We start from the raw sequence: 288358 nt of genomic DNA, 5'->3' as shown, positions 1-288358 counted from the left end.
GCTTGCAGGAGACTCGTTTTCGGAGGAGCCAGAGGAGCAGGTGGGTCGTGAGCCAGAGGTGGTACATCCAGCGCGTCGTTCCAAAGTGGCTGCACTGTCGGCGCTTGCGGGGGCAGGAGTAATGGGGGCCCGGGGGGGCAGGTCCGCGGTTTCTGGGTCGTCGGTTAAGGCAGGGCGCAAGTCGAGTGCGTCGAGCAGCACTGTTCAAGCTGTTTCGGCCGGCCGCAGCTCGGTTACCTCGTGTGTGGGCGGGGCATCTGCAACGGTTGCTTTGCCTGTTGCTACCAGTCCTGTTTCTGCCTTGCCGCGGATTGTGAGCGGGGGGGGTCTGAGACAGCGGATGTTCTGCCCGCTCATCTCCCGAGTGCGGAGGTGGGGTCAGGTCACCTACGGGTTGAGGCTGCTACTGGGATGCCTCCGGTTTTGAGTGGGTTGCAGACTGGGGGGTCTCCTGGAGTGGTCGGTTTGGTAGGGGGTGGATTGCATGGGTTTCGGGTCTGTTCCGGTAGAGGGGCCATCTGGAGCATGGTCTGGGGTTTTTCCAGTGGGATGGGGTCCGGGATGGGGTTCCCAGGGTTGGGGGCAGGGCTCTTCGGTTAGTGGAGTGGTCCTTCTGCTTCTCACTGGGGAGGGAGTCCTGGTCCGGTAGCCATGGGCTTTATGCCCGCGGGCACTTTACGGATCTGGGTTGGGGAGTTCCTTTGAGTATGACGGGAGGAGTTTTGCCTGGTCCTGCCTCTCTTTTTACTTGGTCTCCCACAGGTGCCTTCCTTTTCCATGGAGGTCGAGAAGTGGGAGCGTTGGATGTCGGCGGAGTCGGAGTGGCGGAGCGGCCTAGAGGTTCGGAGCGCAGTCCGGCGCTCGGGGAGTCGTGGCTGCTGGCAGTGGCGCTACAGGTCCTACTCTACTCTCATCCACTTTACCTGGGGTTGCTGTTCACCGGCGTCTCAGCTTCGACTTCTGGTCCTGTTTCAATGGCGGGGACTGCTGCCAGTGGCGTCTCAGCAGTTCGAAGTGGTGATCTTGGCTCGTCTTCTACTCAAGGTAATGTGGCGCCTGTGCAGGTTGCTCTTGGTGGGAAGTCGCGTGGTAGGAAGGGAAAGCGTAAGCGTCAGCGCGGGGAATCGTCGTCCTCGTCGTCGGAGTCTTCTTCGTCCGATTCGTCGGCTTCGTCGTCATCCTCCACCGTTCGAGCGGGCAGGTCTGAGGCTGCAGCGGGCGGTGAGGGTAGCGTTTCTGTGGGAGGAGTGCGGGGCGCGCCTGCGTTAGTGGCTCTTACCGAGCTTTGGGAGAAGGTGCCTAGGGTGTTGCGTCGGAAAATCCGCAGACGGTCTTGTCTGGATATATTTCGCCTTATGGAAGGCAGGGCTCAGAGGCGGGGTCATAAAAAATCTAAACGGGATCGTAAAGAGGTCAAATCTTTTCCCGTTGCGCGGTCTATTATTAATTGGATGAGGGCCTTCTTGAGACTGGCGAGCGTTTGGGGGCGCGCTAACCCGCAGGAGTATGGATTATTGTTGTCTTATGCGGATACCGTACTTGATGCTTATCAGCGGTTTGGAGGGTGGGCTTGGTTGAATTATGATGAGGCGTTTCGGGACAAAATGGAGGAAAACAAGTTTATGTCCTGGGGCACTCAGGACGTGAACTTGTGGCTTACTCATATGTCTTCCAAACCTCTGGCGGGTCCCATGGGTAGGGCGGGTGTGGGTTCTGTTGGCAGTGGGCAGCCCTTTCGCGGGAGCGGCGGTGGAGGGGCGACGCCGAGTTCCGACGTGTGTTGGAAATTTAACAAGTCCACCTGCCCCTTTCCTGACTGTAAGTTTCGGCATGCCTGTTCCGTCTGTAGTCAGTCCCATTCGGCCCTTAAGTGTCCTAAGCGGAGTGGCCTCCCAGCTGGACCGGTTGGGAAGTAATGGTGGGCAGTCGTTGCCGATGCCCATACGGGTTACAGCCATGCTCCCTTGGCTTGGGAGGTATCGTCCTCGGGAGACGGCGGTCTTTTTAGAATCGGGTTTTACGTCTGGTTTTGTTATTCCTTTTCAAGGGTCCATGGTCGGAGGGAAAGTTCAAAATGCTTCTTCTGTTTCACAGTTACGAGGTGTCGTTCGGGACAAATTGTTAGCGGAATTGCGCTTGGGTCGCGTTGCTGGGCCTTTTCGAGAGCCTCCTTTTTCGCGGATGCTTATATCTCCCTTGGCGGTCATTCCTAAGAAGGTGCCGGGTCAGTTTCGTCTCATCCACAATTTGTCTCGACCCTTAGGGAGTTTGGTTAATGATGGCATTCCGCGTGATCTTTGTTCGGTTCGTTATGCATCCTTGGATAGTGCATTAAGGCACATAGTTGCGGCCAGGCGTGGAGCTCTTTTGGCAAAGGTGGATATTGAATCGGCTTTCCGGTTATTGCCTATTCATCCAAAGTCTTTTCCTTTATTAGGTTTTCGTTTTGAGGGTTCTTATTTTTACGATCGCTGTTTGCCGATGGGTTGCTCGATCTCTTGTGCGTACTTTGAAAAGTTCAGCACTTTTCTGCATTGGGTGTTGGTACAGCAGGTGGGTTTATCTTCGGTTGTCCATTACTTGGATGATTTTTTGTTTGTTGGAGCAGGTTTGAGTACTGATTGTGAGCGTTAAAAAAGGACTTTTGAGGAGATGGCAACGACTTTCGGCGTTCCTTTAGCTTTAGATAAGTCCGAAGGACCGGTTTCTTCCCTAGTGTTTTTAGGGATTGAATTGGATGCAGAGGCTATGGTTACTCGGCTTCCTGAGGAGAAGGTACAGCAATTGCTTGCGCGTATTGAGCAGGTGCTTTCGGCCCCTAAATCGACCTTGCAGGTGGTTCAATCCTTGTTGGGTTCCCTTAACTTTGCATGTCGTGTGTTGCCTATGGGCCGGCCTTTTTCTCGTCGTTTGGCTGCAGCTACTTCAGGCGTGCGGGATCGTAGGCATTTTCTGCGGCTTTCGGGAGGGGTGCGTGCGGATCTCCGTATGTGGGCCCTTTTTCTGCGTGATTTTAATGGGACGCTTCCGATGCAGATGCCTGAGGTTACCAGTATGGATTTGGAGCTGTATTCTGATGCAGCAGGTGGGGTAGGTTTTGGGTTATTCTGCGGTGGCGCTTGGTGTGCAGAGCGCTGGCCCGATGAGTGGGCAGCTGCCGGTATTACAAAAAACATTACTTTATTGGAATTGTTCCCTCTCGTGGTGGCATGTGAATTGTGGGCAAAAGTTTTCCGCAATCGACGGGTTGTGTTCTGGTGCGACAATTTAGGAGTGGTGGAGGTAGTGAATAGACAGGCTGCGCGTTGTTTGGCGGTGAATTCTTTGATGCGGGAGTTAGTGCTGCGCTGCTTGCGTTTAAATTTATATGTGCGGGCGCGTCATGTTCCGGGTTTCCAAAATGGTATTGCTGACAGCCTTGTCTCGTTTTAATTTTTTGCAGTTTCGTCGGTTGGCGCCAGAAGCTCGAGCAAAGGGTTTGCCGATGCCAGCACATTTATGGAACCTGGTCAGGAAGGAATCTGGGAGATGCTCCGCTTGTCAGTAGCTGCTTCCACATGGTCGCATTATAATATGGGGTTTCGGTCGGTGGCAGCTTTTTTGGCTGCTCGGGGCTGGTGCCCGGGTGACGTGGCCGAATCCTTGTTGGCTGATTTTGTGTTGTCATCCTTTCGGGCTCAGGTGTCTCGTGGAGTTGTCCGGGGACGTTTAGCGGGATTTTTCTTCTTTTGTAGGGCTTTAGGGTAGGCTTGCCCGGTGTCTGGTTTTCTGGTTCGGCATATGCTCCGAGCTATGAATCGCGTTCACCCTACTCCCCCTGATTCCCGTTTACCTATCACCCACGAGCTTCTTCTGAGGTTGCTTGATGCTTTGCCGGTTGTTACCAGTTCGCCCTATGAGGACGGATTGTTTAGGGCTGCTTTTGCCACATCCTTTTTTGGTGCCCTGCGTGTTAGTGAGTTGTTGGTGTGTCCCTTGTCACGATTGGGGTCTTCGCGGGCTTTTGGTATCACAAGTCAGCTTTCAGGGAACGACCGTGCGGCTTCGCATTGTCAGTTCTAAGACGGATCAGTGTGCGGTTGGGCATTGGGTGGTTTTACATGCGGTATCAGGCTGTCGTTCGTGTCCCGTTACTTGTTTGCGTTCTTATCTTGCGGTGCGTCCGGAAGGGGGCGCCGTTTTGTTTGTCCATGCAAATGGCTCTCCTCTTACGCGCTATCAATTTCAGGCGGTTTTGCGTTTGGCTTTGAGGTGCTGTGGTGAGAACCCGACTTCCTACGGGACTCATTTCTTTCGAATCGGAGCGGCCACGAGTGCAAGCATTGCAGGCATGTCTCGGGAGGGTATCCAGCGTTTAGGGCGTTGGGTTTCAGATGCTTTTCGGGGTTATATTCGTCGGGGGGGTTCGGGGTCGTTGTCGGCCAGTAGGAGGGGAGCTCGGTAATTGGTTGGGGTGATGGCATGATCATTGCACTGTTTGTGAATAGTTATTGTTATTTTTATTGCAGATTCCAGTGGCAGTCGTTACTCCTTGTGGATTGTTGGTCACTCTTTCATTCACTGGGCGGCTGAGCGTGCGTTGATTCGCCCTGGCGGTCGCCATCTCGGGCTGGGTTCTCAGGGCCTCCGTGTTTCCTGGTGGGGCCAACGTGGGATGCGATGGAGTCAGCTGCTGTTGTTGATGGAACGTCTGCGATCTCGACCTCGTCATCCTGACATTTTGCTTATTCATTTAGGGGGGAATGATGTTGATTCCTGCTCAGGGAAGGATTTGATTAACATTATTAAGGATGATTTAAGGGTTGTTTTAGATTGGTTCCCTGGTGTGTTGTTAGTTTGGTCAGATATTGTACCGCTCCCTCGTTGTTTGGCGTCACGTCGCTGGACCCGAGGGTTGGTGAAGCTTAATCGACAGGTTGGAAAATGGGTTATGGGTCAGGGAGGGTTACAGTTGTTGCACGACTGGGTGGATGTTTCGTGTGCTGGGTTATTTCATAGTGATGGGGTTCATTTGTCTGCAGTGGGTTGGGTTCTCCTGCTAGATGACTTTGCATCGGGTTGTGAAAGAGTGCTGGCCACGCGGTGAAAGTCGCAGCTCCCTTGGCGGGGGGGGGCCTGTATGAATACAGTCCTGTGGCGGATCTCCCGAGCTACTGGGTGCTGGGGCTCATCCGGCGATGAGCGGAGGGCCGGCTGGGAGCCGTGTCTTGGGGGATATTGACCTGGTTAAAGGGGCATGAGGTCATGCCACCCCTCAGACTCTTGCTGTTTATGGCGGGGTTGGGGGCCATTTATTGATGGTTACACCGGGTAGCTCGGGAGGAGCTGGCAGATTTTGTTATATGAAGTTACTGTGTTAAAGATGTTAATTTATGCAAATAAATTTGTTGATATTTTATTAATGAATTGAGCTGCGGCTATATTCCAAGATGGTGTGTGGTTTCAGTTATTTGGTCTAGGATAAGGGGAGGGGGTTGTTGGGGTGAAGACAGTAGGGGCTATCCAGATCCCGCTGTTAAGAGTAGCCCGAGAGCCCGTCTCGAAGGGCGGATGATAACACGGGGCTGGGAGCCCTGTGTCGCCTTCGAGTCGGGGGAGGGGTTAGGGGGAGGAGAGAGAGCAAGGTTTAGTGGGGTTGCTAGGAGCGCGCTAGGAAACTGGTGCGCGATTGGATGGGGAAGAAGGGGCGGCTGTGGAGGAGGTCTTAAAGCCGGGACCCTGGAGGACTGGGGTTTTTCTGGTCCTCCAGGGCGGCTTTTTTCCCGCCCACCCACCCTCTTTCAGTGGCCTTAGTGGCTCGGGTAGGCGGATCTCCCGAGCTACTGGGTGCTGGGGCTCATCTGGCGATGAGCGGAGGGCCGGCTGGGAGCCGTGTCTTGGGGGATATTGACCTGTTTAAAGGGGCATGAGGTCATGCCACCCCTCAGACTCTTGCTGTTTATGGCGGGGTTGGGGGCCATTTATTGATGGTTACACCGGGTAGCTCGGGTGGAGCTGGCAGATTTTGTTATATGAAGTTACTGTGTTAAAGATGTTAATTTATGCAAATAAATTTGTTGATATTTTATTAATAAATTGAGCTGCGGCTATATTCCAAGATGGTGTGTGGTTTCAGTTATTTGGTCTAGGATAAGGGGAGGGGGTTGTTGGGGTGAAGACAGTAGGGGCTATCCAGATCCCGCTGTTAAGAGTAGCCCGAGAGCCCGTCTCGAAGGGCGGATGATAACACGGGGCTGGGAGCCCTGTGTCGCCTTCGAGTCGGGGGAGGGGTTAGGGGGAGGAGAGAGAGCAAGGTTTAGTGGGGTTGCTAGGAGCGCGCTAGGAAACTGGTGCGCGATTGGATGGGGAAGAAGGGGCGGCTGTGGAGGAGGTCTTAAAGCCGGGACCCTGGAGGACTGGGGTTTTTCTGGTCCTCCAGGGCGGCTTTTTCCCGCCCACCCACCCTCTTTCAGTGGCCTTAGTGGCTCGGGTAGGCGGATCTCCCGAGCTACTGGGTGCTGGGGCTCATCTGGCGATGAGCGGAGGGCCGGCTGGGAGCCGTGTCTTGGGGGATATTGACCTGTTTAAAGGGGCATGAGGTCATGCCACCCCTCAGACTCTTGCTGTTTATGGCGGGGTTGGGGGCCATTTATTGATGGTTACACCGGGTAGCTCGGGTGGAGCTGGCAGATTTTGTTATATGAAGTTACTGTGTTAAAGATGTTAATTTATGCAAATAAATTTGTTGATATTTTATTAATAAATTGAGCTGCGGCTATATATAGGTGTTTTCATGATTGGGCAAAGTAAGAATTTATCTTCTGCATAAGAGTATATTGTGGTACCTTAATTGGTAAAAAAAAACATTTTTTCTAATTCACTCATATATACTGTATATTAAACAAGGTAGGTGACAGAGGTGAATGCTGAGGTACATCGCACTTAATACTCCATATTTCAGATAATTTGGTATCTCGTGCCATTTGGTAACTTCTTTCTTTCAGAAATCCTTTTAACCATTGGGAAACATTATCATAAATACCCAATTTGCTCAACCTATATAACATCGGCTGTTGTTCAACTCTGTCAAATGCAGCAGAAATCTCAAACTGTAGTACCAAAGCCTGATGCTGACATACACAAGCACTTAAACATGTAGGTTTCTGTTCAACCCTTGTTGATATTTTCTACATTTGGTACTATAAAATGGATGTTCTCCCTGCACATACACGTGCATTCCTGCTTGTGCTTCAGAATCCTGTTCTGAAACAACATCGGAATTTCAGACATCCTGATCTGAATGCATCAGTTCCAATTTCTACATTCTGTCTAAAATGGGGATCTGAGCTTCTATGTTCCCTCCTCCTGTATGTTCCAAAAACATTTTATAGGCCAAGGCAAACATACTTTTCTCAGAATAATTATTTTTAAAACCATTGCTTCTCAGGGATTTCCTTATTTGCTCTCCTCTTGAAGCATAAAAGAATATGAGTGAATGGAACCCTATTTGAGATTGAGCTTAGCTCTTCAACTAGGGTTACCATATGGCTCCAGAAAAAGGACAGATTGAGGCATCCGGGTTTTATTTCCACTGAAAATAAAGGAAGTAAAACCTGGATGTCTCAATCCATCCTCCTTTTTCTGGAGCCATATGGTAACCCTATCTTCAACTCCTTGTGATTCAACTTTAGTTACTGGATATTTAAAACATGAACTTGACAACAATGTGATTTTTCTTTAAGTCATTAGCAATAGCATATGGGAAAGGGCATGTAAGTAATACCTAATGTAGTAATTTGGCCCAAGATACTGATAGTTGAAATCTGAATGTGACTGGCTGGCAGGGCTGCCTTTATGATGTCATACCTAGACTGTTGTTCATTAAAGTAGCATTACAAATCATTTAGTGAATAAAATTTGAAGCTCTATACGTGTCTATTAATGTTGTTCTTTGAGGCCTTATTTCAGCTCTATATTGGTTAACTCATTTTATCAGTACTTATTTATTAATATATAAATCAGTTTCTTATTATTGTCAAGAGATAGAGAGAAAATCAAAATCACAGGTGTCACCAAAAATCTCCAAGAGGATTTTTCAATCATATCAATGTCCTGTGGGATTTTTCACAGTACTTTCTTTGTTCTAAACCCAGAAAAACTACCATCTCAGGGTGGAATGGTTTTATGAACATGTGCACTAGTCCTGTCACACACAGCATGTCAGATTATTTCCTTTCTTTGCCATGAGGGACAGTGTCTTGTAGCCAAATGTGATTTATGCTATATTCTGACAATGCTGACAGAGAGTTGCCAGCAAAAAAAAAAAAAAATTATGTGGAGAAAGAGATGTCATTGCACTCCGGACAAGCAGTGTGGAAAATATCCAGTGCTGACAAGCTTACTCAGTCGTTTCAGCAATGCAGGGTGCAGTGAAACAGACAGCAATGTTTAACAAAAGTTTTATTGCATCTGCTTAGAAAGGAAATGCTAAAGTAGCTACAAAAAGTAAACTAGATATATCATTACATTACATTACATTAGTGATTTCTATTCCGCCTGTGCCTTGCGGTTCTAGGCGGATTACAAATTATAAGAGATCTGGACATTACCGAGAGAATTGCGTAACAAAGATTATCTAGAGAAATTACATAACAGTGGTTCATGTACTTTACATGGTGTGGTAGAGGATTCAATTATAAGAATTACATAGCATAGAATCAAGTGATAACAGGATACAATGGAGAATATCAGTATATACGGGTTACAGACGAGAAGTTACCTAACAATGATGTAAGAAGTTTGTTGGATAGTGAGGTAGATGCTTATTTAGGAATCAGAGTACTATTGGAAGGAAAGGTTCTAGGAGTTGACTAATGTGTTATTCAAGAGAGGGAGAGCTTGTTCGAAAGGGGAAGAGATTAGTTAGTAGGGACGTATTTTTTGAATAGAAATGTTTTGATTTCTTTTCGAAACACTTTGATGTTTGTTGTGTTGATCATTAGTTTGGTGATGGTGGGGTCAATTTTCGCTGCCTGTGTCGCTAGAAGGCTGTCGTATAGTTTCTTACGTCGGGTACCATTATGAGGGGGGTAGGTGAATAGGTTTTGAGTTCTCCTTGATCTGGATGAGTGGTAGCGGTATAGGCGGTTGTTTAGGTAACAGGGGGCAGTTCAATATTGTATACTAGTCTTTAAGCCCGTTACATTAACGGGTGCTAGAATAGATGCCTGTCTGTCTTTATTTCTTTCTCTCTGTCTCCTTGGCCGCTGTCTGTCTGTCTTTCTTTATTTCTGTCTCTCTCCTTGGCCGCTGTCTGTGTTTCTTTATTTCTGTCTCTCTCCTTGGCCACTGTTTGTCTGTCTTTCTTTATTTCAGTCTCTCTCTCCTTGGCCACTGTCTGTCTTTCTTTATTTCTGCCTCTCTCCTTGGCCGCTGTCTGTCTTTCTTTATTTCTGTCTCTCTCTCCTTGGCCGCTGTCTGTCTGTCTTTCTTTATTTCCGTCTCTCTCTCCTTGGCCACTATATGTCTGTTTGTCTTTTGCTGCTGTCTCTCTCCTTGGCCGCTGTATGTCTTTCTTTATTTCTGTCTCGCTCCTTGGCCGCTGTCTGTCTTTCTTTATTTCTGTCTCTCTCTCCTTGCCCACTGCCTGTCTGTTTATCGTGTCCCTTCTCCTACCTACCTTTTTCTTTTTTTTTAAATCATGTTGTATTGTATACAGTGGAAAGGGCAACCGGCACACAATAACCACCGCAGGATACAGGAAACCACTACGCACGCACTCGTAGCAAACTGTCATACATGCACATACCGGACGTGTGCATACGCCGCACGCCGCACACTTTAACATTTTTTCTGCTACGGATCATGGAGGCAAGGATCATGGAGGTAGGAGTGCGCATGCGTGCTTAGGGTTTTATTATTATTGATACTCTCTGTTAGTGAAGCAATTATTTTTAGTTGTAGCTACTAGAAGTAGTTTGAATTTTAGATAATTGGAAATCACCAATTCAGAGCAAGGCAACAAAATAAAGTATAGGGTTTCTAACAAAAGATATATGAGAAGAGACCTAAACACCTGAATATGTATACCCTAAAGGAAAGAATGAGCAGGGGAAATATGATAAGATGTTTAAATACTTAAAAGGTATTAATATACATACACAAATCTTTCAGAGATGAGGAAGTGGTAGGACATTCTTTCATTTGTCAGGATTTATTAATCGCATCTATAAAGAGATTCACCCAAGGCAGTGTACAGCAGGCACATTTTAATATAAAACTTAGAATTTTGTTAACAGCATAACAGTAAAATGACCAAAGGCAGAGACCTTTTATTAAGGTGCACTAAATGCTAAGGCATCTATTATATTCTATGGGCGCCTTAGCATTTAGCGCATGCTAAATCGGTTAGTGCACTTTAGTAAAAAGTCCCTGAAATGAGGTAAACTTGAAAACAGCAAGTTGAAACCTAATAATAGGACTACCGTGAAACAGGATCATAAATATACACATTGACCAGCACTGAAATTCAGAGGTATAATATGATGTCAGCATACTAATGAAACACCTAATAAGCATGCAATAAAACATTCAGGATAATGGAGAGGGTCATTATGAGAAATATGTTTTTCTGATAGCTACAAGGTGTTCGTACAGAAAGTTTCCTTTCTCTATGTTGGCACAGCCCCCAAACTATTCTGCTTGCTTTTGTGCTTTCTTCAGAAAGGAAATTGAAAATACACATAGTCCAAAAGATGGGCCGTATTGCTCCTGTATTGTATGGTCTGCATTTATTGCCAGTTTCAAATTATTGTGCTTGATGTTTAAGTCATGACATTTAAAATTTCCATATTTGCCAGATAAATTGTCAAGGTATTTTTCTCCGTGAGTTATGTGTTCTTCTCAGAAGGATCAGTTTCAATTACTAGGCCTTAAATAGGTTAAACTGGTCTCTGTGAGAAAAAGAGCATTTCAATATGCTGGTCCAGCTCTCTGGAACTCATTATTTGACTCATTTTGTAATGGTTTATCCTACTTTGCCTTTAGGATGTTACATAAAACAATCCTGTTTCAGCAGTATTATGGACTGATTAATCATAAGATAAGATCAATAAATTGATTTATTGTATTTTTTGATTACTGCAATTTTGTACAATCTAATATAATAAAACGCTAGGCCGCGCATGCGCACTTCCTCTGCGTGCGCCGGTTTTCCATGAGCTGTAGCAACCCGCAGATAGGAGTGCGCATGCGCTGCTTAGGTTTCCGTTTTTCTGTCTGGCCTGCTCCCTGCTGCTCCTTGCCGTATTGTATTTTTTAGTTGAAAGACGCAGCGGTGGCTCCTCTCACGATCCCCGCATCGGACTTCCGACGCAGGTGGGGCTCATGAGATGAGCCACCGCTGCGTCTTTCAACTAAAAAAAAAAATACGGCAAGGCGAGCAGGAAGCAGACAAGACCAGACCGAAGCTCCCAATTGAACTGCCAGTTGGCCGACTCCCTTGCCAGAGTTATTTTTTCAGTTTAAAGGTGCCGCCGCGGCTCCTGTCACCAGCCGCACCTGCTTCAGAAAACACTTCTAATGCAGGCGGGGATCGTTAGAGGAGCTGCCGTGGCACCTTTAAACTGAAAAATAACTCCGGCATGGGAGTCGGCAAGATCACCACGGCAGCCGCTACCCACCTCCCGCCCTCTCGGGCTACTCTCCGGGAGCAGGTGAGTGAAGCCCGGTACTTCCGGGTAGCTAAGGGGCAGAGCGCGACGCATGCCCAGGGTCCGGGTGGAGAAGCCGATGCTGGAGCCGCTCACGCACATTACCGCAGGTTAAAGCGCCCCGGGAAAGGCCTGAAAGCGACAGGGAGCAGCCACCCCCAACACAAAGATGCCAGCAGAAATGGATCAGGGCTGGATTTTCAAGGTCTGCTTAACTTGAAGCATTTATTTCTCGAAAACAATGTTCTCAGCTTTTTTGAAGTTCACAAATGTAACTATTGCAGACTGCTTGGTGGGGGGGGAAGGAAGGGAGGCCTACTGCTTGACAGGGGGAACAGGAAAATGTGCTGATGGACAAGGGGGAGGTAAAACAAAGGGAGAAGGGCTGCTGCTGGATAAGGGGAGCAGTGAAGGGGTGGTGGTGGACACAGGGGAGAGAAAAGGAAGGGAGAAGGGACAGGGGGAGCATGCAAGGGGTGGTGGGGGACAGCCAAAAGAAAGAAAGACAGAAATACAGAAAGCGGCTAAGGAGACAGAGAGAGAAATAAATAAAGACAGACACACATATATATTCTAGCACCCGTTAATGTAATGGCCTATTCAGTGAGGGTCTGGGCAGGAAGAGCGACAGAAAGAAAAAAAGATAGAAAGAAAGAAATAAAGTGGGAGGGAGAAAGAAAGATAGAAGGAGAGAGACAGAAAGAAAAAAGATAAACGGGGCAGGGAGAGAGACAGAAAGAAAGGAAGAAAGAGATAGGGGGCAGGAGAAAGACAGACAGACATCTATTCTAGCAACCGTTAATGTAACGGGCTTAAACACTAGTTATTCATAAAATGTAGATCTTTTCATTATTTTATATATAATTTCTTGATATGTTTAATTTTGCATTTTTTATTGTAATTGTGGAATATTTTGTATTGTACACCACTTAATACTAATGTCAACAGCGGTTAATCAAAAATAATCCAATCCAACATCTCATCTTTTCAAATTTGAGCATCCTTGCATCAGAGTACATCATCAAATGCAGGCAGTGAGTGTGTGGTGCAGTGTTTAGAGCTACAGCCTCAGCAGCCTGAGGTTGTGGGTTCAAATCCTTCACTGCTCCTTGTAATTCTTGGGCAAGTCACTCAAACCCATCAGGGTCCCAGGAACAGAGTTTGAGCCCACCGGGGCAGATAGGGAAATGTGATAAAATACCTGAATGTAAAACCACTTAGGATATAAGTGGTATATAAAATAAATAAATTTCACCAGCCCTGAAGAACCAGTGAGTCAGCACTAAGATTTTAATTATATTCTGCCTCTGGAAAGGCCAATTTACAGCCTTCTACCTACCAAGAGATTTCTAATATAAAATACCTTGCAGACTTTCCCTTTGAAAAATCCAGTGGCAGATGATACTACCCTACAAAATATACAGGGTAAATAATTCACTGGAATTTCAAATAAAATCTCCTCATATTCTTGCACAGTAATGTTCTAATGTCCCCCTCCCCCAACCTTGGTATAGGAGGAAGGTGTGTGGCATGCATTTCCCTGTAGTTAGGGAAAACTTTCAAAGGGAATTTATACTTGGGCAAATATCTCTTTACGCAAGGAAAAATCTCCTTGAAAATTATCTCTAGAATTTCCTTTATGGTTTTCTGAATTTGATACACTGTTAGGCAGTTTACATAGTCATAATAAAATCAGGTAGTGCAGAAAGGAACTCCAATGTGTGAGAAAAAAGAGTGACACAAAGGCACACAGGGCCAGAGCAGTCTATTAGTCCATTCTGACGAAGAACTTAAAAATCTTAATAAAGAGATATGGGGCTCCTTTTACAAAGCCGCGCTAGGGCCTTAACGTGTGGAATAGCGTGCGCTAAATTGCCGCGCGCACTAGCCGCTACTGCCTCCTTTTGAGCAGGCGGTAGATTTTTGGCTAGCGCACGCTAATCCGGTGCCTGCGCTAAAACTGCTAGCGCGGCTTTGTAAAAGGAGCCCGTGGTTTTTAGCGCTGTCCTAAACTTTTTATAGCAAGGTGTTAATCAAATGAGTGCAGGTAAAGTGATCCAGAGTAATGGCGCTGTGCAGTAGACTGTGCTTGAACAAATGGATTACTCGTGCTCGAGACACGGGTGGGATATAAAAACAAAGCAAACAGCAGTGGGCCTAAAGAAACACAGAGTCACCAAAAGCGTTTACACAAAAAGCTTTATCGCGTTGACGAGGGCAGGCTATAAAGCTTGCTTTAGGATATTAAGCGTTGTACCTATCCGGGAACATTCCTGGAGAGACCGTATCTGAGGCAAAAGCCATCTTATAGATTCACTATGAATAGTCGCATGAAGCAATGCCTCCGCCACAGTAATACGTTTTTTCTTCTATTCGTCCTGTCTTGTTTTACAATTTCTCTCCTTAAGGATATGCAATCTCTCATCCAATTTGAATGCATTTAATGATGGCAGCCTCATCCTGTTTGGGTCACAAGAAACAAAAAGTTGGGTTGACCTTCAATGGGCTTTAGTCCACTCCAAAGTGAAAGTCAAGGCTCTCTTGTAGTCCAGAGTGTGCAATGTACTTTTACATTGATGGGCATGTGGCTTTGTGACTGGTTAAGGAACTTAAGGATATTTGCACAAACCACTGTATTGCTGTAAAATTTAGTTAAAGTGCAGTGGCGTAACAAGGGTGAGAGACGCCCGGGGTGGTGGTGCTCCCCTCCACCCTCATCTCCGCTCCTGTCTGTCGCGCGCACCCCCTTTCCTTCTCTTGTACCTCTAGTTGTTAACAATATGCTCCTCGTGACCCCGTTGGCTCTCCCTCCGATGCCACTTCCTTTGTGCGGCACTCGGAAGTGACATCAGCGGGAGAGCCAACGGGATCGCGAAGAGCACGTTGTTGACTGCCACAAACAACCACCAACTAGAGGTATGGGGGAAGGGAACGGGGTCCAAGGGAAGGGGCGCACGTGTGAAGGGGAGGATTGAGAAAAGGTGGGGTAGAGAGGAGGAGGGGTGCCGGCACCCCCTACCAACATGGCACCCAGGGCCAACCGCCCCCCCCTGCCTTACTTTGTTACCATGTAAGTGGATTAGCTGCTAGGGTCTGGAGCCCATTGACCCTGCATGCTCAAGTGGTCACCACCACAAACAAGACCTTCCAGGTCAGGTATTTCAGGTGGCATCTTTTTTTTTTTTTTAGTTCTTTATTCATTTTAAAATCTTACAACAATTGTACAGGAATATGTCATTAATAACTACAATATAACACTTGAAATTCTTTCTCATATAATCCTAAAAACATAACAATTATAACCCTTCCCACCCACCCTTCCTCAATTAGTGCAATCAAACATATCTTAAATATATTATAATCACATTATTTAGTAAAATTTCCATAACAACCCCCCACCCCCCAATGTGTATATATATCTCTCTAAGGAAAATGATGTTTACTCATTACAATATCTTTCCAACCAGATCTTTATAAAATTATTATAATTCCCTTTCTGCAGAGCAATTGCTCTTTCAGGTGACATCTTTTAAATGGTTCAAAAGGAGCTTTCATTAGCTGGGTAAGCGTTGAGATCCCATGACACCTCAGAGGACTTGCTGGGAGTGTTTAAACAGAAGCAAATCCCTTATGAAATGAACAACTAAAGGCTAAGCAGATATGGGTTTACTCTGTACACAGTTATGATCATCTCTACAGTAATTGTATTGAGGTGAACCCTTACAGAGTTGGTCTTGAGACCTGACTCTGACAAATGTAGATTGTAGTCAAACAATTTTTGTGTAGGGCAGAAAAAGGGATCTCGGGCTTTGCCCTCACACCCGATGATAAACCTCTTCCATTTGAAGCCATAAGATCTCTTAGTGGAATCCCTCTTGGAAGCAAACAGGACCTGAGAGATACCATCCAGTAAGTTCAAGGACTCCATGTCTAGCCTCTCGATAACCAGGCTATGAAGGCTAGGGACTGGAAATCAGGATGTAGACAGACTCCTCATTTTGAATGATGAGGATCAGATGCAGCCCAATTTCTATGGATTTTCAGAAACTAGCTCCTGAAGTAGAGGGGACTGGATCTGCTGGACCAGTAGGGCACAGTGAGAATCATGGTTCCCCAATGCTGTTTGAGTTTCATGGGCTTTCTCTATGAGAAGCAATGGACGATACACATACAGAATATCCTTCCCTCAATTGAAGAGAAAGGTATCTGAGACTAATTTGCTATGTGATCCTACTCTGGAGCAGAACTGAGGGACTTTCTTGTTGAGATGAGAGGCATAAAGATCTATGAAGGGGGTGCCCCACACTTTCCACAAGACGGTAGTTTTACTCCACCAAGTGAGTGGCTCTGAGCAAGGATATAGAAAAAAAAGAGGGAGAAACCTCTTATAAACATAAAAAACTTCAGTCCAAAAGCGAGGTAACAGTCATAAACCAATGAAGGGTAGGAAAACAATCAAATAAATTTTTCCACTACATGAAATTTTCTATATGGCATAAATCATAGGACTCAACATGGCTGTGCTTTGGCAAAATATTGCTTGTATCAGGAATCAATAGATTCTACAGATGTGTCACTTAGGGAAAGATGATGAGTAGAATGACATACACTGTAGCCAAAGTTTATTGAGTCTCAAAGTCGGGACGCTGAAACCGAATCTTCAGTCAACAACTCTTGCCAAAAACACGTTCAGCTTCAAAATAAATGCCGAGCATGTTTTTGGCAAAAGCCATTTTGGATCTTCAATTTTGGGAACCAAACGTGTCACAGCATTAAATGTTCAGGATTAGCTCAGCCCATGGCTGGAAGCAGCTTGCAAGCTGCTTTGTTATTATTTTTTTAAAAAAAATCTTTATTAATTTTCAAATATTAACAGTGATTGCAAAAATTTTAAACATAAACGAATCAGGAAAAGCTGCTTAAAGCCACATGCTAAGTATTTTCCCCATTGTTTTCACATTTTTCCATTTTATCTACAAAGCAATAATTTCAGAATCAGAATATAAAGGAGAGCACAAATCACAAACATGACTTTTTTCTCAAAGACACAAAGAGGCTAATTTTATGAGAAACAGTAAAACATGCATAAGTGCCAGTATTTTAAGCCCATAAGTGGCCAGTTACATATGTAAATGATCACTTTGAAAATACTGACTAGTATGAAAGTATGAGCGTAAATTTTATGGTAAGTACTTCCATTATAAGTAAACAAAGGAGTGGCACATATACGGAGGGCACACTGATGTATATAGTTCAGTGGTTCTTAAAACCTGTCCTGGAGGCCCCCAAGCTAGTTGGGTTTTCAAGATTTCCCTAATGAATATGCATGAGGCAGATTTGCATACCTGTCACCTCAATCATGTTTATTCATTAGGGATATTTTGAAAACCCGACTGGTCCCCCGGGACAGGTTTAAGAACCACTAGTATAGTTTATAAAATGGCCTAATTTTCATACAGTATGTTCATATGAGGTATGCCCTAATATTTAATCAGTCATGGAGCTGGAATAAGTGTTAGCATCTACATGATTTTATAAAAAGGTGTGCCCTAGTTAGGGATGACTTTATAAAATTATCTTTATAATGGTAAAAAAGGTATGTCGGTAAACAAAACTGAACTTTAGCAGCTTCATTTCTGTAAGGAGTAAAGGCTGAGATATGTCCTGGCAGCAGACAGGGACAGCTGGCAGATGACTGGACACTTTTTGCGGGGGGGGGGGGGTTCATAAACTACTATGTACCCTGTTTCCCCAAAAATAAGACCGATCCCAAAAAAAAGCCCTAGCATGATTTTTAAAGATGCTCCTAATATAAACCCTACCCCCAAAATAAACCCTAGTTAAGATGGACCCCCCAAAGCCCCCCCTCAAATGTCCCTGACACTCCCTGACTCCATCCCTGACATTAGTGCTGAAAAAATTGGACTCGTCAGTTCAGCAACCCCTGCTGCTTTAGGAGGCCTCGGAGCTGAGGTATGCAGTGGCGTACCTAGGGTATGTGGCACCCGGGGCCCATCATTTTTTGACACCCCCCCCCCCCCCCCTCATGTAAAATTTTTTTTTTTTTTTTTTTTGCAATAACCATGAAATGGAATAAATGGTCAGAATAGAAACAGGCAGTGAAAATTTTCTTTTTTTTTTTTTTTTCAAAGTATTTTTATTGAGAATGGCAAAAGGTCCAGACAAGCAACCATGGTCTGTACAGAAACTTATACATTATCAAAAAGAACACAGAATGAGAGTAACAGCAACAACAAGCATGAACAAGCCTCTCCCAAGAGAAAATTGCCAATGAGAGGCATAGCAATACACAACAAAAGGCCAAAACTTGGGGCAAGCAAACAAATCCCACCCCAGAACCCACAAGAATAATAAGCCGGACTAGACCCTCAGCCATATTTTATAATGAAAAAAACCCCCACAAGCAACAACCCCCAGACCGCTCACCAGACACACCAATCCGCACAACAAGCACCCAAGAAACACCCAGCCACCACCCAGACAAAACTACCAGACACACCTACCCCACCAAGCCCAGACCCAACCCCCCCTCCCCAGAGAGTGCAAGCGCAAAGTGGACCGTGAAAAGGGCAGCTGCAGAAGTGGAAAGCCCCAGATAAGTAGGTTAGCTAAAGAAAGCCCACAGATAGAAGAAATCAGGATAACAGAAGTTCCAACAAATGCTCCCACAGAAAATTTTCTTTTATTGAACCTCATTTATGTAACCATTATTCCAAACATAACATAACATAAATTATGTCTGAATTGTCATGACATCAGAAGTACATATGGAGTAGTTGCAGGTGATGCTTGGGACAGTTCTGATTATGTTAGTTTGGTTTTATGTGTTTTTTTAATAGAAGGGTTTTTATTTCTTTTTTTAAGGTTTTGTAGTTTGTGGTCGAGGTCAATAGGTTGTAGAGTTGGGGGTCAAGTGTTGCAGCTCGAATGGCTAGGAGGTTGTCGAACAGTTTTTTTCTTTTGACGTTTTTGGTTGGAGGGTGTGTGAATGGTGCGTGAGTTCTCCTATGTCTGTTTGAAGTGGATTGAATTATTTAGCTGAAGAAATTAGTTACCCCCCCATTCCACACACATTAATTCTCTTCCATTTTTGTTCCCATTATAAAAAAACACTGATAAGTTCCCAGGAAAAAAATACATTAAAATAAGAAGTGAAAACAAAGGCCCCTACAGATGAGAACATAACATAAGAATAGCCTAACTGGGTCACACCAATGGTCCATCATGCCCAGTAGCCCATTCTCATGGTAGCCAATCCAGGATACTAATACCTGGTCAAAACCCAAAGAGTAGCAACATTCCATGCTACCGAACCAGGGCAAGCAGACACTTCCCCCATGTCTTAATAACAGACAATGGACTTTTCCTCCAGGAATTTGTCCAAACCTTTCTTAAAACCAGCTACGCTATCTACTTTTAACATAACTTCTGGCCACTTCATTTTTAAGCTTAGATCTTTCCTTCCAAACAGAGACCTTGCTAGATGTCAAATACAGCACAAGGTAACTTCACATGGACTTAACTGTGCAGGAAATGAATCTCCTCATACACCCACCATATAGTGCAAAAATGTGCAAAGGTCTGTTTTTTTCTTTCGATCACTACATAGCCTAATGCCACACAAGCAGCGCTGTTACAAACATATTCTGAAGGTCAATGCTAAGGTTGACAAAGTTTCCTTACTTGGACCAGAAGGAGATACTGACAAACCACTGGAAGAGATTCTAAAACAACTACCCAGAAATAACACCCAAAGACCCACTCAGTGTGTGAACCAGTTGAGTGGAGTGGACTAACTGGGGGTGGAAATGGGCCCAGAGTTTGCTCAGCAGAATTTCCCAGACTACCTCTTCCTCTCAACACACTGACATGCTACCACCACCACCAACACTAGGAACACCTCACCTCACCTCACCTCACCTGCCAGCAATGCTTATAAACTTTATAAAACACATTATTATATTTTCTTATAAAGCATATATTTTAACTGAACTCAGCCTTGCCATTCACAAAAATAGAAAAGTTCCCTTTTCAAGCTGTCTCATGTACACTTTTCAAATCTAACATATTGTAATCACAAAACAGAAAATAAAATTATTTTTTCTACCTTTTGTTCTCTGATCAATATTCAAATCTTGTTGGTCCCAGGCTCTTGTTGTCTTGCTTGCCAGGGTCTCCTTTCTCCGTGCTAACCATCCGTCTGCCATCTCTGTTCTCCCCTTCCGTTTCCCTTCCCTCTCCCGGAGATCTGGCATCTTTCCTTTTTTTTGTCTCCATCCACAGATTCACCTTTTCTCAACTCCCCACCACCCCAGGATCCACCATCTCTCCCTTTCTGTTCCCAACTATCCTCCTATCCAGTATCTCTATCCCCCCTCCACACCATCCCCTGTTTCCAAGTTCTCTCCCTTTCTGTTCCTTCCCTCCCTAAATCCCATTATGCACCATCTCTCTCCCACTCCTCTGTTTTTAGACCCATTATTTCTAACCCCCAAAGTCTGGCATATGCACATATCTTTGAACCCCCCCTTCCCTCTCTCCCTCTGTGTACTTTTACACCAGGACCCCCCTCCCCCGAAGGTCTGTCCCCCCTCAGAAGGGCTACACCCCACCCCTGAAGACCTGCACCCCCCGAAGGACCTTACCTCCCACCCGAAGGTCTGTCCCCCTCTGAACGCCTAAACCCCACCCCTGAAGGCCTGCACCCTCCCCGAAGGATTGTACCCCCCACCCGAAGGTCTGTCCCCCCCTGAAGGCCTGCACCCATCCCGAAGGCCTGCACCCACCCCGAAGGCCTGCACCCCCGAAGGCCTGTCCCCCCCCCCTTGAAGGCCTGACCCCCCCCTTGAAGGCCTGCACCCCCCCTTGAAGGCCTGCACCCCCCCTTGAAGGCCTGCACCCCCCCTTGAAGGTTGGCACCCCCCCAAAGGCCTGCACCCCCTTGAAGGCCTGTCCCACCCCCTTGTAGGCCTGTCCCCCCCTTGAAGGCCTGCCTGCTTGTCCCCCCTTGAAGGCCTGTCCCCCCCCCTTGAAGGCCTGCACCCCCCCTTGAAGGTTGGCACCCCCCCAAAGGCCTGCACCCCCTTGAAGGCCTGTCCCACCCCCTTGTAGGCCTGTCCCCCCCTTGACGGCCTGCCTGCTTGTCCCCCCTTGAAGGCCTGTCCCCCCCCTTGAAGGCCTGCACCCCCCCCTTGAAGGTTGGCACCCCCCCAAAGGCCTGCACCCCCTTGAAGGCCTGTCCCACTCCCTTGTAGGCCTGTCCCCCCCTTGAAGGCCTGCCTGCCTGTCCCCCCCTTGAAGGCCTGCACCCCCTTGAAGGTCTGCACCCCCCCCCCCGAAGACCTGCCCCCCCCCTTGAAGGCCTGCCTGCCTGCCTGTCACCCCCCTCCCCCTTGAAAGTCTGCCTGCCCGCCCGCCCGCCCCACCCTGAAGGCCTGATGCCCCGACCCACCCCAAAGGACCATTCGCCCCCCTGGCCTCCCCGCACTACCTATGAAGCAGCCGCAGCAGGATCGCGACGTCAGCTATCTTTGCGCTGCTTAGGAGCTGCTTCCTGCGCCGGGCTACCTTAAGCTACTGCCCCCCCCCACGCCCGAAGGACCGCTCGCCCCACTGACCTTCCAGCACACCTATGAAGCAGCCCGCAGCAGGATTGCGACGTCAGCAATCCCTCAGCTGCTTGGGCGCTGCTTCCTGCGCCGCGGTCCCGCCCCCTCCTCTGACGTCAGAGGAGGAACGGGACCGCGGCGCAGGAAGCAGCGCCCAAGCAGCTGAGGGATTGCTGACGTCGCAATCCTGCTGCGGGCTGCTTCATAGGTGTGCTGGAAGGTCAGTGGGGCGAGCGGTCCTTCGGGCGTGGGGGGGGACTGAGCGGCAAGGCCGGGAACACCCCCTCAGGGCTGGTACCCGGGGCGGCCCGCCCCCCCCGCCCCCCCCTAGGTACGCCACTGGAGGTATGTCAGTCTCACGATGGGAGGGTCGGTGGGATTCTGGGAGGAGTGTGTGGCACAGTGGTTGAAGCTACAGCCTCAGCTTCCTGGGGTTGTGGGTTCAAACCCCGTGCTTCTCCTTGTGACCCTGGGCAAGTCACTTAATTCTCCGTAGCCTCAGGTACATTAGATAGATTGTGAGCCCACCGGGACAGATAGGGAAAATGCTTGTACCTGACTGTAAAACCGCTTAGATAACTTTGATAGGCGGTATATAAACTCCTAATAATAAATAAACAAGGGGATGGGTGAGAGGGGAGAAATAATGCTGCACATGGGGGGGGGAGGAGAAAGAAAAGAGGAAGAATTGGGGTAGAGGAGAAGAAGGGAGAGATTAATGTTGTACATGAAAAAAATAAGAAATTCCCAAAAATAAGCCATAGTGCATTTTTTGGACCCCAAATTAATATGACGCTGTCCTATTTTCGGGGAGCCACGATATTATATGTTTAACATGTCTATATACATATCTACTAACGGCTTTATTTTATGTTATGAACAGGGTTCCTATTAAATATGAATTTTGCCTATTTTTTGAACCATTCAAAGAAAAACATTGAAGTGCATAGCATAAACCAAAAATGTTTCAAAGCTTTAAGAAATCTACCTTACATCAGATCCTTGTTTGAAGCACAGGAGAGAAAGAACATCTGTGCCTTTAAGAGGTCCTGACAGAATTTATACTTATGGGTCATTACCATTTCCAAACACCCTGCGGCTTTGCCAGCCTAACATGTGCTGGACGTGTATTGCCAGGACCCTTTTTAGTAAAACTCTTTTTGACTGGAGTGCTTTTAGTGCCCACTTTCTAAGCTGGGCTTAGGAATGATTTGTTTTGCATGCAACATTAATCCTTTCCACATTTCTTAAATGAGGCGACTGCAGCTCCACTTGTGAGGTGTTTCTCAACCACAGTTGGAGAAATAAAGCAGCAGGATCACACACACATGGACAATTCACCCCGCCTTCCCTCCAAGCAACTGTCAGAATATGTTGTCCTCTCCAAACCTACAGTTTAAGCTAGAATTTTATGGTTGCTAGTCAGGGTGGGCTAGTCAGGAAGATATTGAGAAGAATACCCAATTATTATTGACAAATGCATTACAGCTACAGCATCTGATAGAAGTTAGAAGAACAATTAACGTCTATTGAAATCATACAAATCAGTAAAACTGAAATATTTTACAAGGATCAGATGAGTACAATAGACAGCAGTTAAAATGAAAACCTAAATGTCAACATGGTAAAACTAAAGGCATATAATACACTACACATTTGTAATGAAAAGGGAAGGCGGAAAGTTTTTATAACTGGGCAGCTAGTTGTCACATCATGAATTTTATGTCATATTGTTTAATAATTTGACAATATAAACTTTAAAGACACACACACATTCACACATGTAAAGTTTATATCCAAATACGTTTCTAGTTTGTGAATTAATTAAGTTTCCATATGTATAATATTCATGCATTCCATGTTGTCAACAAGATTAACAGGACTCATTACGCAATCATTAAGCTCCTTTTATAGCACTCTTGACATGTTACACTACCATACTTTTATCTTAGGTTAAATTTATGACTGTCCATCAAAAGTTGATCCTGAAACCCAATTACATTATAGGGCTCATTTTCAAAAGAGAAAAACATTCAAAAAGTGGCATGGAGGAAGTGAGTTCAGGTAGAGGGCGTATTTGGGGCAGGATTAGGGTAGATTTATGATTTGGACTTTTTCAGCAATAACGGAACATTGCAGAAAATGCCCAGGAGAAAACTTGGATGTTTGAAGCTAAAACATAAGAACATAAGAATTGCCACTGCTGGGTCAGACCAGTGATCCATCATGCCCAGCAGTCCGCTTCTGCGGTGTCCCTTAGGTCAAAGACCAGTGCCCTAACTGAGACTAGCCTTACCTGCGTACATTCTGGTTCAGCAGGAACTTGTCTAACTTTGCCTTGAATCCCTGGATGGTGTTTCCCCCTATAACAGGCTCCGGAAGGGTGGTCCAGTTTTCTACCACTCTCTGGGTGAAGAACTTCTTTACGTTTGTACGGAATCTATCCCCTTTTAACTTTAGAGAGTGCCCAATCGTTCTCTCTGCCTTGGAGAGGGTGAACAACCTGTCTTTATCTACTAAGTCTATTCCCTTCATTATCTTGAATGTTTCAATCATGTCCCCTCTCAGTCTCCTCTTTTCAAGGGAGAAGAGGCCCAGTTTCTCTAATCTCTCACTGTATGGCAACTCCTCCAGCCCCTTAACCATTTTAGTTGCTCTTCTCTAAACCCTTTTTGAGTAGTACTGTGTCCTTCTTCATATACGGTGACTAGTGCTGGACGCAATATTCCAGGTGAGGGCGTACCATGGCCTGGTACAGCGGCATTATAACCTTCTCTGATCTGTTCGTGATCCCCTGCTTAATCATTCCTAGCACTCTGTTCACCCTTTTTGCTGCCACCGCACATTGCGTGGACGGTTTCATTGACTTGTAAATCAGTACACCCAAGTCTCTTTCCTGGGGGTTTTCTCCAAGTACTGCACCAGACATCCTATATTCATATATAAGATTTTTGTTACCGACATGCATCACCTTACACTTATCCATGTTAAACCTCATTTGCCATTTCGCAGCCCATTTCTCGAGCCTGTTTATGTCATGTTGCAGGACTTCGCAATCCTCCTGCGTCTTCACTACTCTGAAATACTTTGTATTGTCTGCAAATTTAATCACCTCACTTGTCGTACCAATTTCCAGGTTGTTTATAAATATGTTAAAGAGCATAGTTCCAAACACCAAACCCTGTGGCACTCCACTCGTGACACTTTTCCAGTCCGAGTATTGTCCATTTACCCCCACTCTCTGTTTCCTATCCACCAGCCAGTTTTTAATCCACATGAGTATTTTACCCTTGATTCCATGGCTTGCAATTTTTCGAAGTTGTCGTTCATGTGGAACCTTGTCGAACGCCTTCTGAAAATCCAGATATACAATGTTGACCGGGTCACCCTTGTCTATCTTCCTGTTTACTCCTTTGAAGAAGTGCAGCAAGTTCATCAAGCAAGATCTTCCATTGCTGAAGCCGTGCTGGCTGGTCCTCATCAGATTGTGTCCGTCAAGGTGAGCAATGATGCGGTCCTTTATCAGCACCTCTACCATCTTTCCCGGTACTGAGGTCAGACACCGGTCTGTAGTTTCCCGGATCTCCCCTCAAACCTTTCTTGAAGATCGGCATAACATTCACCACTTTCCAGTCTTCTGGAATCCTTCCTAATTTGATCGACAGAATGACTATTAGTTGAAGCAGTTTAGCCATAGCCCCTTTCAGTTCCTTGATTACCCTCAGATGGATGCCATCCGGTGTCAGGGATTTATCATTTTTAAGCCTATCAATCTGCCTGCATACCTCTTCTAGACTGACCGTCAACCCTGTCAGTTTCCCGTCTTCGTTTTCTGCATATAGCCTGTCGGCTTCCAGTATGTTGTGTATATCCTCTTCGGTAAATACAGACGCAGTAATAGACAGTATGTGTTTAGCATTATCTGCTCTACAAAAATACCACCATACACCAAGGCCCTGATTTTATAGTCTACCTAAAGTTAGGCGCCAATATCAGTGCCTAATTTAATTGAGCAATAGGCTCAATCAGTGCTGATACTTGCACTCAACCCATCATAATAAGCTTTAATTGGACTTAATTAAAAGTTAGGCACCTAAAAAAACCAAAAGGGCATAATTTGAGATTATAGAGAGGAAGACTTAGGAGCAATGTTAGGAAATTCTTCTTCATGGAAAGGGTAGTAGATGCCTGGAATGCGTTCCTGAGGGAAGTGGTGAAGAGGAAAATGGTGATGGCATTCAAAAAACTGTGGGATAAAAATAGAGGATCTCTAATTAAAAATGAAAGATGTAAATTTAAGAACTAAGGCTGGTATTGGACAGATCTGCACGATCTGTGTCCCTTTATATGGTGATTTGGTGTAGAGTGGGCTGCAGTGGGCATCAATGAGAACTCCACTAAAATGGAACTTGAAGATGTTGCTGGTCAGACTTTACGGTAGATAACCTGCAAACAACGGGATGGTTGGATAGGCTGGCGTGAGCTTGGATGGCAACTTCAGCATTTGGAACCTAGGTCAATATCAGACTTTACAGTCTACGGCCCAAAGAAGAGACAAGTTAATATGATCATGTATTTTTAATGGGTATAACTTATGGGCAGACTGGATGAACCATTCAGGTCCTTATCTGCCGTCATTTACTATGTTGCTATGTAACTCAAAACCTTAAATTCTATACAAAGTAGGCACCTAGCTCAAAGCACCTACACTAAAAGTGGACATAGATAGGGGTGGATCAAGGGTGTGTTTGAGTTTGGCGCTTCTTGTTAATCAGGTGCCATTAGGCTCTGATATTGGTACCTAGCTTTAGGCATAGTAAACCCTGGCCTAAATTGAGGATGCCCAAAAATTAGGATGCTGAGTAGAGAATGACACGGTGAAAAAATTGGTCCCCGTCACCGCCCCGTCCCCGTCTCACCATCCCCGTCACCGCCCCGTCTCACCATCCCCGTCACCGCCCCGTCCCCGTCTCACCATCCTCTTCACCGCCCCGTCACCGCCACTGCCATCCCATTCACCGCCCCGTCACCGTCACTGCTGCATACATAAAAGCCTCAAACGGGTACGATTTTATATACTTTTCTAATATCTCCCCTATGTATCTGCCATTGCCCCCCCCTGTGTCCATATTCCATCCACATGGCATGTCCCCTTTTTGTCTCTGTCCCTATGCCCCAATGCACATAATTTCCCCTCTTTCTGTTACCTTCCTGTGTCCAGATTTCCCCTATCTTCCTCTTCCATACCAGTGTGTCTCTTCTTTTCAACCCCATCTAGCTTTTTTCCCTCTTTCTTCCCCCCCCCCTGCTTCTAGCATCTGGCTCACCTGCCTGTCCTTCCCTTTCTTTCCTGCTGTGGGTTTTTCTTTCCGTTTTCATCACCTTGGCCCAGAATCCTTTTCCCTTTCACTCCCTCCTTACAGTCTGAGCCGGGAACACTAGCGATCGCACGGTCCTCGCAGCCCCCACCCGCCTGCCCAATCGATCCTAGTGTTTAGCCAGCTCTCTCCCTTCTCCTCACCTTAATTTGCAGGCTTTCTTTTTCAGCGACCTGCACGCTTTCCCAAAGAGCCGCACACGCGCGGCTGCTCAGTGTTCAATCTTCTGCTCTGCTGCAACTTCCTGTTTCCAGTTGCGTCAGAGCAGAAGATCGAAACTGAGCAGCAGCGGGTGCGCGGCTCTCTGATAGCGTGCTGGTCGCCGAAAAAGAAAATCTACAAACTAAGGTGAGGAGAAGGGAGAGAGCTGGCTAAACACTAGAATCGATTGGGCAGGCGGGTGTGAGCTGCGGGGACCGCGCGATCCTTCATGCCTCACTGCGGGGACAAGACCCATTCACCGCCCCGTGGGCGGTGAATGGCCTTGTCCCCGTCGCCGCAGCGACTGCTAGTTTTCTTCCCCGTTTTCGGCGGTGACCCACGGCTAAAATGCGGTGGCCGCGGGTAAACCGCCACCGTGTCATTCTCTAATGCTGAGCGCTGTCTAAGAACACTTAGGAAATGCTAAACATGATTCTACAGTACAAAGAGTGACTAGATTTTATAGAATTGGTGCCTATATCAGTGTTTTTGCCTCCATTGTCTCTCTTTGACTTTCTTATCAGCCCTTTGAAATTGTATTCCTTATTCTGTTTTCTATTATTTTCAGTTGGATCCTTCTTCCACTTTCTAGCAGTGATTTTCAGATTGCTAACCAGTTGTATGGATAATGTGAGGACAGTACAATGAGTGTCCTAATGTTATCTACCAAGCTAACCGCTCACCAGTCTAAATAGAAGCTAGTATATGGTTAACTTTCAGCTGGTCACTCTAAATGGATATTCAATGCCAGAGACCAGACATGGCTGGGCATTGCAAATCCAGGCTTGGCTGAGCCTACACCTATCAGCAGCTTAGAAATTGCTAACTCCTGCAGGTGCAAATCATACAGCACTCAATTCACTGACATTCAGCAGAAGGTGGACTTCAGTGGCTGAAGATAAGTACAGTCTTTGTCTGAAATACAAAAAGATCCAAAGAGGTCCTGGGCATGGAGAAAATGTTTTACAAAATGCTTTGTAAATAGGTTCTGAGGTCAGCTCCTGCTCCAAAATGCAAAATGCATTGGTAACCTCATTGCAATATGTATGACCCTCATTATGCCTATTCAGCCAAGAGGGATCATTCTACTGACATCTGCAACATCTGGAACTGAGTGAAGAAAGGACACCAAACATGGTCTTTCCCTGGAAGCTCAATCTAAGGGCAAGAAGTCAAAAATGCATGTCTACACTTTAATCAAAGTGGCAGGGCCTCTCAAAACCATGAGAGAGTTAAAAATTGTAGCATGCCCTCTGAACCCACGGAATTTTCAGTGTTACTGCCCTACCAACTTTTCTAGGAGCCATGACTGTCTCAGCACCCACTTTACTATCAGTCAAGATATTTTCAGTTCATTCCAGCTCAGTGGCTCACCTTGATCTGCAGTGATAAGGGAAAAACATAATAATCCACTCTTTTCACATCCCTATGGAAAGAACCAGGTCAGAATGCTGTAGTTTGAAAAATATGTGCTGAAAAGATAATCAAATAACTGGAAAGGATTTCACTCAAATGCTGATTTGCAATTATGCTTGTTACCATACTCACATGCAAAACATTTGTTCAGAGAATCTGCTATTACAATTTATCTTGCTGGCTGGGTAATCATTTCAAAGCATATAATTTGATCATGGTGAAATAATTTCAAACCTGGGTAAATATTTTCATGCTATGGAACAAATTATTGTACCATACTTCATATCATCTATTTTTGAATGCAGAAGAGTCTGTTTAAACATTCTGTTTAGTAAAAAAAATTATAACAAATTAGAATTTGATGATAATAATGATAATAATAATTTATTTCTTGTATACCGCCAAACTAGTAAAAGGTTCTAGGCGGTTCACAGCAAGATAAGGCTGAACATCCAGTCGATTTACAATACAAGAAAAGCTATTTCTAGAAGATACATAATGCCTATAGATTAAAAGCATTAACATTAGAACACTTAAGTTACAAATTTATCAAATAGTTGCATTTCAATTATATGTGCATTTATCCCTAGGCTAGTATGCGTTAAATGTAGTTTGCTAAATCATCAGTTTTATGTAGTTTTGCTAAATCACCCTTATCATGTAGAAAACACAATTGTTTTCATCAAATTCATAATTCATGAAGAGATTTTTTAACACTTGACACAAATTTTTCATCAAGCAAAATATCTCTTCATATAGATAATATAGAGACCTCAGTGGTTACACTCAAAATAGTATCAATTTAAGTTTTGAGATAACTGTAGTCAGCCTCCTCATCGGTCTTTGTTTGCTCAATGCACATTCATCAATGTTAGTAGTACTATAAATTTCATCAATTTTAATTAGCTTGGAAATCATATAATGCCTTAAGAAGGAACAGAAGCTGCCTTGCTCAGCTCCTCTGTCTCCCCAACTATCTTTTTTTAAAAAAATTCTTTATTGATTTTTCAAACATCAACAGTAAAAAACACAAACATGTATACATATAATAAATCAATAAAAGCACACTAATCTTACAAATATGCATAAGCAACCATTTTATCCCACCCACCCACCAATGACTAATCATTAAAAACATAAAAACATAGATTCTTTCTATAACCTTTCCCTATTTAAAGTAGTTATGCAATTCCACCCTCCTCCCACCCACCCTAGATGTATACACTCAAAGGGCTAAAATTAAGATAGAAATAGAAGTAGCCCCCCCCCCCCCCTATGCTCCCATCCTTCCCTGGATGTGTGTGGAAATAAACAAAAATTAAATTGCATGTAATTGCCATTCCAGAATTGCCACCAAGAGCCAAAATGTCTGGTGCTGGTGCCTAACTTGAAGGGTAAAGTGGGGATGGGATTTTATAGATTCTTCTGTGTGGTTACAATCAAAGCAGTTTATATATTTAAGACAGGTACTTATTTTGTTCCTGGGGCAATGAAGTGTTAAGTGACACAGTGAGCTGCAGTGGGAACTGAACTTACAACTTCAGGGTGCTGAGACAGCTGCTCTAACCACTAGGCCACTCCTCCACAGACCTTTTTTTTATTTTACTCCTAACTGGATAATTATCCACATCAAGTTAGGATTGCAAAAAGGCTGTCCTAACTTTAACTAGAACATAAGAATTGCCATCTCCGGATCAGACCCTGATCCGCACACGCGGAGGCCCCGCCAGGTGTACTCTGGCATAGTTTTAGTCCCCATATCACTGTATACTTCTCAAGGGAGATGTGCATCTAATTTACCCTTAAATCCTAGAACGGTGGATTCTGCAATTACTTCCTCTGGGAGAGCATTCCAGGTGGCCACCACTTGCTGCGTGAAATAGAACTTCCTGATATTCATCCTGGACCTGTCCCCCCTCAGCTTCAGTCTATGTCCTCTTATCTGTGTCACATTGGACATTGTAAATAACTGCTTTCCATGCTCCATTTTGTCGAATCCTTTCAGTATTTTGAAAGTCTCGATCAGATCCCCTCGCAGTCTCCTCTTCTCAAGGGAGAACAAGTCTCCTAAGTCATTCCTTGTAGTCCAGGTTCTCCATACCTTTCACTAGCTTTGTTGCTCGTCTCTGCAACCACTCTAGCAGTTTTATATCCTTCTTTAGGTATGGATACCAATGCTGGATGCAGTATTCCAGGTGCGGTCTGACCATGGCTCTGTAGAGCGGCATTATAACTTTCTCTGATCTACTCGTATACTTGGACTTTCAGAAAGCGTTCGACAAGGTTCCACATCTAAGACTTCTCAGGAAATTACAAGGCCATGGAATAGGGGGAGATATACTAAGATGGATAGGCAAATGGCTAGAGAACTGAAAACAGAGAGTAGGCATAAATGGGAAGTTCTCAGAATGGGAAAAAGTGACTAGCGGTGTACCCCAGGGCTCGGTACTTGGACCCATCTTATTTAATATTTTCATAAATGACCTGGAAGAAGGAACATCCAGTGAAATCATCAAGTTTGCAGACAACACAAAGCTATGCCTGGCAATCAGATCGCAGAAGAACAGCGAGGAACTCCAGAGTGACTTAAATCAATTGGAGAAGTGGGCAGATAAATAGCAGATTAATTTTAATGTGGAAAAATGCAAAGTGATGCATTTAGGCAGAAAAAAATAAAGATCACAAGTATAGTATGTCAGGTGTAACTCTGGGAAAGACCGAACAGGAAAAGGACCTAGGTGTACTAATAGATAGGACCCTGAAATCATTGGCGTAATGTGCGGCGGCGGCGAAGAAAGCAAATAGAATGCTAGGCATGATAAAGAAGGGAACTACGAGTAGATCAGAGAAAGTTATAACTAGAGAGCCATCTGAATAGCAGATAAATACCATCATTATCTAAAAAGCAGCATGTATCCAGTAATTCCTGCTTTCTGTTCTCTCCATCCACATTCGTCCATATTTTCAGGATAACACCTGTCTTACTCCTCTTCTAATAAAATAACAAGAACTATCTTCTTTCTTGCATATGTATCCGTCTTTTGAAAAGCGAGTGCTAACAGGCTTAATTCATAGTAAGAAACATGAATGTAACCAAAGAAAGGAAAATATGGAAGCACATACAGTAAACTCTCAGTTAATCGGCACCCCTGAGGATTGATAGATGCTGGATAAATGTAGTTTCTGGTTGCTTGAGAGTTACTATTAACAATAGGTCTAACTAATACTATACCCCATGCTAAGCCATACCATGCATAAGCCATACTTTTGTGATTATGTTTATCATAATCACAAAAGTAAAATAAAACAGTTTCTTGATCATATGTCTCTTTAGCTATAAATGACAATATTATTATTAAGACTTAGCCAAAAGGAAAGATTTATAAACTATAAAGAGTTTTACCTCATGCAAAATTGTCATTTCTTTAATAAGGCATTAACTATTTTTTTCTGAGGCCCTCCAAGTACCTACAAATCCAAAATGTGGCCCTGCAAAGGGTTTGAGTTTGAGACCACTGCCATAAACTGTTCCAGACATAACTACCAGACATGTAGTAGGCAAAGCATAGACGTACTCAGGTGTGGTGTGCCAAGTTTACACTTATATTTCAGCCAGAAATTAATTTTATTTTCATTTTTATTTACAGTATTTCTTTAGATTTTTTGTTTTCTGGTTGCTTGAGGGTTCTGGTTAATTGAGTTCTGCTTAAAAGAGATTCTACTGTATCATATTTTAGGAACTAATTTATTCTGACAAGAAACCCTTTAATTATTTTTCCCTCACACTTTCAAATCTATTAAAAAAAAGTCAGGTAACATAAGGAAAACTGAATTTATTAATACTATCTCTAGGACTCTTATTAAGCTTTCAATCATGCAATCAAATCTCACTCATTTCTCTTTGGGGAATCTTTGTCTGATTTTAGTATTGAGCTTACAGGACAGATATTTTCCCCTCTGGCTCATTGTAGCTCTGGATAATTTAACACATATGTCATTCATTCTTATGGTTTAGCATCTATACCTACTTCAATTTCATAGTGTTCTACCACTAACCAAATGTTATTGATTTCCTCAATTTATTTAGAATTATTTTATTTCCCAAGTCTTTAGTACAAAATATTATTCAAGAAACCAGGAATTTCATGTCTTTAAAATTTCACTGTTGTACAGTCTTCTATCTTCATTTTCTATTAATTCATCAAATTTTTACAAATATTTAGCTTTGTCTGTTTAATTTTTGATTCAAATTTTTCAGGTTAAACAAGTACATTGAACATATTAACATGTACAGAAGATCATTATTTTCCAAAGCCAATCTCAACAATTGCAAAATTAAACAAGGGCATACTCCCAGCACTTTCTACCACTCTCACCTTTCTCTACCTCAATAACTGAGGTCTGCAACCAAATTAACAAGATTCTAGATCCTTCTTGTCAGTTTAGTCCTTATTACTCATAAGTCAGTCCCAATTGGTCAAAGGTCTACTTAATAAGCAGTAACCATGTAGTAGGCCTTGAATAATTTTTAGAAGACTGTGTTCATGAGGAGCAGTAGACAAAGCAATGGGGCCCAATGGGATATATTCAAGACTATTGAAAGAACTTAGGAAATATCTGGCAGCTCTGCTGTCTGAACACTTCAAAGCATTTTTAAAGATGGGAATGATCCTGCAGGACTGAAGAAGGGTAAATGTGGTCCCTCTCCCTGAAAGTGGAAATAAGGAGGAGGTTGTGAACTATGGGCTGGTTAGTATGACCTCTGTGGTGCGTATATTAATTAAGCGAAAATGAAAACTCTGTGGAGATGGTAATGTTCAAGATGCAGGCTTTATTTTAAAATATACAAATTAATAATCCATATAAAATATACCTAGGACCCAAACCATTGGGAACTGTGGACCCAACATGGTCCGTGTTTCGACAATGCTGTCTTCCTCAGGGGTCTTAAAAGTCCTGATATAAAAACATGTGGATTAAAAACTGAAAACAATACTGAGTTGTAACTCTGCGTGGATGAAGATACCATGACCTCTGCTTCTATTGAGAATGGCTATAAGCTATATTAATCGCTGGCACTACACACCGCTTAAGCTATGTCAGATCTATGGGACGGGCTCAGCACTCTGTTGACACAATTGTGGGCAACAGGGGGATTATTGTCATGTGTGGTGGGGTGCCCAGTCATAAAATTATACTAGCAAGAAGTGGGAAAACTCTTAGTGAGCATCTTCCGGAAGCATTGCCCACTCTTGCCGGAATGTTGTTTGTTAAATGTTCCCATACCGGGGTTTACAAAACATGAATACCACCTTGCCCACACTACACAGGCCCGCACTACACAGAGTTCAAGCCAAGCTAGATTATGTTCACCTAATGCCCAAGGTGACAGCTATTAGAAGATATATATTGAGTGCATATCATAAAGTCTGGGATAAATATGTGGAATGGAAATATGTGGAACTGAATAGACTGCGGAGATATTGGGGAAATTTTGTTACTGTCACCATTTTATTTATCTTTGATAACTGGGATGGGGGTTCACAGAGGGAATGCTAGAATAGCATATTTTATCAGTGCTAATCTTTTGTATTATTTCATTTGCTTGTCTTTTTATGGCAGTGTGATATGTATTACTTGAGTCCACTGTTGGCTCCTGTTCTTTGTAATTCTATTAAAACTCGAATTTAAAAAATGGACTACGTATTGTTGAGTATGAATAGTAATAGTATCTATAGATACCAGGTGGGGAGTGTCCTACCCCCACTTTCATGGAGGCAGGATGTCTTTGTAGTACATATATGAACAGAGTGTGTTTAATTTACTCAAACTCCCAGTGTACTCTGCTGCAGCCATTGGGCTAAGCCCTATTACTCCCAGTGTGCTTTGCTGTAGCCCTGTGGCTGGAGCTTGCCCTTCTCTTCTACTTTGTTCAGAGAAGACTCCATGTTAGATAGCACACAGCCACAGAAAAGCATAGGACAGGCATTGTTTCCCCATTCCCCAGAAGCTTGGTATACCAGATACAGCTTGGTAAGAGTTGGAGCACAGTGTTATCCTACAAAGAAAGTCTATATGAAAATACACTCCAGGCTTCCCCTGTATCTAGGATATGCCAATAGAAGTGTAGATTCTGTGAGAGAAGTAATCCATTGAGAACAACTGAACTGCTAGTCTGTTAATTTCTTTATTCTCATAAGAAAGCCAGTTACACAGATGCTTTTAAAACAGGTCTATATCAGAATGTCTAAGTTCCGTCCAGGACATCTTAAGAATATAAGGATATAATAATTGCCATACTGGTACAGACCAAAAGTCAATCAAGCTCAATATCTTGTTTCCAACCAGACGTCCGGGAAAACCCAGACATGTCCTCTTTTTAGAGGACTGTCCAGGTTCCCGGATGGAATTTCCAAAACCCAGCAGTTTGTCTGGGTTTTGGAAAGCCTCGACGAGCTCTGGATGCATCTAGAGGGCCTCTGTGCATGTGTGGATGATGTCACACACATCCACACAAGCTCGAGGCCTTCAAGACATGGCCGCAGCTCATCAGCGAAGAAGGCGAGGCTTTGAGGGGGTGGGTCTGGAGGCAGAACAGGGCAGGGCTGAAGGCAGAACAAGACAGGATGGGGGAAGAATAGGTCGGGGCCATGCATCCAGGTTTGAGGCTCCAAATATGGTGACCCTAGTAATACTTCCCCTTTTACAGCTATATTCCTGAATGTCTACTATTAAGTCTATATCCACTTCTTCTGTCTCTGAAGGAGGCCTGTATATCACACCAATGTAAATACATTTTCTACTCCCACTTTCCAGATTGACCAACTGTGCCTCTTCTTTACCCTGTAGATCCTGCAATTGTGTGGCTTCCAACCCTGCGTTTCCTGAACAGATTATGGCCTGGTATAGCTATATCCCAGTCATGGTTCTCCGTGAACCAGATCTCCGTGATTACCACTAAATCCAACTCAGCCTCTTCCATCAGAGCCTCTAGATCCAGAACCTTGTTTCCCATACTTCAAGCATTAGTATAGACTGCTTTCCAGACATTGCCACCTTTTTCCAGTTCTGTAGAGATATTTAGTTATTCACTTGCCTAATATTTTGTTCTGCTCCATTTGTGGACTTTAAATTAGAGCAATTTTGTTAAAGTTTGTTTTCTTCGGATGTGAAGGTGATTTAAATATTATATTTCCTATGTTCTTTATTGGTTTGTATGCTTAGGTTTTATTATTGAAAGTTTCATAAATAAAAAATTTACACATGTGCATACAAATATATATATATATATATATATATATATATATATATATATATATAACAGTAATCTAATCATATATGTGCATAACTGGCATGAAAAAGTTAATACCTACCCACAGAGCTGAACAATTTGCAGATATGACTCAGCCTCTCCATGCTTAATGAAGTTTGTGTTTGCATTTTTAATCATGGTCCCACCATGAAAGTTATGCCAGCCTACAGTTGCCATATTTTCTTCTGCAAAACCCTGGACACATGACCAGCCCCATTCCACCTCCAGCCCCACCCAGTTCAGCCACCAGCCCTGCCCCCACACAGCCTTCTCTCTTCCCCGACAAGCTCCTGCCATGTCTGGAGGACCTGGAGCATGCGTGGATGCGTGTAATGTCATCAGCATATGCTCGGAGGCCCTCTAGATGTGGCCAGAGCTCATCGGAGGCTTTCCAAAAACCTAACAAAATGCCAGGTTTTGGAAAGTCCATTCAGGAACCCGGACAGTCCTCTAAAAAATAGGATATGTCCAGCTTTTCCCTGGATGTCTGTTAACCCATATGTCAGACTTCTTGGAAGGCTCGTGCTGTTTGTATAGCGCTAGTTGTTAATCCATGTCCATTTACCCCCACTGTTGTCATACCACTGCTCTTAAAGGTTGAAGCTGCTCCTGTGTGTAGGTTACAGTAATACTTGTACAGCTGTAATGCCACTCTATGCAAGCTACCCAATTCATTGCCATGTGCACGATTGTTACGACTTGAATTGTTGCACTGCACAGGTTACCCTGTGCTTCATAACCATCCTCCTGTCTTTAAATGATGTGCATACATGCAAAATCATTGCAATAATGGGGAGAAATTAAATGGTTATCATTAGGGGTTATTGAAGCCTCTCATGTTTGCTTAACGATATAGGTTCATCTTCAGTAATATATACTACAATTTGTTCCCTGGTTACATTTCTTTATTTAAAAGATTTAGTTCTGTAAAATACAACACTTGGATTTTCTATAAACATTTTGTAACCTGGCTTTATTTGTACTTCATAGAATATACCTTCCATTCCACATACAGAATTGAAATATTTAGCTGTTTATGCCATGCAGACAAGTCATTCATCTAAAGCAATATGGCCTTGACATGTTTCCATGTTAATCGACATGCTTGGGTTGACATTGCAGAAACATTGCTGCACTGCCTTTAATCAGCTAAGGAGGTTCTAATCCTCACACAGTGCAGGTATTTTCTTTAAAAACGCACCCATATGGTACTTACAAATCACTCTTAAAGTGCCAAAAAGCTAAAACTTCTAATCCACTTGGTAACTTTAGTAAAACAATGGAAGATGGATTTTCATGTAACTCACCCATGGATTTTCTATGGCTGGGCGAATACTCCACTTTTACACAGGTTCCTTCTCTTGGCTCCCAGATGAAAACAGCACCCAAAGACAATGGTTTAGGTCAGAGGTAGGCAATTCTGGTCCTCGAGAGCCAGAGCCAGGTCAGGTTTTCAGGATATCCACAATAAATATGCATGAGATAGATTTGAATCTCAAGGAGGCAATGCATGCAAATCCATTTCATATATATTCATTGTGAATATCCTGAAAACCTGACCTGGCTCCAGCTCTCGAGGACCAGAATTGCCTACCCCTAGTTTAGGTGGTTCCAAATATCAGAAGTAGCTTTACTGATGATTGTAGGTTAAAAAATGGGGGTAATTCTACAACTGGCCACCCCAATTTAAGGCACCCAGTTTAGATGAGTAGTGAGTCTATTCTAAAACAGCAATTATGCCTGTAACTGTTCTATGGCAAGCATGAGTTGGTGTGTGTAAACGCAAAACTTTAATGCATAGCAGATTTTAAGAAGGGTTTTAGGAAGGGTTTCCTGAAGGAAAAGTCCATAGTCCATAGAGAAAGACATGGGGCTAGCCAGTGCTTGCCCTGGATTGGTTGCATAACATTTTGCTAGTCTTTGGGTTTTGGCCAGGTACTAGTGGCCTGGATTAGCCACCTTGAGAACAGGCTACTTGGCTTGATGTACCTTTGGTCTGACCCAGTAAGACTATTCTTATGTTCTTAACTTACAGAATTCTGAGAGTTACCTGCATAAGTATGGGACACACCCATGCCCTGCTCATTTTCCTTCCACTGTGAATGCCCCCTTGTATTTACATGCTAAAATGGTTGCATGCATGTTCGGTGCCATTGACTTGCATTCGAGACCTAGCAACTTGATGAATTACAAATCTAAAAAGAAGCTGGTTTTGTGCTAGTCTAGTAAGGTTCTCTAATGTTACCCCCATGGTTGTTTTCAATGTTTCCAGCCATCTGACTGCAGGTTGCCCTCTTCTCCTGGTTCCTTCGATCTTCCCAAACATGATGTCCTTCTTCAATGAAGAGACCTTCTACAATAGAGTTTCCCAAGTTCTTCCTGGAGTACCCCCTTGCCAGTCAGGTTTTCAGGATATCCACAATGAGTTTGCATGAGATTGAATTGCTTGCGCTGCGTCCATTATAGCAGTGGCATACCTAGCATATGTGACACCCGGGGCCCATCATTTTTTGGCACCCCCCCCCCCATCTGTACAAAAAACATGATTTTTAGTAACAAGCCACATGTCAAACATGAGTACCTAGGAAAGGGCAGCATCTTACATACTGCAGTGAACAGTACAACATCAATACACCCATTGTAAAACTAAACAAGCCAGACCAGTACAGATCAATCCTACACCGTCAATCCTAACAGAAAACCATGTGTTTCAAACACACAGAACACAGAAAACACCTTTGCCTAGTATGGAATATGTCATTACAAACTAACCCCTCCCCCTTTTACAAAACTGTAGTGTGGATTTTAGCCACGGTGGTAACAGCTCTGACGCTCATAGAATTCTGAGCATCAGAGCTGCTACCACCATGGCTGGTGCTAAAAAAATGCTCCACAGTTTTGTAAAAGGGGGGATAAAATAGAAATACATAGACAAAGGTTAAATTGAACGAGCAAGAAGCTGGACTCTGCATACAATGCAACACCACAGAAACAGTGACACATGTCTCCTAAAGCAATAAATAAATAGAAAATTTTTGTTCTACCTTTGTCTTCTCTGGTTTCTGCTTTCCTCATCTTCTTGTTACTCTCTTCCTTCCATCCACTGTCTCTCTTCTCTCTGCATCTTCCATTTGCTCTTTTACTATGCCTCTCCCTTTCTCCCTCCTTCCAAATTGGTCTGGCACCCATCTTCTTCTCTCCGCTCCTCCCATAGTCTGGCATCTATGTCTTCTTCCCTGCCAGCGTCTTCTCCCAACTCTCTCTTCCCCATTTCCCTTCAGCATCTTCTCCCCACTCTCTCTTCCCCATTTTCCTGCAGCATCTTCTCCCCACTCTCTGTTCCTCATTTCCCTTCAGCATCTTCTCCCCACTCTCTGTTCCCCATTTCCATTCAGCATCTTCTTCCCATTCTGTCTTCCTCATGTGCTTTCAGCGTCCTTCTCCCCCCTTTGTTTTACCCTATTTTCCTCTCCACCCCACCTTTTCTCCCTTACTCTCTCCCTGCCCCTTACCTCCGTGGCACTTCCCCCCCCCCCCCGGCCCAGAAAACAGGCCCAGTCAACAAATCTCCCTGCTTTGTGGCCGGCGATGTCTAAACTGCCTTCTTACAGCAGCCGCAGCATTGTAGTTGCATATGGCTGTCATAAAGGTTTTTCAAACAGGTCAAGGCAGATGACTCTATGCACTGTCACCTCAGTAACAACCATACAAAAATAGACAAATATTCCCCCCCCCCCCTTTTTACTAAAGCACAATAGCAGTTTTTAGCGCAGGGAGCTGCGCTGAATGCCCAGGGCTGCTCTCGACGCTCATAGGCTCCCTGCGCTAAAAACCGCTATTGTGGTTTAGTAAAAGGGGGGCCATAGTACAAAATATAGACAGCAGATATAAATTCAGACACATTTTCATCACTAAATTTAAAATAAAATCATTTTTTCTACCTTGTTGTCTGGTGATTTCATAAGTCTCTGGTTGCACTTTCTTCTTCTGACTGTGCATCCAATCTTTCTTCCCTTCTTTCAGCCTGTATGCTTCCTCTCCTCCAGACCTCATTTACTCCCCCAACTTTTCCTTCCTCTCTCCCTGCCCTTTCTTTCTCCCTTTCTTTTTTTCTCTCTTCATGCCCCCTTTCTTTTTCTCTGTTTCCCTTCTTTCCTTCTGTCTCCCTGCCTGCCCCCTTTCTTTCTTTCTCCCTGCCCTCCCCCAAGCCATTGCCGCCACCATTGGGGAACAGCCCTCCAAGTCACCTCCATCGGGCAACATGCCCCAAAGCCGCTGCCGCCCCAAACTCTCCTTCCCTGTGTCTTTCCTGCATCGGGCCAACAAGCATTCCTCTCCCCGACGTCAATTCTGCCGTCAGAGAGGAAGTTCCCCCCAGCTAGGCAGCGATTGGCTGGCCCGAACTTCCTCTCTTGACGTCGGGGAGAGGCAGGCTGATTGGCCCGGTAGAATTTTCCGGACCTGGCCGGCTGTGCACCCCCCCTAAAGACTGCACCCGGGGCGGACCGCACCCCCCCCTAAGACTGCACCTGGGGCGGACCCTCCCCCCCCCCTTGGTACGTCACTGCATTATAGGCAAATCTCTTTCATGCATATTCACTGTGTTTATCCTGAAAACCTGACTGGCAACAGGGTAACAACAACAGGAGTAAAAACTGCAAGGGAAATTTGACACACAACCCCTACTAGTCAGTACTTCTAAACCACAGATCAAATCAATGTGTTTTCCTTCAGCCTGGCAGTATATCCTGAAGTTCTTACCCCTGATGCAGCCTGAGGGTGAAACGTGAGCATGTCAGATTTTTGTTGCTAATAAATCATATGTCTTCTACTTAGACTAATCTGCTTCTTGGTTGTTGTTGTGCACATTATGACAGAATTTAGCCTCTATTTTGCGTGTTCTAAGGCAACAGGATAATCCAGGACCAACTTGGGAAACATTGATCTAAAATGACCGCCATAGTGTCACAAATGGATAAGGTCTGCGGTAAAGCTAGAAAAGGCTAGGTTTTTGGAGTCATTCCTTACTCCCTTCCCTTCACTGAGAGTCATAGCTGTGGTATTACTCACTGCCTCATGGTTGTTGGCAGTTTTATAAGCTCTTTCCCAGGTCCTTGAACCACTGCTCTGGATTCCTCGAACATGAATAAGAGGGAAAAGACCACAAAGTGGGGAGTTAATGGAGAATGGAAGGACTAAGGAGGATCTCAGAAGAAGAAGACATAGATCAAAGTCAGAAAGAGATGAAGGACAGCCAATAAAGCAAACAGAAGAAACAGAGAATGGAAAAAAAAAGTAGCTCCTGAAAAAAAAGAAATGGAAGTGAAACAAGATGAAAAGACCAAAGCCAGTATGATTTGGAAAAATAAAAGGCCCAAGCTACAAAAGTAGAAATTTTTATTTTAAATTTGTTGATTGAAATATTTCAGTTTAGGGAGTATGTATCTCTGATGTCTTTGTACTTTGCACAGGATGGGAGAACATGCATTTCTATTTCTCTTTTCCCAGTGTTGTACTATATGTAAAGTGTGGCTTTTTTAGGTTTCTGCTTCTAATTTGTGATTCCTTATTTATTTGATGATAGGGTTGCCAATTGGCTCAAAATTTTCAGAATAAATTGATCCTTCCTTGTATATACAAATTTTTAGTCTTGATGTTCGTAAGAAATGCAATAGAGAAATCAAAACTGCCAGTTACTATAGTAACATAATGGCAAATAAAACCAGGACCGGATCAGCTAGTTCTGAGCCATTCAGGGCCTTAGGACCCTCCCACTGCATCTCAAGATACATTGGGAGGGGGAAGGCCCATCATTTTGAGCACGTGGTCCTATAGGCAGGAGGGAATGGGCTTCCCTTCTGCTGATTTGCCAGCAGAAGGTGCAGGGATGTTAGGGATGCCATGGGGGATGTCAGGGGGGTCTGGAATTATTGGGGGATGTTGGAGGTGGGGCCCAGAAATGTTGGGGGAACATTGGGGGGGATGTCAGGGGTGTAGAGGAGAGGTGGGTGTGAGGGATGGAGAGACAATGGCAGGTGAAACTGAAATCAGCTGAGCGGGCAGGACTGCATCGAAACCCGCTCAGCTGATGGGGATGGGGATTGGGTACATCTGAAAAATTTGCTTTTATGCAGTTTTCATGTGGATGTTTTTTATATTTGAGAATGGCCAAACAAAGATAGATATACTAAAGATCAAAATGGCTGCATAGCTCATTCTCAAAATTAAAAGGTAAAATGTCTGCTGTTTTGAGAATGGACATTTTCTCTACTGGATTTTTGGATGGTTTTTTTTCCAAAAACATCCAAATTAAAAAACTTAGATGTCCTATTGAAAATGCCCCTCCACAATAAAATGAGGAAAATTGTTATAAAGAAGCTAAAAAGGATCGGTCACAAAGGTTAGGACTTTAAATCAAGCAGTTTAAAAATATCATTTTGGGAGCCCACATCAGATATATTCCATGTATCAACAAATGTGCAAAAAAGAGCAAACGATAGCCAGCATGGTTAAAAGGTAAAGTAAAGAGGCCATTAAATCCAAAAGAACATCCTTCAAAGAATGGAAAAAGGATCGGAATGAATAAAATAAGAAGCAACTAGCACTAGCAAGTTAGATGCAAAGCAATGTTAAAGGAGGCTAAAAGAGACTAGGAAGAGAAACTTGCCACAGAGGCAAAAACATACAGTACAACTTTTTCAGGTATATCAGAAGCAGAAAGCCTGTGAGGGAATCTGGGACTGTTAGATCATCAAGGAGCAAAAGGTGCACTCAGTAAGGATAGCGGAGAAACTGAATGAATTATTTGCTTTGGTGTTTATGAAAGAAGATGTAAGAGATCTGCCTGTACCAGAAAGGGTTTTCAAGGGTGACTGCAGAGGAATGGAAAGAAATCTTGGTGAATCTGGAAGATGTACTGAGCCAAATCAACATGTTAAAGACCAGATGGTATACATCTTAGGGAACTGAAACAACTCAAATGTGAAATTGCTGATCTGCTGTTAGTTAAAATCGCCCGTAGTGCTTGAAGATTGGAGGGTGGCCTGTAACACCGATTTTTAGAAAGGATTCCAGGGATGTTCCGGGAAATTACAGGCCAGTAAGTCTGACTTTAGGGCCAGGCAAAATAGTGGAATTTTATTATAAAGAATAAAATTACAGAACTCATTGAGGGGCATTTTTGATATAACATCTAAATTCGAAGTTAGACGTCGCCTGGAACACTGCCAAAATCTAACAGCGATAATTTAAAAAAAAAAAAACCCTCAAATGTATGGCGTGCTTTGAAAATTATCGAGATAAATGTCTGGAAAATCAGCATCTACACACAGTATCACTGTTCACTATTAAACGTCATCACACATCGATAATACACCACAAAAAAAGTCTGCTGTATTACCAGATATGGAGAATGTCACCAATGACGTCAATATGTTACCACAGTGGCCAAACGATGTTCCCACAAAGTACTGAACATGTATATATAGCGCTAAATGTGGAATAAATTTTCTATGTGGTAGTTTAAAATTACATAGAGAAGGAGAGGTAGTGGAGGTAGGAGAGATAGAGAAACAGTGAGGAGAGTGTGAGAGGATAGAGTGTGAAAGAATGTTAGAGGAGAGAGAGATTGATTGATAGAGATAAGAGGAGGAAAAAAAGGTACAGACAGAGAAAAAGAGAGAGAGGGGAGGAGGGAGAGAGGTAGAGATAGAAGCAGGGAGAGAGAAGGACAAGAGATAGCATGTCCATCTGGAGGGAGCCCAATTACTACCCCCCAGGAGAATGAGGGCCCTGGTGATCCGGTGACTCCACTACAGGAAATACATATTTAAATATCACCACCACCTGTTGTTCTCCCCCCTCCTCCCCCCAGTGTGTCCATGAGATCATGGAGAGCTATCAGGAGTCTCTAATCTCAGACTTCAAGGGCCGCAATCCAGTCAAGTTTTCAAGATTTCCCCAATGAATTGCATGAGATCTATTTGCATGCACTGCCTCCATTGTATGCAATTGGATCACATGCATATTCACTGTGGAAATCCTGTAAACCCGACCTGGTGAGGGCCAAGGTTGGTCACATAAGAGCATAAGAACATAAGCATCGCCTCTGCCGAGTCAGACCATAGGTCCATCATGCCCAGCAGTCCGCTCCCACGGCGACCCCCCAGGTCAATGACCTGTGAGTGATCTATTACTCCAAAGCATTTTGTACTATATAGTAACCCTCTACTTGTACTCCTCAATCCCCTTATCCTTCAGGAACTCGTCCAATCCCATTTTGACACCCCTGGCTCTAGATTTTGCTGCCATTGTCAGCTTTGTTATTTAGATTTTCCACAATTCAGCTGGGCACCAGTCATCCACAAAAAAGGAAAAGTGCTTCACTTTGTCAAAGAATGAATGAAGAGGCTGATATTTTGGGACATAACGCCTTCACTAGAAATCAGATGTTTTGGACCCCTTATATAGTGACTGGCTGATGAAACTCATTTTATAATGTAATCAAAAAACAGGTGAACTGAATTGTTTGTGCAGCAAAAGGTGCAAAATGAAAAGGCTGGCTTGCGTGATTAGCAGTGTTAGCACAAGGAGAGAGTAAAAATTAAGGCCATTTGTCAAGCAGCATGTGGAATTACTTACATGCGGTTTGCAGACTTCTACACGAAATGGAAATCACTACCCTTACACTTTCTGAATTATACTCAGATAGCAAAAGCATGCAGACACAGGATATGGCAAGAAGCAGACACAGAATGTGTCCGGTTCATTCCCTTGAGCTCAAACACCCTTCTTTGCATAGATTGTCTATCATCACCTCTTATATCTCCACCACCAATGCCAGAACATCAGCAGGCATCCGGCTATAGCTTACACACTGTGGTTAGGGCCAGGAGTTGATCAAAATACATTTCTAGCTTTTTTGTCTAGTTAAGTTACTATTGTGAGCACCCATCATCTATTTTGCTCCTTGTCAGATGCCAGCAAAACATTTTTGTTCTTAGCATGCAGAATGGCTAGAAAATCACAAGTATTTTTCTTTGACTAAAATTAATTTATAAGAACATAAGAATAGCCTTACTGGGTCAGACCAAAGGTCCATCAAGCCCAGTAGTCCGTTCTTACGGTGGCCAATCCAAGTCACCAGTACCTGGCAAATACCCAAGGAGTAGCAACATTCCATGCTACCAATCCAGGGCAAGCAGTGGCTTCCTCCTTGTCTTTCTCAATAACTGTGGACTTCCCCCTTGTCTTTCTCAATAACTATGGACTTTTCCTCTAGGAAATTGTCCAAACTTCTCTTAAAACCAGCTACACTATCCGCTCTTACCACATCCTCTGGCAACGCGTTCCAGAGCTTAACTATTCTCTGAGTGAAAAAATGTTTCCTCCTATTGGTTTTAAAAGTATTTCCCTTTAACTTCATCGAGTGTCCTCTAGTCTTTGTAATTTTTGACAGAGTGAACAATCAATCTACTTGTACCTGTTGTACTCCACTCAGGATTTTGAAGACTTTAATCATATCTCCCTTCAGCCATCTCTTTCCAAGCTAAAGAGCCTTAATCTTTTTCATAGGCATCAGAACAAGGGAGGCCACAGAGGCCATGGCATCCCCAAAAATTAGCAACTAGAAGTATGTCTCTCCCGACTCCCCCACCTACCTGCCACTATAATTTAAAATATTCGGGCAGCTGGGTGGCACAACAAAGTGAGCCTCCTGCTGTCAGCCTGCCCCAGGAAGTGTTCTTTCTGCAGCTTCCTGCCTACGCGGGAAAAGGAAGTGCTGTAGAAAGAACACTTCCAGGGTAGGCCGACAACGGGAGACTCGCTTCGTTGTGCTGACGGTTGCCCGAAGATTTTAAATTTACAGCGGTGGGAAGCTGGTAGATGGGGGAGTCAGGAACTGGAAAGAGGTTCGGTACCACAAGTTCCAGCTGAGGGGGGTGGGCTAGGGTTGGGAATGTAGGAAGGACAGATGCTACATGGGCTGGGGGGGTTGGGAAGGGCAGATGCTACATGGGCTGGGGGTTAGGAAGGGAGGGAAAGAGAGAAGCAAGGGTGGGATGGTGGGAAGGAGGGGAAAAGATGCTGTTGGTCCGTGAGGGAAGAGAAAAAGAATCATTGGACATAGATGTGTGGAGTGGGAGGGAAAGAGAGATGGTATTACATGGGGAAAGGAAGAAAGAGGGGAAAATTGTTGGACATGATAGTAGTAGGAGGAGGGAGGTAGAAATGTTACACTGGGAGGGAGGAGAGATGACTCAAAGAAGGAAGAGATGTCAGATTCTGGAGAAGGGTGATGAAAGGAGGGAAAAGAGAGATGTCAGACCAGTGGAATAGGAAGGAGAGAGATGCCAGGCCAGGGAATGGAAGGGAAGGAGAGAGGAGAGATGGCAAACTGCAGGAAGGAGAGGAGAGAGATGCCAGATCATGAAGAGGAGAGAAGGAGAGAGATGTTAGACCACAGGAAAAGAGAGGAAGGAGAGAGGGAAGGAGAGAGATGCCAGACCATGGGGAGAGGAGAGAGATTTCAGGCTATGGGAAGGAGAGGAGAAAGATACCAAACCGGAGAGAGGAAGAGGGAAGATAGAGATGTTTGACCACAGGAGAGGGAGAGAGAGGGATGAGATGGTGTACAGGGATGGAGGGGAAGGGGAGACAGAGGGAGGAGATGGTGTATAACAATGCGCATGGCAGGGAAGAGATAAGACATGCTTCTTATGGATAAATAGGAATAGGGGAGAAGAAAGTGGGAGGAGATGGTACACATGGATAGATGAGAAGGAAAGACATGGAAAAGTAGATAGATTTTGAGAAGAAAAATGGAAGAAAACTGAATGTTAAAAAGTTAATGCTAAAGATGGATGTAGATAATGGGAAACTGACTGTATAGTAAAGTAATTACCAGTGTGGAGAAAATGGCTCATTAGCTGTACGCTCAGAAAAATGAAACTCTGAAGAGGGGGTGAGAACCTCCTCTTGGGGTAAGAGTTTACCATCCAATCATTGCATATGTTTCATGAAAAAACACTCTCTGAACACTGGTAAAACATGTATTGATGATTAAACTTGCTTGTAAGGCTGGCGTGAGTATTCAAATTTCTTATGCCACAAATCTCACTGGATTGCTAGTTTGGAACACTTGTCCTTGTAAGTATAGCATCTCAGGGGTCTCAACGTGGCCCCGTTCGTGTTCTGCTTCAGGAGACCCAGAAACACTTAATTGAACGATGTTCTCATTGAGACTCTGTACAACAGTAACTGCTTCCATGAGGAAGTTTGCAATTGATTTCCTCATGGAAAGCAGTTACTGTTTTACAGAGTCTCAATGAGAACATCGTTCAATTAAGTGTTTCTGGGTATCCTGAAGCAGAACACGAAAACGGAGCCGCGTTGAGACCCCTGTAGAGCTTTACTTACAAGACAAGTGTTCCAAACTGACAATCAAGTGAGATTTGTGGCATAAGAAATTTGAATATTTACGCCAGCCTTACAAGCAAGTTTAATCATCAATACATGTTTACCAGTGTTCAGAGAGTGTTTTTTCATGAAACATATGCAATGATTGGATGGTAAACTCTTACCCCAAGAGGAGGTTCTCACCCCCCTCTTCAGAGTTTCATTTCTCTGAGCGTACAGCTAATGAGCCATTTTCTCCACACTGGTAATTACTTTACTATACAGTCAGTCTCCCATTTTACTGACTATTGTTTATAGACAGTCCCTGTAATTTGCTATAACAAAGATGGATGTAGGGCATAAAGTAAAGAAGGAGAGAAAAACAGCAAATGAATAAGAAGGCCCTGGATACACAATTAAGAGCAGAGACAGAAGGAAGTACAACCAGAGACTGGGAAAAGATGGTTAAAAAAATAAAAATCACCAGACAACAAAGGTAGGGGAAATGATTTTATATTCAATTTAGTGATTGAAATGTGCCAGTTTTGAGAATTTACATCTGCTGTCTATTCCCCCCCCTCCCCTTTTTTACAAAACTGTGATAATAATTTTTAGCACAGACAGGTGCGCTGAATGCTCTGAGCATCGGAGCAGCGCAAAACATTAAGCGTGCCGAACTGTGTTAAAAAACTACTATTGTGGTTTTGTAAAAAAAAAGTGTGTGGGGGTATATTTTGCACTGTTCAGGAAGAAATGCATTTGTTTATATTTCTCTGGGCTTGTACTGCATGCAGAGTCCTTGCATCTTAGGGGGGGTTGTATATATTATTATGGTGGTAATAATTTAATTTTGAAGTTATGATTGCCACTATATATTTCTTTCTTTACAAGTATATACTTGATAATAGTAAAAAATTTCAATAAAATATAAATAAATAAAAACACAACTAGAAAAAGACACCAATAAAGTTCAAGAAATGAATGAAAACCTTACTTTTCTCAGAAATACTTTAATATTGGACTAATCTGAGGGTTACTAATATGGTGAATATAGCTCACTACTTCATACATGATAGAATTAAGCAGGATATACAAAGGAAGTTTAAATAATGATACATTTAAATGATAACTAAAATATTTAGTTTGTATATTTATAGAGGTTAATGATATAAATAAGTATGATGATTGGATATAGGGTTATTGTATTCTTAATTGTTGAGTCAATCAAAGGATAGACTAAGGTAAATGATTTGTATATGTGTATATATAATGGATATCATGGAAACAATCTAATTCTGTCTGTAACACAATTACTAAACTCTTTTGGCATAATTCCTACAGTGCAGTGTTACTCCTTGTTATAGTTCATAATATTATAACTCACGTATATGCACCATCTTACTGAAGTTAATGTTCATATGTCCATCAAAGCTGCTCATGTAAACCGCTCTGAATTGACTTCATAGTCATTAGTTAACGTTATAAAAGCTTTAAATAAAACAATAAATTAGACATGGATGTACAGCACTAAGTCATATCAAAGGCAGGCACTGCATTGACTATCCAGGTTATCAGCAGCACCTGGAAGTTATGCAGGTAGTGGCTAATATTCTGTGTCATATCAGTATAGCTAGGCAAAAAATTAAGACTTCTTTTTTGTGCTGTCTTGCATGTCTGGTTAGCTGTATGGCCACTGGCACTGAATATCACAGGCACCCACATAATTCCTGGCTCTGCCTTGACTCCGACTCTGAACCACCATGCCCCTAACTAGAAAATGCTATGGCGGTGAGATCAATATTCAGTAGCATTATCTAGTTAAGTGTTGTTGAATAGTGGTCCTGGTCAGTGGCATAGCAAGGGAGGTTAGTGTCCAGGCCTGTGGCATCCTGCATCACTGCACCATGTGCTCCCCACTCTTCCCCCCCCTGCATATCTCTTGAAATGTTTGCCAGCATGAGCATTATCTTCCACCTGCTGCTTGCGCAAGCCACAGCTCCCTGTCTGACATTACAGCCTGGTCCCATGACCAGGAATGACATCAGAAGGGACAGCCATGAACAGCAAATGGAAAAATGCTACTCTTGCCGGCGAATGTTTAAGGAGTGCACGAGGGGATAGAGAGGAGGAGAGGTGCTGGCAACAGTACCCCTGTGAAGACATTGCCCGGGACAGAGTCCTATCCCTCCCCCCCCCCGCCCCCTCAGCATAGTTTAATCGGCAGGAAGCTATGTAGAAATATTGATCATTCTCTACAAATTCGCCAGAAGAATTCCAAGGACCCAAGGTCTGGAACAGCCTGTCACAACAAGTGCGTCAGAATCCCTCATACTGCCAGTTCAGGAAAGCGCTAAAAATGTATCTCTTCACCCAGTGCATAAAATATGGGGTAGAATTATTAATAATCAAAAATCACAACCTCTTATTCATTATTACAAAAGAAGGAGGTAAAACTGAACCTTCTACATTTTTCTTAATGCACATTTATCAGTTTAACAGTGGTGAGACCTCAATATTCTTAACACCAACTCATTATAGAGCAGCAAAAGACTGGTCTACTCAGTGGGTATCTTATAATCACTGGTCGATCACCACCTCCAACCCAATGTAAATTTTTTCATATTAAAATAATAAATATCATAAATATTTCATAAATACTGTAAATGTGGAACTTAGCTTCAAATAGCAATGAGGCTTTAGCTCAATCACGATCCCAACCACATTTAACATACAATCACCTGAAAAACAAGAAGGTAATCAGCCAACCACCTTCATGCCTATCCAAACCTCCTACCCACATGTATCTGAACTTAAATACAATAAACAAACACTAAACCAGTGGCCTCAAATGAGCGGCCCGGGGGCCACATACGGCCCGCCAGGTACTATTTTTGAGGCCCTTGGTATGTTATCATAATCACAAAAGTAAAATAAAACAGTTTCTTGATCATATGCTCTTTAGCTATAAATGACAATATTATTATTAAGACTTAGGGCTCCTTTTATCAAGCCGCACTAGCGGTTTAACACACGTAATAGCGTGCGTTAAACTGCCAGCCGCGCTAGCCGCTACCGTCTCCTCTTGAGCAGGTGGTAGTTTTTGGCCAGCGCGGGGGTAGCGCTTGATGAAGAGTCGCATGCGTTAACCCCGCTAGTGCGGCTTGATAAAAGGAGCCCTTAGCCAAAAGGAAAGATTGATAAACTATAAATGGTTTTACCTCATGCAAAATTGTCATTTCTTTAATAAGAAATTAACTTTTTTTTATTTAGGCCCTCCAAGTATGTACAAATCCAAAATGTGGCCCTGCAAAGGTTTGAGTTTGAGACCACAGCACTAAAGAACATAAGAATTGCCGTTGCTGGGTCAGACCAGCGGTCCATCACGCCCAGCAGTCCGCTCACACGGCGGCCCCCAGGTCAAAGACCTGTGCCCTAACCGAGACCAACCCTACCTGCTTTCGTTCTGGTTCAGCAAGAACTTGTCCAACCTTGTCTTGAATCCCTGGAGGGTGTTTTCCCCTATAACAGCCTCTGGAAGAGCATTCCATCTCTCCACCACTCTCTGGGAGAAGAAGATACTTCCTTACGTTTGTACGGAATCTATCCCCTTTTAACTTTAGAGAGTGCCCTCTCGTCCTCTCTACCTTGGAGAGGGTGAAACAATCTGTCTTTATCTACTGAATCTAATCCTTCATTATCTTGAATGTTTCGATCATGTCCCCTCTCAATCTCCTCTTTTCAAGGGAGAATAGGCCCAGCTTCTCTAATCTCTCACTGTACGGCAGCTCCTCCAACCCCTTAACCATTTTAGTTGCTCTTCTCTGGACCCTTTCGAGTAGTGCCATGTCCTTCTTCATGTACGGCGACCAGTGCTGGGACGCAGTATTCCAAGTGAGGGCGTACCATGGCCCGGTACAGCGGCATGATTACCTTCTCCGATCTATTCGTGATTCCCTTCTTAATCATTCCTAGCATTCTGTTTGCCCTTTTTGCCGCCGCCGAACATTGTGCAGATGGCTTCATCGACTTGTCAATCAGTACTCCCAAATCCCTTTCCTGGGTGGTCTCCCAAGTACTACCCCGGACATCCTGTATTCGTGCATGGGATTTTTGATACCAACATGCATTACTTTACACTTATCCACGTTGAACCTCATTTGCCATGTTGTTGCCCATTTCTCGAGCATGGTTATGTCGTGTTGCAGATCTTCACAGTCCCCCCTGCGTCTTCACTACTCTGAATAACTTCGTATCGTCCGCAAATTTAAGCACCTCACTCATCGTACCTATTTCCAGATCATTTATGAATATGTTGAAGAGCACGGGTCCAAGCACTGAGCCCTGCGGCACCCCACTGGTGACGTTCTTCCAGTCAGAGTATTGTCCATTTACCCCCACTCTCTGTTTCCTATCTGTTAGCCAGTTTCTAATCCACGTGAGTAGTTCACCCTCTATTCCATGGCTCTCAATTTTCCGAAGAAGTCGTTCATGCGGAACCTTGTCGAATGCCTTCTGAAAATCCAGATATATAATGTCGACTGGGTCACCCTTGTCTATCTGCCTGTTGACTCCTTCAAAGAAGTGCAGCAAGTTCGTCAAGCAAGATCGTCCTTTGCTGAAGCCGTGCTGACTGGTCCTCATCATTCATTACAAAGCCTGCAACACTGGAGGGCCGATAAGTTCTAACAATACTCCCACAGAAAAAAAACTTATGCTATCCACCATTCAAAATCGTCAAAATCCAACAAACATAACATAGGGCATCAATTCCAACAAACAAAGATCAAGTACACAATCAACTCACTGTTCGGCAGGACGCTCTGTTCCACTCATGTTATTGCATTGCTCTAAATTGTCATCCTCTTTGGGATTACTGCTCTAAAATGACACGGAAACTTTTTCCTTAATGACGCTGGCGTGTATAGATGCCACGGCAAAATTAGAGAACCGCCCATGCTAAAAGCTCAATCTATCACAATTACATTACATTACATTAGTGATTTCTATTCCGCTTGTGCCTTGCGGTTCTAAGCGGATTACATTAGAAGATGGCTGGTCATTTCCAGGCGATGACAATACAATTATTTACATTACTTTACAAACTTTGCATACCTTACTTTACATAACTTTTCGTATATAACTTACATAACAATGCTCCCATATCAGCAACCAATCAACAACACCGCTTTTTTTAAAATCAAATCATCCCCTCAATGTCATCCACTAATCGTGACACACCTATTGACCATTGCACTCCCACACACAAACCATTTAAATTATTTCAAAAAATGAATGAAAAACAAACAGAAACAATTTATAACAGAGTCAAAAAAATATCTTCATTCAACTGCCTGGTTCAAACCTACAGGTGTTAGAGAATGTAAACGATAGATCCAGCGCTGTTCACACTGGGTCAAATATCTGTCCAAATCCCAGTGACATCTAGAGCAGTGGTTCCCAACCCTGTCCTGGAGGACCACTAGACCAATTGGATTTTCAGGATAGCCCTAATGAATATGCATGAAGCAGATTTGCATGCCAGTCACTTCCATTATATGCAAATCTCTCTCAAGCATATTCATTAGGGCTAGCCTGAAAACCCGATTGGTCTAATGGTCCTCCAGGACAGGGTTGGGAACCACTGATCTAGAGCAATCCAATAACCTGCTTCAGTTCTTCATTCAATTTTCTCTACCATTCTCCCAGGGGAGTTCAGAAAGGTGTATATGAATTTTATTCAGGCACTCAAGTATTTATCCCTATCTGTCCCTATCTGACACAATCTATCTAATGTACCTGGGCTATGGAGGACCGAGTGACTTGCCCAGGGTCACAAGGGAACAGTAAGGATTTGATACCCACAACCCATGGTACTGAGGCTGTAGCTCCAACTACTGCGCCACAAACTCCTCCATGAGCATAAGCTGGTTAAAAAGACAAGGAGCTGTTCACATTGCTACATTCCAAGATGCTTTTACACTTCGGGGATAGCCTTACCTGTGCTCAGTGGCGTACCTAGGGGGGGGGCGGGGGGGGCGGGCCGCCCCGGGTACCAGCCCTAAGGGGGTGTTCCCGGCCTTGCCGTTCAGTCCCCCGCCACCCCCGAAGGACCGCTCGCCCCACTGACCTTCCTGCACCACCTGTGAAGCAGCCCGCAGCAGGATCGCGAAGTCAGCGTCAGCATCCCTGCGCCGCGATCCCGCCCCTCCTCTGACGTCAGAGGAGGGGCGGGACCGTGGCGCAGGAAGCAGCGCAGGGATCGCTGACGTCTGACTTCGCGATCCTGCTGCGGCTGCTTCATAGGTGGTGCGGGGAGGCCAGGGGGGCGAGCGGTTCCTTCGGGGTGGGTCGGGCATCAGGCCTTCAGGGTGGGGCGGGCGGGCAGGCAAGCAGGCTTTCAAGGGGGAGGGGGTGACAGGCAGGCAGGCAGGCCTTCAAAGGGTGGACAGGCCTTCGGGGGGGGGGGGTGCAGACCTTCAAGGGGTGCAGGGCCTTCAAGGGGGGCAGGCAGGCCTTCAAGGGGGTGCAGGCCTTCGGGGGGGGTGTAGGCCTTTGGGGGGGTGCAGACCTTCAAGGGGGTGCAGGCCTTCAAGGGGGGGAACAGGCCTTCAAAGGGGGGAAAGGGCAGGCAGGCCTTCAAGGGGGGGACAGGCCTACAAGGGGGGGGGACAGGCCTACAAGGGGGGGGACAGGCCGACAAGGGGGGGGGACAGGCCTACAAGGGGGGGGACAGGCCTTCAAGGGGGGTGCAGACCTTCAAGGGAGTGCAGGCCTTCGGGGGGGGGTGCAGTCCTTCAAGGGGGTGCAGGCCTTCAAGGGGGGGGAAAGGCAGGCAGGCAGGCCATTCAAGGGGGGGACAGGCTACAAGGGGGGGAGAAGCTACAAGGGGGTGAGTACAAGCCTTCAAGTGGGGGACAGGCCATTCGGTGGGGGGTGCAGACCTTCAAGGGAGTGGCAGGCCTTCGAGGGGGGTGGTGCAGGCCTTCAAGGGGGTGCAGGCCTTCAAGGGGGGACAGGCCTTCAAGGGGGGAAAGGCAGGCAGGCCTTCAAGGGTTGGACAGGCCCTACAAGGGGGGGGGAGAAGAAACTACAAGGGGGTGGGACAGGCCTTCAAGTGGGGGACAGGCCTTCGGGGGGTGCAGGCCTTCGGGGGGTGCAGACCTTCAAGGGGGGGACAGGGCAGGGCAGGCCTTCAAGGGGGGGACAGGCCTACAAGGGTGAAGGGACAGGGCCTTCAAGGGGGGTGCAGGCCTTCAAGGTGGGACAGGGCAGACCTTTAAGGGGGGTCAGGCCTTTGGGGGGGGACCATGATTTAGAAGTACACGGAGGGAAGGGGGTGTTCAAAGAGACATGCATATGCCAAACTTTGGGGGGGGGAAGAAATAATGGGTCTGAAAATAGAGGAGAGGGAGAGAGATGATGGACCATGGGATTTAGGGAGGGAAGGAACAGAAAGGGAGAGAAATTGGACACATAGGGATGGTGTGGAGGAGGGATAGAGATACTGGATAGGAGGGTAATTAGGAAAAGAAACGGAGAGATGGTGGACTCTGGGATGGTGGGGAAGGAGGGAGAGATGCCGGATGAAAGGGTATTTAAGAAAAGGTGGATCTGTGGAGGGAGATGAAAAAAAGGAAAGATACCAGACTTCCTGGGAAGGGAAGGGAAATGGAAAGGAGGACAGAGTTGGCAGATGGATGGTTAGCATGCAGAAAGAAGGAGACCCTGGCAAAGCAAGTTATCAGAAGAAAACCAGAGCCTTGGACCAACAAGATTTGAAATATAACCAGACAACAAAAGGTAGAAAATATTAATTTTATTTTCTGTTTTGTGATTATAACATGTCAGATTTGAAATGTGTATCCTGCCAGAGCTGGTGTTGGACTGCAAACGTGAGCTAGGATTTAACAGAAAGAGGAAAAGTCCTTTTGTTTCTTTATTTTATTTACACCACAGCGCCAGTGTGGTTAGGAGAAGCCAAAGGGTGTGAAAAAGCTATAAAACCCACCAGGAGTTTTGAAAAAATCACCCAACTGGGCAGGAAAAATCGAATTGAAAAACCAATTCAATAGGGCTGAATCGAATCAAAATTTTTTTTTTCCTGTATCTGGCAGCATTAGTTTGCGCTACTGTCTTAGACTTTAGGACCATGGGATTGGGGAGAGATGGCATCCTCAGTACTTTATAATGCAAGTGAAACGAGGATTTGGTCAGACTTTTGAAGGGTCTGCAGAAAAATAATATTGTATAGGCCGGGACATGAGACAGCAGGAAATGGGAACTTTTCTTCCTTCTATTTTTGTGAATGGAAAGGCTGAGGATGTCAGAGAGGTCAGTTAAAATATGTGCTTATAAGAAAATATAATAATGTGTTTTTTAAAGTTTTATAGCATAGCTGGCCTACCCAGTGAGGTGTTCCTAGTGGTGATGGTGGCAGCGTGTCAATGTGTTGAGAGGAAGAGGTGGTCTGGGAAATTCTGCTGATCAACTCCGGGCCCATTTCCACCCCCCAGTTAGTCCACTCCACTCAACTGATTCACACACTGAGTGGTCTTTGGGTGTTGTTTTGGGATCTCTTCCAGTGGTTTATCTCCTTCTGGTCAAAGGAAGGAAACTTTGTTATCCTTAGCATTGACCTACAGAATATGTTTGTAACAGCGCTGCTTGTGTGGCATTAGGCTATGTAGTGATCGAAAGAAAAAAACAGACCTTTGCACATTTTTGCACTATATGGTGGGTGTATGAGGAGATTCACATTTCCTGCACAGCTAAGTCCATGTGAAGTTACCTTGTGCTGTATTTGACATCTAGCAAGGTCTCTGTTTGAAAGGAAAGATCTAAACTTAAAAATGAAGTGGCCAGAAGTTATGGTAAAAGCAGATAGTGTAGCTGGTTTTAAGAAAGATTTGGACAAATTCCTGGAGGAAAAGTCCATAATCTGTTATTAAGACATGGGGGAAGTGTCTGCTTGCCCTGGATCGGTAGCATGGAATGTTGCTACTCTTTGGGTTTTGACCAGGTATTAGTGTCCCTGGATTGGCTACCATGAGAATGGGCTACTGGCATGATGGACCATTGGTCTGACCCAGTTAGGCTATTCTTATGTTATGTTCTCATCTTAAGGCCTTTGTTTTCAGTTCTTATTTTAATGTATTTTTTTCTGGGAACTTATCAGTGTTTTTTTATAATAGTAACAAAAATGGAAGAGAATTAATGTGTGTGGAATGGGGGTAACTAATTTCTTCAGCTAAATAATTCAATCCACTTCAAACAGACATAGGAGAACTTGTGCACCATTCACACACCCTCCAACCAAAAACGTCAAAAGAAAAAAACTGTTCGACAACCTCCTAGCCATTCGAGCTGCAAACACTCGACCCCCAACTCTACAACCAATTGATATCAACCACAGACTGCAAAACCTTCAAAAAGAAATAAAAACCCTTCTATTCAAAAAACACATAAAACCGAACTAACACAATCAGAACTGTCCCAAGCATCACCTGCAACTACTCCATATGTACTTCTAATGTCATGACAATTTAGACATAATTTATGTTATGTTATGTTTGGAATAATGGTTACATATATGAGGTTCAATAAAAGAAAATTTTCACTGCCTGTTTCTATTCTGACCATTTATTCCATTTCATGGTTATTGCAAAAAAAAAAAAAAAAAAAATTTTTTTACATGGGGGGGGGTGTCAAAAAATGATGGGCCCCGGGTGCCACATACCCTAGGTACGCCACTGCCTGTGCTGTGTGAGAGATGGATTTTTATTCCTATCCACACCCATCTTAATAAGCATGCCCAAAATGGTGTTCAGTGGCAGCCCCAGTGAAAGGGCAGAAAACAGCAACATTCCAGCACTGAAAGAATATGTGCAAATGCTGGTTTGCGTCTTCCTGGCAACCAAAAACAAATAGATCCTCTCAGAAGGGCTTGCCAGAAATTGTAGGCCAACTCAAATATTGTTCTATGAAGTCAGGAAAAAACTAGTTTGGAAGGTTATTGTAGGATATGCATAATCACTTCTGTGTATAGGACATGATGTCATTCTGAGTTCCTCGCTCTTTTATTTTTAGCAGCAGGCTAAGTTGTCAATCGGAGCACATAATTGTACTCTAGTCTTCTAAAAAATGTGAGTTGTTTTTATTTTTAAAAAAGGATTGAAAAAGAAAGAAAACAAAAAAGCCCCCCCCCCCCCAAACACAGTGAGAATACCCACTACATAATTGGAGGATGCAAAATTGTGAAATTATACCATCAAAAATTGAACATACAGTATATGCCAACGAAATGCTGACTGTGTATCTTATACAAGAAGAATAAAAAGACTTTAGATTCCCTTGATAGGTAATTGAATCAGTGTATGCCTGTTATACAGGGTGAAATCAGTCCTTGGTCAAAGAAAAAAAACCTCCTTGTCACAAATATCTCCAAACTATCAACAAATATAGATCAGCACAACTTAACTGAAGAATCCCGATCCCTTGAAAAAGAAAGAGGCCCAAATATTTGTAAAATTCTGCTCCCTATAAGCCAATGTGAGTGTTCTCATTCCTGCAAAATTCCTGAGCTATGTAAACAGCAAACTCTATGGAAATATGTGCCCCATAACGTTTCCTCTCATGCTATGGCCAGGGCATTCACGCTCATTCTGCCTGCCCACTTGCCACAAACAGACATTTGTGCCTAGGCATGATTTATTGCACCCTTCTGAATTTTGCACAGTAGTGCTCGTAAGGCTTGACTCATCCCAATTTGTGGGAAGATGAAAATCCCATAAAACTAAAGGGAGCTGTCATTAAAGTAGACTCTTCAGGCTTTATTTTATAATGAGAATTATAAAATGTGCCTTTTTTTTAAGCCTAGGTTAAAAAGGCAAGGACATAAGAATTTGCCTCTGCTGGGTCAGACCAGTGGTCCATCTTGCCCAGAAGTCCACTCACACGGCAGCCCTTAGGTCAAAGACCAGTGCTCTAAATGAGTCCAGCCTCACCTGCGTATGTTCCAGTTTAGCAGGAACTTGTCCAACTTTGTCTTGAATCCCTGGAGGGTATTTTCCCTTATAACAGACTCCAGAAGAGCGTTCCAGCTCTCCACCACTCTCTGGGTGAAGAAGAGTGGTGGAGAGCTGGAACGGTCTTCTGGAGGAAGAACTTCCTTACGTTTGTACAAAATCTATCCCCTTTCAGCTTTAGGGAGTGCCCTCTTGTTCTCCCTACCTTGGAGAGGGTGAACAATCTGTCTTTATCTACTAAGTCTATTCCCGTCAGTATCTTGAATATTTTGATCATGTCCCCTCTCAGTTTCCTCTTTTCAAGGGAGAAGAGGTCCAGTTTCTCTAATCTCGCACTGTACGGCAACTCCTCCAGCCCTTTAACCATTTTAGTTGCTCTTTTCTGGACCCTCTCGAGTAGTACCGTGTCCTTCTTCATGTACAGTGACCAGTGCTGGACGCAGTACTCCAGGTGAGGGTGCACCAAGGCCCGGTACAGCGGCATGATAACCTTCTCCAATCTGTTTGTGATCCCCTTCTTTAATCATTCCTAGCATTCTGTTCACCCTTTTTGCCGCCACCGTGCATTGTGCGGACGGCTTCATTGACTTGTCAATCAGAACTCCCAAGTCTCTTTCCTGGGAAGTCTCTCCAAGGTACCAATGTATCTTCACAAAATAGACTCCCCAATCCAGCTAAATAGCTAGGGAACCAGAGGGGCGAGGGGTCTTTAAGCATAAGGGAGTTGTGAGACAGGTCAGGCTGTCTTTGCTGGGGGAGAAAGTCCATGTTTCACTTCCTTTGGCACTTGCACCTTTAAGATGGCCTCAGGAGCACTGGGTCATGCGTTAACTCTTAGGAGATAAGAATAACACAACTTGTGTGGTTGATTGCAATTTTTTTTTTCATTTACGAAGAGATTAACCAATGGTACTGAATTTCCACAGATTTAGTGGCTTCTGAAATAAATTAAGCTGCAGTAAAATGCAATATGTATTTTATCACAGTTTAGTTACTTCTCCACTTAAGGACCCTTTTACTAAGCTGTGGTAAAAAATGGAATTAGGTTTCCCTTATGCAGTTCTTTCCTGCACACTAAGGCCAATTTTCAGAATTTCCCATTAATGGCCCTGCGTTAGGTTCATATTCCCTCTCTTGAATAATTTCTTTAAAGGTGGCAGGGAACTCTCTAGTTGCCTCGTGGTTTGCAGATACTGCTTCTCCTGTCGCTTTCACAATACTTATGCCCAGTGGTGTACCTAGCATATGTGACACCCGGGATCCATCGTTTTTTGGCACCCCCCCCCCCCCCCACCATCTGTACGAAAAACATGATTTTTAGTAACAAGCCACACATCACAACATGAGTACCTAGGAAAAGGCAGCATCTTACATACTGCAGTGAGTAGTACAACATCAATACACCCATAGTAAAACTAAACAAGCCAGACTATTACAGATCAATCCTACACCGTCAATCCTAACAGAAAACCATGTCTTTCGAACACACAGAACACAGAAAACACCTTTGCCTAGTATGAAATGTCATCACAAACTAACCCCCTCCCCCTTTTACAAACTGAAGTGTGGATTTTAGCCACGGTAGTAACAGCTCTGACGCTCATGGAATTCTGAGCATCAGAGCTGCTACCAGCACGGCTGGCGCTAGAAAACGCTCCACAGTTTTGTAAAAGGGGGGATAAAATAGAAATACATAGACAAAAGCTAAATTGAACCAGCAAGAAACTGGACTCTGCATACAATGCAACACCACAGAAACAGTGACACATGTCTCCTAAAGCAATAAATAAATAGAAAATTTTTGTTCTATCTTTGTCTTCTCTGGTTTCTGCTTTCCTCATCTTCTTGTTACTCTCTTCCTTCCATCCACTGTCTGCCATCTCTCTGCCCCTATATGGCATCTTCTCTCCTTCTATGCTCCTTCCAGAAACTGTATGCTTCGCCCTTCCATCTCTCCTTTCACCCCCATTGGTCTGGCATCTCTCTCCTCTCCTTCCCTCTCCCACACCTCTCTTCTGCAATCCCTTTCTTCCCTCATTTTCCTTTTCAATTTTCTGCATCCATCTAGATTACGTTCTTACTACCCTCTCATCAATTTCCTTCTTTACTGTCTACCTACAGCTCATCACTTCTTTCCCTCAACCCTTCCAGTATCTAACTCTATCCTCTTCTCTCAATCCAGCATGTGCCCTTTTTTCTTTCTCCTCCCCACTTCCTTCAAATGTCTGTCCCTCCTCTCCCCCCCCCCCCCACTTCCATTCAGTGTTTATCCCTCCTATCCCCCACACTTCCATTCAGCATCTGTCCCTCCTATCCCCCACACTTCCATTCAGCATCTGTCCCTCATATCCCCCACACTTCCATTCAGTTTCTGTCCCCCTCTCTCTACCCCTTCCATCTACTGTTCACCCTCTGTCTCGCCCCTTCCATTATCTGCCCTTTCTTCCCTTTCCATCCAGTGTCCCTGCCCACTCTCTCTTCCATAGGGTATCTTCCCTCTTTCTATGCTCCTTCCATAAACTGTCTCCTTTGTACATGATTCATTTCAGCCTAACCCCCTCTCCATTTTTCTGTCTCCCTATGCTCTGGAATCTCTCTCTTCTCCTTTCCTTCCTTCCCACTCCACCCCATGGTCTGGCATCTCTATCTCCTTCCCTCCCCCATGCCCTAGCATCTCTTTCTCTCCATGCTCTGGCACCTCTTCTCCCTCTGGTCTGGCATTTGTTTCCTGTCTCTCCCCCATGCCCTGCCATATTTCTCCTCTCATTCCAACTCCCCCTCCCCCTCCATTATCTGGCATCTCCTCTCCTTCCTTCCTTCCTTTCCCATGGTCTGGCATCTGTCTCCTTCCCTCTCCCCATGCCCTGGCATCTATCCCTCCCCTTCCATGGTCTGGTATCTCCTTTCCTTTCCTTCCCTCCCATGGACTTGGCATCTCTTGTTCCTCTCCCTTTTCCTTCTCCCTCCTTCTGTGTCAACATGCCCCCTATCTACCTACTACTCCAATATCCAGAACCTCCTTTTTCTTCTTATTGCATCCACCCTGTGTCCAGCATCTCCCACCTGTCTTTCTACTCATATCATGTCTGTTTTTTCCCCTTCACCCTACAACCTCCATGTCCAGCATCTTCCTGTGTTCCTTTTTTTCTTCCTTATCTGATTTAGCAGCTTGCTTCCCTTTCCTGAGCCAGCCAACCCACAATCTTCCCACATCCCATTTCAGTACCTCCCCTCTTTTCCCCAACTTAATAGGCCTGAATGGTATAGAAGTCCCTCAGAGTGTTCCAGTGCTGCTGTGCTGCTGCAAGACTGGAGGTGATTCTTAGCTGCCATCAGCCCTGCCTTCAGCTCCGCCGGTAACCGGCGATTGCTTCCCCTCCCGCGCTAAAGCCTGCCTCCCTCCTTCCCTCCCTACAGCGCCGAAATGGGCGGGGGGGGGGGGGGGCCGCCAGGTTTGGAATCACCCTCCCTATTCTCAGGGATGGCATTAGGGGATGGCAAGGGGGCCCACGATCCAGGCAGCTCTCTTAGCTGCCATCAGCCCTGCCTACAGCTGCGCCAGTAAAGCAAAACTGGACGGCAAAAACAAAGAGAGATGCCGCGTGACTTTTCCACTTGCCTGCATCGCTCAAAGTTCTGCCGCTTTCAATCCTGCCCCCTCTGAAGAGACTTCCTGTTTTTGAGGGGTGGGATCGAGAGCGGCAGAACTTCGAGCAATGCAGGCAAGTGGAAAAGTCCCGCGGCATCTCTCTTTGCTTTTACCATCCAGTTTAGCATTACCGGCACAGCCGAAGGCAGGGCTGATGGCAGCTAAGAGAGCTGCCTGGATCGCGGGGCCCCCTTGCCATCCCCTAATGCTGGCCCTGAGAATAGGGAGGGTGATTCCGGACCTGGCGGCCCCCCCTGATCATTTCGGCGCTGTAGGGAGGGAAGGAGGGAGGCAGGCTTTAGCGCGGGAGGGGAAGCGATCGCTGATCCCTTGTCCCCTTGCACAGCTTCAGGATGCTGTTCCTGAAAACGGGACATTTCGGTGTCCTGAAGCGGTAGGTCGGGACAACGAGTCGGTCGGTCACCTTAATTAAGAAGGGCGGCAGTAAGGAGGAAGGGAGCGCGATAGGGACAGGGCTGGCTGTGCACCACCCTTAAGGCTGCACCCTGGGCGGACCTCACCCCCCCCCCCCGCCCCCCCTTGGTACTCCACTGCTTATGCCATACCTGTGACAGAATTTATCAAATCGCCCTTTACTGGCCTGAAAGTCCGTAGATTGCAATAATTCACCTTCTCTTTTCTTCAAATTATCATACAAAGATTTTGCCTTTCCTCTTATCAACACAGAGTCTAAAGGAATTCTCTTTTTATAGCCCTCCTGCACCCACATAAACTTTGCAATTTCCACACGAGAGAAATTGCTATCTCGCACAACATGTAATGTCTTCGCACCCACCGGTGTAGCTGCAGCTACAGTTTCATGGATTGTTTTTTCCTTCTTTTTTATGTACCTAACGGTAGATTTATTAATGCCATAATGTCATGTAACAGTGGAGGCTGACTTTACTCTATGAAGCATATCCAGTAATTTACCTTTTCTAGTAAGGTCTTCACTTTCTTTTCCTTCTTGAGAGCATTTTCGGTAGCACTAGGAGCCTTATGCATTGTAGCCATACTGCAAATATAGAGTGAGACCTGACCCGTTCCTGAAGAAGAGGCAATATCAAACCACACTGAAGCAAGTACTAAAATTTTCTCTCTTCACACTTTTCTCCAGCGCTGCCTTTTGCCCGACCATGCTGGAAAAAAAATGCACTGAACTCTCTCAGCACGCCAGGATGATGTCATTTGGGGGGGCGGAGCCATCAAGACAAAAACCACGAATAACTGAAGTCTCGAGTGCCGAAGTCCCAAATATGGAGGGAGAAGTGTACTAAGGTGTGGTCAATAGGATTCACAACTGGTTTGGTGCTTTAGCTCACTGCCAATTTTCTTTTTAACATTGCATATCATTAGTTTATTATATTGGAAATATACTTTTTATTACAGTAGTTAAAATATTAGTGCTAAATATGTCATTTAGATTATGGTACTTATATCAACTTTTTAGTTTCTTTGTTCAGGTCTGCAATGGTTCATCTCTTGCCTGCTGATTTAATTTCATGATTTAATGACTCCTTCCAGATGGAGTCATTAAAATCCTCAGTAAAAAAAAATTGTACATACAATTTATGTAAGAATCACAGAAAAAAAAGGGTTAAACAAGTTATAGGTGATGCCTTTTTATTAGACAATCATCTGTGACTAGTTTTTGACAGCTAAATTTAAGAACAGGCATGTGTTAGACATTGTGATTAATTTAAACCACAGTATGTGTTTTTCAAGTCTGAATCATGTAATCATTTTTATTTGAATAGTTTGAATGAATAAGGAGCTTCAATGATTAATTCTGGGCTACTGGCCTAACCCAAGCTATGCAACAGCTCAAAAACAGGAAGTCCATGTTTCCCAAGTAGCTTTTGCTCACTATGAGAAAAACAGCTGGATCCAACCCTTATGAATGCCTAGGGGACATGACTAAAAGGATGCACAGTTGTCCTTATGTTTTTAATAGCTCATTTTTCATGGCAGTTATCCAGTACTCGGTGCTTAAGGTGCAGGATCCCAGAGGAGTCTGACTAAAAAAGTCATAGTTAAATCGTATCTTTGCAATTACAGGTCTATACTTCTGTAAGATGAAATATGGGACTTGATTTATAGTTCTTTGATGCGAGGTGCTGGTAGCCTCTTTGTAATTTTAGGAGTCTTTAAATTATCACTATTAAGTTTTATTCATGTTCGATTTTTTGTATAGTATGTGATTCCGTTTGTGTATGCACTCTATTGTTACCTGCCTTGAGAAAGGCGGGGTATAAATAAATAAATAGAAATGCACAAATTAATTCAGAGGCCAGATTTTTGTAGTACAACATAAATAATCTCCATCTTGGAGAACATAAGAATAGCCTTACTGGGTCAGAACAATGGCCAATCAAGCCCAATAGCCCGTTCTCACGGTGGCCAATCCAGGTTGCCAAAACCCAAAGCCTTGCCAAAACCCAAAGAGTAGCAATATTCCATGCTATCAATGCAGGGCAAGCAGTGGCTTCCCCCGTGTCTTTCTCAATAACAGACTATGGACTTTTCCTTCAGGAACTTGTCCTAACGCTATCCGTTCTTACCACATCCCCTGGCAATGCGTTCCAGAGCTTAACTATTCTCTGAGTGAAAAAAAATTTCCTCCTATTGGTTTTAAAAGTATTTCTGTGTAACTTCATCAAGTGTCCCCTAGTTTTTGTAATTTTTGATGGAGTGAAAAATTGAACCACTTGTACCCGTTCTACTCCACTCAGGATTTTGTAGACTTCAATCATATCTCCCCTCAGCTGTCTCTTTTCCAAGCTGAAGAGCCCTAACCATTTTAGTCTTTCCTCATACAAGAGGAATTCCATTCCCTTTACCATCTTGGTTGCTCTTCTTTGAACCTTTTCTAGCATCACTATATCTTTCTTGAGGGAGTAAAAGAAAAAAAAAAAATTTAACATCTTTTTGAAATAGAAGGAAAAAGGCATGATATAATGGGAGAATGGGAGAGTGTACTACAGTGGTTAAGGCTACAGTCTCAGCACCCTGAGGTTGTGGGTTCAAATCCACACTGCTCCTTGTGACCCTGGGCAAGTCTCTAAATCCCCCCATTGCCCCAGGTACATTAGATAGATTGTGAGCCCACCAGTATCTAAATAAATTCATATAAACCATTCTGAGCTTCTATGGGAGAACAGTATCGAAAATTGAATACAATAATCCATTTCTCTCAGGACAACAAAATCAAGATTTTTCTGAATATAGTGACATTGTTTAACTGTTCAACTTATTTTTCACCTTGCACAACCTTTGGATTTTTCTACTTGTGTACCTGCTTGCACATCTGTTCCACATGTGTTGATCACAGACTAGATTTCTAACAGGATGGCCTATTAAATATACTAAAGTAGGCAGATCATTCCTTTGAGAGCTAAGATTTGGCTTTTCTGAATTCATGCTTATTGTGATTGTACAATGCAGTGAAAAAAAATTGTTCTTATTTGAATTGCATGGAAATGAACTACATCCTGTTCTTAAACACAACACAGCACTCACCCCTGGAGGTGTGGTCCATAACACTGAAATCCAATAGACTGAAGAGGGAAGTTATCAAGCTGCACTGTGGCTCTAATGTGGACTAATTGCCCTTTAACTCATGTTAAAGGGCACTAACATTAGTTATATTACTGTAGCGCAACATTAATGCATGCAAAATTCCTTTTTTTTTTTTTTTTTTTTTTTGAAAATCATGTTTATTGTGAGACAACAAGAGAAACAAGCAGAACACAGATGAAAAATACGCAAAATTCTACAATGTAGCTGAGGTTATTTTAATATCTCAAGAGCATCAGGGATCTTTACTTGTGGGGGGGAAGGGGGGACTACATGCTCAGAGCTGTTACTGCCACAACTGGCACTAAAAACCATACTATGGTTTTATAAAAAGTGTGTGTGTGGGGGGGGGGGTTATTTCTTTTGTACCAAATCATTAGTGGTGAATCAAATCACTGGAGTAACACCATTTTCATATGCCAAAGTCATCAAATTCGACGTAGGTCCAATGAAGCAACTTTCAAATTCTTCTCTGTGCTCCCCTCCCTTCCCCCTCCCCCCACCCCAATCAAACATTTAATTCAACTACAGATGTGAGGGAACAGTACTCAGAAGGAGCGATAAGAAAAGATGAATGGACAACAGCCACTGGAGAAGTTAGCAGAAGCGAAAAAACAAAAACAACTTACTGGGACCAGCATAATTGGATAAAAAATAAAATGCCCAGTCAAAGGTAGAAAAATGTTTTTATGCTGAATTTATGAACTGCAATATGTGGATTACAGATGTCTTTGTATTGTGTTCAGTACAAGAGGAAATGAATGTATTGTTCTCTTTCCAGTGTTGCAGAAAATTTTGATTTTGAATTCATGGGGTTAACAGTACAATTTTTATGTTCATATTTCTGTTTCTAATTTGTGATCTGTATATGTACTTCTAAAACACTTCTAGGAAAAATTTGATTAATCTTACTATGCTAATGTAATTTTGAAAGTTTTTTGTAATATCGCTGTCTTTATACAGTCCTGTTCAATATGTATGTAAGTGACATTGCTGAAGGGTTAGAAGGAAAAGTGTGCCTTTTTGCAGATGATACCAAGATTTGTAACAGAGTAGACACCGAAGAGGGAGTGGAAAATATGAAAAAGGATCTGCAAAAGTTAGAGGAATGGTCTAATGCCTGGCAACTAAAATTCAATGCAAAGAAATGCAGAGTAATGCATTTGGGGATTAATAATAGGAAGGAACCGTATATGCTGGGAGGAGAGAAGCTGATATGCAGGGACCGGGAGAGGGACCTTGGGGTGATAGTGTCCGAAGATCTAAAGGCGAAAAAACAGTGTGACAAGGCAATGGCTGCTGCCAGAAGGATTCTGGGCTGTATAAAGAGAGGCGTAGTCAGTAGAAGGAAGAAGGTGTTGATGCCCCTGTACAGGTCATTGGTGAGGCCCCACTTGGAGTATTGTGTTCAATTTTGGAGACCGTATCTGGCGAAAGACGTAAGAAGACTTGAGGCGGTCCAGAGGAGGGCGACGAAAATGATAGGAGGCTTGCGCCAGAAGATGTATGAGGAGAGACTGGAAGCCCTGAATATGTATACCCTAGAGGAAAGGAGAGACAGGGGAGATATGATTCAGACGTTCAAATACTTAAAGGGTATTAACGTAGAACAAAATCTTTTCCAGAGAAAGGAAAATGGTAAAACCAGAGGACATAATTTGAGGTTGAGGGGTGGTAGATTCAGGGGCAATGTTAGGAAATTCTACTTTACGGAGAGGGTGGTGGATGCCTGGAATGCGCTCCCGAGAGAGGTGGTGGAGAGTAAAACTGTGACTGAGTTCAAAGAAGCGTGGGATGAACACAGAAGATTTAGAATCAGAAAATAATATTAAAGATTGAACTAGGCCAGTTACTGGGCAGACTTGTACGGTCTGCGTCTGTGTATGGCCGTTTGGAGGAGGATGGGCAGGGGAGGGCTTCAATGGCTGGGAGGGTGTAGATGGGCTGGAGTAAGTCTTAACAGAGATTTCGGCAGTTGGAACCCAAGCACAGTACCGGGTAAAGCTTTGGATTCTCGCCCAGAAATAGCTAAGAAAAAAAAAAAAAAAAAAAAATTTAAATTGAATCAGGTTGGGCAGACTGGATGGACCATTCGGGTCTTTATCTGCTGTCATCTACTATGTTGCTCTGTAAGCCGCTCTAAACTGTTTGTGGTATTGCAGTATATAAAAATAAAGTTATTATTATTATATGGTGACGGTCTATTACATTACATTAGTGATTTCTATTCCGCCGCTACCTTACGGTTCAAGGCGGATTACCCAAGAATTGTTATGATGCTATGAAATGCATTCGGTAGATTACATGAGAATTGTCATGATAATAGTAAATGCCTAATGAGTGGTTTGAATATTTTTTTATTTGCTATGTAGATAGTGGTTTTGGGTGAAGCTTGGGGCAGGTCTGGTTCTGTTATAGAGGTTTAATGTATTTTTTGAAGAGTAGGGTTTTTGTTTCTTTTTTGAAGGTTTTGTAGTCTGTCTATCTGTGCATAAGTTCCAACGCTTCAAAATGAAGGATCTTGTTCAATATTAAAAGGGCTCAGTTCCCACTGGATCCAAAGTGCTGTCCCCTATGTGGCTGTTTTGACTGCAATTAAGGTACAATATTCTTGTTTGTATGTAGTTTTTGCAGAGCTCTATAAGCAGTCTCATTCAGTGGCATAGCAAAGGAAGGAGGCGCCCAGGGTAGTGGAACCAAAAATCACTGCACTTTGTTCCCCCCTACTTCTCCCTGCAACTCGAGCACCCGCGATCAGGAAGTGACATCAGAAGGGAGTTGAGGCTGACATGAGCAAGAGATAGAAGATGCTGCTTGTACGGGCGAACATTTGAAGAGGCGCATGTGGAATGGCAAAGATGAGTCAATGCACTGGCACCCGGGGCGGTCCATACCACCCACCCCCTTGCTATGTAACTAGTCTCATTTGTTCTGTATTTGGTAAGGATCTGTCTGTGCTTTGCATGCAACATCAGAGCCGAGGCTGGTGCGAGCAGCAGCTTTCGAGGTGCTTCTCGTTGACGCCAAAGATTTTGAAGAGGAACACGAGGCAGAGGTGGGGGCGCGTGACAGGGTTGGGGATGTGCGATGGGGCGCACGGCGCAGTGATGCTAGATGCCACTGCCTCGGACGCCTCCTTCCCTTGCTACACTGCTGAGTGCTACTCATAGGGAGAGTTCTTGTTGTTTGATTCATATGAATTGGTGTTCCTGTTGTATGACAGGTTTGCAATATGTATGTTGAGTTGGAATTCTTTTCAAGTTTAGTATTTCACAGTGTGCCTGGTAGTAGAGAGACTTCTGATGCTATTGTTCAGATGCCATTAGAGTCAGAATATTATATTTTGTATAGTGACTTCAGTTCAGGGCAGGTTGGATTTCTGTGGATGGAGAGCACATTTACATTTAACACATAAGAACTGCTATACTTTGTCAGTCAAAAGGTCCTTGAAATATTTAAGCTATGTTCTCACTATTTAACTATTCAACCAATATTCAAGGCGATTTAAATGGGCAGGAAAGATTCCTGGCCACTTAAAATCGCCTAGTCTGCCTAATTCCTCCTCCCCCCTCCCCCCCCCCACTGATATTAAGTGGCATTAAACTGGGCAGAGCCACTGAACATTGGCTCTGACCGGCTTCAGAAAAATGGACAGGTCAGGGTCATTATAGGGGGCAGTGTTGGGAAGGAGCTGAGGGTTATGCAGGTGCCAGCAATAGAGGGTGCTGACACCCTCAAAGGTAAGGAGGTGAATTTAGAACAGTTCTAAGGTTATCCTAAATTAACCCGCTTAGGCATGAGGGCCCTGGCACAGAATATCATACAGGTGCCGCATTAAAAAAAATTACAGTTTCCTTCCACTCCTCCCAACCACTGCTTAAGAGTGAAGATCCCCATCCCCAACCCCCTGGAGTTCCTTACCTAGGGTTACCATATGGCTCCAGAAAAAAGGAGGACGGACTGAGACATCTGGACTTTACTTCACTTTGTGTGTCCTCCTTACTTCCATTGCTGTCAGTAGAAGTAAAACCTGGATGTCTAAATCCATTCTCCTTTTTCTGGAGTCATATTGTAACTCTATCCTTATGCTCTCCCATCCCTACCCCCCTCTCTAACTCCAAACCAGGATAGAACCCCCCCTCCCCCCCCCCCCCCCCCCCACCAAGGGCCTACCTGAGGCCCCTGGTGGTTCAATGGGAACACTGAGTGAAGGAGTGAAGCCCGATTGCTCCTGCCCCTAGCAGCAGTGAATCCAAAAGGAGATAAGTACTATGAAGCTGTTCCTCTTCCTCGTTTTTGAATGAGCACATCTTTGTAAATGGAGTACATTTTATAAGATTTGGATTTGTGATCTTATCCGGTAAGTTGCAGAAAACTCTTCCTGATAGAATTTAATAATAGTTTTGTCATTCTATTAGGTGACTATATGGATTCCATCTGTTTGCAAATCATAGATTTAAGGACTGCTTGAAACAAGAGCCTGGTGTTTTATTTAAAAATTCAATTGTTTTCAAGATTAAGTTGTAGTGACTACAGAGGCAAATCTGGAAACACTTAGCAGTATCAGAAAGCAATAGAGAGACGGTGTGCATTTTAAGCAATAAATCAAATAGTCCTTTACCTAATTTTTGTTTCAAATTGATTTAAATTGGGATAATTGGATCTTGCATTATAAAGCCTGGTTGAGTGCTCATTCAGGCCTTCCTGTGGTTGAACTTGAGAAGGTAGAATCCTATCTGAAGCTGCACTGAGGATTTGTTGCCCAGGCTGTAATTACATAAATCTTACAGGCAAAAGTAAACTTAATTCAAAAATCATAAAAAAAAGGTCAGGTTTCCACTTTATAAATGTAGTTGTGCCCCATAGTTGTAGCATTAATATGATAATCTCTTCTAATCTTTTTCACTCATTTTTCTAACAGATTTTATTTTGAACATTCGTCGATTGCTAACAATGATTTCCTAATGTTAGAAAGCAAATTTGATTTTTCTTTAATGCACAAATATTTTCCTCTTATTGCTCTTGTGACTCTTGGTCCCCAAACACTGCCAGACACCATTACACTCATTCACACTGCATAATGGCATCTAGTAGTGTTTGGGGACCAACTTTTGATTCAGCGTGAACGAAACATGGCCCATGTCAGCCTATGAGGTCCTGCCTTCAGCAGCACACAGACTATTAAGCACTGGAACTTTAGATTCTGAACTTTAAAATACCGGTTAAATAAAAGATGTATGTGAAGCCAATGACAATTCAGGTGAATCATGGGCAGTTTTAGCTCCTGTGAAATGAGTCATCTTCGAGGTCTCTGAAGATGTTCAGAAGTGGATAATAGCTGCACAATTTAAAAATATGATTCAGGTCTACAATCTGACCTGTTCTGCTAGCATACTATGAAGGAAAGTAGGTACATTCCTTTATAGCAGTCTATTGCAAACTGTGTGCCGCCTGAGATTCCAGGTGTGCCGCGAGATGCTGGGGATGAGCAGAGGCGCCGGCGCCAGCTGACTGCCTACAGGACTTGCCTCTCGTGACGAGAGGCACATCCTGTAGCAGCCAGCCAGCCAGCGTCTCTCTTCTCCACACCTCTTCGCGTCCATCACCCCACACTGGTGGCTCAGGGCCCTGTCTGGAGTGCCTCCGCGTATGTGTGGATGTCAATGTGATGATGTCATGCATGTATGTGATGTCATCGCATCGAGGTCTGTGCATTTACGGATGCCTCGAGCCACGGCCACCACATTTAGTGTGCCGTGGCTTCGCAAAGTTTGCGATACACTGCTTTATAGAATAGGCTTCTACAAAGGTGCCATTTCATAGAACTGCCCCTTACCTGACCATTTTTGTGAAAATGCAATATTACAAGGTTGTTGTCGGGTAATCCTATAAATGAGTGCCTCCTTTTAGGTAACCCAGTGCTACATGGTAAAAGCCTATTCACATTATGTTTACTTTCTCGCTGTATGCTCTGTATACACTTCATATATACTCTCAATCTGTATACTTTGGAGGAAAGGTGGGAGAGGGGAGATATGATAGAGACGTTTAAATACCTACGTTATGTAAATGCGCATGAGTCGAGTCTCTTTAATTTGAAAGGAAACTCTGCAATGAAGGCATAGGATGAAGTAAAGAGGTGATAGGCTCTGGAGTAATCTAAGGAAATACTTTTTTACAGAAAGGGTGGTAGATGCATGGAACAGTCTCCCAGAAGAGGTGGTGGAGACAGAGACTGTGTCTGAATTCAAAAGAATCTGGGATAGGCACGTGGGATCTCTCGGAGAGAGAAAGAGATAATGGTTACTGCGGATGGGCAGACTGGATGGGCGCTGCTGCTCCCGATGCTCATAGGAATTCTATGAGCGTCGGGAGCAGCGCGGGCCATTCATCATGGCTCCCCGTGCTAGAAACTGCTAGCGCAATTTAATAGAAGAGGCCTTTAATTTAGTTGCAGTTCCCAAGCAGAAAAAACTGCATGTAACTTTAAGTGTAGCTTATATAGTAAAATAGAGCATTTTTTTTTTTTTTTTCTTAGCGGTGAGCGCAACCTTCTTAAAATTCCCTTGTAAATGCCTCATTTCATTTGCAAGTGACAAATACAGTATGGGGCTCATAATAAAAAAAAAAACCGTCTAAAAAGTGGCCTAAATGTCTACTTGGATAATCAAAAAGCCTGATCGTCCAAGTACCCATAATCAAAGCTGCCTCTAAACGCACAGAGAGAAAAGAAGCGTTTTTAGAGGCAGGGAAAGGGCGAGGATGGGCAGGAGGTGGGCCGACCTACACCTAGGCGTACAACAGGTATAACCAAATGTTTTGACAGGTTGCCTAGTCGGCACTTATAAGTTTTGACTTAGACCAAGTCAAAACAGGTATAAGTGCCGAAAAAGGGGCCACTGAGCTGATGGTGGCTGGCGCAATCAGCTCAGCGGCACTGCAACCTACTCGCTCCACCGCAACCATTGAGGCAGGAGAGATGACTCATCTCCCCTACCATGATAGCGATACCACCAAGTGCCGCCAAATGCGGCACTTGGGATCGCTAAAGCGGCAGGAGAGATGACCCATCTCTTCTGCAGCGATACACCCCCTCCCCCTAATACGATCGGGCCAGGAGAGAGCCCAAGCCCTCCTAGCCCCGCCGACAGTGATCGGGCAAGAGGGAGCCCAAGCCCTCTTGCCCGGCAGCACCCCAACAACATCGAGGCAAGAGGGAGTCCAAGTCCTCTTGCCCCGCGATCCCCAATTCCCCCCCTCCCCACCGAGTCTGATAGGGCCAGGAGAGAGCCCAAGCCCTCCTGTCCCAGGGACACCCTCTAACCCACTCCCCCCACTAAAATACGTGCAGGAGGGATCCCAGGCCCTCCTTCCCTCGACACAACCCCCCATGACCTCCCCCCCCCGGACTCCTGATCGGCCCCCCACTGACTCGTGACCAATATAAGGTGAATTCCTAAATCCAGCAAATGGGCTTTGTTCTCTCTGGCCCCAGAGGCAATTAACTCTGCCAGGTGCATAAAACCCCTTTCTTTCTTTATGTCTGCCTGAATGTGTCTCATATGTCAGTGCGTGTGTGTTATAGGGTAAAGGTGTTCTTAAGAACTTTGTATGCTAGAATTGGGGCTATATGATTAGTATTCTTTTCTTTTTTTGATAACCTTTGTATGACAGTGTGTGAGCTAACCGTAATAAAGGGAGTTATAACTGTGCACAGGTTGTGGTATGTGTATGTATCTTTGGAACTGTTTGTCTGACTTAAGTATGTGGGGTAATGACACCTCCATGGCTACCTGCCCTCTGCAGTCTGTCTATTTTTTCTCACATCCTTCAATTCTGTCTACCTTTGTCTTATTCGATTCCCCTTGTACGATAGAGAATCCATTTCAACATTAAAGGCCTACCATGTGGAGGGGCATAATCAGAAAACAGGTCTAAATCCGTTTTGGGCCTAAGTCACTAGTCGCCCCAAATCAGCAGTGTCTAAAGTCTATTCTCAAAAAATACAACCCAATTTTTTTTTTTTTTCAAAAATCGTCTACTTGTATGACCAGCCAGTTGATCGTCCAGACCGCTAAGTCATCTATTGTTATATCCCGTTCTCATCCAAAAAATTGTCCAAGTCAAAAACACCTAGAATAAGACCTTTTGGATGTGGACGGGGTCAGCAAAGTGATAGACTGGACAACAGACATGGCACCAGAGTAGTGGGGCACTTTACAGGGCACTGCTGCGAACTTCACAAATAGGGTGCCACATAAACATCTCACCACAACTCCCTTATAGTCCATGGTGAGCCACCCCAAAACCTACCATACCCACCTGTCTACCACCCCAATAGCCCTTATGGCTGCAGGTGGCACCTATATAGCAGTACAGTAGGGTTTGGGGGGTGTACATGTTTCACATGAATGCAGTGGTTAGAGTGGCTTATGGGCCTGGGTCTTCCTCTCTCTGGTTCACTAGCCCACCCCCCAGACTACTTAAGCCACCCCTGTGCAGCTCTACTAGGTTTTCCAATGCAAGGTGCTGATGTTCTGGAGGCAGATATGTGAAGTTTTTATTATTATTTTTATGGCGGGGGGGGGGGGAGGTGTCAGTGATCACTGAGGTAGTGTGTGGGGGTCTGTACTTTGTCTCTACAGTGGTTATCTGGTCATTTTGGATACCTTCTGGACACTTAGATCTGGTTTTAAATCGCCTAAGTTGTTACGTATAAGTTCCGTCTAGGCAGTCTCGTTAAACTTTCAGTTATACTTGCAGTATGACTAAGTCTAGGTCAACCCATGTCCCACCCAAATCCCGCCCTCACCATTCCTCCTAACACCCCTCTTTTAGCTCTGGGCATAGAGCAGCATTGAAAAGGCCTAAGTCATTTTTAGATACGTCTAAAACCCAGTTCGATTATCGGCACTTAAACGACTTGTCGTATTGATTGTCCAAGTGCTGATTTAGGCTGATTTTTAGACGTATTTCCATTTCGATTATGAGCCCCTTAGGTTATAAGTGGTATATAAATACTAAAATATAATTCATTAATTAATATTTTTTTTAAAAATAAAGTATTTGATCCCAGAGGGCTTACTAATAACTTGTTCCATACTCCTCTACTGCAGTTTAGGACTGCTCATTTCTCCCTTACTTCTCAGAAGTTTCTGGACTACTGAGAGCAGTTGATGTAATGATTTTCTTTATGCTCTCAGTGAAAACAAAGGTCTCTTCTGATAGCCAGTTTCTCATGCTACCAATAATTGTGGGCTTATCTGGAGATCATTGACTACCAGAAATACTAGGATCTTCCTACTACTTCTCCTCGTTTTATTCTGTCAGGCGTCTGTCAATTCTGATGCAAAGGGTGATCATTACTTTAAAGCACATCAGAGGGTTCAACTGTACCAACTTATCTTTCATGTGACTTACCAGTCCCCCTTAGAAGTGAGCCCAAAGTGCTGTTTCATTCCAATTGAAATCAGAACCAGAATGACAAATTTTGCAGCATATTCTAACACTGTTCATTTATCTTGACAGAAAAGTATTAGACAGCCATTTGCTAATTAAACCTAGACTGATCCCTAAAGATTTCAGAGATGGAAGCCACAAATTGTCAAGGATCAGATTATCTTGCTCTGTCAATGGGATGGCTAGTGTCTTCTTTGAAAATAGGTTGATAAGCCCACTTTAAGAGTATATGTACTATGTGAATATTGAGTTTGTGTTGACTAAGGAATCAACCTTTTTTTGTTTCATTCAGTTTTTACGGGAATAGCAATTGAGGTTCTGCTAGCAGGCGAATGAGCAAGAGTGGCAGCTCTGTTGGGCCTGGATTAGTCCTTATCAATGTACTGATCATTTGTCAAAGGTTATGTACCTGAGCTGGATCGTATTTATGAAGTATGTCAGGCGTCCCTGCTGACAATTCCATTCCAACCTAGCCTTCTCATTTGACTGACACAAGCTGTCAGAATATATTTATTTATTTAATAAATTTCTCTCTCATATAATCCAGATGGGTTACAACCAACACTCATAAATGCCTGGACATACAACCAGCATGCATCACATAACCATGGAGCAATAAAATTCTAATTAAAAGAAATTACAGCTCATCCCAAAGCATATTTTTGCTGAAACAGAAAAGCTTTCAGCTATATTCAGAAAGAAATAATTAATATTAGTTTCCTCAGATCTAAAGATAAATTATTCTAGTCACCGGGTAATTGAGCACAAGAGAGAAGCATATATGGAAAGGTTTGTTAGCTGGATCCAGTGGGAGGCATCTAAGTATGTGGCAGTATTGAGGGAACAGATTCCAGATCAGGAAAACAGGAGATACTATAGGTGTGAGCAAGAACACTGGAGCAGGATTTTTGAGCCAGGTGTGGAAAAAGAACAAAGCCAGCCGAGTAGAAGTTCCAGAGCACTGTTCTCTCTAAGCTGTATAATAGTCCTCCAACTGCATTGCTTCCAGTGGAGAGACAGGGGAGGGGAGCATTTCCATATTATGTTCTCAATGTCTAGAGCAGGATTTCCCCAATGAATGTGCATGAGATCCATTTGCATACAATGGAGGCAGTGCATGCAAATAGATCTCATGCATATTAAGAACATAAGAACTGCCGCTGCTGGGTCAGACCAGTGGTCCATCGTGCCCAGTAGTCCGCTCCCGAGGCGGCCCTTAGATCAAAGACCATTGCCCTAATTGAGTCTAGCCTTACCTGCATGCGTTCTGGTTCAGCAGGAACTTGTCTAACCTTGTCTTGAATCCCTGGAGGGTGTTTTCCCCTACAACAGCCTCCGGAAGAGTGTTCCAGATTTCTACCACTCTCTGGGTGAAGAACTTCCTTACGTTTGTATGGAATCTATCCCCTTTTAACTTTAGGGAGTGCCCTCTTGTTCTCCCTACCTTGGAGAGGGTAAACAATCTGTCTTTATCTGCTAAGTCTATTCCCTTCAGTATTTTGAATGTTTCGATCATGTCCCCTCTCAGTCTCCTCTTTTCAAGGGAGAAGAGGCCCAGTTTCTCTAATCTCTCACTGTACGACAACTCCTTCAGGCCCTTAACCATTTTAGTCGCCCTCGTTGCCCACCCCTGGTCTAGAGTCAAATAGGTTCCCTGGAGTCCTGCAAAGCTTGCCTGTCTCTCACTGTTGAAAATGTGGTAGTGAAACAGTACCATCACCCACTGATAGTGGAGGACTTCTGCTCAGCTTAGAGAGAGCAGTGTTCTCGAGGATGCTGTTGTATAAGTAATGTGGGTCTCCATTGTTCTTCTCATATACTACCACCAATCAGGACACACCCTTTAAAAGGTTTGATCTTTTGTTTAACCAAATAGGCCGTCCAAAGGATTTTATTTTTTTTTACATCCCTGATAACAGAAAGGTAAATTTCTTTTGGCCTTCCTTTCACTTAATATGTCCTTTGCTTTAAATGCAGTTTCACAACATCTCTCTTCTAGGATGGCTGGTTCAAGGCCCATTGTCCTGATCCTTCACTGCTGATTTTGAAATTGAACATTTATTGCCAAAATGTTTCAAAATAGTATTGGCAAAATCTTCACAAAAAGCAATGTGAAACATTTGCCCAGTTCTTATATGTGACTCTTATGGGACAAAGTCCCACAAAAACTTTTGCTTAAGTTTCTGCTAGAACAGTCTTAAAAGTTACTTTCCCAACTTGGCAGGAAACAAGATTCCTAGCCAACTGATGTTGTCTTTCAAACTGCAAGCAAACTGACTTGCAAGCTTTTCATATTTTTAGTCATTTCTGACAAATACATACATCTGATCTTGTTTCTTCTTAAAATTATAAGGTTCAAAAGAGATGTGAGCACGTTATAATATTATTTAAAAAGGCCCATACAAGGATCTAGCAGGAGAAGAACATACCTTACACAGTAACAAAAGATAAGGATATCATCTCAGATTAGACAGATTTCATTAACTCCAGAGAGAGAAATCTTTTTTCATTGAGAATGGTGAAATTTCAAAAGGAAGTTGTTCTGGCTACATCTATGGAAATATTTAAAACAAGGTTGGAAGGGCTCCTGCAGGACCAAAAGATCAGTGAGTAGGACAGTCTGTTTAGATTTTAATTCTTGATCCAGGGAGCTGCCATTTTGAGGATATAAAAGCAATGCATCCACTGGGAAACAAATCTGACATTGACAAATGTTATTTCCTTCTGCCTTCCCTCTGGATCATCACTAGGCAACTGCCAGGGACAGTGGAAGAAAAACTGATAATGACAGACTTTTGGTCTCAATTCAGCCTAACCTATTATGTGCTGTAACAGTAACTATACTGAATGCCATGTAAGGAAACCATTTTATTTTCCTTTGTGGGAAAATAATAGAAGTTGGCTGGATTTTCTTTTTTCCTACGAGTTGCAAATTTAAGAATGTACGACTGGAAGTTGTCATTCAGTCTGGGGGTTTCCCTCTCTATAGGTGCCAGGAAATAGCTAGAAACTGCTATAGATAAGTCCCAGATTTTTTTCTCTCTATTTCTTCCTTAAAATCGGAATTGGCTGGGATAACAAGAATTATTACACCAGGAAGAAATTAAGACTGTTATGCAGTCCCCATAACCATAGGTCTTGTTATCCCTTTGTTTAAGCCAGCAAACTCTAGACAACTATCAAACCCATGCCAAGACTAGTTTCCATATTTCCACTAATGGTTTAAAAAACAGATTTATGTGCAATCATTCTTTCTTGCCTAGGTATCTAGAGAGATTTTTGTACTTTTCTGAACAGTTAAAGGTAAGTAACATTTAGGCAGCGTAGGTAATTTTCTTGTACCCAGAGGGCTTACAGGACCCCCTGAGAATCTGGCATTGTTAATTTTTGCTCAGATTCACCAGTAGAATAAAACCTTTGGTTGTCTTCATTTGTAGGCTGGCAGACTTTCGGACACTTTCTAGAGAGGGCTGGAATTTGCAAGAATCTGGTGCAACAAAAGAAGTGACCAGTATAATCAGTGAGAAGCTCTGGTAGTAGCAGAATTCTTCTCCGACTATAAAACAAGATTCCCCTTTGAAACCATGTCTTAGGTTTTTCACCTCCCAGCCTCTGAGCTTAATCAGCTAGATAGAACCTTATCAATATAGGTCCCAGAAATAATAAGCCTCTTCACCCAGACCAATGAATTATTAAGCATAATAAATCAGAACCTAGACAATTATTAGGCATATAGAACCAGAACCTTGAAAGTTGCTAATCTGTACTGGATGCATGAAGGTAGAGGTCCTTCAGCAGTTTTTCTACTCACTAGTGAGGAGAAGGTTAAATGGGGCTATCATTGTGAATAGATTCAAAGTACCCTAGCCCCAATCCCTGTAGTTCAGGAACATCTCAAGGATGAAGGAGTATGGTAATTATAACCCCTGCTGGAGACGGGCGATCCAATAGCCAATTGGATCCCTATTAGATAGATTGTGAGCCCACCGGGATAGATAGGGAAAATGCTTGAGTACCTGATTGTAAAACCGCTTAGATAACCTTGATAGGCGTTACATAAAAACCTAATAAACTTGAAACTATCAAAAACTCACCTTTAAAGAATTACAAAAATTAAAAAAACTCACCTTCCGAGTTCAGTCTCCCTGAAGCTCAGTATCATTGCCAGCCAACTATTAAATAACGATAATCTTGTTAATGTGAACTGATAATGCTATCTATACCCTGCAGTAGAAACAGGGACAAAGAGTATTGCTTTTTACCCCTGCTACTTTCTGTGAGGTGGGAGGTGATGTAGTCTTATGACATTTGTCTGCTCCCTGAATCCCATGGATGGTGAAACTGGATGGAGCAAAGAGTATAAAATTGTTATAGCAGTTTGAAGTCGATATTAAATATATATTTTTAAATATTTGTGCGAGATTATTCACTTTGGGCCTGATTCTATAAATGGCACCCAATTCCTAGGCGCAGTTGTCAGTCAACCACTAGGCGTTATTTATAGAATTATACTTAGCGGTGCTTAACAATATATGCGCAGGTAGGCGTCATAATGTTAGGTATAGGTATATTAGTTCAGGGTTTTCCTGGTCTAATTTACTGGTGCCTAACATAGACACCAGGTCTATGACAATTCATTGCATCCATTTTGGTGTGGCCAATTCATCACGGCCATTTCAGTCATGAATTAGCAGCAATGAATCATGTTCCACCCATCCCCAAGCAGGTCCACAGCTGTCATGGAGCAGGCAAGGGCTGGTAGCTCAGGGGAAACATAGGTGTAGGGCAGCACCTAACCTCTTTGGTTGGGCAATGCACAGAAGGTGACGCCTCCTCACACCCCCAAACCAGTTACTTGGGATGGAGCGGAGCTGCACTTTCTTGGCTATGCTGCAGGCCGAGCCAGCTCATCCCTGGGAAACTCCCCCACCACCTGCATCCACCTCGGACATAGTAGCCACAGCGCTGCAGTCCCTCTCTGGAGGGAGTCGAATGGGGTGTGACATCAAGAATTTACAATACAGAAACGTTTTCAGTGTCTTACAAAACAATGCATAACTTTCCTGGCACCTACTTTCCAAAGGCAATTGATTCCATCATTTAGTGGCCAAATATAGAAATTGGGCTGGCTGAATGGTCTTATACACAACCATATTACATTTAGGAAAATGTAGGATTAAGAACTCCTTAGAATAAGGTATAACATTATGATCCAATAATTATATTAATCCCTGCGTCTAGTTTGGAGCAACACCGAATATGATTTGACGGACTAACAGACAGAGTTTAACAGACAGTTTTGTACTAGCCATTTTCATGAGTGAAAAAGAAAAAGCTTTTGAATCCCCTACTAATAGATGAATGAGAGGGCCTTTTATTAAGGTACGCTAACTGATTTAGCATGCACTAATCATTAGCGTGTGCTAAATCGGTTAGCGCACCATTAGTAAAAAAGGACTCCATATTTAAAGTAGTTAAAAAAGCATTAAAAGTTTAAAGTTTAGTTTAAATATCTTATAACCCCTTTTACTAAACTGCACTAGCAGTTTTTAGCGCTGGGAACTGCGCTGAATGCTCCGCGCTGCTCCTGATGCTCATAGAGTCCCTATGAGCGTCAGGAGCAGCGCGCAGCATTCAGCGTGGCTCCTGGCATTAAGACCCCTTCCACTATCATGGTTTATTAAAAGGGGTCTTAGTGACCTAAAATTGGATCCAGTTCGAATTAAAAATAATTCTGCATATTTTTTTTCTTAGCAATAGGTGTTTACAGTTCACCTTTTTCTTATGAAACACATTCACATTCAGATAAGCATAAAATTTTACTCTTTTTGTGATTTTTCTTATGTAATTGAATGTGATTTTTTTTTTCTTTTTTGGGTATCCCTGTAGGTAAATATCTGCTTATTTTCTGGTTTTGTGTTTGTGTGTCTATTTTTTTTCTCTGATATCTTTATAGTTCTAAATATGTCCATATATGTATTTCTTTAGTTCCACTTCAGGTTTTCTTTATAAATTCTTCATCTATATTGAATATGATGTTTAAGTTCTTTCTTTATCTTCTGCTTTTCTGTGCCTATTTCTAACTAAGTAAATAAGAGGCTGCCTCCCTCAGAGTGTATGTATCTGTTTTGTATGTTCCTGCCTGTACAGGATTCCTTTTCACTGTAAAACATAGCTAACCAAAAATCACAATATGATTTGAAAATCCCTGGCTGCAGGACATTTCCCCACTTTTCACTTATTCCCTATTATATAATATAATAATAATAACTTTATTTTTCTATACCGCCGCAATCTTGCGACTTCTAGGCGGTTTACATTCAAGAGAGCTGGACATTCAGCGAGTTACAATATGCAGATAGTCAGAGGAAATACAGAGTACATCAGCTTTAAGAATGCAAAAATATAAAATGTACAGTACACTAATATATCTATCAGAAAGGTTTGGCTTTGTTTCAGTTGCAATAAACAAGCTATCCAGCTCTTACTCTGACTCAGTGAAGGAAAATAATTCAAAATTATTTTTTTTCAAATTTTCTTAGAGCAGATTATTGTTATTTTGAGGGATTATGCCAGCAGTACTGTTTAATCTGCTTCAGCCCTGCACCACCTCACTGCTTTCAGTCAAAATCTCTTTGCTTCTTTCAAATATATTCTTCTCCAGTTCTGATTTTTAAATCTTCCCATCTTTAAATTATTCCTTCTAACCTAGGTTTCTCCTTGTCTGAATTAATCTAAATTAAAAATGTATTAAGTTATATATATATATCAAAATTACTCTGCCAAACAAAACTTTCTTAACAGTGGAAAGCTGGCAGTAAATAATTTTCTTCTTTTGCCATAATAATTATTCCTCTTAAATATTTATGTAAGCTTCTTCACCAAGCTCCAGACCCACTCACACGTAACTTCTGTTATAAATCCCATACTTTAAACAAGAATTGTTTTCTTTAAAATCTCTCCCAGCCTCCCTCTTTCACTTCAGTTCCACTCACAAATATGTCTTTAGAAAAGTAGTCAAATTCTGCCTTTTTTATACAACTCTCACACTCCTGACAAATACATCCACAGCAACACCTCCTTCCTCTTCAAGCTCTAAACCATCTCTCCTCACAGTCTTTCTGTGACTTCAACCAAAACTCTGTTCTCTGAACTATGCAGCCAATCAGAAGCTTGCTTATATTCACACACTTTGCTGTACAATTTAGACATTCTTAAATTGTTTAAACTAATATTAAAACCCTTCATTTTTATTTTAAACATCACTAATACATATCAGCTGCACCTATGCCTTGCTTTTATAGAGAAATCTCCACTTTTTAAGATTGTTTATTTTTACATTCAGCTCCCAACTATTTTTTTTTCAATATGCATGTTCAGGCAGCTTCTTTACAGTACAGCACCAGCTTAGCTATTTCTGTAACTTCTGGGTACCCCCATTGACACTTTAAAACACCCTGGACCTTTACAATAATTTATTTTAAACTTTATTTAAGGAACTAGCCTCTGTGCCAGACTCCTTTCTCTCAGTATGCCTCTTTCTAACACACACAGCCCCCCCCCCCCCCTTGCCTCCCAAAATGCTTTTGAGATTTGTATCCATTCAGCTGTGAAATCACAGTTGGGCAGTCACACCTGCCTCTGATGCAGCTCTGTCATGGCTGAACATCTCCCAGCCTTGCAATTATAAAACAAATATGCTATTTTGCTTCATTTTGATATGTCGGTGGCGTTCTGACGTCATCCATCATGACATCTTGCTCTATTTACTCTCAGACATTGGTCTCGATCAGGTTGTTCTGGATTGGTTTTCTAAATTCTTATCATCTCATTCTTATTCAGTCACCATTGAAGGTGACATATCAAAGCCTTGAGGCTTCCTTGTGGGGTTCCTCAAGGCTCTCAGTTGTCTCCTATGTTATTCAATCTCTATATGAGTACATTGAAATATTACAATTTGACAGCTTGGGAAACCTTACTCACTTACGCATAGGACATCTTCATTTTGATTGAGGTTGATTCCGATCTTTCCAATATTGTTTCTAAAATAAATCAATGTATTTCTAAACTTCAGCCTTGGGATGAAATTAAATACTGCTAAAACTAAGCTTCTATGGTTGGGTCCAAAATTAGATTGCTTTCCCACTTCTGTGACTTTGGATTCCGGAGTATCCTTACAGTTTGAATTCTCCTCTAGGATATTGGGTGTTCTTATAGACTCCTCACTTATTTTCAAGAAAGAATCCAAGGCGCCTCAACCAGTCAAGGCCTTAGGCCCCTCCCCTTGCATCAGATGATGTGCTGGGGCGTGGCCTAAGGCCACTATTGCGCAGCGGCCCACGGGGGTGCAGGAGCAGGAGGACTTTGTGCTTCCTCTTGCTCCTGAAGATGGAAGCCTAGGAGCAGGCGGGACCGGGCACCCCCTCCTGCTCCCGAAGAGGAGCCTTGCCCTAAGGAGCAGGAGGGACCGGGCACTCCTTCTTCTCCCAACAATTTAAAAAGGTATGCGGGGTGGGTGGGCCAGGCCTGACCTTGGGTGGGCCAGTCGTGGATAAGGCAGTGGGGCCGGTCAGGGTTAATTCAGGGGTGTGTCGGGCCAGGCCGGGGTGTCGGGCTACTGCAGACTCTCCTGCCTGCCCTGCCCCGATCTCTCCTGCTCTCTGCCGCCGTTGACCCGCAGTGCAGCCTGCTTTAAAACCACAAGCTTGCACTGCAGGGAATGACGGCAGAGAGCAGGAGAGTCCAGCAAGCAGGCAAGAGAGATCAGTGCAGGGCTGGCAGGAGAGATCGGGGCCTGAGGGTGTGTGTGGGGGGGTGTTGGGCAGGGCCGGTGTGTCGGGCCGGTGTAGGCTCTCCTGCCTGCCCCGATTTCTCTTGCCTGCTCGTTGCCGCCGTTCCCCGCAGTGCAGGCCCGTTTTAAAACCATGGGCTTGAACTGCAGGGAACAGCGCCAGAGAGCAGGAGAGTCCAGGAGCAGGCAAGAGAGATCAGGGCAGAGCAGGGCAGGCAGGAGAGATCGGGCTGAGCCCCGACAGCAGTGACAGGAGGCTGCTTCTCTTGTCACTACTGTTAGGGTGTGTGCATGAGCGGGATCGCTCTGGCCGTGGGTAGGGGGTGTGTTAACGATCGTCCCCATTTGCATGCAGGCCTTTACTGAATTAGTCGGCCGGCATGCAAACGGAAACTGATTGCACACAGTTTGGAGGTTTAGTGAATCTAGCCCTATATATAACTCAAACTGTAAGTGTATTGTGGTAGAGTGAGGTGTTTATAGAGCAGGGGTGCCCACACTTTTTGGGCTTGTGAGCTACTTTTAAAATGACCAAATCAAAATGATCTACCAACAATAAAAAAAATTTTTTTTTTTTTAAAAAGCACACTTTTACGCAGAGAAAATGTTAATTATCATTTATATTCCGGGGTTTTTTCAAAGAGGTCAAGGCAGATGACTCTATGCACTGTCACCTCAGTAACAACCATACAAAAATAGACAAATATACCCTCCTCCCTTTTTACTAAACCGCGATAGCAGTTTTTAAGCACTGGGAGCTGTGCTAAATGCCTAACGCTACTGTCAACGCTCATAGGCTCCCTGCACTAAAAAACGCTATTGCGGTTTAGTAAAAAGGAAGCCATAGTGCAAAATATAGACAGCAGATATAAATTCTCAAAACGGACACATTTTGATCACTAAATTGAAAATAAAATCATTTTTCCTACCTTTGTTTGGTGATTTCATGAGTCTCTTGTTGCACTTTCTCCTTCTGACTGTGCATCCAATATTTCTTCCCTTCTTTCAGCCAGTATGCTTCCTCTCCTCCAGACCTCATTTCCTCCCCCAACTTTTTCTTCCTCTCTCCATGCCCTTTCTTTCTCCCTGCCTCCCTTTCTTTTATTTCTCTCTTCATGCCTCCTTTCCTTCCTACTCAACCCCATGGCCTGGCATCTCTCTTCTTTCCTTCTCTTCTATCTCTTCCTCCCCCGCCATGCTCTGGCATCTCCTCTCCTTCCTTTCTCTATGGTTTGGCATCTGTCTCCTTAATTTCCCTTCCCTCCCCCCATGCCCTGGCATCTTTCTGCTCTCCTTCTATCTCTCCCTCCCCCCTCCATTATCTGGCCTTTTCTCTCCTTCCTTGTCCCTGGTCTGGCATCTGTCTCCTTCCCTTCTCTCTCCTTCCATGGTCTGGTTTCTCTTTTCCTTCTCTTCTCTCGGAAGCCTATGGCATTTACTGTGCTTCTTCTGCCGCCTCTGTGTTTGGTAGCCAGGCTGGAGATAAAGGGCGGCATCACCCCACACGTTACAAGGTCCAGTTAGGATCTCTCAGACTTGCCGGCTAGTGGCCAAGGGTCACTTGCCCTGTCTTCTGGAGAAGCCCCAGTGAAGGAACGGGACGCAGCCACTTGCCTTCTCTGGCTCTGGGGATGCTGGAGTGGGAGAGGGTGACAGAAAAGTTGGTGGGGAGAGCGGCACTCACCCATTTATGTTCGGCGGTGCTCTCCTCGGGGGCAGACACGAACGGAAACTTTCCACAGGGAGAGAAGGCAACGCTCAGAGCAGGGCTGCCACATCCTGCCCCTGCTTCTTCAGCAGTCCAGATACGTGCCGCTGTGGCCACGCGGGATGCGTCTGCAGCCAGCTACCAAGAGTGTCGAGCCCCGAACTTGCAAGGTGCGTTATTCCTGTTTTGGAGCACGCAGTGTTAGAGGAACTGAACCTGGGGGGGGGGGGGCTCTAAAACTGCGCATGCCGGCTTCCCTTCTCTTCTGAAACAGGAATGACATAACTTCCTGTTTCAGAGAAGGGAAGCCAGCGCACGTAGTGTTAGAGCCTCGCAGCCTGAGTTCAGTTCACTTGTGGGCAAGAAGGCAGTGAGGGAGTGGAAGGGAGGGAAGCTGTCTTCACCAGGCAGTCGGGGAGAGGAAGGCTGATCAGCCGGTAGATTGTGAAGGCAAAACGAGTGCAATCGACTTACTGCCTTGGCGATTTACCGGTCGATCGCAATTGACCTATTGGGCACCCCTGTTATAGAGAAATGTCAGGGTCAACATTTGCATTCCCTGGGTGAAGTGTAAATAGTGAAGGGGTAGATTAATGGTTAGAGCAGTGGGAGGGGGGGGTCTGAGGTGGAGGCTGTTGGCTCAAAAGAGAGCCAGCCATGAAGAGGGAGAGCAGCCTAATCCCCCCCCCCCCCGTGAATCTGGGAGTATCACAGACCACAGTGAGAAACAGAGAGGAGAGCCCTCCGGGCAAGCTGCCAGCTTAGGAGAGAGGGCCAGCAGTAGTGCTGCCTGATTCAGGAAAAAAAATTTTGATTTGATTCAGCCTATTGAATCAATTTTTCGATGCAATTCAATTTTCTTGCCCAATTGGGTCTTTTTAAAAACATCCTGGTGGGTTTATTTTATAACCTCTTCACCCCCTTTGCCTTCTCCTAACCACACTGGCGCTGTGGTGTAAACAAATAAAAAAGACTTTTCCTCTCTCTGTTAAATCCTAGCTCACATTTGCTGTCTAACACCAGATCTGGCAGGATACACGTTTCAAATCTGACATATTGTAATCACAAAACAGAAGATAAAATGATTTTTTTCTACCTTTTGTTGTCTGGTCCTTATTCAAATCTTGTTGGTCCCAGGCTCTGGTTTGCTTCTGATAACTTGTTTGCCAGGGTCTCCTTCTTTCTCTGTGCTAACCATCTATCTGCCATCTCTGTCCTCCCCTTCCGTTTCCCTTCCCTCCCCCGGAGGTCTGGCATCTTTCCTTTTTTTTCATCTCCATCCACAGATCCACCTTTTCTCAACTACCCTTTCATCCAGCATCTCCTTCTTCACCACCCCAGGGTCCACCATCTCTCCCTTTCTTTTCCCAACTACCCTCCTATCCAGTATCTCTATCCAGCCTCCACACCATCCCTTGTGTCCAACTTCTCTCCCTTTTTGTTCCTTACCTTCCTAAATCCCATTGCCCATCATCTCTCTCCCTCTCCTCTATTTTTAGACCCATTATTTCTTCCCCCCAAAGTCCAGCATATGCACGTCTCTTTGAACCCACCCTTCCCTCCCTTCATGTACTTTTACACCAGGGCCCATTCCCCTGAAGGTCTGTCCCCCCCTGAAGGCCTGCACCCCCCCTGAATGCCTACACCCCACCCCTGAATGCCTGCCTGTTCTCCCTGAAGGCCTGTCAACCCCCCCCCCCCCAAAGGACATCAGAGGGGCGGGACCGCAGCAGAGAGAAGACAGCTTGGAAGACCTGATGGCAACTTGCTGATCTTATGCAGGCTGATGAAATTAGGTAAATTGATGCCGGGAGGCCAGGGAGGAAGCCGGACAGAATCACTTCCCGACTGACACTCCCCACTCGCCTTCTAAAGCAGGAGCTGCAGCGGCCGACCAGCAAGAGGCAGCGCTGCCAATCCTATTTTAGGGGGGGAGGGTCAGTCGCCGAATCGGGAGGCCAATTTTTTTTTGTTTTTGAATCGATTCATACCGATTCACCCGAAATGAATCAGTGAATCGGGCAGCACTAGCCAGCAGTGAAGAACAGGCCTGTCAGCTGTTTCCCTTGAGGCCAGAGTAACTGTGGACCACAGGGGGAGAAGAGAGGTGGAACTAGCTGAGGAAGAAGCTAGCTGAAGAGATAAAGCTGCAGTGACGACCAATCATGGAGCAGTGCAAGCGGAGGCAGGCTGAAAGAAGAACAAGTGAGCCAACCAGAGGAGGAACTAACCAATCAAGAGGCAGAGTGGGCTAGACAAGGGACAGCCTATCTGGCGGACCGGTGTGAAATTGGCACTAATCAGAGGGAGAAGGAGTGGGAACCCCCTGGCTGACATGAATCCTACACCAATCAGGGTCAAAGAAGCAGAGAGAACCCCAAAGGGAGCCTGGGAAAGAAAATAGCAGACCAGGAAGTAGGAGAAAAAGAAGCTGAGCAGAGAGACGCCCCAGGATATGCTAAAGAGGAGAACAGCAGAAAGAGGCAGAGAGGACTGCCCTGGATGCTGCATAGACCAAACCTATGAAGGAGAGGAGCTGCAGGCTGGAAGAAGGGAGCTACTGCTGGAAGATGCAAGCCCGGCCAGAAGCATTGGCTGCCTGAGAGATTGAGGTGAGCTAGAGCAGGAGGGAAGATGGGCCCAGCTGCGTGAAGACCTGCCAGAAGAGGGAAGAGGGAAGATGGACTTTGGAAGCTGGAGGAGCCAGAAGAAGTGAAGGCAGCTGAGAGATTGTGAAGAAGCAGATGAGCCTTTAGCAGTGGGAGAGAAAAGTGTCTGGATGCTGGAGGAGGGCCCTGTTAGATGCTATAAAAGGGAGAGAAGTCTGGCCTGAAGAGGGAGCTGTAGGAAAGAAAGAGAAAAAGAGAGAGAAAGAGAAAGAGAGGGGAATGGGCGATGAGATGGCAGATGAGGTTCAACGTTGAGAAATGTAAAGTACTACATGTGGGAAGCAGAAACCCGAGGTACAGCTATATGATGGGAGGGATGTTATTGAAGGAGAGTACCCAAGAAAGGGACTTGGGGGTAATCATGGACATGACAATGAAACCGACGGCACAGTGCGCAGTGGCCGCTAAGAGAGCAAATAAAATGCTAGGTATAATCAAGAAGGGTATTACTACCAGAACAAAAGAAGTTATCCTGCCGTTCTATCGGGCGATGGTGCATCTGCATCTGGAGTACTGCGTCCAATATTGGTCACCGTACCTTAAGAAGGATATGGCATTACTCGAGATGGTTCAGAGGAGAGCAACACGTCTGATAAAAGGTATGGAGAATCTTTCATACGCTGAAAGATTGGAGAAACTGGGACTCTTTTCCCTGGAGAAGAAGAGACTTAGAGGGGATATGATAGAGACTTACAAGATCATGAAAGGCATAGAGAGAGTGGAGAGGGACAGATTCTTCAAACTTTCGAAAAATAAAAGAACAAGAGAGCATTCAGAAAAGTTGAAAGAGGACAGATTCAAAACGAATGCTAGGAAGTTCTTCTTTACCCAACGTGTGGTGGACACCTGGAATGCGCTTCCAGAGGGCATAATAGGGCAGCGTATGGTACTGGGGTTCAAGAAAGGATTGGACAATTTCCTGCTGGAAAAGGAGATAGAGGGGTATAGATAGAGGATTACTGCACAGGTCCTGGACCTGTTGGGCCGTCGCATGTGCGGACTGCTGGGCACGATGGACCTCAGGTCTGACCCAGCGGAGGCATTGCTTATGTTCTTATGAGAGAAAAAGAGAGAGAGAGAGAAAGAGAGTCCAGCCACTGAAGACTCATGCTACAGAGAAGCCAGAGCTGTAGGCAAGCCCTTGAGGGAGAGAGAATGAGAGCTGCAAGCTGAATCCCTTGGAGTGAAAGAAGGAGAAGGCAAAGCCTGTGTGGGTCAAGGTGGGTCCCAAGTGGCCGCAGCCCAACTCTCTGTGCACACGTGTGTCTACCCAGACCAACAGAAACTAGCTGGTGTGAGTGTCCTACCTGAAGCTATAGGACTTGCAGATTCTGTCAGTCTGTCTCTGTGAGTATGCCCACCCCCTCCTTCTTGAAACCTGCCTCTGAAGAGTTTTAGGGGATAGTCAATCAATAAATGTAGTGAATGCAGGATGAGTGAGAGAATCCAGACTGAAAAGAACACAGAAGTCGCTGTTGCTTTTAGGGTGATCCTTTGTGATGGAAGATTGGTTTACTGTGTTTTAATACATTGTAAATTTAGAAACATTTAATTTGACCATCATCATCTTCGTATGTTAATTAAATACTGTATGATTTTCAGCATTCATATTTTTCTTTCATTTGAAATACACATCTGCAAACAATTTGTAGGTGTTATTCTTTTTATAACATTAACTTAATACTTTTGCAACTAGCTTTGGAGGGTTGGAATGTGTATGTTCTTTTCCTTGAGTATACAGTAAATAGTACATTCAGTAAGGTCATACTCCCTCTGCTGGACAAGAGAAAGAAGGCAGTTGAGAACATCATTGTAATCAAAGCATCTTTCTTCAGTCAAATTCCACTCAAAATTTAGAACATTTTCCAGCAAAAAGCTATTTACCTCCCCACCTTTTATTTACTTAAGTGGTCTTTTATGAAAGAATAGAGCATGTTATCTTCAGCAAGTCCCATAGGGATAAAATGAGCCCTATGGCAGAAAGTGTGAGAAAATCTTTAGAGTCAGCATGGGTTCATCCAAGGGAGGTCTTTCCTCACCAATTTGCTTGACTTCATGGAAGGTGTGAATAAACAGGTGGGTAAAGGTGAGCCAGTATCTAGATTTTCAGAATGCTTTTAACAAAATTCCTCTTGAGAAGTTCCTGAGAAAATTAAAGAGTCATGGGATAGGAGGCAATGTTGTGGATTAGGAATTGGTTATCAGACAGAAAACAGAGGGTAGGGTTAATGGCAATTTTTCTCAGTGAAGGAGGATAAATAGTGGAGTGCCGCAGGGATCTATACTGGGATTGGTGCTATTCAACTTATTTATAAATAATCTGGAAACTGGAACAACGAGTGAGGTGATTATATTTGCAGATGTCACTAAACTATCAAAGTTGTTAAACACATGTGGACTGTGAAAAATTGCAGGAAATTGGGAAGAATAACCCAAATCATAGTTACCAGAAGCCAGGGTCCACCTTGGGGGTTAGCGCCCAAGAAAAGGATCTTGGTGTCATTGTAGACAATACACTAAAACCTGCTGTGGCCAAAACAGCAAACAGGAATGATAAGAAATGGGATGCAAACAAGACTAAGAATGTTTTAATGTCTCTGCATCACTCCATGGTGAAACCTCACCTTGACTACTGCTTTTAATTCTTGTCACCTTATCTCATTCCAAGTACCCACTCAGTTTAGAGACTTTAAGAATATTACATCTACTAGATTTTTAGCCCGTTACATTAACGAGTGCTAGAATAGATATGTAAACTTAGGCATTTCTCTCTTTCTATCTTTCTCTCTGCTCCCGTCTTGTCTTTTTTTTCTGTCTCTCTCCCCCTGTCTTCCCTTCTCCCTTACTTTTACCTCCCCACTGACCAGCAGCACTCCTTCCCTGCTCCCCCTGTTCAGCAGTAGCCCTTCTCCATTACCAGTTCACTCTCCACCATCCGCTAGGCCGGGCAGCCTAGGGGCTTTTGCTAGGCTTTGCATTATCAAAGTGGGCCGGTCTAGCAAATGCCCCGTGGCTGCTGCTGCTGCTGGTCCGGGGGTGAGACAGAGAGGTGTCATCAGAAGTCATCCGGCATCGGAGATTGGGGCAGGAACGTTCCTGGGGAAACCATTGCACGCATCGCAAACCACCAAAGGCTCCTACTGTGCATGCGGCGACACGGAGCCAAGGATCAGGGATCATGGCCGCACGAAGTTTCAACTGTGTGTTAAGGATTTTATTATAGTGGGATGGTCCTCTTAAATCATTCTGGACTATAATTAGATACCTTTGATTCTCATTCTCTGTCTGTCTTTCTATCTCCCTCTATCTGAAAAATCATCTCTATGAGCTACTAATCTTAAAAATGCTCTATACATCCTACCACTTCTTAGGTCTTCTCAAAAAACAAATCCGTTCAGAAGAAAAAAAACCCAACAACAAACAATAAACGCTGGTACAATAAAGATCTCCTTTTTAAACGCCAGCTGCTGCAATCAGAATGCAGCTGACGACGCAATCCAACAAATTCATTCTTCCACATCTATAAAACTACAACTTGCTTTTATAAGTGAGCTATTATAAAGGCAAAAAAAAAAATAAAAACCTACCCTATTACAAATCCAAGATCATAAATGTACCAAATGCAGTCATCCTATATGAGATAGTGAAAAATCTTACAACATTCCATCATACTACCGTAGATGCATTTCCTTCAGCATAAACATTAGCATCACACTTTCAGACAAAATTATTAATGCCAAAAACACTATCAATGCCACAATGCCCCCTATACCTACTCAATCACATCACTCTACCTTTCATATTCCACAAAGTACTCTGCAACATTTCCATTTATCTTTCTCTTCAGAACTCTTAAAAATTATTTCCAGAGTTCATATTATAACATCTCCTTCAGATCCTATTCCTACCACCCTCCTTAAGAGATTTCTTCCAACTTTTTTTTTACCATTCATTCAATGATTCATTCCAGTCTATCTTCTGGCATATCCCCAGTATCATGGAAGCATGACTATCTCAGTCCTAAAATAAAAAATGCCACAGCTCATTTCTTAGATCCAAATAACTACCTCCCTATTGCAATGTTATCTTTCCTTTTTAAAATAGCAGAAGCCAGAGTTCATCTTCAATGCCAAGATTACATCACTAAAGTCAATGTCCTTCATCCTTGTCAATCGGCTTTCAGACCTCACAGTACTGAAACTTCTTTAATTGGTAAGAGCGGATAGCGTAGCTGGATTTAAGAAAGATTTGGACAATTTCTTGGAGGAAAAGTCCACAGTCTGGTATTGAGAAAGACATGGGGGTAGCCAATGCTTGCCCTAGATCGGTAGCATGGAATGTTACTACTCCTTGGTTTTTGACTAGGTATTAGGGATCTGGATTGGCCACCATGAGAACGGGCTACTAGGCTTGATGGACCATTGGTCTGACCCAGTCTATTCTTATGTTCATCTACAATGCCTTTGATAATTCAAATGCATACTGAAATTGTCACTAGACCTCTCATCAGCTTTTGATCTGATTGATCACTCTGGTCTTCTAATCACATTGAACAGGTGGAGGGGCATAATCGAAAGGGATGTCTAAGTGTGTTTACGTCCATCTCGCAAGTCACCCAAGGTTAAAAAGAGCCTAAGACACATTTTTGAAAGATACGTCCAACTTTTTTTGACTTTCGAAAATCGTCTAATTATACATCCTGCCGATCTGATCGTCCAAGCCGTTAATCATCCATCTTTATACCATATTTCCGTGCAACTTTCCGTCCATTTCCAAAACTCGTAGAACAAGCCCTGTTGGAAATGGGAGGGGTCAGCAAAGTGATGGACTGCACACCCAAACATGCCACCTAAATAGTGGGGTACCTTACAGGGCACTGCTGTGAACTTCACAAAAAGGGTGCCATGGCTTCTCCTCACTACAGCTCCCTTATAGGTGATGGTGAGCCCCCTAAACCACCTCCAGAATCCCCTAGACCCACTTATCTATCACCCCAATAGCCCATATGGCTGCAGGAGCCACTTATATGCCAGTAAAAAAGGGTTTTGGGGGTGTATAGAGGAGTGCACATGTTTAAGTATCAATGCAGTGATTACAGGGGCTTATGGGCATAGGTCCTCCTCTCTATGGGTCCCTAACCCACCCCCAAGATGAATTAAGCTGCCTCTGAGCTGGACGACTAGGCTTTCCTATGCCAGGCGGCCAGGTGATGATGGTCTGGAGGCTGAAATTTAAAGTTGTGAATAAAATATTTATGGGGGTGGGGGCAGGGTTGGTGATCACTGGGGTAGTGTGTGGGGGTCTGTGTTATGTGTTTACAGTGCTTATCTGGTGAGTTTAGGTGGGCTTTTGTGATTTAGACCATGTTTTACATGGTCTAAGTCACAACGTCCAAGTTCCGTCTAGGCTCTGTTGTTAAACTTTCGGTTATACATGCTGTATGACTTAAGTCTAAATCGGCCCATGTCCCGCCCAACTCCCGCCCTTGACACGCCTCCCGAAATGCCCCGTTTAGCTTTGGAGGTTGAGCAGCACTATGAAGGCCTAGGTCGTCTAGAAATATGTCCAAAACCCGTTTTTATTATCGGCACTTGGATGTTTTTGAGAAATGTTCGTCCAAGTGCCAACTTAGGCCGGTTTTCAGATGCTGTTCTCTTTCGATTATGAGCCCCATAGGATTCAGAATGATTTACTTAATATCTCTCAGAAAGATCATATATAATTCTCTTTGAAAATTCTACATCCACCCCATTTACTCTTGAATCTAGTGTTCCACAAGGCTCCATACTCTCTCCTCTTCAATCTCTTTCTTTCACCACTCTTAACTTTAAGACAATCATTAGGATTTACCATGTTTGTCTATGCAGATGATATTCAGATCTTGTATTCATTTGAATTCTATAATAATGATGAAATTGCCAATATCAACTATGATTTAACTTTAATTACGGACTGGCTTATACACCATAAATTAAAATTAAACCCAGAAAAATCCAAGGTGGTTATTGTTACACCTAAAGAAGACTCTATTCTACCATTATCATTACTTCTACATAATATTCCTGTTCCTAGCGTAAATACCATCTGTGTTCTTGATGTCATTCTAGATTTGAAACTTAAATATAATCTACAAATTAACCAGGTTTTCCAATGATCATTTTACAAATTGCGCATTATTAGGTCCACGTGCTCACTTCTTTTCCCTTCTGCACTTACTCATTGATTATATAGCATATAGATTACTGCAATTCACTTTATGCCGGACTAAGCCAAAAAGATCAATGTAGATTACAACTCATTCAAAATACTTCTTGCCCTGGATCAATAGCATGGAATGTTGCTACTATTTGGGTTTTGCCAGTTACTTGTGACATGGATTGACCACTGTGAAGATGGGATTCTGGGCTAGATAGACCATTGGTCTGACCCATAAGGCTAATCTTTATGTTGTTATGTTCTTATAACAAATCGTTTAACCAGAAAACATTTCTGGCTGGTTAAATCACTTTTGAATATTGACACTGATATTGAAAAGTGTATTTAGCATCATGGAATAAGAAGCAATCCTGCACTCTCACATAGCTCTGTCCTCTTAAAGATCTTTAAAAAACTAGATGTATGAACAAAAAGACTATCTATGAGCTCATTTTTAAGAGAGTCAGTCTGTCAAGATTGTACAATCCCTGAGCCAAAAGAAGAATGAGGGCCTCTTTTACAAAGTTGCAGTAGCGATTCCCGTGTAGCAAATGCAACACAGTCCATTCAATTCCTATGGACTGCGTCCCATTTGCAGCGTAGGGACTCCTTATCACAGCTTTGTAAAAGGGACCCTATACCTATAAAGCTACCATCATAACCCCCAATAATAACATAGTCTGCCCAATTAGTCACAATCATCATCAGTTCATGATTAACGCAGCAATGAACCCGAAATAAAACATGCATACTTGATCACGATTGTTTTCTTCCCTGATCTTTCTTGGCCATTTTCAGGCACAGGCTGTAGAAATCTGCCCGGCTCAGTCCAAGCTTACTTAACAGTGTCAATTCAATGCAACAGAGACAAATTTAAACATCTTCACAAAATAATCCAGTATCACTTCTTGCTACTGTTTTACTACTCCACACAATATATCTGGCCTCAGGTTTGATTTTACTTGGGCAAAAAAAAAAACAACCCAAATTAACTTCCCCCCCCCCCCCCACACACACACACACACACACACACTCTTCACTAAACCACAATAGAGATTTCTTCTGCGTCCTGGAGTGTTAAATGCTCCAACACTGCTCTGATGCTCATAGAATTCCTATGAGCATTGGAGCATTTAGCATCCCGGGTCGTAGTAGAAACCTCTATCATCGCTTAGTAAGGGGGGCCTAAATTAGCATGCATTTTTCCAATGAAAAATAATTCACTACAAGATAGCCCTGTAAACCATACACGCTATCTATTTCTGATATCAACACGCAAAGATGGTCACAGCTTAGATTTTATTTTCAATTTATCAAAAAATATAAACTTCCCCTTGATGGATCATGTCAAATAGGAACCAATTGCACCTCTCAAACTTCTACCCAAAATTACCCAAAGCATTTGTACAGAATGCCAAAGGAGCAATACGAATAACAAAGTGCAACAAGATCCCAGCTAAGATATTTTGGAAGGAGATCATGGGCCAACTATATTCTAAAAGCAACGATGTGGATGGATCCCTTAACTCCTGGCACAACATTGCTACATCAGTTTTAAATAAGATCGCTCCATTTAGAACCCTAATACCAAAGAAGAAAAAGAAACTATGGTTTTCAGACAAGCTAATTGTCTTAAGAACAGAGGTAAGATGATTAGAAAGAGCTTGGAGGAAAGACCAGAAGCAGAAATGTTTCATCTGTTGGAGGAGGAAAATAAAATAATAAAAACACGCTGCAACTGAGGCCAAAACATCATACCATGATAAGCTAATAGATCAATCTGAAAAGTCCTCCAAATGTCTCTTCAAGATCTTCGACTCCTTAATATCCACACAAGCCATTTTAGGAGGCTTGGAATCACATTAACCAGATGAAACTAAGCTGGCGCACCTTTGTAAAAGGAGCCCCAAGTGAGCCTATTGTTGGTAATGTGGTAGCCACACAGTAGACAACAGAAAGTAATGTTGTTGGGGGGGTTTCTGTATGGAGTTTTACATGAACTTGCATTTAAACACCTGTGTTTATCTGGAATGTCTCTATAGTCCCAGGAGTTCCGAACCGTGTCATGGTCTGCGAAGGAATGGACATGAGAAGGAAATAAAATTGCAGTTGACTGAAAGTTGCTTGGCTGAGCAGTTATTTTAGGAAGAGGTTTGGAGCAGGTCACAGGCAGTGACCTCTCACAGATGTCAAGACTTTAGTGCTTAAAAAGGGAATTAGTTGAAGGAATTAGGAAAACACTTTAATATTTCATTCAAATATATGAAGGACAAGAAATTATGGCAATACATTTAGGAGGAAAGATGAAAACATTATCCAGCACAAAAGCAGGGATGCAAAATATAGCACCAATGAATTTAAATGTAATGATTTATTAAAATATAATAATAAATGTTAAAAGCCCCATTTGGCCAAGTTTTTCACTAAGGGGGAAATGTTGGCTACAATTAAAATGTGTAATTTTACTGTTAACCCTAATTAATAGTAACTAGGGGCTGTGCTAGCGGTTTTAGCACGCGCACTAGACGTTAATGCCAGCATTGAGCTGGCGTTAGTTCTTGGCGTATAGCACGGAGTTAGCATGCACGGCAATGCAGCGCGCGCTAAAAACGCTAGTGCACCTTAGTCTTATGCATAAAATGGTCTTATGCATAAAATGGACCCTGTACTAAAATAGCACAGATTAGTGGTATAAGCTTTTGGCTGATGTGCCCCCTCTTTGTGGAATAATCTTCCTTCTGATTTAAGATTTATTGTTTCAGACCTAAATTTAAGAAGGTCTTGAAGAGTTGACTTTTCACATAGGCTTGGGATTCATTTTTTAAATAGATTTTTGTTTGGTTTATTTTTGCTCCCCCTCCCCCTCCCCCCCCCACAAGTCAAGTATTTCTGCATCATTTTTGTAAATTTGTACTTGTTTTAAGGTATTTTATTATGCTGTTATAGTTTATTTGGTTCTCACCCGCCCTTATCCAGGGCGAGTTATATATTAACATACAAAATAAAAAATTCAGAGACACTCTATAACAAATTACATACTTACATATCAAATTAAATTACATATAACATACACGTCACATCGACAATGAATATTATTTAAGGCCAAAACTGTCCAAACCCACACATACATCAAAATATAAAATTCCGTGGAGGGGCATAATCAAAAGATACATCTAAGTCCATTTTGGGCCTAAGTTGCTAGTCGCCCAAAGTCGGACATGGAAAAAGTCCATTTTTGAAAAATACATCCAAAATTATTTGGGGGTCAAAAATCGTCTAACTGTACGTCCAGCCGTCTGATCATTCAGACTGCTAAGTCGTCTATCATTATACCCCATTTTCATCCAAAAATTCGTCCAAGTCAAAAAGTCTAGAAAAAGACCTTTTGGACATGGGTAGGGACGGCAAAGTGATAGACTGGACACCCAAATATTGCATCAGAGTAGTGGGGTACCTTACAAGGCACTGCTGTGAACTTCACAAAAAGGGTGTCACATACAAATCTCACCACAACAACTTTATAGGTCATGGTGAGCCCCCCAGAACCTACTAGACCCACTTGTCTACTACCCCAATAGCCCTTATGGCTGCAGGTATCACTTATATGGCAGTACATAAGTGGTTAATGGGCCTGGGTCCTCCTCTCCATGGTTCACTAGCCCACCCCCCCAGACCACTTAAGCCACCTCTGTGCAGCTCTACTAGGCTTTCTTATGCCAGGCTGCCAGGTGCTGATATTCTAGAGGCAGCTATGTGACATTTTTATCACAAATTATATGGCGGGGGGGGGGGGAGAGTGTGTAGGGGTCTGTACTTTGTCCCTACAGTGGTTATCTGGTCACTTTGAATACCTTCTTGTGACTTAGACCTGGTTTTAGATGGCCTAAGTCATAACATCCAAGTTCCGTCTCTAGGCAGTGTTAAACTTTCGGTTATATGTGTAGTACAACTAAGTCTAGGACAGCCCATGTCCTGCCCAAATTCCACCCTCACCACTCCTCCTAAAATGCCTCACCTGGTCCATGGGTTCAGCCAGCCATGACTGGAGCACACAGAATATTCCTTGCCAAATCTCACAAAAAAAAACTCACAAGAGTTTTCCATATGTATTAACAAGCTCATTTAGTAAGTAAATCATTCAGGATCCTTATATCTTCCAATGGATTAGACCAGGGTTTAATTTGCAGATAAAAAGGATAGACCAGGGCTTAATTTGCAGATAAAAAGGAAGTCGAACTGTGAAGCTAGAAAAGGCTTGGGTGGGCCAGGATAAGGAACGCCAGAAAAGGGAATGGTTAGGGATTACAGCAACTGTCTACTAGTCTGCTCCAGTTTAGTGTAGTAGTAAGGGGGGCAAGGAGTACCAGTCTTGCAAGGAAACCTTTTGTGCACCGGGGCCTAAATCCTTTGTGGTGGTTTATAAATTACTTTCTGTCTCCCTGTCTCTTCAGCTACATGCTCACTCAAATCCTCCTTTGGCAAACACTAGAGCAAAATGGAACTAAGTCATAGCCTTCTTTTAGCTGAATGATCCTTGCTTTTCTAATGGGAGCCAATGGAACCAGTGGCAAGCCACTTAACCCTCTATTACCTCCCATTTAGACTTAGATTGTAAGCCCACAGGAAAACATCTAGGGTTCCTAAGCTCACCTTGAGCTACAATTGAAAAAGATGTGAGTAAAATCTAAAGAAATAAATGCTGATGATGCAAACCGTATGCAATTGAGCCCCACAGGAAATCCAATTCTGCATGCAATCAGCTGCTAATCTGCTGTATCTTATCCTTCCCACCTTGACAAAGCAACAGATAAATCCAAAATTCTTAAATTTATCCTGCCATATTTTGCCCTATCACATTGACCAGTTGTCACTTCATAAAAATTTATCGCTCATTGTCAGTATTTGCCTTAATTATACAAGTTCTGCAATAGGAAGTTGGTAGAATGTTCAGTGGCCAGTACAACCATTTGTAAACATCATAACTCACTGAGCTTGGATCGCCAGTCTGCTTCAGCAGCAAAGGGTTTTGTTTGAATAGTCAAAAGGCTCCACTAGATGGCGATGTATTACCACTAACTGAATTCTCTGGAACAATAATTGGCAAACTGAGCTCCTGGATAAAATGTTCCTGCTCACCTACAGCATTATGAAAGATACAATGAATCCATCCTGTGTGATTCTCCAGATGAGGTACATGTTTGTGCAGGACTACATCAAGTACTTTTTTTTTTTTAAACAATGATAGGAAAGGCTGTTCTTGTGCCAGGATCTCAAAAGTATTATAAAAGCTTTTGTCTGAATGTCTCATATAATACGAAGTCTTTGATCTGGTGCTAAGGCAGCCACTCCCAAATGGTTTATAGATACTAGTTTCCTTCCTCCGCTTTCTTTTTCTTCACCTGACAAAGATCTTAATGTCTTAAAAAAAAAAATCTGTTCCATTTTTATGTGGATAAGAAAAGCAGTCATCGTGAAACCAACGATAGCCAAAGGCATCTGGCTTACCTGCAGCTTTGTTATGTTATGTGTAATCTTATATCCCGCCAAGCAGAGTCTGAGATGGGTTACAATCAGCATTATTGCGACACCAAAATAAACATACAATGCAAAATCAAAAACAGTTTAAATCCCTAACGTAGACTTCTAAAATAGCTGGTTGCAAAAAGCATTTTCATTACACAAAGATAAACACACAGTGTGAAGTCAAGGTCAAGGTCAAACTAAACCTCTGACAAAGACTTTTGAAAAAGCCATGTTTTCAGATTTTCGTGAAACAGAGCCTACATAGGAGTAATACGAATCTCTAAGGGAAGTGAATCCCAGATTTTTGTAATTTGGTAATTGAATGATTTGCAGTAGTCAACTTGTATTTTACTCCTTTTAGAGACAGAAAGGATAAAGTCAACTGGTCAGGCTTATGATGTTCTACAGATCTGCCTAATAGTTCAGTAGATCTGGAGAAACTATCAGGGGCATCGCCATATAAGATCTTAAATGTTAAACAGCATAATTTAAATTCAACTTGCTTTTCTATTGGGAGCCAATGTAACCAGTGGCGTAGTAAGGGGGGAGCGGACCGCCCCGGGTGCCATCTTGGTGGGGGTACTGGCACCTCTCCTCCCCTCGCTCCTTCCCACTCCTCCCCATCTCCAATCTGTTGCTTCGCACCGGCCTCGGCGTTCCCCTCTGACAGTACCTCAGGTTTTCGCAACTAGGAAGTGACATCGGAGAGAGCGTCGACACCGGTGCAGGCAGCAAGTTGGAAATGCTGCTCATATTGGGGCTAAACAGGTACAGGGACAGGGCATGCGTGAGGTGAGGGTGGGGGCAGGAAAGGAGCGGGGTGGAGGAGAGGGCGAAGGAGGTGGCCCTGCCCTGGGTGCCAGTGAATGTAGCTCCATAAACAATTGTATAACATGATCAAATCTCAATTTACAAAATATTAGTCTCACTGCAGTATTCTATATCAGCTGAAGTCTTTTCATTACACTTCTCCCTCTGTATTCGCAGTGGATACGTTCCAGCTATAGCCGTGAATATGGAAAAACCATGAATAACTATTGTATATGTTATTCGTGGGGTTTTTTTTGTAAAAGATAGCAGTTTTGTTATTAAAACCGTGAATAACATATACAATAGTTATTCACGGTTTTGTGAAATGCTGGGATGCTGGGAAGCAGCATTTTTCACTGTGCAGCGATTTTCAGGGTGAAACTTTGATTTTGTAGGAGAAAGCGTGGAAGCAGAGTGAATGTTGGTAAACACTAAACTTTTATTTTTTTTACAGTACAGCAAAAGTAAAGGAACTTTAATCATGATGTAATTTTGGGGGGCGGGGACACCCGACGAAATATCGTGAATATGTGAAACCGCGAGTGCCAAAACTGCGAATACAGAGGGAGAAGTGTAATTTCATTGAAATTCCTGAAAGCAGGGCATTACAATAGTCCAGCAGTGACAGAATAATTGACTGGATCAGTATCCTTTAATGTTGATGGGAAAAATAGGGTCTAACCCTTCTTAACTGCTGTAGTGTAGGATAAAACTTTCAGACTACATTCTTAACGTAATTTTCAAAACTCAGTGAGTTCAGTGGTCTCAAACTCATGGCCCGGGGGCCACATGTGGCCCGCCAGGTACAATTTTGAGGCCCTCGGTATGTTCATCATAATCACAAAAGCAAAATAAAACAGTTTCTTGATCATCTGTCTCTTTAGCTATAAATGACAATATTATTATTAAGACTTAGCCAAAAAAGAAAGATTTATAAACTATAAAGAGTTTTACCTCATGCAAAATTGTCATTTCTTTAATAAGACATTAACTATTTTTTCTGAGGCCCTCCAAGTACCTACAAATCCAAAATGTGGCCCTGCAAAGGGTTTGAGTTTGAGACCACTGGTCTAGAGCAGGAGTAGGCAATTCCAGCCCTCGAGAGCCGGAGTCAGGTCAGGTTTTCAGGATTTCCACAATGAATATGTATGAGATGGATTTGCATGCACTGCCTCCTTGAGATGCAAATCGATCTCATGCATATTTATTGTGGATATCCTGAAAACCTGACCTGGCTCCGGCTCTCGAGGACCGAAATTGCCTACCCCTAGTCTAGAGGGACTCCCAAAACCTTGGCGGCAGCAAAAAGGGCAAACAGAATGCTAGGAATGATAAAGAAGGGGATCATGAACAGATCAGAGAAGGTTATCATGCCACTGTACTGGGCCATGGTACGTCCTGACCTGGAGTACTGCGTCCAGCACTGGTCACCTACCTGAAGAAGGACACGGTACTACTCGAAAGGGTCCAGAGAAGAGTGTCTAAGATGGTTAAGGGGCTGAAGGAGCTGCCGTACAGCGAAAGATTAGAGAAACTGAGCCTCTTCTCTCTCGAACAGAGGAGATTGAGAGGGGACATGATCGAAACATTCAAGGTACTGAAGGGGATAGACTTAGTAGATAAGGACAGGTTGTTCACCCTCTCCAAGGTAGGGAAAACAAGAGGGCACTCTCTAAAGTTGAAAGGGGATAGATTCCGTACAAACGTAAGTAAGTTCTTCTTCACCCAGAGAGTGGTAGAAAGCTGAAACGCCCTTCCAGAGGCTGTTATAGGGGAAAACACCCTCCAAGGATTCAAGACAAAGTTAGACAAGTTTCTGTTAAACAAGAACGTGCGCTGTTAAGGCTAGTCTCAGTTAGGGTGCTGGTCTTAGACCAGAGGGCCGCCGCGTGAGCGGACTGCTGGGCATGATGGACCACTGGTCTGACTCAGCAGTGGCAATTCTTATGTTCTTATTTGCCAGCACAATAGTAGATGGAAATAAGTTTGCATGCCTATCACCTCTATTATATGCAAATCTGCCTCATACATATTCATTAGGGATATCTGGAAAGCCCGACTGGCTGGGGGACTTCCAGGACAGGTTTAAGAACCACTGATCTAGAGTGCAAAAATGGTCGGCAAAACATAGATCTTTATGGACCTCTGTTCGGTTACAAAAATTGAATAGCTCTAAGTCTAATAAACGTTGGCACTGTCATCTTGAAGCAGAGACTTTAGATCATTTGTTATTCTATTGTCCATATGTTATAGCTTTTTGGAAATCAATTTGGGACCAAATTAATTGTTTATTAGATAATCCAGTAGCATTGTCATATGATACTGTGCTGTTTGGTATGGCAATGAGAGCAAAAAGTCAGATTTCTTCAAATAATAACAAATTATTACTTATAATGACTGTGGTCCATTCCTTTTTAACATATTCATAAGGGACTTGACCCGAGGGCTTCAGGGTAAAGTAACACTATTCACCGATGACGCCAAACTATGTAATATAGTAAGTGGAAGCAATCTGCAGGATAGTATGACGCAGGATCTGCTTACGTTGGAAAACTGGTCCTCGACATGGCAGCTGGGCTTCAACGCCAAGAAATGTAAGGTCATGCATCTCGGCAGTGGAAATCCATGCAAAACTTACACCTTAAATGGAGAAACACTAGCTAGGACTGCAGAAGAACGAGACTTGGGAGTAATCATCAGTGCAGACATGAAGGCTGCCAAACAAGTAGAGAAGGCCTCAGCCAAGGCAAGGCAAATGATGGGATGTATCAATAGAAGCTTCGTCAGCCATAAACCAAAATATATACATCCAACACAACCTCAAAAGGAATTAATACTCATGAATTGTTCAATCTAGTAAAAATTTATTTGATACCACACGCCACAGTCAATCAACGCATGGCATAAAACTTCCATCAGCAGATGAGCTAGCACAACACTTTAACTCAAAAATTGTAAACCTAAGGAACAACTGCCCAACAAACAACACAGATGAACAGCAAATAGCCAACACACACGAAAACGAAACACCAGTGGATATGTACTGGAACTCCTTTCAGGACCTAGAATGGAACAACTTCATAAAACTCTACAATAAATATACCAAATCAAACTGCATCCTAGATCCCTGCCCACCCAACATAATGAAAGCAGCCCCTTTAGACTTTAAGATAACACTATGGACACATATGTCCAACAATTTCAAAAACGGAAAATTCCTATCAAAAAATGGTCACATTATAATCACCCCAATCCCAAAAAATCATAACCTACCACTAACTTCAGCAACCAACTATAGACCAGTAGCATCCATCCCATTTTTTGTAAAAATAATGGAAGGCTTGGTACAAACCCAATTGATGGACTATCTAGATCGGTTCTCACTGCTACATGAAACCCAGTCAGGTTTCAGACCTCTGTTCAGCACTGAGACGGTGATAGCAGCAATCTTAGAATACCTACGTAACTTATTTAGTAAGGGCCACAAAGCCTTAGTGATGCAATTCGACATGAGCTCAGCCTTCGACTTGGTAGATCACAAAAAACTACTACAATGCTTAGACTCAATAGGCATCGGAGGCGAAGTGCTGAACTGGTTCCGAGGTTTCCTTACGACCCGCACCTATCAAGTTCGCTTCAACTACAATCTCTCTAAAACATGGAGAAACCCATCAGGCGTCCCACAAGGGTCCCCACTATCCCCATTACTCTTCAACGTCTACATAGCTTCACTAGGCACAAAGCTAACCCAGCAAGGCATAAAAGTATTCAGCTACGCAGACAACTTCACAATCATAATCCCATTTACAGCATCCCCCTCCGAAATCACACCAACAGCAACTGAAGCGCTAAACACGATGGATAAATGGACCACAGATTTCAGACTGAAGCTCAATTCAGAAAAAACTAAATTCTTCATAGCCTCGCCACACGCACAGAACACGACAATATCATTACACATTAACAATCTAAACTACCCCATTCAACCAACGATGAAGGTTCTAGGAGTAATACTAGACCAAGGACTAACCATGAAGGACCACATAAACTCCTTAATCAAAAGAGGGTTTTTCACTCTCTGGAAACTTAAGTCCATTAAGGCGTACTTCCACACCTCAGCTTTTAGAATTCTAGTACAATCCCTAATACTAAATCACCTGGACTACTGCAACATCACCCATCTGACAATCCCCCAGAAGCAAATGCAAAGACTACAACTGATACAAAATGCAGCAGTCAGGATGATCTTCGGGCTGAAGAAGTCCGATCACATAACCCCTTCCTACCGACTCCTACACTGGCTACCGATGGAGGCACGCACGAAGTTCAAGCTAGGATGTCTCTGCTTCAAGGTACTAAATGGTCTAGCCCCAAAATACATAACAGATCTCTTCTCATTCCCAACCAACAGACATGAAAGAAAAACACACATGAAATTTATCTCCCCACCGGCTAGAGGGTGCAAATATAAGAGACACCATCAACAACTGCTATCATATCAAGCTGCCATATGGGGTAAAGACCTAGAAAAACTAATTGCGCACACAAACAACTATGAAGAATTCAGAAAACACCTAAAAACTTACCTATTCTTGAAATACCTAGGTAACGAACCGGAACATCAACCCCCCTCGTAACATCACCACACACCTGAACTTTCAACTGTTAACCCCAAACCCCCCTAATCACTAAACATGAACACTATACGAACTTACGGAATATTTCTACTTCTGTCTAAACAACTTGGCGCTTCCTGGCTTTGCAACACACAAACTGACGTTAACACTACTAATGTCATCAGATGTACAATGCTATACACTTTAAGTAGTTGTACGAGAGATACACTGCTATACTCTCTAATTCGCTGTATGAAAAACTTCTCTTGATTGTATTTACAGTTTCTTTATTATAAACCGCTATACCCTCTAATTCGCTGTATGTAAAAACTTCTCTTGATTGTATTTACAGTTTCTTTATTGTAAACCGCTATACTCTCTAATTCGCTGTATGAAAAACTTCTCTTGATTGTATTTACAGTTTCTTTATTGTAAACCGCTATACTCTCTAATTCGCTGTATGTAAAACTTCTCTTGATTGTATTTACAGTTTAGTTTATTGTAAACCGCCTAGAAGTCGCAAGATTACAGGCGGGATATAAGAATAAAGTTATTATTATTATTATTATTAAAGCTGAAGTCATAATGCCACTGTACATAACCATGGTGAGACCATATCTGGAATACTGTGTGCAATTCTGGAGGCCACATTACCGTAAAGACGTGCTTAGAGTTGAGTCAGTTCAGTGGATGGCCACTAGGATGATCTCCGGGCTCAAGGGTCTCTTGTACGAAGAAAGACTAAACAAATTGCAGCTCTACACTCTAAAGGAACGCAGGGAAAGGGGGGACATGATTGAGACATTTAAATACATCACAGGACGTGTCGAGGTGGAAGACGACATCTTCTTTCTCAAAGGACCCTCAGTCACAAGGGGGCACCCGCTCAAACTCAGAGGAGGGAAATTTAATGGTGACACCAGGAAGTATTTCTTCACAGAAAGGGTAGTAGATCACTGGAACAAGCTTCCAGTGCAGGTGATAAAGGCCACCAGCGTGCTTGACTTTAAGAATAAATGGGACATCCACGTGGGATCCCTACGAGGGTCGAGTTAAGCAACTAGGTTACTAGCACTCAGACTTAATGGGGTGGGTCAGTAGAGTGGGCAGACTTGATGGGCTATAGCCCTTTTCTGCCGTCATCTTTCTATGTTTCTATGGGTTGCCATTCAACAAATTACTTATAATTGGAAGAACTGGAGTAGACTAAATTATATTTTTTGGTGGAATTCTCTATGTCATATATATAAAATGGAAAGATTTATTGCAATACAGAAAGGGTGTTTTAAGAAATTTCAAGATGTGTGTGAGCCATTAACAAAATATTGTATTGACTAGAGGACATTTTTTCCTTTGAATTTACAAGTTCAATTGTGAGGGGGGAAGGGAGGGTAATTTATTATTACAAATCGTACAAGGTATTTGATTATATGATGGGAGATAGGGTGGGAGATAAGAGCATATCATTTGTACCATTGATGATTATTAAGTGATATATTTATTGTTAATTTGTTTGAATATATTGTCACACTTATTGTAAGTTTGAAAATGAATAAAGATTATAAAAAGAAAACAAATTTTTTAAAAAAGTGGGCTTTTAGTTTGGATTTGAATACTGCTAGGGATGGAGCACAACGTATTGATTCAGGCAGCCTGTTCCAGGCATACGGTGCCACATGAAAGAAGGGACAGAGTCTGGAGTTGACAGTGGAAGAGAAGGGTACAGATAAGAGGGATTTGCCCGATGAACAGAGATCACTGGGAGGAGCATAGGGGGAAATAAGTGAAGAGAGATATTGGAGGGCTTCAGAGTGAATGCACTTGTAAGTCAGCAGGAGCATTAAATTTCAAGATGTGTGTGAGCCATTAACAAAATATTGTATTGACTAGAGGACATTTTTTCCTTTGAATTTACAAGTTCAATTGTGAGGGGGGAAGGGAGGGTAATTTATTATTACAAATCGTACAAGGTATTTGATTATATGATGGGAGATAGGGTGGGAGATAAGAGCATATCATTTGTACCATTGATGATTATTAAGTGATATATTTATTGTTAATTTGTTTGAATATATTGTCACACTTATTGTAAGTTTGAAAATGAATAAAGATTATAAAAAGAAAACAAATTTTTTAAAAAAGTGGGCTTTTAGTTTGGATTTGAATACTGCTAGGGATGGAGCACAACGTATTGATTCAGGCAGCCTGTTCCAGGCATACGGTGCCACATGAAAGAAGGGACGGAGTCTGGAGTTGACAGTGGAAGAGAAGGGTACAGATAAGAGGGATTTGCCCGATGAACAGAGATCACGGGGAGGAGCATAGGGGGAAATAAGTGAAGAGAGATATTGGAGGGCTTCAGAGTGAATGCACTTGTAAGTCAGCAGGAGCATTAAGGCCCATATTCTATAAATGGTGCCTTAAGTTAAGTGCCGATAGGCTCCCTACCAGTGCCTAACAAGTTGAAAACACCATTTAAAAACAAAAGGATTTTAAAATAAAAACAGTACGTGTCCACCAGTGCCTTAAAAAATGGAGCCTGTATCACACCTACAGAAGCACTTTATGTTGCCTAATGCCGATATAGGCATGGCTATCACCAGAAGTGGCATTAAGCATCATAAGTGCCTCCGTAGGTATGATTGATGTGCCAGAAATGTAGGCCTTGAAAACTCTGGCCTACATTTCCGGTGCCTACCTTTCCTGAAACTTTAATTCTATAAATGCCACCATCTTGTGATTGATATGTGATTGGCAGCCATTTTTAAGATGGCCGCCGCCAAGGCGCCATTTATAGAATCTGGGCTTAAGCCCTTAACAAAGAATTAGTGCAGGCAAACAGGTTTACTGCAAAAGTGTTTGTGATATTTTGCCTATTTTCACATGCTAAGTGTGCTTTTTATATATATATATATTTGTGAAGAGGGGTCTTATAGGTGGAGAGTGGGCATTTCAATGCTATCTGACTAGTACAATCTAATTAATGTTCACCAACCGTAAAATGCTGATTTAACATTAGTTTATTGCAGGTCTCATGGACTAATGGCAACAGCACTTGATTTGCATATAAAATTAAAAGCCCTAAAAAGTGCTGCATTAAATCTGGGTTTAGCATCCAGGAAAATCTCAAGTTAGAATGAGTTAAGCCCAAATTTCACAATTTAGTAGAAGGGCCCCTAAAAAAATTCTGGATTGTTGACTATCGGACATAAAGATCAAGCAGATAAATCTTCCACAGATCTTTTATGCAAAGGCCCCGTGCTGAATATTGACACCCAGTGAGTGGGTATGCTGTGCTCACATACGAAACCGTGGTTCATTTGTGATTTCAGGGTTTTCTTTCCATGTGCAGCACACTCTCGTCTAGAGTATTCATATGGGAATGCTGCCCGGCCGTGGAATTTCTAAGGGATTACATCCACATGAGCAATAAAAGATTTCAGAATGAGTAATGCTATTACAAGGAACGCAGTGTTTCCATCAGGGAATAAACAAGCAAAGCTTTAGGAAACCTCAGTGGATACCACATCTATTTGCAAAAAGTGCTAGTATAAATCATACAATTTTCTGCTTTGATACAAGGCTCTTTCATTTACTCATGTTTCCTTGTGGCTTTCAAAGGATAGAATATTAGCATGAAATGCAGTAACAACTTTAGCATGTAGCCAGTGACATTAATGCATTTCATAGGATGCCCTAACCATTTCAGTATTTTAAGACTGATTTTGCCCAGAGTAAACTGATGCACACCAGGATGTTTTCTGATGTAACAGAAGTCTTTTAGCATCATCATCATCATTATTATTTACTACAGTCCACTTTGCCCAATTTGATTCAAATTTTAGAGCTATCTGATAAGTGTTTATGTGTGTTGCTGCAAGTGTGTTGCATTAGTTAAAGATACACAACCCAAAACAAAAGAGGCTGTGGAAAGAGATGTTCGTCATCTTGGTTTAATTGTAAAAGTTTATTGCATCCAAGTGCAGACAATAAAAATCTTGATATATTTGTTGCATCCAAAAACCAATCGATAATAATCCACATAAGACTTGAAAGGACAATACGGTCCGTGTTTTAGTGGGAGAATCAGGGTGAGATTGTGGTTTTAAGGTTATTGTTTTACATCCACATTTTTGTGCCTTGAATTTAAATTCTATTAGGACCCCTGTTGGGTCCTTTCCTTTCAAGTCTTATGTGGATTATTATCAATTGGTTTTTGGATGCAACAAATGTATCAAGATTGTTATTGTCTACACTTGAATGCAATTAACTTTTATAATTAAGCCAAGATCAAGAACATCTCTTTTTCTACAGCCTATTTTGTACTTTATACATTTGGTTCACAATAAAATAGATTTTTGCTAAAAAGCACGCTAACATTTTTTAGTGGGAGCAAGCTTTAAAAAAACTGGTGTCAGTTTATTTTTTATGAAACTTTTAATACAATTTTCTCAATGAAAATAAGGAATGAAAATCACATCGAATTGAAAATAAGAAACAAAATATTAAACGTCAACTTTCATCTAGTCCACATTATGAGAGGTCATACCTCATTTTTAAAACATAACTAATTAAGAAGAAATAATAAATCTAAATAATATCTATCAAATAGAAAAACATTCTATTACAGTATCAGAATTAGCTACATCTGGTGTTTTAATCTATCTAACTGCTATACCAAGACAGTATATTTATCCATCATTTTTCTTTTGACTCTTCTGGAATTCCAGAAATTGCTCCAATTGCAAAAAATAAAAAAATATAAATTATTTGGGGGGAGTTTTATAATATACTTACACAGGAATTTAAGATAAAAAGAAGCTTCTAAAGCCAATATTCGAGTTTTTAATTGAAGAAAAGCCTTTCTCCTTGTGTGGCTTTGGCTACATCAGAGAAAATCTGAACTACATCTTCACAGAATTTAGATTGTTCTTAAAATATGTCTTCATTATTAAACATTTATCCATCTCTGAGGAACAAGTCATTAACAGAGTGGACCTAGTTGGGACCAAATCCTGAGAGTCTTCAAGGAATCGAGTTAAGTCAAATTCTATTGGAGCCAGCTGGTACACTCCCTGTTCCACAGCAATCTTTTTCTTCTGTGGATGTAGTACAGATTGAAAATCAATATTGTATCTGCATTTGTCAAACAACTGGTGTCAGTTTATAATGTACTTTTTGCACAACAGTCTGTAGGTCAATAACATCCCGATAATGTAAGGTGCAACTACAAGAGTGAGAAATCAGCTTTCAGTTTCAACTTTTATTGTGACCATACACATTCCAATTCAAAGAAATAGAATCATTAAAATGTTTTATTTAGTAGTACTTCATGAAATGAAAATGGCAGACTTTCTGAAAGCCTTGCCTGTAAAAAACAGTCGTGCATAACATATAATCTTGTCTGCTTATATTTATACAACAAGCATTTGTCCAATAAGCCCAGGGCTTCTGTCCTTAATCAGTGCAGTAATAACAGTTGTGCCTTGTGTCACCGTCTCTCGAAGTCGTAGGTTATCCTGTAAAAGAAAAGACAGGAAACCGTTAAGTCTAATACAGGAAATATTTTCTGTGCAATTCATAGTCACTTTGAGACTCTGATGAGCAGATTTCAAAAATACATCCTTTGGAGCTTAACTTCAGTATAATGGTATAAGTAGTGAAAAAAAAAATAATGTTACTCGTAAGCAATCCTTTAATTTCTCTTCTACAAAAAGCTTGATCGTTATTTTTTTTAACTTACAATGCAGTGGCGTACATAGCATATGTATAGCTATAGAAACACAGATATATTGAAAAACCAATGTATGTAAAACAACACTTTCAATTGGCGACTGCTATGGTTATAGGACAATGGAATAGTATCGTTTTGCAGAAACTATGTGAAACAGGTGCCAACTCTAATTTCACTCAAAAAGAAGGAAAAAAGCCTCAGAAAAAGGCCCTCCCACCGCCACAAAGGTGGATATCAAGGTGGTTAGACGGTAACCTCACAGGCAAAACCTTCATTAAAATGAGTGATTTGAGCAAAGAAACTTATGCTTCACATATATACAATTGTGGATAGAGGAAAAACCACTTATCTTCAACTGATCGGCACACCGACGGAGGCCAGCGTTTCACCGACTAGCTGCATCAGGGTGTGACCCGACCGATCAGTCTTGAAAGAGCGAAAACAACCGCTTCAACTGAGTCCAAAAAGACATGTGACACCCGTGGCCCATCATTTTTTGACACCCCCCCCCATCTATATCAAAATATGATTTTTAGTAAAAATCCACATATCACACAACAAGAGTGTACCTAGGAAAAGGCAGCATCTTAAACACTGCAGTGAGCACTAGAACACCAACACAAACATTGTGAAACTAAACACGCCAGATCCCGCACAGTCAATTGATCCTGCAGTCAATGCCAACTGAAAACTATGTCCTTTTCATAAACACAGAACAGAGATACACCCTCGCCCAATATGGAATAATCACAAACTAAAAATAGAAATATGTAGACAAAAGTTAAACTGAACCACCAAGAAACCAGACTCTGCATACAATGCAACACCACAACACCACAAAAACAGTGACACATGTCCCCTAATACTGTGCAAAATATAAAGACAGTAGATGTAAATTTGAAAAAACTGACACATAACAATCACCACTTTACAAATTAACAAATAAAAATAATAATGAGAAATAAGAAAATACCATTTTATTGGACTAATCCATTTTTCAATTAGCTTTCAGAGGCCAAATCTTTCTTCAGAGCAGTACAGTATACTGCTGTTATGGTATCCTGTCTTGAGGAAAGGGGTTTAGTCCAAAAAATTGCCTTATTTCCATTTCCTATTTATAAACTTTTATCAATACAGTTACAATACTACTTGATTCTAAGTAAAGTAACAAAAAAAATCTTTCTACCTTTTGTCGTTTCTGCTTTAATCATCTTCTCTTTGCTCTCTTCTTTCTATACAGCGTTTGTCCTCTCTCTGTTCCATGCAACATCTGGCCTCTCTTTGCCCCTTCCACCCAGCTTCTGCCCTCTCTCTCTACCACTTCCATCTACTGCCCACACTCTCTCTGCCCCTTCTATCTACTGTCCACCTTCTCTCTCTTCCATATGGCATCTTCCCTCTTTCTATGTCCCTTCAATAAACTGTATATCTGGGGTCCCTTCTCTCCTTTGCACATGATTCATTTCAGCTTCACCCCTCTCCATTTTTCTGTCTCCACTATCTCCCCTATGCTTTGGCATCTCTCTCTTTCTCTTCTCCTTTCTTTCCTTCCTTCCCACTCCATACCATGGTGTGGTATCTCTATCTCCTTCCCTTCCCTCATGCCATGGCATCTCTTCCTCCCCCTCCATGGTCTAGTATCTCCTTTCCTTTTTTTCCTTTCCCGCCCTCCCATGGACTTGGCATCTCTGGTTCCTCTCCCTTGTCTTCCTTCTCCCTCCTTCCCTCTCTCTCCCCAATTGGGTGCAGCAGCAGCATGTCTCCCCCCTTCCCTGTGCAGTATTTCTACCCTCCCCTCTTCCCTGTGCAGCATTTCTACCCTCCCCCTTCCCTGCCCAGTATGTCTGGCCAGCTCCCCTGCTGAAAGCCGCGGGCATCCGCTCCTCGTGCGATCCGTGGCTGCATCGGAAGCCTTCTCTCTGACATCAGAGGGAACGCTTCCGACGCAGCCGCGGATCGCACAAGGAGCGGACACCCGCGTCTTTCAGCAGGGGAGCTGGCCAGAAGATAAGCAATGTCGGAGAGTACCCGCGCACACCCCCGTTTACTGCCGCAGCTGCTGGTTAAGGAAAGCAGCAGCGGAAGAATAGGGAGGGTGGTCGGCTGTGCACTAGAGAGTTGCGCGGGGACAGAAATCCCACCCGTCCCCGCCAAAATCCCACCCATCCCCGTGACGAATCCCTCCGTCCCCACTCTCCCTGTGAGGAATCCCCTTCATTCCCGCCCGTCCCTATAAACTTCAGAAATAGTTATTTTATTTAATTATGCTACTGAATTAAAGGCTCTGGTAGAGTCCCATTTACAAAGAAGCAAAGACACTTTATTAATTTGGAAATATTAATTGGGAAGAATACATACTTTGTAAACAGGTTTCTACCAGAGCCTCTAATGTAAATATAAAATATAAATACTCAGCTGATGAGAACCCCCAAGCTGTCAGCTGAGGACTTCCTTTGCAGTTGGCCGGGGTCCCTTTTGCCAAGCTTGGCAGGCAGCAGTAGCGTCCCTGAGTCACAGATGCTGGCACATCTATGGCTCATGGATGTTGCCAGCGACTGCTGTGCTTGGTGGAGGAGAGTTCTGGCCGTCTCTAGAGGAGGTCCTCTGCTGGCGGTGCTTGGGGATCCCCACCAGTCACAGCAAGGGTCAGCAAGTACTTCAACACTGTAGAAATAAAAGCAAAAATGCATTTCCTTTTCTTTTGAACAGAATACAAGGACATCTGCTATATACATTTCCCAAAGCTAACATATTTTAGTCAATAAATTCCGTATTTTACCTTTGTTGTCTGGAGACTTATTTTTCCATAAAGTTGGTCCCAGTTTCTTTTTTCCGCTTTCCCATCTTCTGTACATTCTTCTGCTGCTGTCCATTGGTTCCTCCTACCATGGTCCAGCATTTATCCCTTTCTCATCTTTCGCCCCTGTCCACCAGTCTCATGCCCAACATTTCTCCTGCTATCACCCCTCTCCTGCACCATGCCACATCTCTCCCTCCATTCCCTTCACCACTATGTCCAACATTCCTCCTTCTTGTATCCATTTCAATCTGTCCATTCCACTACAATACTTCTCCCTCTCATATGTACCTCCCTTCCTCCCTATGACCAAAAATTCTCCTTTCTTCCATTCCCCGTGTACACAACCATCTCTTTCCCTCCCTTCCTCTCTCCCAAGTTCATGCCTTCTGTGTCCAAAAACGCATTCCCTCCCCCACCTCAGCATCTCTTTCTCTCCCTTCCTCTCTCCCAAGTTCATGCCTTCTGTATCTAAAAACGCACTCCCACCCCCACCTCTTTCCCTCCCTTCCTCCATCCTCTCTCCCAAGTTCATGCCTTGTGTCTAAAAACGCACTCCTTCCTCTCCTTTTGTGTTCCGCGTTTGCCTCCCAAGTTCGACCTCCTTCTGTCCCTCATTTGCCTCCCACGTTCGTGTCCAGCCCTCATCGGCCAACAAATTACTAACTTTCTCATCCAAATGGCGCTCGAGCCACGAGGATCATCTTCTATATCCTGCCTGCCCTGCCGCAGCACACATAGCCCGCCCTCCGATGTCAGCGCTGACAACGGGAAGACTTCCGGTTGGCTATGTGTGCTGCGGTAGGGCAGGTAGGAACAGAAGATGAGCCTCGCGGCTCGAGTTGTACTGAACCCCGCGGGTCCCTCATCGTCTCTGTTCAGCTCTCTACTGTGCACCCTCTTGGGGCGTGCACCCGAGGTGGACGCCCCGCCCCTGAGCCCCCCTATGTACGCCACTGTTACAATTATATCAGCTTATTTTTAAACACAGATTACAGGACAAAATAGCCCTATACTTAGAAATTTCAGAAACTCTTGCTGCTCTGTGATGGAGAAACATATGAATGGAGAAAGTTTGCTAGCCACTACTCTGCAGTCCTCATGAGTCAATAAGGAAGGTAAAGTGTATGGTTCTCACCGTAGTTAAGTAAAACTATTTTAAGTAGCACATGAACACTCAAAACGTTATAGGAAAGAACCATCTCTTGAGGCCTGGTTTACTGGACAAAGGATGGAGAAACTCCTTTAATGCATTTAGCCTAAAATCGGTGAAAAGCCTTAGGAGACCTTTTACTAAGCTGCAGCAAAAAGCGGCCTTAGCATGCCCTTGCGTTTGTTTTTCCTGCATGCTATGGCCATTTCTGTTGCAGCCTTAAAGTGGCACTAATATTTGTGTTATCAATACCACAGAGGGAAAAGAGTATACAAAATTAGAAAATCAATATAAAAAATTACTTAAATAATAGATATGGAAAAGCTCTAATAAACGAAAAATTAAATTTAAAAATGCACAAAAAAGTCAATCCGTGCTTGCATTAAAAACGCTAGCACACCTTTGTTAAAGGAGCCCTTAGTATAGTTTTTGCAAAGTGTAATTTAAAAATAAAACTCCATGACAGTGTCTAGTCCCCTACCTGAGAGTGATTGTGTGTTCTCTTTTAGCCACGTGGAACCTTGGGGCATATTTACTCCTGACGAAGCCCCTAGTGAGTGAAACAGGGATGCTCCGTTGAGAAATTTAGCTCCCAATGGCTACCCACCAGCTCCTGGTTAAAGTTAAGTAACAGTCTTATTACTAAGAAAATTGGCTGATCAGGTAATCTTTGAAATATAAAAGTAAAAATTAAAATAAAGATAAAGAGCACAGATAGAGCCACATTGGTGCAGGGGAGGTGTATTGGCTAATGATAGCTCACGTGAGGGTGACCTGGTCATAAGCATTTCACGCTGGGCACCTGTGAGCCCTTGAAGACTTTTACCCCCAGCCCTATTAGTATTCACAAATGTTCAAGAGTTTAACACAACCACCTATATTCTGGTCTTGAGACACGTTGTAACTAGTAGGTTTATTTGTGAGAATATATACCTGCTTTCCTCAGAAAACACCTGCTACAAGCAAATAACTTTGAACAGAGTGCCTATACGAGGGCTGTTCAAAAAGTATCAGACCTTACTTTTTCTTGCATAAACAAATAAAGCTAGGGAGGTGTGGTATGGTGCATGTATGTAGGTGACCCTAATGCGCCTGCTTGAATTTTTTCCCACCTATAGAAGCTGTCAATCACCGGCAGACCGCGGATGAGTGAGGAAGTGTAAGTGAGCGCCATCGGATTTACTTTTTTGACAAAATGACAGAAAAATTTGAACAATGCTACTGCATTAAATTTTATGTAAAGCTTGGTGATTCCCAAGTGCAAATGATCCGCAAGATTCAACAGGCCTTCGAGGACGATGCAGTGGGCACCACACAGATAAAGGAGTGGTACAACTGCTTCAGAGATGGCTGCACATTAGTGGAGAGTGAAGCACATTCTGGTAGGCCCTCAACATCCAGAAATTAGATTATCATTTACCAAGTGAGGACCCTGGTGATGCAGGATTGTCGAATCATGATCAGAGAACTTGCAGACGAAGTGAGCATCAGCATTGGATCTGTTCATTCCATTTTGACTGAGGATTTGGGCTTCAGGAGAATTTCTGTGAAGTTCATGCCAAAGCTGCTAATGATTGAGCAGAAGCAACTCCGTTTGGAGATCACACAGGACATGCTGGAGACTGTGAATAATGATCCCAACTTCCTCAGCACAGTGATCACTGGTGATGAGTTCTGGGTTTATGGGTACAACCCAGAAACCAAGTTGATGTCATCACAATGGAAGCATTCAACATCCCCGAGGCCAAAAACTGCAAGGCAGATCCACAGCAATGTCAAAGTCATTCTGACCATCTTTGACTCCAGTGGTGTGGTTCATCACGAGTACGCAGCACACGGCACAACTATCACCAAGGGGTACTACCAAGAGGTTCTGCGTCGCCTTTGTAACACTGTGAGATGCAACGGCCAGACCATTGGGCAGCGAGCAATTGGCAGCTCCATCACGATAACACACCTGCCCATTCTTCACATTTGATATGGAGTTTCTTGACCAAACACAACACACCTGTGATTCCTCAGACTCCCCACTCTCCCGACATGGCTCTGTGTGATTTCTGGCTTTTCCCCAAGCCGAAAAGGATCAGATTTCAGTCAAGAGAAGACATGCAACAGACCAGAGTGCAAACAATCTCAAAAGAGGCGTTTCAGCGCTACTTCTGACAGTGGCAGAACTGTTGGAAGAAATGTGTGGCAGCCCAAGGGGACTACTTTGAGAAGATTAGTATAAGATTGTTGTATCTGAATATGAGTATTTTTTATGAATAAAGGTCTGATATCTTTTGAACAGCCCTGGTACATACACCTCTATGTTGGTAACTCACAGATCTACCTCTCCACACCAGATATCTCTACAGGAATCCAGGCCCAAGTATCAGCATGCCTGTCCAACATTACCATCTGGATGTCTCATCACTATCTAAAACTGAATATGATTGACCAAGCTCCTCCCCCCCATTCTCTGTTTCTGTGGACAATGTTCTCCTCCCTGTCTTGTTAGCTCACAACCTTGGGGTCATCTTTGACTCCTCTTTCTCCTTCTCTGATCAGATCCAACAAACTGCTAAAGCCTGTCATTTATTCCTTTATAATATTACTAAAATCCAACCTCTCCCTTCTGAGTACACTACCAAAACTATTATTCATACTCTCATCACTTCTTGCTTAGACTACTGCAACTTGTTTCTCTCAGGTCTTCCGCTCAAACATCTCCCTCTTCAATCTGTTCAAAATTCTGCTCCACAACTTATATTCCATGAGGGCCACCATATTCACATTACCCCTCTCCTCAAGTCACTGCATTGGCTCCCCATCCATTTCTGAATACAGTTCAAACTCCTCTTACTGATCTACAAGTGAATTCACTCTGCAGCCCCTCAATATTTCTCCTCACTTATCCCCCTCTATGCTCCCCCTTTCCCCCGTGAACTCCATTCATTGGGTAAGTCCCTCCTATCTGTATCCTCCTCCACTGCCAACTCCAGACTCCATCCCTTCTCTCTTGCTGTACCATATGCCTGGAACAGACTGCCTGAGTCATTATGTCAGCCTCCATCTCTAGAAGTATTTAAATCCAAGCTAAAAGCCCACGTTTCTGAGGATGCTTTCAGCTCCTAATGCCCATTCTACCATTCTCTCTGCAAGAAACTCCCCAACCCCTATATCCTATCTGTCCAAATTAGATTGTAAGCTCTTTGAGCAGGGACTGTCTATTACCTGTTAAACATACAGCGCTATAGAAATGATAAATAGTAGTACAAGTATAATAGGTGCTAGATTTCACAAAACTGTATATATGAGATGATCTAATTAAGCAGATGAATGAAACAGGGTTGTTGTTTTTTTTGTATTGACCCAATGTTAGACACCATTGAAGTTAGCATAATTGTCCCCTCAATCACTGGTGGAGGTCCCAGGTCCAAACAAGCTTGGAGTTAGAGTACAGTAAATGCCACAAGGGAAATTTGTAGAAATGTATGTGTACTGTGATTGTAAAATAGGAATTACATGCATAGGTTTCCGGAATGCTTAATGTATAATCAGGATGCTCTCTTGAAATCTTTCTATCCCATGGTATCTACGTGTGCAAACAGGGACACGTAGATCAGCATTTACTGGTGAATATGCCACATGTGTAGATGTCACACAATTGTTCTAAAATTACCTGCTAAGAGTAGGGAGGGCTTCAGACAAAGTTGGGGAAAGCAGAACCTCGAAAATGAAATTGCTGGAGAAGATTGAACCTGAGAAGAAAGAAAGATTGGGGTAGGGTAGGGCGTCCAACCAGGGACAAGTAGGAGCCAGGCCTTGTTATGGGATACTTATGTACAATATTATTACAAATAAATTATGCAGAATTTTAAAATACCGTGGGCCTCTTTACAAAGCTGTAATAGCAATGTGGTAAATGCACCAAAGCCCATAGGAATTGAATGGGCTTTGGCTTATTTTCCATGGCTACATTGCTACCGAGGATTTATAAAAGGGGCCCTATATGCAGAATTAAAATGTATATATATATACACATAGGGCTCCTTTTACAAAGGCGCGTTAGCGGGGTTAACGTGTGTGACTTTTCATCACGCGCTAACCCCCGCGCTGACCAAAAACTACTGCCTGCTCAAGAGGAGGCAGTAGCGGCTAGCGCGTCTGGCGGTTTAGCGCAAGCTATTACGTGCGTTAAACCGCTAGCACGCCTTTGTAAAAGGAGCCCATAATTTTATGTTTTATTTTTACATAGGATTTCCCCTGGAATAATACATAAGAAACAAACAAAATATACAGTTTAATAATATATTTTGCACGTTGGGCTGGTTAGTTTGGGAGAGTGCAGTTATATACAGGAGCATGTACAAGTTTAAAAGAACACACTCCCCTTAGTAAAGGGTTTTTAGTGTATGCATGCTATAAATATATTTATCTTACTGAATAAACTGCTAAATGTAATTTTTATTGTGTAATTTAGTAAATCTGCCCACATAAGAATATAAGAGTTGTCATACTGGAACAAACTGAAGGCCCATCAAGCCCAGTATCCTGTTTCCAACAGTGGCCAACCCAGGTCACAAGTACCTGGCTAGATCCCAAGGAGTAAAACAGGAGCCATATTAATAGTATTTGGGTATTTTGCACAGAAAAAAAGGAAATATGGGGTGTACAGTACATGTTCAGCCTAGCTAGGGTGATACTAGGCAGCTAGATACCAAGGGGGAAATTTTCCTCTTCACAATGGCTAAATTTAGCTGCCTATTTTCTCTTTTTGCTAAATATCTCATGATTGCCTCCTTTACAACTGTTGCTATTTAGCAAATCTAAGCATTTCTATTACTGACTCTCAGATAGCCAAAAGGAATTTGGGTGAATCAAGCTCATTTTCCCATCACGCAAACTAGGCAGCCATGCCAAACCCATCAGCATTGTCATTTTAAATCATTTAGACATTCACATTTCTTCCATATTGGTCATATGTTAAACAGGACAACTCTAGGATTCATTCTGATAAACAGCAAACAGTACAAATCCAGCTTTCAAACTGGCTTGTGAAAATAATTAGCTGTACACAATAGCTGCATTCAGAAAAATGAAATCAAATTTTCATTCAGTGTGTGTGGGCATAAGCATCTGTTTTGAAGATTAGCAGTAGCCTTATTCACTGGATGTGAGATGGTTTAATTATCTAGTAGCAGCAAAAGTGCTGACCTGTCAGTTTTTACACTTTGATTTAATTACTATTTTTTTTAAAAACCCTTCAAGTAGTTTGAAAAAAATAAAAGAAATCATAACTCAACTTCCCTCCAGGTATATGGACTTAAATAATTTGCAGGTGGTAAAACAGATTTACCAGTATGTGTTCCATTTTTCTTTCTTTAAATACAAGTTACAAACTATGAAACATTGCTTCCAGATGAAAGAGAATTCATTCATGAAATTACAAAAAAAAAAAAAGGCTGAGTACTCAGAGAGACACAAGTTAGAAGGTCCAGAGAATGAGCAGAAAGTCAGCACATGGTAAGAATATTAGATTTCTTTTGTTTAAACTAAGCGTTCAACCATTATTTACTTTGCTTTTTAGCCCAACAGTTTCCTCCTGCTCAGTTGGGTTTACAGCTAAATTGAAGCCAGACTCTGCTATTTACCATGAACCTTCATTTACAAGTAATTGTGATTTTATTCCACTATTTTTATATCCCTCCACTTCTCAGCCATTGCACTGAGAATCCCCAGCCATCAGGGGTGGCTCTAGGCAATCTGCTGCCTGAGGTGAGGGACAAGCTGGTGCCCCCCCCCCCCAAGCATCCAAAATGGGGGTGGGGCAAGGGCTGCCCCAACTATTAGGCAAGACTAGTAAGTTGTCTATGGCAGCAGCTTCTCAAAGAGGGTAGTAGCTTTGGTAACACAGAAAATAAGAACAGAACTTTGTGCACCATTCCTTTTAGGCCTAGGCAGTGGCATACCTAGGGGAGGGCAGGGGGGGGGAGGTCTGCCCCAGGTGCATGGGCCCAAGGGGGTGCACAACTGGCCTGCCACCGGGGAAAGGCTGCCATTGCAATCATCTGAAAGAAGCCGGCGCCAGTTCTCCCTCCCTCCGAATTCGCCTGCTTCTTTTCCCACGGGCCGACCAACTATAGCCATCAGACGTCAATTCTGACGTCGGAGAGGACGTTCTGGGCCAGCCAATTGCTGCCTGGCTGGCCCGGAACGTCCTCTCCAACGTTAGAATTGACGTCGGACAGCCAGAGTTGGTCGGCCCGCAGGAAACGAAGCAGGACGATTTCGGTGCCGGCCTCTTTCTGATGGCCAGTGGCAGCCTTTCCCCGGCGGTGATGGCAGCATGGTGCTGGTGGCGGCGGTGGCATGGGGGAGGGCAGGGAGAAAGAAAGAAAGGGGGGGAGACAGGGAGCCAGAAAAAAAGAAAGGGGGGGACAGGGATCCAGAAAGAAAGAAAGGGGGCAGGGTGAAAGAAAGAAAAAAATGGAGCATGGGGAGAGAGAGAGAAAGACATAGAGAAAGAAAGGGGGCATGGAGAGAGAAAGAAAGAAGGGGGCAGGATGAAAGAAAGAAAAAGATGGGGGAGGGAATGAGGTCTGGAGGAAAGGAAGCATACAGGAGGCTGAAAGAAGGGAAGAAATATTGGATGCACAGTCAGAAGAATAAAGTGCAACCAGAGACTGATGAAATTACCAAACAAAGGTAGGAAAAATGATTTTATTTTCAATTTAGCGATCAAAATGTGTCCGTTTTGAGAATTTATATATGCTGTCTATATTTTGCACTATGGGCCCCTTTTACAAAACTGCAATAGCAGTTTTTAGCGCAGGGAGCCTATGAGCGTCGAGAGCAGTGTGGGGCATTCAGCGCAGCTCCCTGCGCTAAAAAACGCTATCGCGGTTTAGCAAAAAGGGAGGGAGTATATTTGTCTATTTTTGTATAGTTGTTACTGAGGTGACATTGCATAAAGTCATCTGCCTTGACCTCTTTGAAAACCCATGGAATATAAATGATAATTAACATTTTCTCTGCGTACAGTGTGCTTTGTAGCTTTTAAAATTTTATTGTTGGTAGATCATTTTAACTTGGCCACGAAGGTAAGGGGGGAGGGAGGGGAGCTGCTGAAAGACATCTAGTAATCCTTGCAGGCTTGACTGTGCAGGGAATTATTTTTATAAAATCATGTTTTGTTATGTGACTAGCATTATTTAGACTTTAATTTCTATGAATGAATAGAATGAAAATGATATAAAATTACTTGCTTGTTTTTATGTGCGTGCGCTAAAGGAAAGTGGAGAGAGAGTGGGCTGAGGACGCTGAAGGGAAATGGGGAATAGAGAGTGGGGAAAGACACTGATTTATAAATTGACAATTGTACAGAATATTGTTTCTTTTTATACTTTAATATAATAAGTTCAATATAAAACAATTCAAGGCTTGTGTGGATGGAATCAGGTGGTTTGCGGGGATGGGGACCGAGCTTAAGGGGATTAGTCCAATAAAATGGTATTTTCTTATTTCTCATTATTTGTTTTATTTTTATTTGTTAATTTGTAAAGTGGTGATTGTTATGTATCAGTTTTTTCAAATTTACATCTACTGTTTTTATATTTTGCACAGTATTAGAGGACATGTATTACTGTTTTTGTGGTGTTGCATTGTATGCAGAGTCTGGTTTCTTGGCAGTTCAGTTTAACTTTTGTCTACATATTTCTATTTTTAGTTTGTGATTATTCCATATTGGGCAAGGGTGTATCTGTCTGTGTGTATGGAAGGGACATGGCTTTCTGATAGCATCGACTGTACAGGATCAATTGACTGTGCAGGATCTGGTTTGTTTAGTTTTACAATGTATATGTTGGTGTTCTAGTGCTCACTGCAGTGTTTAAGATGCTGCCTTTTCCTAGGTACACTCTTGTGCGATATGTAGATTGTTACTAAAAATCATATTTTTAATATAGATGGGGGGGTATCAAAAAATGATGGGCCCCGGGTGTCACATATGCTAGGTACGCCACTGGGCCTAGGTCACTCATATTTAAAGTATAACAATTGATCCTGCCAGACAAACTCAGAGAACTATGTTTCTCACCACACATACTTTAACCTGCTTTTCATATATGATGCTCAAACAACAAAGAGCAAAATGAGAAAGAAAGCAAAAGAAAAGTTCAGTTTAACACACCATAATAAAATTAGTTATATCGAAGCTGATATTCTACCCTCCCACAACATGCAGATCAGCACTAGAACATTTCTCCATGGAAGTCACCATACCAAAAAAAAATCCTGATTTTTATGTTTTCTGAGCAATAGCAACCCAAAGCTCTCCATTACCAGGCATATTGTGAAATACAAAACCTGAAAAGGGGCTCCATATTTTGTACTGAATACAGTACATAAGAACATAAGAATTGGTCTGCTCTCACGGTGGCCTCCTAGGTCAAAGACCAGTGCCCTGAGACCAGCCCTACCTGCATACGTGCCGGTTCAACAGGAACTTGTCTAACTTTGTCTTAAATCCCTGGTGGGTGTTTTCCTCTATAACAGCCTCTGGAAGAGCATTCCAGTTTTCCACCACTCTCCGGTGAAGAAGAACTTCCTTATGTTTGTACGGAATCAATCCCCTTTTAACTTTAGAGAGTGCCCTCTTGTTCTCCCTACCTGTCTTTATCTACTAAGTTTATTCCCTTCAGTATCTTGAATGTTTCTATCATGTCCCCTCTCAGTCTCCTCCAACCCCTTTACCAATTTAGTCGCTCTTCTCTGGACCTTTTCGAGTAGTACCGAGTCCTTCTTCATGTACGGCAAACAGTGCTGGACACAGTATTCCAGGTGAGGGCATACCATGGCCCAGTACAGCGGCATGATAACCTTCTTCAATCTGTTCGTGATTCCCTTCTTAATCATTCCTAGCATTCTGTTTGCAATTAATATTTCCCAAAGCTAACATATTTCAATGAATACATTCCAAATAAAACACTTTATTCTACCTTTTGCTTTCTGGAAGGTCTCATGTTCTATTATGATGGTTCCAGTGACTTGTCTGCTTTCCTGTATTTCTTCTGTTTCCAGTGGCTGTTGTCTCTTTTTCAATTCTCCTCTCGCCTCCTGCCATATTCCCTCAATATTCAGTATGGGGCTCACAATCAACAGTTAAATATGTTTAAAAATCCACCCAAGTCGGCATTTGGATGATCTAAATAACAGGTCATCCAAGTGCTGATAATCGAAAGGGGTGTTTTTGGAGGCGTGGTTAGGGTGGGATGTGCACAAGATGTGGGCTGACCTAGACTTTGTCGTCCTATAGGGATAATCGAAGGTTTGATGAGACTGCTTAGCGGAACTTATACATTGTGAGCTAGATGATGTAAAGACATGCATATGTGCTCAAAAGGTACCCAAAGTGATTAGATAACCACTGCTGGGACAAAGTAAAGACCCCTCCCCCCCCCCCCCATTCACTGACTCCATCGCACCCCCACAAATTCATAATAAAAACTTACATACCTGCCTCTGGAACATCAGCACCTGCTATAGAAAAATGCAGTAGAGCTGCACAGAGATGGCTTAAGTATTCTGGGGGTAGGCTAGTGAACCACAGAGAGGAAGACCCAGGCCCATAAGCCACTCTAACCACGACATTCATGGTGGAAAATGCAAGCCCACCGAAAACCCCCCAAACCTTACTGTACTGCCATATAGGTGCCACCTGCAGCCATAGGGACTATTGAGGTTGTAGACAGGTGGGTATAGTGGGTGTTTTGGAGGGCTCACCATAATCTATAAGGGAGTTCTGGTGAGATGTTTATGTGGTACTCTTTTTGTCAAGCTCACAGCAGTGCCCTGTAAGGTGCCCCATTGCTCTGTTGCCATGTCTGGGTGGCCAGCCCATCACAATGTTTGTTCTGGACGTTTCATTCTTGGACGAATTTTTGGTTGAGAATGTGGTATAAAGATAGACGTAGGTTGCAGAACAAAATCTACTATCAATGTTGCAATTTGAACCCCTAAACTGATCCCTCTGCAATTGGTTGTTCTGTAGTTTTATTTTAACATAAGGTAATAAATAATAAATCTTTGAGACAGGAGGATAAGATTGTTCAGGTATCTTCGATATTTCAGTCAAATATTGTTTAGATACTATAAGTGGTGCTACAGATGGTGGCTTAGGAAAATTAATAAATCGTAAAGTCTTCATTCTCTGCTGATTTTCTAAATTTTTAATTTTCCCTTGCAGCAAACCATTCTCCTTAATCAAAGCCAGTTGTTCCTCTTTAAGTTTCAAACTTTCAAACAAGGTTTGTAGCTTATTTTCAATACCTTTCAATTTACCTGAAGACTGGATTTGAGTCATCACAGTAGATAATTTCAGGGAAAAAGACAACTTCAAACCCATTAAAGTGTCCCAAACTGAATCCAAATCAATATGTACTGGCTTAGTAGGCAATAAAGAATTATTCAACTGAGATAAAATATCACCTTGAATAGATTCGGCCTGCTCTTCTTGCTTTCTCTCCACTTCACTGAATGACCCAATGGAGATATTAACAGGAACAACCTTACCTCCCCTCTTCGGAACTTGAGCTCTCACCAAGTTTTCCGCAAACATCTGAAAACCTGGATTTTCTCAAAAAATGTAAGTCTCCCTCCAACTTAGGAATCAAGGAAACTCTTATATCTTGGCATCCCAAGTCCTCTAAATTTTCTTCACACTTCTACCTCTAACCCTCTGTTGTAGTTCCTTCCTATTTCTCCTACTGTAAACCGTGTCGAGCTCTACGAACGTGGAGATGATGCAGTATACAAACCTAAGGATTAGATTAGATTAGATTAGATTAGCAACCGGCTGCATTGTAATCCTTTGTGGTTGATTGCTTAGGTCTGCCTCTGCCACTGAAGTCAAAAAAACCTTCATCAGGAAATGACCCAGAGAGATCTTTAAGCATGACCATTGGCATCATTTGGGGTCTCTGAGTGTCAGGGCTAAGAGAGATGTCAACTTCAAGCAGAGAAGGCGGTTCACCTTCCACCGCCTTTTCCTGCTGCACAAACGCTGCTCCAGATGCCGAGCCTAGGACCACAAATCAATTCATAGGTCCCACCAATGCAGGAACAGGAGTTGCAGGGTAAGCCCTTGTTTAGGCATAAGTTAACGAAGTATACAATCGTTTCGAATATAGAAGACTAAGGAGGGAATGGAGCAACTTGCAGGACTTCCTTTCAATCTGTCATCTTGCCCCTTTTTACGTTGAATTTTAATTGCCAAACATTAGACCATTCTTCTAAATTTGCAGTTCCTTTTTTTATGCTTTCCACTCCCTCTGGGGAGTCTACTCTTTTTCAAATAAGAACATAAGAAAAGCCTTACTGGGTCAGACCAATGGTCCATCAAGCCCAGTAGCCCGTTCCCACAGTGGCCAATTCAGGTCACTAGTACCTGGCCAAAACCAAGGAGTAGCAATATTCCATGCCACCGATCCAGAGCAAGCAGTCGTTTCCCCCATGACTTTCTCAATAACAGACTATGGACTTTTCCTCCAGGAACTTGTCCAAATCTTATCAAAAACTATCCACTCTTACAACATCCTCTGACAACGCATTCCAGAGCTTAACTATTCTCTGAGTGAAAAATAAATTTCCGCCTATTGGTTTTAAAAGTATTTCCCTGTAACTTCATTGAGTGTCCCCTAGTCTTTGTAATTTTTGACAGAGTGAAAAATTGATCCACTTGTACCTATTCTACTCCACTCAGGATTTTGTAGACTTCAATCATATCTCCCCTTAGCCGTTTCTTTTCTAAGCTGAAGAGCCCTAACCGTTTTAGTTTTTCCTCATACAAGAGGAGTTACAACCCCTTTACCATCTTGGTCACTCTTCTTTGAACCTTTTCTAGTACCACTATATCTTTCTTGAAATAAGGAGACCAGAATTGAACACAATACTCCAGATGAGGTTGCACCATGGAGTGATACAGGGACATTATAACATTCTTAGTCTTGTTAACCATACCTTCCTTCCTCCCTCCCTGCTGCGCCAAAGCCAGCCTGCCTGTCTTCCTACCACCGATTCAAAACCCCCAAGGACCAGCCCCCACTGCTGCTTCCCACCCGCCACCGCTGCAACTGAAGGAAAGGAAGGTCCAGGCGCCGGCCCAGAATTGACGTTGGGAAGAAGACTTGTGGGCCGGTTCCTGGACCTTCCTTTCCTTCATTTGCAGCGGGCAGCGGACCGCGAGGGGGGTATTTGAATCAGTGGTAGGCTTTGGCACTGGAGGGAGGGAGACAGACAGGCAGGCTGGCTTTGGCGCGGCAGGGAGGGAGGGGAAGTGATCGCCTGCCCCGTTGTCCCCACGCACAGCTTCAAGATGCTGTTTCTGAAAATGGGACATTTCAGCGTCCCGAAGGTGTGCGTGGGGACAATGGGACAGGGAATCTAAATCTGGGACGATCCCATTTAAAATGGGACATATGGTCACATTAGTTCTCACTGAGGCTCCTGTTTGGTACAATCAGGGTCTTGCTAGCTGCTCTAAAAGGTGGGGGAAGGTCAGGAAGTGCCTCCTTCCTAGCAATCTCTTTTTTAGATAAGTCATAGTATGATCTGCAACAGAACAGAGCTAAGCTCAGCAGAAGAAAATTCTAACCAATAAATGGCTCTTGCAAAAGAAACAGATTTGAGCTGAGAATTGAAATTTGAAGTAGATGGAACGATTTAAGCAGAAACATCTGTGTATTTGCGTGCAAGGCTGTGTAAGTCTGAAAGCAAGTAGGCTTAAGAAATTTTGTAATAGGGAATGTGAGGCAAGAAAAACTGTGTTTGTGATGTGCTTGGGAAATTCATTGGGGAAGGGTGAAAAAAAATTGTTGGATTAAAGTACATAAGAACATAAGTACTGCCATCTCCAGATCAGACCTTCGGTCCATCAAGTTCGGTGATCCGCACACGCAGAGGCCCAGCCAGGTGTACACCTGGCGTAATTTTAGTCACCCATATCCCTCTATGCCTCTCGTAAGGAGATGTGCATCTAGTTTGCTTTTAAATCCTAGAACGGTGGATTCCGCAATAAACTCTTCTGGGATAACATTCCAGGTGTCCACCACTCGTTGCGTGAAGCAAAACTTCCTGATATTTGTCCTGGACTTGTCCCCCTTAGCTTCAGTCCTTGTCCTCTTATCCGTGTCACATTGGACATTGCAAATAATTTTTTTTCCTGCTCTATTTGGTCGATTCCTTTCAGTATTTTGAAAGTCTTGATCATATCCCCTTGCAGTCTCCTTTTTTCAAGGGAGAACAATCCCAGTCTCTTAAGTCATTCCTCGCATTCCAAGTTATCCATACCTTTTATTAGCTTTGTTGCTCGTCTCTGCACCCTCTCCAGCAGTTTTATATCCTTCTTTAGGTTGGGAGACCAATGTTGGACACAGTATTCCAAGTGTGGTCTGACCATTGCTCTATAAAGCGGCATTATAACTTTCTCCGATCTACTCGTGATTCCTTTCTTTATCATGCCTAACATTCTATTTGCTTTCTTTGCCGCTGCCGCGCATTGTGCCGACGGTTTCAGGGTCCTATCTATCAGTACATCCAGGTCCTTTTCTTGTTTGCTCTTGCCCAGAGTAGTGTATGTGAAAGAGCGCTTTTATAGTTCAAGGCAGAGAAATGCAGAAATATGGCTGAAAACTGAAAGTAAGGGGAATAGTGATAAAAAAAATTGTGCTCAGTTGTTGAAAGTAAATACTTAAGAATATACTCAGTGCTCAAAAAATAGATTTATAAATAGCAGAGCTACACCTTCTCATCTGTAATAACCTTCAGAAGCCTCGGAGGTGACTAGTTTCACACAAGCCTCTCTGCCTATGATTTACCTGAATCATCAAGGGCTTCACATGCTAATTCATTCATGTTATTTTAATGTATGACAGTATTTAGCTTAAAAATGATGCTCCTCTTTATTTGAGGCACAGGCCAGCTAGTGTCACTCAAGCTGTATCCAAGGCAGGTTCCAATGCACTGAAAGATGCTATACTTTCACTTCTTAGTACCTCAGTTACATCTTTTTTTCTGACATAAATTAAAAGTATATTCTGTAGGAAAACGTGTAGATGTGTATGTATGTATGAGTGAAGTGAGAAAGAGTAAATACAACTGAAGAAAAAGATATTTGCATAATCAGATGCAGTCTTCTCCTAGAACGTAGTCAGAACATACAGTCTTAGGTTCCTTTATAAAATGAAGTACACAGAACTAGCTGTACATATCAGGACAAGGAGATACGTTTTTGTTAATGATTTCTTTGAATTAGAATAGTGGCAACATTCGATCTGTGGCATTAAAAGAAAAGTGGCAAGAGAACTTGGGTGACAACCAGACAATGCCCTCATATTCCAAGGATTAAATGCAATCTGCACAAGAAAGATTCCCAGGAAGAGAGAAATATGTGATAGAGCCACATTATCACATATGATTTTTAGAACCGATTCAATTTTAGTAGCATGAGACAATTACTTCCATTGAAAGCAATGGAAGTAAAGATAAATAAATATCCACCTGAGTAGAAATTTGGTTTGGAAAACAGAATTCCAGATTAAGCTTCATGTAAAACAGATGCAGAACCACACATCAAAGCCCCTCCATATATAGAGAAAGCAGTGATTTTAGAAAACTGCACATGGGGAAAGCCAAAGGAAAACCCTTCCCACATATAAGGGCAGAAGCAGAAAGCTTTCCGCTTGGTTACCATGGGTTTAAAAGTGTTTAACTGATAGATTTGTTGGGAATAGGTTTGAGGTGGGGGAGGGGGGTTTGGGAAGGGAGGGGTGTGGTCATACTGGGAAATACCATATGTTATTGGGCGTCTAATGTGCCATTTATAAGGGCTTAGGGCTAGATTCACTAAGGAAACCGATTGGTTTGCAACCCGATTTCCCTCCGACCCAATTCACTAACCTGGTGGCTGATCATCCTCCGATCCGATCCCGATCCATGCTTGCAAATGAAGGGAAAAGACATGCAAAGCACTACACTTTTTTCTGGCACACCGATTGGCTGGCTGATCAAAAAACAAGCGACTGTTGCTTGTGCTAAAACCCTGCTCTCTGCCCTATTCTTTTGCTCTGGCCACCCTACTCTCTGACTTGATCCAATGCATAGAACAAGCTTGTCATGCCCTGTTCTTGCCGCCCCAACTCTCCTGCTCTCTGCCGTCCTACCCCACAGTGCGAGTCTGTGGTTTTAACCTGCAGGTTAAAAGCGGGGCTGCACTGTGGGGAAGGCAGCAGAGAGCAGGAGAGATGGGCAGGTTTGAACCATGGGCTCGCTGAAGTCGGAGGTGGCAATTGCAGGAGAGTCAAACTGCTCTATTTGCTGGAATTTGTATGTGGGCAGATGTGCACGGGAGGGGGCGCTGGGCTGAACGGCGGGAAACACAACCCGGGGAAGACAACAGCAGCGTTGAAGCAAAAAAAGAAGTTAAAAAAGAAAGTTGCTACAGGGCAAACGCACGCACAGACCATCTGAAGGCAAAGTAGATGGTCTGCGCATGTGTCGGGATCGCTACACAGCAATCTGTGGTGTCGGATGTGGGCGTGCCTTCGATCGCCCCCATTTGAATATTTTTCCTTCCTGAATCGATCGGCTCTGCCCGGATCGGACACGGATTGGTCACGATCAGGCAGGTTAGTGAATTGGGCCCTTAGTGATTATACAGTGGAAATTTGAGGTTAAAAGTGTTCTGGTTGGTTAAACAATGAGGGGTTCATTTTGGTTTATTTAGAGTGTATTCAATGGTGTAGTAATGGGGGGAGGACCAGCCCGGGCAACGTCTCCTTGTCTCCGCCCACCTGCTATTTCCCACTCCTCCCCCGCCGTGCCTTCACTTTCCTCCCATTGTACCTCTAGCTCTTCACTGGCATAAGCAACAGCTCCAATCTGGCCTCAGCGCTCCTCTCTGATGTTATTTCCAGGTCTCACGACTAGGAAGTGGCATCAGTGGGAGAGCCGACAACAGCACAGGCAGCACGTCCCCAAACACCTTCCCCTCGACTTGAGAAAAAACTCTCTGTCTAGCAGCTCCCTCCTTTCCCTTCCCTATGAATAAAAAATAATCCCTGGTGTCTAGATATACCACCCACTTGACCACTCCTGCAGGTACTCTTGACCCCCTGACTTAGTTTCTATCATTATCCTCCCTCCCCCCAGTAAAAAAATAATCCCTGGTATCTAGTGGCATATACCTGACCCCAATCTCTTCTGTTTCTGGCATCAACAACTTGACAAATGGCAGCACCCTACTTCACATGGTATATTCTGGGATGCCCTGAGCAGGGCCAGTTTGCCATATAAACTGTGTCCTTTAGAAACATAGAAACCTAGAAACATGATAGCAGATAAATGCCAAATGGCCCATCCAGTCTGCCCATCCACAGCATTCACTATCTCCTCCTCTCCCTGAGAGATCCCATGTGCCTGCTGCACGCTTTCTTGAATTTAGACACAGTCTCAACCATATCTACTGGGAAACTATTCCATGCATTTTGCTGGCCTACATTGTATGCATCTGTATGGCCTAGGGAGATGTGTTCAGATGTCTAAGGCTATTTCTGGGCCAAATCATGCCCAGCCTTAGGTGAGCTTAGGCAGGCTTGCATGCCTCCCTAGGCTCCTGTAGGCACCTCCAATGTAGGCAGCCTACCTCGGGAGTTTTTTGTTTTTTTAAAAAAAACATGCGCCCGATTGGCTGGTTAGACAGCAGTAGGATGGCTACCGCTGCCTACAATCGGGATGCCGTTTATAGAATCTGGGCCAATATCTCCATGCATGCCGGTCATTTATCTACTTCCTAAAATGCCAACAGTTTCCAGTAATGGATCTTTGCTTGAGCTGTGGACTGCTGCTTTTTAACTTATTTATCAATAATCTAGAGATGGCAATTACTAGTGTGATAATTAAATTTGCTAATGACACAAAGTTGTTCAATCGCAAGAGGATTGCGAAAAATTACAAGATTACCTTGTAAGACTGGGCATCAAAATGGCAGATGACATTTAATGTGAGCAAGTGCAAAGTGATGCATGTGGGAAAGAGGAACCCAAATATGATGCTGGGTTCTATGTTAGGAGTCACTGCCCAGGAAAAGGATCTAGGTGTCATTGTTGAGAATACGTTGAAACCCTCATGTAGTAGGGTTACTTGATGCAGTTTGTTTTGTTGTGAAAATTGTGTAAAATATTCTGTATTTGTTTTTTTGTTATCTGTCTAGGTTGTAGGTGGAAAATAAAAATTTAAAATAAATAAATAAATGTGTGGCAGCGACTAAGAAAGCAAATAGAATGTTAAGCATTATCAGGAAAGAATGGAAAACAAAGATGAAAATGTTATAATACCCTTGTATCGCTCTATGGTACAGCGACAACTGGAATATCGTGTGCAGTTTGGTTGCTGTACAGAGAAGGGTGTTGAAAATGACAAAAGGTTTGGGACGATTTCCCTATGAGGAGAGGCTAAAGCAGAGGGGCTCTTTAGCTTGGAGAAGAAACAGCTCAGAGGTGACATGATAGAGGTCTATAAAATACTGACTAGAGTGGAAATGGTAGATGTGAATCGCTTTACTCTTTCCAAAAATGCTAGGACTAGGGGGCATGCAATGAAGCTATTAAGTAGTAGATTTAAAACAAACTGGAGAAAATATTTCTTTAATCGACGTGTAATTAAACTCTGGAATTCATTGTTGGAGAATGTGGTGATAACAGTTAGCTTAGCAGGGTTTAAAAAGGTTAGGATAATTGGGGAAATCTACTGCTTATTCTAAGGAGAAGCCCAGCATAGACGATGTTGCAGTAATTGAGCGATGAGGTCATAAGTGAGTACAGCAATGTGCCACAGGCATTGTTGTCTAAGTAGCTGCATATTGACTGAACATTACATAAAAAGAGGAAACAGGGTTGGTGCACAGCTACCTACAGTATGACACACAATTTCAAAGCATATGGACATCTCAAAATACAAAAAAAAAACCCAAACCCCCCAAATATCTGCTCAAAAATGTACAAATTGCAATTTTGGAATGGCAGATTTTGGACTTCCTACATGGCAGTGCATCCAAACAGCAAGGAGGCATGTTGTGGATGGGACTAGTGAGGAAATTCCTACAGGGATAATCGGATAGGAAAAAAATGTCTAAGTCTAAAATGAAAGACATTTTTGTTTAGAACTATTTCAATCACATCCAAGATACTCAGTTTGAAAAGCTGACCACTGGAGGGATTAAGGCATGACCCGCTCATGAATCTCCAGTGGTTACTGTCCTCCTTTCTCACCCCTGAAAGTAACACCGGATAGGGAAACTAGGCTATTTGACAACATCAGGAATTATGGGCATTCTGAACATAACAGCAAGCAGGTCTCAAGGGTAGCCTAGTGATCAGTGCAGTGGACTGTAATCCAGAGGACCCAAGTTCAAATTCCATGTCAACTTTTTTTTTTTCCTTTAAATTGTGAGCCCTCCAGAATCAAAGATAAACCTACTATACCTAAATATGTATGACACTTGCAAGCCTGAGGGCTACTGAGATGTTGTACAGTCAGGTACAATAGGTATTTCCCTATATCTGGAGTGTTTACCATTTAAAATAACAGAGTTGCAGTGGAATACAAACTTGGATACCCTGAATTAAAGTCCACTGCACTGACCACTAAGCTGTCCCTTTGCTCTGCAGGGACATCTCTGTGGCCTAATTTGTACAAATGCTACCAGACGTCCTTGTCCCTGATTTTTTGGTATTCATAATTTGGACATTTTATTTCAGAAAATGTCTGTTCATTTTAGATGTTTTCATATATTTTCAAATAAGAAATCCCAAAATTTTCCTGTTTGAAAAACGCTGTGAGATGACCTATTTTTTTTTTTTTGGGGGGGGGGGACATTATGAGTAGGATGGCCCAGTCCCAATTCTGACTTTGAAAATTTCCCTCCACATATCTTTATAATATAGGACCAAAACATCAAGTTTCAAGTTTTATTAAGGTTTGATGTATATGCAATGTCAAATACTTCAATGCGTAGAACATTTTAAAAATAGAGGACACAACAGAACAGTTTTATACAATTAAATATAAAATATATAAGTACTAATAAATAACTGGTACAGAAGGTGAGGGGGATGAACTACAATCTTTAAAGAAAGAGAAGAAACATTTAGGGACAAACACATATGGTGGGTAACACAAAAGAAAAAAAGAGATATAAAGGCAGAAATAAACATAGAAAGAAAGAAGATAATTTGCGACCTATGCGTAGATCTAATTAGGATCTAAGAGATTTAGGGCTCCTTTTACAAAGGTGCGCTAGGACCTTAACGCGTGCAATAGCATGCGTTAAATTCCCGAGTGCACTAGCCACTACCTCCTCCTAGAGTTTTGGCTACCGCGCGCTATAGTGTGTAGTAATTTTGTGCGTGCGTGAAAAACCCTAGCGCACCTTCGTAAAAGGAGCCCTTAATGATTGGTAAGTTATACTATCTATATCTCAAATGCATCCTTATACAGGAAGCTTTTTAAGGAATGCTTGAATTTTTCTACAGAAGGTTCATTGCGTAAGTATATTGGTAAATTGTTCCAGAGCTGGGGTGCTATAACCGAGAAAATGGTAGATCTCCTGGTCCCTATTACTTTTAAAGAAGGGATAGTCAGTAAATGTTGTTCTGTTGATCTAAGTGCCCTGAATGGAGAATACGGTATCAAGAGACGATCCAAAAATATCGGAGCATTAGATTGTTGAATTTTAAATGTTAACAGTATAATTTTAAAAGTTATTCTATGTGTAATTGGTGACCAGGGTGCTGCTTGTAGAAGTGGTGTAATGTAATCATATTTTTTTGAATTAGTAATCATTTTTATTGCTGTATTTTGTATTATCTGTAATCTTCTTATTTCTTTTTGGGTTATACCATGGTATAAAGTGGGATCTGTTATAAAATTATTCTCGTACAACTGGCTAAAACACAAGACAAAATATCCAAACTGGATGTAATGGAGAAATACTTTAAGGATCTCAAGCGCTCACAGCTAAAAGCCTGATGTATTTTTCAAGCTAATAACCAAGGGTGGTCCTGTAAATTCTCCTATTTTCTCAATTTTTTATCAAAACACTCTTTTTTCATTTTTGTTATTTTATTTGATATTTTATATTTGATATTTTTGATATTTTGTCTTGTGTTTTAGCCAGTTGTACTAGTATTTAGTGTGTTTCACAAGATTTTTTAAGGATTAATAAAATTATTCTCCACAAGTACTGCTGATGTTTGTTTGCAATTTCCACATAGATGCATGCATTAATAGAAACTCTACTATCCTTGAATTAGCTGCTCAACAAATATGTTGCATTTTATCAACTCGTGTAAATACTGAATGTGATACATCCTGGTAATATTAGTTTTCCTCAACATTAATGCAAATAGGTTTAACATCTTTTTTACACACACTGAAACATGTTTATTGTAAGTCAGGTGGGTTTAACACGTGTTAATGATTATACAAATGCTAAACAGCTTTATTAAACAAGCCTATAAAATATTTCTATGCTACTACCACAACATCATACTGCTGGGAATATATGATGTATTTTACAACTCGCTTGGGCCACATTGTCATGTGCATGGCATTCTTTCTACAGAGAGGGTAACTACCTACCCAGAGAAAATCATACACTTTCGAAATAACTTGTAGAAGCAGCTAATGGGAGAAAGATTTTCATAAGAAAAGTACTGAGAAGTGTCACCTTCTTTCTTTGGTATCATTCTACTCGAAGAAGGCGGCTTAAAAAAGCAGTCTTTTTTTCTAACTAAAATTACAATGAAATGAAAAGACAAATCAATCTTTTCAAACTCTCACAAAGGAAAGCCCACAAGAGCATGGTGCCTAATAGTCTATATTTTTTATTACCAAGTCCTCAACCTACCTGACAATGACATTTTTCCACTGAGCCTCCTGCTGTTCAATTTGCCACTATTGTGGGTCCTTCGTTTGTTCTGGCAAAGGCATCGAAGTCTTTTCACAATATACAGTTGGTGCGGTTTCATTTACACAGTTGCATTCTTCTGTGTTTAATCAGTCATGGAAGACTGAAAATACAATTTCAGAGATGCTGTCCTAACTTCCGTTTATATTACGAGTTTATGACCTAACAGGAAAGTTTACAGTTTTCTGTTTATTTTTGGCATAAAGGCTCTTTTATTAACATTTCAAATCATTATGCTAACCTGGACTAGCAGAGGTATTGTAACAATACAAACATAGGAAACAAGGAATTTCCACCAGTTCTTTTCAAATATCACTGCAAGTTCCTATATACTGTATAATAATAATTTCTTATTCGCACTATAGTGATTTTAAAAGACTTAGGTGTCAGGTTGGGAGGGTGTCAAATTTGGCTGCATGTGTGGCCTTGACTTATACACAGGTTACACCAATTTTGGTCATTTTTAGTTCCAACTACCTCAATTTATACATGAGATTGACTTAAAGTCAAGTATATACGTGTTATATATATATATGTATATATGTGGAGGGGCATAATTTTTTTAAAAAAGTTTAAATTCCCTTTTGGCCTAAGTGACTAGACACTGAAAGTAGGCAACAGGGAAATGACCATTCTCAAAAAAAAGTTGTTTTTTTAAGAGGGGTTTTTTTTTTTTTAGAATGGCCTACCTCCACATTCAGCAATTTACTCACCCAGACTGCCACTATGTCTATCCCTACAACACATTCCCAACCAAAAAATTGCCCCCAAGTGCCAAACGTCCAAAACCAGACCTTTTAGGCGAAGGAGGGGCCAGTCCTTCGCCTAAAAGCAGGATTCTGTAACCGGTGTTGTCTTTGACAGACCAGAGTTGTTTTTGACAGATGCCTAATCTCTCCTGCCATGATCACAATCCCCCTCCTGAATGCCCCCTACCAATGCCCGGCTGGAGGGATCTCAAGCCCTCCTGCCGGCAAACCTCCCCCCCAAACTGGCAGGAGGGATTCCAAGCCCTCCTGCCAGCACCCCCACCCGAACCCACGATCTTGGCAGGAGGGATCTCAAGCCCTCCTGCCAACACCAACACTGACACTGCCCCCCCCACCTCGCGAATACCGGCAGGAGGAAGCCCATGCCCTCCTGCCAAAGGCGGACCCCACCCCCGGACCCCCCCCCCCATGCACTCCCCCCACTACCCTGGACACCTCTACCCCGGCCAACCCCTCCAATAACCTCAAAGTTGACTGGCAGAATGGGTCCTTTGTCCAGCCGGCCGGCAGGTAGGCCCATCCTCGGAATGGCAGGCCTATCCCTTCCCAGTGCTTTGTGAGATGCACTGGGAGGGACCTAGGGCCTGATTGGCCCAGGCACCTAAGGCCTGTCCTGTGTTTTTCCATTTCCTTATTCTCTTTTGAAATGTTTTCCCCCCTCCTATCTTTAGTTTCTCCTTTTTCTTCCTTTGTTTTCATTTTTGTATGCCTCTTTGTCTTTCTCTATCCTTCCCTCTCTTCTTCTTCCCTATGTCTTTCCAGCCTCGCTGCTCAAAGTGAGGTAGTGGAGCAACGAAAAGAGAGCAGCTGCTGATGCTAGTACTTGCAAAGAGAACATGTCAACCTTGCCATTTCACCCATTGGCACAGTCTAGTGTTTCCCGACCACACACACTGACCACACACACTGGCAAAGCTGTCAGTTAAGATCCTCAGTCCCTGTGGAGGACTTTGGCTGCACACATCAATTGCTACAATTAGTCAGGATTCATATGGTCTAAATCCAGCCCATATTTATTGCATTTTCCTGCTTATAATGGAAACATTTTTATTGTAAAGGTATGAAACCATTTTCTTCCAGATGGTTGAATGCAGAAAGCTTTTCACTCACTGCATGAAAGTTTCCAGAGTTCACAGTCTAAAGTAATTATGCTTAATTTTCAAGCATTCCTACCACTATTGATGTTTACTTTGGCTACTTTTAGACAGTTTTGTTAATGTTGTTTACTGTACTGCATATCTTTGCTTGTAATCTGCCACTTGGTCAGAAAAGTCATGTTGTCATTATAGCTCATGGGCTTACTTCACATGCCAGGGCATAAATATACTTTATAAAGTAATTCAGAACTGTGCCTGTCTTCTGAAGTTACAACTAGCCTGAATGGAATATAGAAAATATATTTTTAAAAGTCACTGTTTATGTTGGATTTTAACTGAACCTTATGACACAGAGCTGCCAAGTTTCTCAGTTCCAGTTGGGAGACTTGTTGATCAGTCCTGGTTTTAAACTTATATTTCAAAGCAGTATGGCATTTTTAGACCCAGATTTTATCCATTCAAATCATTGCTGCAGATCCCATAATGCACCAAGCGAATGACAGGCCTAAAACCTCCCTCCTGAACTGGTTAATTTGGAAGCTCTGATGACAGCCATTGAGCTCCGGAGTATGTGTGTGCACCTAAGTGCTGCTGTATATACTCTCTCAAATATTCATTATATAAATTAAGTAGGTATTTGCAGGATATCTCTAATGAATATGAATGAAGCAGATTTGCTTGCCTGTCACCTCCATTATGTTCAAAACTCTCTCATGCGTATTCATTAGAAATATCCTGAAACCCGACTGGCTAAAGGTCCCCTAGGTCAGGTTTGAGAATCACTTGTCTAGGGGTCCAGTTCTTTCCGTGAACATAAACGTGAGTGCCTAGGTAATAGAATTGTCCCAACTATATTCATATATATTTCATGTATATTCATTTTGGATTTTCTGAAAGCCTGACTGGTTTGTGGCCCTCCAAGCTTCCAGCATGAAACCCCCGATCTACAGTAAAGATTCCAGCAGTTCTTGGATATATTCAAACATTTCTGTGGACAGTAGAAGGAGTTTGTCTCTCTCCTGTCACCAATAGATGTCAGTTTCAGCAGTTCCCAATTGATTTGCCCACTAAACTAGAGGGGGGGGGGGATCAGCACCATGGTCACCTGCTTCATGCATGTCTCCTGCAAAGTCATCACTAACTTACTATGAGTACACAGCCTCTTTCATGCACAAAAGTTCTTCAGCCCCTAAACTGTAAAATTCCCTTGGATTTTTGTAGCCTAAATGCATGACCTTGAATTTTTTAGCTGCCAAATTTCAGATCATTCTTCAAGCTTTCCTAGGTCCTTCCTCATGCTATTCACACCATCAAGGTGGTCTACTCTATTGCAGTTTTTGGTATCTGCAAAGAGGCAAATCTTACCTGACATGCCTTCAGCAATATTGCTAAAATGTTAAAAAGAACAGGTTCAAGAACTGGACCTTGAGATACACCACTGGTAAAATCCCTTTCCTCAGAGCGATCTCTACTGACCACTACACTGTTGCTTTATACTCAACCAGTTCCTGACCTCGCCCGTCACTTTGAGACCCATACCGAGGGCACTCAGTTATTTATTAGAAGCCTGTGTGGAACACTGTCAAAGGCTTTGCTAAAATCTAATGTAAATACTCCACATCTAGCACACTCCATCTATCCAATTCTGTGGTCACCCAGTCAAAAAGCCTTGTTGCCCTTACAATAGCTCCTTTCAGTTTTGCCCACTGCGTTTCTACATCTTCCAGGTGTTTCCATCAGAACAAAATTAGCTTTTTGAAGTCTAAAATTTTCATTTTTGAATGAACTCTCTTCACATCTATCTTAATATTAAACCATACATCTAGTGCTTACTGGATGCCAGATGATCACCCACTATAACATCAGAAGTATTCTTCCCATTTGTAAGCACAATGGCCCCATCCTGTGAGGATTCCATTACCAACTGGTAGAATAGTTCTCCCTCTAGAGCAGGGGTGTCAAAGTCCCTCCTAGAGGGCCGCAATCCAGTCAGGTTTTCAGGATTTCCCCAATGAATATGCATGAGATCTATTAATATACAATGAAAGCAGTGCATGCAAATAGATCTCGTGCATATTCATTGGGGAAATCCTGAAAACCCGACTAGATTGCGGCCCTCGAGGAGGGACTTTGACACCCCTGCTCAAGAGAATCCAGGATCTTTGGCATATTAAAATCACCTATTAGTAGGACTTCCTCTTTCCCAGCTAAATTTTGAATGGCTTCAATTAAATCTCTATTCAGTCTGTGAAGAAGGCCTGTATATCACACCAAAGTAAACATATTTTCCATTCCCTCTTTAACCCACAGTGCCATTTCCTTACCCTGTAGGTCCTGCAGTTGTGTGGCTTTAATATTACGTTTGGATTAAATAAAAAGGAACACCAGCTGGATGCCACTTCAGAGGCACTGAAAATGCAGTAAAGAGTGAGGCAAGTTGATACACTTGCAACAAATACCAATGGACACCCAACCAATGGTAAATCCAAGTTTATTGGAGAACTTAATAAGGCACCATAAGGAGCCTGTGTCAGGGTTCGTACAGCCTGAAAGGCCCAACAGGAGTCATGCACTGAAAGGCCTAACAATGTCAAATGGAAATTACATCCACTGTACACCAGAACTAGATGGAGTTTAACAAATCATAGATTGTCAGCTGCTCAACATTCAGCACAAGCGTGGGATATAAAAATATTATCTTGCCACTCCCCTTCTCTTTTCTTCCTACCCTGTCTTTCCTGAACCGATTATAGCCTGGTATAACTATATTCCAAGACAAAAATACATTTGAGCCAGAATCATAAATATTAAAAATATACTAAATGTTGTTTCTGAACATACATAATACAGAGATACCAAGCCCAGTAGAGAAAGTAGAAAAAAAAAATGGAGAAAAAACCCCTCAGCTACCAGGCACCATGCAAGGCAATTAACTTGCACCAAGCAGGATCCAAAAAAAAATACCCCCTCGTAAGTCAGAAAAACCACCTCCACTTAAAAATATTCAACTGCCAGACTAGGAAATATCTGCACATATAGGCAAGGTGTAACATTCAACATTTACTAAATGGTGGTAGATGTATCTACTGCAGGTCAGCAAGGTAAATACTTCGACATTCATAGGAATTCTATGAGCACAGGAACACTTATCTTGCCAGCCCACAGTAGAAACCTCTACTGCCATATAGTATGAACATAAGAACTGCCATCTCCGGATCAGACCTTCGGTCCATCAAGTCCGGCGATCCGCAAACGCGGAGGCCCAGCCAGGTGTACACCTGGCGTAATTTTAGGCACCCATATCCCTCTATGCCTCTCGTAAGGAGATGTGCATCTAGTTTGCTTTTAAATCCTAGAATGGTGGATTCTGCAATAACCTCCTCTGGGAGAGCATTCCAGGTGTCCACCACTCATTGCGTGAAGCAGAACTTCCTGATATTTGTCCTGGACTTATCCCCCCTTAGCTTCAGTCCATGTCCTCTTCTCCGTGTCACATTGGACATTGTAAAAAAAATTTTCCTGCTCTATTTTGTCGATCCTTTCAGTATTTTGAAAGTCTCGATCATATCCTCTCACAGTCTCCTTTTCTCAAGGGAGAACAATCTCAGTCTCTTAAGTTGTTCTTTGTATTCCAAGTTCTCCATACCTTTTATTAGCTTCGTTGCTCGTCTCTGCACCCTCTCCAGCAGTTTTATATCTTTCTTTAGGTTGGGAGACAAATGTTGGACACAGTATTCCAAGTGTGGTCTGACCATTGCCCTATAAAGCGGTATTATAACTTTCTCCGATCTACTCGTGATTCCTTTCTTTATCATGCCTAACATTCTATTTGCTTTCTTTGCTGCTGCCGCGCATTGTGCCGACGGTTTCAGGGTCCTATCTATCAGTACACCCAGGTTCTTTTCTTGTTCGCTCTTACTCAGAGTTGCATCTGACATTCTATACTCGTGTTCCTTGTTCTTTCTGCCTAAATGCATTACTTTACATTTTTCTACATTAAACTTCATCTGCCATTTCTCCGCCCATTTCTTTAACTGACACAAGTCACTCTGGAGTTCCTTGCTATCCTTCTGCGATCTGATTGCCTGGCATAGCTTTGTGTCGTCTGCAAATTTGATGATCTCACTGGATGTTCCTTCTTCTAGATCACTGATGAAAATATTAAATAAGATGGGCCCAAGTACCGAGCCCTGGGGCATTTATGCCCACTCTCTGCTTTCTGTTCTCCAGCCATTTGCCTATCCATCTTAGTATATCTCCCTCTATTCCATGGCTTTGTAGTTTCCTGAGAATGCTTTCTGGAAGTCCAAGTATATTATGTCCACCTGTTCTCCACTATCAATTAGTTTGTTCATGGTCTCAAAAAATTGAAGTAAATTCGTCAAACATGATTTCCCTTTCCTGAAGCCATGTTGACTTGCTCTCATCAGGTCGTGTGTATCCAAGTGCCGGACTATGCTATCTTTAATCAGTGCTTCAACCATCTTTCCAGGGACAGACGTAAGACTCACAGGTCTGTAGTTGCCCGGTTCTCCTCTTGATCCTTTTTTGAAAATTGGCGTGACATTCGCTATCTTCCAATCGTCCGGTATCTGTCCAGTTCTTATTGACAGGTTTGCAAGTTTTTGCAAAAGGTCTCCGATTTCAACCTTCAGTTCTTTTAAGACTCTCGGGTGAATTCCATCAGGTCCAGGAGATTTGTCGCTTTTAAGATTGTCGATCTGGTACTATATCTGGTCCAAGTCCACTTCTACTGTGGTGAGGCTGTCCTCTATTACTCCTTTGAACACTTTCACTGCTTCTGGTATTGTTGCGGTGTCCTCCTTCGTAAAGACAGACACAAAGAAGGAATTTAGTCTGTCTGCAATTTGTTTGTCCTCCTTGATGTACCCTTTTCTTCCCTGGTCATCCAGCGGTCCCACCGCCTCTTTTGCAGGTTTTTTCCTTTCACGTATCTAAAGAAGGACTTGAAATTTTTGGCCTCTTGCGCTATTTACTCCTCATTGTCCTTTTTGGCATCCCTCACTGCCTTGTGACATTTCTTCTGATCATCTTTGTATTTGTTCCAAGCTTCGGTTGTTTTCGTGTGTTTCTATTTTTTAAACATAGAAACATAGAAAAAAGCGGCAGAAAAGGGCTATAGCCCACCAAGTCTGCCCATTCCAAGTATCCCCCCCCTGGATTTACTCCCTTAAAGATCCCACGTGAGTATCCCATTTCTTCTTAAAATCCGTCACACTGCTGGCCTTTATCACCTGGAGTGGGAGTTTGTTCCAATGATCCACCACTCTTTCGGTGAAGAAGTACTTCCTGGAGTCACCATGAAACTTCCCTCCCCTGATTTACAGCGGATGCCCTCTGGTGGTCGAGGGTCCCATGAGCCGGAAGATATCATCTTCTGACTCGATGCGTCCCGTGATGTACTTGTACATTTCAATCATATCTCCCCGTTCTCTTCTTTCCTCAAGTGAGTACAGCCGCAATTTCTTTAGTCTTTCTTCATACGTGAGATCCTTGAGCCCCAGGACCATCCTGGTGGCCGTTCGCTGAACCGACTCTATCCTCAGCACGTCCTTTCGGTAGTGTGGTCTCCAAAACTGAACACAGTACTCTAAGTGAGGCCTCACCATGGCTCTGTACAACGGCATCACAACTTCGGGTCTCCTGCTGACGAAACCTCTGCGGATACACCCCATCATTTGTCTTGCCCTGGAGGAAGCCTTCTCCACCTGATTGGCAACCTTCATGTCCTCGCTAATGATCACCCCTAGATCACGTTCCGCCGTGGTCCTAACCAAGGTCTCACCATTTAGTACATAAGTTCTAGCGGGTTTCTCTTGCCCAGGTGCATTACCTTGCATTTTTTAGCATTGAAGCCTAGCTGCCAAGTGTTTGACCATTGTTCCAGTAGCAGTAGGTCGTGTGTCATATTATCAGGTAATATGCCTACTATGTTGCAAAGTTTGGCGTCGTCGGCGAACAGTGATACCCTTCCTCTAAGTCCTTGCGTCATATCTCTTATGAATAAGTTGAATAGAATCGGGCCCAGGACCGATCCCTGCGGCACTCCACTGATCACGTCCGATGCTTCGGATGGGGTACCGTTTACTACCACCTTCTGAAGTCTGCCGCTCAGCCAATCCCCAACCCATATAGTTAGAGTGTCTCCTAATCCTATTGATTTCAGCTTGTTCAGTAATCTTCGATGAGGGACGCTATCAAATGCTGAAGTCCAAATATACCACGTCCAGTGACTCTCCGGCATCCAGTTGTCTAGTAACCCAGTCAAAAAAGCTAATCAGATTAGATTGGCAGGATCTACCCTGGGTGAACCCGTGTTGGTGTGGATCACGCAGTTTTTCTTCGTCTAGGATAGTGTCAATATTCTGTTTGATCAGTGTTTCCATGAGCTTACACACTATAGACGTGACACTCACTGGTCTGTAGTTTGCTGTCTCTGTCCTGCAGCCCTTTTTGTGGAGTGGGATTACGTTGGCGGTTTTCCAGTCCAAGGGGACCCTTCCTGTGCTTAGGGAAAGATTGAAAAGATCAGATAATGGTTCTGCCAGGACTTCCCTTAACTCCCTGAGCATTCTGGGGTGTAGGTTATCTGGTCCCATGGCTTTGTTTACTTTGAGTCTTGATAGTTCGTTGTAGACACTACTGGGTGTAAATTCGAAATCTAGAAACGGGTCTTTCCGGCTATCTCCCGTCTGCAGCTGTGGACCAGCTCCCGGCGCTTTGCGGGTGAACACTGAACAGAAATATTGGTTTAGTAATTCTGCCTTCTCAGAGTCTGATTCTGCAAAGTTGCCGTCCGATTGCTTCAGGCGTACTATCCCATCTTTGTTTCTTTTCCTGTCACTAATATAGCTGAAGAAGGATTTATCCCCTTTCTTAATTTTCCGTGCTAGCTCTTCCTCCATTCGGAGTTTGGCCTCTCTAACTGCTGTTTTGACAGCTTTAGATCTGTCTAGATAGTCCTCTTTTGCCCCCTCTCTGCCTAAATGTTTGTAGGCGATAAATGCGTCTTTTTTCTGTTTAACTAGGTCTGAAATTTCTTTACTGAACCATTGGGGTCTTTTGTTTCTCCTGCGTTTACTTACTGTCTTTATGTATCGGTCTGTTGCTTCTTTTCTTTTATGGCTTCCTTCACCTCTCTAGTAAGCCATGCCGGTTCTCTTTTGCCTTTAGTTTTCCTTTCTTTGGAAATCCGTGGAATGTAGAGATTTTGTGCTTCCGTGATAGTATTTCTCAATAGGGACCATACCTGATCTACCATTTTAACTTTGTCCATCTTTTTCTTGAGCCGTTGTTTCATCATGGCTCTCGTGCTATCGTATTTCCCCTTTTTAAAGTTTAAGGTCGTGGTTAAGGTTTTGGTACGTTTCCCTTTCCCGATGTCAAGTTTAAAGTTGATCATGTTGTGATCACTCGTCCCCAGCGGGACCGTGATTTCTACTTCTTTTGTCAGTCTCGTAATGCCATTTAGGACAAGTCCAAGGTGGCGTTTCCTCTCATCGGCTCTCCCACTGTTTATTCCAGGAAGCAGTCCCCTAGCGCTCCCAGGAACTTGGCCTCCTTGCCACAGTTCAAGGTTCCCCCGCTGCGGAACCTGAGCTTATTCCACAAGCAACTGAAAACCTGGCTTTTCACTAAAATGTAATTCTATCCCCCCTTACTCTTCTCTTTCTATATATAAGTTCATGTAAACCTTTTTTTTTCCTTCTCTTCCTATATTTTAAGTTCTTGTAAACCGTGCCGAGCTCCACAACATCCATGGAGATGATGCGGTATATAAACTTAAGGTTTAGTTTAGTTTAGTTCCCAGGTTCCAGTCTATCCCTGGGAAATTGAATTCTCCCATGATTATTACATTACCTGTCTTACATTCTTGTTTAATTTCCTCTATCATTTCTGAGTCTGTCTCCTCCGTCTGTCCTGGGGGTCGATAGTAAAGGCCAATTTTTGTGTCTGCACCATTGTGTCTAGGAATCATGATCCAGAGGGATTCCAGCTTCTCTGTCCTTTCCATCATAGCCTCTCTAACAATTTCTACTCCATCCTGAACATATAGGGCAATACCTCCACCTTTCTGCCCTACTCTATCTCTTCTGTATAGTTTGTATCCCTGTAGTACTGTGTCCCATTTGTTTTCATCATTCCACCATGTTTCTGTTATGCCAATGATTTCCAGTTCATCGTGTCTTGCTATTGTCTCTAATTTTCCCATTTTGTTTCTCAGACTTCTAGCATTCATATGCATACATTTGAGTTCCCTTTGTGTTACCTTCTTGGACTTTCTAAACTTAGCAGTCTCTACTGTTTCTTTCACGGTATCATTTTCTGCTCCTGCATTCTCCATTATTTGCTTTGTGGTCGTCCCCTCCCGTGTCTGAGTAGTTGTCCGTAGTTCCTTCTTCGGCGCATCCTGTCGCCTGGGCCATCGACTGGTGGTCGACTGTTGGCTTTCCCCTGTCTTTTAGTTTAAAGCCTTCTCGATGGCCCTCTTCATGTTGCCTGCCAATACTCTTGCTCTTTCCTTGTTGAGGTGTAGTCCGTCCTTTCTGTAGTACGTGCTTTTTCCCCAGAACGCCATCCAGTTGCGCACGAAGTCAAAGCCTTCCTCTTCGCACCATTGTCTCATCCAGGCGTTGATCGCTTGCAATTCCCCTTGTCTCTTTCCATCCGCTCTTGGTACCGGGAGGATCTCGGAGAAAGCCACCTTCACCTCCCTGATCTTCAGTTTTCTTCCGAGTGAGCGGAGCTGGCTCGTCATCTCTTCCCTGTCATACTTCCATCCTCTCACATCATTGGTTCCCACGTGGATAAGCACAGCAGTGTCCTCTCCCCCTGCGCTGTCTATGATCCTGGAGATCCTGTTGGCCACATCATTCACTCTTGTTCCAGGCAGGCAGGTGACAATTCTATCTTCTCTCCATCCTGCGGTGTGGCTGTCCAAATGACGTATAATGGAGTCTCCTACGATGATCCCCATCTTCTTTATTCAGAGGTTCCTTGGGGGGTCGTAAATCCACGTCCATGGAGTAGGTCCAATCTTCTTCCTCCTGCGATACGCTTGAAGTTGTTTTCGGCTCTTTGTGTGGGGGGACATCTTCATGCGTTCTCTCTCTTTCTCCTGGTGTGTGGTTGCCCCCTATCTCAGCTCAGTCTCTTCTGAATTTGTAGGGGTGTCTTCTCTCCTCTCGTCCAGGCCATCTTTCTGGGTTGCTCGGATACAGTTCTCCAGCCCTGGGATCTCCACATATTGCTGGTGAGCTTCCTCGATGAATCTTTCTAGCTCCTTGACATCTTTGTTTGCACTGAACTCCATTAGAAACTTCTCCTGTTTGCAGATTCTATCTTCAAAGGTGAGGAGTTCTTTTAGTTCCATCACTGTCTCCTCTAGTAGCCGGACTTGCCATTTCAAGCTATCCAGCTCCATTCACCGACTGCAAATGTATAAGTCCCCGAAGGGAGGTAGTCATACATATTGCAGCTGGTACATTAGACTGGAAAGCTCATTTTCTGACTTCCTTGGGCTTCCATTTCGTGCTTCCCTTCTGAATTGTCTGAGTGATTTATTGTGAACCTTCTGTCTCTTTCGACTGGATGATTTCTGACTTCTTGTCTGCTATCTTCCTGTTTGTTGTGAGTCTGCTGGTGTTGCAGTGTTGGCACCTGTGAGTGCTTGTTTCCCCTCTAGGTGTGTAGTATATGAGAATGTGTGCCCTGCTGTGTAGCTAGCTAAAACTAGGACTTGTAGCTTTTGTTCCAAGTTGCTCTGCTGGGCGACCGATTTTCCCGGCTCTTTCTTAAGGCTCCTTCGCAAAGGCAAGCTTGTGTGTGTGTGTTCTCTTCTGTGCTTGCTACTTGCTACTTCCCTATTAGCTGCTTGCTACTTCCCTATTAGTAGTTTGACCAGTGATGACTAATGTTGTTGTATTCTGTGTTGGTTAGTGCTGGTGTCCGCTGTGTCCTCCTTCTGCTCTCCTTTAGTGGCTTCTGGTTGTGTGTTCTCTGTACCCTCTGTGTATGCCTGATTGTGTGTTGTACTTGCTTTGTTATCTGCGCCTGCTGTGGTCCCCTTCTTACACTCCTTTAAAGTGGCTCATCCCTTCTCAAGGCCCTTCGTAAAGGCGCTCTCGCTAAGGCGAGCGCCTTTGATGCTCACCTTCGACGAGCGCCAAACGGCTGAGCGCCATTGGCCCCTCCCCTTTTAAGGGAGAGCTTCGATGTCTGATGCCAGCATTAGTAAATTTTGAATAACTATATCCTAGTCATGGTTCTCTATGACCACCTTTAAATCCAAATCAGCCTCTTAATATACAATGGGTATTACTATCTATTGCTTTCCAGACATTGCTTTTTCCTGTTTGTGAGAGACAGCATACACTCAGTGATGTAGCAAGGGTGGGAGGCGCTCCCCTCGCCCTCTTCTCCATCCCCCTGCTCCTTCCCCACCCCCTCCTGCCGCACGCATCCTTTTCACTTCCCCTGTATGTTAAGCTTCTGAGACGCAAGATACATCTCTAACTTGCTCCTCTGACATCACTTCCTAGTCATGGGACCCAGAAGTAAAGCCAGAGGTGAGCGCCGAAGTTGGCATGAGCAGCAAGTTGGAGCTGCTGCTCATGCCTGCAAGAGCTAGAGTTATGGTGGCGGAGAATTGAAGGCATGCACGTGGCGGAAAGGAGTGGAGAGCAGAAGAGAGGTGTCAGTGCCCCTTCCAAGACGACGCCCGGGGTGAACTGCCCCCCCAGCCCCCCTTTACTACACCACTGCATACACTAGTCTTTAGTAAAATACCTCCTTGGCTTTTGAATGGAAGAAACAAGCCTTTTTTGTTTATGATTATTAGTTCAGTGCGGTTTTGTCACCAGCAATTTTTTTTTAGAATATACGCACTATCCCCTGAATTTGAAATGGATGTGAAAGGGAAACAGCCGGTGAGGGAGGAGGTGGGACCCCTGGATGAGGGGGATAGGAAAGGAGTGGTAAAGGAGGAAAAGGAAGTGGCGGACAGATTAAACACGTTCTTCTCATCGGTCTTCACAAAAGAGGACACATCCAATGTTCCGGAACCGGAAAAATTCTTCAAGGGGGACCAAGAGGAAAAATTATCGTGCATGGAGGTAAGCCTCGAAGACGTACTCAAACAGATAGATAGGCTAAAAACTGACAAATCGCCGGGCCCGGACGGAATTCACCCAAGAATACTAAGAGAACTTAGAAACGAAATAGCGGAGTTACTGCAGCAGATTTGTAACCTATCCCTGAAAACAGGGGTAATACCGGAAGACTGGAGGATAGCAAATGTTACACCTATTATAATATGTTACACCACATATTGCTGGTGTATAATATGCACCAAGAAGGGAAGGGAACCAGAGGCGACCCGGGGAATTATAGACCGGTCAGCTTGACCTCAGTTCCGGGGAAGATGGCCGAATCATTGATCAAGAACAGTATCAGTGAGCACATAGAAAAAAATAAGCTGATGAGAACAAGCCAGCATGGTTTCTGTACTGGAAGATCTTGCCAAACAAACCTACTGCACTTCTTCGAGGGGATAAACGGACATTTGGACAAAGGTGACCCCATAGATATAGTATACCTAGACTTCCAGAAAGCCTTCGACAAGGTACCTCATGAGCGCCTTCTAAGGAAACTGTGGAACCACGGGGTGGAAGGGGACATACACAGATGGATCAAAAACTGGCTGGCAAACAGGAAACAGAGGGTAGGAGTAAAGGGACACTATTCTGACTGGAAAGGGGTCACAAGTGGCGTCCCACAAGGGTCAGTGCTGGGACCGCTGCTATTCAATATATTTATTAATGACTTGGAAACAGGGACAAAGTGTGAAGTTATAAAATTTGCGGATGACACAAAACTCTCTGGTAAGGTTAGATCTGTAGAGGAATGTAAAGAACTCCAAAGGGACCTGGACAAACTGAGTGAGTGGGCAGATAAATGGCAGATGAGTTTTAATGTGGAGAAATGTAAAGTTATGCACATAGGGAAAGGGAACCTGATGTACAACTACACGATGGGGGGGATGACATTGGGAAAAGGCAACCTAGAAAAGGACTTGGGGGTTTTGATGGATAAAATAATGAAACCGGCAGCACAATGCGCAGCGGCTTCAAAAAAGGCGAACAGAATGTTGGGCATTATCAAAAAAGGTATCACTACCAGAACCAAGGAAGTTATCCTCCCGCTGTACAGGGCAATGGTGCGACCGCATCTGGAGTACTGCGTCCAGTACTGGTCGCCGTACCTAAAGAAAGATATGGCGATACTCGAGAGGGTCCAGAGAAGAGCGACAAACATGATAAAGGGCATGGAAAACCTCTCGTATGCTGAGAGGCTGGAGAAGTTGGGGCTCTTTTCCCTGGAAAAGCGGAGACTTAGAGGGGATATGATAGAAACTTATAAGATCATGAAGGGTATAGTGAAGGTAGAGAGAGACAGATTCTTCAGACTGGCGGGGGCAACAAAAACTAGAGGACACTCAAAAAAATTGAAGGGAGATAGGTTCAGAACAAATGCTAGGAAGTTCTTCTTCACCCAGAGGGTGGTGGACACCTGGAATGCGCTTCCAGAGGGGGTAGTTGAGCAGAGTACAGTTTTGGGTTTCAAAAAGGGATTGGACGAGTTCCTAAAGGGTAAGGGAATCCAGGGGTACAATTAGAGGGTTACTATACAAGACAAAATGCTCTTGAGTAATAGATCACTACAGGTCATTGACCTGGGGGGCCGCCGCGGGAGCGGACTGCTGGGCATGATGGACCTTTGGTCTGACTCGGCAGAGGCAATGCTTATGTGCTTATAATTTTATATATAATGCTTTCAGTTTATCATGCAAATTTAGGCGTGCGCCCAATTTGCACATGCGCTAACAAGGAATTATTGGCACTAATTAGAATTCACATGCACATCTTTTTAGGTGTATTCTATATAGAGGTACACATAAATTCTATGCGCAGAACCGAAAAGGGGGCATGGGCATTCCAAAAGTTTATGTGTACTGTTATAGAATATGCCCAATCCATGTCTAGGTTAGGCACGGAGATTTACAGCAGGTTTTAGTTGGTGGAAATGGTCATGCCTAAAATTTAGTTGCAGGTTCCGGTGCTGAGCACTATTCTATAAACCACATCTAACGTCAAGCATGGTTTATAGAATAGCGCTAAGTGGAGATTTGTTTTGCGCCAAATTTTTGGGTGCCATATACAGAATTTCCTCCGCGTATGATACAAATTTCATAAGCCAAAATATGAGGGGCAAACATTTTTCCATATTTACAGCAGACATATTTAAATAGAATTTATTTTAGACAATTTGGCCCAGATTCTGCAAGCAGCACCTGAAGTTATGTACCTAGATTGGGTATGCTTAGCCAATCTAGGCATCTAACTTAATTTTCTTCATTGGCTTAATTGGTGCCATTAATTGAAAGCACCATTTTTTATTTTTAATAAATCTTTATTCATTTTTAAAACTCTCAATAAGTGTAACATAAAATACAGTCAAACCTCGGTTTATGAGTGCAAGGTTTGCGAGTGTTTTGCAAGACGAGCAAAACATTCGCAAAATCGGTGCCTCGGAAACCGAGTTTGACTTGGTTTATGAGCGCCACCCCCCAGCGATCCAGCATCCCCCCCGCTTGCGTCGTCCCCCCCCCCCCCGTGATCCTACATCCCCCCCAAGCACCGCAACGACATCGCTTATCTCGAATGGGCACCGGCACCAGCACCAATGCACAGGAGGTCCTCCCTCTTCCCTGTGCTGGGCTGGACTGGGCTTTGAGCATTTGCGCATGCTCAAAGCCCTCAGACTCTCGGAGAGAGGGAGACCAGAAGGCTTTGAGCATGCGCAAATGCTCAAAGCCCAGTCCAGCCCAGCACAGGGAAGAGGGAGGATCTCCGTCGCATCGCCCAGCCCAGGCCAGAAGAGAGAGGATCTTCGGGCACCGGCACCTCCTGTGCATTGGTGCTGGTGCCCAATCGGGGTAAGCGATGTTGCTGCGGTGCTCGAGGGGGGATGTAGTATCGCGGGGGAGGGGGGGCAATGTGAGCGGGGGGCAGAATGCTGGTTCGCAGGGGGGGATGCCGGATCGCGGGGGGGGGGGTATGGATCAGCATCGGTGGCCTCAAGAGGGAGGGGATGGAGCAGCGCTGGTAGCCTCGGGGGGGGGGGGTGGAGGGGGAGGAAGAGGTGGAATGAATCAAAGCGAATTTCCCTTACTTCCTATGAGGAAACTCACTTTGATATACGAGCAATTTGGTTTACGAGCATACTTCTGGAACAAATTATGCTTGTAAACCAAGGTTCCACTGTACAATCATTTTATACTTTAACATCACTTAATATATCATCAAATTCGAACTCTCATCAAATATTCCCCCTCCCTTACACCCAACAATTATTCATAAGCAAAAGAAATCATGAAATATTCCCACCCCCTACCCCACCCTGGACGTGTATGAACAAAAGGGAAAAAATTAATATTTATTCTATGCAGTAATTTCAATCTTTACAGTATCTTGTTAATGGCTCCCAAATAACCTGAAATTTCTTAAAATATCCCTGCCGCATGGCAATTATCCTTTCCATTTTGAATATGTGACACAAAGAGTTCCACCAAAAGCTATAATTCAACCTATACCAATTTTTCCAATTATTCGCAATCTGTTGTATGGCAATCCCTGTCATAATGAGTAGAAGTTTATTGAAAGCACCATTAAAAATCAATTAAAAATTATTTTAAAATATTAATTAATTGGTAGGTACCTACCATTCTGAGATAGGCATTTACACCAAGGCGCCTACTAGCAAATAGGCTTGTTTAGGGGCGGATTTTGGGCACCGTTTGACTTAGACCAAGAAAACCCTGGTCTAAATAGCAGTATACCTAAGGAGTCAGCGCCTACTGGAACCTAAGAGCACTTAGGCGCTGCTAGGCACGATTCTATAAAGAGTGCTAGTGGATGATTGACAATTCCACTCAACAGCATCTAGCAGTTAGGTGCCATTTATAGAATTAGGCCTTTTGTGCTATACAAGTTTACAGTAAACTAGAGGTTCTCATCCCAGTTCTTGGGACAGAAGAAGCCAGTTCTGATTTTTAAGATATCCACATTGAATATGCACAAAATAAATTTGCAGTCACTGCCTCCATTGTATGTAGATATAGCTCAGGTATATTCATTGTGGGTATTCTGATCTGAAAGCCTCACTGGCAGGGTCTGTCTCAAAGTCTGGGTTAAGAACCTCTGCACTAAACTAAGCTACACGATTCAAAAGAAATACAGTATGGTTTAAATAATTTTTTTTTTTTCATTTTTGTATTACATACATTAGCGTACTTTTGCCTGGTATTCATAAGTCATGAAACATTTTCAAATACACATGTCAGAAGTAGACGTACCTGACAAAATAACATTTGAAACGTCCAGAAGAGCCAGGTAATCTGATTTTGAGTTTTCATATTTAACATTCCTTTTATTTCCTTTTTAATCTTGAGGAAAGTTTAGAGAAAAACAATGGGGCCTCAACAAATAATGATTAAAGGCACTCATGTATCAACCTGACAGTCATTCAACAGTGATGAAAGATTACCGGGTCTTCCTTTAAATGTCAAAGTGATGTCCATAAATGGTAAAAGCTTACTATTAATAACTGAAAACAAAATCCTGAAGAGAGATATTCCAAGCCTAAATGTCTGCCAGTAAGTCAACCAGTTTTGGGTGGGCTGATGGAAGTTTATTTATCAAATGTACAATGGAAACAGAATGTTTAATTCCAGCAGTGAGAACTGAAAAGCTTTATGAAAGCAGACTCTGCAGACTAAAGTTCAAAAACAGAGCTGTCATTTACTTCCGCCTGCTCAGGCCTTGAAAAATGTAAGGTCACTGAAGGGGTGAAGCAGTAAAGAAGAAATTTATTGTAGATTAGATAATAGGAGAACAGTATTAAGCAACGATTTGCTTATCCAAATTTGAGATACGAGTTTGGTGAATAATAAAAAAAAAATTTGGATTAGAAATGACAAAAATGTTGCTTGAGGGGGAAGTACATGCCAGAAAAGTCACTTTCAGGTCTATTTATTAAACTGTGGGAATATACAGTATGTTATTGGCTAATTAATTTAGGATTTTATTGATTAAAAGCATTAATGTAGTTTTGATGCAAAAAGAAATGCACTTTGGGGCAAAACATTAGTTGTGCTGCATGCAGATTGGTTTATTCATATGCGATTGGGTTAACAAAGTTCATGTTAACTCGTATATCGCATGTTATACCTCCTGAAGTGTAGTTAACTTTCCCACATAAGCATCAGCTCCTTCAATGTGAAAGCACATTCTCCTGGGGCCTTTTTTTAAAAAAAGGGGCCAGACCCCTCTCCCCCAAGAAAGAAGGCATCCACACTGTGACTTAATGAACAAATCCCTGTTAGGGTTATACTAAGCCTTGTGTCCCCTCCCTCCATTACTACACAGAGGTAAAAGTACTACATTACTACAGTGATAAACATACTATCCTGCAACTCTCACCTCTAAAACAGAGAGAAAGCTACTGTAGGACTCCCCCCCCCCCCTCAAACAAGAAGCAAGATGATAAAAATAGCAATTGTAGAACCAAGGTAAATTTTATTCTATCCAGTGTATAGTGGCACAAACAAGAGAACCCAACCAGTGGCGTAGTAAGGGTGAGTGCCACCCCTCCCCTGCCCTCTACACCCCCCCCCCTCCGTCTGCATGCCTGCCCCTTCCCTTTCCCTGTATCTTTTAAACTTCTCCGACGTGAGCAGCATGCTGCCCACATCGGTATCAGCTCGCCCCTTGACGTCATTTCCTAGGTGTGGGTCCCAGAAGTGATGTCAAAGAGAGCACCAAAAAGGTACGAGGAAGGCAAGGGGTGTGCGCGGCAAGGAGAGGAGCGTGGGCAGATGGGTAAGCGAACAGGGAGGAGAGCAAAGAGGAGGAAGGGTGCCACCGTGCCCTTATGAAGACCACATCCCCTGCACCCCTCTTACTATGCCACTGGACCTAAGACAGCCGTGTTTTGGCATAAAAATGCCTGCATCAGAGGTCAACTTTCGCAGGAGCAGTTAGTCACAAACATAGCTAGTAATAAGATCAAAAAGTATGTGTGACCCCACCCCCACCCCCCTCTAAGAACGCCTCAGCTATAGAGCAGGAGGCAGGAGATTCTTCGGAGTCACTGAGGCCCAGATTCTGTAAACTGCGCCTAACTTTAGGCGTGCTTTAGACGTCCAGTTTAAGTGGATATTTCCTATAGTGCAGGGGTAGGGAACTCCGGTCCTCGAGAGCCGTATTCCAGTCGGGTTTTCAGGATTTCCCCAATGAATATGCATGAGATCTATTTGCATGCACTGCTTTCAAACTTATTTTCCGTGGAGAGCATGCGGTATATAAACTTAAGGTTTAGTTTAGTTTATTTTCTCCTTCTCATAGCTAGGACATCTCCTCTGACAGAAATATGCCATTTGTGGCTCACCAGGTTAATGCACTTTCTGCATCTTCTGAAGCTCCCCGGTTCAAATCCTACTCTCCCCTTCACTCATTTTAACAGTTCTCATAAGTGGTAGACTTTGCTGTTTTTCATCAGCATTCTGCAGTTGGCAGGCACAGGTGCATCAGATACATTCATCTTTTCTATGCTACAAGCCATTGTGGTAGGAATGGATTTCCTTCTATGCTATATCCGCACAGGGCAACAGGTATAACAGTTTACTTAAAACGTCAGAGGGCTTGGACAGGTATTGAAGGAAGATACATGTTTTAGAGACATTCCTGTTGGTATATTCAGCTTGGCTGTTTGTGGTTTCATGCTTGAGGAGTGTGTGTTGGGGTGGGGGAGGGGGGTTAGGATGAGCGAGAACAGGCTGCTTTAGACATCTGAGAATTGCTGCAGATCATTTTATGATATGATGGCCATTCCTATTAGAGAAGCAAACTGGTCCCAAGAGTAGGCTGTGGTCAGTATAGTGAGAAGGGAACTCAAGGCCTTATCCCACTCTAACTGGTACACTTGTGGAGGAAAGTGTGAGCCCTCCAAAAATTATTAAATACTTGCTGTATCTATTGTATATATAGGTGTCACCTACAGGTTTGAAGGCTATTGTAGTAGTGAACAGTAAGATACAGGGATTTTTTTGTATTTGTTTCTGAAGGGTTTAAAATACAATATAAGGGGGTGTGGTAAGGAAGCACTTGTGCTGGAGAGGAAAGGTTAGGACACAACACAGTCTCATATGAAGGAAACCATTTTATTATTTTTAGTTTGCCTCACACTGTGCAGAAAGTTAGCTTAGCTTGCCAGAGCCAAGCAGTACTGGCATCAGTCCTTTTCCCACAGCTCTGCCCTCAGCTGATGTCTCGGGAAAATAAGGAGTTCACCTCTGTCGCTCGGGGACCTCTCGGAGCTGATCCTAGGCTCATGCATATAGTCTCCTCACTCCCTGAGGACCACTCCTATGACTCAGCAAGACTTCTGAGCCCATGCATCCTGGGAGCTGTAGTCTCTACACTACTGGGCCAGCACCCTCTGCTGCCCAGTGACAGAATAACAGCATTACTGAGGGAAAATACCTGACTCTTTTACAGGGGGCTATAGTGAAACTTGTACCTGGGATCTTTTATGTGAAGTACAGTGTAGTAACCCCTTAGGCTGCCCCACTGCTCTGCTGGGATGTCTGTTATGTCTGGACAATGTACTAAAATGCGCGCAACTGCAAGAAGGAGATAGACTAGGGAGGGGCATGGGAGGGTCGGGGGTATACATATAGAATACATTTAGTTACATGCCTACTTGCCTATAGTTGGTTGCAAGAACTTACACCAGCCTCTGAGCATACATAAGTGCTTGTGTCTACAGTTAGGTATGTAAATGTGGACTTATGCTAGTATTATATAATGTCAGTCACATGCAAAACTGCCACTATAGAAATGATGCTTAGTGCTCAAATGTTTAGCACCTAACTTTAGGTGACCTTTCTTGAATTTACCCCTCAGTATCTAGTGGGTTTGGAAAAGGAGCAATCCTCATTCGCTCCTGTGTCCGAAATGGTGCCTGCAACCCCTAGCAGTAATCCTGACGTACCACTAGCAAAGGTCATGCTGTCGTGCCCTTATATCACAGCTGACCTCTAGTGGTCCTACCATGAGACTACAGCAAGGGGTCATTGTCATTTTGATCCACTAAATACCAAGAATTTAAAAAGGTAGGACCTTGGAAGGCCTAAGGAAGGGTGTTGTGGGGCACTTTAGGTGACTGGGGGGATCTTTGAGGTGGAGAGATATAAAAAAGGTACAGGGGAAGGCAAGGGGTAAGCACACACAGCATGGAGAGGAGGTGCCACGGCTTTAGGAAGACCACGCCTGGGGTGGACCGCACCCCCCTTACTACGCCACTGCCCGGTAGGATCCTATGGCACAACCTCTCTCTGCAGCAACCGAATCCCCCATTTACCATCCGCAGTCGCTGTAATTTTAAATCTTCCAGCAGCCGCCGTGCAGCGTCAACAAGCAGGCCTACCCCAGAAGTCTTCATTCTGCAGCGATGCTGTGCTGGAAGATTTAAAATTACAGCGACCTGGAAGAGGTGTGTGGGGGAGTAGAGCCATAACTGACTCTGACCGCCAATTTTTGGGGAGGCCATGGACCATGTGGCCTTCCCCACTGCGATGCCTATGTATGCAGGTACTTTCTGTCTCCAGTGGGCTCCAAGTCTCAGAGACCATGGATACAGCATTAACAATGGTAGACGTAAGAATTGTCATTTTCTTCCTTCTCTTGACCCTGTGCTTTGCCACAATTTGAAAGCAGACAGCATCTGTTTGGCTCCTGGGTACATCTTTCTGTTATTGCCCTGACACCCCTCCCCCACCAATTACACTTTGAACTGAGCAGCACCACACTATCTCAGGGAGCAAAGGATAACTACATTTGTTCTCTTCCTCCTTGCATGCAGATGGGGGCATCGTGGGCAGGAATGAGAGTGAGGGGAGGCAAGAGAATGAATTGCAGGGGCTGTAAGAAGAGGTGAAATGTGATGGAGAGATCTGGAGGAATTACAGGAGGAGATCATAGAGTAATGTACGGAAAGAGTGAAGAAGTCAGAAGGGCAGAAAGAAAATAGAGGAAGCCATAATTGTTTATCGTTTATTCAAAATACTTGAGTAAACGCTTATCCAGCAGTACAAAGCGTTGTACAAAGTATTTAAAAAATACAGGAAGACAAACATGTCAGCACTGTAGACATACTTGTACTAAATTATTGGACAAATATGGACTAAACAAACAAACTTAGGCCATAAAAATAATAGGAGAAGGGGCAGAAATACAATTTTTTATAGAAAGAATACATAAAAGGAAATTACAATAGGAAATGGGGGGGGGAAAAAAGAAAGAATAATTAAGAATTAGTGAAGTGGGAATGAGAAACAGTTAAAATTGTTGAAATAGATAGATAACTAATTATCAGTTATAGGCATCCTTAAAGAGCAAACACTTTAAACTGCTCTTAAACTTCTGCATGTTTCGTTCGACTCTTAAATATAGAGGAAGAGAGTTCCAATCAAAGGAGTGGTTAGTGAAAAAATAAGGGTGCGACATGTGCCAATTATCTTCAGGGATGGGTCATTAAGGGTATGCTGGGAGGCTGATCTTAAGACTCTAGGGGGATCATAAGGGATCAAGAGTCTGTCTATGAATGCCGGAGCATTGGTTTGTAAAGTTTTAAAAGTCAGGAGGACGATTCTATATGTTATCCTATGTAAAACGGGCAACCAATGAGCTTTTTGTAATAGTGGAGTAATGTGGTCAAATTTATTTGAACCCGAAATAATTTTTATAGCAGTGTTTTGTATAAATTGAAGACGTTTTATATCTTTTAGGCATATACCTTTTAATAGTGAATTACAGTAATCTATTTTGGATATTACAAGCGAATGAGTTAACATGTTAAGAAATTTAGCATCAAGAAGGGGAGCCAAAGATCTAATCATCTTAAGTTTGTGAAAACAGTTTTTTTACCAGTGTACTAATTTGAGGACGGAATGAAAGTTTATTATCAATGAGAACGCCGAGTATTTTTATTGTAGTAGTTTGTTTAAGAGGAACATTATCGACGGAAACTGGAGCTATTAACAGTAACCCTTCTTTCCATGGAAAGAGCACTGTACTGGTTTTAGTATGCTTAAAGAAAGTTTGCTGGCATTTAGCCAATCATGGATTTTGGCTGATTTGAGATTGATAATGAAAATATCGTTTTGGCAGGTGGGGTTGAGTTGTAGATCATCAGCGTAAGCGTACACTGTAAATCCTATCGATTGACAGAGATTTAAGAGGGGAGCCAGATAGATATTAAAAAGTAAGGGAGATAATATGGAGCCTTGTGGAATTCCGAAATTTGAATTAAAAGACTTAGAGTTGTTGAAATGGACGGTGGAGACCGATCAGAAAAGTACGATTTGAACCATTGAAGGACTATCTGTTTTTATTTTGTTGTTTTTAGATTTTAACAGTACCTCCGATCTGCGCGTTTCGTGCAACCCCAGCTGACTTCAGGTACATGCTACTTAATTTCGCTTCCTTTGCAGCGCACGCTGAACATCAACTGCTGCACAAGCTCTGAGCACTTTACCTGCACTCCTCACTTTCATACGACTATTAATGTGTTGCTCTGACTTCTTTATATTTCAATCAAACAAATATCTCAATAGGGTTAATTAATGTAAGATCTATTAAGACCAAATCCCATATAATCAATGATTTAATACTACAAGCTAACTTAGATATTCTTTGCATAACAGAAACTTGGCTCTCTACAGGAGAAGAGGCATATCTTTCCTTCGCCTGCCCTTCAGAATATTCTTACATTTATAATCATAGAAAAGGAAAAAAGGGCGGTGGATTAGCCATCTTTTTTAAACACTCTTTATTATTTAAAGTTGATCAATCACCAGCTGGAGCTCTTATCGAATTTCAACAATTCAAAATAAATACCTCTCCACCAACTGATTTTTTGCTTTTGTATACTCCTCCACCAATGAGACGTGATACCTTTGACTTCTTATAGGCACTATTATTTGACTTTAATTCAATATCAAATAATATTATACTACTTGGTGACTTTAACATCTATTTAGACGACATAGCTAATCCATTTACAGAAGAGTTTTTAGAATTAATTTCAAATTTAAATCTCATTTCTTTGATTAATGCACCAACTCATTCTGCTGGCCATACATTAGATACAATTCTCACCTCAACATCTCTGAATGAAGCTGCTTCTAACCCTAAAATTACCTCTGTCCCATGGTCAGATGATTCACTTATCACTTTGAACTTTCATTTTAAAACTGTTAGGAATAACCATTGCTCAAAATCAAATCACCTATCGTGATTATAATAAGATTGAACTTTCCTCAATTATTGCATCATTCAACTTAAAAATAGAACATTTTCGTCTTTTACCAATTAACGAACAAATCAAAGTCTGGTTTACTGCTATGGAAGACCTAATGGAAAAATTAGCCCCATTATGTACAAAAACTATAAGTTATAAAAAAAAGAAATAACCCCTGGTATACAGAAGAACTTAACTTAATCAAAAAACAACTGAGGGCCTTAGAACGGAAATGGAGAAAAAATAAATCACAAGAGAACTTGCAAAAATATAAAGATCAACTATTCTATTACAAAATCAAAATAAATTTAGCAAAAACATCTTTCTTCTCTAAAAAGATTGAAAAAGCTAAAAACTCTTCTGCCCTTTTTGCCATTTAAAAAAATCTTACAGTTCCAAAAAGAATAGAAAACCCAGAACTACTAAACAAACCAAAAGCACAAACCTTAGCAAATCACTTCATAAACAAAATTAAAAAAATTAGAGACAATATTAAAGCAAAAAGTAACTTTACTGTAGATACGGATCCAATTCCAACTCTGCCCATTTCAAAATGTACCAATTTTCATTTACCATCCTTGGAGAACCTTAAACACCTGCTATAAAGTATTAACATCAAAGGTACAGACTATCACACAATTTCTCCTTCTCTCATAAAACGTTTTTTTCTCATTCTTCGGCCCTTTCATTCAGTCAATGATTGAAAATAGTTTAACAACAGGAATCATACCAAAAGAATGGAAAGAGGCAACCATCCGTCCAATACTTAAAAACCCTAAAGACTCAGTCTCATCTGAATCAAACTATCGGCCAATTGCCAACTTATCGTTCCTTACAAAACTAATAGAAAAAGTTGTTTTCATTCATATAAGCAACTTCATTGAAAAAACTCATACATTACATCCCAACCAGACAGGCTTTAGAGCCAATTATTCAACAGAATATTCAATGATAGGTCTCACAACCAATATCCAATACTTCTTAGATCACCATAAATCGGTACTTCTAATCTCACTTAACCTATCTGCAGCATTCGACACCATTGATCACCACTTACTCATTAAGAGACTATCTGCCATTGGTATCTCTGAACAAGTTCTAAACTGGTTCAACTCATATTTTCAGGACAGGTCATCTAAAGTTATATTTAACAATACATCATCAAGTAACTATACAAATTCATATGGTATCCCCCAGGGTTCAATTCTGTCTCCCCTATTATTCAATATTTTCCTTGCTCCTCTTCTCACACTAAGCCAGTCCATAGGATTTTCTGTTTATGCTTACGCAGATGATATCCAGCTATTACATCCGCTAAACACTGCTGATTCTACTGAGATAATGAACATAAATAACAAGTTAAACAAATTAGTCAATGATTATAAGACAACATGCTGGCACTAAATCCATCTAAATCTTCAATGATGTTCCTACCATGGAAAAAGGACATTACATTTGCAGCACAAATTTTTTTTGGACAATTTTCCACTACAAAAAGTGACAACGACAAGAATATTGGGCTCTCTCCTGGCCCGTTCGTGGGGGGGGGTCGCCGGGGCCAGGAAGGCTTGGGCTCCCTAATGGCTTTATTGAGTCGGGAGGGGCATGATCGCCGGGGCAAGAGGGCTTGGGCTCCCTCTTGCCCCGATATCATCGGGGGGGGGGGGTGATGTATCGTGGCAAGGAGAGATGCCTCATCTCCCCTGCCGCGATGCGATCACTCCTGTACCCGAACTGCCACAACCCGCGGCAGGAGAGATTGGGCATCTCTCCTGCCGCGGGTCACGGCAGTTCGGGTAGGGGGTGATCGCATCACGGTAGGGGAGATGAGGCATCTCTCCTGCCGCGATGGTTGCGGTGGGTAGATTGCCGGGCTGCTGAACTGATCGCGCCAGCGGCCATCAGCTGAACGGCCCCTTTTTCGGCACTTAGACCTGGTTTGACTTCGTCTAAGTCAAAAAGGTATAAGTGCCGACTAGGCAACCTGCCTACGGTTTTGGTTATACCTGTTGTACGCCTAGGTGTAGGTCGGCCCACCTCCCGCCCACTGCCCGCCCTTTCATAAGAACATAAGAACATAAGCAGTGACTCCGCCGGGTCAGACCATAGGTCCATCCTGCCCAGCAGTCCGCTCCCGCAGCGGCCCAAACAGGTCACGACCTGTCTGAATCACCAGAAGGGGCCCCTTGCCACCTTGGTTTCTCATTAAAGTCCTATCTTCCCATCAAAGTCCTCACCCTCCGGTCTTGCCCATGCACGACCTGGTTGGCTTTCTATACTTATTACCTGGTTAGCTTTCTATACTTGTGTTACATCCCAGCACCTCTCTCAGTATCCCACGATCCCTTTATCCCTCAGGAATCCGTCCAATCCCTGTTTGAATCCATGTACCGTACTCTGCCTGATCACTTCCTCCGGTAGCGCATTCCAAGTGTTCACGACCCTTTGGGTGAAGAAAAACTTCCTTGCATTTGTTTTGAACCTATCTCCCTACAGTTTCTCCGAATGCCCCCTCGTACCTTTTGTCCCCCTCAGTCTGAAGAATCTGTCCCTATCCACCCTCTCTATGCCCCTCATGATCTTGAAGGTCTCTATCATATCTCCCCTGAGCCTCCTTTTTTCCAGAGAGAAGAGCCCCAGCCTATCCAACCTCTCAGCGTATGGGCAGTGTTCCAGCCCTTTTACCAGTTTCGTTGCTCTCCTTTGGACTCTCTCAAGTACCGCCATGTCTTTCTTGAGGTGCGGCGATCAATACTGAACGCAGTATTCCAGATGTGGACGCACCATCGCTCGATACAATGTCATGATGACTTCCCGCGTCCTGGTTGTTATGCCCCTCTTTATGATGCCCAGCATCCTGTTGGCTTTTTTTGAGGCTGCTGCGCACTGTGCAGATGGCTTCAGTGATGCATCCACCAGCACACCCAAGTCTCTCTCAAGTCTGCTATCTCCCAACAATGCCCCCCCCCAATTTGTAGTTGAACAACGGGTTCTTTTTCCCTATATGCATGACCTTGCATTTTTCCTCGTTAAAGCACATTTGCCATTTGTTTGCCCAGTCTTCCAGGTTGTCCAGGTTCCTTTGCAGGTCCTCACACTCTTCCCTGGACCTAACTCTGCCGCACAGTTTGGTATCGTCTGCAAATTTTATAACCTCGCACTTTGCCTCCTTTTCCAGGTCATTGATAAATATATTGAAGAGTAATGGCCCCAGCACCGATCCCTGTGGCACACCGCTCGTGACTCCCCGCCAGTCAGAATATTGGCCCTTTACTCCAACCCTCTGCAGTCTACCCGACAACCAGTGCTTGATCCATCTGTGCACATCCCCTCCCACCCCGTGGTTCCACAGCTTCCTAAGCAGCCTTTCATGTGGCACCTTGTCAAAAGCCTTTTGAAAATCGAGGTAAATGATGTCTATGGGTTCCCCATTGTCCACCCGACTGCTTATTCCCTCAAAGAAGTACAGAAGGTTCGTTAGGCACGACCTTCCCTTACAGAATCCGTGCTGGCTAGTTCTCAGTAGGCCATTCCTCTCGATGTGTTCGCAAATGCCGTCCTTGATCATAGCTTCCACCATCTTCCCTATAATTGAAGTCAGGCTCACCGGCCTGTAGTTCCCGGTGTCACCCCTTGATCCCTTCTTGAAGATAGGTGTGACATTCGCCAATTTCCAGTCCTCTGGTACCTCTCCAGTTTTCAAGGATAGGTTGCAAACATGCTGGATTGTGCCCGCTATTTCTTGTCTTAATTCCTTCAGAACCCTTGGGTGGATCCCGTCCGGGCCCGGTGAATTGTTTCTCTTTCCCCTCCTCTAAACACGCCTCTTTTCTCTCTGTGCGTTTAGAGGCAGGGGAAAGGCCTAAGCTGTTTTTAGATACGTCTAAAAACCAGCTTTGGTTATGGGTACTTGGACGATCAGGCTTTTTGATCGTCCAAGTAGCCATTTAGGACACTTTGTAGACATTTTTTTTTTTTATTATGAACCCCATTGCCTCCCTCTCTTCATGCAACTCCTTCATCCACTCAGTGAGCCACTCCTGGGTCCCATCATCTTCCCTCAGCCTGGGGTCACTATCTTCCCCACCAAGCTGAATCAATACCACACAGACTTGACACAGCCCAGAGTCTGAACACTCACAGTTCTTCTCAGGTAGGGTCTCTACACACTCTCAGTGTCTGTCCTCTCCTGGTGACCCCTTGGAAAAGTAAAGTCTTTCTCTCCTCTTTTGGCAGCCTCACTATATTTATATGTTTTATAAAAATTGAATATACTGCTCCAGTTTTCAATAGTTCTAAGCGGTTAACAAAATTATAAGCAACTAAAACAAGAAAGGAACTCGATAAAATAAAAGGAAAGGTCTCATCCACTCATACAGAGTACCTATTAAAAACAGTAATTTCTAATTGTTTCTGATGAAACTGTCAAAATATCATAAGAACATAAGAATTGCCGCTGCTGGGTCAGACCAGTGGTCCATCATGCCCAATATTCCGCTCACACAACAGTCCTTAGGTCAAAGACCAGTGCCCTATTTGAGTCTAGCCTTACTTGCGTATGTTCTGTTCCAGTAGGAACTTATCCAACCTTGTCTTGAATCCCTGAAGGGTGCTTTCCCCTATAACAGCCTCCGGAAGAGAAATTCCAGATTTCTACCGCTCTCTGGGTGAAGAAGAACTTACTTACATTTGTACAGAATCTTTTCCTTTCTAACTTTAGCGAGTGCCCTCTCGTTCTCTTCACCTTGGAGAGAGTGAACATCTCTCTTTCTCTACTAAGTCAATTCCCTTCAATATCTTAAATGTTTCGATCATGTCCCCTCAAGGGAGAAGAGGCCCAGTTTCTCTAGCCTCTCGTTGTACGGCAACTCCCCCACAAATTAATAAATGTGATCGTTGTCAGGTGATCTCTTTGCCAAAAGCTTATGAAAAAAATATTTTAAGTAATCTTTTGAATGTCATGAAGTTAGATTTTAATTGCAAATAATTTGGTAAATGATTCCATAAACTAGGACCTAAACAAAAGAATGCTTTAGATCTAGTGTTTTCCCACTTTACCTTTTTTGACATTGGTATCAGTAACCTCTTATCTTATAATGATGTAAGCGTTCGAGAAGTAATATATGGTATAATCGACGAATTCAAGTAGGTTGGTTCTTGAAGATATTATACTTTGTGCTCCTTCTTTCTCCTCTCTGCTTTTCTGCAAACGCCTTTAGACTCTCTCCCCACAAGTAGTCAGTACCTCAGGAGTCTCCCTTAGTACTGGGGATCTGGCTTGAGAATCAAGATAACCAGAAAGACTCAAATTTACTCCATTCTCCCCTCTTATACTATTTTTCCTCCCACCCAGGATGAGGCCTCCAACTGCACCCACAGTGTTTTACTATCCACAAACACACACACACTGTGACCGCCTGGAAACCCCTACATCCCTCCACTCTGCAGCAGAGGCATTTTCCATGGGGGGAGGGTCACATATATTTTATATTATTTATAACTACGGTTTTATTAAGGGCTCCTTTTACAAAGGCGCGCTAGCGGTTTTAGCAAGCGCTAGCTGCTACTGCTTCCTCTTGAGCAGGTGGTAGTTTTTCAGGTAGCGTGCACTAAAAACGCTAGTGCACCTTTGTAAAAGGAGCCCTAAATATACCTGAATGTGCATGTTAATTTGTGATCTACCTAGAATGTAAAGATAGTGCAGAATATAAATTATATAAATACATAAATTTAATGCCAGGTTTGCTGCCTAGACTCTCCACTCTCCCCTCTCCCAACTGTAAGCATTTGTGCAAATGACTTTCCAAGTTGTTTTCTACCTCGCTCTTTCTGTCTTCTTATCATCCTTTTCCTAGGAATTGTGCCAATCCTCCTACTGCCAGTCTCTTTGCTCTCCCCAGTTCAGTCTTCAAATATTCAATCTGGTGTTTTTTTTAAAAGCCTTCTAAATTATCCTGTTTTAATTCATTGATTTCCTAATCAACAAACTTTAACACCTCTCCATTTCTGCAACATTTTTACGTGCCCTACTTGCTTGTGAATTTTTACAAGTGGCCCCTGGAAAAAGTAGTTTAGAGCCCTTCTCACTTAGTGGTGAGTTTATGAGCAATAATATTCTTATTTATTTCAGGCATGGCCCTTTCTTTTCAGTAGGTCAGAAGCTGAGAAACCAAAGCCTTGTGTTCAGTACCATCCACACAGCCCAACATTTTCCTTCATGATGAGCCACGCCTTCTTCTTTGACTGCACACTTTAGCCACACACAGTGGAATGGCTGCAGTTAGTTCTAGCCTGTCATACCAAACTAACAAAGAAACAAGCGAGATGACACAACATTAGAGGGAAGAAAGGAGACGTGAGCAAATCCCATGGAATTATGTTGCTGCTGGCACAGACTTTTAACAAGTGCTCATCTTTTCTTATTAGCCTGCTTAAATATTGCTGGAAAATGTACACAGATTCATTGATGTTATGAAACCCCATCTGTCTTTAATAACTAGTCAATGGCCACATGCAAAAAAATGAGTGAAATATAAAATATGTAGCAGATGTGAAAAATTTATTTCAAATTCTTCACAGGCAACGCAAGCATGATGTAGTCAGATTTTGACATTAGATGGGTATATGCTTCACAATTTGCCAAACACATACAGGGATAGTGGCAATACATTGATGATGTGCTGATGATTTGGACAGGAACTATATTTTAATTAAAATCTTTTTTTACAGATGCTCAATTCTCGTCACGCAATGATTAAATTTGACCCTCACTGGGATTTTAAAGTTATCACATTTTTGGATATCTATATCTCTTAAAAATCTGGAAGATTGGAAACTAATGTATTTGTGAAACCATTGTTACATTTTACTAGCATGCATCCTTTACATGCCCGTAGGAGTATTCCTTTTTCTCAATTTATGAGATATAGAAGATTGTGCTCATCCACAGCAGGCTATGATGTCAAAGCAAAGGAATTAACATCTACATTTCAAGTTTGGGGATATCTGCAGCCTTTGGTTAGGAAAGCAGCTGTAAGAGCTAGATGTAATTTTAGGCAGGATCTATTGGAAACAAAATCACGAGAAATGCAATTTGATATTGTGACATGTGCATTGAAATATACCGTAATACGCGCACCATGGATTTCGTCAGAATTAAGAGACATTTCAATGTACTTTCTGTGCATCAGGCTCTGAACCGCAAAATGTTAAAATGGATAATTAGACATGCCGTAATGTTGGTAATATAATACTATTAACATATTATGATAATACTAGTGTTTAAGCCCATTACATTAACGGGCGCTAGAGTAGATGTCTGTGTGTCTGGGTTTTTTTTTCTTTGTCTCTCTCTCATTGGACGCTGTTTGTCTCGCCGCTGCCCTCATTCCCCCTGTACCGTAGAACCTGCCATTTTTCTATCCCTCCTCCCTCCCATCCCCCCTGTGCAGTAGAACCATTGAGCAGCATCTTTCAGGCCTTGTTGTCCCTACTCCGTCGCAGAGAACGGCCTGAAGCTGGGAGTGAGGACAACAGGACAGATCCTCCTCCCACAGCCCCAGAGCTTTTCCCTTCAACTTGGTAATGTAGCTAGGGATTGTAATAGTTCTCCAATTTCTACCTTAAGCTCCTTTAACACTCTCGGGTGAATTCCATCTGGTCCAGGGGATTTGTCACTTCTTAATTTGTCAATCTGATAGTATATCATGTCCAAATCCACATTCACTGTGGTGAGGCTTTCCTCAATTTCTCCCTTAAATACTCTCCCTGTTTCGGGTATTGATGCAGTGTCCTCCTTGGTAAAGACAGATGCAAAGAAAAAATTTAGCCTATCTGCAATCTGCACCCTTTTCTTCCTTAGTAAACGAGAAGGCCTACTGCCTCCTTTGCTGGTTTTTTCCCTTTTATGTATCTAAAAAAGGGCTTGAAGTTTTTGGTTTCTTGCGCTATCTTTTCCTCATAGACCTTTTTGGCGTCTCTTACCGCCTTGTGACACTTCTTTTGGTCCACCTTGTGACTGTTCCAGGCCTCCGTTGTTTTTTCATGTTTCCATTTTTTAAACGAGTTCCTCTTATCCCTTACCGCATCCTTCACCTCTTTAGTTAGCCAAGCTGGTTATCCTTTGTTCTTATTATTCCTTCCTTTGGATATCTGCGGAATGTAGAGATTCTGTGCTTCAGTGATGGTATTTTTTAGTAGGGACCATGCTTGATCGACCGTTTTGAGTTTGGCTGTCCTATTTTTGAGCCGTTTTATAACCATGGCTCTCATGCTATCATATTTTCCTTTTCTGAAGTTGAAGGTTGTGGTTAGGGGCTTGGTTCATTTCCCCTTCCCGATATCAATTTTGAAATTGATCATGCTGTGATCGCTCATCCCCAGTGGTACCGTGACTTCCACATCTGTTGTCCTTCCAGTTATTCCATTTAGGACCAAGCCCAAGGTTGCGGTCCCTCTTTTCGGTTCTCCCACCATTTGTTCTAGGAAGCAGTCCCCTATCATTTCCAGGAACTTTGCTTCCTTGCCGCAGCTTGAGGTTCCCAGGTTCCATTAACAGATATGGAAGCTAAATGAATTTTTATATAGAACTTTAATCATATTAATAAATTTATGGCCGAAACCAAAGCAAGAGAGATTGTGAAAGATATGCAGAACATAGAACATCATTTAAACTGCAGTTTCTATAAGTTTGGAATCATGATGGGAAGAGGAAGGTGGCCAATGGGGGACATTGACAATGTGGTCATTGTTCAGTATGCAATATGATGTTAGAAACTTCTCAATTCGTATATCCAAGATCATTTATAATTTATATGATAATACTGCTTGTACATCTGACAATATTTACCTCTTGATCTGTCCCTACAATCTCCTCTATGTAGGTCAAATCTCATGTCAGTTAAAGACTCGTTTGCTCGAGCACCAGCATTGAATCTCATGTAAGAAAACAACTGAACCTTTGGTAGAGCATTGCCCTGCAGCGAATCATATATTTTCTTCATTTTGCAGTTTAGTGCTCGAACAATGTATCAGTGTTCACCATAGGAACATTCATCGTTGCTTGCAGCAGAAAGAGGAGCACTGGATATTTAAATTGCACTTATGTGTGTATGCCAGTCTTCTGGTCATTTATGCACATCCTTACTCTACATGTTCTAGAATTAGCCTCAAAATGCCCACAAGATGGCATAATCTTAATAAGAACTGAATTATTATTATTTTTTTGAATAACAACAAAAGAACCTCCACTATGACCAACTATTAATTCTCTTACAAACCACCTCACCCTCAACAACCCGTTTATGTTTATAAAATCTACAATCAATGTAACTCTGTATTTCTAAATTAACCTTTTGTAATCCGCCTTGAACCGCAAGGTAATGGCGGAATAGAAATCCCTAATGTAATGTAATGTAATGTAATAACTTTTTATTATTTTGTGGTATTAGAAAACATCATTATGAAAGCCCTGTATGTATAATTTATTAAGTGTTTTCTACCATTTAGTGATTTAAAAAAAATCCCTTTGATACATAAAAACCATAGCTCTTTGAAAGCAGATTACAAGATAACATTGATAATGAGAAACTGTTCCAGTGATGGAATTAAGAATGACAGAGGAATGCACAAAAGAGATTGAGCAGTTTCATTACATTATGATATAGTATTATGTTAATGACTGGTTAGGACAGCATGGTCTGTAAGTAAGCCAGTAACGGATATCTATGTGCTACAGAATTTAATGGAGCAAGTTTATGGTTGAAATATGTACAGTATGTGGAAGGCCATTTAGATTTCTGATTCTTTAGACACAGAAGCGTCCATGACATTTCTTCAACATTTTACTATTAAATTTTTTTTTTATTGAAGAAAAAAGAAGAAATGATTTAGAATACTTCAAAGTTGTATACTGTATTTTCCTGAAATATCTAGGTATTCTAGCAAACAGCCAGAGGTAGATTTAGTATTACATTACATTACTGATTTCTATTCCGCCTTTACCTTGCGGTTCAAGGCGGATTACATAAGAACTGTTATGATATTAAGAAGTACCCGCCAAAATGGGGAAAGAAAAAACAGTGGTCACTGCGGGGATGGGGACAAAGCCATTCACCGCCCCGTGGTGCGGTCCAGCAGCCCCCACCTGCCCGATCACAGCGTTCCGTCAGTTCCCTCCCTCCACCTCACCTTAGATGCAGAGTTTGCTGGCTTTCTTTTTCGCCCAGCCGCATGCTTTCAAAAAGCCGCGCAAGCACAGCTGCTCAAGTTGTTCAATCTTCTCCTCTGCTGCAACTTCCTGTTTCCGGTTGCATCAGAGGAGAAGATTGAACAACTGAGCAGCCGTGTGTGCGGCTGGGCGAAAAAGAAAGCCGGCAAACTCGGCATCTAAGGTGAGGTGGAGGGAGGGAGTTGACAAAAAGCTGCAATCGGGCGGGAGGGAGCTGCTGGACCGCACGATCACACGTGTTCCCGGCTCACACTAGGAAGGAGGGAGTGAAAGGGAAAGAGATTCTGGGCCAAGGGGATGAAGAGGGAGAAAAAGAAATCCATACCAGGAAAGAAAGGGGAGGACAGGCAGGTGAGCCAGATGCTGGAAGCAGGTGGTGGGGGGAAGAAAGAGGGAAAGAAGCTAGATGGGGTTGAAGAGAAGAGACACATTGATGTGGAAGAGGAAGAGAGGGGAAATCTGGACACAGGAAGGTAACAGAAACAGAGGGGAAATGATGTGCATGGGGGCATAGGGACAGAGACATAAAGGGGACATACATGCCATGGGGATGATATATGGGCACAGGGGGGGCAATGCCAGATACATAGGGGAGATATTAGAAATGGTAAAAATAGGAACACAGAAGTGAGATTGTTTGGGGACCGAGCTCGCAGGCTCCAGCGGCTTGCACAAATTATAATGTAACATGCCATGAAAGTAAGAGGGAGGGAGGTAGATAGATAGAAAGAAAACATAGACATAGAACATGACGACAGAAAAGGGCCATGGCCCATCTAGTCTGCCCACACTAATGGCCCACCCCCTAACTACCTCCATGAAGAGATCCCACATGCCAGTCCCATCTTTTCTTAAAATCTGGCACGCTGCTGGCCTCAATTACCTGTTGTGGAAGATTATTCCAGCAATCAACCACCCTTTCGGTGAAGAAATATTTTCTGGTGTCGCCATGAAATTTCCCACCCCTGATTTTCAACGGATGCCCTCTTGTTGCCGTGGGTCCTTTAAGGAAAAAGAGATCCTTTTCCACCTCGATACGGCCTGTGACATATTTGAACGTCTCGATCATGTCTCCCCTCTCTCTGCGTTCCTCGAGTGAGTACAGCTGCAACTTACCCAGTCATTCCTCGTACGGGAGATCCTTGAGACCTGAGACCATCCTGGTGGCCATTCGCTGAACCGACTCAACTCTCCGCACATCTTTTTGATAATGCAGCCTCCAGAATTGTACACAGTATTCCAGATGGGGTCACACCATGGATCTGTACAATGGCATTATGACCTCGGGCTTATGGATGATGAAACTTCTACGGATACAGCCCATGATTTGTCTAGCCCTGGATGAAGCTTTCTCCACTTGATTGGCAGTCTTCATGTCATCGCTAATGATCACCCCCAAGTCACGTTCTACTACAGTCCTTGCTAGGATCTCACCATTTAAGGTGTAAGTCCTGCATGGATTTTTGCCGCCAAGGTGCGTGACCTTGCATTTTTGGCATTGAAACTTAGTTGCCAAGTCTTTGACCAATGCTCCAGCAGGAGTGGGTCCTGCGTCATACTGTCGGGAATTGAGCTTTTGTCGAGCACTGTGCTTTCATCTACTAGGTTGCATAGTTTGGCGACATCGGCGAAGAACGCAATTTTACCTCGAAGCCCCTCGGCCAAGTCTCTTACGAAGATGTTAAATAGGATCGGGCCCAGGACCAAGCCCTGCGGCACTCCGCTGATCATCTCTGTCGTATCGGAGAGGGTACCGTTTACCACTACCCTCTGAAGTCTACCTCTAAGCCAGTCCCTAACCCATGCGGTTAATGTTTCACCCAGTCCCATCGAACCCATCTTGTTTAATAACCTGCGGTGTGGGACGCTATCAAACGCTTTGCTGAAGTCCAAGTCCAGGGACTCCCCTATATCCAGCTTTCTTGTTACCCAGTCAAAGAAGCTGATCAGATTTGATTGGCAGGACCTTCCCTTCATAAAACCATGTTGATGGGGATCTCATAGATTCTCCTCGTTCAGGATCGTATCCAATTGGCATTTGATTAGTGTTTCCATAAGTTTACTCACTATTGATGTGAGACTCACCTGTCTATAATTTTCAGCCTCCGACCTGCATCCCTTTTTGTGGAGTAGAATGACGTTAATCATTTTCCAATTCATCGGGACTCTTCCTGTACTTAGGGAAAGACTGAAGAGCGCGGATAACGGTTCAGCCAGGACGTCACTCAACTCCCTGAGCACCCTGGGGTGTAGTTTGTCCGGTCCTATAACTTTGTTCACCTTGACTCTTGCTAGCTCTTCGTAGATACTGCTGGGCGTAAACTCGAAATTTCAAAACGTGTCTTCCAAGTTTTCCCTCGTTGGCAGCTATGGGCCGGATCCCGGCGCCTCGCAAGTGAAGACCGAGCAGAAGTATTCATTGAAAAGTTTGGCTTTGTCGGAGTCCGATTCTACATAGTTCCCGTCGGGTTTCCTAAGGCGTAATATCCCATCTGTGTTTCTTTTTCTGTCACTAATATACAGGAAGAAGGATTTATCGCCCTTCTTGATGTTCTTCGCAAGGTTCTCCTCCATTTGGAGTTTGGCCTCCCTAACTGCCGTTTTGACTGCTTTTGACTTTGCCAGATAGTCTTCCTTGGATTCTCGCTTCCCTGATTGTTTGTAGTGGATTAGCTGAAGGGTGGTAGAAAGGAACATATGGTGAAGGAGGGAGGGAAGGGTGGTGGTGGAAAGGAATAGAACAGACATTGAAGGAGGGTGGAGAGGAACAGACCCAGAAGGGAAATGTGGAAGACAGAGTGGGGAGAAGACGCTGGAAGGGAAGAAGACAGATGCCAGACTATGGGGGAGCGGAGTGAAGAAGATGGGTACCAGACCAATTGGGGGGGGGGGAGGTGAAGGGAGAGGCACAGTAATAGAGCAAATGGAAGATGCAGAGAGAAGACACACAGTGGATGGAAGGAATTGGATGAGAAGATGAGGAAAGCAGAAACCAGACAACAAAGGTAGAAAAAAAAATTATATTCATTTTCTTTTTCTTTTTTTGCTTTAGGATAAAGTAGTATATTTGTTGTGTTGATAAAAATTTATATACAAAGCCCTGCCAGCTGAACATCTCTTTCTCCAGTTCAGTAGCCAGAACTTTGATTTATAAGGAAGGAATAAGCTAAATATTGCAGTACTGAGGCTTATATGGATGCTGAGGGGACGGTGACGGGACAGTGAATGGGATGTTAGTGACGGTGATGGAGCGATGAAGGGGATGGTGGTGACCGGGCGGTGAAGGGGACGGGGGGACGGGGCAGTGACGGGAACAGATTTTTTTCCCCGTGTCATTCCCAAAGGTGTGATTCTCTAAACAGCGCTGTCGTGCGATTGACACGTGATCGGTGGCCGCTTTTAAGGTGGCCGCCAACAACAGTGCCGTTTAGAAAATCCGGACCTTAATTTTTTTTCTTTTATTAAATATTTTCAAAATTTTACATATAATATAATGCTGCAAGAGGCAAGCAATCCACTCCCACATTAATGAGGACAGAAAAAGAATAAAAGAAATCAGAAAACAGGAAAACACAAAAATCTCCAAAACTACATTGCATTACTTGACACCTAATAAATCTAGACTCAAATATTCACATAAGTTCCCTTGTAACGGACATTAAGCAATAACAGGAAATCACTTAGCTTCTTTATCTAACAAAAAGCATTCTAATTGAACTGGGTCAAAAGAAGTATAACTTACATCAGAAAATTTTATTAAGCACTTGCATAGTAATTTCAAAAAAGAAATGTGTGCACATCTGCAAGTACTCATAGCTTCAATTGTAGGAAAAGTTTCCTTCAACACTGTGTGGCCTGTGTCACATCAACAAAAAATCATTTGGGCACTTAAAAGGAAGCACACACTTAAAGAATTTCCACCTTGTCCTCTATGTTTAAAAAAAAAATTGAAAATATTTAGGGGGTAATTTGATGCAGAATGGGGAATGCCAATTCTAGAATAGCATTTGGGCACAAACTCCAGCTGGCTCACAGAAAGGTGGTGCACCTACCTAGATTTGCCAATTAACAATGCCCCTGTCCCATACATTCTCCTTCCATATTTATGCTCACTTCACATTGTGCCACTTATAAGCAGATGTACATTAGAAAGGGGGACACCCATAGTAAGGAGGACCGCAACAACTGCGCTCAACTTCAGTAAAGGGAACTATGTTGCTATGAGGAAAATGGTGGGGAGGAAGCTCAGAAACATCTTTAGGATGGAGACTGTAGGAAGCGCCTGGACCCTATTCAGGGACACCCTGCAGGAAGCACAAAGAATGCTCGTCCCCAGTTTCAGGAAAGGCTGCAAGAACAAGCAGTCAAAGGACCCGGTTTGGATGTCAACAGAAGTAAAGAGGGCAATAAATGACAAAAAAGTATCCTTCCGGAGATGGAAAAAGGATCCAACAGAGGAAAATCACCAGACGCACAGGAAATGCCAAAAGGAATGCCACCGAGAGGTTAGAAAAGCAAAAGGGAAATACGAAGAGGGGCTGGCCAGGGAGGCGAAAAACTTCAAGGCATTCTTCAGTTACATTAAGGGGAAGCGACCAGCGAGAGAGGAGGTGGGGCCGTTGGACGATGGGGGTAGGAAGGGAGCGATTAAGGAGGATAAAGAGGTAGCTGAGAGGTTGAACACGTTCTTCTCATCGGTTTTCACGAGAGAAGACACATCTATTATACCGGACTCAGAGGAGCTCATGAGTGGGGAACAGGCTGAAAAATTGGAGCACATAGAGGTAAGTAAGGAGGATGTCCTCAAACAGATAGACAGGTTAAAATGCGGCAAATCACCGGGCCCGGACGAGATCCACCCAAGGGTTCTGAAGGAACTAAGACAAGAAATAGCGGGCACAATCCAACATGTTTGCAACCTATCCTTGAAAACTGGAGAGGTACCAGAGGACTGGAAATTGGCAAATGTCACACCCATCTTCAAAAAGGGATCGAGGGGTGACCCCGGGAACTACAGGCCGGTGAGCCTGACTTCAATAATAGGGAAAATGGTGGAAGCTATGATCAAGGATGGCATTTGCGAGCACATCGAGAGAAATGGCCTACTGAGAACAAGCCAGCACGGATTCTGTAAGGGAAGGTCATGCCTAACAAACCTTCTGTACTTCTTTGAGGGAATAAGCAGTCGGGTGGACAATGGGGAACCCATAGACATCATTTACCTCGATTTTCAAAAGGCTTTTGACAAGGTGCCACATGAAAGGCTGCTTAGGAAGCTGTGGAACCACGGGGTGGGAGGGGATGTGCACAGATGGATCAAACACTGGTTGTCGGGTAGACTGCAGAGGGTCGGAGTAAAGGGCCAATATTCTGACTGGCGGGGAGTCACGAGCGGTGTGCCACAGGGATCAGTGCTGGGGCCGTTACTCTTCAACATATTCATCAATGACCTAGAAAAGGAGGCAAAGTGTGAGGTTATAAAATTTGCAGACGATACCAAACTGTGCGGCAGAGTTAGGTCCAGGGAGGAGTGTGAGGACCTGCAAAGGGACCTGGACAAGCTGGAAGACTGGGCAAACAAATGGCAAATGCGCTTTAACGTGGAAAAATGTAAGGTCATGCATATAGGGAAAAAGAATCCGTTGTTCAACTACAAATTGGGGGGGGCATTGTTGGGAGACAGCGGTCTTGAGAGGGACCTGGGTGTGCTGGTGGATGCATCACTGAAGCCATCTGCACAGTGCACAGCAGCCTCGAAAAAAGCCAACAGGATGCTGGGCATCATAAAGAGAGGCATAACAACCAGGACGCGGGAAGTCATCATGCCATTGTATCGAGCGATGGTGCGTCCACATCTGGAATACTGCGTTCAATATTGGTCGCCGTACCTCAAGAAGGACATGGTGGTACTTGAGAGAGTCCAAAGGAGAGCAACCAAACTGGAAAGAGGGCTGGAACACTGCCCATACGCCGAGAGGTTGGATAGGCTGGGGCTCTTCTCTCTGGAAAAAAGGAGGCTCAGGGGAGATATGATAGAGACCTTCAAGATCATGAGGGGCATGGAGAGGGTGGATAGGGACAGATTCTTCAGACTGAAGAGGACAACAGGTACGAGGGGGCATTCGGAGAAACTGAAGGGAGATAGGTTCAAAACAAATGCAAGGAAGTTTTTTTTCACCTAATGGGTCGTGGACACTTGGAATTCGCTACCGGAGGAAGTGATCAGGCAGAGTACGATACAAGGATTCAAACAGGGATTGGACGGATTCCTGAGGGATAAAGGGATCGTGGGATACTGAGAGAGGTGCTGGGATGTATCACAGGTATAGAAAGCTAACCAGGTAATAAGTATAGAAACCCAATCAGGTCGTGCATGTGCAAGACTGGAGGGTTAGGACTTCGATGGGAAGCTAGGACTTAAATGGCAAGGGGACCCCCTCTGGGGATTCAGACAGGTCTTGACCTGTTTGGGCCGCCGCGGGAGCGGACTGCTGGGCAGGATGGACCTGTGGTCTGACCCGGCGGAGGCACTGCTTATGTTCTTATGTTCTTACAGAATAGCGCTTTGGGCATAAGAACATATGAGTTACCATGAAATCAAGCCCAGTATCCTGTTTCCAACAGTGGCCAACCCAGGACACAAGTACCTGGCAAGATCCCAAAAAGTAAAACAGATTTTATGCTGCTTATCCTAGGAGAGTGATCAGCAAACTGCGACTCACGAATCGCATGCGGATCTTTAGCCACGAGTGCGGCTCGCGGCTTGTCTAGAGCAGGAGTGCCCAACCTGCTTCCCTTCCCTTCTCACTGCCCTCCCCCAAGCCACCGCCATTGGGGAACAGGCTGCCACCGCCACAGGGGAATAGGCTGCCACCGCCGCCATCGGGGAACAGGCCGGCGCCGAGTTCTGAGCTCTCCCTGCTTCCCTTTCCCGCAGGGCCGACCAACTCTTGCCACCCGACGTCAATTCTGATGTCAGAGAGGAGGTTCGGGGCCAGCCAATCGCTGCCTGGCTGGCCCGGAACTTCCTCTCCGACGTTATAATTAACGTCGGATGGCGAGAGTTGGTCGGCCCCACGGGGAAGGGAAGCATGGAAAGCTCAGAACTTGGCAGCGGCTAGTTCCCGATGGCAGCAGTGGCAGCCTATTCCCAGGCGGTGGTGGCTTGGGGGAGGGCAGGGAGAAAGAAAAAAAAGAAGGGGGGGGACAGGGAGACAGAAAGAAAGAAGGGTGACAGACAGAAAAGGAGCATGGAGAGAGAACGACAGACAGAAAAAAAGAAAGATAGGGGGCATGGAGAAACAAAGAAAGAAATGGGGCATGGAGAGAGAGAGCAAAAGACAAACATACAGAAAGAAAAGGTGCATGGAGAGAGAAAGAAAGAAGGGGGCAGGGTGAAAGAAAGAAAAGGTTGGGGGAGGGAATGAGGTCTGGAGGAGAGGAAGCATACAGGAGGCTGAAAAAGGGAAAAAATATTGGATGCACAATCAGAAGAATAACGTGCAACCAGAGACTGATGAAATTACCAAACAAAGGTAGGAAAAATTATTTTATTTTCAATTTAGTGATCAAAATGTGTCTGTTTTGAGAATTTATATCTGCTGTCTATATTTTGCACTATGGCTCCCTTTTACAAAACCACAATAGTGGTTTTTAGCGCAGGGAGCCTATGAGCAGCGAGAGCAGTGCAGGGCATTCAGGACAGTTCCCTGCGCTAAAAAACGTTATTGAGGTTTAGTAAAAAGGGAGGGGGTGTATTTATCTATTTTTGTATAGTTGTTACTGAGGTGACATTGCATAAAGTCATCTGCCTTGACCTCTTTGAAAACCCGCGGAATATAAATGATAATTAACATTTTCTCTGCGTACAGTGTGCTTTGTGTTTTTTAAAATTTTATTGTTGTTAGATCATTTTGACTTGGCCATGAAGGTAAGGGGGAGGGAGGGGAGCTACTGAAAGACATCTAGTAATCCTTGCAGGCTTGACTGTGCAGGGAATTATTTTTGTAAAATCATGTTTTGTTATGTGACTGGCATTATTTAGACTTTAATTCCTATGAATGAATAGAATGAAAATTGTATAAAATTGCTTGCTTCTTTTTATGTGCATGCGCTGAAGGGAAGTGGAGAGAGTGGGCTGAGGATGCTGAAGGGAAATGGGAAGAAGAGAGTGGGGAGAAGACGCTGATTTATAAATTGACAATTGTACAGAATATTGTTTCTTTTTATACTTTAATATAATAAGTTCAGTATAAAACTATTCGAGGCTTATGTGGATGGGATCAGGTGGCTTGCGGGGATGGGGACTGAGCTCACGGGCACGGAGACAAATTTTTTTCCCCGTGTCATTCTCTAGGCTCTGCCACGAATCAATTTTGACTACGTGTGGGCGAGCAGGGTGTCAGTCGGATTGACGTAGCCGTCTTAGTGTAAGACTGAGTGCACTAAATGTCAAAGACTTCAAGTAAAGACTCGTGTAGAGCTGTAAGTCTAGATGAGAGTAATAATCAAAGAGGCCTGATAAAACTTTCTCCCAAAGAATTCCAGAGTAGAGAATGACACGGGGAAAAAATCTGTCCCCGTCACCGCCCCGTCCCCGGCCCACCATCCTCTGCACCGCCCCGTCACCGCCATTCCATTCACCGCCCCGTCACCGTCACTGCCATCCCTTTCACCGCCCCGTCACCGCCACTGCCATCCCATTCACCGCCCCGTCACCGTCCCCGCAGCATCTATATAAGCCTTAGTACTCTAATATTTAGCGTATTCCATTCTTATAAATCAAAGTTCCTGCTGCTGAACTAGAGAAAGAGATGTTCAGCTGGCAGGGCTTTGTTTATAAATTTTTATTAACACAACTAATATACCACCATAATGTTTCCGACAGAGGACAAGTATGCAATAAATGCATTTTGCTGTTTCAATGCCAGTGCTCAGCAGAACAACAGACAGCAATATGGACATTCACCTTATGTAGTACTTTTTTAATATATAAAAATAGGCAAAATTAGTTGCTGTTTTATCATTATATTTTCTTGCCATTATAGTATTCTTCATTGATCATTTTTCTTTTTAAATTCAAAACAAATTCAACCTATCTTGTGTCCCAGCATGAATTCATGTTTCACTCAATTGGCTGTTTCAAGGGAATTAACCCTCCAACTTCCATTTGCAAAAATACCCAATGTTGTTCCTTCTATGAGCAATATTTAAATTATGAGGAACAACATTGGGTATTTTTGCTGAATTGTGTGACACCATTTGGGCTGAACATGAAGATTGAAAATGCCTGGTTAGCCCTGGACAGATGATTTGAACAGCCAGGAGCCTGTCCTGGCCATTTAAATCATTTTGAATATCTAGTCCAATGATAACAGAATTAGGGTGATTATAGAAACATAGAACTTTGTTGATCACTAAAAACAGTGGAGACTAAGGGTCTATCAAGCTCAGCATCCTGTCTTTGACACTGGCCAGTCTTGGTCTTTGGAACTGCCCATTGTGTCAGAAGCAATAGGGATTAAGTGACTTGCCCAGGGTCACAAGGAGTGTAGTGTAGCTCTAACCACTGGATTTAGAAGTTGGCTTCTTTTGGGATCTTTAACTCATCATCGCTAGGACTCGAATCTGAGTCCGTGGCACCTAACATAGAATGGAATTAGTATGGCAAAGTAATGAAGAATGGTCCAGCAGCCCCCACCCTCCCTCCACCTCACCTTATATTCGTTCCGAGTTTGCCGGCTTCCTTTTTCCCTAGCCGCACGCGTTCAAAAAGCCGTGCATTTAGCCAGCTCCCTCCCTCCACCTCACCTTAAATTTCGAGTTTTCCGGCTTCCTTTTTTCCGAGCCGCACGTGTTCAAAAATCCGTGCACGCGCGGCTGCGCGAGTCAATCAAACTTCTCCTCTCCTGCAACTTCCTGTTTCCGGTTGCGTCAGAGGAGAAGATTGATTGACTCGCGCAGCCGCGCGTGCACGGATTTTTGAACACGTGCGGCTCGGAAAAAAGGAAGCCGGAAAACTCGAAATTTAAGGTGAGGTGGAGGGAGGGAGCTGGCTAAATGCTACGGGCGGGCGGGCGGTGGCTGCGGGGACCGCGCGATCCTTGATACCTCACTGCGGAGACAAGACCATTCACCGCCCCGCGGGCGGTGAATGGCCTTGTCCCCGTCGCCGCAGCGACTGCTAGTTTTCTTCCCCGTTTTCGGCGGGTGACCCGCGGCTAAAATGCGGTGGCCGCGGGTAAACCGCCACCGTGTCATTCTCTATTCCAGAGTCCTAGCCTCTCTACCAGGAGGAGCTGAGGCCTATTTGAGGGCAGATTCAACTAACAAACAGTGGTGAGGCAATTGTGTCCATTCAAATCTGGGAGCATTCTGGATATGTTATTGGGCATCCACCTTCTATGGTACAACCAACACTGAAAGGGGAGATTTCCAGTTTTTCCTCAATGCATCCTTCATTATAAGGTACAGCAGAACCGTGACCCCTTCCTTAATTTTAGTCTGGACTTCCTATATCACCTTTAACTGCACATGCAGAACAAGGCAGTGTACAACCTATAAAATAGGCAAAAAGAAAAGAACAATATGTTGGATAGGACAGAATCAGTCATACTAAGAACCACTCACTTTGTGGACAACACACAATAGGACCAGGGAGAGAGAGAAATAAAAGGGTAGGTAACTGAACTGGTTGGGGGTTGATAAACAGGAGACCAACCCCCTAGTCCGAAAATGTCTAGCTAAATAGCCATATTTTGACTGCTTGTTTCTTTTCAGTGATATATGGGGGCTGTTGGAGTTTCAATGGTACCCCCTAGAACAGTGTTCATCAACTCGGTGCTGGAGTACCCCCTTGCTAGTCAGGTTTTCAGGATATCCACAATGAGTATGCATGAAAGAAATTTGCATATAATGGAGGTAGTATATGCAATCAAGTTTTTGCCCATTCATTGTGGAAATCCTGAAAACTTGACTGGTGTGACAAACCCAAGAACGGTCCGGTTTGGCCCCAGAGATAGGGAAGAAATACACTATACCCCTATGCAAGAGAGTTGACCAAGTAGAATCACAGACTACAGAACTAGCTGACTACGGCTGGGACAGAGAGTTGGCAACAAATAAGGTATGGCAGGGAAAGGACAGGCCTTAAAGCTGCACACAGTTTAAACCTGTCCCTAAACCTGCCAGGAGATTTCTACCTTTCCAGCAGCCTGTCCCTATAGGAGCCAAGGCTGGAAAGGAACCTGCACTTAGCCAGATGGAACAAGGCAGTGTGTGGAAGGCACTTCCCCCACCTAGGCTAAAGAGGAGTGACTCGCCACAGCTTAAAACGAGGCAGTGCAGAACACTAGGGGGGCAAGCAGAGTGGAGACCAGCAGGAGAGAACCAAGCTGGACTGTGGGAAACGGAAGCTGGCAGGAGCCTGAGAGAAAGGGAGATTTTCTCTCACCAGCCTAAGGAGGCTAGAGAAACTGACTGCCAGATGATAGATGCAGAGGAGCTGGCTTCTGCCTCTGAGAGTTGGGAACAAAACCCAGGGGAAGCCATGGACACGCAGGAGAGTCTGGTAGGACCTGAGGCTTTTCCAATGGATATAGAAATGCAGTGAGAGATATATGCTGTGTCTTTGCCTATACTCTCTGAGCCTCCAAGGAAGACAGTGTTTTGCCCTTGAAGGAGATTAGTACCTTTCTCCTTTTATATTGAACTTTAAGTTTGTGCCTGAGAGCTTTAATTATGAGCCTAACAAATGTTTAGAGGTATTTCCCTGTTAGCAGCTAGGCTGAGCAAAGTGTGTTCCTCCCCCACAGCTGTGCATAATTGATCACAGTAACGTCTCAGCAGGGAAACGTTCTGAGAGCCCTGCACGTTCCCAGAGCCAAGGCTACCCAAAGTAAAACTTCTCCACAGACTTGGCTGTGCTAAGTTTTCCTTATAAAATCTGTGCTTCTGAATGTTATGCCTATTTACAGAACAACAGTTTGTTTGGGGAACCATTGAGCTGAAGGGAAACCATGTGACCTGCTTACCTGCTATTGTTGCTCAGTTTTTGTTTGGAGTTTTTTCCTTCTATGCTTTACATGTCCATGAACTGGCAGAGCTGCTGGGGAATAAGCAGCTTAGTAAATGTTCTAAACTTATATTATTCAAACTATCTGCTCTGGTGAAGAGGACTGTGTTTCAGGATACTGAGAAAGTCCAGAAGCAGGAGACTGAATTATGCTTTACTTACAAAACCTGGACACTGGATTTGAGGGTTTTGTCTCTGGATGAGAAGATTATGTTTGCCAAAGGTGAATGGTTGTTGTGTTTGTTTTTTTTTTAAAAACTGCTAAGCTGAAGCCTGCATTTAAGGGACACGCTGGGCCAAAGAACTTTGTCACGATCCCGGGGGCTCACGACGCAGCTCATGAGCGCAGGTGTAACACTGGCAAAAGGGTACTCTTGGACGGAGTTGAGAAACACTGCCTAGAGAGGTTTCAAATGTTGAAATCTGGTGACTGATTTTAAGATGGAAGGAACTTTGTCTATATGTTTACCCAACTTTGTATCTTCACTGGAGAGGAAGCTGCTAAAGTATCTACATTAGAGACTGAGATTAACAAGCATAGTGGCCACCTGAATAAACACTCTGAAAAAAAAAAAATCCTTAGAGGAAGTTATGGAGAAATTCTTTAAATGGTGCTTTAACTTAGGTGCCAGTAGGTGCCCTACCAGTTCCTAAGATAAGAGGGAAACACCATTTTAAATGGTACTTAAAAATTTGAAGGCGTCTACTGGTGCCTGAATGGCACCAGAATCGCGCCTCTGGAGGCGCCTACCAGCACCTAATGCCACTATAGGCATGGCTAACTCCAGAAGTGGCACTAGGTGCTGGTAAGCGCCTTTGGAGGCGTTATTCACGGCAAGGGAGGCACCTGAAATGTAGGCCTTGAAAATCCTGGCCTACATTTACCAGAGACACAATTCTCTAAATGTTAAATAATCGGCAGCCGCCAACAATGGCGCCATTTAGAGAATCCAGGCCTTAATACTTCACTAGTTAAAGGGAATGATTTATTCGATTAGAGAAGATGGAAAACCAGATGAGGGTTAATCATTTGTTTTTTGAATTTTCCATATATTAATATGATTTCCTCAAGTCAGATGTTGAAACAATATATGGTGGAGATTCTATCTTTTGATTCCTCATCCCTCCCAACTATATCTAAAGCTTTTTTACTTTCCTACTTCTATTAAGAATATTTCTGGTTGAGGGATAGAAGAGGGTTTGGAATCACAATGGTGAAAACATCAATTCAAGAAACTACACTGAGGGCATCCTTATTGGTTACCTTTGGGAATAGTGAAGATAAAAATAAAGTGTTGATAAATGTCTTCAGGAAGAGATTAGCTCATTTTGATAGTTCTTAAATTAATTTTCTTTTTTTATTACCAAGATTTGGATGAAATTATTATATCTCTATAGAAACACAGAAACATGATGTTAGATAAAGGCCAAATGGCCCATCCAGTCTGACCATCCGCAGCATCCAGTATCTCCTCCTGTCCCTAAGAGATTCAACGTGCTTGTCCCACACTTTCTTGAATTCAGACACAGTCTTTGTCTCCACTACCTCTACTGGGAGACTATTCCATGCAGCTACCAAACTTTCTGTAAAATTACTCCTGAACCTATCAACTCTTGCAATGGTTTCAGTCATACTTTAAGGAAAGAACTTCGAAAGTAATATTTAATGACTCTAAAGCAAATATAAAATCAAGTAATTTTGGGATTCCACAGGGATCAATCCTATTACCACTACTGTTTAACATATTTCTGGCACCTTTATTAACTCTTAGCCAATCAATAGGATTGATACCCTTTGCTTACGCTGATGACGTGCAGCTTTTGTATCCTTTAGACACAAACGTAGTGGGAGACATCACGGAAATCAATGTTAAACTCTCAAAAATTACTCGATGGCTACAGGACAATAGGCTAGCACTTAATACATCCAAAGCAGAAATCATACTCTTCCCATGTAGAGAGGGGCTGGAACTAGGAACTGATATTATTATGAATACAACCATCCTCAAAGCAGTTACAAAAGTAAAAATTCTGGGAGTTATGCTAGATCAAAAATTGAGCTACCATGAACAAATTAGTGCACTAGTAAGAGCCTGTTTTTATAGGCTGAGAATGATCAGATCATTATCAGCTTTCCTAGATGAATCAGCTTTAAATATTTTAATACACTCACTGGTAATATCAAAAATCGATTATTGCAATGCCCTATACAAAGGATCCTCTTTAAAAGAAATACGCAGAATCCAGATCATTCAAAATACCGCAATAAAAATAATTATGAAAAAGAAAAAATTTGATCACGTAACACCACTTTTAAAGGAAAAACACTGGCTACCAGTAAACCATAGAATTACTTATAAAATAGCATTACTTACTCATAAAATACTCACAAATAAAGCCCCGGCATTCTTAGAAAGATATTTAATACCATACACCCCCTTAAAATCTTTAAGATCAGAAGACAAAGCCCTACACAGTCCCTTCTTTAAAAGTTATAAACTCTAGGAGAGACATGATTTTTTCTGTTTCAGCTCCCCAAATCTGGATTTACTCCCACTTAACCTAAGAGAAGAAAAACTATTGAACAAATTTAAAAGTCTCCTAATGAGTTGGCTAATTAAAGACGCTTTTTAATAGACCAGTCTTACTATACTTTAGGATAGGATGAGGAGGTCATAGAAATATGTGGATATTTGTTTCCCAGCCCATGTGTCCTAAACCTATACCCGATTTTATTTCTGGTTTTATTTTTTTATTATTGTAATTAAGCTATCTCCCCTCCTAATATTCTATTGTCAATTAGCAGTGTATGTCATGTATGTGGATTTTATTATTTGATTTGATTTCTAACTGATGTAAATCGCATTGAAATCGGATTATGCGAACAAATCAAAGAAACTATTAAACTTGAAACTAATACTTCTCATTCCAGAGCTTCCTTTCAAATGAGACTCTCTTCATGTACATTTATGCCACATAGGTATTTAAACAGCTCTCAAGAACACTATCGTAGTGACTAAAAATCCAAAATTTCAAAAAATGTCACTCACCAGTAGTGGGTTACCACAATAAGATCTAACATTAAGATATAAAACAGGTGGAGAAAAAGCCTCAAAATCTATCGTATATCCAGTCTCCCGCCTTTCCTCCAAAGTATACATATTGAGATCATTAAGTCTGTCCTCATAAGCCTTATGATGAAGACCACTAACCATTTTAGTAGCCTTCCTCTGCACTGACTTCATCCTGTTTATATAATTTTGAAGGTGCAGTCTCTAGAATTGTACACAATATTCTAAAAGAGGTCTCACCAAAGTCTTATACAGAGGCATCAATACCTCCTTTTTCTTACTGGTCATACATCTCCCTCTGCATCCTAGCATCCTTCTAGCTTTCACCGTCATGTTATCATCCTGTTTGGCCACCTTAAGATCATCACATACTATCATACTCAAGTCCTCCTCCTCTTTCATGCACAAAAGTTCTTCACCCCCTAAACTGTACCGCTTTCTTGGGTTTTTACAGCCCAAATGCATGACCTTACATTAAATCTTAGCTGCCAAATTTCATTCATTAAGCTTCGCTAAGTCCTCTCAGGATTTGATTTACCTTGTATGATTTAATATAATATGAATTTTTAAAAAAAAAGTGGCACCATGCATACCTGTGCCAAGATGATGGTGCTTTCCAACAGTCTTGGCTTATGAGTTACATTATGCTTACACCTGTGTGACTATGCCAAAGACATAAACTAGCCTTCCCCTCTCCACGCGGCATCCACTATTCAGGCAAACTGGGAAAATCCCTTCTCTTCAAAATCACAGGTCTTTGGAACGACCTCACCACCCCGCTGCGGAACCTGAGCTCCCTTCAGTTATTCCGCAAACAACTGAAAACCTGGCTTTTCAGCAAATTGTAGCTCTATCCTTCCCCCCTTTCTCTCCCCCCTTCTACACATAAGTTCATGTAATCCTTTTTCTTCTTCTCTACCCACTATTTTAAGTTCTTGTAAACCGTGTCGAGCTCCATTCTCATGGAGATGATGCGGTACATAAACTTAAGGTTTAGATTAGATTAGACATTTGCACTTTTGATACAGTAATCTCAGCCAGGATTACCACTGAATCATAGAATCTCTGGTACTACCTTTTTGTGACTGGACTCTAGAAGCCATTATGTAAGAGAATTGAGGCAACATCAGAAGATCTGCAGAACTGTGCAGAATCAGTGGCTCTCTTCTGCATGTTGTTTTTGAGCAATATAAGCATTTTGTCTTGTATTTATTTATTGAGATTTATTAACCACTTTATGAAGAAATTCACCCAAGGAGGTATACAGCAGGTATAATTCAATATAAAACTTACAATTTTGTTAACAGCATAACAATAGTAAAAAGATCAAATATAAACATAAATACAATGAATAGAGTTAAAATCAGTAAATTGAAAATTAATAAGACTACCATGAAACAGTTTCAAAAATATACTTATTAAATGTAGTGAAACTCAAATAAGAAAGATATAATACATACTAAAAGAAAGACATAATACGTACGAAGCAAGCATCTAATAAGCAACATCTAATAAGCAAGCACAATCAGAACATTCAAATGACATAGATATGATGCTAATACTTTTCTATAATACAGCTTATCCTATAGCCAAGGGGTCAAATGCAGATATTAGATGCAGTGTTCCTAGAGGCTACTGAGTCTGCATCTTTGGATTCAAGGGGACAAACACCAACAGAACTTGCAGTCTTCCTGTCAATGATTTGACTGACCATTTAAAATTAATGTGGATTTTCAAAACCAGCACTTATATGGATTGTGCCTATGAAACAACATCCAATTTAAATATCCACACTATATATTTACATTTTATTGGCAGCTGCACCTCTGCATATTGACTTCTGTATGCTAAAAAAAACACCAAAAATGGTTTTTGGCACTTCAGCTGCTGGAATGCAGCAATTCAAACACTGATTTGCAGAATGAATAAAGTTGATGAAAGGTTGACAAAGCATATTCTGACATTTTCAATGAAGCAACAGAAAAATGATACATATCTTTCTCTTTTGCACTGTACACTTCTCCCTCCGTATTTGCTGTGATAGCGGATTAACAAGACCGCAAATACAGAAAAACCACGAGTAACTTTTTCATATGTTATTCGCTGTTTCTATTAAAAAAACCATCATGAATAGGGTGAAATCGCGACTAACATGGTGGGAGATCTGGCCTGTTCCTGAAGGAGAGGCAAAACATGGTGAAGAAAGTGCTTGGAATCAGTGATTTTCTCTGTAAATGCTTCGAATCAGCGATTTCTCTATGCAAGCTGATGTAAATTAGGGGAGGAGCCAGCAAGCTAAAAACCGTGAATAATTGAAACCACGATTGCTGAAACCACGAATATGGAAGGAGAAGTGTATAACAAAAAGCAGTACAGACTGCAAGCTTTGGTAACTAGATGAACTAGAGGCAAAGCAGAATGTTGTTTGAAAAAGCAAATAAGATCTTCCAAAATGGAATATAAAGAGATTATATCGCTGATTAATTTTGCCTCCAGCCTTAGTAATTTCCATATACTGAAGACAGCAATTCTGTTTAACTTTAAAGTAACGTATCATTGCTTTTCTATCTGCCCACCTGCCAAATATTACTGTAAAGTGGAAAAGTACGTATTTTAACATTTTTTCACCTGACAATAAACAAACACAATATTTTCTGTTGCTTAAATTATGCAGAACCCTTCCCCTGTATACAAAATAACCTCCCAATAAACAAAGCAAAAAGGGCCTTTTCCAAAATTACAACTCTAGTAGTGCTTAAGGAAAAGTCTACCATCAATAAATTGTGAGAGCTACAAATAAATGTGTGAATAATTGAGAGCCCTCAGTTCAGTGTGCCTTTTTGAAGAAACAGATGCTCACTCATGGGAGCCTTTCTTAGGACCTTCCACAAAGGAGTGGTCACTGAAAACATCAAGGGACCTCTCAAATCTCAAACGTGCTCAGAAAATTAATATGTGAAATCAATGTGCACTCCATAAAAATATGTTCAAACTATCCAAAAATACTGCAGTGAGTCAGTGCAATAAAGCCATGATCTTGCTTTCTGATAACAATAATCTGGCACAAAACTCCCATTTTCAAACAATCTGAATTAAAAAATAGCGTGTATAAGGATAAATCCTGTTGAATCACTTATCTGAATCAGTCCTCCTTTTAATTCACTCGGGTCCGACAGAGCTCTGTTTCGGAAATCACAAGCCTTCCTCAGGAACCCACTGTGAATAGATTAAAGATAATGTGCTGCAAAATGGCGGATTGGATGAGGGAACTCCGTTCTGAGCTACCTTTATAGGAGGTGCAGCAGCTCGATAGTTACATTGGCTGGAATCCGTTGCAATTGTGCAGCAGTCCAGTCAATGTAATGTCGGACAGCTGCATCTCCTATAAAGGTAGCTCAGAACGGAGTTCCCTCATCCAGTCCGCCATTTTGCAGCACATTATCTTTAATCTTCCTGAGGAAGGCTTGTGATTTCCGAAACAGAGCTCTGTTGGACCCGAGTGAATTAAAAGGAGGACTGATTCAGATAAGTGATTCAATAGGATTTATTCTTATACACCTTATTTTAGAATTCAGATTGTTTAAAAATGGGAGTTTTGTGCCAGATTATTGTTATCAGAAATCAGGATCATGGCTTTATTTCACTGACTCACTGCAGTATTTTTGGATAGTTTTAACATATTTTTATGAAGTGCACATTGATTTCACATATTAATTTTCTGAGCACGTTTGAGATTCGAGAGGCCCCGTGATGTTTTCAGTGACCATTCCCTTTGTGGAAGGTCCTAAGAAAGGCTCCCATGAGAGAGCATCTGTTTCTTTCAAAAAGGCACAGTGAACTGAAGGCTCTCAATTATTCACAGATTTATTTGTAAATCTCACAACAATTTATTGATGGTTAACTTTTCCCTAAGCACTGCTAGAGAGTTGTAATTTTGAAGAAAGCCCTTTTCGCTTTGTTTATTGGAGGGTTATTTTGTATACATCTTTGTTGTTTCCTCCAAGTGTGCTTTTGTATAATGAGAACCCTTCCCCTGAGCATAGACACGTCTATCCCTCTAACTATCTTTAAAACAAAACAGCAGGCCCTTCAGTAATTTTTCATTCCTGTTTCAAGTCAAGAAGTTAACATTTATTGCCTGCTTGGGTACAGAACGTGAACTGGCAAGAATCTTCAAAACAGGGTCTTGTTTCAATCAGATTCCTCTTTGATTTTGGGTGGATGAAAATTTCAATATGCTACTCCCAAAACTGGAAAAAAGGGGAATTGCTGGAAATTGCATACCTTTGTGTAATCCATAAGGAGGCCATAAACCAAAATATTTTTCTTCTTTGCTTCCTTTGCAAGTTCCCTGATGCCAGACAATTCCTCCACTCTGCTGCTGTAAGACATGTTTTCTGAAACAATCAAATGTACCTGCAAAACAGAACAAGGGAGTGTATTATTAGACCATTATAAAAATATATACAGTCTCATTATCTTATAATATGCATACATATATATTAAAGGACCTCATTAGATTGCTTTTGGGTGATACAAGTATGTAAACAATCACTATAGAAAGATTATAACTGCTACAAACTCCTTTAATCTGATAAGAGGACAAAGCATTTGCAGGTTATTAGATTTATGCTGCTTGATTGAAGTAAGGTAGTAGATGAGCGGTTGAGATGTAATTTATGGGTTGAGATGGTATAATCTTATGATTTTTGCTGATGCAGAGGATCTTTATGTTGTGCAAGTCTTGAAATATGTATGTAATATTGTGAGCCACCTTGGATAAAGGCGGATTAAAAATGTTTTAAATAAATAAAAATCATATCAATCTGCTTGCAAAACATTTATATATGAAAAACTGAACATTCAGTTGGCTTGTATTTTTACTCCAGGTGATCATTATGGTTAAAAAAAAATAAATGTTTCAATCATTTCCAGCTCTCTGTCCAACAAAGCAAACATGGCGGGCTTGGTGTAAGCAAGAGCATGTTTACAGTCCAAGGTATAAAGAACTGCTTCACCAGGGTAAGAATGTGGCCTTGGATAGAAGGCAGGTAGAACTATAGACTGATTGAGGTGGAATTTAGAGATTACTTTTGGGAGGAACTTTGGATGAGTGTGGAGTACAATCTTGTCATGGTAAAATCTTGCATAGGGTGGATTTGCCACAAGTGACTGAAGCTCACTGACCCAGCGTGCTATGAGGAAGATCATTTTCCAAGTAAGATGTTTTAATGTGGGAGTTGAGAGTTGGTGTTTAAAAGGAGACTTCATCAACACGGAGAGGATGATGTTAAGGTTCCAGGCGATGGCCAGAGGCCTGAGAGGAGGTTTGGTGTAATAAAGGCTTCATGTACCTGGAGACTAAGGAATAAATTGATAGTGGTTTCTTCTCTAACAGATAATGAAATGCACTGATGGTACTAAGAGAAATGAACTAAAGTTGTCTTTAGGCCAGAATTGGAAAGATGAAGGAGATAGTCCAGTACACAAGGTAGAGTACAAGTGATAGGATTTAACAAGTGAAGGTTACACCAAACAATGAAGTGAGTCCATTTGAATTTGTAGCAACACTGTATAGAAGGTATTCTGGAAGCTTCAATGATAGCCGAAACTGGTGCAGATAAAGTGATTCTACTCATTCTGAGAAAGATACCATGCTCTGAGTGCTAATGAGCATAGGTTGGGATGGAAGAGAGAGCCTTCACTCTGCATAAGCAATGTTGGAAATAGTTGAAGTGATGGGTTCCCGAACAGCTGTAGGAGAAGAAGAACCATAGCTGATGTGGCCATCAAGGTGCAATGAGAATCATAGTGCTTAGATCTTGACAAAGTTTGAGTAGAGTTTTCTCAACAAGATGAACTGGAGGAAATGCATAGAGGAACTTCTCTTGCCAGTCCAGCAGAAACAATTCCAATCCCAGACAATTGGGAGTGTAGTGTTTGGAGCAGTAGTATGAAAGTTTGTTATTTTGGGGGGGATGCAAAGAGGTTTATTTTGGGAGTTGCCTAACTTGCAAAAGATCTGTTGTAATGTAGATGAGCTGAGAGACCATTCATGAGGTTGAAAGAGTCTGTTCAGCTTATCTGCTAAAATGTTCTGCTTTCTTGCTAGGTATACTGCTTTGAGTAATATGTTGTGAGCAATCGCCCAAGTCCATATTTCTTTCACTTCCTGGCAGAGGACAAGACCTTGTGCCTCCTTGTTTGTTCAAATAGAACATGGTAACTTGATTGTCAGTGTGGACAAGGACTACTTGATTTGATAAGTGATACTGGAAGGTGCAAAGGGTATTCTGAATTGTTTGTATTTCTAGAAGGTTGAAATGGAGAGCCTTCTCTGGAGGAGACCACATTCCTTGAGTGTTAAGGCCATCAAGATGAGCTCCAAAACCCAGTAAGGAAGTGTCTGCTATGAGTAGCTTTGGATGGGGAGGAGTTTGAAAAGGAAGGTCTCTGGTGAAATCAGACAGAAATATCCACCATTGGAGGGAATGTCAAAGGTCTGAGGTTACCTGTATTATTGCTGAGATAGATCCGGTGGCTGTGATCACTTTGATGAGAGAGTCCATTGGTGAATTATGAGGTGAAGACATGCAGACGGAGTGATGTGAACAGTCGAGGCAAAATGACCCAGGAGACATAAAATTTGATGTGCTGTGGCAGGGAAGAGACTTTCTAGCACAGGTGAAGGAGATTGTTGACTCTCTGCTGGGGTAGAAAAGCTCAACCTTGAGTGGTGTCCAAAAGAGCTCCAGGAAATTCCAATGACTGTGTTGGTTGGAGGTGTGACTTCTGGTAGTTCACTGCAAATCCATGTAGTTCCAATAGACAATCTGTGGAGTTGATGGCATGCTGAGTTTGTTGTGATGATGAAGCCTTCATCAATCAGTCATTTAGGCAGGGGAAGATGTGCATAGGTTTTACAGCTAGTACTACCAGGCATTTTGTGAACACTTTTGGTACCGACACTAGTCCAAAGGGCAAACCTCTGTACTGGAATTGTTGAGAACCTACTCAGAAGCAAAGGTATTTCCTGTGGGCAATTAAGATTGAGATATGAGTGTAAGCTTCTTTGAGATCTAGAGAACAAAGCCAATCATTTTTCTCCAATAGTAGTAACAAGGTTCCCAGAGAGACCATGCAAAACGTCTCCTTCACTAAGTACTTGTTGAGAGCACAGAGGTCTAGAATTGGGTGAAGACCTCCAGTTTTCTTCGGTATTAGGAAATACTTGGAGTAGAAACTTCAGTCCCTCTCCTGAAGGTCCTGGTGAAGGAAGGGCGGCTGAAAAGAGACTCTCTTGAAAGGTGGTTGGAGATGTTTGTAGTAAGCATAGGGCATAACCCTAAGCTATGAGAGTCCAGCGTAGGTGATAGTGATTAGGTCTGCCCCCCTTATTGGAAGATTTGGAGGCTTCTTCCATCTTCAGCTCACTAAGAATCCACTAGAAAGGGTGCTTTATTCTTTTTAGGACCCCTTCTATGGAATTTGCTGTCTCCTACTCTCTAACTGCCTCATAGAATCTTCATACTCTGTCTTTAAGTTTGTTCTAAAGACTTATCTCTTAACTCTGGCATACAAAGCCTGAGCCCAAGTCTTTCCTGTGTCATTTTTTAATTCTCTAATTATTTTACCAGTTTGCTCTTTCTTTTCTATTAAATTATGGTGTTATTTTCAGTTCAAACTCTTTGTTTTCAATTATGACTGTAAACCACCTTGTTTTTACAAAAATAAAGATGGTATATAACATTTTAATAAATTGTAAAACAAAAATGGTAGTGAATGCCTAATTTAGTCCTATTCCATAAAGACAGCATAGGCCAAATGTGCCTTTATAAAACTGGCACCCAGAATCAGCCCCAATAGTGCAAAAGCTCTAAAACAGGGGCGTCCAACCTCGGCCCTCACCAGATCAGGTTTTCAGAATTTCCCAACCTAATATGCATGAGATCTATTTGCATACAATGGAAGCAGCACATGCAAATAGATTTCATGCAAATTCATTGGGGAAATCCTGAAAACCTGACTGGATTGCGGCCCTCGAGGACCAACATTGGAAAATCCTGCTCTAGAATAATCCTTCTTATATAAGGTACCTTCAGCTTGGAATACTCTTCCTGGTCCTCAGTTTCAGAAAAATTTAAATACATTGCTGTTTCACAAATTTTATGAAGAACCTTAATTTTATTTTGCTTATTCTTGCCAGAATTTTTATTCTGGCTACATTACTTAACATACAACACTGTAAACCTCTTTGGGTTCTATTTCATAGGAAAGGGGTGGTATATAAGTGTGATGATTAGACTAAAGGCCTAAACACAAATTTGCACAGACGCATATATTGCAATTACACCCAGGTGTAAGTGTGTAAGGTTTAAATGTACGCCAGGTGTAAGTGTGTAAGGTTTAATGTGTAAGTACAGACATATATATTGCAATTACACCATTCTGGGTATACTAACATAAGTGTGTAAGTACAGGTGTACATATATATATGCATGCTTATGTATGCGTATACAGTCATGAAATTTTATAAAAACCCTATTCGGGTTTAAAACAGGCTATATATGTAGAAAATTTTTTATAAATTACTCCCACATAATCTAATGGTGCTATTTCACAAAATGAGACTGATTTTACTCACGGAAACGAGAACAACTGGATATAAAACAGCAAGACTGGTACTTTTCAGCACATCCACTATATGCTGAGTTCCAAAAAAGTTGGAATCCTTATCCTAAATTTAAAAAAAACAAACAACATATTAATAGATTGTTAAAGTAACAATACAAGTAGAACCCCAATATTTTTGCTGAAATGTTGACTGTATCTCTAAGTTACATTAAGGGGCCCTTTAACTGTTGAGCATTAAAGCCCTTTCTGCAGATTACTGAAAAGAAGCTAGTATAAAAAGTTTTGCAGTATTTTCCCTGCTTTTGTACACTAAGGCCCAGATTCTATAAGACACCTAAAGTTAGGCGCATCGATCGATGCACCTAGCTAATCTAAGTGCCTAACTTACCCCTCCCACTAGAAAGGGGGCATGGTTAAGGGTGGATCGTGGGTGGATTGTAAGTGTGTTTTATGTATAGGCACCTAAATTGGACTCAGGTACTGGTAGGCACCTAACTTAGGTGCCGGTATTTAGGCCAAGAAACTCCTGGCATAAACAGGAAGCGCTAAGTTTTCTGACGCCTACTGACGATTGTCTAATTTAGGCACCGCTAAAGTGCGATTCTATAAACGGGGACTAATTCAGGATTTATATGTGCTGTGTTCCACGTTCCTTAATGCCCATATTTTAGGTTCCATTTATATAATTGGGGCCTAAATGTGCATTAACTATATTTTAATGGACAGAGAGTGGACATTCCTGTGTTATTCAGCTAGCGCTTTAGGACTACCACACGCTAACACCCAGATTCCATAAATGGCACACAAATTTATGCACATAAAACTGCATGCTATTCTGAAATGCATTCATAACTAAATTGCCCAAGCCAATTTGCATCAATAACTGGGTACTAATAATTATTTTTCCAATAGACAGGGACAATGTAACAAAAGGAGTCAGAAAAATGGCTGAGCTATAATTAAGAGACTGACTCAAGTCAATTAAACCAACATATGAGAAGGACCTGTTGTACTGTAACGTAGCTCAGAGACTTGTAACTCTGAAGAGGGGGGGGGTTACCCCCTCTTGGATTAAGAGTTTTTCATCCAATCATAGCATGATACTTAGTAAAAACGGGTCCAGCTCTTGTAGGTAAAAGTTAATTAGTAACTGTATTCAACACTTTAAACGATACTGCTTTCAAAACTTTTAAAGGGTGCAAAAAAATTGACTTGAGTCAGTCTGTTAATTATTGCTAATAATTATTGGCAACAATCTGGATTTATATACATAACTTGCTAAGTGCTATTCTATAAAGATCAATGTGCAACTATTTTAGTGCACAACTCATAATGGGGATATGGCCATGGAAGGGGCATGAGCGAGTCGGGGGCATTCACTAAAAATATACACAGTATTACTGAATACCAGGAATCCACACCTAACTTATGCGCCAGGATTTACAACAGGTTTCAGATGGTATAAATCTTTGCTCTCAAAGTTTAGCATGGAAATTACCTCTAAGCACTATTCTATAAATAGCATGCATTTTGGAGCACTGTTTATAGAATAGCGCTCTGTGAGGATTTTTTTCACTGGGTTAATGAGGCAGCACTTAGCACCTTCTAAATAGGAGGCAGTAAGGGTAAGATTATACAACAGCCACCAAAAGTTAGGCGGTGGTAGCCACCCTACTATCACCTAACTTCTAATTAGTTTAGAAACATGATGGCCTATCCAGTCTGTCCATCAACAGCATCCACTATTGGGATCCTGACAGTTCATAGGAAGACAATTTATAGGATAGGAGACAATTGGTAGGAAGACAATTCGTAGGATACAACAATTGGTAGGACAACAATTAGTAGGAAAATTGTCTTCCTACCAATTGTTGCCCTATCTATTACAGGTGCCTCTTTGTGTCCCCCTCACACAGGTTTTTTTGTACCTCTCTACATAGGTCGACTCCTTTTCTTCCTTCTCCTTCTTGCTGGCTATAAGGACTCCGTAGAAATATGCAGGCAGCAGCTGACTCTGAACCGTTCCCTCTGTACCTCTCCGCATAGGTCTAGTCCTTCATTTTCTCCTTCTTCCTGCCAGCTATAAGGACCCCATAGAAATCCGCGAACAGCAGCTGACTCAGAGTCATTCCCTCTGATGTCAGAGGCTGCCTCTACATCAGAGGGAGGTTTCCTCTGACATCAGAGAGAACGCTTCCGGGTCAGCCGTTGCCCACGGATTTGTGAACTGCGCGGGGGGAGGAAGAGAAGAAGAACACCTACTCACTGCTTCATCCAGGTGGGTAAGCTGCTGTTTCTTCTGGGGAGAAATTATGGGGGGCATTTCACTGCTGCAGGGGGGGGGCAGCATGGCAAGAGGGAGTGGGCATCCCTCCTGCCATTTTTTTCTCATGTGGGGGTTAGCGGCATGGCAGGAAGGAATGGGCATCTCACCTGCTGACTTTTGCTAGCATGGGGGAGGGGGATTCCTGGTGCTGCATTTGTTGAGGGTCATCGGGGAGGGAGCTTTTTTCACATTTTTTATGGAATAGATATTTGCCATTTAAAAAAAAACAAACCAGGCAGACCTGTTTTTTGGATCACTAAAACCCTTGCCTTCTTTTGTGCATAGCCAAGTAATGTAAGGGCAACAATCGCTTGGCTAATTTGCATGGGGATTTTGGCTAATTTGCATGGCTGGATCGGAAAATGGGGTGAGCCTCAAGTAAAAACGCGATCGTTGCTAAAGCTGTCAAAACAAATGTAGCGATGATTGCTGGCTTTAGTGCATCTGGGCCTATATTTCAATCCAGTTCAGCAGCCTTTCCTCTTTAGGCATTTAACAGAGTCTCACATCTAGTTCAACAATCCTTAGTCTTTGGTCATTTAATCAGCTGTCACAGTATTCAAGTAATATAGTTGGCTTACCTCAGCCAAACAGATATCAACCATCACCTTGACACTCTCATACACTCTCCAGTCTTTCCCAGGATGCCTTCTCAGGCCATAGCTAGGGAAACTTCTCTTTGTTTAGACCTCTTGCCTTAGCTTAGGATCATTCTTGGGGAAGTCTCTCCTTCGGGGACCTCCCTAAATGACTTGTCTGGGGCAGAAACACTCTTCCTTTCCTGAGTTCCGCCCCTCTGACTCAGGGGGGTTGCATTATTTTCATCCCTATGGCTTACTCCTAAGCCAAAAACCCATGCTATCCAGTGATTATAGCAGCAGCATTAGTGAGGGAGAACCCCTTACTCCAGGGGTGTCCAAAAGGTCGATCTCACGTTGCCTTCGTGTTCTCCCTGCTTCCCGATGCTGTAAACAGGATGGCAAAAGCACCAGGCCCACCAGCCTTCTCCCCCCCCTCCAACCCCCCCCCCCCCGACATCAATTCTGATTCAGAGAGAAAGTTCCGGGCTGGGAACTTCCTCTCCATTGTCGGAATTGATGTCGGGGGGGGGGGGGGGAAGGCTGATGGGTCCAGCATTTCTGTTGTCCTGTTTATGGCGTCGAAAAGCAGGGAGAGCTCAGAACTCAGCGGTAGTGGCTTGGGGGGCCTGTTCCCCAATGGCGGCAGTGGTGGCTTGGGGGGAGGGCAGGGAGAAAGAAAGACAAAGAAAGAAAGGGGGCAGAGTGACAGAAAGACAGAAAGTAAGGGGGGACAGGGAGACAGAGAAAGGGGGCATGGGGAGAGAAAGACAGACAGAAACAAAGTAAGAAAGGGGGGCAGGGAGACAGAAAGAAAGAAAGGGGAGGGAGGCAGGGAGAAAGGAAGAAAAAACGGAGGGAGGGAATGAGGTCTGGAGGAGAGGAAGCATACAGAGGCTGAAAGAAGGGAAGAAATATTGGATGCACAGTCAGAAGAAGAAAGTGCAACCAGAGACTCATGAAATCACCAGACAACAAAGGTAGGAAAAATGATTTTATTTTCAATTTAGTAATCAAAATGTGTCCGTTTTGAGAATTTATATCTGCTGTCTATAGTTTGCACTATGGCCCCCTTTTACTAAACCGCAATAGCGGGTTTTAGCACAATGTAACCCGTACTGTGGTCTACTTGGGACTCAACAGCACCCCTCAGTGGTTACAAGAAATAAAAGCACTTGCGTGTGACCCGGACTGGAGTCACCCTGCAGGCTTGGACTGACACCAAATTAAATCAAAAGCCGCAATGTTCCAAAAAAAAGGTTCTGAATCAGAATGCCTCAGGTTTATTCTTTCCAAACATAAAAAATCAGGAAAATCATGAATCCCAACAGGTAAATAAACCATAAATCTTCAAGCAGTCCAAAAATCAAAAGAAAGAGCAACAAAACAGTTCAAATATAAAGTTCAGCTGCTTTCCTTATTTCACCCCTCTGAGGTTTAGTCTCACCTCAGAACTCAAGGCAACCTGCTCCCAAACAGATTATACCAGGGGTGTCCAATGTCGGTCCTCGAGGGCCGCAATCCAGTCGGGTTTTCAGGATTTCCCCAATGAATATGCATGAGATCTGTGTGCATGCACTGCTTTCAATGCATATTCATTGGGGAAATCCTGAAAACCCGACTGGATTGCGGCCCTCGAGGACCGACATTGGACACCCCTGGATTATACAGTGTAGTACAAAATAGAGTTCAAGTCACTGGATTCACTGTACACAGTGCTCCTATAGTGAAGCCTCTGGCAGCCCTACACTAAACTGCCAGGCAAAGGAGAGTGTCACAGGTTTGCATTCATTTAGCTATCATATAGCCTACAAAATGCCCTCCCAGGTAACAGCAAACCTCTCCCAAAAACTGACACCTCAGCTTCATAAAAGCAAGAAACAAAGAAAAGCAAAATCCCAAAAGGTTCAGTTCCAGCACACAGTCACTTTCAATCAAAGGGAGCTGAAAACACACTCACTGTTTCTGCCAATTAGGACTTGCAGCTGATGGAAAGACCAACCTCCATGGCTTCCTCACAAGGACTTACTTCCTCAGGCAGGATGTCCAGTTCCATTGGAAGATCAGCATCAGAAAGAACTTCCTCCAGCATTTCTCCAGCCTCCTGTACCTCCATAGGTGAGGCTGTATCGTCCCTGCTTCGCCTGAGGAGACTCTCAGGGAGGAAAGGTCTGAACCTTCTCCCTAGCCTGCCTCCCTGCTTGCTCTCAGCTGCTGGCTTTTGTACTGCAGGGTCACGCCCTATTCTACCTGAGTCAGCAGACCTGCCTGGGGCTCTTGGACTCCTCCTGTGGCGACCTAGAAACTGCTCTTCCAGGAGATCCTTGGAGATTTCAGGCTCCCCCTAGTGGTTAACCTGAAAATCGTCCCTAGAACAATCCTTGTCCATTCCTCTCCGGGTTTTCTTTTGTGTCTTAGGGGAAACTTTAGCTGAAACCAGGTCAGGCACGATGCCTGTCTGGTTACAGCATGGAACCTATGAGCGTTGAGAGCAGCGTGGGCATTCAGTGTAGCTCCCTGCGCTAAAAACCGCTATTGCGGTTTAGTAAAAAGGGAGGGGTATATTTGTCTATTTTTATATAGTTGTTACTGAGGTGACACTGCATAAAGTCATCTGCCTTGACCTCTTTGAAAAAACCCCAGAATATAAATGATCATTAACATTTTCTCTGTGTACAGTGTGCTTTGTGTTTTTTAAAATTTTATTGTTGGTAGATCATTTTGACTTGGTCATTTTAAAAGTAGTTCGCAAGCCCAAAAAATGTGGGCACCCCTGCCTTACTCTATCACAGTGGCTTACTCTTACGCCAGTGCCCCCTCCTGTCCAGTGGTATAACTGCAACATTAGTGAGAGAGTACTCCTTACTCCTTCACACATGCCATTACAGAATAGAACTTAGTCTTCCTGCCACTTATGTACATAAATGTACACTTAACAATGAAAGTGCTAATATTCTGTATATTTACACATTCAAGTAGCACATAAATATGGACACCCAGTTGTAGAATGCATGTATGTGGCTATATATATAAGAATTACTTTATATACTGGTGGGTGAATAATCTGGGAAGGAGAAGAGAAAGAGCATCAGCTGGAATGGTCAAACCTGATTTGGGTTAGTTTTTATATTGTACAATTTGTAACTTCATAAAAATAGGGAGATATCCAAATTTAACTCTGTGATGAATATATCCAAAATATTTTCAATCAATCACAGCTATTATAGCTAATTACTTTTCTCAAATAATACTAAAACTTTTTGTAAAGTGTTCAGACCACATAACCTTTAATTTGGTGATAACGCCAAACTGTGGTTATGATAGGGACCATCATAGCCTTTATCGTCCATGACCTAACCCATAGATAACTGGAAGGTAGAAAACCACTTATCTGAAATCTCTGAAGAGTTGGGAATTCAATAACCACAGATTCACAAGATGGTTACTTGAAGAAATTTGTACCTTTGGCTGAGTTGTATGTTAAAGATTCAGCCCATTTTTTACAAGTGATCGATAAAATATCACAAATGTATATACCGGATGAGTCAATTTTGGTCACAGCGGATGTGGTGGCCCTGTACACGAATGTATTCCAGGAAGCAGCTGTTTCCCTGATCAAAACTCAATCGTCAAAACTCAACATCACTAAGGCCAAACAATATATGTTAAATCAATTAGCTGAAATAGTTATTTCTAATAACTATTTCAAATTTGAGAACAAATTATATCTTCAGACCAAGGGAGTGGTTATGAGGGCATCTGTAGCCCCCACTTTGGCTTGTCTTTATATGACTAGTTTCGAGGAGACATTCGTGTACACGTCCAAACATTTCCAACATGTGAGTTACCGGGGAAGGTCATTAAAAGAGCGTGGAAACGAGCTAAAAATTGTCATCGCTCGTGGCTCCTGCAACCAGCGATTCATAACAATGAACAAAATATAGCATGTGTATTACCATATACAAGCCACAGCAATGCAATTTAAAAAATTATTCTGAAACATTGGTCTATCTTACAGTATCACCCCTCATTGATAGAAAAACCAAACTTAGCTTTTTCTGGAGCTCAAAACTTGGGGGAAAAACTAAAATATAGAAAATTCGATCTTAGGTTATATAGGTTACCTCCCCATCAAAAGTGTGGTAATTGCTGCCATTGTCAGTACGTATTGGAGCAAATGTACATTGAGATCCCCTTTGTGGGGGGGGGGAGGAAATTTGTCTTATCTACAGGGACCGATTGTAATTCAAATGGGGTGATATATTGTATATTATGCCCTTGTGGCAAGCTATATATTGGCCAGACCATTATAAAAATCAAAATTTGGATAACGGAACATCTTAGTAATATCCAAAGGCAACGAGTCTCCGCCCCTTTGGTGGCCCATTGGTTGCAGGAACCCCATTCTATAAAATCCCTGAGATACACGGTTTTGCTTCAGATTAAAGACTATTCGGGAGATTTATCTAAATTTCTTGAATTGAGAGAACAAAGATTTATATATAATTGGCACACTCTTATGCCTCATGGGTTAAATTTGGACATAGAGTGGTCTAACTTATAATTCAGTTTTATGTTAGGGAAACGTCACTTCCAGTCAGCAGTTAAATAGCTTTATAAGGAGCGCAGCTTGAGAGTCAGTCCCCCTTTTTTCTATTGCCTTCTGGGTATATCGTTCTGCCGTTACAAGGTATGAAATCATGTTTTGTTAGTAGTTAAGAAATAGTTATTAAGGATTTAGAACAGAGATAAACAATACAAGAGTGATAACGAAAATAAAGTTAGAAAAGATGATGTTATGATAGGTTTTAATATTTTAAATGTCTGATTCATCCTAACAGTGACTCCTCCTGATGAAGAGCTGGAACTTGAGTCGGGGGGCCATGGATTTTAACACGGGGATTTAAGTTTAAGTTTAAACAATAGCACTGAGAGCACCTGTTGAGCACTGGCATGTTGTGAAGCTGTGGTTATTGAATTCCCAACTCTTCAGAGATTTCAGATAAGTGGTTTTCTACCTTCCAGTTATCTATGGGTTGGGTCAGGGATGGTAAAGGCTATGATGGTCCCTATCATAACCACAGTTTGGCATTATCACCAAATTAAAGGTTATGTGATCTGAGCACTTTACAAAAAGTTTAAGTATTATTTGAGAAAAGTAATTAGCTATAATAAGTACAATTTGTAACAACATAACATAAAAACTCACTTTTATACCACAATATTGTAAAGTTCTATGCGGTTTACAAAAGAAAAAGTGAATACAATAGATGGACTACTTCAATTACCCAAAGGATCTAGTAAACAGATAGGTTTTTATATGTTGCCTAAATTGTTGATAAGTGTTCGAGGTCATAATTAAACTAATCAAATCCTTGTCCCAGATGCCACTTGATAGGATAGAAGACATTGATGGTATCTTTTAAATTTACAGCCTTTAACAAACCGGAAAGTGAATACAGCATGTGAGTGTCTAAAATGTTTTGACTTTGCAAATGTAAATGAGTTCACGAGATAATTAGGTACAAGACCTGCTAGCACCTTGAAACAAAATAGTGGATGATGAGTGAAGGGTTAAGTCTATACATATGCTTATTGAGAAATGTTGCTTTGTGTGCTACGTGCAGATTTCTGAGAACTGGCTCACCACAAAGACAGCTACATCCTGCTTTGAGAAATGCCAGTTTGCACGTATGCATGAGCCTCTGCTAAATAGCTACACCCCAGACAATGTATATAAGCCAAGAAAGAACGTAATAAACTTCAGTATGTTTTGGATACCTACTTTGTGTTGGTGTGTCTGATTCATGCTCCTGATATCAGTCTTTGTGTATCTCTGATAGAAGCCACCTAGACGAGTTAGCATCAGGGGGTCTTAAGAACATTCGCAAGGAAAACTCTCACTGGGAGTGTGAATTTTTCCTTTCAATTTGGGGGCTCGTCCGGGATCGTGGGGTCACCCCCTCTGAGGTAAGGAATTTTCCTTATGGGCTCTGACCATACCACGATCCTATATTTAACGCGAATGCTAAACGGTTTACTTTTGTGTCAGGGACACGTTTGAATACTGCAGTATATACTTACCTCACTCTGTTCTGGGAACAGAGATGAGAAAACACGTCCGGGGGACGTGAGAAATAGATTTTTAGGAAAATAATAAGATCTAATTTATTCCCCGACTTCGTCCCGGCTTCTATCAGAACTGCATTCTCCTTTTTTTTTCTCTGTCATTTCCCTCTTTGTTTTATTCTATCGTCTGTCCTTTTCTCAACTGATTAGGACTAAGTGGGAGTTGGTAAGCCCCACTAATCCTTGTGTTTACTCTCGGAGACCGTGGTAAGTGGTCTCATTTAATTATATTTACTTATTGTCTATTTTATGGGGGCCCATAAATCTAAAGAGTTTCCCAAACCCTTTGATGGTGAAACCTGTATGGATTATGTTGCACGATGTAGTGACACAGGGTCATATTTGGTAGTCCCCTGGGTGGACAATATAGCCGGATGGACAGAGGGCATAGGCAGTGTTAATCCTTTTCCCCGTACGGGAGACAATGACCCCTTTCATATGGACATGGTTAAGGGTCTATGCCTAAAAGACACAGAAGTGTGGCCCTGGTATGGACCCGACCCCAATTGGGACAAGGATTATATGGAAAAGGGAGGAATTCACTGGTTAGAAATTGCACCGCACTGGTATGAGCGAAGCCGGGGACGATTAACGTCCAAAATGAGAAAGCAGGAAGCCGAACAATGTCATAGACTTGAAAGACAAAAATTTAAGTCCAACCCTACCCAAACGGGTCCTCCAGTGGGGAGGGTCCGACACACGGCTGGCTCCACTACCGTCCGTCCTCCTCCCTATGTCCCACGGGCGGCCGCCCAGACCAATACTCTATATCCGTCCCTTAACCAAGGGACTTTCTCAGATGAAGATGACCTTATTACGATTGCCGCCATTGCTGCCCAGCCCGATCCTCCCCCGGACCGCAAGGCTGAATCCTCAGAAAAAGTATCCCCAAAAGAGGAACACCAGCCTGACCCCGAGCATATACACCAAACTCCCCCCAGTCGTATACCGGTTGTCCATAAACCTGGGACCTCACGGTACGACCTCCGTCCACAGTTACCCTTTATGACGGTAGGGGATATAGTCGTAAAAAAGGCGCTAGACCTGACCGAACTTGACAAGATTATCAAACATTGCCCCAAACCTATCAATGCCCCACAGGGCACGGTCACCTACCTAAAAAAGGCATGCAAGGGTCGATACTTTACCCAAGAGGATATGCGTTTGATTATAGACGGTGTCATCGGTACCCATACTAGTTGGAATTGGGACCATGTTAAAACGATTAGTCAAATCTCCGGCGATCGAGTTACCGCTGGGGAATATGTAATGAATAATCCCACTGAACTCGACAATATGTGGACGGAAATAACCGTCGAGATGACAGCCGTTTTTAAGGCGAAATCATCTCTCCCCATTGCAGTAGCGTGCAAACAAAAACCAACCGAAACCGTCACCGATTTTTGGAAACGGTTTATCGATTGTTGGAAAATGGAGGCTGGACTCAGCGTTCAGAACGCGGACTCCCTTATCATTTCCACCTTCATCTCTAATTTGACTGACAAACACGGTCTGCCAGTGAAACAACTTATTTCCTCTTGGACCTCCGATACGATTATCGAGTTCGAAAAACATCTCTTTGAAAAAGAGGCAGCCGGGTGCTTCGAGGTCAGAAAGCCCACTGTTGTTGCTTTCCAGGCCTCCAAGCCCCCGGCCTACAGGAGATCCCAAGGACCCACCCCCGGACACCGTAATCAAACCCCAGCCCGGAGGAATGACAGGGATGAATGCTGTTTTAACTGTGGGAAAAGAGGCCACTGGGCTAGGGATTGCAGGGCACCCCCACGCCAACAAACCCCACGTCAACAAAAACCCCCCACCCATCACGACTATAATCATGCCGCCCCTGCTGATGGTTTCCGAATTCCACCCGAGGATCGCTCACAACCCCGTTTCCCCGTACAATGGGACCACCATCATAGTCGCTGATGTTGCCCTGAAGGACACACCCCGACTTTCACACAAATTACTGATGGCCATCTCGATCTCCCCTTTATTCTGCTCAAGGTCGGAACCCGTCTAGTCACTTTTATGGTAGACAGTGGAGCCACCTCGAGCGTAATAGGAGGAGACCTATACCGTGGCCCTCAGCGAAAGTCCACTCCTTCCATGGGAATTAATGGGGTTATTACCAAAACTTACAAGACCGATCCATTACCTGTCTCTGGTATCACCGGTCCCGTCCTGTTAGATCATTGTTTCTCACTGATCCCTGATTGCCCAGTCAACCTCCTCGGTCGGGACCTAATCATCGCCCTCGGCATCTCCATCCACACTAAGTCTCATGGCCTGGACATAACCTCAGACCTCGTCCAGATCGTATCCCCAGACCATTGTACCGCGCCAACTTATAGGTGGACGGCGACTGTTTTTCCCGTCTCACCCCCTCCACTCGAATTTTCAGAACTACCCCATGATCTCTGGTCATCTGGGGACTATGACACCGGATACATTGATTGCACTCCGTACAAAGCAACCCTCAAAGAGGGGGCATCCCCCGTTTACCAGAAACAATACCCCCTGTCTATGGAAAAGATAAAGGGGATTAAACCCATGGTTGAGGATTTTCTCCAACACGGCATCTTGCAACATACGGTATCTCCGTTTTGTACACCTATTAACCCCGTTGCCAAAGCTAATGGCCAAGTCCGCTTTGTGCAGGACTTGAGGGCCATTAATAATTTGATTGTACCCATAGCGCCTCTTGTACCAGATGTAAACACACTGCTTTCATCCATCCCTCATGCCGCGTCCTGTTTTTCGGTGATTGACCTGAAAAACGCCTTTTTCTCCATTCCAGTACATCAGGACACGAGACCTCTTTTTTCCTTTGTTTTTGAAGGGCAGCAACTGACCTGGACACGTATGCCGCAGGGCTTTGTTGATTCCCCCGTGGTCTTCAGCATAGTCCTGCAGGCTACACTGAAGTCCTGGAACCCCCGCCAGGGTTCCGTCCTTTTACAATATGTTGATGATCTTTTGTTGTGCAGCATGTCAAAGGAGGAGGGGGAAGTGGATGGTTTATCACTGTTACAATGGTTACATGAATGTGGACACAAGGTGTCGCTACAGAAGTTACAATGGTGTGCTGAAAGTGTTGAATATCTGGGTTTCGTCCTGTCCTGTGGCGAGAGGCAATTGAGCCCCTCACGGGTTAAATCCATTGCGGGCCTGGTCACCCCGCTTACCAAGAAGGACATGCTATCTTTCTTAGGTATGGTCAATTATTGTCGCCAATGGATACCCGATTGCTCCTATTATGACAACATTCTTAGGTCAGCCACCCTTCAGGACGAACCCGATCTTATCCGATGGAATACTGACATGTACAATGCATTTGATCAGTTGAAATGTTCTTTAATGAGAGGTCCTGCCTTGGGACTGCCTGATTATGCTAAGCCTTTTCACATGTTTGCCCGACAAAATTGTAAAACCATGGCGGGAGTTCTCGCTCAGGACCACGGTGGCAAATTGCGCCCCTGTGCTTTTTTTTCCAAGGTCATGCCCATCTCTGTCCAGGGAATGCCAAATTGTTTGCGCTCTTTAGCTGCTGCGGCCATGATGGTGGAGCTAGCAACCGTTGTTACCCTGGGACACGACACCGTTTTACATACCACACATAACGTTCTTTCTCTCCTCAAGGGTTTACATACCCAACACATGTCGGCCCAACGACTCTCAGGTTATGAGGTCATCCTCCTGTCCAACCCCTCCCTTCAGGTCAAGTACTCTTCTTGTACGACTGGACCTGCACCCATTCTCAATGCCCTCCTGGGCCTCAAATCCATTTCCGATGAAGTTTCACCGCCCCACGACTGTTTAGACACTCTTCAGTATGACACCTCGCCTCGCCCTGATTTGAGCTCCACACCTCTCCCACAGGCACCCTCGGTTTTTGTCGACGGTTCCTGTTTTCGGCCTAACGACCACACCTTTCTCGCTGCTTATTCCATTGTCCAGCTGCCTGACATTGTCCTTGAGTCACAGTCTTTGCCAGTGCAGTCAGCTCAAGCAGCGGAACTGGTTGCCCTAACTCGGGCCTGCCAACTTTTTTGTGGACAAGCTGTCAACATTTACACTGATAGCAAGTACGCTTATGGGGTAGTTTGGGATCATGGACGCATTTGGCAAAGAAGGGGATTCGTTACCGCCGATGGTAAATCCATCTCCCATTCCACCCTTATACATGACCTCATGTCCGCTGTTCTTTTGCCCTCCGAGTTAGCTATACTACATTGTAGGGCCCATTCCAATAAGACTGATGATATTTCCAGAGGCAACGCCCTCGCTGACACCGTTGCCAAGGACACTGCTCGCTCATCCCTCCCTTCTCCCACTACACTGTTTCCTGTTATACCTCCCTCATGCCCAAATACCCACATGCTCGTCGAACTTCAGGCCCATGCCTCCTCGGAGGAATTGCAGGACTGGATCTACCCTGTAATGCAGAAGAATCCATCTACTGGATTAATCTGCAAAGAGGGGAAACCATGTATACCACAGAACAGCTCCCCGATTATTATTGAACAATTTCACGGTATAGGTCATAGCAGCATCAAACATACCACAGACGACATTTCAAAACACTTCTACATTACTAACTTGAAAATGTTGGTTCGAGAGTACATCTCCAGGTGTTTGATCTGTCTAAGGGCAAACCCCACCGACCTACACAAGGCCCCTCACCAACATCTCCAATACCCAACTACCCCGTTTACCCACCTGCAAATTGACTACACTCATATTCCCAAAGGACAAGGTAAACAAGAGTATGCACTGGTCATTGTAGATATGTTTTCACGATGGCCCGAAGTTTTCCCCACCAAATCTGAGGACGCTAAGACCACTGCAAGAATTATCACAAAAGATGTCATTCCAAGGTGGGGATGCCCTTTAGTTATTGAATCTGACCAGGGCCCGGCCTTCACCTCAAAACTCTGTAAGGAAATTGCAAAAATGCTGCAAATACAGTGGAAATTTCACATACCTTATCACCCACAATCCTCGGGGGGTAGTAGAAAGAATGAACAGAACAATCAAAGATAAATTAAGGAAAGCCACTGCAGGTACGTTTGAAAGATGGAAGGAAGTATTGCCTTTTATACTTGCCGAGATCAGAATGACACCCCACAAACATTTGAAATTATCACCCTTTGAGATATTGATGGGTAGACCTTTTCCCACTCCTTGGACAAATCAGCCCATGATAGTACAGGAAGGTGACCTTGATTCAATTAGAGAAAGATATGTCAGGGACCTACTGAAAATTATGGGTGACAATTCAGACAAAATTGCTCTCAAGTCTCTTTCTCCCCCACAGGAACCTACACACCCCTTCCAGACGGGAGACCTGGTGGTGATCCGACAACTGGGAAAGACTAAGAAACCTCAGGACCTTGCCTATGGTCCCCCTACTACGGTGATTGCAGTTACCAGGACAGCCGTGCTGACAGACGATTCCCCCGCGTGGATACATGCCAGCAGGATAAAGAGAGTCCCGCCCATTCCGGAACGAACAACAGAGGTACTAACGGGTGCAGACAGCACTGACCTCCAACGATCAGAAGAAGATGACATCTCTGACGTTGCGTTCCTGCATCAGCCCATGCCATATTAAGACCACTTTTCTGGCATACCTTCTCATTGTGACTATTGTACATATAAGGGCAGAAGTATCCATTACACAGGACAATAGCCATGTCACCACTCTGTGGTTTAACTCATCCAACACGCATGTGGCTACTTTCACTTTTGATTATTGTGACATAGTCTCTTGTCTCGCTACTCATTTGCAATGTACCATGTACCGTAGCCCCATATATGTGTGAATTGAAGCGTAATTCCGGTATCTCAAATCAATGGGACCAATACTTCGGATGGTTGGGAGGTTGGAAACAGGGCCTGGTCCAACTAGCCATTATCATATGTATCGTACTTGTACTCCTCTTTCTTTTCTGTGGGTGTGCAGTTCCTTTAGCTCGTAGATATTGTTTCAAGCCATTCGACATACAAGGAGCCATGTACACACCCCACCCCTCCTCATCTGATGATTATACCGCTTACCTCCTGTCTTATAAACAGCGCAAAAATAAATGTAAGAATCATATTATATAAGAATAAGATTCTTAAGAGGGGATTGAAGGGTTAAGTCTATACATATGCTTATTGAGAAATGTTGCTTTGTGTGCTACGTGCAGATTTCTGAGAACTGGCTCACCACAAAGACAGCTACATCCTGCTTTGAGAAATGCCAGTTTGCACGTATGCATGAGCCTCTGCTAAATAGCTACACCCCAGACAATGTATATAAGCCAAGAAAGAACGTAATAAACTTCAGTATGTTTTGGATACCTACTTTGTGTTGGTGTGTCTGATTCATGCTCCTGATATCAGTCTTTGTGTATCTCTGATAGAAGCCACCTAGACGAGTTAGCATCAGGGGGTCTTAAGAACATTCGCAAGGAAAACTCTCACTGGGAGTGTGAATTTTTCCTTTCAATGAGGATGGGCAGACTGGATGGGCCTCTTGGCCTTTATCTGCCATCTTGCTTCTATGTTCAATGCTCTACAACCAAACTTAAACTTTACTTGGGCCTCAGCCAGCAGCCAGTGCAGTTGCAGTCAAACTTATTCAAATTGAAGATCAGTCAAACCACTGTGTTCTGAATAATACGAAGTCTATAAAGATTTCTTTGAGTACTAGCCAGATAGACAATATTGCAATAGTCAAGCTAACTCAGAACCAGGAATTTCACCAAAAATCTATAAGATAAGACATCAAAATAAGCTCTGATGGTACGCAATTTCCATAATGTATAGAAAGCCCTTCATACCAGAGCATCAACCTGATTCTTCATAGTCAAATTTTGATCCAAAATTACTCCTAGTATCTTGATAGTGGATTGGATAAATTTTGGTATTTAAAGTAACAGATACAATTTTGACGTGGAGAGGCGTAGAAGAATTTAGTCTTTTCTGTAATTAATGCCATTTGATCTCCTTAATATAATGGCCTTTAATTTTTTTAAATGGTCTTTTAAATTTTAAAAGTGTGTTTGAAGCAGTAGCTATACTACCATCAGTTAGTATTCTATATTACATTTATTCTTCTGACTGGGTTTATTAGTGTTAGAGACATGTGCACAATAAACATGCATAAATAATAGTTTTGAAGCAACTTACATTTATACCAATAAAGTTAAAGCACTGTTCTGTAAACATATTCTGCAGATGATGTACATTTTTGCACAAAGATGATGATATCCCTTTTACCTGCTAAAAAAATACAGACAAGTTTATTATTATAGAAACTTAAAATATCAAGACCAATTTTTGCATTGGATATGTCCAAATCTTTTGGACAAACTCCAAATTAGTCCATAGTCTGCCAAAATTTTCTTGCTCTGTTTCAAGAGACTGGTATTTTCTTTTTTAAATCCTAGAATTTTAAAAATATATGACTAAAAAAGTTATTATGAATTTATAAATATATAGATCAATAAATTAATATATAGAAGTATTCAGTGGCATAGCAATCTAACCTCAAAACAGATTATAATTATATTTAAAGTTATAAATATTTTCAATAGCAGAAAGACATAAATCTACATATGAATTTGGAATTATTTTTCAACCCATCCTCATTGGTAAAACTTTCTCAATAAAAATTTGGAAATAACGAATGGAGAATTGTTAAAAACAAATAGCAGTCTATCCAAAAAATGTAGTAGTCCTAGAAAATTGGCCACTTATCTCAATTTGGATGCTACAACTGCTCCCAGATCTTTTAAATCCCTACGGGAGAACCCCGTTTCGCTAATTGCATCATCAGGGGAACTTGAAAACATCTTCTCCACACTGGCAGTAACGGAAAACAGCAGCTATTTTCTGTCATAGTTTTGGTTTTTTTTAAACTGAAGTGTTTAAAGCATGAATTAATTACATAGGCATTAAAGAGATGCAATTTGATTTTTCTATAAAAATTAATAAATACAAGCAATATAAATAAATGTATTAGTAAACCAAGCAAACTAAGGGGCTTTTTGACCAATGATGATGTTCATAGCCCCATAATAAACTCTCAAACATTTGAGGTCTTTTCCCCTTTATTTTTGTTGCTATTTGCATTTATTTGGATAATAATAGGTCTTTTTTTTTCATCTTTGAATTTCTTTCCTGTCTATATAGAAACATAGAAATATAGAAAAATGAAGTAAGATAAAGACCATATGGCTTATCTAGTCTGCCTAATCATAACATAACATAACTTTATTCTTCTATACCGCCTCAATCAAACAATTTCTAGGTGGTTTACACAGATGAGAACTGGACAATCAGCGAAATGCAAATAGTTAAAAAAACACAACAACATGTTTCCTATATATACACAATGTAAAATTTTTGTTATCAGTAAAGCTTCAGTTAAGAAATGAATTTATCAAACAGTACAGTCTTAATTTCTTTTCGAAATGCGCCATAGGACAGCATAGCTCCACTAATGTAACTACCCAACCAGGAGTGTTGCTTACTTGCTTGAAATGCAAGAGTCCTGCCCAAAAAAGATCTGTATCTGCAGCCGGTAATTTTAGGATAGGTGAATAAATTGCAATTCCTAGTTATCCTGCCATCTGCTATCCCCTCCTCTCAATTAGAGATCCAACATACTTGTCCCAAGTTTTCCCACCACCTCCACTGGGAGGCCATTCCATGAATTCACTACGCTTTCCATGAAAAAGTATTTTCTGAGGTTACTTCTCAATCTATCCCCTTTTACTTTCATCCTAAGTCCCCTCATTCCAGAGTTTCCTTTCAGTTGAAAAAGACTCGCCTCATGCGCATTTATGCCACTCATGCGCAGCCGGTATGGTAAAAGTCCCATGTTAATTGCTTAGAGTATCCCTAGTATCTTAGAACAGGATTTGCCAGCATAGAACATGTTCTAAAATACATGGAGAAATAACTGTTTATCTGCCATGACATGCTGCATGAACATTCATTTTAGTAAAAATATCAACCCAGGAACATAAACGTCTCTGTGGCAGCACATCAGCCTCTAAGTTCTAAAAATGCAACGTAGACTTTTAAGTGCTGGAACATAAACGGTTAGGCAAGACATTTTAGAAGCATAGATGTCTTTCTCCCAAAGCTGTCAAATTGCCCACTATCCTTTGCCAGTTTTGTTTTCGGTGGGGGTGGGGAGGGGGAGGGGATACCAATCAGTGGGACATGAAAGAGGTGATGTTCTCTAATTCCTCTAATGCAGTGCTGTTCAACAGAAATACTTTTCAGAAAGATGGACATCCAGGGTAGTAGCAGGTCTAGCTTCTGATGTCCATCTTTTTGAACATCTTCTGCAATGAGGCATAAACATCTGTTTTTTGAGCCCAACCTAAAAGAGGCCCAGACCACGCCCCACTGCCATTTGGATGCTCTTTTATTTTAAATGTCCATTTATGCCAGCTTTGAAAATCAGACCTTAGACATCTATGCATGATGGATGTCCAAAATAGCACTTTGAAAATAAGCACCATCGTGGCAGAGCAGGAGCAATCCCCTAATGTTCCTGCCCGCTTTTGCATCTGGATTCAAATGGTAATTCTAACTCCTAACTGTAGAAAGCAATTTTAAAAAGACAATAATATATGCTTAATGTAGTAACATTCAAAGTACTATACTTACTTTTACTTGGGTTTTCAAAATCTCATGCAGCAAGAAGCCTACTTGGACAGTATCTTCTTTCATGTCAGTAATAATACAAACTTGTTGTAAAAGGTTGTCTGCATGCCAATGGAAATGGAGGAAAGCACAGATAAGTAATCAGCAGTACTTGCATTTTTACATCAGAAACTATAGCAAAAGCTGCAGTGAAACAGATGGAAAAGCTGGTATCAGCATGAGTGGCCAGATATTTAGGGGGAAATTCTACAATTGTAAATGTTATAGATGATGCGGCAAGATAGTGGTAGCCAATGGGCGACATGATCAAATTTTCATGCACACGGAATCAGCTTTATTGCAATATTTTGTATTATTTGTAGTCGCCATATGTCTTTTGTTGTAACACCATTATATACAGTGTTTCAGTAATCCAATTGGCTGATAACAAGAGAGTGAATTAATATGTTCAGGGTAGATGGGAATATTAGTGGTCTGTTTGAAGAAACATTTTTTAATTAGCGTTGAAATTTGTATGTGAAACCTAAAATCATCATACATTACATTACATTACATTACATTAGTGATTTTTATTCCGCTTGTACCTTGCGGTTCAAAGCGGATTACATAAGAAGAGAACTGGACATTTCCAGGATGGTACATGACAATAGAGAATACAGTTTGAGGATAGAGACTTAATAACAGAATGATAGTAAAGACTTAATAACATCGGAAGATGTTTTGGACGGCAGTGTTTTGGTTTCTTGGGGGATGGGGTGAGGGAGGTTAGGTAGATTGTATATATTTTTTGAACAGCAGTGTTTTGATTTCTTTACGGAATGTCTTGAGGTCTGATGTTGTGGTTAACAATCTGGTGATGGAAGGTTCGAGTTTTGCAGCATGTGTTGCCAGGAGGCTATCATAAAGCTTTTTGCGGTGAGTACCCTTGAGTGGTGGGTATGTGAATGATGTCAGTGTTCTTCTTGTTCTGGTTGGAAGGTTACGGTTTAGGCGGTCATTTAGGTAGGTGGGTGCAGTACCGTTAATTACTTTGAAGAGTAGACAGTATAGTTTGAATTGAATTCTGGCTCGAATCGGTAGCCAGTGTGAGTCTAGGTAGGCATTGGTGATGTGGTCAAATTTTCCGAGTGAGTAAATTAGTCTAAGGGCTGTGTTCTGAACGGTTTGAAGTTTTTTGATCATGTTTGTGGGGCATGGTAGATAAAGGATATTGCAGTAGTCCACGAGACCTAGTATCAGGGATTGTACAATTATCCTGTAGTGTTCTTTGTCAAAGAATTTCCTTATTTTTCTTAAGTTGCGCATTGTGAAGAATGCTTTTTGGGTAGTTTTGTTGATCTGGGTCTGCATAGTGCAGCTTCTGTCTATCAGCACTCCCAAGATTCTGAGTGAGGTCTGGATTGGGTATTTGGTTGCTTTAATTTCTAGGCCTGTTATGGATGGGTTTTTGTCCGTTTCAAGCATTAGGAATTTGGTTTTGTCCGAGTTTAGTTTCAGTTTGTGGTTTGTCATCCATTTTTCTACTTCATCCAGAATTATTTCCAGGTGTCTTGTTGAGGTGTGATCTTGGATTTCAAAGGGGAGGAGAATAGTTATGTCATCTGCGTAGCTGAATGATGTTACATTTAGGTTGTCTAGAGTGGTGCCGAGGGAGGAGATGAAGAGATTGAATAGAATGGGCGATAGTGGTGACCCCTGCGGGACTCCGCATGGATTTGACCATGAGTTAGATTTCGTGTTGTTTGTCTTAACTCTGTACGTTCTTGTTTTAAGGAATCCTTGGAACCAATTGTAAACCACCCCTGAGATCCCGATTGCATCAAGTATCTGGAGTAATATGGTGTGATCGACTAGATCGAAGGCGGCGGAAAGATCCAGTTGGATAATTAGGATCCTGTGTCCTTTACTGAGGTGTTGTCGGGCTATGTCTAGTAGTGTTGCTAGTAGTGTTTCCGTGCTGTGGTGAGATCTAAATCCTGATTGAGAGGAGTGAAGTATATTATGGTCAAATAGGTAGTTGGTGAGGTATTGAGCCACAAGTCCTTCATAGTAGAGCTTAGTGGGATTATAGTAGAGCAGAGCTTAATAGGTAGTGTTACTGAGGGAGAGTTAGGGGGAAAAAAAACCACAACTTGATTTTTGTGGGTTGTGGATGAGTTTATTACTATGGATCTAATCAGTCAAGCATTTCAAATTATCATTAATATGTGCAATCATATTGGTATTTCTAAGGTCCAAGAGATAAGAATAGCTGAATATCGTCCTTCTCCCATTTCAAGCCTAAAAACTGTTTTTGGGAGGAAGGGGCTCTGGAGATTGGGGTATGGGTTGTAAGGAAGACCTTTTTCAAAACTGGGAATGTGGGATGGGGATTACTAGCTTGAGGAGGATATTCTTTAACTGGGAAGTTTTAGCTGGCTAGTACTAAGCTGAGATGCCAAAAGTCAAGTGCCCTCTGCCTAGCTGGCTAAGTTGTAGCCACATAGACTCCAGGTGATTTTCAACCAAAAACATACAAGTCGATCTTCAGCAGTAATTTTTAAAATGTAGGACAGATCACATCAAAAATTATGTATAATCAGTACCACTTTATAGATAGCCAACATCACTGAATATATGTTAAACAGTCACCACCAGCAGCTACTGTAAGTGGTGATAGGTCATCTGCTATCAGTACAGATAAGCCATCAACTTTAGGCCTGAATATCACCGTTTATATGTATAGCTAGTCACTCTACCTTAAATCTGCCCCAACACTATCCAAATAATGCTGAAGCAATTACATATACCTCATATATGTTGAAAAGTAGCTGTTAAACGTATAACTTCATTTGAATATTGAGCCCCTAGTCAGGGTTGGCCCTTGGGTACTGGATACCCTAAGCAAATTTTCAGCCAAGCACAGCACCTAGGAGTGGATCAAGATGGTACCTCAACACCACTCCCATGATCCAGCATCTCCACTTCCCCACAAGTGGGCATGGTTTGGATAGGCTGAAATCTACATGTGTATTTCCTCCATCTAACAACAGGAATACATGTACTGTATATGCAAACAAATCTCCCCATTGGATTTTATACCAGCTCAAAAGTACACAGTTTGGGGGATTTTTAATACTTGCTTTAAATAGGGGATTAAGGATTAATTCTTCTTAATCCCATGTATTTTATTTATACAGTATCTATATATAGGGATTTTACATAAGATTTCATGTTTTATCTGTAGGAATCCCTGCATTTTAAAATACAAGGGGAATTGAGCATGTCCCAATCTAGAAGTCTTAATTCCCCATCCTCAATGTTCTATCTTTGGGGCTTTTATAATGTTAATTGTTACTTTCAGACTAAACAATGATAAACAATTTAGCATTTTCCAAATAAGGAAGTGTTTCTGAAACACTTTCCATCTTCTTATCTTTATTAGCTTACGTAATATTTAATGAAATAAAACTGCACTGAATAAAGGCTTCCAGCAATGGTGCCAGTGAAAAAGCTGCACTAAATTTGAATAGCAGACGTTTTGTTTGATGATTGCTTTGTAAATATTCATAAAACCACCTACATCACAAAGAAGTATTGTACTTCTGCCGCAGAAACTTGCTGAGCCCACCCAAACCCGCTATGCATGCCCAAACACACAGAAATCATTAATGTTACTGCTGGTTATTGCCAGAAGTAATACAGCTTTAATATATTGGCATATACAACATACACACACTAAAACTATGTGCTGGGCTGAGCATTGCCTTTATTTTAATTACTGGAATAAAACATTATACTGCCTGCTATAGCTCTTGTTAGATTTATCTAAATTGGCAGATTATAAATGGTTTAAACAAATACCATTTGTATTTGTATAATATAATTTGTCTCTACTGCTGTCTTTTTCTGGTGGGCAGGGGTGGGGTGGCATGGCATGGGATAGGGCTATATTTCATTTTAGTCTAAGAACTTTTTTTACACTATCTCAGCCACAATTAGCGTTGCAACTTTGTTCAGAGATATAGTATAACCAAATTTTCCAAAGAAAAGCAATTGCTTTTCGTCAAATCTTACCTATTTATTAGCTATAAAGGAATTTTGTTTCCTTAGAATTCTAAAAATTCAACTGTTAAAATAATTCTGTGATATGTATCAAGAAATAAGTAGGCAAGCAGTATGATAAATCCCAGATGAAGGAGATTGTAGAAACAGACACAATCACAGTTAAAGAGGTCTTAAAAATCATTATTAAAGCAGGTTAAAATATTGCCCAACATGGCCTTATTTAATCCTGCATGGGCCATTCCAGGGAATTTTTTACTGTAAAATACAACAAAGCACATCTCACTAATAAGTCACATAAGTTAACACATAAGCTATGTACATGACCTTCACTGACACGCAGGCTACACGTATAATTTGGGAGAAGGGGATCAGGGCTGGGTAATGATATTGTGGGAGAGACTGGGAACCTTTTATGTCAGGTGAGAGGAAATGGATTCAAGGGAAGGGATGAGGTCGGGGAGGTGTCCCATATACCGTATATACTCGAATATAAGACAATGTACCCTTTTTCCCCCAAAAGAGGAGGAAAAAAGGTTGACTCGAACATAAGCGGGGAGGGGGGTAATATTTATGTGCCCTGCTCTGCAAAGGATCTGCACCCAGCCCCCCTCACTCTCTGCTTTGCCTGCCTCTCCACCTGTTTCCCCTCCCTCCCTTCTAGGCTCTCCACCCTGTGCCCCCTCCCTCCCTGCCAAGTTCTACACTCTGTCCAACCTGATGGTCCAGCGGTGTACTGGGCAGGAGCGAGCTTTGCATGCTCCTGCCACATGCTGCTCCCCTCCCTGAATGACTGCCTCGAGATCTCACGGCCCAGCAGTGTACCAGGCATGAGCGAGCTTTTTGCGCTCCTGCCCGGCCCTGAGTCATTCACTGAATGGCTGCCGCCAGTTCTCACGAGTCCCGTGAGAACTGGTGGCAGCCATTCAGCGAGCAGCTCAGTGCCTGACAGGAGCACATAAAGTTCACTTCTGCCCGGTACATCGCTGGACCGCAAGAATACACAGCAGTCATTTAGAGGGGCTCAGCATGTGGCAGGAGCATGCAAAGCTCGTTCTTGCCCAGTACATCGCTGAACCACCAGCCGGTTGATATAGTGTATCTAGATTTTCAGAAAGCTTTTGATAAAGTTCCTCACGAGAGGCTCCTGAGAAAATTGAAGTGTCATGGGATAGGTGGCAAAGTTCAGTTGTGGATTAGGAATTGGTTATCAAATAGAAAACAGAGGGTAGGGTTAAATGATAATTTTTTTCAATGGAGGAGAGTAAACAGTGGAGTGCCACAGGGATCTGTACTGGGACTGGTGCTATTTAAATTATTTATAAATACTCTGGAAATTGGAACGACGAGTGAGGTGATTCAATTTGCAGATGACACTAAACTGTTCGAAGTTGTTGAAACTCATGCAGATTGTGAAAAATTGAAGGAGACCATAGGAAATTGGAAGACTGGGCATCCAAATGGCAGATGAAATTTAATGTTGACAAATGCAAAGTGATGCACATTGGGAAGAATAACCTGAATCACAGTTACTGGATGCTAGGGTCCACCTTGGGGATTAGCCCCCAAGAAAAGGATCTGAATGTCATCATAGACAATATGATGAAATCTTCCGCCCAATGTGTGATGGCGGCCAAAAGAGCAAACAGGATGCTGTGAATTATTTAAAAAGGGATGGTTAATAAGACTAAGAATGTCATAATGCCCCTGTATCACTCCATGGTGCGACCTCATCTGGAGTACTGCATTCAATTCTAGTCTTCTTATCTCAAGAAAGATATAGTGGCACTAGAAAAGGTTCAAAGAAGAGCAACCAAGATGGTAAAGGGGATGGAACTTCTCTCGTATGAGGAAAGACTAAAACGGTTAGGGCTCTTCAGCTTGGAAAAGAGATGGCTGAGGGGAGATATGATTGAAGTCTACAAAATCCTGAGTGGAGTCGAACAGGTACAAGTTGATTGATTTTTCACTCTGTCAAAAATTACCAAGACTAGGGGACACTCGATTAAGTTACAGGGAAATACTTTTAAAACCAATAGGAGGAATTTTTTTTTTTCACTCGGAGAATAGTGAAGCTCTGGAATGCATTGCCAGAGGATGTGGTAATCGCTGCCTGGCTGGCCCGGAACTTCCTCTCCGATGTCAGAATTGACATCAAGAGGAAGGCTGCTGGCCTGTTACAGCATCAGGGGAGCAGGGAGAACTCGGTGGCAATGGCATCTTGGCAGCCTGTTCCCAGATGACGGCAGCAGTGGCGGCTTGGGTAGAAAGACAGGGAGACAGAAAGAAAGAAAGAAAGAATGGGGAGGAGGCAGGGAGAGAGGAAGAAAAAGTTGGACAGTCAGAAGAAGAAAGTGCAACCAGACTCATGAAATCACCAGGCAACAAAGGTAGGAAAAATGATTTTATTTTCAATTATTAATCAAAATGTGTCCGTTTTGAGAATTTATATTTACTGTCTATATTTTGCACTATGGCCCCCCTTTTACTAAACTGCAGTAGCGGATTTTAGCGCAGGGTGTCTATGAGTGTCGAGAGCAACATGGGGCGTTCAGTGCAACTCCCTGCATTAAAAACCGCTATCATGGTTTAGTAAAAAGGAGGGGGTATATTTGTCTATTTTTGTATAGTTGTTATTGAGGTGACGTTGCATATTTTAAAGTCATCTGCCTTGATCTCTTTGAAAAAAGAAACGAATATAAATGATAATTAACATTTTCTCTGCATACAGTGTGCTTTGTGTTTTTTATTGTTGGTAGATCATTTTGACTTGGTCATTTTAAAAGTAGCTCGCAAGCCAAAAAAGTGTGGGCACCTCTGCTGTAGATTTTAAAACTAACGAGTTTAAGACCTTAGTGACTCATTAGGGCTTTTACTTGCTACACTGTAGCATGAATGTTTTGTTTTTCATTCTTACCTACATCAGTTTAGTCTAGCTGATTCCGTTTTTGTCTGCCATATCCTATTTAGCTAACTGCTAAAGTTCTATTTGTGTTTCATAAAACTCCCTGGAGCTTGTTAGTTTGCAGATGTGTAACATTTTAGAGAATGACAAAGAAATAAGCATATCATCAAAATATGAACTAGATATATTCACTCGATAATAGTTTGCCATGCATCTCCATACGACAGTCCTTTATTTCTTTTAGATATACTGATACGAAGTCGCCAATGGTCTGTGAGGAATATCCTACCAAGAGGAACTTACTAGCTCTGTTTTGCCTAGTGCAATACACTTTGTTTTCATAATATGTTTTATAAAGTGTTCCCAGAAGCCTTTAAGCATGTCAATTATAATTGGCAGCTAGAACCTAAGAATAGCTATACTGGGTCAAGCCAATGGTCCCATCTAGCCCAGTTTCCTGTTTATAACAGTGGCCAAGCCAGGTCACAGTAGCTAGCAGAAACCCAAATAGAAGCAACATTCCATGCTGCCAAGCTTCCCCCATGCCTATCTCAATAGCAGACTATGGACTTTCCTCCAGTAACTTATCCAAACCTTTCCTAAACCCAGCTAATTGCTGTAATCACATCCTCTGGCAATGAGTTCCAGAACTTAACTATTCTTTGAGTAAAAAAAATATTTTCTCCCATTCATTTTGAAAGGGTGAAAAAAAATCAATTCTCTTACCTGTTCTATGGCACTCACCTCAATCATATCCCTACCTTAGCCGTCTCTTTTCTATTTCTTTGATTTTTGATCTTAGAAATGTATTACATATTTTAATTTTAATCAGGTACTTTAGCTATTTGGGGAGCCTTCAAGATAGATAGGGTAATTTTTCTCAAATACCTAATTTCATTTTAGTTTGATACATTGTAAACCGCTTAGGTCAGTAAAATGCAGGAGTGGTATATCAAATCTTAAATAAACAAACTTGTTGTTCCAATTTCCAGATCATTTATAAATATGTTAAATAGCATCGGTCCAAGTACAGATCCCTGTGGCACGCCACTATTTACCCTCCTCCACTAAGAAAAATGGCCATTTAACTTTAAACTTTGTTTTCTATCCAATAAAAAATTCCTAATCCACAACTGAACATTGTCTCCTATCCCATGACTCTTTAATTTTCTGACGAGTCTCTCATAAGGAACTTTGTCAAAAGCTTTCTGAAAATCTAGATACACTACATCATCCAGCTTGCCTTTATTCACATATTTAGGGTTCATAGACAACCCTGCGAAAGACAAAGGCGCGCGCCGACAACTGAGTGCAAGAAAGAGGCGCATGCCGAAGAAAATTACAGTTTTTAGGGGCTCCAATGGGGGGTTTTGTTGGGGAGCCCCCCCAGTTTACTTAATAGAGATCGCGCCGGCGTTGTGGGGGGTTTGGGGGGTTGTAACCCTCCACATTTTACTGTAAACTTAACTTTTTCCCTAAAAACAGGGAAAAAGTGAAGTTTTCAGTAAAATGTGGGGGGTTACAACCCCCCACACACCCCACAACGCCCCCACAACGCGGCACGATCTCTATTAAGTAAAGTGGGGGGTTCCCCCCCACACACCCCTCCCCCCTTGGAGCCGTAAAAACAGTAATTTTCTGCGGCGCGCACCTCCGCACTGCGCTCAATTGTCTACGCGCGCCTTTGTCCCGGCGTGCTTTTGACCTGACACCCATATTTAGTCACACCTTCAAAGAAATGAAGCAAAGTGGTGAGGCAAGACCTCCCTTGGCTGAACCCATGTTGACTCTGACCCATTAAACCATGTTTGTCTACATGTTCCATAAAGACTGAAGCAAATAATTCATTCAGTTTTTCTGCTATGACCTTAGCCTCTCAGAGTGCCCCTTTTGCTCCTTGGTGATCCAGTGGTACCATGGATTCCTTCACAAGTTTTCTGCTTCTGATGTACCTGAAAAAGTTGTTACTAAATTTTTTGCTTCTTTAGCAAGTTTCTCTTCATATTCTCTTTATCAGTGCTTTAGCATCTAACTTGTCAGTGCTTAAGTTGCTTCTTTTCTTTATTCGGATCCTTTTTCCATTCTTAAAATTTGTTCTTTTGGATCTAATAGCCTCTTTCACTTCACTTTTTAACCATGCCAACTCTCATTCTCTCTTCTTTCCACCTTTAATACATGGAATACATCTTGTCTGGGCTTCCATGATGGTATTTGTCATAGCAGTTTCCCAAGTTCACACTTAGGGAACACTGAGGTCTTTTCTCCGTAGTAGGACCCTTGCTTAATTTATCTCAGAGTGAGGCTTTAAAAAGTGAATACCTTTTGGTGTTTTTTTTTATTTATTTTGCTATTCTGCTTGTATTATTCTTTTTTGATTTTTAAATAACATCTATGCTTGATTTAGGCCTAGATTCATTAAAGGATAGGGAGTCAATCACTGTTGGCCGATTTTAAAACAGCGATTGAGGAGGGAAGAGATCGGGAGGGGGGTATATCTTTTGTTTTTGTATTATTCCTGATGGTAATGATGGATGGGGGAGGGAATTTTTTTCTTTTGTATAGATTCTGATTGATTATAAGTGCTTGGTTGATTATATTATTTGTATATAAATTGTAATGCACTTTTTGTTGGCATTAAAAACTAAATAAAGTTTAAAAAAAAAACAGCGATTGATTCACTATCAAGTTTGCATGCAAATGATTTGCACGGAGGTGCAAATCATTTGCATGCAAACTCTGACTTAAAAGCGATTGAGTCGGGGCAGAGCCTTGACAGTAGTGACAGGAGAAGCAGCCTCCTGAATGCTATAAGGGCTACTGCAAGCCTGCCTAAACTCATTTAAGGCTAGGCGTAGCCTTAGGTGAACCTAGGCGGCCATACATATCTCCCTAGGCCAGTGGGAAACGCGTACAATGTAAGCAAGCAAAATGTCAGCTTACATTGTAAGTAGGCGCGACTGCTACACTTATCGCAGCAAGGAATCTCCCTGCCGAGATAAGTATAGCGGCCGCAGCTGCCAGTGCCCCCCCAAACAAGGCAGGAGGGTGCTCAATTCCTCCTATCTGGAACACCCCCTGAACACCTCCGCACTCCTCCCTGAAGATCGCCAGTAGAAGGGTACCCAATCCCTCCCGCAGGAACACCCTCGAACACCCCGAGGTTGGCCCATGTGCCTAAGGCTCCACCCATAGGAGGAGCCTTAGGTGCATGGGCCAATCAGGGCTTAGCTCCTCTGAGATGGACCGGAAAGGGGCAGGTCCACCTCATTTCAATGGAGGTGGGCCAGACGGTGGGAAGACCCGGCCAGCCAGCCAACTTTCAAGGTTAGCAGGGGGATCCGAGGAGGGGGGTGTTGGGAGTTTCATTGGTGGGGGCAGAGAAAGTGGGGGTCCAGGGAGGGATTCCACGATCTTCATGGGGTGTTCTGGCAGGAGGGATTGGGCACCCTCCTGCCGGCGATCTTCGGAGAGGGATGCAGGCTGTTTGGGGAGTGTTCCGGGCAGGAGGGATTGGGCATCCTCCTGCCGCGTTCGTTCGAGGGGGGGACTGGTGGTTAGGTACCCCTCCTGCCAGTGATCTTCGGGGAGGGATGCAGGGTGTTCTTGCAGGAGAGATTGGGCACCCTCCTGCCGGCGATCTTTGGGGAGGGGTGTGGGGTGTTGCGGGGTGTCCCGGCAGGAGGGATTGGGTACCCTCCTGCCAGCAATCTTTGGGGAGGGGTGCGGGGTGTTCAGGGGTGTTCCGGGCAGGAGGGATTGGGCATCCTCCTGCCGTGTTCGTTTGAGGGGGGAACTGGCCGTTACAGCTGCAGCCACTATACTTATCGTGGCAGGGAGATCCCAATATTTAACCATATGCTGCCAAGGATAAGCCAAAAGAAATGAGGCACCCAAAGTTAATGTTTCAGTTTGCATTGCCAGAAACAATTTCCTCCGCTTTCTGTTTGTCTGGTTACATCTGGGAACATCTATACTCTTTTCCATAACATTTAAAGGTTCTCTTTCTGTTGAATTCAATACTTCTGTCTCTGGGTTAGCTCCTATGTTTTTCTTTCGAGGCATATAATATATATGATTCAATTGTGTAATAGCTTCAAGGGAAATTCTCAAAACTTCAATAAGATACTTAAATATTTCCATAGGAGTCATAACCAAAGATTTTGGAAAATTCAGAAGACAAATTTCTATATTTTTTTCAACCTTCCTGCCTAGCAAATCTTTATCTTTTACAATTTCTAATGATAGTTTGAAGGCTCTCCATTCTATCTTTAACTTGCTTTAATTCAATAGAAACTCTTCTTTAGTACCATCTAATTTTTTTCCCACTACATCCACAGTACTCACTAGTCGCTACTTCCTGCGAAGAGTTGGTAATTGTAGTGTTCAGCTTCGAGAGCACCTCACAGATGCTATCTAGGATCACCACGGTAGGTTTCACCAACTGAGAACAAGCCTCCATGCTAGTTCCCAAATCTACCTGCTCTCTCAGTATTCTCAGGGCTACTGACCCTCAAATTGGGGCATCCTCTTCAAACAGCTCCTGGCAGGGCTCCCCAAATTGAGCCTTGGTAGGAGCAGGGCATGGTGGTGGAGCAGCTTCCGGTGGAGACAACGATGTTTCCAGTCCTAAGTCTTTGGTCCCTCTCCCTACCGGAAACTGCTCTGCTGACTCCTCTCCAGACACCACATTGGGACCCGTGGCGGTGGTGGCATACTCAAGAATTGACCACTGCACAGGAGAAGAAGTTCTCGCTGTCGAAGTGTCAGTTCAAACAATTCCCTTGCATTTAGAATGAGGCATTTTCAGTGTTGAGATAAACATTTTCAATATTCCTCTTCGTAGTCAGATCAGGAGCGCCAATACCTTGCTGCCGTCATCTTAGACCTCTCCGCTAGGGGGTGATTTTAATCTACATGTAGATCTTGTTGGATTTGAATCTTTAGTAGCTACTTGTTTAAATGTTTTAGAAGGACACAACTTGTTTCATCACCGACACATCAAGCAGGACATATTTTAGATTTATGTTTTTTTAGACTGTACCATGTTTGATTTATGTTCTATGTCTGTATTTGTGGAAAATGTCCTATTTTATTTGAGGAAAGTATAGATTAACGTGTCATGTCTGATATATTGTAGAGGACAGTTTAATATGAAAAAGTTAAAATCTGTTTGGATTCCTAAGGTGGATAATTTAGTATCTGTATCTCTGAATGAGGCTTGTGATATATGCTATGATTCTTTGGCAGAATGCTTAGATATTATTCCCTCATTAAAGAAAGTTGGAGTAAAGTAGATAAATGTTGTTACTTGGTTTTCAGATGAGATTAAATCATTGAAGCAACAATTATGCTAGAAAAGGCGTTCTTGGTGTAAATATCCTGATGCTTATACTTTACAAGATTTTAGGAATTGTTTACAGTCTTACAGAAAGCAATCGAGGCTAAGAAATAATTTTTAGAACAGAAAATTACAAAGGCTTTGTCCTCCTCTAAGGTATTATTTTAAGTGGTCTCTAGACTTCCTGCTCCTTCTATTCAGTCTTCATGCTTTTCAGTTTCATGTGAGAGCTTTGCTGAAGCTTTTGCTTTGAAAGTAAAGAAAAATTACAGATTATTTTACTGGCATGGCTTTACCTATTGAGTTAGCTAGTCTATTTGAGCCATGTAGAGATTTAACGCCAGTATCACCCAAGTAAATTGAAATGGTTATAAATGGTCTAAAATTGTCTTTATGTCCATTGGATTCTTGTTCCCTAGTTACAGTGAAAGCCATGTTTCCATGTTTGACACCGTTGATTAAATGATCTTTGTCAAAAGGCATTATGCCTAGTACTTTAAAGTGTACAGCGGTTTGTCCATTATTAAAAAATAAAAATTTAGATTCTGAAGTTCTGGCAAATTATCAGCCTATTTCATGTTTGAGATTTTTAGCAAAAATCCTGGAAAAAATCTGTGTTACTGCAATTACAAGTCTTTTTGGGCTGAGCATAATGTCTTAAATGGTTTTCAATTTGGTTTAAGACCAAAACAGTCCATGGAAACATTGGCCCTCTTTTACAAAGCCAATTACTTTGGTGGCCCTTGATAATTGCAGCAAAGTTCATTGGGAATTAATGGGCTTTGGCTTTGGTGCTATTGTTGTGCGGCTTTGTAAAAGGGGGGTTTGTTATTATCTGTAATAGACCCTATTAGAGCTGGTTTTGATTGAGGTGAATTTTCATGATATTTTTGGATATATTGGTTGCTTTCGATATGGTAAATCATGAAATTTTGTTAAGGATGTTTGGATTCCATTTGTATCCAAGGGATTGTGCTGCAGTAGTTTAAGTCATTTTTGGATGGCTGTTTGTTTTGTGTTCAGAGGGGTGTTGAAAGGTCTGATTGGAAACAGATCCTTGTGGGAGTTCCATAAGGGTCAGAATTGTCAGCTGTTCTTTTTAATATTTATCTCCTTACTCTCTGTTGTATGCTTGCTCACCATGACCTTATAAGGGAGTTATGGTGAGATTTTTATGTGGCACCCTTTTTGTGAAGTTCGCAGCAGTGCCCTGTAAGGTGCCCCACTACTCTGTTGCCATGTCTAGGTGTCCAGTCCATTACTTTGCTGGCCCCTCCCACGTCCAAAAGGTCCTTTTCTAGGCGTTTTTGATTTGGACAAATTTTTGGACGTGAATGGGGCATAAAGACAGAGGACTTAAAGGTCTGGAGGATCAAACAGCTGGACATACAGTTAGATGACTCTCGAAAAAACAAAATATTTTAGACATATTTTTCGAGAATGGACTTTAGACACTGCTGACTTTTGGCGACTAGTGACTTAGGCCCAAAACAGACTTAGACATTTCTTTCGATTATGCCCCTCTATGGGTCTATTCGTAGAGCACTTAAACATGGCTTTATTCATAATATCAGAATAGTAGATATACTAGGATAGGTATGTGGGGTTTCATTCAGTAATAAGGGGTTAGGTCAAGATAGGTAATGAATTAATGAAATTGTATAAAGGACATGGTTAAAGGTTTTATTAAGGAAGGCTGGAAAGAGAAGGTTTTGATTGGAGATTTAGGACCCTTTTTACAAAGCTTAGGTAGCGAGTCCCAGTGTGGCAAATATGACACAGCCTATATAAACTGAATTTGCTGCATGGAAATCGCTACCATGCCTTTGTAAAACGCACTCTTAATTTGTGAACAACTTTGTTTTCAACAACATGAAGGCACTATATAAAAACATATATAAATTAAATAAATGGGACTATATTTGACGTTGCCCTCCAACAAGCAACCCCTTCCTATACAAGCACGCCACTTTAGTGTATCACTTCCCTTAGTCCAAACTTATCCTGAAACGTGTAGGAAATAACTTTCACTTTTAAAATTATTTTCTTCTTATGACAGAATATGAAAATTACATTTAAGCAGTTCTACAGATAATTTGTCAACTTTGATAACAAGGGTCCTTATATTAAGGTGCGCTAACCGATTTAGCATATGCTAAATGCTAAGGCATCCATAAAATATAATGGATGCCTTAAGAATTTAGCACACGCTAAATCAGTTAGCGTGCCTTAATAAAAGGACCTCACAATGCAGAATAACCACTATACATTAAGTTTAGCATTATTTACCTTTTTATTAATTCATTTAATTTTCTAGAAAAATAAATATCATTGTTTGGTTTGCATGCTTGTATATATATATATATATATATATATATATATATATATATATAAATATATCAATTGTCATCAATGTCATCAATTTTATAATAAAATCTTGTGCTATTAAGCCCTTAGATTTAGTTTGAAAGTTTTTTTAATAATTACATGGCAAATACATACCCTTAATAATCGATTCTGTTGCATATAGATCTCGCTTGTAAGTTACCTAAAAGACAGTAAATTTCATTAGATCAAAGTGAATAAGAAGGAATGTAAAATCAATAAAATTGCACCATTAAGGCACTTTTATACAAAAGAGATATTATAGATATATGATTTTGTCAATCTCTTAGGTCCCCTTTTGTAAAGCTGCAATAGTAATTAGAATCTAATCTTTGGAGCACGACTCGGTTCACATATAATTAAGACTAGAGTACATAGCAGAAAACATAGGAGAAGGAAGAACTAATTAAAAACTACAGTACATAAGAAGAGCATAAGAAAAACAGCTATAATATTATCATTTCCTTGAGGCTGTAGTTAAACCATTTAAAAATTGTGAGAACAACAAAGTTTTCAGGAATTTACAAAATAATTGCAGCTGGCCTAAAAGCCTAATGGAATCAGGAAGTTCATTCCAGATCTCTACAAACTTGAAAACAAAAGATTCTGTGATGAATGCACTGAAGCCCATAAAAATTTAGTGGATTTCGGTGCATTTGTCATGGGGGAATCACTACCGCAGCTTTGTAAATAGAGCCCTTAATTAATTATAGCTTCTGGAGAACAAAAGATATATCAAAAGCAGAAAACCTGTGAGGGATTCTGTGGGGTGTTGGATGATCAAAGAGCAAAAGGTGTGCTCAGGGAGGATAAGGCCATAGCGGAGAGACTGACTGAATTCTTTGCTTCGGTCTTTACAGAAGAAGATGTAATAGATCTACCTGAACCGGAAATGGTTTTTAAGGGTGATGATGTGAAGAACCTGAAAGAAATCTTGTTGAACCTGGAAGACGTACTAAGCCAAATAGACAAATTAAAGAGTGATAAATCATCTGGACCAGATGGTATACATCCTAGGGTACTGAAGGAACTCAAACATGAAATTGCTGATCTGCTGTTAGTGATCTGTAACCTGTTACTAAAATCGTCTATAGTACCAATGTTATGTTGATTTCTAAAAAGGGTTCCAGGGGAGATCTAGAAAATTACAGACCAATAAGCCTGACTTCAGTGCCAGGCAAAATAGTGGAAACAATTATAAAAAATAAAATTGTAAAACACATAGACAAACATGATTTAATGAGACGGAGTCAGCATGGGTTCAGCCGATGGAGATCTTGCCTCACTAATTTGCTTGACTTTTTTGAAGGTGTGAATAAACATGTGGATAAAGATGAAATGGGTTTTCATAAACCTTTGACAAAGTACCTCATGAGAGGTTCCTGAGAAAATTAAAGAATCATGGGATAGGAGGCAATGTTCAGTTGTGGATTAGGAATTGGTTATCAGACAGAAAACAGAGAGTAGGGTTAAATGATCATCAGCTTGGAAAAGAGATATGGTTGAAGTCTACAAGACCCTGAGTGGTTTAGAACAGGTACAAGTGGATCAATTTTTTATTCTATCAAAAATACAAAGACTAGGGGTCTCAGAAAATAGTTAAGCTCTGGAATGCTATTACCAGAGGATGTGATAATTGCTCCTACCATTTTGCCCGGCACTGAACTGAGGCTTACTGGTCTGTAATTTCCCAGATCTCCCCTGGAGCCCTCTTTAAAGATCAGCGTAACATTGGCTACCCTCCAATCTTCAGGTACTACAGATGATTTTAGCAACAGGTTACAGATTACTAACAACAGGTCAGCAATTTCATGTTTGAGTTATTTTAGTACCCTGGGATGTATACCATCCGGTCCAAGTGATTTATCACTTTTTAACTTGTCAATTTGGCTTAGTACATCTTCCAGATTCACCGAGATTTCTTTCAGTTCCTTCACATCATCACCCTTGAAAACCATTTCCAATTCAGGTAGATCTCTTACATCTTCTTCCATAAAGCCTGAAGCAAAGAATTCATTCAGTCTCTCCGCTATGGCCTTATCCTCTCTGAGCACCCCTTTTGCTTCTTGATCACTCAACGGCCCCACAGATTCCCTCACAGTTTTTCTGCTTCTCATGTACCTAAAAAATTGTTATGAGTTTTTGTCTCTTTTGCAAGTTTCTCTTCATATTCTTTCTTAGCTTTCTTTATCAATGCTTTGCATCTAACTTGCCAATGTTTGTGTCTCTTCTTATTTTTTTCATTCGGATATTTTTTCCATTCTTTAAAGTGTTTTTTTTGGCTCTAATAGCCTCTTTCACTTCACCTTTTAACCACACCGGCTCTCGTTTCCTCTTCTTCCACCTTTTCTGATACGTGGAATACATCTAGTCTGAGCTTCCATGATGGTATTTTTAAATAACATCCACGCCTAGTTTACAGTCCTAACCTTTACAACTGATCCTTTTAGTTGTTTTTTTTTTTATCATTTTCCTCATTTTATTATAGTCACCCTTTTGAAAATTAAACACCTCTACAGTAATTTATTTTGCGACGTCACTCCTTGTATCAGCTCAAATGTGATCATGTTCTGATCACTGTTTCCCAGCAGACCCAACACAGTTAACTCCTGCTATGCCTTGTAGTCCACTAAGGATCAAATCTAAAATAGCTCCCCCTCTTGTCAGTTCCTGGACCAGTTGTTCCAGGAAGCTGTCATTTATGACGTCTAGGTATTTTACCTCCCTAGAACTCCCCGATGTAATATTTTACCAGTCAATCTTGTGGTAATTGAAATCACCAAAATTCAATGCCTTATCCACATTGAATAGAGTAGGCTAGTCAAAAACTATGAAATTGCTACAGCCTAAACCACAAAACAGCTTTCTTGGAGATTCAAAAAAAATTGGGAGCAAAATGGCCAGATAAGCTTCATGGGCCACAAAAAACTCCCAGTTAGAAAATTCTTCAAACTGTTTCTTCATTAAAGTCTCCAAGAATGCAAGTGCGCACAGCAGCACAGTATAGACTAATCGTCCCTTAAACCAAGCAGCAAGAAAAAGATGAAACTAAACACTTAAGCTTATTCTGGCTCCAATCTGTCTTCCTTCGGTCATTCACAGGTTGTTTCCAACAGCATTTCAAACCAGTACTATAACCTTCCTGTAGAGATATTTCTATAGGAAGATTATAGCAGCAGGGCTAACGTTTGTGAATTTCTTTAGGTCAGGTTACCCACATTAATGTGAATGTTAGCTCAAGCCCTGAAAAAGAAATGCTTGAAAATGACCTATTTCCCAAGTGAGCTAGAAATGGGCTTAGCATATGAAACAGTCCCACATTAGCATGTGCTAAACCCACTTACAATGGAACCTCTGCTCACGACCATAATTCATTCAAAAACTTTGGTTGCGACCCGATTTGGTCATGATCTGAATCTAACTTCCCCATTGGAAATAAGTGAAATGAAAGCAAATATTTATTTTTTAGATTTCTAAGCACAAAATGGTTACCGTACATACTCGAATATAAGTCGATTCAAATATAAGTCAAGACCCCCATTTTTCCCCCCATAAAGGAGGAAAAATGGATGACTCGAATATAAGATGGGGACTTTTATTCCAGTGCTATGCCCTGCCAGGATCTGCACCCAGTGTCCTCTCCCTCAAGCCCTCCCTTGCCAGGCTCTGCACTCAGCCCCCCTCCCTGCCAGGTTCTGCACCCAGACCTCCTCCCTGCCCTACCAGGATATGAAACCAGCCCCCTCCCTACCAGGCTATGCAGCCAGCCCCCCTCACCATTTGCCTCTGCATTGCACCCTGTCGCCCCTCCCTGCCAGGCTCTGCACCCTGTCCCACCTCCTCTTCTACCTGGTGGTCTAGTGATGGGCCAGGACAGGAGAGATCCCTCCTGTCTCCCGGCCGATATTACTAATAATTTATTTTTACCCCCGCGTACCTTTTCTATTATCCTTGGTAGTGCAGTGGTGCACCTCCTTCCGGGCTCACGATGCACAGGCACACAGGAGCGAGCTTCTCGAGCTCCCGGCCCTGCGTTGGTTGCTTAATGGTTGCTGCCAGTTCTCACGGGATCTGGCACCAGCCATTCTGCGAGCTGTGCAGGGCTGGGCAGTAGCTCGAGAAGCTCGCTCCTGCGTGCCTGTGTGCCCCGAGCCCGGAAGGAGATGCCCCGCTGGACCTCCAAGGATAATGGAAAAGGTATGCGGGGGTTAAAAATAAACTTTTAGAAGTATCAGTTCTGTTAGTATTTCTTCACTAGTGTAACAGGAGGAATAAAGACATCTATGCCTGCTAGTTGATAGTTTCATATATTTGAACTACAAAATTAAGGTAAAAGAGCTTTCCACTGTATACAGATGGTACTGAAAAAAAAAGTTATAATTTACCTTACCTTCCAGAGGTCAGGAGATCCTTCAATAAGTTTGGCTTTTTTATTACAGTATTTCTGGGCTAAGTGTAAGCATTCTGTTCCATAATCCAGGTCATAGTCACTGCACTGTCCAGAATGAATTCAAAAACATAAATCAGCTCTTATGTCCAAGCAAATCAATTTTTAAAACTAGTTATTTTCTGATAGTATAACAGTATCAGTCTGTATTGTGGGTTTAACATGTTCTATTATCCAAAATTTCAGAAATTCATTAATGTTTGCAATTGAGAAATTTCAGAGACAGCACATATTTCAGGTTTCAGGTTTATTAAAAATTTGATATACTGCCTTATCAAATTTCCAAGCGGTTTTACATAGTATAAAAGAGAAACTATAAAAAAATACATTAAAAAAAACAGATTGCGATATAACGACAATCATACACACTGACAATGACTTACTGGTACGAAAGGTAACAGGGCAGAACTACAATATTTTGATAGAAAAGAACAGGGGAGGGGAAAAACAAGTAGAAGGGGTAGCAGGCAAATTATCTAGAAATACAAGGGAACAAGCTTCTATAACCCGTCCTTAACTCTGTTAGAGAGGGTGCAGAGGAGAGCCACGAAACTAGTCAAAGGTATGAAAAATTTGAGCTATGAAGAACGCCTCAGAAAACTGGGACTATTCACCCTTGAGAAGAGAAGATTGCGAGGGGATCTGATAGAGACTTAAAATATTAAAGGGATTTGATAAAATAGACCAGGAAATAGCATTACTAACATTTTCGGAGGTGACACGGACAAGGGGTCATAGCCTGAAACTGAGTGGCAGCAGGTTTAGGACAAATGTTAGGAAGTTCTGTTTCACACAGCGAGTGGTTGGCGCTTGGAATGCCCTCCCGGAGGAGGTTGTGGCGGAGACTACTGTTCCGAGTTTCAAGCGCAAGTTGGATGCACACCTTCTTGCAAAGCATATTGAGGGATACGGGAAATCCGGGTCTCCAAAAAGGAGTACCTAAATGGGCCACCGCGTGCGCGGATCGCCGGACAAGATGGTCTGATCCGGTGAAGGCATTTCTTATGTTCTTATGTTCTTAAAAGGACAATCATGCATCGTACATATCTTTAAAAAGAAATGCCTTTAAACTGCTTTTGAATATATCAAGGAAAGTAATTTCTCTTAGTTTGTGGCCAAATTCCAGATTGTAGGGGCCATAACAGAGAAAATGTTAGTTCACAAGGGGCTCCTTTTACAAAGCTGCGCTAGCAGGTTTAACGCGTGCAACTTTTTATCACCCGCTAACCGCTGGCCGAAAAACTACTGCCTGCTCAAGAGGAGGCGGTAGCGGCTAGCGCACACTATTACGCACGTTAAACCGCTAGCGTGGCTTTGTAAAAGGAGCCCATACCTTAATGATGGGATATACAGTAGATTTTGATTTGAGGAACATAGGATGCGATAAGTTCTCCTTCTTCTAACAACTTACCATTTTATATTCACTATTATATTACTATGGGGTCCATTTTCAAAAAAGAAAAACACCCAATAAGTGGCATAAAGGGATAAATGGACATTTTTCCCACCAAAATGTCCAAATTGCTATTTTTAAAACCAATTTTGTAGATGGTTTTCTATGCTATTCGTCTGCAATACAGCTAAGTCTCAAATGGGGCATGTTGGAGGCATGGTTTGAACAGGATTAGAGCGGGCTTATGATTTGGACATTTTTCTGCAATAAAAGGAGCATTGAAGAAAACATCTAGGACAAAATTTGGATGTTTGAAGCTAGACCTGTTTTAATATCAAATAAGAGTCAAAAAGGTGGCCAAACTGGCTGGATGAGCACTAGAGGGAAGAAGGCATGACCCCTCCCATCTTCCTCCAAAGATATGAATGAAACAGTATATACCAGCTTTAGATGCTATGGCCAGTTCTATTAGAGCAGCAAGTAGGTTTCTGGGAGACGGCCTAGTGGTTGGCCCATATCACACTGTGGTACACTTGTAGCAAAGTTCATGTCAGTGCCCCTTAGGGAACTCCACTGCTTTCTCTGCTGGAATGTCAGTGCGGCCAGTCTTTTAAGAATAATGGACCCTTCTATATCCCAATGGCTTATTTTATGTGTTTTTCTTTTGGACAGTTTATTTTTTCAAAAATGGTTCAAAAGAATTGATGCACTGTGCACAAACACATCTAAGAAATGGCCATTTTTGAAACAAAGAGACGTTTTCTTGTTTTGTTATTATTAAGCACCAATTATCAGTGCCAATTAAGCCCATTAATCAATGTAGATGCCTAAATTTAGGAAGACTACATAGAATCTTCCCCGTAGCCTCTTTGGCCATGACTTGATTGCAGGATGTGGCACAGGAGATTACAGTTCTAAAACTGGAAAAAGTGCTAGGGAACATATATAAGAGCTCTTAAAGGAGGCCCTATCTTAAGAATAATCTCAGATAGTAAACCTTCAGGGCTTCTTCAGTAAGCCATATGAAGATCATCCAGTATACCAGAGTATTATTTAGATTCACCTATCCCCATCCCCATTCTCACTCTATCCATCTTGACAGACTCAAAGAGTATGTGACTGTTGGGGTTTTTTTTCTTATCCATAGTACATAAAATTTCTCTAAACCATTTTTTACCTGTCATAGTTTATTCTCAGTAACAGGACTAATTTAATATTCTTGATCAAGTACTCTGCCAATGGCATAATCAAATGCAGAAGTATTTAAAGAGTTGAGTTTACATAACAGACAACCAATCAGTCTTGCTTCAGAGTTGATATAATTCAACACAAAGTTATGCAGCTAGACTCAGATTAACAGCCAGTGATTTGACAAGTACTGAGGCATAACAGATTTGTTTTGATATTTGGTTCATATGTAAAATGATCCAGAAAGCATCCTATTCATAGCTCTGTATCTCTTATCATTAACAACATGTTTGAGTAGGATGGTTTGTTTTTTTACATATTGTAAAGATTGTAATTAAGAATTTATATTCTACAAATTGAGTAGGTTTACAAAATTATTTCCCATATAACAACTGAGCTCAAAATAAACTGGAGTAAATCAGAGGTTCTTCCATTGAATGTACATTGTGCAAAAGGTTTACTTGATGAGTTTCCTTTTATTTGGAAGGATGATGGTATTAAATATCTAGGGATATGGATTAAAAATACATTGGAAGACACGATGAAAATAAATGAAAGATCATTATTACTAAAGGTTACGGAGATGTGTGAGCAATGGAACCCTTTACACTTGTCTTGGTGGGGGAGAGTTCAAACAGTCAAAATGATGATATTGCCTGTGGTTTGTTACCAACTGGGTATGTTGCCAATTTATTTTCAAGGGTCCTTTCACAAAAAGCTAAATGGTATTCTGACAAAATATATTTGGCTAGGAAAAAAAGCAAGAATTGCTTTAGTATCTCTACAAAAACCAATTGCGGAGGGTGGGGTAATTTTCCCAATTTTTATAGGTATCATCAAGCCTATATAATGCGTCAAGGTATGTATTGGATCCTTCCTGAGCTCTTAGAATATTACCCAGACTGGCTATATCTTGAGTGAAAAATCATGTCCCCAATGAGATTGTCTCATATATTAAATATTAAAATACCTAATTATGCTAAGGACAATGTGATTTTATTGGACACCTGGAAAACAAATTAAATTTATTGATAAATTAACAGATGTCCCTATAATGAAATCTACTTTGCAGTCCTTATGGTTAAACTCCAAGATTCAAATAGGCGGTGCTGGGATCGCTTGGAAGAACTGGATGCAGGCAGGAATTTGGACATTAGATAATGTTTTCTCTAATGGAAATCTGCTTGATTTTTCACAACTGCAACAATCATTTGGAATTTTAAAATCTCAACAATATAGGTGGTTGTAGTTGAAGCAGGCTATTCAGTGCGGGTTCCCTGAATGGAAAAATTTAAAAACTTATTTTAGCCTGCAGATCTTTTGCTACCAAACTGATCTAGTAGGACATCAGGCTGCACAGTGGTACAAATTGATTTCTGGATTTTTAAACAAAAAAACAAAAAAAACAGTCTTAGAGACATCTGGAGCATCGAGATAAAACAGTATATTTCTGTGTCTCGTTGGCCACGAATTTGGACTTGGAGACTGAAATGTACAGCGTCAGCATCTATGAGGCAAACATGGTTATTTTTGTTGCATAGGATTTTTACTTTGATGTTCCATCGTTCAACTTGCTGGTACAATCTTGAGTTTTGAGTCAGCTGGACTATTGTAATATTGTTTATTTTGTTAATACTCAACAAAATCTTATAGATTGCGTATTATTCAGAATAAAGCCGTTCAATTGATTTTCAATTGGAAAAATTCTGATCATATCACTCATTTTCTTCATGAACTGCACTGGTTGCCGGTCGAGGCCATGCACAGATGCCCCTCCCGATGCAATCTGCTTTTCAAAACCTGGACAAAGTGCCGGGTTTTGAAAAGCCGTCCGGATGTCTGGTAACCCCAAAAATCTAGAACTTCGAGTTTTGTGTGTCTGCACTCCCCTTACAGTGTGATGATTACTACTCTCCGGCTAACTTTAGATGCTGCTTTGTCCCTCTTTTGGTGACTAGAGAGCAGCAAGCAAGAAATAGACCATCCCTATGTTTGAGTCCTCTGAAAGAGTGCGTGCATACGTGTGCATATATATACACATATATGCAATTATTCTAAACATTTACTCATGTAATGTTTATAAATGTAGTAGCCTAATTTACATAATTACCCTTTCATCCCCCAATATTCAGCCCAAAGTGACTGGGGATTTTATAGCTAGAGTGCTGTGAGCTGAACCTAACATCAGTATTCAGTACTGAGGCCATGTCCAGCCACCAGCATTTTAATCTGGGTCAACTGTTGATCTAGAAGTTATATGGGTGCTAGCCAGTGTTCAGTGCTGGTATCTGCAGAGCCTAGAGGGCAAAGATAGGACTACCTTTTGCGCAGTCCTATCTGCTTGGTTAGCTATGTGGGCACAGGAACTGAATATCACTGTTGCCTGCATAATGGAACTACCGGGTCCTCCCTAACTTTACTCAATGATTGCTCCGAATCTAATCACATAGTTTCATTGTGGTCAGAGGGGGATATTCAGTTAAGCATCACTGAATATCTTGTGACAGCTTGCTTATAAAATCCAGAAGTACTGTTTGGTTGCCTTGCATCGAAATGAAATCTGCTAGTAATCAAAAAAACTGCTCTCAAGACGGAAAGAGTTAAACCGAGAAATGGAGTGAAAATGTGAGTGGAGATATGATTAATATTAAGATTCAAAAAACAAAAGGAATTGACCCCAAAATATCCACAAAGAAGAAAATCCAGAGAAAACCAAAAAAACTCTGTGGATTGACGATGTACCCAAATGGACTTTATTTGAAAGTATCAAAGTTCCAAAGGTACACTAAAATCATCCACATAAAATAATTCCATCCACATAAAAGTAAAACATCCACATAAGAGCCTTAAAGGACCTAGTCCGCTAGGGATACAGGACCCAACACGGCCCACGTTTCAACAAAAAGTCTTCTTCAGGGGTCCCTGGGGGTCCTATAAAGGTGAGTACGTGTCTCACTTCCGGTTCACCACACAATTGTTTCCCACGTACTCACCTTTATAGGACCCCCAGGGACCCCTGAAGAAGACTTTTTGTCGAAACGCGGACCGTGTTGGGTCCTGTATCCCTAGCGGACTAGGTCCTTTAAGGCTCTTATGTGGATGATTTATTTTTATGTGGATAGAATTATTTTACGTGGATGATTTTAGTGTACCTTTGGAACGTTGATACTTTCAAATAAAGTCCATTTGGAACATCGACACTCCACAGAGTTTTTTTAATATCAAGATTCTACTTCTGAGGGAAGCAATATCAATAGTACTTCATAACTAAGGCAAAAATATGACCATAGGAGATTAGGGGCAAACTGGCACAGAACTTAAAATACACACTATGAATGCATACAGGTCTGGATCAAATCAAGACAGAAGACAGGGTACAATAACATTAACTGAATTCCTAAATATTTCAGGACTAAGAATTTACAGAACACTTTAAAGAAAGACTGGGTTCCCTCAACGTAATTAATGAAAACAGAAACCTTATACAGGCGATATTTCCACTGTATAGGGTTACCAGATGTCCGGATTTACCTAGACATCTCCTCTTTTTAGAGGACTTTCCATGTATCTGGATGGATTTTGAAAACATGGCACTTTGCCTGGGTTTTTAGTCAGTCCTGGCTCTGCCAGAGCTCGGGGCAGTCTCTAGGGAGCCTCCGAGCATGCGTGGATGTGATGCAATGATGACGCATGCATGCATGTGCTGTCGTGTCACATCTGTGCATGCTCAGAGGCCTTACAGACAAGGCCTCGAGTTCCAGGAAGAAGAGGGGATATATGGGGGAGGGGATGGGGAAGAACAGAGCGAGACTATGTGTCCTCTTTTTTCCATAAAAAATGTGGTAACCCTACCTAGTGGCTTAGTAGGGGGGAGTGCACTATCCCGGGCACTGTCTTGGTGGAGGTGTTAGCACCTATCCGCCCCCATGCCATGCTCATACCCTTCCTTCTCCCCTGTACCTCTTTAAATCTTTATCAATAACTCAGAAAAAGTGAACTTCCACTAATAATGATAATAATACACACATTCACACAGTAGTGTGGAAGGTATAAACACAAGTCAGGCATGGCTCTACCAGGAGGAAAAGCCTCAGCAAAGCTCTCCCTCCACCAAAGCTGTGATTTAAGGTGTTCAGACAGAGAACCTCATCAGCATAAAAACCTCCCAGAGAGCCAAATCGCTCTGTGTTGTGCAAAAATCAATAAATATGTCACTAGGTGGGCACACTTGTATATGTAACTTGACTCAAAAAAAACAAAACTTATCTTTTGTCTCTAGCACAGTCGGATAACCAACGGTGGCCAGCATTTCACATAATGCTGCCTCAGGGTGTACTCTCCGATTTTGAGCTCTCAAAAACGGGACAGTATGAGTAACGTGACCATTTATTTTTTTCATCAAAATGGGACATCTATTAATATTCAGTCCCGCCCCCCAATCCCGCCCTAGCCCCACCCCAAATTTCTTCCCATTCTTCCCATTCAAAACGGGATTTATGGTCACATTAAGCATGAGTAACTTCTCCAACCTGTTACTCACGCTGGCTTGGCTCCCCTTTGAAATCACTTCCTGGTCATGGGGGCCAAGAAGTGATGTCAGAGGGAAAGCCAACATGGTATGAGCAGCAGGCCAGAGAAGCTGCTCACACTGGTGAAGATTTAAAGCAGTAAGAGGAAGGGAGGGTATGAGTGTGGTGTGGGAAGGAGCAGGGGGCAGAGGGTGGTATGGAAGAAGTGGGGAGTGCTACTGCCCCAGGCACCTCCTACCCTTGCTACGTCAGACTCTACCACTATCAAATTTCAAACATATAAGCTGAATCTTTAGCATTCTAATATGTAAAGCTGAAATGGTGCCCCTTAGGCCCTTTCCCACTCACTAAAGATAAGCCTGAGTGAAATTTGAGGCTCAAGAAATCTTCAGTTTGTAAATCTCTGCTGAATCAGGTCATACAGACTTCTGATCAGAAGGTGATGGTCCATATTAGGAATAAGACACTACTTCCGGCAACAAATTTTGTTAGGTGCCTGAGCACACCACATGGGTTGCTCTAAGAATGAGAATAATTGCCATCACTAACTCGCTTTGATATTTGAGCAATTTGGTTCACAAGCATGCTTCTGGAATGAATTATGCTCGTAAACCAAGGTTCCACTGTACTTAGCAACGCATGATAAATAATATGATATTATTTTTGCCTTTTTAAATGCCCTTTTGTCAACTTAATATATACATGTATCATTTGCAATTAGTAGTTCCCACTTTTAATTTGCTCTCTAAACAGAAAAATTGGTTCCCACAGTGGTCAGACTGCAGACTCCAAGTTAAACATGAAGAACCACTGCCAGGAGCTATTACTGCTTGTACAGCGATTTATAGTTGCTTTTCTGCTTATTTTGTTTAAAAAGCAACATCCTTTCAGATATTAGGCAATTATCAGTCATTTCTTTTCTAAGTCACTTAACCTCTGAGAAAAATTCCACGAATTGCTGTGAAATCAGAGTGAAAAGTATATGCATTAGATACATAGCACATAGTAACTTATGAAGGCAGCATGAGACATCTAGTCTTTTCAGTAAGGGTGTTAGGACTGTAACTGTCACTCTGTACAGAATACTCTCTTTTTTTAGGGTGGTAATTGCTGCTCAGTGCAGATTACTAATATTTTATTATAGTGTGAAAATAAACTTTGAGTGAAAATAGAAATTTTCTGTTTTATGTATCTGCCTTTTTGAACTCCATCACCATTCTTGACCCCACCACCTTCTCCAGGAGGGCATTCCACCCTTTCCATGAAAAAATATATACTGATATTGTTATTAAATGTTCCCCTTCTCAGCTTCATTTCATGTCAACAGATTCTGGAGTAAAGAGGGAACACCAGCTAATGCCACCACAGAGACACCAAGGAACCAACAAAAGGTGGGGCATGACGAAGGGCTTGCAACAGATACATAGATGACACCCCTTCTGACAACTGAGTCTTTTTTCGCTCCCCTCTTCTCCCCCCTCATTTTTTTTTCAAGGCCTCCCTCCTTAAGCTTCCTATGAACCCCTTCTAACCTCTCTATGTAAGTCTCCTAGAGCCTGAATAGGTATGAGCAACACGTAAACGGAAGATTGGATTGGATTGGATTAGATTAGATTAGATACCAGAGGAAACTCAACCAATGGTAAATCCAAGTTTATTAGAGAGTTGAACAAGGCATCATATCAGTGACCCGATATGGGTCTGAGTTTTGGCAAAGGGAGCCTGTGTCGGGGATATATACTCTCAATAAAATAAACATAGTAAATATAAACATAAAATATAAACAATGATACAAAAATGGATTTCATATATATCAACATAATAAACATCATCTAAAAAGTGGTCAAACGTATAAAAAATAAATCATCATGATAGTTTATTCAATTACATGAGATGAGAAAATGCACACATTTAAGCAAAAAAAGATGCACAGTAGGTTATGAGGATGCAAAAACATATTCCCCTTGATATTTAGCCAGCAATCTCCCACAGTCTCCAGTGAACCTGGAAATTCAATGCCGGCACCCATAGGCAGTGGAATGCTGTTTTTTAGGGGGGATCCAAGGGCTCCGCCCTAGGCACCAGCGGAGTCCTACGACATGATCTCTCACCAACTCCCCCACTTATCTCCTCCCGGCACTGTACTTTTAAATCTGCGAACAGCTGCTGTGCAGCTTCAATGAGCAGGCTTGCCTCCGGAAGTAGAATGACTACCTTGCGGTATCTGTAGATGAAGGCCTCAGAAGGAGATGGCCAAAGCGAGGTGGACAGCCCAAGCGATGCCTCCCTGCGTACCAAATGTCAAAGGGAGACCAGAGAACCAAGGCAAGTTCCATTTCACTGTAGAATATGCATGTTGAGTTATAAGCGGACCTGGAGAGAACGGACCCAAAGGATTCCTGCACATATCAGGAGACCTGAGGATGGGAAGCTACTAGACATGGAGCTATTGGAGCACTAAACAGCCAGAGCTAAAGCCAGGCAGGAAGGAGAAATAGTTGCAAGCCCGCCCCACATATCGAGTAGTCGGTATGCTCAAAGGCCAGAGACAGAAAGAGCACACTCTACATAACCTTCTCTTTTTAAAAGCCCAAATTCTTACCTGGAGATATGCTTGATATATTATGTCAAAAGCAAAAGCTTGTGGCATTTCACTTGCTCGGTGTCTGGCACGTTCTAGTGAATGGTCTAGACAACCATCTGGAGTGGAAGCAATAACAGTAGAGACAAGAGGTCGGATGGCTCCAGATGCCTAGGAAGTAAAAATAAAAATGCACATTGAAAAATGCTATGTATTATGCTGTTTATTTTAAATGATTTCTGCGTAGTATTCATGTCAATAGGTCAATAGGAATTAAGAGATCACAATATCTCTCCCTCTATTTAATAGGAATTAAGACCATATCTAATTTAAACAGGATGACAGTGTTTTCCAACTTGTTGATGACACAGTGGTTTTGTATTGCACAACATCCTTAAAACTAGATAAAACATTATTACAATTTGTACAGAATGCCTTATGAAAAATATTTTTGAGGATCCATCGAAAAGATGTACTGTATATACTCAAATATAAATCTAGATTTGTGGGGCAAAATAATGGCCTAAAGGAGCAGACCTAGACCTATCCCAGGCTGCAAACTACAAACCAGTAGCAAGCATACCACTCATGAAGAAGTTGATAGAGTTTGTAGTCGCAACCTAACTAAAATATTATATTTCAAAATGGAATTTACTATTACCTTTCCAACATGGGTTCAGAAATGAACACAGTATAGAAACATGCATGATTGATCTGGTATTGCGAGTTCGATCAGTATTAAGCACAGGTAAACAAATGTTACTACCAAGAAAATAAATGGACAGTTGATCCCTCTACTAGCCTACCTGGGAGAGCTTAGAGTGACTGGTCCTGTTGCACCAGGTGCACTGCCTAAAGCCACTAGAAGGCTTTGACATGGAGAGAAAGAGTGCTGACATGAGATCAAAGGACTCAGTGGTCCATGTAGGTTGAATAAATTTAAACCCCAAAAAAGGGTCAATGCTCCCAGCCTGTGAAGACGCTTCAAGTGGCCTGAAGGCCCCAAAAAATTAAAGGTGGAAAAAATGAAAAATTTTACATGAAAAAGAAAGAACTATAAAAATAAATAAAAATAATGAAGAAAAACAATATCAGGAAGGCACAACAACTGAAGTTTAACTCGCTTTTGGAGAACTCCAACAGAACACAGCTTCTCAGCTCCATGATCTAGAAACAGGGACGAAGTGTGAGATAATAAAATTTGCGGACGACACCAAACTATTTAGTGGAGCTCGGACTAAACAGGACTGCGAAGAATTGCAAAGGGACTTGAACAAGCTAGGCGAATGGCCGACGAGATGGCAGATGAAGTTCAACGTTGAGAAATGTAAAGTATTACATGTAGGAAGCAGAAACTTGAGGTACAGCTATACGATGGGAGGGATATTATTGAATGAGAGTACCCAAGAAAGGGACTTGGGGGTAATGGTGGACATGACAATGAAGCCGACGGCACAGTGCGCAGCAGCCGCTAAGAGAGCGAATAGAATGCTAGGTATAATCAAGAAGGGTATTACAACCAGAACAAAAGAAGTTATCCTGCCGTTGTATCGGGCGATGGTGCACCCGCATCTGGAGTACTGCGTCCAATATTGGTCGCCGTACCTTAAGGAGGATATGGCGTTACTCGAGAGGGTTCAGAAGAGAGCGACACGTCTGATAAAAGGTATGGAAACCTTTCATACACTGAGAGATTGGAGAAGCTGGGTCTCTTTTCCCTTGAGAAGGGAGACTTAGAGGGGATATGATAGAGACTTACAAGATCATGAAGGGACAGATTCTTCAAACTTTCGAAAAATAAAAGAACAAGAGGGCATTCAGAAAAGTTGAAAGGGGACAGAATCAAAACGAATGCTAAGAAGTTTTTCTTTACCCAACGTGTGGTGGACACCTGGAATGCGCTTCCAGAGGACGTAATAGGACAGAGTACGGTACTGGGGTTTAAGAAGGGATTGGACAATTTCCTGCTGGAAAAGGGGATAGAGGGGTATAGATAGAGGATTACTGCACAGATCCTGGACCTGTTGGGCCGCCGCATGAGCATGATGGACTCAGGTTTGACCCAGCGGAGGTATTGTTTATGTTCTTATGAGTGGTACGGGTAGTCTCAAGACTTGGTATAGAGAATTTCTCTCATAAGGCTCTTAAGTATATATTAAACAAACAAGGAAAGGGAAAGTAGTGAGCCTTGTGGTACTCCGCAGAAGGTTTCCCAGGCTGGGAACTTGCTATTACCTTTTCTCACTTCATATGTTCTTTTGGTTAAGAACTCTGTGAACCATTTCAATAGCATCCACTGCAATCCCAGCTTGTTAAGCTTGTTAACCTCCTGCCTAGAGTCTTTTCCATGGCTACCTCTCAGTTGTAAAACACAGTGCCAGCGAAGCTTAGACTTGACTTTTCTCAACTTTATAATGAACTGATGTTATTAAGGAATCCACTGTGCTAGGATTCAAAGGCAAATTAGATGCACATCTCCTTACGAGAGGCATAGAGGGATATGGGTGACTAAAACTACATCAGGTGTATACCTGACTGGGCCTCCGCGTGCGCGGATCGCTGGACTCGATGGACCATGGGTCTGATCCGGAGATGGCAGTTCTTATGTTCTTATGATGCTGGAATAAGAATAAACTGATCTAATAGGTCATGTCATATGTTAGGGCTTGAAATTTAGGGAGCATAATGAACAGGTGATTAAGGGGAAAATGGGTGGGCTTGGCTGGGACATTTGTTTTTATTGTATGTTTTAAAATGTACTCCATTTTTATTTAGTTTAACTTCAAAGGAGGATTATAAATCCCAGAAATTAAATTATATTTAACCAAAAATCTCTTTAGATAGGATGAGAAATTTTTCAGACCCACCAAACTTGGACACTGAAACCTACAACCCAAATGGAGGGTGGTCCTATGCCAGCACTTCCCCACCTGACTTCAGAATCAGTGAAGAGGTGGTAAAGTATCTGCGATTGGCAGAATTGTCACTACTAGGAATGGGCAGCCAGAAAATGTTGTTGGGTGTTTTCTCTAGATTGTTTTTCATTTTGAAATGAATATCATTAGTAGTGTGCACTATGGGCCAGGTTCAATAAATGGCATGGAACAGCGCCTACATTATAACCACCACTCAGCGTGGTTGTCAATCAAAAAAACAGTGCCATTTATAGAATCACACCTAGCAGCACCTAAGCAGACAGGTGTTGCTAGGCTTCCTAGACATAGGTACCATTTCATAAAGCCAGCTTTTCACTCGCCTAATTTGATGATACCTATGTCAGACCCCTAATGATGCTTAAGTCAACCATGCCTATTCTTCAACCATAACCATACCAATTTTTTTAACATAAGTGTTGTTAGGCGTTCTTAGGCATGGGAGGGCGCCTCCACTAAGGTGTCAGACATCCTAAGAGTTCAGCATCGAACTCCTAAATTGCTTAATTAATATAGATTTTATTTGATTGGCTGAAAACTAGCATGGTCAATTACCGCATTGATTAAGCCAATTAAAAAATAAAAATTAGGCATGGATCCTGAACTTAGGCATCGCTAAATGACTGCAATTATTCGCTAGGCGGCTGCGGGAGCCTAATGTAGGCACTGTTTATAGAATATGGCTGGATGACCCAGATTCTATATTGTGCAACTCTAGTTGGCATACGCAACTTAAATTGTTTAACAACTTAATCAACATTGATAATTGGCAATTAACACCTCATAATTGATGCTAATTGGCACTAATTAGGAGTTATCCACACAACTTTCTAAATATAATGCTACAAAAACTCCACTTAGGTAAAGCTGAGAGCCTACTCTAATGGAAGAAAAGCCTCAGGTTTTATCAGCAGAGCTCAAGCTCAAACCACCACCACCGCATCATTGGCAAAAAACTTCCATAGAGGGTAGGTAGATAGGAAGGAGGGAGGGGGCCGTGTGAGGGGTGCCGAAGGATGGTGAGGTGGCAAGAGGGAAGGGTGGTGGAGGAAAGGAACAGACGCTGAAGAGGGGTGGAGAGGAACAGACGCTGAAGGGACATGGGGAAGACAGAGGGCTCCTTTTATTAAGGTATGCTAGCGTTTTTAGCGCGTGCTGCATTGCCGTGCAGGCTAACCCCGAGCTACACGCCAAGAACTAATGCCAGCTCAATGCTGGCATTAGCGTCTAGCGTGCACGGCATTGCAGCACACGCTAAAACCGCTAGCACAGCTTAGTAAAAGGAGCCCAGAGTGGGGAGAAGACGCTGAAGGGAATGGGGAAGAGAGAGTTTGGAGAAGATGCTGGAAGGGAAGAAGACAGAGATGCCAGACTATGGGGGAGTGGAGGGAAGATGATGGCTGCCAGACCAATTGGGGGAGGGGGGGGTGAAAGGAGAGGCACAGTAACAGAGCAAATGGAAGACACAAAGAGAAGACAGACAGTTGATAGAAAGAACTGAATGAGAAGATGAGGGAAGCAGAAACCAGACAACAAAAGGTAGAAAAAAATTTTCTATTTATTTATTTTATTTTTTTTGCTTTAGGATACAGTAGTATATTAGTTGTGTTTATAAAAATTTATAAACAAAGCCCTGCCAGCTGAACATCTCTTTCTCTAGTTCAGCAGCCAGAACTTTGATTTATAAGGAAGGAATAAGCTAAATATTGCAGTACTGAGGCTGTGGGGACGGGGAGAGGACAGTGGTCGCGGAACGGGGCAGGGGCAGGGACGGTAGTCACGGGGATGGGGACAAATTTTTTCCCTGTGTCATTCTCTAGTATACACTAATCGGCTGTGTGCACCAATTTATGCACACAACTTAATGGCACTATATACAGAATTTGGGCATAATGCATACTATTAGTGGCAAATGACATTCGTTTCACATGACAGCCTATCCCTATCTACTTCACTTCCTCACAAAAGCTGCAGTATTATTAGGTTAATTGCACAATTTTGGACCCTATTTATGCTTCTGCCACCAGCTTGCATTTTATTTCTAAGTAGGATGAATGCAGAGGAAAAAGTAAAACAAAGCTTGGAAGCACAGTATTCCTGTGCTGCTGGCCTTGTCCTACCCATTGACAGAAGTGGAAATAATGAAACAGGATGGAGGAAAATAGTAAAAAATAGAGCAAACAAGAGGAAGGGTGGAGAGTAGCAAATGAAGGGCAAGTAAAGAGGGAAAGGAGATACAGGTACATAGAGACAGGGAAGAAAGAAGCCATATGACTGACAGAGACAGGAGGAGAGAGGATCCAGATGGTAGGAAGTGACAGAGAAAAGGAGGGTAACAGGGTTTTAAATTTTTCTCAATGGCTCCTAAAAAAATTCCTGATGATGCCCAGAATTATTTCATATTTTTCCAGACCACCTTTTAACCTTGCCAGGGTCCTTTCTTCCACCAGGATCTATTGGAGGAGGGCACACTCATTTAGGAAAAAAAAAAAAAAAGTGGCATCATTTTGAACTCAGTGTAGGAAATGTCATACTATGGCCCCAGCATGGACAAGTACTATTTTCACTGTTGTATCATTTTACTAAATGAACTGCCCTTCAGAGGTTGGAAAAGGACATAACAAGGATTTGAATAGTTAAATTATGGAATATTTCTAAAACCCTGAATATCCCTCCTTGAAAAATACTTTCTATGCAATTGTTTAATTCAAAAAAAGCATACCAGGAATTCGGGCATTTTTATTTTCCCCACTCCTAGGGGTTGTCGCTATAAAACATTCTTTGATAGGACTTTAGAATATCAGGCGGGGAAAGAGGATTCCTGAATAAGCCTGCTGATTGTTCAGGTTTATTCTTATCTTATATTTAGGAAATTATTTAAAAAACTCATCTGTTTGATAATCAAGAATGTTGATCTTCAAGTTTTTTAATAATTTTATCATGCCGTGTTGTAAATTTTTCTTTACAATTAGGTTGTATTTTAATTGAGATATTAATACTTGTATGTTTGAGTTGTATTTTAACCATGATGTATAATTCTGCCCAAAGAAATGTGTATACGATTGTATTTATCTACTGTTGTGAACCGCCTAGAACTAATGGCAGGGCAGTATACAAGAAATAAAATTATTATTATTATTATTTTCAATAAAGTCACTTTGAAAGAAGCAGAATGCACATGTCTCAGTCAGAGCAGTTCTCATGGTCTATCATAATAATGGAAGAGACGGTTCTCAAAGGCACCCCCTCCCAGTTTCCATGGGCTCTCTTCCTCTGTATTTTCCACATCCTATGTTACTCAGTACAGCAATTGCAACATGCTGCACCATCCAAGGTGTAAAAAAAAATAAAAATACCCTGTCCCATAAACACCAAATCCACACTTTCCATAAACAGCCCGCTGGTTGTGCCTTTTTTCTATGAAAATAGAAAAGGAAAATCATGCACTCGTCTTCTTTGTCACATCCCAGTGCTCTTCTATCTTCGCTCCTGCAAATCATCACTGCAGCCGCCCATCAGAAATGCTGTAAGTTTACTGTTTCTCCCCTCTCATCACCATCATCAATAGAATGTACATATTTCAGGTTAGAAAAACAAACAGCATCCAGATGGGGGTGTCAACCTGATCCAGATGCGCCTGACAAGGTTTATCCAGTCCTAGGTTCCTATATCTATGTTTATTTCACGCTGCCTTTCAGATGAGAATCTAAGCAGTTTACACTCAAATTCAGAACAGAAGAAAGGATAAAACTACACTTCAATTGGGAAAACATGGGAGGGAAAGACGAGAGGAAGGTGGAAAATGAGTCTAGGAAAACAGTTTTCCTTTCTTTAAGCATGCAATAATAAATGCTAATTCCAAAAAGAATAGATTTGTTAATGCATGCTAATGCCATTAATGTGTTAATTTACTAAAGATTCCATTTTATACAATGGCACCCAGATACTAATAAAGCACGTTAACAGCATTAGTATATGTTAACACTGTAGCATACATTTTGTAACTATCTGCCAGTTGTGAAAAATTATTTGAATGCTTTTAGATATCCCTCTAGGCTTGGGATTCTGCCTAAATACATATATGCTTCACAAGACCAGTTCCATTAACTCCAAATTACTGTGATTAATTTTCCTTTCACCCATGGTAGCATCCAAATAGCATAATTAACATTTCTTATATATATATATATATATACACACACTATGTAATATGTATTTTATTCAAAACATATATTGTGTTATTATATAATAATCAAGTACTCTGCAAAGGCAAAAGTCAATAATTACAGACAGTTCTAAAACAAAACAAAGGAGCTAATACTGTGAATCCATGAATTCAACAGGTAGCAACATGCATATCTTTTCAGACCTCTGTTCTAAAACTAAAAAAAAACAAAAAACAGTGTGTAGTAGAAAGAGTCATCACATAATGACTCCTTTAGTTAACTGAATTATCTTTATTGAACAACTATTTACTTTAAGTGTATTGTATATCAACTTCAAAGCTAAAACAATCATTGGTAATTACAAGATTAACATATTTCACAATTTTAAAGGAATATTCATACTAAAAGCCACTGTTAACTGCGCTCTATAGCTTCAAATGAAATATTTAATGGAAAAGACTGCCATAGTTGTAATATCTGTGTCATTTCCTGCAAAAGGGGTTCAATATTTAAGGAATATACTTAAGCTATCCGTCTGCCCAAGTCAATGGAAAAACGCCCGCCCAGGTATCCTGCAATTTAGCTGGTATAGCAAGAGCAATTGACAATTTAACAGAAAACCAGAGTAAAAATGAAACTCATCAAGTGCTTGGAGAAGGGTAGACAGCGAAGCTCGAGAGTTCACTATAGTGAAAATCGATCAAGGGCAAGCACCTTAACAGTATGGTTAGACATTATGATACCTGCAATATCCAGATCCTTTAAAACCGTACGTATAAAAGGTTCTAAATATAATAAAAATATTAAAGGAGATATAGGGCATCCTTGACAAGTGCCACAGTAAATATGAAAGGGCTTCTCGTATAAAAACCATTCACCAAAATTCTTGCTAGGGGAGATGAATATAAGGTCTTCATTGCCTGTAGATATCAGCCCTCCATTCCAATATAATCCAACAGAGTAAATCGGGCTGCATCCAAACTGACAATCAAGGAAGGAATTTGATTTTTACTAACATGAAACATAGCAAGCAAAACCCTGTGAACATTGGTCCTGAGCAGGTGGGGGTTCTGAGGGGTCAGTAATCCATGACCAATCGGAGTAGGCAAGTTGAAAGGATCTTAGCTAAGATTTTCAAGTCTACATCGATAAGGGATTTAGCTTGTCTCCAAGAGACCAAACTTTCTGATCTAGAGTACCAGAAATTAGATAAAGACTGGGTGGGTCAGGTTTTTGCCTGCTCTTCTAATCATAGACTTGTGGGTGTAGCTATCCTCTTTCATAAATGTTTACCATACACGATCCAATTAATATTTCAAGGTACCGACGGTTGCTATGTTCTGTTACAGGTCACGATAGGCAACTATACATTTCATCTTAATGCCTATGCTCCAAACTATGACTATGATTTTCTAAACAGTTGGTACAACATGCTACAGAACAAGTTGATGTGCTCTTGATCCTCATGAAAAATCTCAACCAAATTTTAGATCCTCGTCTTGACTGATCTGTTCCTGTAAAGGTCCTCCCCTCCTTAATGCTGGCTTGAGAGGAGTCCCCTATCTTTGCTCAGCACTTGATTTGGCAGACCCTGGTGTCTTTTACGCCCTCAAGAGTGTGATTATACTCAAAGATCTAGAGTGCATGGTACGTTATCAAGAATTGATTATATTCTCTTGTCCAGTTTGACATTCGCGATGGTCGATGCAGCGGATATAGGCCCCATGTCCATCTCTGATCACTCTTTGGTTTGGGTAGATATTAACATAGGTCATTCTCTTGGTGGCCCGAGTAGGTGAAAGTTCCCAAGCTATTTATATGATTAGTGAATGGTCTGATTTTAAGCACTTTAATAAACAACATCAAGATGATCCAGTCTTATTTTCGAACACTGCTAAAACAGTTCTCCAGGGAGATTGTATTGCTTATGTAGTTGCTAGCAGGCAATGCTTGGCTCAGGAAATTATATGGCTGGAACATGATTTACATATATCCAAATGGGCATATATTGCTATTCCCTCGCTGGCCACCAGGGAGGCTTTGATTGCGACAGAGGCAGCACTAAATTCTTTAATTCATGAACGCACAGAGAAATTATTATTTTATCAGAGATACAAATATTATAGATAAGGCAACAGATTGGGTAAGCTCCTGGTGCAATTAAAGCAAGCAGTGGGGTCTCGGTTTATTTCTAGCTTATATGATTCTTTTGGATTTCCAGAAGATATTTGACAAAGTATCTTATGAATGACTCCAAAGGAAATTAGAATCCATGGGATAAGGGCAGTGCTCTGAATCTGATTGGTTGAGGCAGAAGCTGTATTGTCAGCACCTTCAGGGGGGTTAGGTAAATCTCCAGTCCTAGAGCTCTGCTTTTTCTTTTGAGAGAGGGGGGGTTACTTTTTGCTTGATGTAGTTTGACTGGTTAAGTAGGCTGCCCGCTCATCAAATCAAATTGCATCAAGCAAAAAGTAAACAACAAAAAATAAAAAGCAGGGCTGTAGAAGTGGGGATTCTCCTAATCACTACAAGCAAAAAAGGCAAAACAGAGCTTATTCTCTGAATCCCCTGACCGCACACCACTGCCTATTGTGGATTAAGAACTGGCTAAAAGATAGAAAACAGAGAATAGAGTTAAATATTCAATATTCTCAATGGAGAAGGGTAAATAGTGGGGCTCCTCAGGAGTCTGTGCTGGGACCACGGCTTTTTAACATATTTATAAATGATCTGGAAATAAGAAAAACGAGTCAGGCCATCAAATTTGCTGACAACACAAGTTAATGGAAGTTGTTAAATCGCAAGAAGAGTGTGAAAATCTGGAAGAGGGCTTTAACAGACTGGGAGTCTGGGCAATCAAATGGCAGATGATATTTACCTCCCCCCCCCCCCCCCCGAATTCTACAAACTGTGCTCTCAGCTTGCAGGCGCAATTTAATTGAATAACTTGCCAATTAGAGCCAATAATTGGGATCTTAACAAGCACTTATTGGAGATAATTAGTTTTAATTAAAATTTACACAAGAGTCAAAAAGGGAGCATGGAAATGGAAGGGTCATGAGTTGGTCAGGGGGGTGTTCCTTGGAGTAATTATAGAATAAAGAGGAATATGCACCTAATTTAAGCATGAGGATTTGTACCATATTTTGGTTGATGCACAAGACCATGCCTAAAGTTAGGTGCGGGTCCCACGTCTAAGCACTATTCTATAAACCATGTCTAGTTTTAAGCACTGTTTACAAAATAGTACTGAATGGGTTTGTTGTCATTGCTGATTTTTTAGGTGCCATATAAAGAATTTACCCCCTTAATGTTAGCCAAGTGCAAAGTGATGCGTGCAGGAAAAAGGAACCCAAACTATAACTACACGATGCAAGGTTCCACATAAAGAGTCACCAACCAGGAAGAGGAATTAGATGACATCATTGACACTGCTCAGTGTCAAAACACAAAACTGAGAATATTAGATTGCCTTCATATTCACTCCATGGTGTGATCACTCCTTAAATACTGTGTGCAATCATTGCATCGCAAAAAAGATATAGCGGAATTTTAAAAAAGGCAGAGTGAGGTGACGGGATGACTTCCCTATATGGAAAGGCAAAAGAGGCTGGGGGGGAATGGAACAGGTAGACATGAATCACTTGTTTACCTTTTCCAAAAATACAAGGACAAAGGGGCACATAATGAAGCTAATAAGTAGTAAATTTAAAACAAATCAGTAAAAGCAGTAGCTTAGCAGGTTTTCAAAAAGGTTTGGATAAATGTCGATATTAATATGGGCTTGGAAAAATCCACTGCTTATTCCTGGGATAAGCAGCATAAAATCCGTTTATTCTTTTGGGTTCTTGCCAAGTACTTGGGCTGTCCTAGTATTCCGATTCATTTTAAACTTATGGATAATGCTGGGGTCAACTGCAGTTTTTAAACTTAGACCCAGAGCCAGGCAATACCTAGATACCAATGTCTATTATCTAGTGTAAAGTGGCCGTAAGCATTTTAAAGCACCACCAACTATGGAGTTTAAATATTGGGCCATAAAGTTTTTTTTCTTTTTACACAAACATAAGTTTCAAGTTTTATTAATTCTTGATAAATCGCCTATTTAATTTCCTAAGCAATGTACAATACAAATTTAAAATATAACAAGTAATACAATAATAAATAAATAACAAACTAAAAAAAGACAATACACGAATACGGAAGGAAAAAAGGGAGAAGTTACAATTTCTTTTCAAGAGTTAAGGAACATATAAAGGAAAATAACATAAGGGAAATAGGACTTTAAAATAGCAAGTTAAAAGGAAATTTTGGTTAAGAAAATCATAGATTAAAAGCATCTTTGAAGAGATAAGTTTTTAGGGATTTTTTAAAAGAGACAAGGTCTTTATCATTTCTAATAAATTGAGGAATGGAGTTCCATAGAAGAGGTGCTGTGACCGAAAACATATCCTGTCTTCTGGTTCCGATTATTTTCAAAGAAGGATCCCTTTTACAAAGCGGCGATAGTACTTCTCCTGCAGCAAATGCACCAAAGCCTCTTCAATTCTTATAGGCTTCAGTGCTTTGTAAAAGGGACCCAAAGACATTTGTTTTTTAAAAAAGTGTCAAAATCCCTCCCATAGTAACTAGTCAGAACAGTTCTACTACAGCAGCACTTTGGCACAGACATGCACCAGCCACTTGGAGGCAAATAAAAGGCATGCATGTATTTCAGTGTCTGTTAGGAATAAAGATGCACACATTGAAAATTATCAATGAAATACCTACAAAGCCCCTCCTCCTTCTGCAACTCCAAATATACCCCCTCCTTTTACTAAGCCACGGTAGAGGTTTCTATTACGGCCTGGAGAGCTAAATGCTCTGATGCTGCTCCGACACTCATAGAATTCTTATGAGCATTGGAGCATTTAGCGCCCCAGGCCGTAAGAGAAACCTCTACCGCGGGTTAGTGAAAGAAGGCCATAATTTTTAGGCCATAAAAATATTTTCTAGTTTTTGTCACATATGTACCAAATATTTAGTTTTATAACATTGACACTATTTTAGTTTCCAGAGCCAAAACCAATAAGTAAATCAGCCCGAAAGTACACTGCATCAAAAGCATAAATGCCATAATTTAACATCATCATCATAATTGCTGAATTAAGGTTCACTTTATTAGTTTTGGATAGCTTGCACTTTTTGAATCCTACAGGCAAATAACAAACTCATTGGCAAGATAATAAAGCAATTTACTTGTCTGACGTGCAGTTAGGGAGTGCAAAATACTACTTGATCGACTGCCATTTTTGAGACATTAAAACTTCATTAGATTATGTTATGAATCTGGTATGCTGAACGTGAATAGGACTAATGTATTATTTATATTTAAAGAGTGATTTAATGCAACAAGTCTGCCAGCTTTAATATCTGAAAATCCCTTCATACATTGGAGAAGGAAATAATCACTTTTCAACTCAGACATTATCCTAATTTTTGGATCTCCAAACTGTTGCTGCACAATATTAAAGTCAGTAAAAATAAAGAAGAGATTTACAATTGTATTCTTTGTAATCAGATCAAAGTATTTTACACAGAGGGATGACCAAAATAACCATGACACAACACAGATAATACAGCAAGTCTACTCTTTATGTTTTGGAACTATGATTATGCAAAGTGGATACCCTATCCAAATATAATTTAATCTGCAGTTACACTTAGATTATGAACTCTCTTTGGGATACAGGCGTAGTATATGTTCTAGAGTCTATAACATATATTATCATGTTTCCCTGAAAATAAGACCTACCCCGAAAATAAGCCCTAGCATGATTTTTAAAGATGCTCCTAATATAAGCCCTACCACAAAAATAAGTCCTAGTTAGATCGATCCCCAAAGCCCCTCCTGAATGTCCCCGAAACTCCCTGACTCCATTCCTGACAATAGTGCTGCCCAATTCGCTGGCAGCAGCACTTTCACCCCCCACACCATGTGCAGCATCTTTCCTCCCCTCTCACCCATCCCCTTGCGCAGCATCTTTCTAACCCTCCCTCCCAACCCCTACAAAGAACCATCCCCTTGCGCAGCATCTTTCTATCCCTCCTTCCCATCCCCCATGCAGCAGAACCCCGCCAACCCTCCCACCATGAGACCAACATACCTCCACTCCAAACAGCGGAGGCAGCAGCACTCTGAACAGGGAAGGCTTCAGCAGGGAAGGATGCAAAGTAGCCTGTTCATAGTGCTGCTACCGCTGCTGTTTGGAGCAGAGATATGTTGGTCTCACAGTGGGAGAGTTCATCCAGGGTATGTGGATTGTTGGCATACATTTTCTTCTTTAAATTTCCCCACAGTTAAAAATCACATGTGGACAAGTTTGCTCCTCTTTAAACAGTTCATGAACCCGTGCCAGTGAGTCGCTTGAGGTGTGGCTTGTTGCCCCATTTTGTTGGAAAAAGCAGTACATTTTTTTTGTCTGGTGTTAGATGGTCATAAAATTGTGTTTTCTTAATCGATCTGCTTCGCACATAGCCTCCCACATATTCTCTGTTTCAGGGAGAACATCATCTTTCTGGCACCGGTATTAGAGGCGGGCTACTTTTCCATGGCCCACCCTGTATAATTACAAACACTGATTTACATTTAGGGATGATCAACAAGAGTAAACAATTAATAAAACTTAAACATATTGGGGGAAAAAATCAACCAAAAATCTTGCTGTACATCATAGCAGTTTCCTGGGAAACAATAGGAAAATTGAGTTGTTTTGATAGTCATTCAGTATTTCATAGCACAGAACCTCTAAGTTTGGACTTCTTTTAAAAACTTTTTTAACGTATAATGGATACTACCCCACTTCCTCTTAGTCTTTCTACTCACACGCAAGCTTCTTTTCATTATAAACCAATCTGGCATTTTTACACAGGCATGGAATTAGAAATTAGTATTCCCCTCTCCCAGTCAGCATCACGCTTACCATTGGTACCGAAGAAACGCTGTCTATCTTCCATACAGCCCCCCACCACCACCACAATACCCCCGTGAACATCGGAGCCACTATCCTCCATGTATATGCCTCCTCCCCCCAACCCTCCCGTGATGAACCTCGATACCGCACACTAACCCCCGCCGCCACCTTCCACCATGCACGCCCCTCTCTCCAACACCGCACTTACCATTAGTATTAGAAACCTGCTGCTGCCGTCAATGCTTTATTCTGATCTAGTGCAGGGCTTTGAGCATCTGCGTATGCTCAAAGCTTGCCAGCTCCCGCCCCCTCCAAGATTCTCAGAGGAGGTGTGAGTAGGCAGGCCTTGAACCAGATCAGAATACAGCACTGACGGCGGCAATAGGTTTCCAGTACTAATGGCAAGCTCGATGTTGGGGGCAAGCTCGATGTAGTGTGCATGGAAGAGGGTGGTGGCAGCAAGGGGTTGTGTACACATAGGATAGTGGCACCAAGGTTCATCATGGGGAGCATATATGGAGGATAACCATGCTGGAGTTCATCAGGGGTAAGAGAACAATAGAGGAGCAGTTGTGTGCAAAATGATGATGGGACTTAAGGGGCAGAGTCAGCTGGTCGGCGTCAGGATGGGAGAACAATGGAGGAGCAGGTCTTTATCTGCTGTCATTTACTATTTTTATAAATGTCTAAAACCTGATTGCATAAAGTTTGAATCTATAAGTCTAAAATTCTTTAACATGCATTTGGCAAGGGAAGGACTAGGGTACTACTCGAGATGTCTAGGTTTCAGAGAAAATTTCTTATTCAGCAGCACTCGAGTAGCTGATGTCCCTTTCGAACCCAAAACTGGCAAAGGATACCCGGCTCTGTGACAGCTTCAAGAAAAACAAGCATTTATGCTTCTACAATAGCTGACATAAATATTTATGTTCCAGCACATAAATGTTTATGTGTCCACTTTGGCCCTGTTCAGATTTTAGACATTTATAGTTCTTCTCCTGAAACATAACCAGTACATAAATGTCTTTTCTTCATGTATTTTAGAACAGGCTGTACATTGGCAGATTCTGTTCTAAAATCCTAGAGCAACTTGAAACACCTACCAGGACATCTCAATTCTGATTTATACATCCTTTTTAAATTACTTATGTTATAGTACATACCCCACATTCCTTTGCAGAAGTAGTCACTTTGAAAAGAATATCTTCATCAACAAACGGTCTGACAGCATCGTGAATAATCACAACCTCAGGTTTTGAGAGCTGAAAGCCGAGTGGCTTATTTTCTGCAAATGCTCTCAGTCCATTGAAAATTGATCTGTGGCGCGTCGCTCCACCTTCCACCAGAGTGACTCGGCTGTGACCATACTGCTGAATGATAGACTTCATCAAGTCCAGGTTATCTTCTGTCACCACCACAACAATATCCCTTATCCATGTTACCCTGTGGAAAAAATGCTTACATTAAGCATATTACCTGGCATGAAAACTGGAAAAAAACAACCCTATTTGTTGTTTTCCATGGTGATACTATTTCATAAGATGTATTCATAGAAAAAGCATCAGATGTGTACCCTCTGTAGCTCAAAGGAGGGTGAATCCCTGCTTCCAAGTAAATTGATGACCTCCTCTGTCAGTCACAAGACAGAAGTAACCAAAGTAGAAAGGTAGCTAAGGAGCGATAAAGAGCCTGAAAAAACTAGAGTCCAAGGTGTTCCTTTACATGAATTCAGTCAGTAAGGAGAGGCTGTCGGATTCACCCCGGAACACAGTTCAGCCACAAAACTTCAGCTGTGTGACTAACTGATACATCTAAGTCCGATTTGGTCATATGGCGCTAGATGTCCAAAGTTGGCAGCGAGAAAATGCCCAGTCTTGAAAAATAGTTCTAAATTTTTTTTTTTCAAAAATCATCTAGCTGGACATCCAGGCTACTGTTCGTTCAGACTGCCAGTACGTCTATCTTTATACCACATTTTCAAACCAAAATTTCATCCAAGTCCTAAATGCCCAGAACAAGACCTTTTGGGTGTGAGAGGGGCCAATCTTGTAATGGACTGGCCACCCAGACATGGCAACAGAGCAGTGAGGCACCTTACAGGGCACTGCTGTGAACTTCACAAAAAGGGTGCCACATATACATCTCACCAGAACCCCCTTATAGGTTATGACGAGTCCCCCCTAAAACCCACTATACCTACCTGTTTACAACCCCAATAGCCCTTAAGGCTGCAGGTGGCACCTATATGGCAGTAGAATTGTTGGTTTTGGTGTTTTTTGGTTTGTTTTTTTTTGGGGGGTGGAGGTTTGGTAGGCGTACATGTTCAACAATAAATGTAGTGGATAGAGTGGCTTATGGGCCTAGGTCCTCCTCTCTATGGTTCATTAGCCCCTCCCCCCCAGGCTATTTAAGACACTGGTGTGCAGCTCTACTAGGCTTTCTTAAGCCAGGTGCTGATGTTCTGGAGACAGGTATGTACTTTTTTTTCTGATCTTTGTGGGGGTGCGAGAGGGTCAGTGAACACTGGGGGAGTGTGTGGGCGTCTTTGCTTTGTCCCTGCAGTGGTTATCTGGTCACTTTGGATACCTTTTTGGCACTTATACCTGTTTTTACATCGTCTAACTCAGTGTTCTTCAACATTTTGATACCTATATACAAACAAACCCTAAGGTGCAAGACTCTGCACACAGTACAACCCCAGAGGAAAAGAAACAAATGTGTTTCTTTCTGAACAGACAGCAAATGTAAATCAATCACTAAATTCAAAAATAAAATCATTCCCCCTACCATTTTTGTCTCCCTCCCTCCATGTTGTGCCTTGCCTTCTGGCCTGCCCCCCGGTGTTATCTTTGGGCCGACTCCCTCTTCCTCAGTGCTGCAGTGCACAAAGCCGTGGGCAGCGGCTCCTCGCGCGTCCCACACCTCATCTGGAAGCCTTTTCTCTGACGTTGCAACGGCAGAGAGAAGGCTTCCGGTTCATGCGCAGGATGCATGTAGGAGTCTCTGCCCACAGCAGCACTGAGGAAGAGGGAGTCAGCCTGAAGACAACGCTGCATCACTCGCACCATGGACCAGCGGCTGAATAGCACTGTCTGGGGCCCGATGCACATGCTGGCCCTGCGGACCGGCGGTTGAAGAACACTGGTCTAACTCACAACATATAAGTTTCATCCAGGATGTCTAGTAAAACCTTTGATTATCTCTGCAGGACAACTAAGTCTAGGTGAGCACCCATTCCGCCCAGATACTGCCCTAACCACTCCTTATTCATACGCCCATTTTAGCTCTAGGCGCACAGAAGGATTCAGAGGCCTAAAAAGTCCCACGACATGTCCAGAAAATCAGTTTGATTATCATCACTTGGACACCCTGTCTTTAGGGATCGACCAAGTGCCAACTTGGGCGGGTTTTTAGACATGTTTAAGTTTTGATTATGAACCCCATACTGTGATGTATTGTATTTTAAGTTTGTAGTTTTGTAAACCGCTTAACACTGTACTTTGGTACAAGTGGTATATCAAGAAAATAAATTCAATCCAATCCACTGAAAAGTGGAGGCGCTAGCAGGTGTAAAGACAGAAGAGTTTCAGATGACTGACCTAGGTGAACAGAAATGGCAATCGGGCTCACAGACTCTCAGCTTTCTCGCAATCAGCATCAACGCAGTCACATGGACATGTGCAGCTGCACTTATTCATAATTTAAGGATGGTCTAAATCAGGGCTGCCCAAGTCCAGTCCTCGAGATCTACCGGCAGGCCAGGTTTTCAGGATATCCACAATGAATATGCATGAGAAAGATTTGTTTGCACTGCCTTCTTGGTATGCAAATCTCTCTCGTGCACATCCTGAAAACCTGGCCTGCCGGTAGATATCGAGAACTGGACTTGGGCAGCCCTGGTCTAAATCCAGACATTTATCATGATACAGAGTGAATGTGAAAATGATCCAAGTTGAGGAGTGAAAGTTATTAAGAGGGTCACTATAGCAGGAAGTAGAGAGAAAAACATAAACCCCCCCTAATTCTGTAAGGCAGTGTGCTATCTGGAATTGGGGATAGATGACGTGGATAGATGCTGGGTATAGATGCCGGTTACCAGATGTCCGGATTTTCCAAGACATGTCCTCCTTTTTGAGAACTTGTTCGGGAGTCCGGACAGCTTTTCAAAACCAGGCACTTTGTCCAGGTTTTGAAAAGCTTCCCATCAAAATCGCGTTGGGACGGGGCATGTGCGGACGCAACATAATTGTGTCGCGTTCACGCATGCACAGATGCCGTCTGAGGTAGGGCTGGGAAGGCCTGGGGGGGCGTAACCATGGGTCTGGATTTCCCTAGCTGACACAGCACTGCCAATGATACACTGGTCCTATACTGTACATTCTCAATGGTTTAAACATTTTGTTCTGCCATTTTGTGAAGCACTGACTTATACATTTTTGTTGCCAAAACGTATAAGTGCCAGGATTGAGATGTTTAAAGTGAATAGCATTTGTAAAATGATCACCTAAATGTTTTTCAGAAACAGGTTGGTAATGTTACTTGGTGCAGGGTTACCATATGGCCCCACAAAAGGACAGATTGACATGTCCAGTATTTACTTCCATTGCTTTTAATGTAAGTAAAACCAGGATGCCTCAAATTGTCCTGCTTTTTCTGTAGTTGTGTTACCAGATGTCCAGGAAAACCCAGACATGTCCTCTTTTTTAGAGGACTGTCCAGGTGAATTTCAAAACCCAGTTTGTGTTTTGGAAGACCTCCGAGGAGGCGTGAATGAGACATGATGACATCACGTGGGGGTGTGGTTGGAGGCGGACTGAGGAAGGGCCACATGTCCTTGTTTGTTTCATGAAGAAATCTGGTAACCCTATTCTGGAGCCATATGGCAACTCAGGGGCAGCAAAAAGTGACCTTAGTGCATCCATGTGTGTGTTTTTCCCACCTGCTAAGGCCATCTTTGTCTGGTTGTTGTTTGGTTTGGTTTGGTGTTGTTGTTTTTTTTTTGTTTTTTTGTAATAACGGCCATGTTAAGCAGCTTGGTAAAAGTGCACCTTAAAAAGGCCATGTTCCTCAGGAAATTTCTCTCAAGAGAAGCAAGTGGGAACATTTCTCCAACTTAGACCAAGACAGGAGGACGTTGTTTAAAACTCGAGTCGCCAAAGCATAAAGAACGGATCACGCAAAACTCTTGCGCTGCTGCGCTGCAGCTCCTCCTTCTGGCCGTGGCGTAAGCAGCTTGTGTACAGTGGAGGGTTGTGCATGCAACCCAGGAGGGAGAAAAGAGAGGCAGCCTGATCCGGGAGGAGGGCGAGAGGAAGCGCTAGGGGGGCTCGTCCTTACCTCTCAAAGGCTTGCACGGTGTGACTGATGAGCGGTCTTTCCAGGATATTACAAAACTGCTTTGGGGTTCCTCCTCCCATCCTCTCGCCGCTGCCTCCGGCGGGCAGCACAGCCGCGACGCTTATCCCCAGCCTGTTCGCGGCCTCGGCACCGTGAAGGAGGGGCGCCAGCTGCTCGCATGGAGAGCCGAGCTGCTCGGATCCGGCCTGCATGGAGGAAATGTGTCCGGGAAGGGCGGGCGCGCTCGAAGGACGCAGGGCCTGAGCGGCGGGCGGGCGCTTGAGGAGCCCCCCCCCCGAGTTGGCTCAGGGCCCTAATTGTGTGCACCTGTTGCGGGAAGCCGGACTGGCCGAACCCCGGGTCGCAGTTAATGAAGCTTTTCTAGCTCATTCTTTGTGGGCTGGGACGGGCCTGGATGCATTGCAGGAAAGATAACATCAATTAGAAGAAAGGGAGCAATAGCGCGTTTGTTTGGTTTTTTTTTTTTACAAAGTGTTCTTTTAAGAGAGCACTGGCTGTGCGGCTTTAATTATTGGAGTGTTTCATATAAATATCCCCATTCAGAATTGCAACTCATTTGTTTAGCCATACAAATAGGAACGTGTTTACTATGGATAAAATGCACGAGTATCCTATTTTCTTGAACCTTAAAGCTACACCCATGATAGGGAGTGAATGTGAAAAAGATCCAAGTTGAGGAGTGAAAGTTATTAAGAGGGTCTTCCTACTATAGCAGGAAGTAGAGGCAAGAAAAACATAACACCCCCCCCCCCCCTCCTCCTAATTCTGGGCTGGTTACATGTAATGTACTGTAATTGTTAAATGAGCTGCTAATTGGCATTAACCTATAATTGGCTATAATCAAAGTTAATTGATGCTAATTGGCAGTGACTAGCAAGGGTGAGAGGTGCCCGGCCCCTCCCCTGCATCCATGCCTCCCCCCAATCCTGCCTACCAAGCGTAGCTCTAGTTGAGGTTGTTGCTCACTGTAGTCAACAGCATGCTCCTTGCAATCCAATAGGCTCTCCCTCTGACATCACTTTCTATGCGCAGCACCCAGAAGTGATGTCAGCGGGAGACCTGATGGGGTCGCGAAGAGCACATTGTTGACTGCCACGAACAACAACTTCAACTAGCGGTATGGGGGAAAGGGGCACATGGAGGGGAGGAATGAGAAGAGGGGGAGGGGTGCTGGTGACCCCCCACCAACATGGTGTCCAGGGCAGACTGCCCCCTCACCCCTGCCCTTTCTACACTGCAGCTAATTGGCAGTTATATAACTGTCCTTTGTCAGTATTCTCCAGACAGGCATGCAAAATTCACAGTACACAACTGCAAGGAGTCATGGGAGGGGCATGGGCAAGTCACCTGACCCCCAGATAGGTAGAAGCATATGCACCAGTTACTGAGCTAGTGTAAGTTTTCGCATCTAAAGTTAGGCATGTAACTGCAGACTTACTCTAGTGTTCTATAATGGCAGTTCCCAGTGCCTAACACTTTAGGTGATGTGTAGAGAACTTCCAAAATGTGCCATACCAGGTCACATCAAAGGTCCATCACACTCAGCATCTTGTCTCTTGACGCTGGTCAGCCCAGCTTACAAGTACTTAAAAATATCCCAAGTATTCATGGCTCTGGAACTTGTTGCCAGAGGATGTGGTAACAACAGTTAGTATATCTGGGTTTAAAAAAGGTTTGGACAAGTTCCTGAAGGAGACGTCAATAGTCTGCTATTGAGACAGGCATAGGGAAGCAACTGCTTGCCCTTTGGATTGGTAACATGGAATGTTGCTACTATTTGGGTTTCTGCCAGGTACTTGTGGCCACTGTTAGAAGCAGGATACTAGGCTACATGGACCATTGCTCTGACCCAGCAAGGATATTCTAATGTTCTTATGTAATGGGATTTTTCTACATGAGTTAAAATTATTTTTTAATCCAGCTGTGCTAACCATCTTGACCACATCTGCCTGCAACAGATTCCACGGTTTATTGTATAAGAACATAAGAAGTTGCCCCCGCTGAGTCAGACAAGAGGTCCATCTTGCTCAGCGGTCCGCTCCCGCAGCGGCCCATCAGGCCTAGTGCCTGAACAGTGGTCCCTGATTAATTTTGTAACTTACCTCTAATCCCATCCCTATAATCTACCTCTGCTCTTATCTGTACCCCTCAATCCCTTTGTCTTCCAAGTACCTATCCAAAGCTTCTTTGAACCCCTGTAGCGTTCTCCTGTTTATCACATCCTCTGGTAGCGCGTTCCATGTATCCACCACCCTCTGTGTGAAAAAGAACTTCCTGGCGTTTGTTCTAAACCTCTCCCCTTTCAATTTCTCTGAGTGCCCCCTTGTACTTATTGATTCCCTTAATTTGAAAAATCTGTCCCTGTCTATTTTTTCTATGCCCTTCATGATCTTGAAGGTTTCTATCATGTCTCCTCTAAGTCTCCGCTTTTCCAGGGAGAAAAGCCCTAGCTTTTTCAGTCTGTTGAATGAAACAATGATTTCTCTAATATGTTTTAATTGTGCCACAGAACCTAGCCCAACTGCCCACTCCCATTTTGTGGGAGTATTGAACTTTAGGCACAAGGAACTTCTCTTGAAAAGGGCCAGGAAAGCTAAATAACCTATTTAGAAAAGCTCCAGAATCATACTATACTTAAACCCACATAGACTGACAGAATGCAATGATGAAGTTAACATTTTTTTCTCCCATAATACACTGCAGTCTAAGCTCATAATTCAGTGGAAGGGATAATACTGTATTTTGTTTTCTCCTTGGTGAAGGAGGATCAAGGAAAAAACAAAATATGGTATTTCCCATAAACTCCTCCTTTTTTGAAATGTTCTCTCACACAGAAGATTGGATGGTTAACATCTTTGTTGCAACACAAGTGGCTAAAGATAACGCCTGAACAGCAGAGGGAAGATTGAAAAACCCAGGGTGGTTTTTGCACTTGAACTGACATACTGCCGACAGACAGTTTTCAAATTCCTGCATTGTTAATTTTATATGGTTGATTCTTTCCCTTCTGATTGAACCAGAGAGAGTCTGAGATACCAGATGACAGCAGTTAGTTTAAAGGAAAATGAAGCATGCTCCACTGTCAGGTTTTTTGTAGCATACAAATGAATGAAATACTTTTTAGCAGTTCAGAATAGTCCATCTCATTTGGATGAGGCTATTGCCATTCCTGACCAGCTGGGCTCTTCTCCTGTTCTATTGAGTTTTAATGTTTTGTTTTTGTTTTTTTTAAATTTGTATTTTGCCAAAGCCTTTACAAGTTCAAGGCGGATAGCAATAAGTACCAAATTCTGGAAACAAACCCAGTTAGAACATAATGACAGATGTGCATACTATTATAAATTACATACAAAGTATAACATCAGTATTCATGATAAACATTTCTTAACAATGTTTTAAGAAGTTTTCTAAAATCTATATAACAGCCTTCTGATATAACTAGAATGGGGAGTTCATTCCAAATTAAAAGAGACTGATTTTAAAAATAAGCAATTCATTGAGTAAATGTCTTGATTACCTTCAGAGATGGAAACTGAAGATAAAATTGCTTCCATAGAACATGACCTGACCTACCCACAAAAAATGTTTCTTACTGTGAGATGTTTATTTTTTTTGTTCTGTGTCTTTCTCTTGTTATTATCACATACCATTTACAGCTGCAGAAATGTTTTGATGCCCTTTGCCTTGGCAGGACATATCTCATTGACCTTACACTAAGGAGTACAAGCCCAAGGAGTTAACCCATAGTTTCTCAACTCAGTCCTTAAGATATACTCAACAAGTTGAGTTTTCAGTTTCTCCACAACAAATAGGCATGAGGTAGATAATACATACAGTAGAGGCAGTGCATGCAGACATGTTTCATGCCTATTTGTTCAGTGTTCTCCCCAGAAATTTTTTCTAGCCGGGTGGCATGAAAAAGTAGCCGGGTGAAGCAGAGCGGGGAAATTTGGTAGTGGGGAAAATTAAGGGCTCCTTTTACAAAGGTTCGTTAGGGCCTTAACGCGCAGAATAGCGTGCGCTAAAATGTCCCGCGCGCTAGCCGCTACCACTTCCTCTTGAGCAGGCATAGTTTTTCGGGTAGCACACGCTAATCCGGTGCATGCGCTAAAACACTAGCGCACCTTTGTAAAATGAATCCTAAATGTGTGTACTATTTTTATTAGTTAATTATTATTGTTTTCCAATGCTTAATATGACTTCCTTTTTTAAGGTTTGACACTTGTGCCAGAATATTTTTACTAAATTTAAGAAGTATCCAATTCTAGAAGTGAATAATTAGATATTTGCCCTCTTTCAAATGGTATAGAGGTTTAAAAAAGGGAAATGCGTTAATGAAGTCATTGGGTTCAATCTAGACATTTATTTCTGCATGAATTTAAACAACTGAAAAAAAAAGATAAATATAGCTCATCCAGTCATACAAGAAACGGTTCTACATCACTTCTAATAATGTTTTGATCACTAGGTTCCTTCCTGAGGTCTCACTGAGGATATGAAATAGATGTGATCCCCACTTCCACATAATTTATGGAGAGGTGTTACTGAGCCTTGAAGGAGACCTGTGTGATTGCACTACAGCAAAATAAAAAAGTAGCAGATAAAGATCACAAGTGAGAGCTAGGGCAAAACAGTTTAGGTAAAGATGCAGGTAATAATTAGCAATGTATTAAAAATATTTTATTTTTTTTTGTTTATAATGTCATTTGAAAGCTGCCTGATGTTAATATAACTTTAATTTAATTCTTTATAGTGTGTGTGTGTGGTGGGGCGGGGGTCACAACACCTAGATCAACAGTAAAGTTAGAATAGGGTCATTAAATCCAGTGGCAAACCTAGTAGTTATGACAGCCAGTGCTGATCATTTTTTTTAAACCCTCCTCTATATAATCACAAGACCCAGAGACTTCCATTGGAGAGGCAGTGTGGGAGCTCTGCTCCGCTCCTCTCCCTGAACAGCGGGGGACCCGGCGATGAAAATCTTCAGCGCTAATGATGCTTCGTGAAGCGCATGCAGGGAAGCTGCAGGAATAACATTGAATCACCATTGTTCGTTATACCACAAGCCAGTTTTTAACATTGGAGTGACTCCTTTCCCCAGAGTGCTTCACTCCTTGTAGGTGGCTCCAGAGGGTGATTCTCCATTGCTCTCTGTTTCCCCTGCAAAATGCTTAAGAAATCCTTAAGGGTGCGAAGAGGAGGATTCTTCCTCTCCTCTTTGGCATCTTCTATGGTAATTAGGCAGATAACAACAGATAAAAGTAAAACCAAATGGGTTCTGAGCGTCTCTCTTTTGGGATTTCACAGCTCCTCAATATGCAGGTTAACCCAGAAATGAGGTAGCAAGTAGAGGCACTTTAGCAGTGTATGAATGTATTGTCAGAAATAATGAGTCCCTGGATTGTAATAGACAGCAAGATGTGGATGTGCAGTAGCAGCAAGTGGGGGCTCAATTATGGTTCCTGTTCAGATATGAATGGAATTGAGGGCTGGAGGCCATTAGTACAGATGGGAAATCAGTGGAGGTAACTGTATGATTGAGGGGAGGAAGTGGTTTGCAGAGTTGGATTGCATTGAATGTTTTGTGTGCATCTGGAAGAGTGAGTGGTTGTTTAACTGGAGATAATTGATGTTTCATTAGTCATGCCTGGAGTAGGTATATGTTTTCTGAATAAATTTGTTTATGTAATTTACCTACAGTACAGGAGGAAATTATATCATAAATTTCTTCTTGTGGATAATTTGTTAAAGATAAATTTGCTGAAATAAGAAAATTTTCAGTGTAATGGATGTTTAGACAGATGTAATGTCTAATTTTGAAAATTTTTAAACTGAATATTTTATAATTGAGTAAATTGAAATATTATCGCAATTGGAATTAATATATTTGATTGTTATATTCACTTATAGTTTTTAAATTAATTCAATTTCATTAAAGGGAATTTTAAAGAACTTTCTAATTCTTTTGGGCTTTTAGTTTTAAATATTTATTATTATAAATATTAAATTAAACAATTCTGTATGGGAATGATTTTTGATAGAGTTTTATATATTAGAATTGAGATATATGTAAAGGGGAAAATAGGAATTTAAATATATGGATGGATCAATTTTTATAATATAGAGGAAACAGTGAAGTGAGTTGCTCGGGGAGGGGGAAGGGGGCTGGTCTGATTGTCTTCAAGTTATCACATTATGAGAAGGGGAGAGGTTAGGGAGGGGATTTTGGGATTTTATTAATATAATCTTTAAGGAATTAAGGGAGGGGAGGGATGTATCTTATAGTATTTTAAGGGAAATGAAATATCTACAGAAAAGTTATGCATTGCAGAATATGTTAAAATTCATATTTGATAGTAATAATCATATTAATGGAGCTTAAAATACTTTCACTTAATGTTAATGGTTTAAACCATCCAATAAAAAGGAAGAAAACATTTGTTTTTGAAGCAACAAAATATAGATATTTGTTATATTCAAAAGACTCATTTATCAGCTCTAGAGTCTCTAAAATTAAAAGATAATTGGATAAAACATTGCTTTTATGCCCCAGCTATAAAGAAGAAAGCAGGTGTTGCAATATTGGTGAATAAAAGATGTAATGCTACTTTCAAATTTATTTCTGCTGATCCCTTGGGAAGGTGGTTACATGTAGACATGAATCTGGGAAATACTACAATGGCGCTGTTCAATGTATACGCACCTAATACGAACCAAATTGAATTTTTTAAAACTTTACAACAATTGTTGTTACCACTGGCTGCTTCAAATTTAGTTGTGGCTGGGGATTTTAATGCTGTTATAGATCCTTATATGGACAAAAAACCTAGTAGAAGTATGAAATCATTAGGATTGGATAATTTGGTACTAAATTGTGATTTGAAAGATATATGGCGAATATTTCATTTTAATGATCGGGAATTTTCGTTTTGTTCTCATGTTCATAAATCTTTTTCGAGAATAGATTATATATTGGTTTCAAATTCATTAGTTCAACAAGTAACCCAAGCCTCCATAGATCCAATTATTTTGTCTGATCACGGTGGGGTGTGGATTAAAATTAAGATAATTGATAAAGAGGATAGTAGACCTATATGGAGATTTGATAATACATTGCTGGTGGAACCAAATTTTATTAAGGAAATACAAGTGAAAATGAATGATTATTTTCAAATTAATAATACGAAGGATATCTCTATGGAAACATTATGGGATGCTTTTAAGGCAACGATGAGAGGTCAAATTATTTCTTTTTCGGCATATCTTAAAAACCAAATTAAAAAACAATTTTATAGTTTGGAACAAGATATAAAGATATTAGAATCAAAATTAGTTGAAAAGTGGGAATATTCTAAATTACAAGACCTCATGAAAGCGAAAGGGAAATATAATGAGATTTCTTCTAAGTTGATTAGAAAAGATTTACTTTCTCAACAGGCATTGTATTATGCAAATTCAAATAAGGCGGGAAGATTATTGGCAAATTATTTAAAAGCAAAAAAACGGAAAACAAAAATAGTGATGATTAAAGATGAAAAGGGGAATACTTATTCTCAAATTAGATTGATTTTAAAACAATTTTTAAATTTTTACAAAAACCTATATTCTTCTGAGCCTTATTTAGATAAAGAAAGGGATGGTTTGAAATTTTTAGAGTTAATTACGTGACCGAAAATTCCTGAGCATATAAAAGAAAGTTTAGAAAAGCCAATATTAATAAATGAATTGCAAGCAACATTGAAGTCCCTTAGAGTTGGATCCGCTCCAGGTGGAGATGGTTTTACTGTAGAGTTTTATAAATCATTTCAAATTACCCTGTTACCATATTTATTAAATTTATATCAGACTCAACTTATTAAAGGTTGTATTACGGGTACCATGGCTGAATCATTAACTATAGTTTTGCCAAAGCCAAATAAAGATCCCACACTGGTTTCAAATTACAGGCCTATTTCTTTAATCAATGTGGATGGGAAAATTTTAGCTAAGATTTTGGCTATACGTTTGGCTAAAGTTCTCCCTTTTATTATTGGTATGCATCAAACAGGATTCGTTGCTCAAAGACATTCTTCTAATAACACTAGGCTTGCATTGCATATGTTGAATTTGTCAAAAGCCTTAAAAGATCCAGTTTTCTCTGTATCTCTAGATGCAGAGAAGGCTTTTGATCGTGTTGAATGGACCTTTATGTATCAAACGATGGAGTGGTTTGGTATTGGTTCAGGATTTGTTCAAATGGTTCAAACTTTGTATAGCTCTCCTATTGCTAAATTGTATATTAATAATAATTTTTCTGAAGTTTTTAAGTTGCAGAGGGGAGTTAGACAAGGCTATCCCTTATCTCCTCTGCTTTTTGACATTGTATTGAAACCCTTGTTATTAGCCATTCAGTAAGCGGAGGAGATACAGGGTATCCCTCATAAAGATCGGGAATATAAGATTTCGGCTTATGCGGATGATATATTGCTCTATTTGAGAAATCCTGAGACAACCATTCCTTGCTTACTTGAAATAATTGAGAAATTTGGAAAATTTTCAGGTTATAAGATAAATTGGAATAAATCAGAAATTCTTCCACTCAATGTTCATTGTACAAAAGGTTTGTTTGATTCTTTCCCCTTTCTTTGGAAGGAGGATGGATTAAAATATTTAGGCATTTGAATTAAAAGTACATTGGATGAAACAATGAAAATAAATGAAAAATCGTTATTACAAAAGGTTACGGAAATGTGTGAGCAATGGAATCCTTTACACCTTTCATGGTGGGGGAGAGTCCAAACTATCAAAATGATGATTTTGCCTGTGGTTTGTTATCAGATGGGTATGTTGCCGGTATATTTTCAAGGGTCCTTTTATAGAAAATTAAATTGCATTCTTTTAAAATTTATTTGGCTGGGTAAAACTCCTAGAGTGGCTTTGGTATCCTTACAAAGATCAATTTCGGAGGGAGGGGTAAATTTTCCCAATTTCTATAGGTATCATCAAGCCTATATTTTGCGTCAAGGTATGTATTGGGTCCTCCCAGAACTCATGGAAAAACTCCCTGACTGGTTGTAGTTAGAATGGCAACTCATGTCTCCGTTACGTTTTTGCCATGTGCTCAGTATCAAAATGCCTAGCTATAGTAAAGATAATATTATACTAGCTGATACATGGAAAACATTGCGGTATGTAAGCAATTTGACAAATATTCCAATTTATAAATCTACCAAACAGTCTATATGGGTAAACTCCAAGATCCAAATTGGCAGAGAAAGGTTAGTCTGGAAGCATTGGATGATAGCAGGAATACGTATATTGGATGATGTTATTTCTAATGGTACCATGCTTGAATTTTCACAGTTGCATCATAAATTTGATCTTAATAATTCAGAAAATTTTAGATGGTTGCAACTGAAGCATGCCATTCAGGCAGGGTTCCCTGAATGGAAAAATCTTAATAATCATTATAGTATGGAGTTTCTTTGTTTCCAGACAGACTTCTTGGGTCACCAAGCTGCCCAGTGGTATAAAATTTTAACTGGATTTACTAAAAAAAAATTAAAAACTGGTCTAAGAGATATTTGGAGTATTGAGATCAAGCATGAAATTGCTGCATCTCAATGGCCACGAATTTGGTCTTGGAGGATGAGATGTACGGTGTCTGCATCTATGAGACAAACTTGGTTTTTTCTGTTGCATAGAGCATTGTGGACCCCTGTTAGGTTGCAAAAATTGGATAGTTCTTTGTCTAATAGATGTTGGCACTGCCATCTAGAAACAGGAACTTTAGATCATTTATTGTTTCATTGCCCATTTATTATGAATTTTTGGAAATCAATTTGGGACCAAATTAATAATTTATTAGATAACCCAGTGGCATTATCCTATGATACTGTGATATTTGATATGGAAATGAGAGCAAAAAGTCAGATTTCTGCGAACAACAATAAATTACTACTTATGACTGGTGTTGCCATTCAGCAAATTACATATTATTGGAAGAGATTAAATTACAACTTTTGGTGGAACTCTTTATGCCATATCTATAAAATGGAAAGATTTATTGCATTACAAAGAGGATATTTCAAGAAATTTCAGAATGTGTGGAAACCATTAACAAAATATTGTACGGATTAGATGAAACTGTTTCCCTTAAATGTATCAGTTCAATTGGGTAGGGGGGATATTTTATTAATATATATTTATATGATTATGGAATTTATGGTAGGGAGGGATGGGAAGGGGGAGGGATAAGAATTTATGTAATATGCAAATGATAGAATATAAGTGATATATTTATTGTTAATGTGATTGAATATACATATACACTTAGGGCCTGATTCTCTAAAAGTGCGTCCCGATTTTAGGCAGCTGTAGGCGTCCTACAGCTGTCTAATCAGCCAATCGGGATGCACGTTTTTTTTAAAAAATGCTCCCCAGGCAGGCCGCCTATATTGAAGGCGAGGCCCGCAAGACACCTAGGCCCTGATTCTGAATAGGACGCCCGGGAGAGGCGTCCTATTCAGAATCGGCCTAAACTAAACCCCGATTCTGTAACCGGCGTCCATGTTACAGAAACGGGTTAGATTAGACACGGCCCACTACACTTATCGCGGCAAGGGATCTCTCTGCTGCTATAAGTATAGCGGGCCGCGGCCCCCTGACCAGGAGGGTGCCCAAACCCTCTGCCCGAAGACGCACCGCCCCCAACAATATCGATAGCTGGCAGGAGGGTGCCCAATCCCTCCTGCCCGAAGACGCACCCCCCCCCCCCGGCGCTAACCCCCCCCAAACCTCCACTCCACCAAACCTGTTCTTAGATGGGTCTTGCACGTCTTGAGCCGGCAGGCACGCCTCGTCGAAATGAAGCGGGCCCGCCCCTTCCCGGCCCATCCCGCCGAAGCCTAAGGCCTGATTGGCCCAGGCTCTAGAAGCCTGGACCAATCAGGCCTTAGGCATAGCGGGTCCGCCCATCCCCACTTAATCTAAGGCCTGATTGGCCAAACAGACCTTAGATTAAGTGGGGATGGGCGGACCCGCTATGCCTAAGGCCTGATTGGTCCAGGCTTCTAGAGCCTGGGCCAATCAGGCCTTAGGCTTCGGCGGGATGGGCCGGGAAGGGGCGGGCCCGCTTCATTTCGACGAGGCGTGCCTGCCGGCTCAAGACGTGCAAGACCCATCTAAGAACAGGTTTGGTGGAGTGGAGGTTTGGGGGGGGTTAGCGCCGGAGGGGGGGTGCATCTTCGGGCAGGAGGGATTGGGCACCCTCCTGCCAGCTATCGATATTGTCGGGGGGGGATCGTTAGTGTCGGGGGGGGCGGTCGTTAGTGTCGGGGGGGGTGCGTCTTCGGGCAGAGGGTTTAGGCCCCCTCCTGGTCAGGGGGCCGGGGCCAGCTATACTTATAGCGGCAGAGAGATCCCTTGCCGTGATAAGTATAGCGGCCGCGTCTACTTACAATGTAGGCCAGCATTTGCTGGCCTACATTTTAAGCTTCTCCTCTACTAGGGAGATGCGTAGGGCCGCCTAGGTTCAGCCTAAGGCCCGCCTAAGGCCCTTAGACGAGTTTAGGCATCTTGCGGGTCTCCCTAGGCTCCCGGAGGTGCCTTCAGGCTTGCCTGGGGAGCATTTTTTTTTTAAAAACATGCATCCTGATTGGCTGATTAGGCTGTAGGACGCCTAAAATCGGGATGCACTTTAGAGAATCAGGGCCTTAATGTAATTTTGAAAATGAATAAAGAAAAAAATATATATATATTTTTAGTGATAATTCATGAGTCACACAACAAGGGTGCACCTAGGAAAAGGCAGCATCTTAAACACTGCATTGTGCACTAGAACACCAACACACGCCATTGTAAAACTAAACAAACCAGATTCTGCACAGTCAATTGATCCTGTAGTCGATGCTAACAGAAAGCCATGTCCTTTTCATACACACAACACAGATACACCCTCGCCCAATATGGAATAATCCAAGCTAAAAATAAAAGTATGTAAACAAAAGTTAAACTGAAGAGAAGCCGGCACGCACATGTTAGAGCCCTGGAGCATGGGTTCAAGTTGCTTGCTGGCGTTAAAATTTTTTTTAAAAAGTCAGGCTCCTGCGATTTAGGCTGTGCTGAGTCAGCCCAGTAAATCTCCAAGCCAGTGAGAAGGTTTTTTTAAAAAAAATGTTGAGCGGCGGCGGCAGCAGCAGCAGGATTGCGATTGAGATGACAGCCAGGTGGCCATCTAAATTAGCCGGGTAGAGCACCCGGCTAAAAAGCCCTAGAGATACTAAAACCCTGACTGGCTGTATTTATCCAGAGAACTAGTTTGAGGAACAGGGGGTTAACTCTTCCTATATTTAGAGACCATGAGTGGATGAGACTTTTATTACTTGGAAGCAGGGCTGTGAAGTCAAGGAGTCAGAGACAATTTTGGGTACCTGGAGTCGGAGTTGTGGGTACCAAAAACTGAGGAGTTGGAGTTGAAGGATTTATCTACCTACTCCACAGCCCTGCTTGGAAGGTATTAATTTACAAAAAATCCAGAGATGGAGGAGTGGTAGAGCCACAGGATATGAACTGAGGTTGAGGGTGGTAGACTTAAAAATAACATCGGGAAGTACTTTTTCATAAAGAGGGTGGCAAATTCCTGGAGGTGGTGGAGATAAAAACAGCGATGGAATTCTGAAATGAATGGGATACACAGAGGATACCTAAAGAGAAAGGATGAAATCAAGACAAAACATAAATGATCTCATGGCTTGTGATGTGTTATGATGGGCAAGAATGGTGCTTACACAGCAACCCTAGTACAGTTGACTCCGCTTAAGTGCAAGGCCTCCAGACTGTGACGTCCGCTTAATCGGAGTGCCACTTTTTAGTCATGAAAAATCACAGTACGCTGTAGTCAAATGCAATAAAACTTTTATTCAGTAAAAAAAAAAAACCATGTAAAACAATTCTACATGGTTCAGTTTTAAAATCAGCACTGTTCCATCTCTAATGCAATACACTGTAAACCTTTTTTTAAATAATCATTCATTGTTTTTTGCATGATTCAGGCTGTGTATCTGATGCTGTAAAACTGGCAGTAGTCGTGACATCAGTTTATCTCCAGATAACAGCGCAGCGTGTGTAAGGACTTCAGCGCATCTGAGAAGGAAACAATCTCTTGCTTTTTTTTTGTAAATCCGAGAAATCGGGCTAGGCTGAACGCTGTAATGTTTTGCAATAAAGACCTGACTTTCCCGTTAGTCAAGTCTCTTTAAGACATCGACACTTTCAGCCAAAGACAATGACTTTTGTCCAGCGTGGTGGACACGTTCCAGCAGAGACAATGACTTTTGACCAGCCACAGACAAAGGTTTTTCTCCATGAGATGCCATGATGCAGTTTTGAAAGTTCGAACACCTGGCCAGGCCTAAAATGCTGATCCAAAACATATGGCTCATCAACATGAGAACGTGATTGCTTTTAACCAGAGTGAATGTAATGTGAATGCATTGAGGTGGGACCTATAATATCAGTGCGCATAAGCGGATTGTGTGCTTATTGCAATTATCCAGAGTTTACGTCCATTGACTTTAATGTTTAAAAAAAACGGGACCATGGAGGTAGGCTGCGGATAACCGAAGCGTGCATTTAACCGACATGCACTTAGGTGGAGTTGACTGTAGTTGGGAAGTAAGAGCAGTGTTGGGCAAACTTCTCCAGGCCTAAAAATGCCAAAAATAGATCAGGATCAAGTATATGTTTTTTATATCAACATTCATATAATTCTACTGTATGAATGTGGATGCTGTGTATCTCAGTGAGAGAGGCTAAGACATTAAGGTTGAAATTAGTGAGTAAAATGTTAGCGCTATTGTTGGATTGCTGGCTTTAATCATATTTGATTTGGAAGATGACTGCTGCAGTCACAATAGTAAATCCACTCTTTGGACTATTGGCCTGGTGGTGTACCATGATTTTTATGTGGATCAAAGATTAAGAAAGCCAAGCAGCTCCTGAAGAATTGCAAATAACTTCATAACGAGCAATAAAAATCAGTATAACATTTTCTAAAAAGAAATGCCTTGAAAAGTTTACAGAACGAAGATAGCTAGTAATAGATCTAACTTGGGCTAGTAAATCATTCCAAATACTGTGGGGGGGGTCTTTTACTAAGGCGCGCTAGCCAATTTAGCGTGTGCTAAATGCTGGTGCGCCCATTATATTCTATGGACGTGTTAGCATTTAGCATGTGCTAAATCAGCTAGCGCACCTTAGTAAAAGACCTGTATGTGCTCCTAAATATGTAAACCTAGTAGAAAATACCAGAAAATGTATATCACTTATAAAACTGAATTCATTCACTTCAAGCATATAATCAATAGGACCAAAATTGGACTTAGATGTCATATTGAAAATGCCCTGCCCATATCTTTAATTTTGTGGATAAAATAATTTTTTCGAGAAACGAAAAACAAAGTAGAGCACAAGTTTCCAGATTTCCAGAAAATATTGTTTTTTTTTACTTCTCAATTCAAATAGTCATATAGAAACAAGTCAAAGCAGCCTCAGGATTTATATAGGTACATACAGTGTCATTGATAGTAAACCTCACAAAAGAGAGAACCGGACCCTTTGTGTCCGGATCTTACTTTTGTGAGGTACTAACAATGCCCTAGAACAAAGGAGTTGGATTCTAGACATCAAACAAATTCTACAGGACTATCTGAGCAAACCACCTGTCACGGGTGTGCTGCTCAGAGCAGGAATGAAATGTGAATATGTAGACTGAATACCACATTGCAGCTCTGCAAATGTCCTCAAGTAGGCTACCAACGTAGCCATAGATCTAAAGTGAGCTGTGGTGTGACCCTCTACACTCAGTCCAGCCTAGACATAAGCAAAAGAGATTAACAGTGATCATAACATGATCAGATTTTATATAATCCCTGGAATGAGTTTACACAGGAAATCCAATATAACAGCACTTAACTTTAAAAAAGGAGACTGATAACATGAGAAGAATGGTAAAAAAGAAACTTAAAAGGTGCAGTTGTAAAGTTAAAAAATATACATCAAGTGTGGATGTTATTTAAAAATGCCATCCTGGAAGCCCAGACTAGATATATTCCATGTATTGAAAAAAGGAGGAAGGAAGACCAAACAGCAGCCAGCGTGGTAAACAAGTGAAATGAAGGAAGTTATTAGAGCTAAAAGAAAATCCTTCAAAATGGAAGAAGGATACGACTGAAAATAATTGTAACTAGCAGAAGGTATGTCAAGTCAAATCAAGGCGCTAATAAGGAAGTCAAAGAGAGATCTTGAAGATTGTGCTGGATGCAAAAACACAAAGTAAAAACTTTTTTAGATATATTAAAAGCAAGAAGCCGGGAAGAGAATTGGTTGGAATGCTAGACGACCGAGGGGTAAAAGGGGCTCTCAGGGAAGACAAGGCCATAGCAGAAAGATTAAATGAATTCTTTGCTTCGGTCTTCACTAAGGAAGGTATGGGGGAGTTGCCAGTGCCAGAAATGGTATTCAATTCTGATGAATCAGAGAAACTCATACAAAGTTCTGTAACACTGGATGATGTAATGGGTCAATTTGACAAATTGAAAAGTAGCAAATTGCCTGGTCTGGATGAAAAAAGAACTTGCAGAGCTACTGTTAGTAATTTGTAATTTTTCTTTAAAAACCAGCATAGTACTAGAAGACTGGAGGGTAGCCAATGTGATGCTGATTTTTTTTAAAAAGGGTTTCAGAGGTGATCCAAGAAATTATAGACCAGTGAGTCTGACATCAGTGCCGGGCAAAATGGTAGAGACCATTATAAAGAACAAAATGTCAGAATATATATGTAGGAAATGCAAAAAAAAAAACACCACAAAACAGGGGAAAAGACATAGTAACCTAAGAATAATCCCCCCTGCCCCAAAGGAATAAAAGGTGAGGGGGAGAGACGGTTCAACCAACAAAACGCTAGAAGAATAAATAATTGTGATAAAGGGAAGCCCTCAGTCACACAGCTAGCACAGGGGAATAAACCCTTGAGCTCTAGCTGTCACGAGTATAACCCACTACAGGGTATTAACTGTGAAACATCCCCAGGGGTCTGTGCTAGGACCACTGCTTTTTAACATGTGTTAGGAATAACTAGTGAGATAAATTTGCTGATGACATAAAGTTGTTAAATTGCAAAAGGACTGTGAAAAATTGCAAGAAGACCTTGTGAGACTGGAAGACTGGGCATTGAAATGGCAGATGAAATTTAATGTGAGCAAGTGCAAAGTGATGCATGTGGAAAGAGGAATCTGAACTATAGCTAAGTGATGCTGGGTTCTATGTTAGGAGTTGCTGCCCAGGAAAAGGATCTTTGTGTCATTGTTGATATATTCAAACCCTCAGCTCAATGTGCAGTGGCGGTTAAGAAAGCAAATAGAATATTAGAAATTATCAGGAAAGGAATGGAAAATAAAGATGAAAATGTTATAATGCTCTTGTATCGCTCAATGGTATGACCACAACTTGAATACTGTGTGCAATTCTGGTCGCCGTACCTCAAAAAAGATATAGTGAAACTAGAAAAGATACAGAGATGGGTGATGAAAATTATAAACGGTTTAGGACAACTTTCCTATGAAGAAAGGCTAAAGCAGCTAGGGCTCTTCAGCTTGGAGAAGAGACAGCTCAGGGGTGAAATGATAGAGGTCTATAAAATAATGAGTGGAGTGGAAAAGGTAGATGTGAAATGCTTGTTCACCCTTTCCAAAAATACTAGGACTAGGGGGCATATGATAAAGCTACTAAGTAGTAGATTTAAAAACAAACCTGAGAAAATATTTAATTAAACTCTGGAATTCATTGCGGGAAAATGTGGTGAAATCAATTAGCTTGGGATTTTAAAAAGGCTTGGATAATTTCCTAAAAGAGACGTCCATAGGCCATTGTTGAGATGGCTTGGGAGAATCCACTACTTATTCCTAGGATAAGCAGTATAAAATCTGTTTTACTACTTGGGATCTAGCTAGGTACTCGGGACCTGGATTAGCCACTGTTGGAAACAGTATACTAAGTTTGATGGATTCTTATGTTCTTATTTTCTGATGCCTGTCCCCATCCTGTTTGGAACAAAAGAAACAAAAATCAGGGTGGACTGTGTATGGGCTTTATTTTGCTCCACATAGGCCAAAGCTCGTTTCCTGTCCAAGGTGTGCAGTGCGTGTTCACTTGGACATGCTTGAGGCTGTAGGAAAAATGATTGGTTAAGATAGAACTCTGGTACTGCCTTAAGAAGGAGCCTGAAGCTCGCTGACTCTGCAAGCTGAAGTGACCATCACCAAAATCTATACCTTCCAGATCAGGTACCTCAGATGACAGAAATCAAGTGTCTCTAAATGAGCTTTCATCAGCTGGATGAGGTTGAGGTCCTCCTCCATGTCCGTCTTGATGGGCAGAGCCTGCTCCATCTGCCTTTTAAAGCCAGTAAAAGATTTACCTTCTGGCGGAGATGTGTGCCATTGAGGGGAAGTGGTTGGAGATATTTGAGTCAGATTCCTCGAAGTTCTTCATACTTGGTGAGTCAGGAAGTGTGCAGTGAGAGGAGGGATGACTGTGCACTGAGGTGTGGTTAGATGGAGGTCAATGTTCCAAGGCAAAAACTAACTTCTCCACCAATAATGATGCAAGCATTGCGTGGATCCTCACCGAAACTCAATGTCAAGCAGAAGTATGTGGTTTTGTCCTCGATCAACACCTTGATGCATCCTCGTGCAGTAGCCTCAAAACCTCTTGTCTGAGCATAGCCCGGATCTCCTCCTAGAGACACGATGCTAGTACTGGACTATATGAATGCAGTCTGCTGTATCAGTGGTGTGGCATTAGAGATCTCAATGTTGAGGCACATCTATGAGGAGATATCATCTGGATTGAAGGAGAACAGTCATTGTATTGACGCTTACTGTGCATCAAGGCCAGTCGCCTGGGAAGATGCAGTTGCATGCCTAGAAGGGGAAGAATGTGCTAGTTAGCTTTCTTATGTGCTACATCTTTTGATTCTGGTGATATTGAAGAAGAAGTAGAGTCCTGCAGAAGGAGCCTGATGCCCAATGCTCTAGATGTAGTGCCGATGCATGCAACACAAATGCCAGGGTTATAGGAAGCTGAGTATCAGACTCCAATCCCCCACCATGCTGGATGTCAATACCAAGACGGTACTGAAAAGTCTCAAATTGAAGTTTCCAAGGTTTGAGGGACCTCTTTTACATATGGAGATAGAGGGTACAGTTAATGTCCTGATGTTCAGGATCCAGACACTGAACTCACCAATTATGTGGGTCAGAACCTGAGATGGTCCAATTACATCAAAAGCATTTCTTAAAGCCTCTCAGTACTGTCTTTGACATGGAGGGGAAAATGGCCGATGCTAAATGAAAGGGCTCGAGTGTAAAGTTTCCTGAAAATAATCGATGCTCCTGGGTAAGGAAAGAGGCTCAAGGTGGCCCAAAGGCCTAAAACTAAAAAGTTAACAAAATTAAACCAAAACTGGCAAAAATATTGGAACACGATAAAAGCAAAGAATTATGACAAAAACTATGGAAATTAAGGACAGGAAGGTACAAAAAAAAAAAAGTTGAAAAGTTTGATACACTGAAGAGAAAACTGAAGACACAGCTTCTCGGCTCCACAGAAAATGAAGAATTGATGGTCCTTTGAGCCGACGGGTGGGAATGCACTGGTACACATGGTATGAGCACTGTCTAAAAATTTAAAGTAACAATGCACTTGATAGTATCTGTACCAGGTTCCATGGATGATGTCACCCACATTTGAGAATATGCCTACTTGTCCTTGGACAACCTAAGATGTACACTGCCTGGCCAGTGAAGAATGTGCTTGTTAGCTTTCTTATGTGCTACATCTTTTGATTCTGGTGATATAGAACAATGAAAAAAGGAAATATACCTGTATAGGAATGCACTCCATGAAGTAAAAACTGACACACTGAAAAACGGTCACAAAGCGCAACCTCTCTGCTCCATGGAAAAGAGAAAAGTGATGGTCTTGTGCTGCCAAAAGCCTCTTAAAGTTGTAGATGGTGTAGAACAATGGGTATTGTTCATACTGGGCTTTGTTGGATGATGTCACCTATTTGTGACAATAATTGTCCTCGGATAAACAAATTTATACAATACTTTTTGGGATTTGGAAATTAAACATCTAGATAATATCTAGAATTTTTAAAGCAATACTTGTCTAAAGCAAGCTCACTAGCTACTAATAATCCACGGAATTACATTTAAAATATGTTTATTGATTCATAAAGTATTAATCAGTACATTTCCCCTATTCCTGGAGAGAATGCTTATTTCCTATGCTCCATCAAGAGTACTAAGATCTGATGACAAAAACCTCCTGTCCGTTCCATCCTTAAAATGCATTAATACCTGAAAGGATGCTATCTTTTCAGTTGTAGCTCCACAAACTTGGAACTCACTTCCGAAACAACTGAGGGAAGAAAGTCATTAGAAAATTCAAAGGTTTGTTATAAACCTTTTTATTTAAAGATGCCTTCGATGGTTAAAATTTCTAAGAGGCTCTAATATCTTCTTTTCCCCGTCCTTCTGTGTTAACCTTTAACTGTCTCTTTTCTATCACAATTGTAGTTCTCCCCTTATTCTTTTGTATCTAATCAGTCATGGAAGTTCTTGTCTATGTCTGCAATTATTTTACCTGTTATCCCCATCTGTACATCGCTTTGAATCTAGAAATTGCAATTTTATCAAAATTTTATTAAACTTGAAGATTTGACATATACTCCAGGGCTTGGCCAAACAATATTAATAGCAGAGAACATAATTTAAAAATAGCTCAAGCTTCTACTGGGAAACAATGTAATTCTACAAACAATGGTATTACTCTATCAAATTTTGAAGCCTTAACTGAGCTGCTGTATTTTGAAAAGCTTATAACTTTTTTCACAGGGTATCTTTACAACTCATATAAGTTCATATTACAATAATCCAGTGGTGATAGGTTCAGAGATTGGACCATAACCTAAATGGATTAAGTTCAAAATAGCTTCTGATCCCCTTGCCATGCCCCTTCAGTGGTAGTATGCTCTAGATGTTGTCAGTAAAGCTGTTCAAGGAAGAACTTTGAGGTAAATATCTCAACAGGAGACAGGAGAGAGGCAGCCAGAAAATATTCTGCCCCAGAGCAGAAATGTTGTCAGCATGCTCAGAAACAGGTGATATATCAATGCTAGTTAGCTGCTACCAGGGCTGCTTTTGTGGTAATGTGATCTGGAAGCCATTAATGTCAGCAGCTTCAAGAAGTTTCAGAGCAGAGCTTCTCAGCACCAGATAGAAAAAAAAAAAATCAAAGCAGACTAGGAATGCAGCAAAGGATACATTTTTTAAATCCTGTTCATAATGGCTTATATAGTTGTTGATTCCCTCCTGCTTAAATGTTTGAAGTCTTCTACAGCCAACCTCTTTGCTTTGCTACTGTCTTCTAGCGTTCATTTAGAATGCATATGATACTTGGTCTTCACCTGTAGAGATCCTTTGGAACTCCATGCCCCTTTTCTCCATCAGAAAAGCAACTTTGCAAAGTGGAAACAACTGAAAATTTGGTGGTTTTTCCTAGCCTTGAACTGATGCAGACTGATATGTAAAATGATTTAAGCAGCCAGAAGAGCTCCTGGCCATTTAAATCGTCTGTCCAGGGCTAACCAAGCATATTCAGCAGCTCCTAACTGGAAAGTGCCACTTAATATACCCAGTTAGCACCAAAGATGAAATTGGTGACCCATCAAAAGCACACAGGACTTTGGCGCGCCGACAATCCCACAGTGACATTTGCACACAGGACAAATGTGTGCCACCGTTTCTACCATTCCTGTTTGCGCTCTGAGGGGGGATTTGGGGGGAAACCCACCAATTACACTTAGAGGTGCTTGTGCCCCCATGGGGGGGAACTCCCCACTACACTAAAAACTCCTGAAGACTGAAAAAGGGAAGGAAAACCAGAGTTTCAGTGTACTGGGGGGGGTCCCCCAAACCCCCCCCCCCCCAAAGGGAGCTCAAGCACTTAAGTGTAGTCGGGGGAACCATCTAGGTCCAACTTGGATGTTTCCAGCTGAACGTCCAAAGTTAAAGGAACAAAAATAGCCATTTTCGAGTAGCAAACTGCTGGACGTCCAAATATACATATACAGTATTTTTGAAAATTGTCTACTTTGACATCTTGGCCACGGGACTTCTAACTTTATACCCCATTTTCAATCAGAAAACATCCAGGTTGAAAAATCATAATCCAGACCATTTGGATGTGGGTGGGGCCAGCATAGTAATGGACTGGCCAAATAGACATTATGACAGCGCAATGGGACACCTTAAAGGGCACTACTGTGAACTTCACATAAAGGGTGCCAGCTGTATATCGCAGCATAACTCCCTTATAATTTATGGTGAGCCCTCCAAAACCTACTATACCTTCCAGTCTCCCACCTCAATAGCACTTATGGCTGCAGGTGACACCTATACAGCAGTTTAGTAGGTTTTGGGTAGGCTCACATGTTTAGGATGCTTTTTGCACGTCTATGGATATTGATTATGAACCTGTTAGGATAAGTTCTAGTCAGACACCTAAACCTGGATATTCATTTCTGATGCCTGGACATGACTTGGCATTGAATATTTGGGGTTAATGCCACCTCTGCCATCAACTAAATATCAGATCTGTAGGTTCTTCTCTTATGGAGTTCCAATCAACATCCTACTTAGGGCTGATACTATTCAATAACTAGTGGTTCATCTTCCTTCACTGGAAGTAACTTTTGATGTCTAGTGGTACTAATTTCTCAGTGCTTTGTGTGTTGCCGTCTGATTCTCTTTCACAAATATTTTATAAGTTTAACTACACTATGTAAGATGATTTTTGTTCCTGGGCAATAGTGTGTTGGCCATGTTAATCTACCTTCCAAGGTACTATAGACAAATAAAGGAAATAAGGTAATACCTTTTTTATTGGACTAACTCAATGCATTTTATGATGAACTTTCGAAGGTAACCCTTCTTCAGATCAGAAATAAACAAATATTGACAAATATCAGTATATATAAGGAAAACATGAAAGCATTTCCGGGATAGTTTCACTAGATGAGGGATGGGTGGGTGGTGAGCAGGAAACAGAGAAGTAGCAAATTAGTTTTAAATGTCTGTAATGAGAAAAGAAGCTCAAATCTTTGTTAAGTCCTGTCTGGTAGGTGAGGAAAGACTAAAACGGTTAGGGCTCTTCAATTTGAAAAGAGACGGCTGAGGGGAGATATAATTGAAGTCTACAAAATCCTGAGTGGAGTAGAACAGGTACAAGTGGATCGATTTTTCACTCTGTCAAAAATTACAAAGACTAGGGGAAATACTTTTAAAACCAATAGGAGGAAATTTTTTTTCACTCAGAATAATTAAGCTCTGGAACGCATTTCCAGAGGATGTAGTAAGAGCGGATAGTGTAGCTGGTTTTAAGAAAGGTTTGGACAAGTTCCTGGTGGAAAAGCCCATAGTCTGTTATTGAGAAAGATATGGGAAAAGCCACTGCATGCCCTGTACTGGTAGCATGGAATATTGCTACACTTTGGGTTTTGGTCAGGTACTAGTGACCTGGATTGGCCACCGTGAGAAAGGGCTAATCGGTTTGATGGACCATTGGTCTGACCCAGTAAGGCTATTCTTATGTCTTATGTTATTGGATTGTCTTAAAGTTCTCTTTTAGTATTCTTACCATAAAATTATTGGTGCAGTGGTCAATTTTTTCCAAAATGTTGTCCAACAGAGGTATCATCCTGGTTGGTATTACAATTTTTAATATATCTATGTCAGTTGATTTTGGTCTTTAGCATCTGGCCTGTTTCACCAATGTAACATCCCTCTTTGTACTTTTTGCACTGAATGATGTATACCATATTAGAAGATGAACATGTGAAAGATCCCTTTATGATGAATATTTTTCCTATATGAATGACCATTGGATCCTTTGAGATGTGCTCACACATTTTGCAGTTTGCCACATCATAAGGATGTGTGCCATTCTCTTTGTGGGTTTGTGTGGAGAGCTTGCTTTTTACCAATTTATGCTTCAGATTAGGTGGCTGATGGAAGACCAGCATAGCTGGAGCTGAGGATATTTCTTTTAGTAATTCAGCTTCCTGGAGTAGTGGTTGTAGAGCTTGTATAATTTTTCTTAGTTTTTCCAGCTCTGGATTGTATGTCACTACCAAGGGGGTCCTGTCTGGTTTTCTTGTCCTTATAGTGTAGTAAGTTTTCTCTGGATGTTTTGAGGCAATATTCTTGGAAACTATTTTAGGGTTGTATCCTTTTATTTTGAAGGATTCAGTCAGGATCTTTAGGTGTTTATCTCTGTCTCTTGGGTCAGAGCAAATGTAGTGGTTATCATGTGGATTGCCTATGTATAATGGATTTATTTTATATGTGAAGGGTGAACACTGGAATTGTGGAGGTAGCTTGTATATAGAAGTTTGTATGTAACCCTAACAAAAAAAGTGGTCAGGTCAGAGACGACACTTGGGGTGGCATCAGGGAAGAGCCAGGGATTATGCAGAGGCTGACAGTATTCAGTGTTGGCACCCACATAGCTAAACAGGTGAATTGAGGACAGCTCAAAAGCTGTCCTATTTTCATCTGCGTAGCTGTGCGAACTCTGGCATTGAATATCTACTGGGGCCCGCATCCCTCCGATGAGGTCTATACACCTCCCTCCCAAGCTCCTCAACATTACAAATAGTTCCCTACCAATCCTCCCCAACAGGTCAACACCTCCATACCCACTCCTGGTCAAGATAGCTCATCCCCCCCCCAGCCTACCAGAAACCAATGAGGTGAAGCAAACCCTCCTACCCCTGCTCCTAGCAGCAGCTGCCAGAAAATGGCTGTTGCGACCTCCCAGTCCCACCTCCAGCCTACTGGCACAGTTACACAGAATTCCACCAGGAGTAAAACTTATACACAACAACTTACACAAGGTAAATACATAGTAACATAGTAGATGACGGCAGATAAAGACCCAAATGGTCCATCCAGTCTGCCCAACCTGATTCAATTTAAATTTTTTTTATTTTTATTTTATTTTTTTTTTTAATTTTTCTTCTTAGCTATTTCTGGGCAAGAATCCAAAGCTTTACCCAGTACTGTGCTTGGGTTCCAACTGCCAAAATCTCTGTTAAGACTTACTCCAGCCCATCTACACCCTCCCAGCCATTGAAGCCCTCCCCTGCCCATCCTCCACCAAACGGCCCAGTACTGGCCTAGTTCAATATTTAATATTATTTTCTGATTCTAGATCCTCTGTGTTCATCCCACGCTTCTTTGAACTCAGTCACAGTTTTACTCTCCACCACCTCTCTCGGGAGCGCATTCCAGGCATCCACTACCCTCTCCGTAAAGTAGAATTTCCTAACATTGCCCCTGAATCTACCACCCCTCAACCTCAAATTATGTCCTCAGGTTTTAACATTTTCCTTTCTCTGGAAAAGATTTTGTTCTACGTTAATACCCTTCAAGTATTTGAACGTCTGAATCATATCTCCCCTGTCTCTCCTTTCCTCTAGGGTATACATATTCAGGGCTTCCAGTCTCTCCTCATACGTCTTCTGGCGCAAGCCTCCTATCATTTTCGTCGCCCTCCTCTGGACCGCCTCAAGTCTTCTTACGTCTTTCGTCAGATACGGTCTCCAAAACTGAACACAATACTCCAACTGGGGCCTCACCAATGACCTGTACAAGGGCATCAACACCTTCTTCCTTCTACTGACCACGCCTCTCTTTATACAGCCCAGAATCCTTCTGGCAGCAGCCACTGCCTTGTCACACTGTTTTTTCGCCTTTAGATCTTCAGACACTTTCACCCCAAGGTCCCTCTCCCCGTCCGTGCATATCAGCTTCTCTCCTCCCAGCATATACGGTTCCTTCCTATTATTAATCCCCAAATGCATTACTCTGCATTTCTTTGCATTGAATTTTAGTTGCCAGGCATTAGACCATTCCTCTAACTTTTGCAGACATATGCTGTCACAGCTAGGTTTACTTTGAAGTGCGTACAACTGATAGCAATGAGCGCAATGTTTAGAATACCAGCTGGAACACCAATGACGCCCATGCTCCTCTCATAATTATGCTCCTCTCATCGATATGGATAAACAATTTAGGCACAGCTTTTATGGAATGCTGCTTTGCACTTACCCACTTAAAAGGCAATTAGTGATATTTATTTATTTTAGATAATTATATACCACCTATCAAAGTTATCTAAGCGGTTTTACAATCAGGTACTCAAACATTTTCCCTATTTGTCCCGGTGGGCTCACAATCTATTTAACGTACCTAGGGCAATGGAGGATTGAGTGACTTGCCCAGGGTCACAAGGAGCAGCATGGGATATTTACATGCATATGTGTTGCTATATATATTCTTTTTATTTTTATATCTGTTTACTCATGCTTTTGTTCAAAACTTAAATCCAGACATATAAATCATAATGGTATGTTGGGCCAATAAAACCCACCATTGCAATATACTGGAGCGAATTACAAACCTGCCTTCTTGATTTCACAGTCAATCAGATTTTGGAGATACCTACAATGGTTATGCATGGAGGGGCTGATTCTGCATAGGACACTGGTCTTAGCAGCTGTCATGAAGCAGCTGAGAATTACACACCAGCGTTCTATATAGAATCACGTCTGTCTTTAAAAAGCATGCCTTACCTCCCGATTCTCTATCTGGCACCCATGTCACCGGCACTAGTTATAGATTCATGTCTGCCTGATCGAGAGATCCCTTGCCATAGCTTTGGGAAGGCCTACTGGCTCAGCTGATCTGGAATTATTTTGCCGTGATCAGCCCAGCCAGCTGTGTCCATTTTTAACATTGGAAGTGTTGCCTACATTTCAGGTGTCTCTCGTAGCCCTAGGGAGATGCCTAGGGCCACTTAAGCTCGCACAAGGCCATTTCTGGGTAAACCAAACCCACGCCCAACCTTGGGCGCGCTTAAGTGTCCCCACCCATCTCCCTAGATCTGCGACAAATGCCTACAGTGTAGGAGCCTGCCTAGGTTTGTTTGTTTTTTACATGCATACAGATTGGCTGCCAGTCAGTGGTAGGATGCCTGCTGCCGCCTACAATCAGGATGCCCATTTATAGAATCAGACCCAAAATGTATTTGTTCATACTGGAGACTTAGAATATTCAAATTTCTATGCATATTTATTGTGGGTATTCTGAAAACCTCACTGGCTATTTTCTAAAGCTAACCTGCCTTTTGCCTTGTGGCAAAACTCTTCATGAAAAAAGGGTTGTCTGATTTTACACCATGAGACATTCTGAGGAAATTGGATAACATCTAGATTTATGCATCTTGGGTGTTCCTTCCAATATCCTAAACAGTCAACAGTATAATATTACTTCTGAAGGGAGTCCAAGAATAGTTTCTCAAAATAATCTTGTTGGATGGCCGGTACACTATATCAGTGCTGATCAATCTGTGCTTGGGAAAGTACTTCCAGACATCATTTTTTTTTTTACATTTGTTTTTCCTTAATTGATGCATTATGTCCACTAGTCCAATCTAAGCAAGGCTGAAAATAATAACCCAGTTTGGCATTATCTGTTACATCCAATATTTAGTGAGCACTAGTTCAATTATAGATTTGGAATGTGGCATGTAAAGATTGTAAGCTATTGCTTAGTTATGAGTGTAAAATATGTTTGTTTCTAATCAGAAATATCAGAGCGTGTTAATATTTATATACAGTAGTGTAGTCAGCATATAAAACAATTTTCTATGTATAGCTGCGGTGTCTGAAAAAATTCTTGTCCCAAGAACTCACAGTCTAAGTTGGAGGGCAAATGTGAAATATATATTTGTTGAGATTTCTAAAGTCTTAAAAAAAAAAAAAATCAATAAATCAGTGCTATTTTCATACATAAGAGTTGCCACACTGGGACAAACCAAAGGTCCATCAAGCCCAATATCCTGTTTCCAACAGTAGTCAACCCGGGTCACAAGAACCTGACAAGATCCCAAGAAGTAAAAACAGATTTTATGCTGCTTATCCAAGGAATAAGCAGTGAATTTCCCCAAGCTATCTTAATAAGGGCTTATGGTCTTTAGTTTTAAGAAATTATCTAAACCTTTTTTAAACCCTGATAATCTAACTGTTTTTACCACATTCTCTGGCAACGAATTCCAGAGTTTAATTACACATTGAGTGAAGAAATATTTTCTCCAATTTAAATCTACTACTTAGTAGATTTACTGCATGCCCCTTAGTCCTAATATTTTTGGAAAGAGTAAACAAGCGATTCACATCGACTCATTCCATTCCACTCAGTATTTCATAGATCGCT

At 42.3% G+C, this 288358-nt stretch overlaps 1 protein-coding gene across 1 annotated transcript; it reads right to left on the bottom strand.

The window, feature by feature from the left end:
- Nucleotides 1-110340: 110340 nt before the first annotated feature.
- CRPPA (CDP-L-ribitol pyrophosphorylase A) lies at nt 110341-261314 on the bottom strand. Its single transcript, XM_033930977.1, has 10 exons — nt 260955-261314; nt 256781-257060; nt 241587-241736; nt 231818-231922; nt 227545-227590; nt 212759-212856; nt 210263-210355; nt 194058-194150; nt 189698-189829; nt 110341-110562 (listed from the first exon to the last, which is right to left on the bottom strand). Exons 1-10 carry the CDS (start codon nt 261164-261166, stop codon nt 110458-110460), a joined length of 1314 nt encoding a protein of 437 aa, XP_033786868.1. The 5' UTR covers nt 261167-261314; the 3' UTR covers nt 110341-110457.
- Nucleotides 261315-288358: the final 27044 nt, after the last annotated feature.

The sequence above is a fragment of the Geotrypetes seraphini genome, chromosome 2, assembly GCF_902459505.1.
Source record: "Geotrypetes seraphini chromosome 2, aGeoSer1.1, whole genome shotgun sequence".
Lineage (NCBI taxonomy): Eukaryota > Metazoa > Chordata > Amphibia > Gymnophiona > Dermophiidae > Geotrypetes > Geotrypetes seraphini.
The sequence above is the reverse complement of the archived record's forward strand: the minus strand, read 5'-3'. Positions and strand labels throughout refer to the sequence as shown.

Coding starts and splice junctions, on each gene's coding strand:
- CRPPA (XM_033930977.1), bottom strand. CDS start 261,166: ATGCAGGCCGGATCCGAGCAGCTCGGCTCTCCATGCGAGCAGCTGGCG. Junction 257,061..260,954: donor ACCGTGCAAGCCTTTGAGAG/GTAAGGACGAGC, acceptor TTTTTTCCACAG/GGTAACATGGATAAGGGATA. Junction 189,830..194,057: donor ATCCAGTTGTTCTCGTTTCC/GTGAGTAAAATC, acceptor TCTGTTTTGCAG/GTACATTTGATTGTTTCAGA.